Raw genomic sequence first — 288,358 nt, forward strand, 5'->3', positions numbered from 1 at the left:
CTGCTACCACTCCCTGCCTCACAACATATGCCCCCTGTGCCTCCTCAATGTCAATTACAATTCCAAACTAAGAACATAGCTACAGTACCCAACCTACAATACGCAGATTCGGACCTAAATAACAAAGGTCCAAGAACTAATACCAACCCAAGTACAGCCCCAATAAATAGGAGGAACGTAATTAATCTTCCACCAGAGGTTTCACCTTATGTTGTTGTTCTAACAGGTGTCCCGGAGCTTGCTAATTCATCAACTGAATCCTATGCTTCCCTAAAAAATAAAGTCATTAACTGGCTCAATAAGCATAGGCCTCTCCCTCCTAATGCGAGGTCACAGGTTTTAATGGTAAGAAGGGTTCCTTGGCTTGGTAGCACTACAAAGAATATCAAGGGTGACTGTATTCTGGTTAATTTTAGCAACCGCTTAACAGCTCCCTACATTCTTAATTGGACTGGTGGTAACAGCACTTCTCTTATTAACTCCCTCCCCTTGTCTTTCTTCTATCCCCCTTTTCACATTTCTATTCCGGATCACATAGATGATAATTGGCCAAAACTTAGGGGCAATGCGGCCAGAGGCAGGCCTAGGCACGTACATTTTGACGAGCCTTTGTCTGCTGGCTATCCAACTTTCAACAGGTTTGCCTGTCTTGAGGATGTCGATTGACTTCCACAGGAAGGCTCCATTTCTGTTTCATTGCCCCCATTGCTCCCACCTTCTAATCATCATCCTTTTTCCCCTGTTTCTATTTCTGTTCCTATCACCACCCCTATTTCTCCGACTCTGCCTGTGCCACCTCCTTGTAAAAATCTACCAGCCTCTTCCAATTGCATAACAAAACATAAGGTGCTTTCCTGGAATTTAGCCGGCCTACCCAGCAAGCTTGATTGCCCAATTTGGGGTTCCTTCATAGATCTTCACCAAATTTGTTGTTTCCAAGAAACCTGGGCAAGACAAGATTACCATCGACTGGGTTATGCTACCTATTCAATTCCTGCAGTGTGGTCCGGGCGTGGCCGCCCTTCTGGCGGCCTGACTATTTGGGTTGCTATTTATTTAGGTTGTACTGTTACTAAATTTGAAACTGGGTCGGACGATATTCTATGTATAATATTGGATTGGGCCCTAGACAATAAACTGGCGGTGATTAATGTATACGCCAGACCCGTGAATTTTTGTGCGGAATCCCGGGTGATTGAGGCCCTTTCGAATGTTTTAACTCGAATACCCGATCATATAATGCTTCTTATAGTTGGTGATTTTAATTCTCATTTTGAACCACTCCAGGGCTTGGTGGATCAAATCAACCAGGAGGAGGATGAAATCTGGAATATCCCTCAGGTTTCCGGCCCAATGGCTAGGGCCTGGACACCTTTGGCTATCCAGATTACCTCCCTGACAATGGTCCACTCTATTAGGGCTTGCAATGGTCGAACTACCTTAGATAACCCTCCTAAGCCCACATTTAATAAACCTGGTAGAGAGGCCAGGCTTGATTACATTTTTGTTCAAGCCAAGGATTGGAATAGAGTTCTAGATTTTCAAGTCATTCCAAGGGGGGAGAGTGACCATAATCCTCTCGTACTGGATGTCTCATTATCTGGTTTATCCCCTCTGGTTCCGGCGCTTCCATCTAACTCGGAGCCATTGGATTCAGCTATTCTCTCTAATAATAAGCGGAGAATTAAATGGAGCAAAATGGTTCGTAATGATAAAGAAATATCCCAAGTCTATGCTGCTGTCGCCTTGGTTTTAAACAATATAGTGGGGATTCTTGATCAGCATTCCCCCCCAAACTACTATGAGGAATTGGCAACTGCCCACCAGGATCTGTTTTCTATGCTGTCTGGGCTATTTAACCCTATTATTACCTGTAAAAAGGGATTTGTTAATCAGCCCAATTGGTACAATAAGACTTGTAGATTGGCAAAGAGCGACCTGCTAGGGGCTATAAAGAACAAGGCTCCCAAGGCTGACATTCAACACAAGAGACAGACCTATAGATCCCTGATACGTTTTGCTAAACTGGAATGGGCTTCTGAAAATTGGGAGAATCTAACCTCTGCCCTAAAATCAAGAGATTCGAGGAGATTTTGGTCGATTGTATCCACCGGGACAACTGAACCCCCTCCAATTGTAAATAACAACATTGCTCCAGAAGCCTGGGAAATCCACTTTAGCACTCTCTACAGGGCCCCGTTGTCTGCCCCTGTAAGCCCACTACACATAGTACCTAGCCGAGATCATCAAATATTTTCGCTAACTGAAATCCAGCTTGCAATTTCCCAACTTCCTGCGGGGAAAGCACCCGGTTTGGATGGGGTACCGGGTGATTTGTATAAACATGAACCTAGTATATGGGCACCTTATCTTACATTATTGTTCAATGCCATTTTGAACGGCTTGCCAATTCCCTCTACTTGGTTAGGCGCCGAAGTTGTGCCTATTTTCAAAAAAGGTTCTCCACTGTTGCCAGGGAATTACAGGCCTATTAGCTTGATAGATGTTGCACAAAAACTTTTCTCGAGGCTGATCCTGAATCGTATTATGGACTGGGTTGAGTCATCTGAGATCTTGAGCAACTACCAAGCTGGCTTTCGAAAGAGCGTTTCCACAACCGATCAGATCTTTAGGTTGTGTATGCTCTACTGGAAAACAGTAAAGATAGAGGGGGGGTCCTTATACACAGTTTTTGTGGATCTCCGCACGGCTTTCGACCTTGTTCCCCGCATAAAATTATGGGCCGTGCTACAAGATTTAGGACTTCCAGGGCATCTCTTGCATACACTTGTGCGTCTCCACACCAACAACGATGCGAGGGTAAGATGTGGGAGGGGTGGCAGCCTTTCAGCTAGTTTCCCTGTCGAAAGGGGGGTAAGGCAGGGGTGTGTCTTGGCGCCCACCCTCTTTTGCCTTTATGTAAACGGTCTCATCTCTCATCTAAACAAGGTACCCAATAGAGATGCCCCACGCCTTGCGGGTACTGCCATTTCGGCCATTATGTTTGCCGACGACACGTTGCTTCTAGCTAAGACCCCCATGGGGCTACAACGCGTCCTGGACGGTTTTGTATCCTTTTGTAACGATCGGGGGTTGGAGATCAACACGGCTAAGACTAAATTTATGATCTTCAACCCCCCGAGGTCTTTACGACCTAATCCTACTATAAATGGAACCAGCTTAGAAAGAGTCCACACTTTCGAGTATTTGGGTCTAACACTTAATGAGAAAATGACCTGGTCTCACCATCAGACCAAATTAAATCTAAAGTTAAATCAAAGGGTAGGGGGAATCCTGAAATTATGGAACCAATCCATGTCGCACCCGATTGGCCCGCCTATGGAAATTTATAAATTGCAGGCTCGCGGGGCTTTAATCTATGGCGGTGAACTCTGGGGCATTGATTGTGCCCCTGAGATTGTCGTTACGGAAAATAAGTTCTTAAGGAGCCTGTCCGCCCTTCCACCCAGCACACCCTTACTTCCCCTTAGGCTCGACATGGGACTAAGATCGATAAGGGAGGAACTTGGCGTGAAGCCTCTAACGTTTTGGAGGCGTCTTTGGACAACCCCTGAACTCTTGAGTTATCGCTCTGAACTTTTGGAACTCTATCTCCATCCAGCCCTGGGTAAAATCCCATGGCTGAATTATGTAAAAAATGAATTTGCTAAGCTGGGGTTACAGACCCATTGGACAAAACCCCTAGAATCATGTGCGACCATACCCCGTAAAGAACTAGTGGCTCTCTACCACAATTTTAATCTCTCGGTTACTCTTGCTAATGAGAATTTGGGATCTATGACAACTACATTTTTAACTATCAAGGACCACTATTCATTAGAAACTGCCCTGAATGACATTAATCCGGTCGCCCTGAGAAAATTATTCTTACAATGGCGATATAATGCACTCCCAGTTAGAGCACTTACCAGTAGATGGCATCCTCCTACTGCAAAAAATTGTCCTACATGCTCTAGTGAGCTGGAGGACGATATTCATTTAATGTTTTTTTGCCCTATGTACACGAAATCAAGGAATAAATGGATTGTTCCCATCTGTAGGAGCTGGGGATTCAGACGACATTTAGATGCCTATAGGCTGCTAAAAAGTGATCTATCTTCTCGTACTGTCTTTGCTATTAGCAAGTATTTGGCAGCAATATGGCATATTAGAAGAATCCATCTTACGGAATGAAATGTAATTGTTTATCATACACTAGGTCTACGTTTCAATCCATTTATTATTTATCTGCAACTGTATTTTCCCTAGTTTTTGTGTATCCTTTACTTATGAATGATTTTCTTTTTTCAAAGATAACCTTTGTGACTTCAATGTATTTGTATGTTCTTTTATGATTTACATAATCGAAATAAAGATTTAAAAGAAAAGGTGAGTATTTGTAGATTCTGACTAGAGTATTTACCATCTATAAGCCATTTACATTCCTAAAAAAACGAAAAGAGCTTCCTGGAGGAACATTGCTTCTGAACTTGATAGATCCAGCAGGCCCTGGCAGTGAGCCTACATGTCAGACAGAAGCTAGCCATATTCAAAGAGGGCCTCTTCCTCAGGGCCTTACAGATTATGAAACTCCATGCACTCATCTCCATCCGAGGAAGACACTGTGGGAAAAGCTCAATCTGGATGTCTGCTGCACTCCTGATTAGCATAAAACACTGGTTATAGTGGGTAAGTGCCCTTCCGCACAGAGGGTGAACTCCAAGTTAGCACCTCTGCTGAGGCTGAGCTACAAAAGTGCTGGCCATTCACATCATGTAAAGTGCAATCCAGGCAGACAGTGGAACCCTGTTCCAAGGCTGTGAGTTTTAGCGACACCTTGAATCATGTGAATCACCCAGAGGAGGATCAAAAATTGCATGCACTGCAGTCATGGTCCAGAGAATTAAACATCTGAGAAGAGGGACATGGTGATAGTCAAGGGGCCATGAGTCAAGTTCAGATTACCATTAAGGCCTAGGCCAATGACTTCTGCAAAGGGAGGTGTGGGGATCTCAACTCATGGTAAAGTCAGCACAATCAAAAAAGTGCACGCTTTCAAAGTGTTCCTACTTGCTCACACCTCAATGCAAGATAGATGTACAAAAATTATATTCACAAAATGTGGCTGCAAATTGCGCACCAACTTTTTGCGAATGCAGAGAGATTTTGCAGACCAACCTCCAGATTTGCAAATCACAATAAGGAATGGTTCGTAATTTGGCATACTTCATCAACATTCATGAGGTTTGTCGCAAATTGTGACTCACTCCGATTGGCTGCCATAAGAGCAGATCACCATGTCTTTCACTGTATTTAAATATAGTACTTAAAACAAATGAAGCCTGTTTTCCTTAACAGAAACTTGTCTGCCTATAAGAAAAAAATCATGCATTTTTAAAAGTGTGTTTAAGAGCTGGAAGTGGTCCTCTGGGACCACTGGCCACACCATAAACAAACTTTTCTTTACATTTACAAAAGGAAGGGGTCCCAAGAATACCCCTCCCCCTTTGCAAATAGGTACCACCTTCTTTGAGGAGTCAGTAACCCACTGTCATAAATGCAGGATGATGGCAAATAGAGTTATGTTAGATCTACTTTACAGAATAGATTGGAAACCGTAATCTTCTCCTATGTGGTTCTTTTTATTATGGTTTAAATTCATACAGTGCTTCTTCTCCAGCCTCAAAAGGATGAACCGCCTTGGATGATGCATGCCCCTTTGGATTAAAGAGGAAAAGCCACAGGTAAGTAGAGTGTTTCTTAATGTAAATTTTGAGACATAGGATCTAGGGTTCGTGCAGGGTAGCACCACCTAATTTAGTATTTCTATCCCACCATCGTGTACCACGTAGTTTTTTTAATACCGCACATTCTCAAGCTAGTTATGTCTCACTAGGTTTTTGTTAACAAGAGTAAGGATCTTAGTGAATGAACCACAAAATAATAAATAATAACACAAGAATCACACCATTTGACATGGAAATGCTCTCAGCACATTCTAATTGTTGGTCAAGCACTATGGTATTCTTTTAATAATGCATGGCCCATTTCACATGGGCGACCCCTCTGTTTCTGTAGCCCTCGGGCTCTTTTCCCCAACTGTTTTGCAAATTCCAGCTCTACCCAACAAACATCCACGTACCCGGGCTAGCCACACTTCTACAGGAACGTGGTGGGGTGGCTCCCGCTAAGGGCGGTATCCTGGTGCTGCTCCGTGTTCCTGCTCGGTTTCACCTGCAGCTCTGGTCTCAGGGATTTGTGGTGGTTTAGTCTTGTGATACACTGGAAGCTTCTCTGCTTGTCTACAGTGTTGGGTCCCATCTTTCCAGGGGTGGGGTTACTCTGTCCTTGATGCGGTATTCTTCTTCCCATCTAGTAGAGTCCCCTCCCTCTCTGGAGACCCGGGAGGAAAAAGGCTATGTCGTCCGAGGCCAGAGGTCAGAATCTGCTTCTTATGGGAACTCGGTTGAAGCCTGGCAGTCTTGGAAAATAGTAAAAGCGCAACCTGTGGTGCGTTAGTAGAAGGGAAGGGCTGTTATATGGCATTAGGGTCATTTTCGACATTGCTAAGTTAGCATGAGCTCTACTGCCATGATGCTGTTTTTGCGCATGTTACTACAAGACTTTATTTTTGCAAGACTCTGTTTGTGTCTTTCACATGAGAACCGTCTGCTTTCTGCATTCTCTGCCTGTTCCTCGAGTTTAGTCCGAACACAATGTGCAAGGTCGATAAACAATGCTCCTTGTTAATCTGTTCTGGTCAGTCCCTAGCACCTAGACAAAACATGCTAACACAGCTGTGCTGCTGGAAACTCGTGCTTTGATAATATGGGTATGCATGTTGTCCTAAACACACACTTGGAGAGAGACCTTTCCAAGGAGAGGAGCTATGCTGACACTATGAGGTAAAACTTCTATCTAGGCTCTAAGGTATGGGGTCTGCTGACAAAGCCCAGAGATCTTCCGTTATATAATAAAACTCAACCTTAACAAGGGGAGGGTGGTTAGGCCTTTTAGTCCTTTTTCCACTGTCTGTATATGATGACATCCCCCTTTATATTCTATGGAATTGTAACAATGCTAACTGTTTTAGGTTTATGCATTTTGCTGCTGGTAGTGGCTCATATACTGCACTATGGAGCATGATAGTTAAAATAAACATTTTGAACTATAACAGTGACTCTGACAATTCTTATTGTGGACAAGTACGAGTAAGTGAGCAAAAGGGTATGTCTTGCTATCGCGATTCCTGAGAGAGTCGGGAGTGTTGTGTTCTGGGTTGTCTAATCATTTGTAGCTTCGTGATTATGTAGGAGAACGAATGAGACACTATAGCTAGTCGGTTTGGGGATTTTGGGTACTAAGGTGGTAGGAAGATTCAGCCCCTATAAACGAGGTCTGGTTTTCCTGTGCATAGTTCTGTGTTTGTGCAGAATCCCCGCAACAGGGCCAGGCTATTGAATCCCCGATGCCCTCGTCACATACTCTCTCCCTAGGACTTTCCCGATCGGAGAAAAGGGTAAAACAAGAGAGATAGTCAACGTTCCCCTATTCTCTCCCTACCTATGTCGAACTTCGAACTGGAAAGGTTGTAAAGTCAACAACCATCTCAGTACCCTATCATTATTCCCCTTGTAACGATGGAGCCAGGTAAGGGGAGCATGGTCAGTATACAGAATAAATGTTCTACCTTCCAGGTAATATCGGAGTTTCTCAATTCGCCGTTAAAGGGCCAAACACGCCTTCTCTATGATAGGATACACCTTTTCTCTAGGGAACAGTTTCCAACTGATGTAAAGGAGTGCTCTTTCCCGTCTCTCGATGTCCAGTTGTGATAAAACTGCTCCAATACCGACTTCTGAAGTGTCTGTTTGAAATATAAATGTGTAGTAATCTGTCCTCGCGCTCCTCCCGCGTGGACTCACTGTATGTCACGGCTCGCGCCGTGATACTGAAGGTATTTGACTGTTTGTATTTGACAGTTGGGGCACATTCCATTGATGGAATGCATGGAACGTGCTTCGCTCTCTGTGGGGACTTGTGTTGTATTGAAATAAAGCTTTGGGATTATACTTATCCGGCTTTGGAAACTTGCTAAATTTTGTTGGCGACGAGCTGTTCTCACAGAGAACCCACGCAAAGAAACTGATGACACACCGCTTTAATGACAAGGTAGAGCCAAGTGTACATCCTGTGTATCAAGCGAGGTGATGATGTTTTGTGAAGGCGAGAGCAGACTGAAGGAGAAAGCTTGATCGTGCTGTGATCGAGCTTTGCCCCCAGCGACTATATCAAGAAGGTCGGTGTGAAGGACGCTGCACGGGACAAAAGGTAATTGAAGGAGACTGTTTTTAGGTCTCACCTAGCGTTGCAGCGCACATGCGCTGCTCGCGTAGCGAGATTTATTGGGGTAAAAGTATTTTTGGAGAAGGACTTCTGATCCTGCCCATGCTTTCAATTGGTCAATGTCCATATTTATTTAAAACCCTGCATTTCGATTGTTCTGTAGGCTTTTTGGTTACCGCCCTGTGGCTTTTCTGTGCACGCCCTTGGGACACCTAGTCTACTGCTTCCTTCAGTTTTATGGATTTTCTCTTATCTGATGGGGCGTGTTTAGGGAAGGTTCAGGGAGAGATCAGCAGCACGCGCCACTCGGGCTCTCTGATTGGGCTTGTAGTGACAGATCACATGCCTGGAATAGCTCACAGAGGGGGTGAATGGGCGCCACAGAGAGAAATTCAACGAAAGGACACAAACCGATAACCCAGGCTTTTGATATAGGGGGCAAAGCTAAAACAATGCGCCTATTTCCTGTCTGTGTGAGATGCGCCGTCTGTTTTTCCTGTCTGTGTGAGAATGTAAATGTAAATGTAAATGTTGTAGACTTGTAAAGCGCACAGCTGCCCCAGCAACGGGGCGTCCCAGCGCTGTAGACTGCTGGGGAACCCGTCCTGGCTATCCCTGTGAGATGGTCCCTTTCTGGGTATCTCCAAGGTGAAACCAGGCATCCCCAGCGTCTGTGGGGGGCCGTTGTAGAGATGAGGCAAGCTTAATGCCCAGAGTTGCCGAGTGTGTTCCTGGTTAGAGTAGGTACCGAGGCGAGAATTATCGAGTCCGTTTTGACCCTGGTCCACGACCCTGCCGCGTCGGGAATTGAACCCTGGTCCCTGGCCGATTCTCTGCTTACGGGTCTGCCGCCTCTAACCAGTGAGCCACACCTCTCCACCCTCTATTGTTCCTGTCTGCGTGAGAAGCGCCCTCTGTTGTTCCTGTCTGTGTGAGATGCGCCCCCTGTTGTTCCTGCCTGTGTGAGAAGCGTCCTCTGTTGTTCCTGTCTGTGTGAGATGGGCCCCTGAAACTGTCTGTGTGAGAAGTGCCCTCTGTTGTTCCTGTCTGTGTGAGAAGCGCCCTCTGTTGTTCCTGTCTGTGTGAGATGCGCCCCCTGTTCCTGTCTGTGTGAGATGCGCCCTCTGTTGTTCCTGTCTGTGTGAGAAGCGTCCTCTGTTGTTCTTGTCTGTGTGAGAAGCGCCCTCTACTGTTCCTGTCTGAGCAGTGGTGCAGTGTCCGGAGTCTCGGCTCCACGTGCAGCACAGTGTGCTCTTGGGCACCGGACTCCAAAGTCCTTTTATAAGAGTGACATTTTAACCATCGCCCGCTTATGGAAATGGCCCTCGTGATTTCCTGCACCTGAGCCATTTGTTTTTCTGTCCTATACAACCTTCGACCTCTGACCCCTTAAACTGGGGGGTGTTCGAGTTCTGGGAAGCGGCCCCTGGTGGCGGTGGAAGGGGTTCCTCTGTGTTACTGTCACTTGTAGCTGTTTTCCCTACATTAACTGTGCGTTGGCGGTGAGCAGTGGTGCAGTGTCCGGAGTCTCGGCTCCACATGCAGCATGGTGTGCTCTTGGGCACCGGACCCAAAGTCCTTTTTATAAGAGCGAATTTTAACCGTTGCCTGCATTTGCAAATGGCCCTCGTGATTTCCTGCACCCCGAGCCATTTGTTTTTCTGTCAACCTTGGAGCCCTGCCATGACAACAGGCAGTGGGCTCTTCCTAGGCACCTCACACACCGCTCCGGCAGAGGGGAGGTTGGCCCCTCCAGGCCACAGAACAGATTGGCTGGGATGTGTAAATCCTCTTGGGCAGATGGTGTCTGTCTACGGTGTGTGTTCGGTGTGTCTGCTGGGTGGATGCGTGGGCGTCTGCTGTGTGGGTGGGTGTCTGTTTATTGGGTAAGTGGGTCTGTTGGTGTTTGCTGTGTGGGGTGTGACTGCTATTTTGGTGGGTGTCTGCTGTATGTGTGCTCTATATGTTTTTCAGTCTGCTGTGTGCCCTCTTTCAGCGTTGGGGAACCGGTCCGATGGATCCCTCTACTCTGCTCCACTGGATTTATGGATGTTCTTAAAGTCTGGTGGGTGGATGCCTGCCAGGCCGCCACTGCCCCGTCTGTTCTTGGTGTCTACTGGCCAGAAGGGCCTCTGCTTTCCCTCGGGAGATATCTCCCTCTCTCCCCCCACCCCCACCAGGAACATTAATGGGCCAGCACTCTTGAGGAAAGCCTTGGCTTGTGTAAATTACCAGTATGGCCGGATTTATAGCACCGTGCTCCATTTTTGTCATCCTTTCTGGCCCCCTCACCCACTTCACAGCCAACCATAAACTTCCACTACTGAAGTCCATGTGTCTGCTGAATAGCCTACCTTCTAAGAGGCTCTCACGATATAAAAACTGTACTTTCGTTATGTTGCCAATTATTCTGTAGCACTAAATTCCGTCAGGATGGTAATCCTTGTTTCCCTTCACTTTCATTCCGTTTGTTGGTTTTTATTGCTGTGTTATGTAATGCGGATGATCACATCTGAAAGGGAGTATGCTTCGTAGTGTAGAAGGGAGTATGTTCTGCTCTTCAGGGGCCTAACTAAGATTCTGTTTTTGTGTTTTTTAGAACAGTTGTTTTGAAACAGAGTAACAGAGTGATCAGTACAGTATTTGCTGGAAGTGGGGTTCTCATGGAAGCTTCCAGTTAGGTGTACTTCACATTTTCTGCACCGTCACCCTGCGACGTGTGCCTTGGTTTCGGAAAGAGGCTCTGCTCACTGGCTCGAGCTGGATTCTCACAGAAATTGACACCGAGTGCGTTTTTACGTGTGACACTTCTCTTTACAAAGATAATGGTGCACTCTGTCATCACCTGAGCACAAACCCTCCTCATCTTCCTTCTTTTCACCAACCAGTGCTTAATTAGTGCTGGGTTCTACTGTAAGCACAGAAAATGTCCCGAAACCATTGTTTGGCAGTAGAAAATCTAAAATAACAAAAAACTGCCATTATTTGGATGAGGTGCGCACCTCATTGCCCCCTCCACTCTGCACTATTGATAGCTGAGCCACTGGTCCAAATATACAGTAAACGTGCACTTAAAATACAATCTTGATGGCCTTTTAAGCGAGTTTCGTGAATTAGCTCCACTGGGAGAAATAGCTGTCCATTCTGGATTTGTTGGGTGCGCAGCAAACAGTGACGGGCACATGCTGATGAGCTTTGCGGGGGTCAACAGGGGGTAAAAGACATTGTCATTTACAACGTCATTACTTGATTAATGCTTCACGAAGGGAAAAAAAAACAATAAAATTTTCAATGCCAATAGCTCAAAAAAATTTCATTGCGAGACCTATCGCATTGTAAATGTTTGTTCCTTCTGTTCTGGCAGACTTTCACCATGCACAGCTCCATCGTCAAGTGCGAAACTTAGTTTTATTTATTTATTTATTTAATGCGTTTTTATATAGCGCGGACTTTACCCGAAAGTGTCAGAGCGCTTCACAATAGCAGCAGTAATGATACATAAGGAGCAAAAATACAAGTGAGCATGTTACAAAATCAAACGGTACGTTACATGAGGCAATAGTGACAATTGTGCAAGTATCAAGGGCAAACAAAATACAAGAGGTAGCAAACGATACGTTACAAACAGAAAAAGTGATGTGTGCAGGTTACAAGAGCATACAAAGTACACCTAGAGGTAAAAAGTAAAGAAAATAAAATAAAAAATAAAAAATTGCAATAAATGGCCGACACTCAGAACACTAAAACAGAAGTTACGTTACATGAGGCAGTGGTGGCCATAGTGCATGTATCAAAAGCAAACAAGAGGGAGGAGGAGCCTAGCGCTTGACCAAGATGGCCGCGTGAGCCTTGAGCTCCCGCGACCCTCGCGCCCTCCTGCAATTATCCTGTCCTAAATCCTGATTTTCATGCACGGAATCCTGCAGATGAGTCACAGCTGGGGCGATTGACGTTGTCCGGGCTAAGATCGCCCACCGGGAACCGAAGTTGTGCATGGCGGAAGATTGCGGCCTACCTCCGAAGGATGCCAGGGGCTTGCGTTGGCAGGATGCCCAGCCACTAATTGAACAACAGCGGCCTCGGGAGGTGTGAACTGGCGGTCGGGTGCCGCTGCACTTTCACTTTCGCTTTCTCGCCCTTTGCTTGCTCTGGGTTGGGAGTGCTTCATGCCGGTCCCCTGCTGTCTGGAAGACCTCCGCTCGGCCCTGGCTGGCTGCTGATGTCCTAGTTGACCCTGTTTCCTCTGGCTGAGTGAGGGACGTCTTTTTGCGACTGACCGCCCTGCTGTTCGAGATGTCGACCAAATCGGAGGCAGACAAGTCGAAGTCTAAGACTACCAGGCGGGGAGGCTATACCCAATCCAACAATATGGATCGCTATGCCCAGCAGAAGGGGTCGCCTGGTGGATCGGGACAGTCGCTGGAAGCACAGAAGGCCGATTCATCCCCAGCCTCGGAGTTATCATTGCAGGATATCAAGGGGGCGATAGATGGGATGCAATCTTCGATTGGGCGACAATTCGAGACCCTGGCGCACAAGGTGGACATGATTTTGGTTGATGTCAACTTGATTCGCGCGGACCTGGGCAAAACCAATGAGCGGGTCAAGTCCCTGGACCTCAAGACTACTGGTCTCGCGGACGATGTCTCGGAACTCCAGGCTGAGGTTCGTAAGCTACGAACCGCGAATGACCTCTCCGCCCGCCGGCTCGAAGACTTTGAAGGTCGGGCCTGGCGCAACAATGTGCGCCTTATTGGTGTCCCGGAAACTTCGGAGGAGCTCTCCGTGGATTTACTCGTCGAGGACTTGGTGGTGAATCATCTTGCGCCTAAGGGCCTCGGCAGGTTTTTTGCGGTGGAGCGGGCTCACCGAGTGCCTGGAGGACGGCCTAAGGGGGGAGCCCCCCCACGGCCGATTGTCGCCCGGATCTTTAATTTTCGGGATCGAGACGCTATCCTGCAAGCATCGAGGGTGACAGGCCCGGTGCCTTTTCAGAATGCCTCTGTGAGCTTTTATCCTGACTTCACCCAGATGGTGCAGAAACAGAGGCAGAGTTTCCTGGGGGTGAAGCGGCGGCTTAGGGAGATGGACCTGAAGTATGCCATGCTTTTCCCCGCCAGGCTACGCGTGGTGTATGAGGATCGGACTTTCTTCTTCGAATCACCGGACATGGCGGGGGACTGGTTGGATGCGCTCCCTCGGCGACAGCCCCGCCGGGACCGCGTGGATGGAGCGGAAGGCGACCGGGATGGACAGAAGTGATACCTCCGGTGTCGGTCTGTTTTGACTCAGCCCCGGACAGTGACTCGTACCCTACTGCAGTAATGGGAGGGCGGCGGGGGGAAGATAGGAGCTCTTTCCTCCCTTGGGGTACTTTTTGTAGATTTGTTTTTGATAGGGCGACAGGCACACTGCAAGTTGGGGGGGCTTTGTAAGCTGACGCAGGGGTGCAGGGGGGGGGGATTCGGGATGTTGGGGTTGTTGTTGGGGGTTGTTTTTTTCTTGCAAGGCGTAGCAATGGTTGTCAGTATTGTCCGATCGTGGTTCTCCGGGGGGGGGTGGAGGTCTCTTTGTGTTTGGAGATGGGGGATAGGGGCTTAAACATAATTAGCTGGAATGTCAATGGCTTAGGGGATCGTATTAAACGGGGGATAGTCCTGCAATTCTTGAAACGGACCTCGCCAGATGTGGTCCTCCTGCAGGAGACCCACCTTATAGGGAATACATGTTATGCACTTAACAGAAAGGGTTAGAAATTCATTGCTCACTCGGGGTTTTCCTCGGGCTCCAGGGGTGCGGGCATACTTGTTAGAGCTTCCCTACCATTTGAGGTTGACTCCACCATCGCTGATGACAGGGGGCGCTTTGTGGCTGTGGCGGGGAGGTGGGAGGGCAGAACGTTGGTATTGGTTTCTGTTTATGTCCCTCCTGCCCTGCAGGCCTCCACGTTTGCTGATCTGGGCAAGGCGTTGTTGGAACTCCCCGAAGGGATGCTAGTGGTGGGAGGAGACTTCAATGCGGTTGGGTCTGGAATGCTCGATAGCTACCCACCCAGGGACACCGGGGTGCTCAGAAGTGGCTTCCCGACTTTATAGATACTTTTGGTCTGGTAGACTGTTGGAGGCTACGGCACCCCACTCAGAGACAATATACCTTTCATTCCGGGGCCCACGGGAGTCTCTCTCGGATCGATTACTTGCTCACTCTGGCTGCGCACGCCTCATTGGTATCTGAGGCTAGGCACATGGCACGGGGCATATCTGATCATTCGCCGGTGTGGGCCCGTCTGGATATAGGCCGGGTGGTGGGGGGCAGGGTGGCTCCCATTAACCCCTGGTACTTTCGTGACCCCAAGCTGCGCAGTGCGTTGCTGAAGACAGTTGATCACTATTTTCAAGATAATCAGGGTTCAGTTGAATCTGCGGTGTCCTTGTGGGAAGCTTTTAAGACTGTATTGAGAGGGGAGGCCCTTTCCTTGGTAGTGGCCGCCAAGCGGCGGAGAGACGCCGAGGTGACACAAGTAGAGGACGAGATAGCGGCTTTAGAAGTGGCCTTGGAAGAGGATGTTGCAACGGCCACACTGCATAATTTGAGCTTGAAGCAATTGGAATATAGGGATCTGGTGACGAACGCTGCCCAGACCCTCAATAGGGAGCAGCAGGGTTGATTGTACGATGTTGGTGATAAGGCCGGGAAATTGCTGGCGTGGTTGGATAAAAAAGAGCGTGTTAATCGAGTGGTGCCGGAGTTGTCGATGGATGGGGGAGAGTTTGTCACTGACCCCGACGGTATAGTTCAGTGTTTCTCGGACTATTTTCGTACGGTATACACCTCGGTCTCGGATAGGCCGACTGAGGACTCGTGTGACCTTCTGCGTGATATCGCTCTGCCTTGCCTTTCTGCCATTGATAGGGATGACCTCGATGGCGATATAACTGTAGACGAAGTGGCGTGTGCTATCCGTGCGTTGCGCTCCGGTAAGGCCTCGGGCTCAAATGGTTTGCCGATTGAGCTGTATAAGCTTCGCCCGGATAAGTTGGCTCGTCACCTGCGCGCCATGTTCGTGGAGGCGCGGGTGAATGGGTTTCTTCCGCTTGATCAACGGCTGGCGACGATTGTGGTCATACATAAAGACGGTAAGCCCCGGGACAAGTGTGGCTCCTATCGGCCGATATCACTTCTCAACGCCGAGCCGAAAATCCTTGCTAAGATCCTTGCTAACCGCCTGGTCCGGGTGCTTGGCGACTTGATCCACCCGGATCAGTCGGGCTTTATCCCGCACCGTAACACTGCACTGAATCTTAGACGTCTCCATGGAGTGATTGCTAGGACGGGCACGATGCGAGAGCCGGCTATTGTGGCGTCCCTCGATGCCACGATGGCCTTCGATACGGTGGAGTGGGCATGCCTGTGGGCTGTGCTTGCCAAGTTCGGCTTTGGGCCTGGATTTGTAGGCTGGGTGAGGTTGCTCTATGAGGGGCCTCTTGCTAGCGTCGTGGTGAACGGGCGGGCGTCGACACCGTTCGAGCTCGGGAGAGGCACCCGGCAGGGTTGTCCCCTGTCGCCGTTGTTGTTCGCCCTTGCTCTTGAGCCGCTGGTGGCGTTGATACGATGGCACCCCGATATACGTGGGATTCGTTGGTCGCCTGACCACGAAGACCGTATTTCACTTTACGCCGACGATATTCTGTTATACCTCGCCTCGCCTAAGAAATCTCTTATAGTGGTTTGTGACGTCTTGACTTCTTTCGGTAGGAACTCTGGTCTTGTCATCAATTGGGGGAAGTCATACTTGTATGTCCTGTGTGGGGATGTCCCGCCTGTCCCGCGCAACTGCTCGATCCAGATAGCCCAGCAGGGTTTTTTGTATTTGGGGATCTATATTTCCACCGACCCCATTTTACGATACGAGAAGAACTTGCTCCCTCCCTTGGCACGTCTGCGACGGGACGTGGCGGGCTGGCGGCGGTTGCCGCTTTCCCTCCTTGGCCGTGCCGCCCCGTTTAAAATGATGTCTCTTCCCCGTTTCCTCTATGCCCTGCAGAATACCCTTGACTTGGTCCCAGCCAGTTATTTCCGTGAGGTCGAAAGCCACCAGCGCGCGCTATTGTGGGAAGGGCGTCCGCGCATAGCGATTGCTAAATTGACGCTTCCATGGTATGACGGTGGTATCGCGCTTCCAGACATTCGACGTTATTATTGGGCCACTCAGTTGAGCGCGATTAACCATGGTGTATATGGTCCGGCGCTGAGCCCCGGCTTCGCCATGGACCGATGGTTACTACGTGGGGGTAATTACCACAGAGCGTTGTACTCGAAGTCGTTGGACTTAACTCTTACGGGGCCCACCAGGGTAGCCGTGCATGTATGGAAGGTGGCGACGGATTCACTGGGTTGGAAGGGTAAGCTTACCCTTGCCACCCCTCTGTTTGACTCCGATATTCTGGGAAAGCTTTGGCATACAAAAGGGTTTGAGAAATGGGACCTGATCGGCATATCCAGGGTTGGAGACCTTTTGGTTAAGGGTAGGATAAAGTCATTCGAGGAGCTGCAGAAGGAATACGAGCTAGGGAGCACGGAGTTCTTCCGATACGCTCAAGTGTGCCACGCTTTGCGGTCAGTCCTTGTAGAAGGGGAGAAGGTGCCTGAGTCCTCTCCGATAGAGGACCGGATCCTGGATGGCCATATGCCAGAGAGTACGATCTCGCTCATTTATAAGAAACTAATTAATGTTCGGGCGGATCTTCTTCTAGGGTTGCGCGATCAATGGACCAGGGATGGCCTCAAACTCGATGATGAGGATTGGCAGTATGCAGTTTCTTCTCCCAAAGAGGTCGCGATCCCCGCGCGCCTGCGGCTGGTGCAGCTTAAAATACTCCATAGGGTCTACGTGACGGGGCCCAGGCTGGTCCATATGGGTTTCTCTGAGGAGGGCTTATGTAAGAGAGGCTGTGGTATGGTGGGCACCTTCCTACATATTATTTGGGAATGCGGTGCGATTATGGAGTTTTGGAAGCGAATCCACGATGTGATGGGGGAGGTGACGGGCATCGTCATGCAGCCTGAGGCGCGGTGTTGTCTCCTGAATGTTTGGGGTCCTACTGACCACGACGTGGCACAGACTCAATGGGTGACCCTAGGGAACATGGTAGCCAAGCGCAACATCGCTCGTCTGTGGGGCTCTACTAGGCCTCCTACATTGACAGCGTGGATGGAAAACATGGATTGGAGCATGTTTAGGGAGAAGACAGTGTATTGTGCTCGAGGGCGCCCTCGGAAATGGCACTCTGTATGGGGGCGATGGAACCAGTACAGAGGGGGCATATGCCTGCCCCCAGACCCGGACCCGCCTGAGGAGCAGCTTTCCCCTTAGCTTTCTTTCCGGCTTTGTACTTCTTGCTGGTATGTGTTTGTCTTCTTGAGTCTCTGACTTCCCCTCCTTTCCCTTGCTATCGACCTGTGTCTGTTGGACGAAATGGGGCTCGCTCCCCCTGATGGGAACCCTTTTTATGCTTTCAGTACTTATCGCCTTGCTTGTGTTTAGGTTTGGGTTTGTGTTTATTTAAAACTGAACCTTTGACTCTCCTGTCAGTGAAATGTGGACGCTCGCATGTGTTGTGTTTCTAAAGCTGCCGTACCTCCGGGTTGCCGGCTGAATAGCTGTGTCACTGATTTAAAAGAATAAAGGTTTTTGGAAAAAAAAAAAAAAAAAGCAAACAAGATACAAGAGGTAGCATACGATACGTCACAAAAGGAGAAAGTGACATGTGTGCATGTTACAAAAGCGATCAAAATACAAGTAAAAGTATAATACTGCAATATATGGCAGACACTCAAAACACAAAACACACTGGGAAGGCACTTCTATAGGCATGGAGAACAGAATTTCCTAAAATGGAAGGACTTCCTTCAGAAAATATAGGGCGTGAATTAAATTTGGAAGTGTCTTTGAAGGAGGAGAGATTTGAGGTCAGTTTTGAAGGCCTGGGAAGAGGTGGTGGTCCGGAGCTGAGGCGGAAGTGAGTTCCAAATTCTCACCGCGTTGCCTGAAAAGGATTGGGCCATCGATCTTTCCTTCTTGAAAGTGGGAGGTTCAAGCAACAATGGAAAAAAAAAAGATAAGAGACGTGACCCAGTCACAGCCTGACTGCCTTGCAACACATACCGGAAGAAATGTTATTTACAAAGTAGGCGGAGATTGGAGCGATCCACATACCCCGTGTGGTGAAGTTAACTCAATACATCCTGTCAGCTATGGAGGCTGACACTCATCAACGATTCATCCAAGCTAGCACTCCACGCCCAAGTAGGCGGAGTTTGGTTCTGTTTTCCCGCCCCATGAGGAGAAGCCCAGCTGCTGCAGCCTGTTAACTACGGAGGTGAGAGATTACAACGAAGACGAGCAGGGGAGCTGCAAGGGATCGAAGCATGTTTGTCACCCTCATCTTTAGTCCTTATACACTCAGCAGGGCGTGTGAGGTTTCTCCCTGCAGTTTGTTTTGTTTTGTGTTCATCATATCTGATCCCAGCATCATCGTCTCACTTTCACTTCAATTCCAACACTGCATCTATCGACTTCAACAAAATAAAAACCGTAAGAAAGTGACACCCTTCCTCATTATTCATATTTGATGGAGCAAAGTCAGCAGGTTTAACCTGAATACAAGGAAAAAAGGAGATATTAATGCTGCAGCTACAGTGCAGATTAGTACATACTTTTTAGCACATAGCACACTATGGGCCATATGTACGTAGCCTAAAACCGGTCGGTAACGGCCGATTTTCGGTAATTATACCGTTACCGACCGGTATTTAGGCTTTTGACATGTAGGGGGCTCATTTCTGTATTCGGTAATTTACCGAATCGGTAAAATTACCGAATCAGTAATTTTACCGATTCGGTAAATACTGAATACAGAAATGAGATGTAGGGGGAGTGTGTGGTGGGTGTGGGGATTCGTTATTTACCACCAACTGTAAGTTGGTGGTAAATGACAAATGACTCAGGAAATGCATTTTGTGGCCCTTAGATGTGTGCAATGTGGCAGACACACATGCCCTCAGGGGATGTATGACGTTACAACGCACACTTTTACAACGCATGCACTTACAACGCATTTTTTACAACGCATAATCCATTACAACGCATGACATTACAACGCATGACACTACAACGCATTTTTAAAAAATACCTTTACAACGCATTTCCATTACAACGCATACTACCTTTACAACGCATACCATTACAACGCATAATATTAAATTACATTTAAGGTAAGTATTAGATAGTATAGGGGTAAAAGTTACTTTTCTAACTCCAGGGGGTGCAACAGTAGGGTAAGTGTTGGATAGTATAGGGGTAAAAATTACTATTCTAACTCCAGGGGGTGCAACAGTGGGGTAAGTGTTGGATAGTATAGGGGTAAAAATTACTATTCTAACTCCAGGGGGTGCAACAGTAGGGTAAGTGTTGGATAGTATAGGGGTAAAAATTACTATTCTAACTCCAGGGGGTGCAACAGTAGGGTAAGTGTTGGATAGTATAGGGGTAAAAATTACTATTCTAACTCCAGGGGGTGCAACAGTTGGGTAAGTGTTGGATAGTATAGGGGTAAAAATTACTATTCTAACTCCAGGGGGTGCAACAGTAGGGTAAGTGTTGGATAGTATAGGGGTAAAAATTACTATTCTAACTCCAGGGGGTGCAACAGTAGGGTAAGTGTTGGATAGTATAGGGGTAAAAATTACTATTCTAACTCCAGGGGGTGCAACAGTAGGGTAAGTGTTGGATAGTATAGGGGTAAAAATTACTATTCTAACTCCAGGGGGTGCATCAGTAGGGTAAGTGTTGGATAGTATAGGGGTAAAAATTACTATTCTAACTCCAGGGGGTGCAATAGTAGGGTAAGTGTTGGATAGTGTAGTGTAATATTATGCGTTGTAATGGTATGCGTTGTAATGGTAGTATGCATTGTAATGGAATGCGTTGTAAAGGTAGTTTTTAAAAATGCGTTGTAGTGTCATGCGTTGTAATGTCATGCGTTGTAATGGTTTATGCGTTGTAAAAAATGCGTTGTAAAGGTAGTGCGTTGTAAAAGTTGCGTTGTAAAGGTTGTTCCCCGCCCTCAGGGCATGTATGTGTGCCACATGTGCACACATGCAGAAATCAGGGGTGCAACAGGGTGTCAATGTGACACCCTGCCACCCTTGATTGAGCTCCCCCCATTACCGATTCGGTATTTACCGATTCGGTAATGGTAACTGGCTTCCCATTGATTCCTATGGGCCTCCTGGCCCATAGGAATCAATGAGATACAGGTTGCCATTACCGAATCGGTAAATACGATTCTAAAATACCAACACTTACCGAATCGGTATTTTTTTCCCTACATTACATTTACCGATTCATAAATACCGAATCGGTAAAATTCGGTATTTAAGAATCGGTAAATGTAATTTACCTACATAAGGCCCATAGTGTTGTCTACTGCTTTAAGGAGAAAACTAGTTAGTACAACTCTTTTTACAGCATGCAGGCAGCACAATCACCACCACCTTTTCTTGACTCACCTGGAGATCCCCCCATTAGTTCACGTCATTGGCTTGTCGCATTTGAAACATATTTAGGGGCAATAGGAGCACATAGATTCAGGCCTGAAAGGAAACAGTATTTGTCATTACCTTCTCTAGGCTTTGAGGGGAGAGCTACTCTAAAACACCTACCAGAGCCTGTGAGGGGCGCAGAGGAAGAGGTAGAAGAGTACCAAGAAACAATAAGAAAATTAGCTAGTAGATATGACGTGCAGCCGAGTTTAGTAGTAACTAGACACAAGTTCTTTAAACGTATTCAAACAATGATGAGGATGTAGATACATATATTACTGCACTTTGAAAATGAATTGCTGATTGCGAATTTGAAAACTTTAGTGAACAGCTGGTACGTGACCAGTTTATTAGCCATTGCAGTGATAAAAACATAAGGCAGAAACTCTTATCGTTAGGGAATCCTACTCTAGATGAAGCCATGCGTATCACTAAGAGTATAGAAAGAGCTATAGTGTCAGTGAAGGAGTTAGAGAACAAAACTATTGAGGCAGTCACTCCTGTACGCATCAACTATCCAAAGAAAAAAAAGAAGTCCCTCAGAATAGTTTTTTCAAAAGGACAGACATCTGTTTTCAGTGCGGTTACCCTACACACAACATAAATGAGAGACCGTGTTTTGCAAGAAATGTTGTATGCAGATTATGCGGTAAAATAGGGCATTTTTCTAAAGGATGCCGGGGCAGAGAAAAGAGCAGGTCAGGGTGAGTCATGTGAAGGATAACAGTGACAGTGATCCTGAAGACCTTATGTCAGAGATGAAAGACATGGTTCTAGTGGTTAGCGATAGTGATGTCAGAACAGGTGACCCTGCAGATTGTGTGGATCCTTATGTCAACATCCTTGTTGATGAGAAGAGTCTACGGCTTCTTGTGTATTCTGGTGCATGCATCACCATGATTACCCAAACGCTATTTTTAGAAAACTGGGGGGAGAGGTAGTTGTTGCCTCCAGATCGTGCGCCAGTATCCTACAAAGGTCATAAGGTTGATCTGTTGGGATATTTTGAAGATATCATGGAATTTAAAGGTCGATGCATCCATGGAAAAATCTATGTAGGCTTCAAAGGCCTAAACATATTAGGATGGTTTCATCAAGGGCTGTTTGAGATGATGCTATGTCCTGGTGCCAAAGAACAAGTGCTGGCAATACGTGATTCTTCTCAGGTCGAGGAGCTACTGACTAATTATCCAAAAGTATTCTCAGGAGACCTAGGAAAAATAAACGGTTTCAGACACAGGATGAAAGTAAAAGAGGGAGCCATCCCAGTAAAAAAAAAATCAAGGAGCGTACCTTTTAGTATCAGAGAGGATCTTGAAAAAGAACTTGCAGTGCTATGCAACTGAGGTGTGATCGAGCCTATCGAATCTTCGGACTGGTTATCTCCATTGGTCATTGCACGGAAAAGGACCAATGAACTCAGGATCTGCATAGACTTGCACAGTTTGAATAATGAGATATGGGTGGACTCTCACCCACTTCCCAACATCACTGAAGTGTTTCGCCATGGTCTCTGGCGCTAAGTTCTTCACTAAACTTGATCTTGCTTCAGCGTACCACCAAGTGGAATTGGACAAAGAGTCACGCCATTTCACTGCATTCAATTCCCCATCTGGTATTTTCCATTTCTGCCGCATGCCTTTCGGACTCGCATCTGCGGCATCAGTCTTTCAGCGTCTTAAGGTAAACCTTCTCAAGGGTCAGAAAAATGTTGCAATTTTTCAAGACGGCGTTCTTATACATGCACCTGACAAGATGACACAAAAAGCACAATTTTTTGAGGAGCGAATACAGCTTGCCTCAAACTCCTCCAGGGAGACCTTTAAGGTGGTGCAAGAACTGCTAAAAGTTCCTGAGCCAGCAGTCACCCATGACCCTGAGAGGTGTAAGGAGTTGGCCAATTTTTTCCACACTAAAATAGTAAAAATACTAGACTCTTTACCCCAGGTTGCTATATTTCATGGGATTCAAGAAGAACCCCTCCCTGTGGGGATAAAAGAGTGTCCTTTCTCCCTTGACATGTTCGGCCCAGTTTCAGAAAGTGAAACATTAAAAGCTATAGTTTCCATAAAAAGCGGTTCCCCTATGGACCCTGTCCCTTTCAAAATCCTAAAACAAGCGGCATTCGCTGTGGTTGGGCCCATTACGAACTTGATCAACGCCTCCTTCTCTCGTGGTCTGGTGCCACCCACCTGGAAAAAAGCCGTGGTCAAGGCTCTTCTAAAAAAATCTAACCTTGACGCAGCTGAGCTGGCCAATTTTAGGCCCATTTCTCTGTTGCCAGGTCTCAGCAAAATTGCTGAGAAACTTGCTAACCATCGACTGTCCAACTTTCTGGAGTCAAATGGTCTGCTCCGAGACTCGCAGACCGGCTTCCGTCCCGGCCATGGCACCGACACGGCCCTCCTGGCGGTCGTTGAGGAATCGAGGCGCATCTTAGATTCGGGAGGATCAGTGGCAGTGATCCTCCTGGATCTGAGTGCGGCATTCGACACCGTTGACCACCAGGTGTTGACCCAACGGCTGTCAAAGGTGGGTGTGGCAGGTGTCGCCCTGAAATGGCTCTGCTCATTTCTGGAAGACCGTTCCTATCAGGTCTGGGAAGGAAGCAACAAGTCTCCATCTATTTCTCTCCAGTGGGGGGTGCCGCAGGGCTCGTCCTTGAGCCCGACATTATTCAATGTCTATATGGCCCCCCTGGAGGATGTGGTGACCCCTTATAACATCAAAATCATCAGCTATGCTGATGATACTCAGCTTGTGGTCGCCCTTCCTCAACTGGTGGAGAACCCTGACTTGTTGTACGCATGTCTGGCGGACGTCCACACCTGGATGAGCAGTTCAGCCCTGAAGCTGAACGGCTCTAAAACAGAGATCATGCTGCTTGGAAACAAAGTGCCACCACTGTCACCTTCATGTTGGCCAAGCTGTATGGGTGACTTTCCAACCATGAAAGAGGAGATCAAGAGCTTAGGAGTCTGGCTGGAGCAAGATCTTTCCCTCAGAACTCACGCCAAAAGAACTGCGGGAGTCTGTTTTGCCCTGCTGCGGGCTGGGCGGAAAATCCTTCCGCTTCTTCCTTTTCCATCAAGGAAGTTGTTGATTCAGGGTTTGATAACATCTCGCCTTGATTACAGCAACAGTCTGTTTCTGGGCGCCCCTGAATCGACTTTTAACAAGCTTCAGCAGGTGCAAAACGCGGCAGCTAGACTCCTTATGGGTATCCCCCGAACAGAATCCGCCAGACCCGCTCTCAAGGCACTGCACTGGTTACCGGTGCGGGAGAGAGTACAGTTCAAGGCACTGTCCATCGCCCATAAAACATTCCAGGGCGGCGGGCCTCCTCTTTTAGGGAGCCTGGTAGTACCCTATAAAGCGAATAGAGCACTGAGGTCTGACCAGAGGTGTCTGCTCCAGGTCCCGAGAGTAAAAAGATCACGCACGGGAGGGAGGCGATTCTCTGTGCATACAGCAATGCTCTGGAACTCCCTCCCATTAAAACTCCGAGCTGAGACCTGTACCCTGCGTTTTCGCAGAGGCTTGAAAACACATCTGTTTCCCCTGTGAGTCGCTATCTTTATTCCATGGTCCCACGGTTGATGCACTGTTCATAGCGCCGGGATGCCCCAGGGTAGCTGTGCGCTTTATAAGTTTTAATAATAATAATAATAATAATGTGCTGCATAAGGTTTTGAATATATTTCAACAACAAGGTGTTGTCCTCAAGCGAGAAAAATGTGAGTTCTCAAAGGATTCGGTGGAATATCTGGGCCACATTATCTCAAGTGCAGGAGTCACACCGAGACCAGGGCTCGTACAAGCCATTGTAGAGGCACCTCCACCCTCTGACAAATCTGGGGTAAAGTCATTTCTTGGCTTGAGCTAATTCTACTCACGTTTCATCCCAGACTATGCCACGAGAGTACGACCCATCTCAAATCTGCTAAACAATTAGGCAGACTTTGTATGGGATGATGAGTGTAAAGGTGCTTTTGAATGGTTGAAAACTCAACTCAGTCAAGTCAAAGCATTGAAACCTTATGATCCAATGGTACCCTTCACATTAACGGTTGATGCAAGTAGTTATGGACTCGGTGCAGTATTAACCCAGAATACAGGCAAACTGGAACACACCATAGGTTTTGCCTCCAGGGTACTTAGGGACACAGAAATCCATTACTCTGTCACTGTAAAAGAGTTAGTGGCATGTTGGTGGGCCATCGAAAACTTCAAATGCTATCTTTAGGGAAGGAAATTCACCCTGCAAACTGATCACAAACCTCTGATTTCCATTCTTGGTAATACAAATTACCACAACAGCACACCACGTATAACAAGACTTTCTTCTAAACTCTTCCAGTTCAATATTGAACACATACCTGGGGGTAAAAATGTACGAGCAGATGCACTTTCACGTTTGCCTGTTCCAGGTAACTCCTCAGATTGTGTTGAGAAACCTAATGATGATGAAGAACTTGAAGACTATTTAGTTGCGGCCATAGAATTGCAAAACATTTGTACGTTAAAAGAATGTGATTGGAAAGTGGCTATGCAAAATGATGAAACTCTTAAATTTGTTAAGAAGTACATTGCAGAAGGGTGGCCAAAAGAGAAAAGTGTTAGTGTGGACATCCAACCATTTGTAAAAATATGTGACGAACTGTCTGTTGAGGATGACCTTGTTATCAGACAAGAGAAGGTTATACCCCCCTACGAACTCAGGGATGCTCTCTTGTCTGATACTCATCAAGGACATTTGGGTGCTACGCTCACTAAACGCAGAGTGCGTGAATGCTTTTGGTGGCCACAAATGGATAGACAATGACACTATGGTACATGACTGTCCCATTTGTGCTAGTAGCGACAAAACCTTATGGATTTCCAATCCACCTCTAGCATCCATTCCTCTTGCTGACAATCCTTGATAAAAACTGGGTATTGATATTCTGGGTCCCTTCCATGCCTTGCCTTTCCAGTGTCGTTTTGCTATAGTTTTGGTTGATTACTACTCAAAGTGGCCTGAAGTCAAATTTGTAGCTAAGGCAGACTCTACGGAAATTCTGGAATTCATGAAAGAGGTATTCATGCATGAGGGTTTTCCTAAGACTTTATTATCAGACAATGGAGTGCAATGTGTGTCAACTGAAGTTGAGCTTTTTCAAAGGGAAACTTCAATTAACCACCATAAGTGTTCACTCTATCACCCCCAAACTAACGGTTTAGTAGAAAGGCTAAACAGAGTGATTGGTGATTGTATACTATGGGCTATCTCACATAACAAAGTCCTACCTGTTGCAGTCAGAAAGATGCTGTGGTTCTACAGAACCACACCACACTCCTCCACAGGTGTGTCACCTTTTGAATTGCTCAAAGGGAGAAGGCATGTTCCGAATTCAGACCTGCATGGATGTCTAAATGGTTTAACAACAGGGTCTCTGCACAAGAGTTAGATGAGATGGTAAGAAACAAAGTTGAAAATTCTCAAGCTAAGCAAAAAGTATACTTTGACAAAAGGAAACACGTTGCTTGCAAGAAATTTGTTGTGGGTGACGTAGTTAAGCTAAAGAAATCAGGATTGTACGTAAAGGTGAATCAAAGTTCAGTGAACCTGTACTCATTGACAAAATCTGTGGGAGTGATGTTCGTGTCAATCGTTGCAACTGGTAGAACATGAATAAAGTTGTAAAGATCAATACTCAGGTGCCTGACAACACCCCTCAAAATTTCGATGCTGGAGAAAGAAAGTCTAAAACCCAGTACCTCCTGTGTTGATTATGTTCCTCATAGTATGCCTTGAAGAAGTGTGAGGGACATCAGGCTGCCTGTTAGATTCAGGTAATTGCTCTTATACTCTCTTTCTCTCTCTCTCTCTTTTTCTTTCTCCCACTATCCATAGTTTTCTCTGTAAGGAAAAGAGATATGTAGTAATCTGCCCTCGCACGTGGACGCACTGTATGTCACAGCTCGCGCTGCCCTCCAGCTCACGCCGTAATACTGAAGGTATTTGACTGTTTGTATTTGACAGTTGGGGCACATTCCGTTGATGTAATGCATGCGACGTGCCTCGCTCTCTGTGGGGACTTGTGATGTATTGAAATAAAGCTTTATGATTATACTTATCCGGCTTTGGGACCTTACTACAAAATGGCTTGTTAAAATCAGGTGAAAAGAGTACAGGAACAGTGGTAAGAGCTGTTTTTAACTTCTGAAATGCTTCAAGGACTATAGGAGAACGGTGTTTAAAGACAGAAGGAGATACAAGTTTCTTGAGCATATCTGTGAGGGGAGCAAACAATTCAGAGAATCGAGGAATAAACCTTCTATAATACCCCAAAAGTCCTAGAAAGTCCTAGAAAGGCTTCCCTTTTTGTTTTTGGGAAGAGAGGTTCATTTATTCCCTTTACCTTCTCTATCTAGGGTTCAATAACACACCTCCCAAAAAGATAACCCTTGCATTTGACTTTTTGATATGCAAATTTGGATTTTTTTGTATTAATATGAAGGTTAGCGTTTTGTAACTCAGATAAGATTGCCTGAAGATGTTGAAGGTGTTCTGGCCAAGTCTTGCTGTATATGTCAATGTCATCCAAGTAGGCAGATAAATACCCTTGGTGTTTTTGGAGTAGGGTATTCCTAAGCCTCTGAGAGGTGGTGGGAGCACCATGCAAGCAACATGGCAGTACTGTGAATTGATATAAGCCATCTGGTGTGGCAAAAGCTGTTTCTTCCTGATCAGCAGGACTTACAAGGATCTGCCAATAGCCCTTGGTTAGAGCTATCGTACTAATATAGTGTGCCTCACCCAGTTTTTCAATTGACTCATCTACTCTTGGTAGGGGATACTCCTCCAGTTTAGAAATCTGATTTACAGCCCTAAAGTCAATGCAAAAGTGTAGACTGCCGTCGGGTTTTGGGACCAGAACTATAGGGTAACACCAATGGATCTTAGACTGGACAATGACTCCCATCTCAAGCATTTGTGTGACTTCAGCCTGGAGGGCCAGTCTACGCACTTCAGGTATACAATAAGGGTGTTGTTTAATGACGACTCTCTCTTGGGTTGATTTGGAATGCATGGTTAAATAGGTTCTTCCAGGAAAATCAGAAAAAAGGTCTGAATAGGATGTTAACATTTTGAGGAGTTCTTTTCTTCCTCTTAAAGAATACTACTTATATTGGTGCTACTTAGGGTAGTTCCTGATTTTACTACAGGTGTCACTGTTTGGACAATCTTAGGAAAGGTCCTACCCGTTTTTTTTTAAAGGTTGATGTGATACAACTGTTCTTATTTTGGAGAACGACGTTGTTGGTATGTAATAATCTCATAGGGTCCTAGCCACTCTTTCTTCATTTTTGTAGTAGAGGGAAGTAGAAGAACTAGCAGCCAATCCCCACCTGCAAGTTCTCTCTATCGCTTCCCTTTATCAGAAAAAAAAGTCTGCTTTTGTTGACTTTTCTCTAAATTTTCATGAGCCAATGTTCTCAACTTTACTATCCTGGACTTAAGTTAGTAAGTATAATCGAGATGGGAACTTGCCTCATTTTTTGCCTCTCTTTCCTAAGACTTCTTTGTATTCTCCAAGAGGGTACGTGGTTGTCGCCAGAAAAGTAGCTCACAAGAAGAAACACCTAAGCTACTATGGACTTGACTCCTCAATACAAAGAGAGCAACAGGTAGCAACTGGTCCCAAGTTTTCCAATCCCCAGACAACATTTTCTTTAGAGTCAACTTGTGGCTTCCATTATATCGCTCAACGTGACCTTCTGTCTGGGGATGGTAGACAGAAGTGGTCAGATGTTTACTGTCCAATTGTTTGTATACTTGCGTCATGATTTGAGATACAAAAGGTGTGCCCTGATCGGTAAAGATTTCCCGGGGAATTCCAATGCATGAAAACACCTCGATATGGTGTTGGGCAATGATTGTAGAAGAGATAATGCTTAAGGGAATAGCTTCTGAATATTGTGTGGCATAATCAACTATGACAAACGTATTGGAAACCTTATGCGGATTAGGGTAAAGGTCCTATCAAATCCATACCTATTCTTTCAAAGGACTCCCCTGTGATAGGTACAGGTTGTAGGGGTTTCTCTTTTAACTTATGGAACACTCTTGGAAATACTGTTTGATGTGTACGTTTATTCTGGGCCCAAAAAAATCTGCAGAATGGCTTGACTAGTGTTTTCTACCCCTGAATGACCGGCTAAAAGGTGTGAATGTGCAAAAAATAAAACTTGGTTGCGAAACTCAATGGGGACCAACAATTGTGGATTGTTATCAGCTTTACGACACAGTAGAGGAGGCCTTTCTGTATCACAAAACATGGATATACTGGATTGGGAGACTTCTGGCTATCTTTAGCACTTTTCCACGCACTTTGAAGGTTACTGTTGTTCACTTGAGCAACTCTAATTCTTTTGTCTAGGGCCTAGCGTTCAGGTGTTAGAAGTGTATTGTGGACAGGGTAATCCTCCTGGGTTGACGACTGGTTCACCCTTGTAAGATTTCTAAGCAGTACATTTTTAAAAAATGGATTGCCTGTCCCAAAAATGATCTTTTCCGGTAAATAAGGAAGATCCCCAACTTCAACCGTACTTTCTTGCCCCGAAGCATTAGTAAGGGTTAATTGGGATACTGGATAGACCTTAGTATCTCCATCTACACCCTCTAGTGTGGGACTATTTGGGTGGGACGTACCAACACACTTTTAACCACGGATTGTCTGCACCCTGAATCTAGTGAAGTTGTGACAGGTACACCATCAAGCATAAAACTCACCTAATAAATAGACCCTGTTTCTTGGGCATAAAGGACAGATTGGGATATATAGCTGATATCCATCGTTTTTTTCTCCCCCTTCTCTTTTTTCTTTCTACAAAATCTTGGTATATGTCCCCAGTCCACACACTCGTAACACTGAGGACCTGTATTCACAATGGGTTCTGCTTTCCCTACTTTGACCTTTGGAGGTTCCCTAAGGATTTTTTTATGTTTCTTTTCAAACTTATAGCTAGTGGAAGGCAAAGGTTTAGCTGTCTTTTCAAAGTCTGTGGGCCATCCTCGGGATTGAGCCCATGCAAACGTAGTAGCCATTTCCACTGAATGTTATAAGGTCAGTCCGGCATGCTGTTTTAGCCACTTCTGAGTCTGAAAAGGCAATGCTTCCAGCTATTGTTCAAGATGGATTTTTTCCATGATCTCTTCCTTAGTAGATTCCAAGGGTTCCAACCACCGAGCTGAAGCTTCTTTCATTTTATAAACAACGTTTTTTGGGGTATCTCTTGGTGCCCATCTCTCTTTTTGAAACTTTCATCTGTGTGTTTCGTCATCTACCCCTTAACGGCCCATGTTGATCTTCTTTACTTCAGCATAGGTTAATGTGCCATCCCTATTGGCAATTTGATACGCGGCTTGTGCCTCTCCGGTTAACGAAGGGGGCCAAATAAAAGGGCCACGTATCCTGTGGCCCAGGAAAATTAAGAAAGAAAGTGACTGGATCTTCTACAGACACATATTTCTGTAGGGGAACCATAGAGCCAGGCATAGCAGCCCCCTATCCTTGTCCCATTCCAGCCACCATCCGTATATTTGTCCTTCTGCCACATTGGTCATGTTCTCCCCCTGGGAACAGATGGCATTAGAAAACACTGTTCAATCAATCTCAGCCTGTTTCATGTGTTTCTCGGGGGACCATTCCAGTTCATGCTGACTCTCTCGTAGATGCACAATACGTTCCATCTTGTATCTGACGGCTTTATGCCTGCATTCTCCTCCGCTTATCACAAATGTCAGATGAAGGCAAAGGGAGTTATGGTAGATCTACTTAATACAATAGATTGGAAACCATAATCTTCTCCTGTGGTTCTTTTTATTATGGTTTAAATTCATACATTGCTGAGGTTAGTAACGTTTCTCCTTCTTTGCTTCTTCTCCAGACTCAAAAAGACGAACCACCTTGGATGATGCACGCGCTTTGGATTAAAGACGAAAAAGCCACAGGTATGTAGGGTGTTTCTTAATGTAAATTTTGAAACATAGGGACTGGGGCTCGTGCAGTGGAGCACCACCTTATTTAGTATTCCTATCTCACCACGGTGAGCCACATCATTCTTCAAATATAACACTTTCTCAAGCTAGTTATGTCTCGCTAGGTTTTTGTGTGCAAGAGTAAGGGTTTTAGTGAACAAAGAACCTAAAAAATAATAATAATAACACAGGAATTCACACCATTTGACATGGAAATGCTCTCAGCACTCGCTAATTGTTGGTCAAGCACTATGGTATTCTTTTAGTACTGCATGGTCCATTTCACACGGCTGACCCCTCTGTTTCTGTAGCCCTTGGGCTCTTTTCCTCAACTGTTTTGCAAATCCCAGCTCTCCCCAAGAAACGCCTCAGCATACCTGAGCTAGTCACGCTTGTCCAGGAATGCAGTGGGGCGGCTCGTGGTAAGGGCGGTATCCTGGCGCTGCTCCGTGCTCCTGCCCGGTTTCTCCGATGGCTTGGGTATTAGGGATTAGCGGTGGTTTAGCGTCTCGTGATACCGTGGAAGCTTCTCTGCTTGTCTACTATGTCGGGCCCTGTCTTTCCAGGAGCGGGGCTTCTCCATCCTTAATGCAGAGCTCTTCTTCCCATCTAGTAGAGTTCCCTCTCTCACCGGAGAGCCAGTAGGACAAGCATTTGCAATGCAATAGTTATCGCATTTACGCGAGTTTGAGCTAATGGCATTGTAAATAACAATGCCTTTTATTTCTGCTTTGGTTTTTAAAACATAAATAAAAGCCATTGTCATTTACAATGCAAATAGCTCAAACTCGCATAAATGCGAGACCTACTGCATTGCAAATGCTTGTCTATTAAATGTGTGCAATGAATGTAGCACATTAATATTCTCAACTTTCGATTACTACTGCAAGCAATGCACAGAAGAATACACCACACACTCATGTGTCATACAGAAGACCACCCCACCTCCTCAGCTATAGTCACTGGACAGCCTCTTCTCAGGGCCTGGGATGCGTGCTGGGGTCCAGACATCCACTTTTATTAACACAGAGGGATTAGGTGCCTGTCAGAGAGTCACTGTCACCATCACAGACACCTAAACATTGTCCCTTCAGTCTTGCATCACCTCCAACACCAGCTGAGTGACCTCTGAAGACAGTAGAAGGAACACCTATGCATATCTGGCTGAGAAGTTAACCACCTCAAGGGGACAGCACCACATCAGGCGCCAGGACACTGCCAGACTGTTGGCCCAGAAATGTAAGAAGGAAGCAGGCGTTTTGCATCTGTGCACCGAGTCAGGAGCAACAACCCCACCGGCATCAAACCTGCTCTGACCCTAAGACGCAACTCTCCACAAGGCACTACCTCCCCACCTGTGCTATGATCTATGTTGTTCCCTCTTCGCTAAAAATAGTTTTCTCAGGGCAAATTTACTATTACGTCATGCAATGCAACGCAGCAACCAAAGAGTTTGCACTGGAAAGTAAATCACAACTCACATTTTGTGGCAGTTTGTGTCACTTTTGGTCAGTTTGCGCACAGTTTTGATAAATTCGACCCCTTCATTCGTACCCCTGGGCTCTCACCCTCCCGCTACTGCAATCCATTTAATGGGAGAGTACCGGCACTTCTCGGCAGAGGCGCAACTAGAGGCAAATTTCGGGGGGAGGGGGCTACAAAAAAATTCGGGGAGGTGGGGCTGATTCTTCCAGCAATATGCAGGGGCACTAAGAAGGGGTGAAAACACACAACAAAGCCTTATTAGCAAGTAAATGGTCTTTTAAAGACCTGTGAAGTACTCGGGTGCGGCTGTGTGGGTGCCCGGGAAAGTGTCTCAGCCGGGCTGACACACACGACAAGGGCGGTGGGGGGATGAAGCCCTTTGAGCCCAATGGGCCTGCTTCTTGGTAACAAGCAGGTACTCTCACAGAGTCAGTAGCAGCAATTCTATATTTCAATTTAAAGCACTGGTGTTGTGCACTGGGGCCATCATGTGTGCGTAGCTAATGATAACGAGGGATGTCAGTGTTTTTTTTAGTTTTGAATTATAACATTAATATATACAAAAAGATGATGCTTCAAAACAAAATTTTATGAAGGTAACGTTGTACTTGTGAAACACGGTTCATACTCTGTGCACGTTGAGTCCCATGACTTATGGATTTAATCCAGTTGTTGGCCTCGGACGTCATCTGGTCAGGTCAATCAATTTCCTCTTCAACAGATAGCTGGACCCAGTTGCACTGAAAAATACTTGTGCGACGTATTGGTGCGGTATACAATGCAAATTGTGAATATGACATTGTCAGCCATTATTTGAATGCAAAAGGATTTTTCTGCCAAAAAGCTTTACCCCCTGTAGTAGGAAACCCCGGTTAAACTATGCAAACTGGGCAGAATGGAAACGGAACCCGTGCAAGCACCACCAGGATTCCACACAAGCGCAACTTTTACGTGAAATCCCAGCGCCAAATGAATACAGACTCAACCAATGAACAGAGGGTAAATTGCACCATAATTCCATGGGCAATAAGTGAAACGTCCTAGTGACACTTATTTTGATTTACCCTTGGGTGGTTGTGTGTCTGCAAAGAGTTGTACAGGAGGGTGAGTAAGGAGCACACACTCCCGCGCCATTACACAACGATAAATCCTCTTTAGCGTTACGCAAACATATTTTCCGCGTAACCATGACCGTGACGTCAGCAAGTAACACGGGGTAAATGCAGAGCTGCGCAGTATTTGCAGTTTGCGCCAGTGCAGCGCTACAGGTTTCCGTGCAGTGTTGCACACGTTTCAGTGCATCTGGGCCTATAAACGGTTTCCAATGAAGATCACATCAAAATACTCGGGCCTGCTTCACCCCCGCCCATCGATTCATCAGCAGCTTCCAGCAGAATGGCTGGCAAGACTGGCACACTAGCAGCAATTAGTGTTCATTGTTAGCTGTACCTTCCTGAGAAAGGCTGAAAATGTCTGACTTCTGCAGACCAAACTTCATAACGCAGAAAATGACATATTACTCTGAGCAGAGTTGCATATAGTGTGTTCTCTGAATACAAGTTATATAAAGTGACCCCGCGCACAGGAGGTCCGGGGTGTGCAGTGATGTAAAACAGATTACATACAAGCAGATCATGCAATGACCCGTCAGTCCACGGGAGGGATTGAAGGAGGTGGGGCATTGTGAAGGAGCGAGTGGGGGACGAGGGAGCGTTTATGAAGCCCCTCATTCGTGATCCTTTTTTACATCCCACACTTGGCTGTCAGCAGCGCCTCTTTCTCTGCCCCCTACAGGGCTGTCAGCTAGAAATGGAAAGCCGAGGAGCAAGGCGCTTGACAGTGCAGACCACCGGAGGGATGGAAGCCTGGTAAAGGGAGAGGGGGGTGGGGGTGGTCAAAGGTGGGATGGGCCAGTAGCGTAGCAAGGATATCAATCAATCACTGTATTTGTAAAGCGCGCTACATACCCGAGAGGGTCTCAAGGCGCTGGGGAGGGGGTGGTGCTACTGGTCGAAGAGCCAGGTCTTGAGGAGTCTTCTGAAGGCCAGCAGGTCCTGGGTCTGTCGTAGGATGGTGGGGAGAGTGTTCCAGGTCTTGGCGGCGAGGTAGGAGAAGGATCTGCCACCGGCGGTGGTTTTTCGGATGCGGGGGACTGTGGCGAGGGTGAGGTTGGCTGAGCGGAGGCTTCCGGTGGGGGTGTGGAAGCTGAGTCGGTTGTTGTGTGGTAAATATTTCATTACCGGTACTATTTTTTATGCGGTAAAGTCTAGTAAAAATAACTCAGTAAATATAAGAGGCAGAATCCGTGGTATTAGAGGTTCTAAAAGGCTTTATTCCTCTACAAAGGAATTACAGTTCGAACTGCAGGCTTCAAATTCCATCACCATGGAGGTTCAGGAAGGAAGGCAATACATTATTGACAGGTAATCATTTTTATAAGAAATGCATTACAGTGAAACAGATGCAGGAGGCGTAACAGTTGATAAGATAGATAAAATATGCATACGTAACTAAAAAAGGCGGACATATAGGCGTAACTTAGAAAACGTCATTATACATGATGTCACAAGTGGGTGGATCCATAAGAGAATCCTGCAATGTCAGCAGAAATATTTGGCAGAGATGCGCGCGCAGCCGCATGACGTGTGATTGACGTGCAACTAGAGGGTGAAGGGGACTTGACATTTAGCTCTACATGTGGAGACAGAAGTCTGGGGGGTCATGTCAACCTAATCCCAAATCATATCTAATATCTTATGTTTAAAGAACTGTATTATCCAAAAGGAAAGGTCTCTCGGACAGAATCTATTCTATACTGACTGTTGGTGCGTGTACAAGCGTCTAAGTGTCTACATGAGATGCGAGGGGGCAGGAATCTTCCATGGTAACAGGGGCTATGAATTACTTGCATGAGGACAGTGAGGCCTGGCCCTTTGCACGGTAGCTGGAAGAATGTTTACCTAAACTACTAGACAGGAATGCATCGGATGAGGAGCGGAGCAGATAATCTTGAAGGTGAAATACAGTTTTTGGCAGGCAACAGGCTGGATCAGGCACCGTTAGCCGCGCAGGGAGTAGGACAAAGTTCATGGATACAGATGCGGGCTCGGACTGGAGCTTTCAGAGGCAGAAGGCAGGAAAAGGCTTGATGACAGAATTCAGGGCCTACTCGCCTGAATCTGTAAAATGTGGAAAGTGAACCACATAAAGTCGGTGGCCTTTCATACTTAGGAATGGAATATCTGACCCATTCATGGCGGATCTGAAAGAGGACATGTTGACGGTGGACGCACATGTATTTGCGTCTTCATAACTGGAACTGGAGGGAACATACATGTACTTATAGCATGCACATGGAGCCGTTGGGGTCTACGATAGGGGACATAACTGATCACAAAATTCATATTTCCTCATTCCCTCCCTGTCCCCTACGGACCCTCAAGAGATATCGATCTTCATCAATCCATCGATCTGTTCATATAGCATCATTTGTTCTTCTTTCTTCTTCCGGGATCTTGAACGAAAACTTGGATGCGGGATACACGATGTGGCACACAGACCACAAATCGCTGGCCCACATTGTAGACATAAGCAGCAACTGAATAGTATGAGAAAGCCAATACCTAGGAAGGATAGGATCCTCCATCCCCAGGCTGACAACACGCTCCAGAACCAACCGGACCAAGTCCAGGTGCCTGGACTCTGGTGTATCTGGCTCACAATCTTATGAAGGCGAGTTATGGCTTTATATACTGACGGCGAATTTTCTGGTATGAAAACACAGCAACTTGATCCGATGACCCTACAAGCTCCGCCCCTATCAGCCAGGATGACGTCAAGGACAAGACGATTTTGAAGCACAACAATCCGCATAGCAGACTGCTCTTCTGTTAAATTGCCTAAGGCGGAAGTAGTCTCGTTCACTACTGCTTCAAGGGTTCTAGTTAATCTACGTATCAACTTACTATTAGTGACTGTACCTATATAGGGAAAGAAACCTTTATTGAAATCTGTGTATTGCTCCCATGCCGTTTCAGTGTAATCGACAATCGGGAGATCTCTCTGCTGTCTATTGTGTACTAAATGGGTATTTCTGTGATAATCAGGAGGGGCTAGGAAAACAGGTGGCAGAAGGAATGCTATGTAACAGGTACCATCCCAGTCTAGAGGTAGACGTATATATGCGGTCTGGCCACATATGAAGTAAGAATGACGGGAAGCTCTAAATGTAGATTTGCCTTGATCACTGAATTTTATTACAGTGGTGCATTTACTATGGCCCATGTGTATGGAACCATTCTTTCTTACACATAATTCCCCTTTAACTGGGAATACTGACATGGCGGGCAAGATTGGTGTAGCTTCGGATTCAACATTCAGAATCAGGAGGTTAAGTGTAAAATTACCTAATCCATATACTTCATTTTCTAGATCAGTTCCTGTTCTTTTGGGAAGTCCCTCCTTGTTAGGGTAGCAGACTTTAAGCAAAACTAGGTTCAGGTTTCCCCATACCCAGTTGTCTTGATAAACTAATGAATTTGAATCTAGGGAATTAATCAAACTAAACCATGCTCCACAGGAGCCATTGTGTGTGAACGGATATGGAAAGAGGGGCAAAACTCCCTTATAGTTCTGATAGGGAGGGAGTCGGCCACATATCCAACAATTTGTAGCATTGCTGGTCTGATGGGAATGATGTAACATACTAATGAATGTGTTGTTGCGCAGCGCAAATCTATAAGACAACTCATGCTGAGGTAATTCGCTAAAAGAATGTTCAGCAGTAACATTGTAAGCACGTTTAGAAATAGGGTAATACATATGCAGCAATATACTAGAAATGATGATCAGAAGACTTAGAAAAAACAAAATTAATAATGCTACTGTGCAGTGACTACGAAGTGATTTACAATACCCATGCTTTTTAAGCTGCATCTGTCGATTTCTTTCTCTATTCCGGTCTAGAGGATACATGTCAGAGACAAATTCAACCGATTCACCTTGGAGAGGACTTAAACAATCAAATTGTCTGACTTGCTAGACCTTAATTTCAGTTTATAGAGTTCGTGTTTTGTCGGTTCAACCAAGGGAAGCTTTGAATCAGTCTGTGAAGGAATACAAGGCTGAGTGTTCACATCGGACGGTAGTCCATAAAATTTCTTGATATGACTCGAGTGCAACCACCCTTTACGTCCCTCGATCTTCACGGCTGTCCTTGTTGTTAGTAGAACGAGTTTAGGCGATTTCCACCTAGGCTCCAGTTGGGTCTTCCGGTCGAAATTCCGCACCAGAACCAGGTCACCTGGAACCACGTCATGGGGTTTCACCTCAGTGTTATCGGGAAAAGCTGCAGCTACCTGTGAACGACAAGATTGTAGTGCAGACATCAAGGAAGCCAGGTAATCTGTCAGCATATTACAGTCAACATCAGTGATTTTGCGAGGTATAGGCGTCCCCCACATATTTGGTGGTCTACCGAAGATCACCTCATACGGGGATAGCCCTGTTCGAGAATGTGCTACCATTCTCATGTAAAAGAGCGCAACTGGTAAGGCTACTATCCAATCGACACCTTTTTCTCTACATATTTTGGACAATCTGATTTTCAGGGTTTGATTATGACGTTCCACGAGACCTGCTGCCTCGGGATGTCAGACACAGTGGAATTTCCATTGGTAACCTAACAAAAGTGAAACGTGTTTCATTAGTTCAGATGAGAATGGCTGGCCGTTATCTGAGTATACAACACGTGGTAAACCGAATCGTGGGAAGAATTCTCGAACTAGCTGTTTGGCAGTAGTCGGGGCAGTGTAATCTGAAACCGGGTAGGCTTCTGTCCAACGGGAAAGAGCACAAACAACTACGAGAACATATTTGAATCCTCGACATCGTTCCATCTGGATATAATCCATCTGGAGGACTTCAAAAGCATGATCGGGAGGTTGAAATCCACCCTGCTCTACGGGGATGCTTTTACCTGGATTAAACTGACAACATATCATACAGGTACGTACTTTCTGTTTGGCTGCTGCTCGCAAGTGTTTGTTGAACCAAATGTGTTGAATACTATCTAGCATAGCTTTTTCTCCTAGGTGCGCTGGACTATGTATTGTGCTAATGATGACTTGAACCATGGAGTCGGGAAGAAACCATATAGATTTTTCCTTCGTCATCCATCCTTGATCCGTTTGGATCCCTCCTAATTCAGTCCATTTCTTTATTTCTTCTGGTGTAGCATGTGTCTGTATGTCAATTACATCAAGGGCGGGATCCTTAACCGTCATGCAATGTGTTGGTGTCGGAACTATTGTCTTTGTCGTGTCAGTTGTGTGAGTCTGATTCTGAGCAGTCTGTTTAGCTGTTCTGTCAGCTAAGTCGTTACCCTGAGAAATGATATCGGTAACTTTTGTATGGGCTTTGCATTTCATAATCGATATTGCAGTAGGTAAATGAATCGCGTCTAATAGGGCTTGAATGAGGGGTCCGTGTTGGATGTGGGCACCGTGAGAAGTTAAATAACCTCTCTCTCGCCACAGTACGCCGAAGTCATGGACGACTCCGAATGCATAACGTGAATCTGTGTATATGTTGACTTTCTTATTTTTGGCTTGAATACAGGCTTGTGTCAGAGCGATGAGCTCTGCTGCTTGAGCTGACAAAGTGTTAATACAATTTGTTTCAATGACTTCAATGTCTGTTGTGACTGCGTAAGCGGCCACTAACTCTCCTGTACTTGTTCTCATACATGAACCATCTACATACAATGTCAAGTCTGGATCTGATAAAGGGATATCTGTCAAGTCTTGTCTGGGTTTCGTCGTGATAGTAATGACTTCAATACAATCATGTGCTAATGGATCTGTTCCATTTACTGGCAAAAGTGTGGCAGGATTTAACGTATTACAACGTCTGATTTCTATGTGTGGCTGAAACAATGTTAATTCATAACCGGTGAGTCTCGCTATAGTCAAGTGTTGTGTTTGTGTGCGGTTCAAGAGAACCTCTACTGCGTGTGGTACTTGTACTGTCAATTGATGTCCTAACACTATGGCATCGCTTTGTCTGATTGCTAAAGCTGTTGCTGCCACTGATTTCAGGCACGCAGGAAGAGCCTGAGCTACTGGATCTAATGTACTAGAGAAATAAGCACATGGTTTGTGTGATCCTGCTTGTTCCTGAGTGAGTACTGACAAGGCAGTACCGTCGCGTTCTGTAACAAAGAGTGTAAACTGTTTACTGTAACATGGTGTTGCTAAAACGGGTGCTTGGCATAAAGCTTTCTTTAAGCTTTCAAAGGCATGTGTATGTTCTTGAGTCCAAGGGAGAACAGTCGATGTGGCTGCCTCCTGTGTTGTCAACTGGATGAGTGGTTTTGCTAGAAATGCATATTGAGGGATCCACTGCCTACAGTATGAAGTGAGACCTATAAAAGCCCGCACCTCCTTTTGTGTCTTGGGCGGTGGCATGTTAGCAATTAACTGGATGCGGTCGGGTGTAAGCTGTCTTCCCTCCTTGGACAGCGAGTGCCCAAGGTAAACAACTCGCTGGACACAGAATTGCAGCTTAGAAGGGGACACCTTGTGCCCCTTGTCGGCCAGAAATTTCAAAACCGTCAGTGACGCTGTTTCACATTCATGTTCGCTTCGGGCGGTGATCAGCAGATCATCGACATATTGAAGCAAGGCAGTGTTGACTGGCATGTGGATACTGTCAAGTTCTCGTTTCAGTGCTTGGCTATAGATGCTGGGGCTTTCTGTAAATCCTTGAGGTGCGCGTGTGAATTTAAAACTTCGTCCATTTAAACTGAATCCGAACAGATATTGACTTTCCGGATCTATTGGGACGCTAAAGAAAGCATTCTTGAGATCAATTACAGTGAAGAACGTTGCTTCTGAGTCAATAGCTGTTAGTAATGAAGAGATATCTGGGACCACAGGGTATTGTGGTACAATACATTTATTTAATTCGCGCAGATCAATAACTAATCGATATACTGGTGGTGCTTTTGGATCCGTTCTTTTAAGAATCGGAATTATCGGGGAATTACATACATTGGAGTCGGTTTCTACAACCACTCCTTGTGCAATGAGCTCGTCAATGATTTGCAGCAAAGCCACAACAGCATCTGGTGGTAACTTGTATTGTCGCATTCGTGGTAGTACTACTCCTGTTTTCAGTGTGACTCGATATGGTGTAATGTTCATACAACCGACATCAGTTGGGCCTTGTGCCCATAAATGTGTAGGTAAATTCTGCAGCCGGTGATCCATGTCTCTGGACACGTAGTGACCTTTAAAGTCACGTAAAAATAATCGTACTCCTTCCGGAGAACAACATATTATAGCTCCTAGAGCTTTCAATGTTTTTATTCCTAACAAGCTTTCTGGACATGATTTAGTAAGCAATAAATCTGTAGTACGTGTCAATGGACCAACCGTAAGTGGAAGAGGTTGCGTTACTTCATTAATTATAGGTTTTCCTGAGAATCCAAGGGAAATATTCTGTGAGCCTGAGAGGGGTGCCCCTGGAACTTCACTGCGTCGTATAGTTGTTCTGCTTGCCCCTGTATCAAGTAAAAACTTTCTGTCTTCCCCTAATAGTTCACTATGTACATAAGGTCCCTCTTGGTCTACAGGAACCTCAATAAGGGGTAAGCCAACTTCCCTCTCTAGGCTATTTCATGTGTATCGCTGATAATCGGGATAATCTGCTTGTGCATACTGATACATCTGTTGCGTTGTTGCTTGTGGGGCAGCAATAGGCTGTGCTTGTGGTGGTGCTACCATCTGTTGTGGAGCTGCCTGTTGCGGAGCTAGTTGTTGCGGAGCTGACCTAGGTTGTGCATGCTGAGGGATTTGTTGTTCATTCTGATCCTGTCTAGGTGGACGTGGTCTTTCCTGGGTTCTACCCGTGGCAATATTATGCTTCAGGACTGGACAATCGTGTATATAATGACCTTGTTGTTTACAATAGTTGCATGTCCCTTTCGTTGGACCTGCGGAATCACCTTTTTTATGACCATCGGCTGGAACTGTCTGGGCAACAAGCATTTTCATTTTCGTATCTTTCATACGTCTTTGTTCATGTTCTTGTTCTTCTCTAATTCTATTGTGGTGATATTGTAACATCTGTAACATCTGTGACGGGGTGTTACCTTGCCAGGTACTCTCAAATTTCAATACTCTATTCTTAACTTGCGGCAGGGAATTTTCAACTAATTTTGTCACAAACAGATGTGGATATGACTCGCTACTTGCTTTTATGCCACTATTAATACCAAAACATTTTTCAAATCGGGAATAGAAATCACTAGTGTCTTCATCTTGCTTTTGTTTACAGGCTGAGATTGCACCCCAGTCCTCCTTTTTCGTAGTTAATAAACGTGGCAGTACCTGCACTAGTAATCCTGGTAATGCTGTAGTCTTTTCCCCAAGCCCTGATCCTGCAGCTCGGGCCTTTTCTTCGTTCTCTAATGCTGTCCAATCTATCTTTTGGTCTCCCACCTCCCATTCCTTTTCTTTGAGTTTCTCGTAAACACCGGCAGGCATTAACACTTTCAATATTTTCATAATGTCGGGGTAAGTATACTCTCCCATGAGTAACATGTCTTTTATCTCACGGTGGAAACCTGCTGGATCTTTGTCATGGCTGGGTACTACTTTCTTCATTTCTAATAATTCAATTTTGGTTATAGGCGTGTACACAAACACGCGTGTAAAGTTATTATCTTCGCCCCTGATTGGGTGTACTTCGCGTAACGGATTCTGTCTATCTATGTGATACATTTTTCTTCCCATAGTGGGAATTGGAACGTGTTCTGGGCACACGAAAGCTATATACTGGTTTCGAAATTCTAGAATTTCTTTAATTAAATCAGTACCTGACCCTCTCCATTTATTCGTGAGTAGTTCTGTCAATATGTCAGGTAAGGGTCCAGGATCGGAGTGTTGGCTTTTATATAATATAAGGAGGTGTTGAATCATGTATATACTAGCTAAACGCTGTTCGTCTGGGGCAAGATTCAGAAACGTGTGTGCTAGTGCATCATCACTATATTTGCTGGGACTGTCAGCCCATTGTACTGCTGACCTAGCTAATTCCTGTTCATCCATGGAATCGAGCATATGGTATCCCCTTCGATCTCGGAGTAATTTATCAGCGGCTTGGAATAGGTGTTCAGGGGATCTTGTATTTAACATAGGGGTTTGAAAATGTCTATTACATTCTGGACGTATCGGACGTATCGGATCATTAAAGCCTCTAGCATTATTATGGGGTCTTCCTCTCCCTACGTAAGCTATCGTATCTAATTGTTCTGGTTCTTGCTCCTCCTCTCCCTCTGATTCAATTCTGTCTGCTTCTCGTCTTTCTTTATGTATTCGTTCTACTTCCTTGCGGATCTTTCGATACATGGCGATTATACACGCCTGTCTATCATGTTTCTCGTCTGATATGTTCTGACCCCATTTGGCAAGTTTTTGCATGGTATCATGATCTGCCCCAGGCCTGTCTTGATTCCTGATCACGCAGTTTATGAAAAAACGTAGCAGTTGTCTTTGTACATCCACTTTCTGGTATTCCATAGCTTCGTTAATACTTTCTGGGCCTCGCCCTGTTTGGACAAAGTGATATATATTGTCTAGGTGTTCAACCATTCCTGGTATCGTCATTAAATACAATGTAGCTCGTCTTATACGTAGTGATGATAGTAGCAATCTGTCCTGTTTACCTGGCACTGGATCATATCTACAATCCACAAGATGTTCTTTAAACATGTCGGGTGTCGCTAGTTGGGGTGTACGTTGGAGTGCTAAATCTCTAAGGGTCTGTTTATTTCGCGGCGGTGTGGCAAACATGTCTGTCGTACCTCCTGTAGCACCATCTGAGGTGCTGGGAAAAAAAGGATTCGTTGGACGTAAGATAGAAATTGTAGATGCGGGAAAAACAGTAGAAACGGATGGACCTGTGGGAATGGGCGTAGGAGTTTGTTGTTGCGGGGATACAGACGGATGATCTTGACGTTGAACACCATCAGCAAGCGGGGTGTGTGGTATGGTATTAGCATACTCGGGAGCTACGTCATCTAAATAGGAGGAAAGGAAAACGTCCTTTGCTGTTTTAGGATGTGTTTTGGGATGTGCTTTTATCGGGAGCAATGGGGGTGTCAAGTCTTTTGGTATTTCCGGGGTAGCCTTAGGTAACCCTTCGGCCAGAAGAGGATACATACCATTCATAAGAGTGTTTCTTTGTCTATCTACTTGTTCTGATTTTACTCGGGTACCTTCCTCAATTAATAAATTTTCTCGGGTTTTATTTGAATTCTCCCTACCTTTCTCTTCCTGTCTGAGCGCTTTTTCTGTACGTCTATATGATTCTTTACGCCATAATTCAATGGCATCTTTCTGTGACTGCCTGGCTTTCTTTTTCCATAATTCTTCTTCTACTCTCATGATGCAATCTGCATCCCAGGTCCCCGCTGCGGGCCATCTCTGACTCTCTGGTAACTCTTTGGTGTAGTCCACCCATAAATCAAGAAATAATACGGCATCTAAGCTATGTTTATGATACATAAAGTACCCTGGAGTGTCCCTAGGTGGGATGGGAACAGCTTCTTCGAGTACCCCTTTTCTGGTTTTGATCTGTCTTAATTTCGAAAAGAGCGGCATTTTTAGACCTTATTACTAGAACACACTTTATACAATAAACACAATAATGAACAATCATTCACACCACAATGTATAGAACGTATTAAAACAATTAACATTTAACAGTTTAACGAACGATGATAACTAATAGAAAACTAGTTACTGACATAATACTAACACTAAATAATACTTAATTATATGCAAGACATACTAGATATACTGCTAAACAGTACAGATACACTGCTGAAACAGTGCAGACCGGATTTGTGTACCCAAACCCGTCTTGACCGGCACAGACTATGTGCACGTTTAAATGCCTCCCCGGCAATGGTACTCACCGGGTAGCACGGAACGGAAGGCCTCGGAACTGAACTGAAACTGGACCGGACTGGACTCGACTCGACTGGACTCGGAACTTCGGAACCTGGTGGGCCTCTGTATACCTCGGATCTTGCTCTCTCAGCTAGGCTCTGGTCGGGATACTTCGCACTTCTCACCGCCTCGTCTGGGTGTTGATCGCAGCCTCAGTCACCCCCGCTTGGCCGGAGGGAGATACAGGAAATCCTGCAGGTACGCATTTTTGTCCGTTCAGCTGTGGCAGGAGACCGGGCCTGCAACGCACCTCCGGCGCGTGAGATGAGAAAGTGTCCCTATTCGGGCGCCAATTTATGTGGTAAATATTTCATTACCGGTACTATTTTTTATGCGGTAAAGTCTAGTAAAAATAACTCAGTAAATATAAGAGGCAGAATCCGTGGTATTAGAGGTTCTAAAAGGCTTTATTCCTCTACAAAGGAATTACAGTTCGAACTGCAGGCTTCAAATTCCATCACCATGGAGGTTCAGGAAGGAAGGCAATACATTATTGACAGGTAATCATTTTTATAAGAAATGCATTACAGTGAAACAGATGCAGGAGGCGTAACAGTTGATAAGATAGATAAAATATGCATACGTAACTAAAAAAGGCGGACATATAGGCGTAACTTAGAAAACGTCATTATACATGATGTCACAAGTGGGTGGATCCATAAGAGAATCCTGCAATGTCAGCAGAAATATTTGGCAGAGATGCGCGCGCAGCCGCATGACGTGTGATTGACGTGCAACTAGAGGGTGAAGGGGACTTGACATTTAGCTCTACATGTGGAGACAGAAGTCTGGGGGGTCATGTCAACCTAATCCCAAATCATATCTAATATCTTATGTTTAAAGAACTGTATTATCCAAAAGGAAAGGTCTCTCGGACAGAATCTATTCTATACTGACTGTTGGTGCGTGTACAAGCGTCTAAGTGTCTACATGAGATGCGAGGGGGCAGGAATCTTCCATGGTAACAGGGGCTATGAATTACTTGCATGAGGACAGTGAGGCCTGGCCCTTTGCACGGTAGCTGGAAGAATGTTTACCTAAACTACTAGACAGGAATGCATCGGATGAGGAGCGGAGCAGATAATCTTGAAGGTGAAATACAGTTTTTGGCAGGCAACAGGCTGGATCAGGCACCGTTAGCCGCGCAGGGAGTAGGACAAAGTTCATGGATACAGATGCGGGCTCGGACTGGAGCTTTCAGAGGCAGAAGGCAGGAAAAGGCTTGATGACAGAATTCAGGGCCTACTCGCCTGAATCTGTAAAATGTGGAAAGTGAACCACATAAAGTCGGTGGCCTTTCATACTTAGGAATGGAATATCTGACCCATTCATGGCGGATCTGAAAGAGGACATGTTGACGGTGGACGCACATGTATTTGCGTCTTCATAACTGGAACTGGAGGGAACATACATGTACTTATAGCATGCACATGGAGCCGTTGGGGTCTACGATAGGGGACATAACTGATCACAAAATTCATATTTCCTCAGTTGAGGTAGGTGGGCCCGGTGTTGTGCAGTGCTTTGTGTGCGTGGATCAGGAGCTTGAAGGTGATCCTTTTGTTGACGGGGAGCCAGTGCAGGCCTCTCAGATGGAGTGTGATGTGGCTGCGGCGGGGGACGTCGAGGATGAGTCGGGCCGAGGCGTTCTGGATGCGTTGGAGTCGTCTCAGGAGCTTGTTTGTAGTTCCTGAGTAGAGGGCGTTCCCGTAGTCGAGTCTGTTGGTGATGAGGGCCTGGGTAACGGTTTTTCTCGTGTCGAGGGGTATCCATTTGAAGATCCTGCGGAGCATACGGAGGGTGTTGAAGCAGGACGCGGAGACGGCGTTGACTTGCCTGGTCATGGAGAGAGTGGAGTCGAGGATGACCCTCAGGTTGCGTGCGTGGTCCGTGGGTTCCTGGGCTGTGCCTAGTGCCTAGTGACGTGGGCCACCAAGAGTCGTCCCAGGCTGATGGGGTGGGTCCGAGAATGAGGACCTCCGTCTTGTCTGATTTCAGCTTCAGTCTGCTGTCCTTCATCCAGTCGGCTACGGCCTTCATTCCTCTGTGGAGGTTAGCTTTGGCGGTGTGGGGATCTTCGGTGAGGGATATGATCAGCTGGGTGTCGTCGGCGTAGGAGATGATGTTGAGGTTGTGTTGTCGTGCGACGTGGGCAATGGGGACCATGTAGATATTGAACAGCGTCGGGCTGAGGGAGGATCCCTGTGGGACGCCGCAGATAATCTCGGTGGTTTTGGAGCGGAAGGGTGGGAGGCGGACGCTCTGGGTTCTGCCGGAGAGGAAGGATGTGGTCCAGGCCAGGGCCTTCTCTTGGATACCGGCGTCATGGAGGCGTGCTGATAGGGTGCAGTGGCAGACCGTGTCAAAGGCTGCTGATAGGTCCAGGAGGATGAGGGCGGCTGTTTCTCCTTTGTCCATCAGGGTCCGGATGTCGTCAGAGGGCGGTCTCGGTGCTGTGGTTGCTGCGAAAACCAGATTGGGAAGGGTCCATGATGTTGTTAACTTCGAGGTAGCGGGTCAGCTGTTTGTTGACAATCTTCTCGGTCACTTTTGCCGGGAAAGGGAGCAGGGAGATGGGCCGGAAGTTCTTGAGGTCCTTGGGGTCCGCCTTGGGCTTCTTCAGAAGGGCGTTGATCTCGGCGGGCTTCCAGCTTTCTGGGAAGGTTGCTGTCTCGAAGGAACAGTTGATTGTTTTCCGGAGGTGGGGCGCGATGGTTGCGCTGGCTTTGTTGAAGACGTGGTGAGGGCAGGGGTCCGATGGGGATCCGGAGTGGAGTTCATGGTTTTGATGGTGTCTTCGTCGCTGACGCTGGACCAGACGGTCAGGCGACTGGTGCGAGTGGTAGTTGCAGGGGTGGTGCACTCGGTGGTGGGTGCGGGGGGGTCGGAGTTGAAGCTGTCGTTGATGTCGGTGATCTTGCGGTGGAAGAAGGTGGCCAGGGAGTCGCACAGGTCTTGAGATGGCAGGATGTCGTTGGTGTTGAAGCTGGGGTTGGAGAGTTCTTTCACAATGCTGAAGAGCTCTTTGGTGTTGTGTGCTTTGTTGTCTAGGCGGTCCTTGAAGGTGGTCTTCTTGGCGGTCCTGATGAGTTGGTGGTGTCTGCGGGTGGCGCTCTTGAGGGCTGTGTGGTTGTCTGGTGTTCGGTCGTGGAGCCATTTCTTCTCCAGCTTCCGACAGGTGTGCTTGGAGATCCGGAGGTCCTCAGTGAACCAGGCGGCTTTCTTGTTGGTGTGGTTGGTTGTAGAGGTCTTGAGAGGGGCGAGGGTGTTGGCGCAGTCGTTGATCCACTGTGTGAGGTTGGTCGCGGCGGTGTCTGGGTCGGTGGGGTCGGTGGGTGGTCTCAGGGCGAGGGCGGTAGTCAGTTGGTCCTCGGTGACCTTGCCCCAGCAGCGGCTTGTAGCTGTTCGGTGCGGTGGTGTGTGGTGGGTTTTCTGAAGGTGAAGTGGACGCATCTGTGGTCGGTCCAGTGTGGTTCGGTGATGTGGTTGGAGACGTGGGGGCTTGCGGAGAAGATGTGGTCGAGCGTGTGTCCAGTGGCGTGGGTAGGTGTCGTTACGAGCTGTTTGAGTCCGAGGTTGGCGAGGTTGTCGATCAGGGCGGTGGTGTTGGTGTCGTTGTTGTTCTCAAGGTGGAAGTTCAGGTCCCCGAGGAGGATGCAGTCCGTGGAAGCGAGGGTGTGGGTGCTGATGAGGTCGGCGATGGTGTCACTGAACTGTGGGCGGGGTCCGGGAGGTCTGTAGATGAGAGTTCCTCTGAGGGTGGTGTTGGGGTCAGTGTGGATCTGGAAGTGCATGTGCTCAGCGGTGGTGAGGGTGTCGTCGGTGTTCGTTGAGATTTTGATGGAGTCTTTGTGGATGATGGCGATTCCTCCTCCCACTCCATTGGTGCGGTCTCTGCGGGAGATCTTGTAGCCCTGTGGGATGGCTATGGCGATGTCTGGTGCTGAGGTGGCGTTCAGCCAGGTCTCCGTCAGGAAGGCGACGTCGGGGGCGGTGGAGTCTAGGAGGTCCCAGAGTTCGATGGCATGCTTGCGAGCGGAGCGGGTGTTGAGGAGGATGCAGCGTGGGTGGTTGGGTTCTCTGGCTGGTGGTGTGGAGGGTTGGTTGCTGGTGAATCTGCAGTTCCGGCAGGTGAAAGGCCCCTGGGTGTGTTTCGGGGTGGCCCGGTAGCAGGGGTGGTCTTGTCTGGTGTTGAGTGCGTGGAGGGTGCTTGCGTCGTGGTGCAGTCTGGCGTTGCGGGGGGTGCGGGGTCCAGGGGTTCTGGCGCTGGGTGCGGTCCAGGCACGGACGGGCGCAGACGGGCTTGCCTTAGGCGCGCCTTCGGCGCACCCACTGCGCGTGTACGCTACGCAGCCGCTACGCGGCCGCTTCGCGGCCTCCATATGAGGGCAGAGGGAGGGAGGAGCAGCTGGGAGGTGGGAGCGGGGCGGCCAATGGGAGTGAAGGGGGCGGGACCGCAGGGGCTCAGCGGCGGGGGAAAACCCGGGGAAAAGACGGCGGGAGAGGGACAACAGAGCACAGGGGTACAGAAAGCAAAACACAGGGTCACAGAATGAAAAAAACAAAGTGGCACAGAAAGCCAAGCGCAGGGGTACAGAATAAAAAAGGGAGCGAGCAGTCAGGCGGCAAAAGCGGCAACGGAGGTTCATCCCACAGGGGGCTGCGTGGCGGATGGGGGGAGCAACCTGCCTGGTGACAGGGTCAAAGGTCGCTATCATTGGGCCTGGTGCAAGGAAAATAGCACCAATTATCAGGGTTACATGGCCCAGTGCCACTGCACCAATAGAAGATACGCCTTTGGGCTCCACGAGTCTGCTCTCCGTTTGAGTATACTGAAGAGGTGACATAAGGGAACTCAGCTGTTTGTGCTCTCCACCTCCTGAGATATGTGAATTGGTAGGTGCAACTCAGCTCTTCATCATAGTGAGGTCGGCAAAAAGCATCCCTGAGCAAGAGAGCACACATTATTGTTTAAGATGAATTTTACATATAAGGACTTAGAAGCAGTCTGGTTTGCGCAGGTGCTATAGAGTGTCAAAATTTATAAAATTAAAGAACGGGCCATTACAACGTCAATCCTGGCACGAGCAGCGCCCCCAGTAGCACGGTTCATGCACGACTTTTGTTTCTGTCGTGAGAAACTAAATCTGACCTACTTGTGAGACTTGCAGTGAGGAAATTCCTTTCAGCTGCACATTTAAATAATCTTTATTAAAGCAGTTCTCGTTTCAAAGAGGTGACAGCACCTTCTGTGTCCGGTAACATTACCCTCCTGTGTTTACCGTGCCCAGAGCAGGGTGCCAAGAGAGGAAATCTCCACTGTAAACAAACATCCCCTTGCATTGTTTGAGGGCATTGTGCATGAAAGTGTCACAAGAACTATCCACGCTTTGATCCGCAGCCACTAAAGCTCAGCGGGCTACAGCACCTGCTGCTGCATTCCTACCTGTCGCTACGTCTACGCTCTGGCGCAGCCTTTCATCTTCCAGTGGTTGATGAAAGTATGCGTAGTGGGCTGCGAAAGGGTAATGTTGCATACTGGCAGTGCTTTGACGCTACAGATGCTAAATAAAACACGATCAACTAGCCAAGGTTCGCCCCATCTACAACCAGTGCTAAAGCAACAAAAACCTTGTCTCTTCTCCAAACTGTAGCTGCCAGAGGGAAGAAGATACAAGCTTGGTTTGCAAACCAACAACATTGTGATTTTGTAAATGTGTGCTGACAGTTTAGCTGCTCCGCGGCACAGCGCACGTTTGAAAGCGGTGCGTGACACATTAACACGCCTGCTTCATTTGAGTGTGTGTACCTTCAATAATGCGCCAGCGCACCCTGTTTCAACTACTTCGGAGCGTTTTATTCCAGTTGACAAAGCCAAGTTAATTGTTCAACTTAGATATCCACAGCACTAAGCTCTCCGAATTCTGCAAGGTCAAGTGCAAAGAAAGCGATAATAGTTTGCACAGGATCACACAGTTTGTTCAAGTGGGCGAATTAGGATCTGAGGCAATGTGGTCTTGCACAGGAGTCGACCACTTTTCAGCTAAAATACAACTGTCTCTCAACTGTTTCTGAAATCACAGACTGGCATCTCAGCCGATGCCTGACGACACCAGAGTACGTGTGTAACAAGTAACCTGAGACTGCTAATACCAGATGGCCCCACTAAAGATAAGAAATTGCTTTGCAGCAGCCGCAAAGCAGACGAGGCAGTCCGGATGAGCCGGATGAAAAGGCGAAAGGGCGGCAACAAAAAGACCTCATTTCCAATGGCAGCCCAACATTTAGCATAAACGGTGATGCCAGCCAATGGAAATGAGGGGTGGGGTTTCAAGTCCCCTTCTCAAATCTACTCTCTCCCTTTAGGTCTCGCCGAGCGAGCAGTGCATGCGCTGCAACGCTAGGCGAGACCTAAAAAAGGCTCCGTCGTACGAGTCCAGAGGTTATGCTCTGTTCCTTCTGGGAATGTGGTTGAAGCCTTCAAATGCCAGGGGTTCCAGACAGTCTCTGAAAATAGTAAAAGCGCATCCCGCGATGCATTAGTAGAAGGGAAGAGCCAAGGTATTTAACCCCCCATGCACTCATCCTTTTCAAACCTACCAATAGTTTGTGACCAAAATTGCGGCGCAAACCATTGATGCATAACATTGAGAACTGCAATTAGGAAGGGATGCCATATTTATTTATTTATCTTTGATTTTTGTAAAGCATGACACTCACCAAAAAAGGGATATCATGGCGCTATGGCTAGCCAAATAAGAAGCAGTGTATAAGGCAGAAATAGATTAAGCATTTTTTTGGAAAAAGCTAAGTTTTGAGCTTCTTTCTGAATACAAGATAGTCATTAGTGCAGCAGAGATCTAGAGGCAGTAAATTCCAGTGTTCTGCGGCTAGTTGGCTGAAGGAACGGTGCCCAACTCTTGCTCTTCCCCTCAAACAAGCCCCTTCTAAATTGTGATTTATTTTGCATTTCTAAACCTATTTTGAAATTCAGTAAGCACTTACAGAATTTCAAAATGGGTTTAGTACATTTAAAAATGCCAGTTAGCTTTCGCAAACCTTGTTATTTAGTGTATTGCAGGCTTTGCGACTGCTAAATGGCTTTGTATATTTTGCCCCAAGTCCCTTGCAGAAACTATTCAACTTGGATGTGGTTTGGATGGTGTGATGCAAGAAGTGCAGATCCAGGGGAAATATAACAATTCCAGCAGTAGTTTCACTAAGGAAGTAACCAAGAGAGTAAGCCTCACCTCCAACAATGCTCCAAGCGAGTAACTAACTACCTGTTGGTGAATAATGACTCCAGATATCATTCAAAGGCACATATGCTACCTCCGGTTAGTTGAAGGACCGTGTGGTGCACCACCTGTAAACTTGCATTCCTCTTTAGATCACATGTAGTTATTTGTGATGTTTCTTACTCCATTTTATTTCTCTCATTTTGGAGCAAGGGAATGCTCTATAAAAGAGAGGTGCGGTCACTGGCGTGTAGCTTCTGGTTCTGTGTCAATACACAACAGCAGTGCAAGGCATGACTCTGAGGGCATAATAAAGGGTGACTCCTGCACCTGGTTGAGTACTTCCTACCTTGACTATGTGTATATGTGTATGTGTGTGTGTCTCTGTCTGTCTCATTGCTGTTGGGGTCATTCTCGCATGAGCATGCACTTGAGCCTGCTTTCAGTTCAGACATTTATTTTTTCACTACAAAGTTAATGTGATAGTGAAATTATGGGCAGGCCCTCCAAGTTAGGGTCACCATGGTAATAAGCTCGCTCGCTTTCTATCTCTCTACTTCTTCCCACAGACTTCCAAACTGCATATGTTTGTGTCTCTTTCTCCTTTGCTTCTAGTTTTTTTTACTTCCTATCTGTATGTATCCGATGCTCTGTCTCTGTCCAGCTCTTGCTCTCAATCTCTTCCTTTCCTCTCTTTATTTCCCAGCTCGTCCTCGGTTTTTCTCCTCCAAATGTCATTGTCTCTTTACTTTAAGTCAGTTTCCTCTGTCTCTGTCACCTTTTTCCTTCGTTTCACTTGCCATATTGCTTCCCCCCCCCCCCTCGCTGGTCATCTGTATTGCTTGCTCATCGTTGTAGTGTGTATGGGGACACATCCCAGTACAGCCAATAAAGAGTGAGAGGCATGTGCCCACCCTTCAGCTTTTCCAACCTCAAAAGGTGTCTGAATCTTTCTTTAGTGAAGCTAGGTCCTCGCCACATTGGGCACAACAACCCTCTCTAATTCTTTCAAGTGTCTGTGTAGTTCTTTAGAAACAGCTTAGTCTGATACCAAACTCTCTGTCCCTGGCTTCTCACAGCAACAGTCCACACACCATCACCAGCTGCCTCATGGCATCCACACTAAGAAAAGCCACAGACAGCTCACTTAGGTAGAAGACGTTTACTCATCACTAGCAACTCGAAGACCCACCATGATACAAAGTCTATCCTGTTACCATCAGGCAATACATTTTTATGTTGTGTTTGTTCCTGTTGGACTTTTTGAACTCTTTTAGGTTGTTGCGTTTTACCGTGGTGGACTCTTTGATCTTTCTTAGGTTTTTGAGATGAATGTAGTGTTCATGATGACATGTCACAGGTCAGCCCCACCTTTCCTAGAAGGCTGTTCTTCACATTTTGCCCACTCCCATCCATCACAGGTGCCACCTGTCATGTGACCCTACAAATAAAAGAAAGAAGCATGTGTCCACACACCAGTTTCCAATGTCAAAACGTGTCTGTACCTTTTGTTAGCGCAGCTGAACCTGCACCACACTGGGCACAACAACCCTCTGTAATTCTTTTGCTCTGCCTTCCTGTTTGCTATACTAAGGCTAAAATAATTCAAAATTCAGAGCTCTCAACTTTCCTATGTCAATGTGATAGTAGCTCAGATAGTCAAGAGGGCTGATTCTTAAATCTACATGTGTAAATGTGCTCTTACACTTTTGAGTGACTTTACTACTTTTAGTCAGTCACCATTTCCGATTGTAAAGTTACTCAAAGGTGTAGACTTACATATCCACACCTTGAGGTAGGATCACTAAAAACGTCAAATACCAATGTAAAGTTACTTCTAGTAGTGACTCTATGACTATATTTGATGTTCTGCACACTTGACGTAGACCTCTGCAATTGCGGCGGAGATCGTCGTCTGGTAAAATATAAGCAACATTTTTGAAGGTCATTAATCTTTTTTTTAAATCAGATAAAATATTGTTGAGTTAAATATTAATATAAGTGCATGTATTTATTTCAAATGTAGACTATAATAAAATGTCACAGCATTAATATCTTAATTATATGTTTGAAAATGTTTTGCCTATATTAAATTAAAATACATTTATTTTTCTGAAATGTAAACTAAGAAAAATTATTCCCACACAAAGTAAAAAAGATATTTAGAGTGATGTAGAGAGTTAACTATAAGTAATTGAATTCTTATTGTAATAAATCAGGCCTCGAAAAATCCACTCGAAATGGCGAGTGAGAATTTATCAGGTCGAGCTATTTTTAGCACTTACTTGCCGGTGCTGACACTTTAGCTTGTTCATTCAGAAAGTGAACAAGCAATTAAGACGCCTTTAAATCTTGTTAAGACGCCTTTAAATCTTGTTTTTATCTTAACACATTTGCCATTTGTTCAAGGACAGAGGTCAAATGCCATTTTGTCTTTTCACTAATTGTTCCTTATCTGTTCCTGGGAAGTAGTGTTTACTTTTCTTTCTCTTATTACAATTAGTGCTTTTTGTCAAGTGGGCTATCTGACAATAACTGTGAAACAAAAGGCTTTAAAATGTTAGGTTTTTTCTCAAACACAACATTTAAACAGCGTGTAATAGTACAATAAATATATCAGGAATTATGAAATCATTTTTATTTTTTGTAATTCAGAAGTGTGATGCAAACAAAGATTTAAATAGAATCAAAACAAATCAGAATACGTTACTTGGTGATGTGCAAATTACAAATATTTGCAGAAACTTTATTTCCAAACATTGTACACTAGATAGTTTTAAAACCACATGTGAGTGACAAATGCTGTGGCCATTTCAATGTAAAATCTGCTGATTGCAAACGACGGTGTGCTGCTAATTTATGCTTCAGTTATGTATTTATTAAAAGTGATAGTTTTTAAACATGATTTGAGAAACATTTGTGCCCCAGCCCTGATGGCAATGTGGTTAATGAACTAAGAGGAAAGGCAGAGGGTATGTGTATCCTATATGTCACTAGCTTCGTATCCTATATAGAGCTAAGGTTAGTCTATTAAATCAAACAAAAGAGTTTTTTGTACAGCAGACATGCTGAATTCGCATATTTGAAGGTGCTCTCATATCTGATAAAGAAGACAATGGCGGCTCAGTGAATTAAAATACTTGCCCAGGATCACATAATTTGAAACCAGTTTATGGATATTGAGCACTATAATTAAGTTGAGGAGATTATTTTAATGACATTTGTAGGATTTTTCAAGGTCTGTAACTATTAATGTTACTTTTAAATTAAAAAATATTATTAATATAGTTAAAAAAAAGTTAATAATTTTGTTTTATTTTAGATTTTTTTAAAGATTAAATTACATTGATTATATTTTGTATTGTTTATTTTAACATTGCTTCCCATAAGGTTTTATTTTTAGTCCCTGCCTCCAATATTTTGTATGGAAGATGGTTGCAGTACCAGTTGTTGGCAATGTGTTGTGCTGGACTTACTCCAACTATGAGCCAAAGAATATTTCTGACAGTTCTAGGTTTGTTTGTCTATAGCAACTACAGAAAAAGCTATAGAAGGAAGGTTTGTGAATAGCAATGGGGTAACTCTTTTGCGGGTAGGTGCATGTCCCTCCCATAACCTCCTATAACCCATTTGCACTCCCCCCCAAACTCCTACTCTTTAGTAGTAAGTATTCCACATTTATTTTCAAGCCACTGTCTTTCCTACATTTATTTCTAAAAGTTATACTTAGGTGGGCAGAGATCTCCACAGTTGGGGAGGAGATCTACGCACATAAAAGATATCAGATGCTGTGGAGACCTCCGCACTTAAGATGAGTACAGCATTTTGTAGTACGTTAGTAGTACTATTGTAGTACTACTTAAATGTACAAGTAAATGCAATTGGTGAATATTCCCCAAAATTGATGAGTCTTGCCTAGACAGGGTCTGCGCTGGCTTCAAGACCTTTTGTTTTCTAACAGTGGGCTTAGAGGCCTCCCACTTATTGCCTTCATTGTCACTGTCATTTGCTTGTTTCTTACAGTGAGCTGCCGTAGGCTTCTTTCATCTTTGTCTGTTTGTCCCTTCCCTCAAGCATGGACACATTACTTATGTCCTTTCACTACTCATTTTTCAGGTGTTACTTTCTTCGTGTTTGAGCACTCTACCAGAGTGCATCTTTTTCAGCTGGTTCCTTCATGTACATCTTGTCTTTCTCTGTTCTTCCCTCCCCATCTGTGTTGCTTGCCTCCACCTGCCCTCACTCTCTTGTCTGTGTTGCTTCCCTCCACCTGCCCTCACTCCCTCGTCTGGGTTGCTTGCCCCTCCTACGGTATGTGCATGTTCCCAACACCTCCCTCCCCGATTATCAGTGTTGCCCCTCATGCACCCTCCGTCCCTTTTGCCTTCCACCCCCGCCCGCATTGCCTTCCGCCTCCCATCACAAAAATAAATCGCTATGATGTGTCTGTTGTCCGTGCTGCCCTCTACAAGCCCTCCTTCCCTCCGTGTTGCCTCATGTCCCACCAGCAAATGAAAAAATAACAAGCATTGGCATAGCCAATAGGTCTCTCATATGTTTAGCCATGCATTTTTGACATTGCTAATAACAATACCTTTTATTTTTGTTTTCGTTTTTAAAACATAAATAGAAGGCATTGTCATTTACAATGCCAATAGCTTAAACTCACGTAAATGCGAGACCTATTGCATTGCAAATGCTTGTTATAATATACCGTTTGTAAATCATGATGTTAGGGTCCGATAAAGCATTTATTTAAAGAGGATACAGAAGAACAACATTGTTAATCGACTGATTGTTTAAATAGCAGTCTTTATTCAATCTTAATGTTTATTGTAGTCTCTTTTATTTCTATGACACATTGCCTTGGAAACTATGCAATAAATAATAAAATTAAAAAAGGCAAATACACTTGTGCACACCGCCCGAGTGGCATTTCAAGTCAAGCAAGTGCTCATAAAAATCTTGTGTTCGCAACAATGAATAGGAGTCAGTTGCAGCCTAATAAAAGGTGATTAGGGCTGGGGCAGCGTCCGTCACATGAAAAATAACCTCACCAGCCTTCGAGACACATGGGATATCCGCTAGTTGGGAAGAAATCACTGTATCTGGAGATCCTTTTTTTGGAAGTCAAGCAGCCAACTATGTAGCCATGATCAGCCATCTATTAAAAAAAAGAGCAGCACGCTCAGTTTTTTTTGTAGGGGGGAGAGTGGTGGTTTCTGTTAGACGAAACAGAAGTCTATATATGTATATGTAATCCGAGGCAGTCACACCGAACCTTCCCAGCAGCATGTTGGCTTGAGAACATTACCTGGAAGCCCTCGCTTTCCAGCCCATAGCATGTAGTATTCTGGGGGTTGTTGTACTTTTAACATTGTAAGGATGGGCTCAAAAGTTCAAACATGCTATTGGGATTGGCTCTAATCCCAGGACTGGTTAACGGTGTCATACATGACATTGGAACAATCAAAAACTTTGTGGAAAAGTCAGACAACACCTTAAACGCGGACACAAAATTAAAGTTGTCAAGCGCGCGGAGAGCGTTTGCAATGCATGCTGGGACTTGTAGGCCTCTGCTTAGAGTGGGTTCACTCGTTTTGACGACACTAGCTGTCTTTTACTACCGTTTTCAGAATTCCCTTTGATTTGTCACTGATCTGTCACAGAAACATTGAGTCTTCAAACACCAAAATAATAATTTTACTCAGAGCAAAATTGTGAAACAAGGAAGGGATATTTCGAACTGACAAAACTGTTGCATGAAGTACTGCGTAAAAACAACCTACTTGGGACTTGGCCCTTTTTTGACAAGATAGAATTATCATGACGTACAGACACCGTGCAACACAAAATAGAGAGCGAGAGAGTAATATTACATGAGTAAACCTGCACGATGAACAATTGTTTGGAAGAACACCCACAACGCGGCATTGGCAGTTGCAGTTCCAGTTTTCACCGCTGCCTTGGGATCAAGGTCTGTTTTAGGCGAACTTGCTTTGAAGAACTACCAGCTTTGCGAGGTCCATGGGTGAGATGTGCTCTTTCAGCGGATACGACTTACAAAGTTGCCTCCTCCACCCAAACACAGTTTCAATCCTGTCCGCCTGTTGTGGCTTTTCCCAGAGCAGGGCGAAGTGTCAGAGACTTGAAAGGGACACACCGAGAGGAGTGTGGAAAGTATTTATTTAAAGATGATACAGAAGAACAACATTGTTGATCGACAGATTGTTTAAATAGCAGTCATTATTCAATCTTAATGTTTATTGTAGTCTCTTTTATTTCTATGATACATAGCCTTGGAAATGATGCAATAAATAATAAAATTTAAAAAGGCAAATACACTTGTGCACACCGCCCGAGTGACATTTCAAGTCAAGCAAGTGCTTATAAAAATCTTGTGCTCGCAACAATGAATAGGAGTCAGTTGCAGCCTAATAAAAGGTGATTAGGGCTGGGGCAGCGTCCGTCACATGAAAAATAACCTCACCAGCCTTCGAGACACATGGGATATCCGCTAGTTGGGAAGAAATCACTGTATCTGGAGATCCTTTTTTTGGCAGTCAAGCAGCCAACTATATAGCCATGATCAGCCATCTATTAAAAAAAAGCATTGGCCGCGCGGCCGTAAAAGTAACGGCCGCGAGTCCGTGAAAGCGAAAGTGATCGCGATCAAAGCGAAAGTGATCGCGAGGACGCACTCTGTGATAAGCACGCGAGTGGTGCGCGTGCAGCAGTGATCGCGTTGGAAGGGAGGCAGATAGTGGCTACGCGCGTGCACGCTCGCGTGAACGCAAGTGTTAGGCCAGCGGGGTCTGGTAGCACTTTGAAAACCTGTATACTAAATGTCTCGCAGAGCAGGCTCAGGCGAGACCTAAAAACCACTCACATGGCCAGTGCTGGCTGCGCTATAGCGTTTTTTCTTTTTTACTTTGAATCATGCTGCACAGCAGTCATGCTGCTATACAAAGCTGAAAGACATTGTCAAAGGCAATAGCTCCATTATAGGCAAGACTCATTGGCTTTGGCAATGCTTGTTTAAATTGTAAAGTGGTATTTGTCATCCCTTGCTTAAACCAAGAATTACAAGTCCCAGAATTTAAAGAACATATCTGTATTGAATGAGCTAAACTTGAGCATGGAACTGGCAAACCTCAAAATTCGGATAATTACTGATACTTTAAGCCCAATTAATAATGAATCGTTGGCTGAAAAGCAAGGTTTGGCAGTCGCTGATTGTATCATAAGTGGCGTGGCTAATATAAAGGTATGCAGAGCGAAGAAGAGGAACAGAGAGAGAAAGAAATCATTTTTGTTTGAGATATTGAAGCACACGAGGACTGGAGAGGGAGAGATTATATAAAACTAAAAAATCTAAAGCATGTTCAAGCTGCGAGTTAAAAAAAAACAAAGATTAACGGCACGTACACAAATGATAATTTGACAGGTCTGGCATTTGTGTCTCAGCTTTGACCTCTTTTTCTTGTCCTCGTTGTCTCTCTAACTCTTAGCGCTGACCATTACCTAGAAATCGACATTACCTAAAAATAAACATAGCTCTCTCTATGCTATCCTCCAGTCCCCTCTCTGTGTCTATTAATGTAGTCTTTCTTTTTTGTTTATCACTCCCTGCTTGATCTCACGAGGGTCAAGGGTCGGTAAATATTGTGATGTCACGCTGGCAAGATGGCGGAAGGGTGAGAGCAGCTGAGCTCGGGAAAGGGGATGTCAACCATACAGCTAGGGCAGGGAAAGCCATACACATAAAGGGCGAGAGAGGGTTATCAACTTCTGTGGAGCGTGTGTCGCCCACGAAGTGTGGAGAGGCTGCGATGGTGCTAGAGCGTATGGGCGATACATTAAGTGTCAGCCCAACAGCAAATATTGACTTCGCCCAGAAAGAAGGGTGATTCGCAGTATTGCTTGCTATGTGATGTTATATTGATTTGTATAGCGCACTAATCACCCAAGAGGGTATACAGGCGCTTGGACATGTGTGTAGGTTGGTAATTCCCAATGTGCTTATAGAAAGAGCCAGGTCTTGCTTCTTGAGAAACTCAAGAAGTGAGGAGGAGGCTCTGATGTGTTGAGGGAGGTCGTTCCTTGGCTTGGTTGCAATGTAGGGGAATGAGCGATCCCTAGTTTTGCTTTTGTCAATTGATTGTCAGTTTTGAGGTGGGTGGTGAGGGGAGAGAAGGGAGAGAGGGTCGATAGTGCTAATCAACTAGGAGATACTACATGGCGTGTCAGGCAACCGAGGGGTGGTAGTGGTGTGCCGTGGGACCAGGTATTTCAGCTGCTGTCAGGTTCAGCAGTAGTACTAGTTTAAAGGTGATCCCCAGCTGTTGGGGGAAGGCAGGTGTTACCCTTCAGATAACGGTGATGGTCTCCATGAAGTTACGCTTGGAATTTGTATTTCTCTAAGCTCCTTCTTCATATTCTGTCTGCATTGGGAAGAGGATGACAGTCTCTCGGAAAGGGTGTTAACGTACCAGGGAATATTACAGCTATTGTCTCCATTCCTTAAATTCCATAAAAGCAGAATATTTCGATACAGATGTTTTTAGTTTTTCTTTTTCTTTTTTTACAGATACATTGCAAGTACTAATTTTCAAAAATCCAATTACATTATGTGGATTAAAGATGTTTTACTAATTAGCTCAGGCTGTAAAATGCTAAACAGACCATGCACTGTAATTTTTACATATGCTCGACCATTTTTTGTCACTACTTGTGCGCCTTTTTCGGTACGATGGGGATTGTTTGTTATTCACTGGCAATTTTCTTTTTCAAAATAGAATGTTTAATCAAACCGTACTTTATTATTTCGGGCCATTTGCCATGACAAAATTATACATGTGGTAGTCTCAATAGGCCAACCGAGAGACTAAGTGGGAGTAAAAGTTAAAAAGCACTGTTTAGCAATTGAGCATCTTCGATTGGATGTACTGATGAGAAATTAACATTGGACTTCAAAGATCTATGCTGGGCCTAGTAAAATTATGAGCTTTGATCCACCTATATGTATGCACATGCAGTTTTATGGGAAGTAGCGCTGTGCTGTCTTCTCTCACAGCATTAGCAATGTGACTATGGGTCCAATGCAGTTCCATAGCCAAGACAGTCAACACTGTAACCAGGGCTCGAGTCGGGGTACCACGCGGGTGGACGGCGTCCCCCCACTTATTATACTGGGAGCTCGATAACTGGAGTAAATGGAGCCACACATTCACTCTTTGGCCTCTCTGGGGCAAGATCGGAGCTCATTCAGAAAGCTGCTCACGTGCGAGGGGTGGCAATGAGTCTGATGGTGCAAGCCACCTTTCGTGACGTCACTTCCCGTCGTGAAGTCAGCGTCCCCCCACTTCTTTTTTAGGACTTGTGCCCTGCCTGTAACATGGACATACTGACCAGACTGTTGTCATGGCTCGTACGATGCACATCGGCCCAGTGCAGTGCCTTAAGAAGAAGAGTTATGAAGCCCATATGATTTTATTAACCCATACTTTTAACTTCTAGGTGTCCCAGAGAACTGTACTTGTTTCCCCCAGTTTGCTCCCATTTGGGATTCGGGGAAAATGTCTGTAGGGTGTTTTCTTCTGTTAGACCTGAGAAACGTTTCTGTATGCCTTCCTAAAAATTTCCCAATACAGCTGTCCCCTCATGCCCCCCTCCCCCCAAAAACTTGAGAGGCGCTAACTAAGAAATAATTATGGTATCCCCATTGGGGTTTCTTCAGTTTTAGTCATCAAATCTTATCATATCCAATAAAATGTTTCTGATGCATCCTCAACCCCCAGAAGCTTTTATAAGTTACTGCCTGTGGTTGCAGGCATTTCTCTACCAGTGTGAAGGAGAAAGAGCAATCGCTGGGAGTTCTGGAATCACCAATAATGTATTGTGTTCTTACTTGAGGAGCGTGTTTACTAACTTGAAGTGCATTAGAGGGTAGGGTGCTCTCAAATCCTGCAAAGCCTTTTGCCGATGTCTGTTTATAATGAATGGCATCAACCACTTAATCGAGTGTTGTTTGCCCACTGGCAGCCATGCCTCTACTCACAGCACATGCTGTGTACATCCTGGCACTGTTTGTTTTCCTTCTCATTGCTAAATAAACAACTACATAGAAAGTGGGTGATATCGTGCATATATATGGAAAATGCGTTGGGTCCTGAACCTTTAGATGTTGACACTCAACACCGCCCGGAGGTAAACCAAGAAAGGGAGTTGAGCTCCTTGTCCCAATTGGTGCCCTTAACCGAAGGGGAAATGCCTATCCTTAGAGTAGATTTCCAGGAGTCCCAGAGTCTATGTGCTTGCCTAGCATCTCAGCAACAAATACACCCTGATTGAAAATCTATTATTTTTAATCTTTAGACCTTTGTTTTTCGTTCATAGTCATTCAGAGTATGGAGGTGTTTTTATTTTGATTATAGATAAAGTTGCTCATTGCTGAGTTTTAATGTCCAGTAGAAAGATTTTACACAGATTTTTGATGTAGTGTCTCACTGTAGCAACAGTTTCCATTGGCAAATGTGTTTTTCTTCTGTGAATTGAACGTTTTGGCTTATTTTTCAAGTAATGTATCATTCCCCTGACTTGGTGTTATGGCTTGGTAAACAAAGTAACCATTTTAAAACTCTGAAAACGGAGTCAATCCTTGTTTAAATTGATAATCACTACTTATTGTTTAAACAAAAAAAAACATTTTAGAGTTTTTTTTATTTATTCGTTAAGGCACCTCCATCCAGTACGGAGATTTCCCATTGGATAACCTGTTTGTATTTTTGCCAGCCCATGTGTAGCAGAGGACTAGTGAGCATGCTATAAAATCTTTTCCAGCATAAGTGACTGGAGTTTTATATTGTGTGTACTTTTTCAGTGTGCCACAGTAAAAACTGAGCAGGGGAGCCATCTTTTTTTGTCAAGTCTTTGTGATCTATTCACCAACGAAATCCAGTGCCAGAAAGTGCTATGCAACGTCTATGTACCAATAGATTATTTGGGACTCAAACACTCAAAACAATTTGTGTCTCCTCTCTGCTTTGAATACACCCTGGCCTTTTGCTCTGATGGAGAGACTCTGGCCCTCCTTCATAATTTTTCTTCTTTTGGCTCCCTAGAGTCTTATACCAGGGGCTTGATTCTAAAGACCTCACTGGTGTATCTACTTTTCTTTTCCATGAGTCAGTGCCATAACTCCTTTCCTCTGTTTTCAACGAAGGTACGTGATCATTATCAGTGTGCTTGAGTACTTAGGATTGTGCAGTAGGTGTCTTCAAATTCCCCAGAGCTGCCAATGCCTGATGTGAGATCCTTTTGCTCCAATAGGAACGACTAATTGCCATGTTTATGTGTGCATGATGCCTTGGTCAGTCTCTCCCTTTAACACAATCTACCAGTGTTTTTTGTGCACCACACTCGTGACTGTTGGTCACTTGTCCTAGAAGAAAAAAGCCAGCATTGCATATTATGGTGTAGTCTGGCACCCAGGTAAGGGCATTTCTCCAACAGGTGCCATTTTGTACTACACCTGGTTTACCATAGTATATTAGGCTGAAGCGGGAATAGATCACAATGCTCCATGTCACAGTACACATAGTCCAGTGCAGTACATGTATGTGATGCAAGTCTGCCCCAGAAATTGGTACATTCGAGGAGGGGCTCTGTTTTTCCGAACATTTCTGTAGTAGCTAGTGTGGTTTGGACTCTGCATCTAAGGACTATCCTACCACACCATTCCCTGTCATCTTGGCTGTCGATACAGTGATGCTTGAGCATGGATGGCACCTTCATGTGTGGACAGCTTGTGTAAACTCATGTGCCATTTAAATGGATAAAGGAGGTGTTAAGTCGTGGTCTGGAGTACTTCATTATCAACCAACAGCGTGTTAAGGGAGGGTGTTTCTCATGGATGGTATTATGGATAGGTGTTAACACCTGGTGTGTATCTTTGAGTAGCCAATATTAGCTAATATTGAGATATGAATGCTAAAGAATTATTCCACTCATCAACGCTGTTGACTCGAGGTGTTGTGGTAGGTATGTCAGGGTGTTCTTAATCCCTAGCATAGGGCTGCAGTAGGATCAGTCCATTGTGTAGTATTACCTCTTGTTATAGGTAGTGTTGGTATCCACCCAAGATCTCAGGTGAAGGGGAGCTTTTAGACATTGGTGTAGGGGACACAGGTGCCCGAATCTACAGTGTCTGCAAGAGGGTTGAATTGGCTCTTGTGATGGATGTTAGGATGCTGTTAGTCCTTGGACTTGGGGTTGAGGGGTGATTTTTTTCTGATAAGAGTAGTGAGAAATGGCACCTTCTAGTGTTCTGCGCTTTATTAGAATAAGGGAAGTATATATTATATCGGTAATTCAACTAGTCCTTGATATTGTGATATGACCATAATTATGTTGTTGACTTTTGGCGATCGGACCGGATTGGTGTTTTGCTCCAGTGTAGAGAGACGACTGGTGTTAGACGTGTAATGGTGGCTTGTCTGGTCTGCTCAAGTTTCTGTTCTAGAAGAGGTGTCAGCCATGATGTGGGATTATGAGTCTGTGATGTGGGTGGAGGGTTTTGTCTGCCACTGGTGTACGGGCAGGGTAGACTTAAGTCACTGGTGTTTGGGCAAGACTAAAGGTTGGCCTTTGATATTGGGACAGGAATCATTTTGTTCTCTGGAGCAAGGTAAAAGTAGTTAAGTTGAACAGTAGACGAAAGCTCCCAGATGATATCACTTCATTTGCCACTCACATTTTCTATTTTTCAGTGAGGATGGTGGCTGGTGGCGGAGTTGGCTGCAACAGAGCTATCAGAATGTGCGCGAAAAGGTGAGACCCATTTGACATCTGTACACTTCAACCCCGGACCATGAAACTATCATGTTTTCCGTAGACGTATATAGTCTGTATTACTTTGTGTTTTCTTCTAACCTTTGCTGTGTCGTCTGCTCCCTCTGTGTCAGCCACCTTCTGTGTTTCCGTGCGCATCTGTTGTCTAAGTATGGGGGCATCTTGGTCTGTGCACTTCTTTTGTACATAAAGCCGTATTGTATGCTCCAATAAGTCCATCATCGGATTGCAGATGAGACCCTTTGTCTCCATTACACAATCGTAAAAACAGTCCCACAGCACCATCATACGATCACCAGAGAAGACCCGCTGCTCCATCATCTAGTCACTGAACGGTCCCACAGCTTCATCTAATCACATAGTAAGACTTGCATATTATCATCCAATAATCCAGGTTTTCCGATACTGTCCTGCATCCAGCCTCCTGACCCAGACCCTGCTGTAAACAAACTATAGAGACAGAGCATAGCCTCCGTTCACACCCTTTGCCCAGGCTCAATACCCACAAAATCAGCTGCGTAAAGTATTGCATCCATGCGCTTCAGGATCTGAATGTAGTGTGGTATTTTGCGATGATCAATGCCCAGTGGCCTTGCCCATAGATAGGGATGTGCATAGATCTGCACACTACTCTTTGCACCTAGCAGTACTTATGCCTCTTCTTTCAGGGCACCACACATATGCAGGGCCTCCTCCTAGGCATAGCTTGTTCTCAACTTGGGGAAAAATGACAATTTCCAGAGACATGTTCCTAGTCCGATCTCTCTGTGTATCTGCAGCAGAGCTTCTCCCGAAGTCCCTGAGAATACAGCATACTTGCGTATGTAGGCCACTGTCTGTAATGTTTGGCACTTGCACAAATCCAAGACTAATCAATTTGTGATTTGAGATTAGAAATTCATATCTTTAGCAAAGCGAAGTCGAGATCTTCATTGTGGCTTTTACTTCTAGGCTTTCTCAAAAGAGGAGATAGGCAAGCACAAGCAGTGTGAATTCCATGGGAGAAGGTGCGTGCTTTCTTGCGAATGGTATATTTTCAAAATCTATCCTCCCTCAGCAGAGTGTATAAGAGGAAGGCCACTGCTGACAACAGGACATTTCTTGAGTCTAGCACAGGCCGGATACTCAAACTAGTTTGGTTCAGTCTTTTGCTTCTAGTAAGGACTCCGGGCTAAATTTAGGTTACAGCCAGCAATCGGACAAGGGTGAAGAAAATGCTGTGTAGTCTCTGAAGCACTGTCCGTGTGACAGGGAAAGTGCGATGGCCTTGTCCTGTGCAGGTAACATGCCTCTTGTGCTGCATGCAACACGATTCAGACAGTGCATACTTTCGTTGCGTACTAAGTATAAACCCAACATAGAAAGACCCAATCTGTATCCATGGGTTACAGTCTGAATGCATGCACTGTAAAATAATCCTTGGCAACACCAATAAGTCAGTTTTTTGTTAGGATGAGTGCTTAGTAACAGTTGTGTGACTGTGTGTATGAGGTGCAAAGAAAATATCAAAACAAAGTAACATCTTGGGCCCCAACAATATGTAAGCCCCTATCTGAACAGACCCCAATTGCAGAGTTGTACGCTCAAAGACTAGTGTTATGAAAAGGAATCAGAGAATGAAATTTGAATTGTTAGGTGTGAACATATTAGTAACACTTAACAAAATATTGCACAGTTTATACCTTTGACAAAGGGCCAGTATCTTTTTGGAAAACCAGTGTGCGTGCATAACTTTGTACATAAGTACATTTGTCAATCCAGCTACAAGTTACCATGGCAGCAAAGTAAAACCAAGCCTTGCTCATTGGAGATTAGTTTTTTAAATAGTCTAAAGCATTCAAACAGCAGTGAATCCTAAACAAGAAAGCCCCAAACCAGCAATTACAATGTTAAAGCTTCAGCAAACTAAATACATCAAGGAACACACTCTGGCTCTACTCTTAACAAAAGGAGTACTTGAGCCCCATCACCAAAATTAATGGCAATACAAATGGATCAATGTAATCATCCATGAAATACTGTGGTCTTGATGAAGAGACGAACAGCCCATTGGCAATCATTAAAAATACATGGAAACCAGTGTCTCGGGGGGGAGGGGAGAGGTGGCAGGGAGCGTCTGAGCAAAAGCCCTTTCTCTAGTTCTCGCTGTTCTTTCTTGCAGAATTCAAGACATGCTGTCCTTCAGACAAAGTGGTCTTTAGCCAGAGCGGATGATTGAGTTGTTTTCTACCTTGGTGCACCAGATGATATTTGGTTAGGTTACTTATGGGATTAGGAAGGTTAAATGTTTAATGTAATGCTCTAATGAACACTCGTAACATGAAATTCCTAAATGAAAGAACACGTTGAGACTGGCTGGCCAAATATGCACATTATGCATTCGAGTCTCTTCAATGACGCTCAACATCCTGTGATTCTGGGCAAATCACTTAAAGTCCCTGTGCCCAACAATAATGAATGTGTCCTTGTGTAATGCAGCTGGTGCTCTTGTAAACGCTCTGATACCTGATACCTTCGGGTCAAGTTTGCATTATATAAAACTCTGAAAAGAAAAAAAAATCTGAAGGTGACTATATCTTATCTCTGTTGAATTTTGAACTCCACAAAATAGTTTTTGAAAGATACTGTCTTCTACAAGCGATCTCAATCTGCCCCTGGGATAACATTTTAAATAGTTTGAAGATCCTAGGTAGATACTTTTCATTTTTTTTCACTGCAATCCCCGCAGATTGCTGGCTATGACTCTACTTTGTTGGAGTAAATCAATTGGGCACTACTGGATAATGTAGATGGAATAGTCCTCCGAAACGTGAGTCATCAGAATATAGCAAATTGCCTTCTAAACTGGTATGTGTGTGTGGTATTTGTATAGCCCAAACCTAGTCAAAAGGGGAGTGGAGCACTGGTGTTCAATGCGGTTGGGCAAGCACTGTTGCACAGGATGCTCCACCTGTTATGATCTTTCTGCTGGTTAACCTCCTCCTAGGGAAACCTTGTTGCAACTTCTACTTCCTCTACATAGTCAAGAATGATAGTCTATGTGAGCCCGCAATGTCATCAGTGTAAAGTAATAGCCAGAATGGGTGTTACTTATTTGAAAATAAACATCTGAGGACAGGCTGTATTGCTGTCCTAAAATGAAACACATTCCTACTCCAAAAAAGGCTAAACTGCTGGAGTTGGTGGAAGTGGCTGCCGGCCTAACCTCATAGTTTTGGACCAAGTTGTCTACAAGATAAGATCCAAAACAAAATAATGTTATTAATCACATTAATGAAAGAATCTGTAAAAACTTAGGTAAATATAATTTCTGTTAAGTAATGCACGTGTAATCAAAGAGGGGGAGAAGAGAGCTGATTTTTTAGAGAGGTCCTGTACCAGATGCTCCCGTGTGCTTACGTAGTATTTCTGAAGTGGAGCAGTTCCTCTAGGGCAGAGGTGACACAGGTCACTAACTGCCTGCTGTTGATTGGTCTCGGAGGGGAGATCTGAATTACAGATCTTAATGCCCTCACACACCTGTTAGGGTGTCATGCTTCATCATTGGGCGCTCCTTGTCGGACCGGCGCTGCAATGTCCAACAGGCCTGGTGGCATCTTTAGCGGAGATCTTCTGATCTGTGAACGCCGTATATGAAGATTGTGAGAGAGTCAGTGACTCCTAGTTAAGGTGGTTGATTAAAAAAAGTGATTAAAATAGGCCCTGGCCCCTAAGATACTTTTAATTGGGTTTTTTAACGGGGCTGGGACTAGGTAAAACCAGTGGGGCTACTGCAGTGATTCTATGTATCAAGGTAGCCTTTGGTTGACTGAGGTCAACATGTTTCGTGTCTTTACTTCTCCAAGATTGAGCAACACTTCTTCGGGACCGGGGGTAGCTCTATAAGTGTATACCTCGGGGTGAAAGTCGGGTAAAAAGGATCTATCCCAAATAAGAAAGACCCTAAGTCAGGATCTTGTTGTTGAATACCTCCGCCTCAAGAGAGTAGGTTCGAAGACTTCATAGGTGAAGGAGGAGCCCCTGATCACTAGAACGGGTCCACCAGGTGAGCAGAAGACGCTTCCACAGAGAACCTTCCCATATCCTTCCAGGTGGACCCGTTCTAGTGATCAGTGTCGCTGAATCTTGGAGAAGTAAAGACACGAAACATGTTGACCTCAGTCAACCAAAGGCTACCTTGATACATAGAATCACTGCAGTAGCCCTACTGGTTTTACCTAGTCCCAGCCCCGTTAACAAACCCAATTAACAGTATCTTGGGGGCCAGGGCCTATTTTAATCACTTTTTTGAATCAACCACCTTAACTAGGAGTCACTGACTCTCTCACACTCACGTACAATCTTCATATACGGCGTACACAGATGAGAAGATCTCCGCTAAGGATGCCACCAGTCCCGTTGGACATTGCAACGCTGGTCCGACGAGGAGCGCCCAATGAGGAAGCATGACACCCTAACAGGTGTGTGAGGGCATTAAGATCTGTAATTCAGATCTCCCCCCGAGACCAATCAACAGCAGGCAGTTAGTGACCTGTGTCACCTCTGCCCTAGAGGAACTGCTCCACTTCAGAAATACTGTTTAGGAATGCAGACAGAAGAGCCAGCAATTGGGCCGATCAGGTTTGGGTTGAATGTCACTTAGATCACAAAATACTATATCAGCTAAGCCATCCAGTGCAAAATTGCCACATAAGATTCTTTAGTCCTTAAAGAAAGTAGACTCTAACTGGCGGGCCTGTGAACTTGTCAAGCTGTATAATGACTACATATACTAGAACTTCATATCAAAGTCATGGACAGATACATTATCAGTAATATTCGGAAAAGGGTCCAAGTAGATATTTAATCTTTGTACAGATCAATTTCATATATTGAGAAAATATGTTTGCATAACATACAAAGCAAACACAAGGAGATGATGGACGGAGCGCTGAAACTTTTCAGACACTCGCCCCCAGTCACAGATCTGAGTTGAATCCATCATCGTTCTTTAGCTCACTTCGCCACCTCAGTTCAGACCCAGCTATATGCAAATCAGTCTTGACCCTGTGCCTCATGGGAACAGTCCAGCCCGAAAGTGCCAAGCCGGGTCTTCCCTGAACCGCAAACAAGCATCGTCGGACCGGTTTCGGGGTAGCATCCCTCATCAGCCAGGCTAGCTTGAATCCAGTGGCAAAGTGAGCAAGGGACCCACATCTGGGCATACCCTGCCAACTAAGGGCAAACAAAGCAAACACAAGGAGATGATGGACAGAGCACTGAAACCTTTCAGACACTCACCCCCGTCACAGATCTGGGTTGAATCCATCATCGTTCTTTAGCTCACTTCGCCACCTCAGTTCAGATTCAGCTATATGCAAATCAGTCTTGATCCTGTGCCTCATGGAAACAGTCCAGCCCGAACTGCCAAGCCAGGTCCTCCCTGAACCGGAAACAAGCATCCTGGGACCGGTTTTGGGGTAACACCCCTCATCAGCCAGGCTAGCTGAAATCCAGTCGCTAAGTGAGCAAGGGACCCACGTCTGGGCATACACTGCTAACTTAGGGCAAACAAAGAAAACACAAGGAGATGATGGACGGAGCGCAGAAACTTCTCAGACACTCACCCCAGTCACAGATCTGGGTTGAATCCATCATCGTTCTTTAGCTCACTTCGCCACCTCAGTTCAGACCCAGCTATTTGCAAATCAGTCTTGACATACATACTGTCTTTCTTGTAAAAAAAATAAATATTGAAGAGCTTATAATTGTTTCATTTTCCAAAGCTGAATTTAATCCCATTTATTCTTCTAAGTCATTGTGTTCTGTTTTAGTCAGTGCAAAAATAGATTCAATGTATTGACTACCCATCAGCTTATGACTGGCTAAGATTTTACAACCTAACAATGACAGTTTGTTTTTATCAGTATTGATGGCGCTGCACTTCATCATATGGCACAGGTTGATAATCATTCACCTACCACACTTGAGGCTAAATTGGAGTGCTAACTCCCCCCAAGGTTGTCTGTTGGCTATTAGTCTTCTTATTTTCATAGCAAACTTTACACCTTATCTGTAGAAAACATCTTATGATCCTATCAGAATTTCAAAGGTTGCAAGTGCAGACTTGCTGTATGCAGATGATATGGTCTCTATTGGGCATAGGCACTTAAAACATATGCTGCCTGCTGCTTGAAAATGAATGTTTTATCCATACATTGTAGAAAAACTACAATCATACAGTATTGTGACATTTTATAAAATAGCTATTTTTTCAAGGAACGGGATGCATTAGAAATCTGCCTGGTACAAAAATCCACTTACACTATTTGGTGACAAGCAGTGAGGTGACAAATTATACTGGTATTCCCATTATTTCCGAGGTCTGATGCTATCCTCTTGAATTATGTTCGGGTTAAGTAAGGCTGATTATGCCGCATTTCTAATAATACTGAAATCTGTACATCACAGTGGTCTATTTATGTAACATCCTTTAATTGCCACTGGCTCTGTTTACGAATGAGCTCTGTGTAGGGCAGCCTTTTGATCACAAGAAGGCTCTGATTAGGCCAGAAAGTTTGCCATGTTAGGGCTGTGAATGCAGCGGAGCCTAGGGCATATCATTGTTCTAATTGAACCATTGTGCTCTTAATTACTTTAGTTTCTGAGGAAACGTATTGTGAATAGCTCAGGCAAATTACATTTTATGCATTCCCTTGGTTTAAGAAAATGTTACTACAAATCAATCAAAATTATATTTGAACAGCAGTCCCTTTGTTGCTAACTAAGAATCACTTAGATGGCTTAGAGTATGACCATCTCCATTTGACCACATTGTGTAATTCTAGGGAAAACGCTTAATTTAACTGTGCCTCTGATACTAAGTGTTGGATCAATGATTGGTTTACTTTTTACAACTAGATGAACTTTACAATGTCTTGTAAAGTCAGACGTTTACAGGCCTGTTTCTCAACGTTATTAACGCATGAGAGTTTGGTTTACATGTACAAAAGTTGATTTTGCACTCATAAAATAATTTACTTGCATGAAGATTTGGTGGAAACAAATATTCTTACAGGGACTTGAAATAAACAAAAAGTCATAGTTCCAGTTCTTGGATGCCCAGTCAGTTTGTCCACGCCCACAAACTTACAAGTTTAAGGATATTTACTAATACCACTCCAACCAATTTCCATCCCACTTCCTGGTTAAAGTTAGAAATTGGTTTCCGACAAGAACAGGAGTTAACATTTTTCCCCAAAGTGACGGGATCCTTCTCCAATAAAGAGTTGAAGATCTAGGTAATGGAATTTCTCCATGTGGGAAAATATATTCCTCATGGAGAAAAAAGTTTTAAAATTTACATTAGTATATTTGCTCACATGAAAGTGGGATATATAGAGGCTTATTAAAAGTATAATTTTTAGGCCTACCCCTGTAAGCTCTTCTGAATTCCTGTAAATCCTAAATCTCACACAGTACAAAACCATAGGTGTACTTTTATGACTTTCTTTTGGGATTGGGCCCCTGTGTTTTTTAAAAAAAAAATTGTGCCTATAATGTTCTCAATGAGTTTAGATTGAGTCTCCATTTTTAGATCTCACCTGGCGTTAGCAGCGCGCATGCGCTGCTCTTGCCATGCGTGGACTTCTTGTAATCAATACGGATACCGAAGCTTTCAGAGGTGGACTTGAAACCCCGCCCATCTTTTTAATTTGTTGGCGTCCTCCTCCATGCTAAACGCTGGCTCAGGATTGGAAAGGATCCTTCTTAGTCCCTCGCTCTGTGCACTTAAGACCCCTTTGTGCATCGTTGTCTGTTTTCTATGTTCATGCCGACCACCATTTACATTATTCTGTGCACCTTGGTTCTATTCAAAACTGCAGTGCTGCGTCTGTGTTTATGGAATGTTCCAGTTTTCAGTTTTTAAACTCTTGTATAAGCAAAATGCACAGACCAAAAGTTGAACAAATGACCCTTTCCAGCGAAAACAAAAATATATGTATGGGGGGCACAGGGTGAAGTGCAACGGTGAGGGTATGCAGGGGTGGACGCAGAAGATAGACATGGTGCTGTGTGCCATGGTAGCACACAGTGATGTGGCTCATTTGAACTCAGTGTGTTGTGTATCGGTAGAGCACTGAGTGTTGGGCGTCAGGGTAATAATGAGGCCAACCCAGCTTCCTTTTCATTGACTAAAGCAGGCATGTTGCAGGACTTGGAAAGGAAGGTCTGACTTAGCTCATGAAGGCAATTGATAATTGCTTCTACTACTTAGTACTGGCAGTAAAGCACACTATTGAGCATTCATCCATAGGCACAAGACATAGTAGTCACCCATCTCCCTCTAGACAACCAGGCAGGGTCAACCATGTGAGTGGCGGGTCCCAACAATTGCTAAAGCAATGCGGTTGAAGCCAACTTCTCTCCTGATCAGTGTTTGCCTACTGGGCCAGTGCCCTGAATGACTGCCAGGGGACACTCGGTGTTCATAAAGGAAAGATAAATGGCAAGGGGAAGTGCCTGCAGCTTACAGAGACAGGAAAAAGGCCATGCAGCTACTGCTGTTCCCTTAACATAATCCTATTCCTTCACCCAGAAAGTGCTAGCTCCCCTCTCTTCCCGGCTAGTGTAAAGCACATGAATGAATAAACAAGCAAGCAACAACACATACATAAAGTTTGTCGTAGAAGGGTTAAAAGATTCGAGACCCATATTGAGTACTTGTCAATAACCAAGAATTGTTTGCTTGGTTGAAATGTCATCTTTTGTGATCCCTTGTGTGCTTATTTAGTTTTGAACTAACTTAGTCCTTTCATTTTGGTCTCAGCGAGGCTTGCATAATTGTTCTGTGCTCACGTAATGGCACAGTTGCAAATAAGAACTAATTGTCAATAAACTTGTGATAGAATTTTTAGGGTGTCACAAAGGAGATTATAGTAAATGACACAACAAAAAGGTTCAATGACAAATGGTTGATGGAGCCAATGGCTGCTAATTATTTTACAAACTTCCGGGTTGTAAATACATGTTGGAATTGTACATTTTGTTTATATTACCAGTACTACCCCATACGAGACATTAAATCACTTTGTGGCTAGTAGTACACTCCCTTAAACTCAAGGTAACAGCTAAATAATAGATTAATAAAAGGTGCTTTATTTGGCTTGTAGGATTGATTGTCTTCAGTTTGTGCTCTGGAGATCTTATACATTTGCTCTAGAATTTTGAGTATAGGTTGAATAATTAAAGGGGATTAGTAAAGTAAGACATTAGATATTTTTGGGAAGTGGTGGACATGTGTTTCTGGTAGTTCAATCAATTGGATAGAAATAGAGAAGAGTTTTGAAAGCATGTTTGGGAGTCCATTGTAATCAGAAACGTTCAGGATGTGTCAAAGAGTGGAAGGAAAGGCAGTAGCCGGAGTGGTTTTTTCTTTAACGTTTTTAAATCAAAAATAATGTATACTTGTATAGAGCCACACGCACACGTCTAAATATATAAACATGTGTACACACACACACACATACATACATACATACACACACTCGCATACACCTAGTAATATCTTTATACAAGGCATATATAAGCATGTGTGTGTATATGTGTGTGTGTGTGTGTATATATGTGTGTGTGTGTGTATATATATATATATATATATTCACTTAAAACACCATAGGTTTCACACATGTTATAGTTAGGTGGACATTTCACACGTAAAAAACCAATGAAATTCCCCCGTTATAGTTAGTTGAGATAACTACAACTCGCGCTCCCGCAATCCTCTGCCCATGACGTCACATATTACATCACTCATGACATGGTCAGTGGCATCACTCATGACATCATCCTTGTGATAGAGTGGCGGTCGCGCGAGTTATAGTTATCTCAACTACCTATAACGGGGGAATTTCATTGGTTTTTTACGAGTGAAATGTCCACCTAACTATAACATGTGTGAAACCTATGGTGTTTTAAGTGAATTTGCAAGCTTTTTTAAATGCTAATTCCTAACTATAACTTGTGTGAAACCTATGGTTTTTTCAGTGAATTTGTACGGTTTTTTAAATGCTAAGTTATGTATTTATTATTATATTTTTTATATATTTATTTTACAATAAACTACGTATTAATTTTTTTTTTTTTAATGGTTTTTCACCGTGATTTTTTTAAACAAAATTTAAATGTTTTTTTCTGCCTTCGGTGTACTTCAGGGACCCCCTGACAAAGGCTAGGGGGTCAGAAACTCTCTACCCTGCCCCCTTTTCACGTTCGCCACCTTCCTTTTTCACTCTCGCACTCAAAATAAAACAAAATGGCGGCCGACACTTCCTGATTTAGATCGATTCGAACGTTGACTGACATGTAACCACCAATCAGAATTACGCTCGCGCACGTTAGGGTGAGCGCACCGTGCACGGCTATAGATATTTATGTACTTTAACTGCAATTTTCTCAGGAACTACTGAACAGATTGACTCCATATATGCAAAAGGCACATCCCTGACCTGAGGACTACCTCTTTGCCAAATTTCAAGTAATTCTGTTCAGCCGTTCGGGCTGTACTTTCGACTAAAGGTCCTATGGGAAAATGCGTTTTGGGACCCCCCATTTTCTCGGCCCCCGTTTGACGAATCCCCCCGAGACTTTTCAGGGTAGGAGCTGAGCGGAGCGCCCCATTAGTTTTGAAAATTTCGCCAGGATTCGTCAACCGGCGCCAAAGTTATTCAAAATAGAATTTTGAGATTTCCTATGGAAACACGGTCCTAACTATAACTATCGACCGCCAGTAGATAATGTGTGTGTGTGTGCGTATATGTGTGTGTATATATATATATATATATATATATATGTGTGTGTGTGTGTATGTATATATATATGTTAGAAACAGGGTCTCTAGTTGCCAGTGGTTTGCACCCTGCCTAAGTAGGGACCCTCACTCTAGTTAGGATAAAGGAGCCACACAGCTAAGATAACCCCTGCTCACCCCCTTGGTAGCTTGGCATGAGCAATCAGGCTTATCTCAGAGGCAATGTGTAAAGAATTGGCACATACACACACAGTAAAACTAAATGAGTCCACACCAGTTTAGACAAGCATTGAAAATGCAATAGGTCTCGCCTTTGATTAAGTTAAAGCCATTTGCTTTGCTAATGGTATTGTATTCTAGCTTTGCATTATTTAGTGTATATTTGTGATATGTTGTAATTGTATGTAGTTAGAATTGTTTTGTTAGCTGTGTAGTGGTTTAAAGCATAACGTTAGTAGGAAAAGAGCAGTGTTTCAGATTTGGGAGGTGAATGAATATAAGAGTAGTATGTGTGTTAGTTTCCTATAGTGAGAATTACAATAGCATGAGGCAGGCGAAAGGGGCAAGTGGAGAGCAAATATATGCACATATCACAAATATACACTAAATAATGCAAAGATTGAATACAATACCATTAGCAAAGCAAATGGCTTTAACATAATCAAAGGCGAGACCTATTGCATTTTCAGGGCTTTTTTAAATTTAAATACTGGCTTTCATCAAACACTGTTTATTACTTTGTGCATTTAAAAGAAATGCTGTTTATAGTTGTTTTTTAAAAACTGATGGTAACAAACTATACCGCAATCCTTTTTTTAATTGAGAATATTTCGGTTAATTTATTTGGAAAACAATCTCCAATTGTTCTTACATTCTTCAGAATGCATTTGTATATAATTAAGCCGCATTCTTAGGACATTATAGTGTTGAACCCGCTGTCAGTCAAGCCTGATGTGCTTATACCTTGCTGTGTTTTGTTAGAGCACCTTACCTAATAGTAAAAGCTTTGTATTAATCTCATACATATGGGTCTTTATCTTGCCAGCAGTCAATCTTCTGTCCCTTAACGATAGTGTGGATGGTAAACTGCAGCAAAAAGAATTGTTTTGCAGGGGTTGGGCTTGCTTGTCCAATGGTCAAAATAAACGTAAAAACATGGTGTTTTTAACCCCAAACAAGTATGAATATACCCTCATTAAAACAAAGTGGTGTTTTTCGGAATTTCTTTGGTTGTTGAATGTGGCATAAAAATATTAAGCTTATCTGTGCAGCAGTCCCAGACCGTTGAAAGTAAATCCTGAACGTCTGCCATAGCATTAATCGCATGAATCCCTCTAAAACTCACGTGGCTACTCCAGAGCACAGCATCGAAGGCACACAGATTTCAATTTAGTTTAACTTAAGTATGTTGCTTTATACTATTAAATTGACATGGATCAATATGCAGTTTACTTTCTGAACTTAAATCTTATTTCGTCATGCATTAATCCCAAATGAAAATAAATGTAGTGGAAAGATGTATGACACATTGGAGAGAAAAAGCACATAGCGAAGTAGAGGAATTGTTAGGATTTAACCAAGTTAAAATCTTAGGCTGTCTGCGGGAAAATTATTGTCCAGTTAAGAGATTGGGGTTGAAAAGTGGGTCCTACTCGCCCTTTCTGGCGAGTAGGAAAACATACTAACTTTTGTCCTCGGTCTTTGAAAACGGAGAAAATGCGACAAGATAACAAGATTTAAAGGCTTTTTTTATTGCTCACAAAGCAAATGAGCAATAAAGATGCCTTTAAATCTTGTTATCTTGTCACATTTGCTCTGCTTTCAGAGACGGAGGTCAAGAAGGTTACTGTTAGGTCGAGGAGATTTTTCAAGGTACTAGACCTGCAGGACTAGAACCATTTTGCAGATTTTTCGATCCCTGGTTTTAGAGAACAATAAGGAAATTAGGGCATTCATGAATATCCGCCCATGTCGGTACAAAATGAAGTGAGTCTGCCTAAACACACAAGGCTCCTGTGGAAAATAATCCATGTCACTTCTACTATGCAGTTGTACCTTTTATAAAGATCTTTGGAATGAACTGGTTACAATGTGCCATTTTATAGTACTCTAAAGCAAGGGGATCTCAATTGTATCATATTTTAGTTACTTGTTTGACCAGGCAGCTCCTCAACAATATGCTTTATTTTTCTAGTACATTTTGTGTGTACCCTTTATGTATAAAGTACTTTACTGCTAGAATGGTGATGTATTGGCCATTCTTGTTGGAGTTGGATGGCGTGGTTATAGCTGAATAAATTATATGTAGGGTTTGTGTGGTTCTGGTTGACAAACATAATAAAATTGAATTGCATTAAGAGCAGGCCCACTCCACCCTAACACCAGCACAAGTTTTAAGGTACATCATCCTACCTCTGGTAGAGGCCCACTACGTTATTGAATTCTGGTGCCAGCCAATGTGCTTCTTTTAAGTGTTAATATCCTTTCCCAGTGTAGTACCACAACTTTTTTATCCATCCTCGAAGAAGCATCACAGCAGAATGATTGAGAAAAGAGTAGGAGGGTTTCACCTTTATTATCCAGTCCGAAGACGGGTCTGCCATTCCATCGTATTATCCTGGAGCAAGCACCGTTATCCACATTCACAACAGCACCAAGGACATTATCCAGTCAAAGCGAATGTCCACAACTCCGTTATCTAGTCCTAAAGCAGCCCCGTGGCCACATCTCAGAGCAGACCCATAGCTCCATCATTCAGTCCCAGAGCAGGCTTAGAGGGTCGTATCTGAACCATGAAGGTGGCTATGACTTTAGGGTAAAGGAAACTGTGCCCATCTTGACCAAAAGCTTGCCAAAAGGTCTGTGGAGATAATCAGAGGCTTATGCCTTGGTTGGGAGACTCGTTCTGTACCCTGCAGGTATTTGTGAGAGGGCTACTAGACACAATCAGTTGTCTCTGCAGGCCATACCCAGCTGGCACTGAATCAAGAGCACTGGCCATGGAGTATTGTAGTTTGCTAGGATTCATAATCCGAGTTAATAAAAAAAACATTTAAATGTCATTAACATTCAGTTAAAGGACATTCTTGTTATTGAATTTAAAACATAGCAGCCTCTGAAATTTTTTAGGTGGGGTTATTTATCCACCATAAAGCCGATATGCCCTGATGATGGCATCACAGATAACCCAAATTGCTGGGTACTTCACATTTCCTCTTAGCGTTGAAGAAAATCTAGGAACCCAATGTGACTGTTTTTATTGTAAGGGTAGCTTCAGAATTTATTTGTTTTTTAAACTATTTAAAGCACACATTTTTGCTCCTAAGGAAAGCAGACATTATACAAAAGTGTCATATAAAATATGGAACTTCAGTAGAAACAAACAATGACAGTGCCCAATAATAAAAATACCATATGAAATGAAAACTTAACTTTGATACAGCGCTCTACGCAATCACTGGTGCACCCCACAACCGTTATTATTTCACAACCTAACAGCATCAAAACAAAAATAATTTTGATCGAGAGCACCACACTGTCATTAGAATTCACAACCTAACTGCAAATCTTCAACTCTGGAGAGGGCCAAAGAGAAGAAGAACTAAGGTGTTATTGGTATTTTTCAAATGGTAATGGCTCATATAAGAAAGTTCCACCGCTCATAGGCAGCAGAAAAAATCTATATAGGAATAGGTCTCTGTCCTCCCTGTTTTTATCTGTACCTGTCAAAAAGACTGACTCGTATTTGGAATATTTAGGGTACAGAGCGTTTACACCTCACCTCCATGGAAGGTACAAGTTGCAAACCTTGGCTTCCTTTAGGTGAGCCGTTCCCAGCCTCTTGCTTTCCTACCTTACTGAGTATAAAGTTTTGTTTGATAGTTTAAGTGACGCACTTCTTATATTTTGCAGTCCGTGGAAGCTTTGGAATTCATCAAAAGAGATTTGACTGAGTTTTCTCAAGTCGTACAGCATGATACAGCCTGCACAATCGCTGCCACAGCAAGTGTGGTGAAGGAAAAGCTGGCTGTGAGTATTGGTGGGAGGATGTGGTTGGGAGTGGCAATAATGAACAAACTTCCTTTTGAGACTTTTGGTTGCTGGTTCTGGTTGAATATATAAACTGTGGTTCATTGGTTAGTGGGCTGTAATTTGGAATGGGGAGTGAAAGGTTTGCTTGATGTGTCTGTGAAATGAAAGTTATTTTGGGCATGTCCATGTCTGGAATGAGCAAGTGGTAAAAAGTTGTACTGTGTGGTAAATATGGTGGCTTCAACAGAAGACTACATAAGTGTTTAAATGCACTGGTAGTAGGTAATGTGGGAGAAGTAGCACTGGGACATTTGAGAGAAAGAAAAGTGGAGAGTAGTCCTTGAGAGCAAAGGTGTCTGTTGAGGGTAGTTCCCAGGTTTGTCATTTATTTGTCCTTTTAGGTTTGTGATGTTTGCTTCATTCAGTTTGATGCCTATATTAGGATCACTATCAGTGCCTTGACCTTTCTATTGAGGTCTGCAGTAGCTCATGTTTTGGACCTTATATGGGTGTTGTTGATGCAGTGAGGTTTGTGTTAGCCTGGAGTAACTGCTGTAACCTGTCTCCAGTGTGGCCATGAATTCCTGCCCTTTGTGGTTTATAGTGGTTGCAGATGCAAATGTTGCCAGGAGAAGAATAAGGACACATTTATAGTGGTAGAAGTTAGCCTTGTGTTCTGGCAGTTCATTGTTTGACCAGACACACTTACTATCTTCTTGCCATCCCTTCTCTAGTTTTCACTAAGTACCCACATAATACATCCATCCACTAAACTATTTTATTTGCTATTTTTTGAGTAGGTGGAGAACTCTGCTGGCCCTACAGAGAAAGTGAAGAAAGGCCTCTCTGACTTCCTTGGTGCCATCTCTGACACATTTGCACCTTCGCCCGACAAAACAATTGACTGCGATGTTATAACATTGATGGCAACACCCTCTGGTAGCACAGAGCCCTACGACAGTACCAAGGTAGGGCCTCCCGTGATTTTGTTAAATCTGATTGCTGTTGCTCAGTCTTTGGTTACATTCAGTTCTGGGATCCTAGTGTTCACATTGGGGAATTATTCTTCTATTCTCTTGGTTGTTTATTAGGGATGTTGAATTTCTCGTCCTTTCTTACCATAAACACCTTTGTCTATTTTAGGCTCGTCTGTACAGTATGCAGTCTGACCCAGCCACTTACTGCAACGAACCAGATGGTAAGTGCACCTCTGAGATAGTCTTGTTACACTGAGGGTGTGTCTGATCGTACACGCTGTGTTTGTGCCTTTATGTACTTATATGATTGTCTGATATAGTGAGTTGTTGTACTCATTGTTTGATGCAGTTAGCATCTCCTGCACTGGGGACTCATGGAGGGTTGCCATGAGTACTCCTAGTTGCAAACTGACTGCAAGCCATGCAGTTTACCTTCAAGTAGTCGTGGGTTTTCCTTTTACACCATTCTGGATTATCTCATTTGTATTATCGCTTTTCCACTCTTCTCTTTAACATACACCCAAGTCCTAGCATGCAGAGTAACGAAGACCAGACCGTTGAACGGGCGCCTTATGCCAGGAAGCTTGTAAAGGTATACAGGTTCCCTAGGTCCTCTTGGCTGATGTTATGTTGGCTCTCTTGGCACTGGACAATGGTTGCTGTGTATTATATCTAGGTGCTTTTGGCAAGTTGCTTGTCATGTCCATACATACTTGTGTCAGGTTGATGTATGTGTCTCAAGAATTGTCAGTGTGTTGCTGTGACAGTTACCAGGCACAGCTCCAAGTTGCTCTAAGGGACCTTGGCACCTACGGAAGGTTTCTCTTTGGAGGGGGGCGCTAGGCGGCGCCGAACCAAGATGGCCGCACTTGCGTGAGGCTCCGGACGCCCGACCCTTCTACTCACCAGTTATCCGCACTTAGACCCCTCGCCTGAGAGTGCGATGTGCACCAAAGTATGCTGCTAGGGCGCGTGAACACTCGTTGAAAGTTTGGCGGCGCCGGGCTGCCATGTCGCGCAGATAGCGGGCCTGGACCTGACCGGGAGAGGGGCGCTCCTCGCTGACAGAGGCTTGCTGCGGCTGCGGGCGCTACTCTAGTGCCGGTGCGGCCATGAGGCTGTAGGCCTGCCGGCGGACACTGCCTGCTCCACTGATCGCCGGAGAGTTGCCCGCCTCTGTCCTGGGAGGTTATTGAGAGGAGTTGAGTTGGGAGCTGATTCTGGCCCCCCCCCCCCCCCCCCCCCGTGGCTGCTGTCCCTGGCGCGGCCGCGCCTTGAATGATCTGGACCTCCCTGGGTCACACTAACAACTGCACACACTGCGCCAGAGGGCAGATGAGCAGGGGACTCCTGACGGAGTGGCTGGAGCGACGCCGCGGAGCTGCGCACCCCGAGCGGTGCCTCTACGATCGCGGAGGGGGAGATCGGTGCGCCTCTGCCCCATCGGCTCGCTGAGCGGGAGGACGCCGCTGTCTGCACGGTGAGAGCTGAGGGGCGGCCATTGATTTTGCAGAAGTGCTGCGGCCTGGGAATTGTGTGGCGAGGCTGCTGTCCCACCCCCCCTGCACGCGCGACTGGCATGAGTGGAGAGCTGGCATACAGGCCATAGCCGCGTGGCGCCCGTGGCCCAGGGCGAGGTGGAGGTGCAGTGAGGGAGAAAATTTGCCCGGGAGGCTGCCGTGTGGGCCTGCATTGCGCCGCTGGGCCTTGGTCCCTATCCTGGGCGGGGAGAGCCCGCGACGTGGAGGGCGGCCTCCCCCTGGGGACCTTTGGAGGCGCTGTACGACTGCCAGGCTACAACATACGGCCGGGGGAGATTTCCCAGACATCAGCCTGGTGAGGACGCTGCTGGGAGCTACTTCTGGGGTCCCCCCATCAATGTAGCAGAGTGCGGGCGGCGCCGTCCTCTCCTGCCCTCCACTGCCCTGGCGCATATTGAGGGGCGACATCACAGATTGGCGACGTGTGGCGCACGTCTGTAGTGAAGAGCCGCGGCCCATTACTTGGAGCGCAGCCTGAGAGACTATCGCCATGGGTAAGGCGGAGGCGCGCCAGTCTAAGCTCCTTTTTGACCAGAAAAAAGCGGCCACGCGGCCCGCCACCGACGAGACGGAGGTGCCCGTCCCGGGGCCTTCTACCTCCCCAGCTGCTGCCCCCAATGACAAACTAAAAACCATGCTAGTCGCGATGCAGCAGAGCCTTAATGCCCTCTCCGGGAAGATGGATTCCATGAACACTCGACTGGATTTTCTGGTGCTCAAGGTGGACAAACACGACGAGCAAATCAAAGAGGCGGAACAGCGACTATCCGCCACTGAGGACGCCTCCACTGAACTGGCCCGACAAATGGCTCAAATGGACAAACTGCTCAAGGTGATTGCGGCTAAAAGCGAGGATTTAGAGGCCCGCAGTCGCCGTAACAACATACGCCTGGTGGGCATACCAGAATCGATGGCCACGGGTAGGATGGAGGATTACGTGGAGAAATTGCTTGTGTCCTCCTTGGGCGCGGAGTCCTTCTCGTCGCACCTGATAGTGGAGCGGGCACACAGGACGCTGGGCCCGCGGCCTCCGGCGGGAGCACCACCGAGACCTATTGTGGCAAGGCGGCTTAACTATAGAGACCGCGATGTTGCTCTTCGTAGGGCGAGAGAGATTCCTAATCTACAATACGATGGCAATTCGTTCTCCAGGAGGCTCGACGAAAATATTTAGTGGTAAAACAGAAACTACGCCAGGCGAACGTTGAATATGCACTGCTTTACCCGGCCAAGCTGCGGATACGACACCGGTACCGCACGATCATCTGCACTACCCCGCAGCAGGCGGAGGATTTCATTAAGTCCCTACGGCGCCCGTCCCCGCCACACGGAAACAATGCGGGTCGCTCGGGCTCGGCTTCTCCCATGGCCGAGGACTAGATATTATGCACTAACCCTTCCTGGGATATGGAACAGACATCATGGTTCATTGGTGCGCGTCATGGAGGTGAAGGAGGAGGGGGCGCCTCCTGCGAGCCTTGGGACAGATCCATTGCCACGAAGTGCGGTCGCAGCTGCTGAGATTCGCTGGCCTGCCGGAACCTTGACTGGGCTGTGGGGGAGCTGGGCCTGAGCGGTCAGCGACAGATGAGTATATGTTGTAATTCTCCTTTTCAGACTATGTATGATACTGAATTGAATGACGCCCTGTAGTGGCGTGGGCTGCGCCTGGACCATATCTATCATTACAGCCTAACTGTTTGCCCGCACTGGGCTTGAAGGGGTCTGCTTCATTGGGGAGGGCACCCTCGACCCTGACCCGCCTCCCTACCAGGTTAACTGGGGAGGGGGCAGAGAGTCCTACTGCACAGTGAGAAACGGGGGCACTGGCAGCACTCTAGAGCCCCGCCGCGGGAGGTCCCCTGTATTCCACAGTTTCGAACTAGATAAGGTTTAGGGTTAGGATCACCCTTTTTTGTTGGTGTTCAACTGTTTAATTTTGTGAATTTCATGCTTTGGGGAATGGACAGGATTGGAGGGTCCGAGGATTCCGGCGCGTTTGGGGCACCGATGTGGGAGGGGGAGCGGGGGCTGAGGGGGGTGGGAGGGTTTTACAGGAAAGAGAGAATGGAATACGAACGCAGTAACCTTGGCCCATTTTTCAGTATGATGCCACCTTGCATTGCAGAGACTGTCATGCCATCACTGTGCGAGACTTTGGGGAGCGACACACCATTCGGGGGGTTCGGAAGGCTGCGCCTCCTGTACACTGATTCCAGAGCGCGATGGGCGATCGCAGACGAAATCTGAAGCTTTTATCATGGAATGTTAGGGGGCTGCGGGATCCCAGGAAGAAGCGGCAGATACTTGCTTACCTTGACCGGCATGACATCAGTATAGTGGCATTGCAAGAGACCCACACTGACCCCAGGGCTCCTCCCACCTTTGGTAGTCGATGGGCCTCGGACAGGATATTTTCTGCTTACTCCACATATGCGCGAGGTACAGCCATTCTGGTTAAGAAAGGAACCCCCTTTAGATGCGCAGGTGCGCGGAGTGATAGGGCAGGTTTTGCATGATGTGGGGTGCTCTGGGCGCGCAGTCAGTGGTTCTCGTCAGCTATTATGGCCCTAACATTGACAACCCGGATGTGTTGCATGCGGTGTGGGGGCAGATACGTGCGGTGGAGGCCACGCATGTGCTGTGGGCGGGCGACTTCAACACGGTTGTTGACCCGGTTATGGACCGATCTTCGCACATGCCTCATCACTATACGAGAAGCCAGGGTTCATTCCGGGGACTGTTGGAGGACGGGGGGTTGGTGGACTTATGGAGACACAGAAATACAGGTAAACGGGAAGGGACATTCCACTCGGCTATGCATGCGTCTTGGTCGCGGCTGGACCACTGGCTTGGCTCCAGGGGAGTATGTCCTTGGGTACGGAACGTCTCTCACCTGGCTAGAACCCTATCTGACCATGCCCCGGTATGCTTGACGCTCGACGTCCCGACGGCGACTACCGGTCTCAGAGGCTGGAGACGTGCCCCGGAGTCGCTGCTGGACGAGGTGTTTAAGACGGAACTGGGGGATGCAATTACGGAGTTCTTCGACCGGAACAGGGGATCGGTGGCACATGTGGGCACGTTGTGGGAGGCCTTTAAGGTCACCATACGAGGGGTATGTATGGCCAAGAGCTTTGGCGTACTGCGAGATCTCCGCCGACGGTTGCATTGGCTAGAGGGGGAAATAAAGGACCTTGAGACAGATATCTGGCGGAGGGGCAATGGAGAGGGCAGGGCCAAAATGAGGGAGCTATTGACTGATTACACACGGATACGGCGGACAGGGAGGTGCGGTTTCGAGGGAAGTACGCCCGGGCACGCCGGTACGGATAGGGGGGAAGGCCAGGGAAGGCCCTAGCGCAGGACATCCGGCAACCTCGATACGCTAACTATATACTAGAGGTAGAGGACGGAGACGGCACGTGCCAGAAAGATAGTGCTCAGATATTGAAGGCCTTCACGGACTTTTACGAGGAGCTGTACCGAACTAAAGGGACCAATGCGGCGGACTTCCCGCAGTTTTTTGGAGGAATCACGCTGGGATATCTGGGAGATACTCAGAAAGAGTTCCTATGTGTCCCCTTTACGAATGAGGAACTTAGGGAGGCAGTCCTTCAACTGCGGTCTGGCAAGGCGCCTGGACCGGATGGGCTGCCAAGCGAATTTTACAAATTGTTCATAGACCAGCTGGCCCCCATTCTTCAGGAAGTCTATGCAGAGGCGCAGGAGACACAGGCATTACCACCCACAATGAGGGAGGCCCTTATCCTATCCATTTTGAAACCGGGCAAGCCGGCTCATAAATGTGACTCTTATCGACCGTTGTCCCTCATCAATGTGGATAGCAAAATTCTCACTAAAATGATAGCTAACCGCCTCAATCTTCTGATGGATAAATTAGTCCTGCCGGATCAGGCGGGTTTTATCCCCGGACGCTCCACGTCCCACAACCTGCGTACTCTCTTCTCGATTGTTCAGCAGGTGGCCCCGCAACTTCCGCTGGCGGCTGTTTTCTTGGATGCCACCAAGGCATTCGACTCGCTGGAGTGGGACTACCTGCATGCGGTGCTCCGATGCATGGGATTCCCGGTCGGCTTCTCGGCCTTGATCAGACTGCTCTACGCGGACCCAGTGGCCCGAGTGCAGATTAATGGTCTTACGTCCCGTACGATATCATTGTCGCGGGGCACTAGACAGGGATGCCCGCTGTCGCCCCTACTGTTCACCCTGGCGATGGAGCCATTGGCGGCCAGGGTACGACAGCATCACCAGGAGAAAGCCCTGAGATGCCTCTTGCGCCCCATTTTGATTTCCCTGTAGGCGGGCGATGTCACTCTGTATGTAAAAGACCCGCTGAACAACCTCAACCCACTCCTACGGGAATTTGTACGCTTTGGAGGCCTCTCTGGCATACATATTAACTGGGCGAAATCTCAGATCCTGCCCCTTACTCCGGCGGCCGTCCCCTTTGCGGTCGACTTTCCTCTGGAGTGGTGTAGCTCCACCGTCCGGTACTTGGGGGTGAATGTCGCCTTAGATCGGGAAGAGTTGATCCGAGATAACTATGGGCGGGCCATTGACGCGCTACGCGACTCCATAACAAGATGGATAGCTATGCCACTGTCCATTGTCGACCGAATCTCACTGATTAAGATGACTGTGCTGCCCAAATTCCTATACTACTTTGTGAACATCCCCTATCATCCGGGCCGCACTTTCTTCTCTACATTGAGGACGGAACTCCTGCGCCTTGTATGGGGTGGCAGGCAGCCCCGGATCTGCTGGGAGACGCTGGCCAGTCCCTATGCACTGGGAGGACTGGAGCTCCCTAACTTCGAACTCTATTATATCTGCGAGCAGGCGCACTTCGCGCACTACTGGTTTCATGGCCCGAAATATACGGCCCATGTGGCCACGGAACATTGGCTGGTGGAGCCTGTCCCGCTGGAGGGGCCGATATTGCTCCCTGCTGCGCGGCGGGGGCCCGATCCCACCACGGTGGACTGCACGGTGAGAGCGAGGGATTGGATTGCGTGCAGGGCGCAGGCCTCAATGGTATACTCTCCCCGCCTGCCGTTGGCATTTCATCCCCAACTGACCCTCCTACAGGAGGGAGTCTTTAGGCGATTCCAGCGACAGCGAGGGACATGTACGTGGGGGGATATGTACCTGGATGGTAGGTTTGCTACTCTTCAGCAGCTATGTGCTGAGCCCCCTCCGACTGGTCTGGAGACATTCCTTTATGCTCGTCTGCGTGAGGGGATGCGGGCCTGTATGCCGGATTACCTGCTTGAGCCGCCAGTGCTCCCTCAGCTGCATGCCTTGCTGGGCGCGAAAACGGCTTCCCACTTGGTGTCCACTCTATACAGATCTATATATGCCGAGCCTGACACCCCGCGCAGCCCCGCTCGGGCTAAGTGGGCTAGTGAATTAGCACATGACATAACTGACCAGGAATGGCACTACTGCTGCACACAGACTGAGAGGGTGTCTGCTAGTGGCAGGTTACGCATAACACACTTCAAGTTCCTGCAAAGATACTATTACACCCCTGCTCGATTGCACAGGTTTGGGCTGCGGGAGGACGCTAGATGCGATAGATGCCGGACAGACTGTGCTGGCATGCTGCACTTGGCTTGGAGCTGGCCGGCCCTTCAGGCATATTGGGAGCAGGTATTTGAGGTGGTGGGGAACATTCTGGGGGTCTTGATCCCACCGACTCCGCTGATGGGCATCTTGGGATATACGGAGAAGCTCCCGGTGCCCTATAGGAGGCTAGCCTCTCTGTGCTTTCTTCTCGCCAAGTGGAGAGTCGCTTGCAGATGGGGAAGGGGAAGAGCACCTAAATTTATAGATTGGCTGGAAACAATGATCCTTTGGCAGGACCAGCTTGCCCTTTACTCCGACCTCCTTCCGACTGGCTCCCGACCCCGGGACATTTGGGGCCCTTTCACGACGTATCTATTGCTGAACCCTATGCTGCTGGGAGAGGCGAACCCTTCACCCCCCCCCCCCCCCCCTGACTGGATTAGGGACTGAGTAGCACGCGTGGGCGTAGCGGACGATCTCTGCGACTCCGGGGATTGTTGTTGGCTGGGGGCCCCTTTAGGCATCCTGGGTTGGCAAGCCCACCTGCTGCCCTTATGGTCACCTGAAGCCCGGCTGCCTGTGACGGCTGGCTAAGAGTCGGGTCCGATGGGGAGCATGTGTGAACGGCTGCGAACTTGTTGGGTCAGAGAGACCGCTTACAGAGCTGATAATGCTGATGTGGGAAGATGCATGGTGGCGATTTCGTATATGAGCCTAAGGTCTATTGGTAAGGAAACTTCTTGGATTGTTTTGAGATTTCCATTCTTAGACTAGTATGCTTACAGTGAGCTTAGTTTGGGTTGGGGCTTCTAGTTGTTGTTTTTTTCTTATTGATTAACACTATCTTTGTTCTCATAAAATGCAAAACCAATCTATGCTGTTGCGCGGCCGGCCCTTTCGGTTTGTTGGCATTTCGCTGTGTACCCCTTTCTCTCCCTGCTCCTATGCTACGCTACCGGCTCGCAGTGGTTGTAGGCAAAATGCTGTGTGCTGACTTTCTCTGATGAATAAAGGTTTAAAAAAAAAAAAAGGATTCTCTTTGGAACGCTGGCACTGACTGCGGTGGTCCCAAGGTATTAGTTATGGGTTGTTCTGAAAATCATTGGGCACAGGAGGGAGTTAGTGTCTCAGTGCATGGGGACCCAACATCCTCCGATTTGTTTCACCCCCCCCCCCCCCCCCTTCCTGCAAAAATGTTTGATTGTATAAGTATGCATATTGGTATTCCTAATGCAGCTTCTCTTCCCTCACAGGCCCCCCAGAGCTGTTTGAGTCCTGGCTGTCTCAGTGGAGCTTGGAAGACATGAAAGGAGAGATCTCAGACCTGCTTATCAACAGCCCTTCGATTCGTGCACTGTACACCAAGATGGTAAGAGGCTGGCTTCAGCTGTGCATGGGGTATTATTGAAGGAGAGCCTCATCAAGCTGTCCAGGAGATCAGACCAAAGTATGAAGATCACTTTCATAGAATGCTGCAGTGTGGCTGCTAGCTCTGCCATCTTTGATAGGACTCGTATGCTCTTTTTGCACATCTATGACTAGCAAATGGCAGTGTGGCACAAAACAGCCAGAAAACCACATATATTGGACAAGCACAACCTGTCCTTGTAATTGCCAATTACGGTTGAAATGGGGACCTTAGAGATAAACTAAATATTCGGTTTTCTCAGCAGCAGTCAAGAATAGTTTCCTCTTTTTGAAGATTGGGGGTGATCAGATAGGTGTATAATTAGCAATTGTATGTCTGTAGTTATGACTGTTCCATGTGGACTGCCTTTTCTGTGTATTTATGGCTTAGTCCTCCAAAAAAGCAGTTTACACTATATTTGTAGGGCATCGTCACAGATATTCTTCATAAACATAACATATTTTCATTTCCGGACAGAATCCTGCTTGTATTTTCCACACACATCTGTTTTCTGCCAGATACCATATTTTAATAGGGCTATCAGAAGTAAATGTGCCGTTTTTTATTTTGCTTTTTTAAAGAAAAGCAGTCAGAATTTCAAAACGAAAGTATGCTGTGCAAGCTGGGCTGAAAAAGCCCCTTTCAATTTCACTTCAAAGCAAAGAAAACATGAGATGAAGGGTCTGCAGCCAAATAAGCAGAAGACTTTAAAAGCCGAGATTGAACACTGCTGCTGACAGGCACACACCAGTTCTGCTGTCCCATAATTCACGACAGTGTTGTTTGGAAGACAGTTAATTTCTCTATGAGCAGGATTTCCAATGTGTTGACATGTTATATAATTTCCTGACAGAAACATTGAATTGTAATTCGTTTTAATTTGGCATCTTATTGTGCTATCCTGCTTGTCATCCCCCTGTTTAACTCGAATGACGGGAATTTATAGCTTTTCCACCCACCTTTTCACTCTTACCATGGGATGTTATTTCTGTTCAGGGGGTGAAAGAAAAAAAAAAAACCTCATCTTACTTTCTGTACTTAATAAATGGCTGGATAATCCAGTGTCAGGGACTTGTGAACGGATGGCAGGTGTGGTAACAGCTCAGGCTGGTTTGAGTTTCATCTCCTGGAACGTAAACGGTTTTAGATGCATTCGGAGGCAAAGATTAATAATTAAATGCCTGGAGCTTGCAGAAGCACGGGTTTGCCTCTTGCAAGAAACTCATTTGACTGCTAGGGAGTCTAATAAACTATTTTCAGGTATTCCCTGGATTAAAGCTTATTGTGTCTCGGATCAAAATATTAATAGCCGTGGAGTGGCAGCTCTTGTTAAGCGGGGGTCAACTTGTTTGATTAAATCCATCCAGACCGACCAAACTGGGAGGTGGGTAATTGCACAGCTGGATTTTGGGGGCACCGTTTTAACGTGTGCTTCATTCTATGGACCGAATGTTGATGATCCCTTTTACATTGTCAGGGTACAGTCTAGGCTGATGTTGGAAACCCCGCCCATAAATGTAGGAGGAGATTTTAATGTCCTGTTGGATCCCCATAAAGATAGGTCAAATTTAGGGCGTTATATTGGGGCACCCCTGATTCGACGTGCAATGAAGAATATGATCCATGATTTAGGTCTGGTAGATGTTTGGAGGTACAAGAAGGGGGACTTGGCTGGGTTTACATTTCATAGTAAGAAACACCATCACTTTTCTAGGATTGATTATCTGTTAGCCAGTAAGAGTTTACTCGATAAAAGATCAGAAATCTCTATCCTTCCCAGCCATTTATCGGACAATGCCCCGGTTTTGTTTGTGATTAAAAACTTAACCAAAATGACCCAATCCAGATGGACACTAAGAGGATCCAGAAATTATTCAAGCTACTAAAACGTCATCTTTGGAGTTTTTTGATTTCAACATAGGCTCAGCAGCCATAGCGGTTGTTCGGGACGCCTTTAAGGCTAGTTTGAGAGGCCGATTACATAGCCTCCTTAGCTCCAAAAATCGTGTTGAAGGACGGGAATTAAAATCAGGAGAGGAAAAGATTAGATTATTAGAACTCGAGCTCCCTAAGGCATCAGGGTTTCTTGAAAGGCAAAATAACGTGCAGGTGGATCTCGAACAGGCTAGACAAGACTATAGAGGAATACTAGAAAAGAAGTGTAAGGCCCAATGGGAAAGAAAGAAAATGGAGAATTATGAATATGGGGAGAAGGCAGGTGCCCTTCTGGCATGGAAGGCTAGATCTGACCGCTCGAAAAATGACATCGGCGAGCTGGAGATAAATAGCCAAAGGGCTAAATCGACTAATATAGACGATATACAGAACTCCCTGCTCACTCTATTTTTCGGATCTCTATAGGGAGAACTTATTCCCTACCAAACAACAAATATGGTCTTGGCTGAGCACTAAATCACTTTCTTCGTTAACCCAGGCTAGTAAAGATTTCCTTGATTCCCCGATTACGTTGGAGGAGATAAGAACTCAAATAAAGATTTCTAAAAACAACAAAGCCTCTGGTACGGATGCCCTCCCAAATGAAGTCTACAAGCTCTTGTCAGAGGAAGTAACCCCAGTTTTGGGATCCCTGTTTGGTTCAATCTATAATCTAACAGGTCAAATTCCAAGTTCCTGGAGGGAGGCAACCATTGTGTTAATTCTCAAGCCCGGGAAGGATCCTGCAAAAGCGGATTCTAACCGTCCGATCTCCCTGCTGAATGCAGATTATAAGATCTTCATGGGCATTCTGGCAGGGAGACTGGGCAAATTGGCTTAGGGACTGGTCAATACGGACCAGAAAGGGTTTATTAATGGGAGATATATCCAGAAACAGACACAGCTGCTTATCGGAAATATTGACCTGGCAACTGCACGGTCGGAACCCTTGGCAGTGGTCGCGTTAGACGCTGCCCAGGCTATCGACAGGGTGTGTTGGACCTATCTTTGGGAAGTATTGGAGGAAATGGGTTTTGGTCCAATCTTTATTCACACCCTGAGAGGATGTTACCAGGGAGCATCAGCAAAAATTCTTATAAACGGCTCACTCACTTCCAGTTTTGAAATCCAAAGAGGGACTAGGCAGGGCTGCCCTATTTCACCCCTGCTGTTTGATTTGTATATTGAGCCTTTGGCTCAGGCTATAAGGTTAGATGAGTCCATCCCTCCCTTTAAAACTCAGCAATATCAGTCCAAAATTGCACTATATGCAGATGATATAATTATATACACAAATAACCCTGAGACAACAATGTCAAAGGTTGGGCTCTTATTGGAGAAGTTTGGTTTAATTTCTGGTTATTTGGCCAACTCCACCAAGACAGAGGTTATGTGTTGGAATATTGACCAGTGGGGGGGACTACCAGCAAAAAGTTTAAATATTTGGGTATCACATTGAAAAAATTCCTCTGATTAATTTTGAAAAAACCATAAAGGAAATAGATCAGCTTTTTGTAAGGTGGAGGAACCTTCCCTTAACCATCTTTGGGAAGGTGAATCTAGTAAAAATGATAATTCTCCCAAAGTTAACATACCTGTTTAATGCGGTTCCTCTGAGGTTCCCCCATCATTCTATTTCCAAGGCTCAAAGCAAAATAGGGAGCTTCATTTGAGGGGAAAGGGTGTGAGGCTATCGTGAAAAAAACAGAGGTGTCGTTTAGCTAAAGGGGGATTGGCTCTTCCCGATATTCGTTGGTATTTGGCTGCTTTTCAATTTAAAGCTATCAGGATGCTTCTGATCGAACCAACAGCAAGTGCTTGGGGTAAACTGCTAGGGGAGTTGGTCACCATTGAAGGAGGGGGGGTTGTGGCAGGTTTTCTCTATACGTTTGGTTCACCAAAGTTTTTTAAAAGAGTAAGGCTAAAGGTCCTTAAAAACGCTCTGGAAGTTTGGTATAACATCCGTACCAGATGTGGGATAGGCTATTATTCCGATCAGGCTCCGATATGGGATTCCCCCTGGGACTCCACTCTGTCTTCAGGATAGTTTGGCTGTCCCTATAAAAAGAGCGGGAGTCTCAATCTGGCCGGATTTGGGGGATGAAAATGGCATACATCCCTGGGAGTTATTAAAAGTAAGAATAGGCTTGGGGCTATCAAAATTTAAGTTTATACAATTAAAATTCTGGATTGAAACGGAAAAAGAAAATTTCAGAGGTAACAGGGAGGTGGAGACCCTGCTTAAAACCACTCAACAGCTGAAGAAGGAAATTTCAATTTGGTACAGGTTTTTGATAAATGCAGATGATGCAGATATTCCACAGCAGGCGTCAGTATGGAATGACTCCGCTTTTGAATCTGATATAAAGTATCTTTTGGAACCCTCTTTAAATCTGCTTTATAAGAATACTAAATCAGCCAGCTTGAAGAAAAATCACTTTTTTGTTACCAATCGAATCTACTATACCCCCGGAAAAAATCTCGAAATTTGCACCTATGCCTGAACCGAAATGCCCCAGGTGTTCGATCCCTAAAGCCAACGATATACACATCTTCTATGAGTGTTCTAAATTGGAAGTATATTGGATAGGGGTGTGTAAGGATCTATGTAAGACCTTTGAAACTGATATTGCCTTGAATACATCTTTAGTCTTTTTTGCTAATGATCGATTGTCCACTGGAACAGCCCCAAAGAGGTTTACTGCTGTGTCTGATATTGCTGGCCCGCAGGGAAATATGTCTTAAATGGAAAGACCCCTCCCCTCCGAAAACTGAAGACTGGTTAAAATCTGCACTTGCAATGGCCCGACTCGAAACAATTGGAACCAGTACTAGCTCCCCCAATCATTGGTTACCATTTATAACAAGCATTTACAATGCAACGGTCTCGGCATTGTTAAAGTTAGAGCTATTGGCATTGCTCATGACATTATTTTTGTTTATGTTTTTGTTTTTAAAACATTTAAAGAAACGGCATTGTTATTTACAATGTCAATAGCTACAATGTCAAGGTCCTAGCATCCATGCCACAATTTCCCAAGGGTTTGCTTACATGCCAGACATTTTAAATCCAGATGCCATGCGGGTGCCCAAACAGATGAGTTTCCACTACTCTTCAATAAGAAAGCACATTCAAAGATAACGGGTAAAGTTAAACCTTTCCAAAGAGTAAAATGTTAACCTGTAGGCAGCAGTATTAGACATATGTGGCATAGGAGTACTAAATTATGAGGCAAGGTTGACTAAATTGTGCAAAAAGAAAAAGCAAATTATGCAGCAGTGAGGAACCAACTTTTCCCATTAAAAACACCATACAGTGTGCTTTATATTTATTATGGTTGTGTCTTGCTAAGAGTTACTTTAGCATTCATGACATGGACCCTTATAAGGACATACAACATCTTTTTAACTTTTCTAAAGTTGGAGTGCCTTTTTGACGTAAATACAGCTCCAAAGATAGTGACTGTCATGTCTACAGGAATTGTTCCCAAAGGTGATACAGATTAAAAATCATGAAAAACAAAGCCGTATTCTATCCATCCCATGTGAGAAACATTCAAGTATTAAGGTTTTTGTTTCCTGCTGAAGACAAAAGTCCTATGCCCAGTCAACCAAATGAGAATATTTCTACTATCGGGGTGATACTGTCTGTTCTTTAAATTGGGGATTGCAGCAATCTACAGATCACGGCATAATAGGGTGACCACACGTCCGTAAATATCATGGAGCATACCTTATTTGGATTGCAAATCTGTTGCCCCTGATGATCCTTTTACGGACGTGTTTTGTCTATAATTGTTGGGATTGCAACAAGCTTCACTGTTCCCTGTGAGAAGCCTCAGAATTCTGCAGAACTCTCTATTAGGGCTGGCTCTCACTTAAATTGTTTCCATTTGAAATCGAAACTTTGCTGTTAATATCTACAAATAATGCAGCCGAAGATAGGTCATAATGTGATATGCGTGGTTATATTCATAATAACGTGGAAAATGTTGCAGTCACACAACTTTATTTTTCCAATTGCAGGTAGGTCTGCGGTTCTCTTTCAAAAATCACGTCTTGAAAACCAATAAATGAATGCTGTACGCTCTGCAAGATAAATTCACTCACGGAACAGAGCAGATGTGTTTCCCGTGCCCGTGGAGAGCTCCGAGCAGCGCGTGGTGCGTACTGCAGGTTCCACACGGAGCTCGCGCCTGCCTCGCGGCGGCCGGTCTGCCCATGATTGACGCTTCTTCCACACAACGATGCCTTATGTTTAGGTTTCTTTCGTAACGCGAAAACGACACCAACGAACTCAGCCTCAAGGTGCGAAAAACTAACAGAAGGAAATCGAAATATGGCGCAGAGCGGCACGGGGGTGGAGTGGTTAACGAAATGAGCAGGATATTCACAGCTTTGCGTAGGGAATCAATTAGTATTACGCATTTCAGTGTGGCGTAAAACCATGCTAATTCCTTCAACGAAGGATGCTTTTCAAATGTTTTCAACCAGCAGTCCTAACATCACGGAGCTAGGCTTGGGTCACGCCATGAACACCACCCACCACCTTTCTCCGAGGTCAAGCAGAAATGCCTCGGAGAAACGCAGCGGCAATTTCGGATTTGGGGGCGTGTTTTTCTTTCTCTCCTCTTGCCATTGGCTGGAATGTTTACATTCCAGAGGAGAGAAAGAAAGTAAAAAACACGCCCCGAATCCGAAAAAGACGGGGCTTGTTTGGAGAGACAAAGCTCTTCTCCAATGGCTGACCAGCATTTAAGAAGCCAGCCAATGGAGAAGAGGGGCGGGTTCAAGCCCCACTTCTGAAAACATTAAATCTCGCGAGCGAGACTGCGCAAGCGCAGCCTTGGCTAGCCGAGTCCTAAAACTGGGTAGAGAGCTGAGAATATTCTGAAACACAATGCTGATAAGGAACCTGATCCTATGATTAACACCTAAATCATGGATTAAAAAAAAAGGGGATTGGTTGGATAACCTAAACAAGTGCAGGCGGCCGGAGGGTGCCCGATAGAAAATATCGGCCGGATAAGATCTGCAAGTTGTTTATAGGTGAGATGAGGACAAAAAAAAAACATTGAATTGTAATTCGTTTTAATTTGGCATCTTATTGTGCTATCCTGCTTGTCATCCCCCTTTTTAACTCGAATGACGGGAATGTATAGCTTTTCCACCCACCTTTTCACTCTTACCATGGGATGTTATTTCTGTTCATTCTGTGGAAGAAATCACAGAAAGAAACTATGAATTCCTGTGTTGTGAGGTATCCCGAATCACAAACTCTTTAACCAGCTCTTCTTGCTACAAAACATTGAGGATAACCTTCAGAAAAGGCATCAGACTGCAAGGACATTTTCAGGGCTCGAAAAATCGGAAAAATGGTACTAGTCCTGCAGGACTAGTACCTTGAAAAATCTCCTCGCCCTAACAGTGACCTACTTGACCTCCGTCTCTGAAAGCTGAGCAAAAGTGACAAGATAACAAGATTTAAAGGCCTTTTATTGCTCATTTGCTTTGTGAGCAATAAAAAGGCCTTTAAATCTTGTTATCTTGTCACATTTGCTCCGTTTTCAAAGACGGAGGACAAAAGTTAGTATGTTTTCCTTATCGCCAGAAAGGGCGAGTAGGACCTAAAAATAGCTCGACCTCATAAAATTTACCTCGCAAATGCGAGCGGTTGAGTGGATTTGTCGAGCCCTGATTTTACATTTTGAAGCTGACAGGTACAAAATATGGATGATGGCTATAGCTTTCAGTACTGCAATCTACGCCTTTGTGTTATTGTGGACATGGCTGCTAGAGACAGTGATCCTGAACTCTGGGCATTGCTGTAGACATGGGTACTTCAGGTTGGAGTATTGTCAGCTATGCACTGTACACGGTACCAGCAGAGTTAAACCATTGAGGTCATGATATGTGTTTATGGTGAGCAGGTGAGCAAGGTACAGGACCGGGTGGAAAAGCATGTCCTGCTCATAGCAGCTGGTGGGCATGGTTGAAGGCCATATTCCTGGGTATAGCTTAGGTATGTGCACAGCACACAGGGCAAGCTATTTGTCTAGTACAGGCATGGCATAGTCTTCAGTCATATTAATAATGTGCACATGGTATGATCACAGAATAAGCCTTTAAGGCACTGGTATATCGCTTTACTCAAAATGCATGTCTGCAGGCCATGCCCTAGAGCATGGGTACTCGCAAACATTTTCCCTGGGGTCAAAAAGCTTGGTCTGTGATGTGCCCGAGGGCTGCATAGATGCCAACGGGGTGACGGTCAGCAAGGGGATTGGGTGGGTTTAACACTAAAGTAAGTGTAGGCGAAGCAAAGGATATACATCTAGTGGTTGAACTGAACAATGTGAAACCAGAAAACCTGGGATCAATCCCGGCTTCCCCACTTTTCCAAATTGTGTAATATTAGGCAAGTGTTTAATTTCACTTTTCTTCATTATCACATATAAGAGGACCTCGAAATACATGATTTCAGGGTTTGCACTGTTCAAAACCTGCTCCTGTGTTTGATAGACTAAAATGTTGTTCATGTATAACGGGAACCCAGGCCACCCAAAAAGTGCACACCACAACTGACATGCCTCTTTAGTTCACTATTGGCGTTGTTGTCAGGCTAGGTGGAAGAATTAATGTTTCTAGATTCATGTTCGAAAACTAACACTTTTAACTTCTCAATTCACTGATATAATTGTACTAAGGTGAAAAGGTTCTGCATATTAATTAAATACACTTTTATGAATTTTGAAGAGTGCCATTTTTTTACACTTTAGCTGCAAGATGTCTTTAAAAATGAAGGTGTTTCTAAAGTTAAGCGCAGGACTCCCTAGTTGCTTCTTTTTTTAACACCAATTAACCTTGAAATAAATGATTGCCTGTTTATTTAATATATTTTTATTGTTCATGCTTAGTTGAGTAAATAGCAGCCCAGTGCTCCTGTTGACCAGAGGGGGCGAATGTGACGGTCAGGAGGGGCCGTACTTTGAGTATTTATGCCCTAGAGGCTACAAGTACTACGAGTACTGGTAGAGTCCTGTTCACAATATCTAAACGGTATAGTAATAGTCCATGTCCTGTGGGGGCTGAACAGTATAAATTGATAAAACACAAGTAGCAGGATTATATTCCAAGCTGGCCATGAACAGATCTTTGAGACATGCAGGAGGTTCCCTCTGATGTGGTAGGAACACAGGGGAACCCTAGCGCCATTACCCTTTCAATCAGCCGACTCTACCTTCAGATGAATTGCAGCGATTGAGTCGGACCCATGAGGCCGCCACTTGCGAGTGATGGTGCGTGCAGCCTGGCCCGCTGTCCTGCACTGCAGTCCACTGCTGATGCAACCATGAAAGCAGTCGGAGTCCTAGACTGCGGCCATAGCACTGCTCAGACTGGCGGATCGGATGGTGCCGGGGAGTTCTCGCGGCTGGCTGAGAGTAAGTGTTACTACTATTACAGTCAGTAAACCGGGCGGAGCCACCAGGCTCAGCTTTCCCTGGCCCTGCACTGCCTAAGTGCCCAGGCATCTTCACCGTGCTCCCGTGGGTGGCGGGAGCTTTCCAGTCATTAAAATGTAACACTCGGATGGGGGGCTGGGGTACATCCGTCCACCATACAACTCCCTGAACCCCTAGCTGCACTCCACAGATATGCTGGGGGCACCAGTCTCTGCACACCGCACAGAGCTCTGCCCTGGCTGGCTCCAGCATAGGTTAAAGTAAGCTGGGTCTTTCCAGAAGGAAACAATATACTGCACCCAGCCGAGACTGGGCTGCCGCCAGGCAGGGCATACAGCCATCCTTATCTCTTACTGATAGTCTACCAATGCAAGGAGATGCGTTTGCATTATTAGACCTGTACATTGCCTATGAAACTAATGCTCAGGCTATCCTCTTTAATCAACTTTAATACATTAGTGCGGAACTGGGCACTCTCATGGATCACTCAATTTCAGTCCACTTTCACTCTCCGCCCCAACAACTGCAAAGTGGAGCTCCTTGTGGGTCTGTATTGTTGCTGCTTTTAACCTTCAAAAGCAGTTATTGCTGTCAGTCATGACTTTTTTAGTTTTCTCTACCTCAAGATGCAGATAATGCACTTAAAGCCAGAAAAATAGCTCATGGCCCGATTCAAAAGAAGGAGGGAATGGGGTATCTGACAAAAAATGACAGATGTCTGACTCTCACAATAAAACAAAAGAAGAGGCGAATGCATGACGCCTACTAGAATAACTTCTACAACTACACACCATAACATAAGAACTGTTGGGGAAAGAAGTTTCAAGATCCCTTAATTTGTCCAACTCACAATTCAACTTGCTTCACTCGCTCCAGAGAACCTTCACAACAAGACGACAGAATAGAGTACAGGACTGCAGAAGACCTCCCATGACAAACTCTGTCGTATAAGGACCTGAGTAAGAAAACAAGAACCAACAGGATGGATCCAATCTTGATTCCCAGAGTCCTCATTAACCCCACCTGAAGCATTCATTAAGCGACGCCTCGACTAACCACCAAGAGTGTTCACACACGTATTCTCTACTTTGGGAGTACTGCACTAGCTCCCTCTCCTTGCCAGACACTACTTCAAGTCAATTGTCTTAGATATAAGGCACTATACTTGAATACATTTGAGTACCTTATTCTTACCAACACTAATAGGAGCCCCTCTTCCTGTAGGCTGGTAAGCCAAAAGACTTACAAGCAAGGCTCACATTAACAGGCTTTCACTTCATATGGACTGAGATTCAGATGATAAACCAAATACTAGTCAGATGGCACGCTATGGAACTCCCAGAAATTGAGTTTATACGATTAAGCCTTAAGCTTAATTACATAGGCCATGCATGCTCCTTTTAGAGACTCCCACTTTTTTCATCCCGCTTAAAAGCCCTCATGTCAAGATCTTCTATTCCTGGTGCTTTGCAGCAGTTTTAAGATTCTTAGAGTTTCTTTTTGCTCAAATGGGTGTAATTTCTTATATTTATATGTTTCCCCAAGTGTTCATTACTTGATTTTCCTCTCAAGAAAGTGTAACTCATGGTCGTTGAATGTCACTCCTAATTACACTGAAATTATGAAAATGTCACACTTGAGTAATCCGAAACATTGGCAGCTATGCATCTTTCACCCTTTCCTGCCTTCTTTATCCTTCTTTTTCTGCATTGCCTCTTCTCTCCCCCTGTCTAGCATTTTGGGCTTTCTTCCATCTCCTCCTACCACTTTTTTTCTCCCTTTCCTCTTTTCCTCACCTGCATAATTTCCTCCTTGTTTTTCTTTTCCCATTATTTTTCACTTCTGCCTCATTTGCATGACCTTGTCTCTCTTTTCATTTTCATAGGTGCCAGCTGCTGTTTCGCACTCTGAGTTTTGGCAGCGATACTTCTACAAAGTTTACACTTTGGAACAGGTGGGTTTAAATATCCTTCCTTGCTGGTCATCCTCAGCTGGTGAGTGTTTAAGACATGGGGACCCCTGTTTTGTTTTCACTAATGCCCTCTAGTACCCATTTGTTTCAGTCTTGCATGGAGCCACCATCCTAGTAACCTCATGAGCCCTTCCTACACCCGTGCGAAGGGGCTGTCATTGCCACCATGTGTATTTTCTTTGTCCACTTTCACACGTTACCTTGTCTTTCCCCAGAGATAAACCTATTGCTTTTCCCCCCCACCTCTGTGCTTGTTCTCTCACTGCCGTCACTGCTCCCATTTACTTTAGGGACTTCTTTTTAACACTGACACCCTGTTAATATATGGATTCTCTTTACCTATATTCAGCCTTGTTACATTGTGCTGCCCTAGAGATCCCCTTAATGTTTGCGCCTCTTCAATGCCTGTATGTTACGTATGCTCCTCCCTTCACCTGAGTCACTGCTCACTTACCTTATGGCCCCCTTACATCTTTAACTTCCCCCTCTTCCCTAACCATGTTGCCTCCTTGTTTCTGTTCCGCGATCTTTGCAGACATGTGCCATCACACTTCATTCTGGTAACCCTGCCATCTCATATTAATTATGCTAACTGTTTTCTCTTGTGACTCCCCCTAATAACTTGTGGTTTGCCTCTTCAGGACGAGGCCCGAAGATGCGCTTTGAAACAGAGAGCAGAACAGAGCGCCCATGAGGAACATAGTCGCTGGGAGGAAGATGAGGGTAGGCTAGCTATCACTTTACCCTAGTGCGTCTTAGGACAGCAGGGAAATTGTACATCTTATAGTACGATTTGCATGACTGTTGTATTGTACACCTCTTAACATCCCTAATTTCTTTACATTCAAGCTTGCATTCTTCCACAGATTAACTCACTATCTCAGCTGACCCCTTAAAACGCAAAATGCAAGCAGGTTTTTTTTTCATAAATATGTGGAGTAATCCAGATTAATAAAAGGCTTCATGTTTGTATAATTGTACCTCACCAAGGGGAATCCTTAGCCAGGGTGAATCCATTTATATTCTTTTTTCTGTACACCTGGAAAACATGTCTGATTACAATTAGAAGATTTTTAGGTCTCGCCTTGCTATCGCGTAAGCGATCGCAAAGCGAGACTATTGTAAGGGGCTCCCAAAAGTGGTCCGAAAAGCGGATTGCATGGCGAGCACGCGCACAATCACGCGCATCGTGCCGCCATGCAATCTGTTTGGCATCGCACTTCAAAGGGTCCGCTCCCCCACCTGGAATGCGCTCCCCCGCCAAGCGCGCGCGCCACCCTCCGCCGGGCTTGTCCTACTTGGCTGCACACGACTGGAATTCCATGCCCTCTGTTTTCAACCCTGTCTCTGACTTTCCGTAAACAGCCCAGAACTTGGCTCTTCTCGCTGCCGGTTTAACGAGGCTCTATGTTGATTTTCTCTTTAGGCTTCCGAGGGCAGAACAACCATGTTGGGTAACAATTGAACTAAAAGACATAATTTTGTTCACCATCGCATTCAGTTCAAATACTTCTCATTCCTAGTCGGCTGCTGTTGTTTTCCACTCTCTGCATTCCACCCAAGCGCCATCCTCCTCATCCTGCAGTGACGCCCTCTTTTCCCAATGTTTGTACAAGAGAGCTCTCTGCAGTGGCCGGGCCTGCACATAGCCCCGTACACTGACAGGACTGCACGTTAACAGTAGTGTGTGTGCGCGCTGTTTTACACATGCACTAAGGAAAGGTTGTCACATTAACAGATGTATGCCCTGCATAAAGAGCTTACGTCCATCCCTGCACACAGGCATCTTCGACACAGGATGCCCTGTGAGTGGGTGTCGTGTGCACTTCAAGCCCTGTGCAATGGCAGCCTTACAAATAAAGATGTCCTCTGAGAACGCTCTGTTGGCAGTCCTACACACAGAGAAAGAACCCTGTGCGTCGGCAGCCCTAGGGAGGGCAGCTCTTGCGCAGTCAGCCCTCCTAGTACACGTGCGCTCTGACAGGCACGTGCACAGGTAAACTGGGCACCAACCGCCAAGCTGATTCGCTGCGCATACAGTCCTAGTGAGCAGCCGTGCCTTTTTTTTTTTAAGGCTGATTTATATAGCGCTAACTCGACCCAAAGGTATTGGAGCGCTTTACATGAGCACCGGTTGCGTTACACATTAGAGCACAGGGAAATTAAGTGATTTGCCCAGAATCACAGGATGTGGACGCGACCCTGAGGCTCGAACCCTGGTTTCCAGCATCAAAGTCGGCAATCTAGCCGATGGACCACACCCTCTTCTGTAGCCATGCTGAACTTCATTATGCAGCAGAGAAGCCACATGCTGTCCACCAAGGCCTGAATCCGCTCTGTTCTGTAGGTGTGAACACTGCCAGTTCGGTCTACTGCCAACCCTGAACACTGGCAACCACAAAGTAGCCCATTTCTCAGCCCGGTATGCAGTGCTCTGCCGCCTACCTGACACTCCTCACTTTTGCATACTTACATGCACCAAACTGCAGTGCTCAAAAGATCTCCGACACAGTGACCCTTCGGGGGACCCGTAGGGCATTGCAGCGCCCGACGAGGAGCAACTGCCCGATGATTAAGTATGACATCCTTCGGGTGTGTGAGGGCTACAAGAGACAAGACTTGTTCTCCCCCACTGAGTCCCAAACCTAGGATACTTCCCTTTTCTCCTTTCTTCCCTTTTCCTCTCTCCCTGCAGTGAGATAGTGACTGTTTTAACTACTCACCCCGTAACAGTGTGCCCCTTTCGGTTGACTTTAAGGAGGATTTGACACCATCAGTCTTCTCAACCTGATGAGTGCCTTTCTTTTGGACCACAGCTGAGGTGTATTTGCCAAGGGGGACCCTCCAAAATGGAAAACTAGGTAAAGTGACCAGCCGGGCTGTAAAGTTTATGCCTTTTGTATTTTATTCTGCGTTCTACATAAAATTGAATCTGTACATACAAGAAGCAAAAACCAGTATAGCAAGTGTCCAATGAGCAGGCATCTGAACATGTCTGAGTATACCCTTGCAGGAAGGGAAATATCAGAGAAACAACAAGAATGGATGCACTCTACATGAACTCATTATCTTGGGACTTTATATTGTTTCCATTTCACAAGCTAGTCTTCGTGTTCCCAACTTTCTGGACATGTGGTAAAGAATTTGTTTTCTAACAGAGCATCATGCTGTCCTCATATTACGTCTAAATACCTAACCGTGTCATGCATCACAACATCATCAACCGATATCACTATGTCAAGCATATCCCCCTAATACTGGATAATGCTTCACATGTCTATCATCCATTATAAAACCATTGCAACTAAATTAAGTACTCAACAGTCTATACATCATTGCTAGCCCCTGACTCAGCCACCAAATTTTGTTGGAGAGATCTTTAGGTTGGGATGTTAATGTTTTGTTCTAAGTTTCTGCATTATCATTACAAAATATTACATTTTTCACCTTTAACTGTAGGTCACCACCGGTGGGTCCTGTCCACGCCAAATGGCATACTTATCTTTGCCTGTAAGGCAGCCATAGTGGTAAACCATCGGATGACCTTGGGAATCTTTGTAACATATACCATCAGGTCCATCAATGGTGAAGAGTCCGTTTTATATTCAGCCTTTTTTGTAAGTGTCACGCATACCTCCTTCCAAATGACAGCCACAGGTTTCAGAGGGACACGTCCAATGTTAGGTTTATATTTTATAGTCTGTGTGAGGATGTGTGCATCTTGGACACATTGGTCCACATAAAGGCCCAATGCATGTATACCTGCCAACATATAATCTATCCTGTGGAAGAGCTTATAGTGAATCCCTCTTTGCCTAGTGTTCCGAGAAATCACACTTGTTTATGCGCAACAATAGTATTATATTGTGTCTGTTACCTCCTGTCCTACATCCTCATCCCATCTCTTCTGGACACTCCTGTGCAGCACTGGCCATATCTCTACCACTAATGTATATTGTCTAGTTACCAGGCTGTGGAATGTGGTGGAGGTTATAGATAATTCCAAGGCAGGCATCTAGGAAGGTTCATTGGGAAAACCAGGGTAGCAGGTACAAATAGAATGTTGTAGTCGAAATACAGAAATCTATCCAAAGGGGAAGTTCAACCTTTCTCCTTAAATTATTCTAATGACCTAAATATGCTTTAAACGTATAGGTCACCCACTGCCCGAATTCGTGTGCATGTCATTTTCTGTTTTTCTTTAGTCTTCAAGGTGACAAATAATTAATAATGGATCGTCCAGTATTGGTATGCTTGACACACATAACTTATCCTACACCTCTACGTTTCCTAATTTATGCCAGATATGATTTGTGAATGCTACTTAATTAAACTACTGCTTTCTGGGTCTCTGAGTACTGTGTAAAATAATAGCAGCCAGCGAGGAGGGTGCCACTATGTCTCCCTCCACAGTAAAGTAACAAGGCTGATGCTCTGTGGCACCACCCAAAGGCATGTCTGGTCTAAACTACCCAATATTACACTTCTAGGTTCCACCTCTGAAATGTAGTAGTGTTAATACATTTCAGTTCAATATTTGCTGCTTATTGGCCCAGATGACTTTCAATGATAAACTTTTAACTTATGTAAAGAATGCTTTAGTCAGTGGGATTGGTATGTTGAGAAACAGATATCATAACTGGGAAAGAAACACCGTCTTAATGACTTCTATTCTCCTGGCCTGTTATTTGGTAGGGCTGATAAATTGGCTGAATGTCAAAAATGTGTGAGTTATCGATGAAACATTCTAGTTGTGATGCTTCCTACATAACACAACATAACACAATATTTCTGTGTATGAAGACATAATATAACTTCTCCTATCTATCCACAGGCCTCTCTGTGCATGCTTTTCTTAAATTATGCTTATTGGGGCTTCAGTTGCTGTGCCAAAAAGTAAACCCTGCCTGGTTCCCCTGCAATGTCAGGCAGCCGTTGATTCTGATGCAGGCCACAGGATTTTTATAGAGCAGAGCTATGAAGTCTTTTATCCCTTTGCCCATTTCCAATCTCTTTATTACTGCAAGAATTATGTTACTTACCCAGTAAGCATCTGTTCTTGGCATGTAAAGCTGCAGATTCACAAGCTTTGCATACTCCTGCCATCCAGTGTTGAGTCTGGATGTTTTCAAGTTGTTTTTCTTCAAAGAAGTCTTTCCCAGTCACAAGGTAAGGTGACTCCTCCTTTCAGTGATAGTGTGCATGGGCATTGACTCAATTGTTAAATTGTTTTCTCCCGAGAGGGCGAGAATGGAATAAGTGCGTGTAGTACAGATATATCCATGTGAATGGTGTGTTAATAATGAGAACTGAAACAACTACAGGTGCCCGGGGAGGTCGGAGGGCGCATGTGAATCTACAGCTCTACATGCCAAGAACAGATGCTTACTGGGTAAGTAACCTAATCCGTTCAAGGCATTTGGGCTGTAGATACACATGCTTTGCATAGACTATATAGCAGTATTCTCCCAAAGCAGTGGCTAGCCAGTAGGTGTTTCAGATGTTTGAAAAAGTGTCTTTAGCACTGCTTGCCCTAGCATGGCTTGTTGACGTGCTAACACCACCACACAATAGTGCTTGTTAAATGTGTGTGGTGTGGACCATGTTACTACCTTACAAATGTCAGCTATGGGAATGTTACCTAAAAAAGGCCATAGATGCTCCTATTTCACGAGTGGAATGTGCTCTATGAGGTATATATAAAGTTATTTTAGCTTTAGCATAGCCAGTTTGAATGCATTTAACAATCCACCTTGAAATACCAGATTTAGAGATAGGATTGCCTTTGTGAGGTGTAGCAAGTGCAACAAACAGTTGTTTTGTTTTACAAAAATCTTTTGTCCTTTCAATATAGTACAATAACGCTCTTCTGACATCAAGTGTGTCAAGAGCTCTTTCTGCTACTGAATCGGTTGAGAGAAGAACACTGGTAACTCAACTGATTGGTTAATATGAAAAGCAGAAATCACTTTTGGAAGGAATTTTGGGTTGGTAGCAAGAGATACTCTATCTTTTTGAAGCTGAAAGAAGGGGTCTTCTAAGTTCAATGCTTATTGCTCACCAACTTTCCCTAATGAAGTGATAGCAATGAGGAAGGTAACCTTCCATGAAAGAAACTGTAATGGACAATTGTGTAAAGGCTCAAAAGGTGGACCCTTGAGTCTTGTAAGCATAATGTTCATATTCCAAACTGGTGCAGGAGGTACTCTGGGTGGTATTACTCTTTTAAGGCCTCTCATAAAGGCCTTAATTACTGGAACCTTGAACAAAGATAAATGTTGTCTGTTTTGCATATATGCGGCTACTGCCGCAAGGTGCAATCGAATGGACAGGTAACAAATAATATTTTGGAAAGAGGCCTCTAGCTGATCAGTATTGTTGTTGTTACAATATACAACACATCTTTTCCATTTTGCTGCATAACATGCTCTGGTGGTAGGCTTTCTTGCTTCTTAAAGAATAGTCATACAATCTGGTGTCAAATTTAAGTATCCAAACTCTGACTTCAGGAGCCAAATCGCTAGATTGAGCTCCTTGGGGTTTGGGTGTCTGATTTCTCCATGGTTCTGAATGAGAAGGTTGGAATTGAGCTGCAGCTTTTGATGTGGAACCACTGATTGTTCCAAGAGTGTGGTGAACCACGGTTGACGGGCCCATGTGGGAGCCACTAAAATCAGTGTGAGGGATGTTTGCCTGAGCTTCCGAACCAGAAATGGAAGGAGAGCGAGAGGCAGAAAAGCGTAGGCAAATTTCCCTGACCAATTCGTCCATAGGGCATTGCCTTTGGATTGAGGGTGTGGGAACCTGGAGGCGAAGTTAGGGCATTTTGAGTTGTCCACTGTGGTGAACAGATCTATTTGTGGGATTCCCCATTCAGAAAGTATGGAATACTAAAGTATTTGTTGCCAAATCCTGAGGAGGTCAGCAATTTGATTGTTCACTCCTGGGAGGTGCTCTGCCAGAAGATGAATTCTGTGATGGATTGCCCAACGCCAAATGGTCTGAGAGAGGCGTGACAGTTGCAGAGTGTGTCCTCCCCGGTGTTTGTACATAGTACATAGCTGCCATATTGTCCTTGCTGACTAAGACAACTTTACCTATAAGGTGAGACTGAAAAGCTTTTAGTGCTATATACACAGCTAGAAGCTCTAGATAGTTTATATGAAGACTTTTGTGCTTGTTGTTCCATAGACCCTGAATTGTCAAATTGTGGGGATGGGCATCCCAACCTGTGAGAGATGCATTTGCTGTTAGCACGATCTGTGGAACAGAGCTGATGATGGGCTGCCCTTTTGATAAGTTTTGTGTGTCCCACCACTGCAGAGAGCGATAGGTGCGGCTGTCTACCAACACTAGATCTGTTAATTGACCATGATACTGATTCCACTGATGTGCTAAGCATTCTTGTAGGGGATACATGTATCCTTGCATAAGGCACAATTGCAATGCATGATGCCATCATTCTTAACAGTTGCATGAAAGTCTTGACTGCTAAGTATTGGTTGGTCTGAAACTGTAGTTACAGAGTTTGAATATTTTGAATTCTGGCTGCATTGGGAGAGGTTAGAGCTGTGTGAGTGTTTTGAGTCGCTCCCAGATAGGACTGCATCTGTGAAGGCTGAAGATGAGAATTTTGCATATTGACCGTAAAACCCAATTGGTGTAGTATGTCTAATGTAGTTCGAGTGCGTTGTAAACACTTTTGGTGTGTGCTGGCTTTGACAAGCCGATAGTCTAGGTATGGGAAGGCATGAATCTGTTGCCTTCAGAGATGTGCTGTCACTACTTATACATTTTGTGAACACTTTGGGCTCAGTAGTTACTCCCAATGAGAGTACCTTGAACAGATAGTGTTTTCCTGCTATCACAAATCTGAGATATTTGCGATGTGCTGGGTGAACCGGAATGTGAAAGTATGCATCTTTTTAGTCTAGTGTGGACATACAATCGCCTTGTTGCAGAAGTGGAAGCACTTGTTGAAGCGTATCTATATGGAAATGTTATGACAGTATATACAGGTTTAACATCCTTACATCCAAAATTGGTCTTAAGGAGCCGTCCTTTTTGGGGATTAAAAAGTACAAGAGTAAACCCCTGAACCTTGGTACTGTAATGGAACTGGTTCTATGGCTCCCTTTGTTAAAAGGGCCTATACCTCTTGTTTGAGGACCTGTAGGTGATCTGACGAGAGCTTGTGAGTGCGAGGTAGAAAAGTGGGATGATTGCTGGTGAGCTCCAGGCAATAACCATGTCCGATAATGTCTAGTACCCATATGTCTGATGTTATGGATTGCCAAATGGGGAGAAATTGTTGAAGTCTTCCCCCGACAAGTGTTAAATGATTGGAGGGGGGAAATGTAGGCAAGTCACTGCTTATTGGGGGAAGGGGAGTTGCGCGTTGGCGTGCTCTTACACATACCCTTAAAATTGTTTCCTCTGTACCCTCCCCTATAGAAGCCTCTAGAGGGAGAGGGTTGTGGGTTTGACTTGTAGGAGGAAGCATTAGGGTCTGAGGATGTACATTTGGACCCTCCCCTATAAAATGAGCAGAGAAAGGAGCCTCTATTTGATGGGGACTGAAGCGCTCCCATGGACTTCGCCACGTCTGTGCCCCTTTTCTTTTTTTCTCAGGCTTCATCTACTTCAGGGCCTAAGAGATGTTGTTTATTAAAAGGGGTATTTAAAATAGACTGCTGAACCTCTGGTTTAAAACCTGAAATTCTAAGCCAAGCATGTTATCGTAGGAGAATGCTAGTGGTAATTCCCCTTGCTGCAGTGTCAGCAGCATCCAGAGCACATCTAATGGAAGAATTAGATATGAGTTTGCCTTATTGTACTAATTTGTGTGCTTTCTTTTTGTGCTCTTTTCGGAGGTATTAAAGTAGGCCTTCTATCTCATCCCAGTCTGCCCTGTCATACCTAACTACTAGGCACTGCGTGTTGGCAATAAGTCAGTGGTTAGCGGCTTGAGCAGCCACCCTTTTACCAGATGCATCGATTAATTTAGACTCTTTGTTTGGGAGAGGTGCATCTTCAGAGGTCTGTGAGTTTGCTCTCTTATGAGCTTTAGAGACTACTGGTGAGTCTAAAGGCAACTGTCCTATAATAAAAATAGGATCAGATTGTGGGCGTTTGTATTTTTTGTAAACCCTAGGTGTTAGAATGCAGGCACGAACAGGATCCTTAAATATTTCATCTGCTTGTCTCACCATGCCTTTTAACATGGAAGACTCTGACTTGGCCTATGTGAAGCCCCTAGTGTCTCAAATAAAGTCTTTGTCCAAAGGCTCTTTATATAATGTAACCCACGATAAGCTGCTGCTCTTGAAATCAGCTTTTGATAAGCTACATTATCATCTGGATTTGATGTCTTCGCACGGTATAAATCTGGATCATTATCTATGGGTGGATCAATATTATAGTCATCCCGTGGATCTGCTGGTAAATAACTATTGTTATTGCTTTGGTGCCTGGCCCGAGGGCGGGGCGTCAAACATTGTCTTAGTGCCGACCCTGGGCCGAACGTAGAGGTGGTGCCAAAGCCTTATGTTTGGTTGAAGAGAGTTTGTGGGGTGAAAGGGCTTTAGTACTTACGGCACCCTGTTCCGATGGAACGTCCTCGGACTCCAACTCGACTTCCAGCTCAGAATCCTATTCTGGGATAGAGAAGGCTTCTTCGGCTGCTGTCCTTCGACCTCTTCATGTTCGGATTCTTCTCCGAAGATATCCGGAGTATGTTGGATGCTTTGTCGCTGCATTTCTTGTCATTGAGCCCGATGATCCCGTAGAGTCTTTTTCGATCGGAGCGACCGACAAGCCTCACGGTCTTCTTCCTTGTACTCCTGTGAGAGGCACAAATTACAGGCTTTATGTAGGTCGGTGCGAGGATAGTTGGAGTGGCACTGAGGACAAATTGAAACTGAGTCCGTTCCATCGGCAGAAAATTAGACCGCATGCTAGGCTCGAAGGCTTCCCACGATATTTTCGACCGAAGATGGAGAGTTTCCCGATCAATTTGATAAGCGGAGAATAGGGAGACTCATATGATAATAATACCATTGAGGGTACTGTGGATTGCGCATCGAAGGACGGTTTCAAACCAGAGCGCAGCAATACATGCCCGAACCTGATGGCGGAAAGAAAACAATGGAGTCGATGTGCATGCGCACTATCACCGAAAGGAGGAGCTACCTTCATAGAAAAACAAATTTCAAACATCTGGACCCAACACTAGATGGCAGGAGTATGCAAAGCATGTGTATCTGCAGCACACATGCCTTGAACACATGTATGTCACTGCATATTTGCCTAAATATTTTACCTCGCTTTCCGCTTCCTCCCTATTCTGAAGAAGGGTGGAATTCAGTTGTTCTTCAATTGCTATGTCGTGTGAGCTAGAGTATTCCGTTTCCAATCTCTAAAGTTCAGTTTCCAATGTCAAGAATGCATTGTGTAAATGTATGGATTCTGCCTCCTTCCAGATGCATAAGCCCCCGAACAAAGAGCTTAAAAGCCCCCCAAATTGTGGAATATTTTGTTACAGATCCAACATGACTCCGGAAGTATTCCATAATACCTTGTTAAACCTTCTCTTTGAATACAGTGTCTATCATAGACTTGAACGGAAATATCCTTAACCTCTGCAATACATACATGATCCCTGTGGCCAACATCATCCGTGCACACAATAACATTCTCTCCTTCACTGATGACACCCAGTTCATACTCTCCTTCTCAGACAAGACCCCCAACACATGAAACAACTTCACTGCCTGCAAGAAATCGGCTAACTAGATAAAAGCCAACTGTCTTAAGCTCAGCATCGACCAGGCAGAAGTAATGATCTTGAGCAAGAACACATCGCCATGGGACTCCAACTGGTCGCTGACCGAACTCTGACCCAGAACCACACTCAAGCCAGGAGCCTCAGAATAATATACAGCAAACTGGATATGACCGCACAGGTCAACACCGTCACTACATCGTTCTTCCTCACTCTGAAGATGCTGAGAAAGATCTTCAAATGGCTCCCAAGCAACTCTAGAAAAATTATCATTCAGACCTTAGTCACCAACAAGTTGGACTGTTGGAAAAACCTCAATGCCGGGTTCACCAAGCAACTCACTAGAAGACTACGAACCATCCAGAATTAGTCAGGCACATTCATTCTCAGCCCCACACAGAACTCACACCACAGAGAGCTTCACTGGCTCCTGATAAACAAATGTGCTCATTTCATTCTCCTCACACACAACTTAGGCTCCACCTACCTGACCAGTTGCATCGCTTCCCCTAACCACCCAGACACATCCACATCCCATTGATATTCAAAACCAGACCAGGAGGACAAGAGATCTCTTACGTTGCTCGAAAAGCATGGAATGGCCTCACACTCCACATCAAAGCCTCCCACACTCGCATTGAATTCTGCAAGAAGCTGAAGACACGTTTTTTAGTTAACCAGCCTACCATAGGCAGGGCTAGGCACACACACCTGTTCAGCACCAGGATACCCTCATAGGTGGTAGTTTAATTTACAGATACATATAACACTACAAATATACATGGCGTACTGATGTAATCCAGTGATGGATGGGACATCGTCAAAATCAATGGAGAGAGGTTTGAAAGGGTACATCGGAGTCTGGTTATGTCTGAAGTAAGTGTTCTAACATGTCTAGCCCTAAGCTAGAAATCATTCCAGGAGTATGCATCATGCATAGAAGAGTAATGAGTGTAATCTCTCTGCCCCAGATGCAAATATCTCCACAGATCAAAACGTCAGTGGCTGTACAAAATCTTATGTAGAGTTTGTATGGTGCAAGAGGGTTGTCTGACAGTGAGTATAGACCTGTTCGTCATGCTTATCTAAAATGGCATTAAACTCTTCCCCAACACCGCCACCCACCCTCCAGTATGCCATGTGTCAGAAGTGAGTCATATTTTGATTTCAATTGTTCATAAAACGTGAGTCTACATTGGGTCCATAATTGTTAAGGAAAGTAATTTTATCATTACCAAGAGTACCTTTAAGTCTTCAATATCTGCATACTATAGCTGTAATGTTGGCATGACATTTAAAGTCTAAACTCTTTGTAATAAGTACTGCAGTTCCTCTCGAAAATGAGGTGAAATACCTTTGTGTTTCCAAAGACTGGGCAAATGTTTTCTCCAACTTAGTAGTCAAATGCTTTTTCTGGAGATAAGCTACATCTACAGAGTGCTCTCAAAAAGGACATCACTTATTTGTGATCAGTGACGAGTAGGTATCTACCATTGTGCTTTATTTTCAATTTGGCATTTTGTATAACATAGCATATTCAAGCCCTCTCTGCAGTAGTGCTTTTTTGCTGGCATAAAAGCACTACTCATCTCTTGTACCACTAGTATGAAATTGGTGTACAGTGAATCAAAGAACCTGTGAAGTTCAAGTCTCTCATCTCTGGCCAGTTTCAAAGCTGCATCATGGTCTAAAAAATTAAGAATTCTGGTTATAATAGGCCTAGGGGAAGCTCCAGGGAAAGGACTCTGCACTGGAGGTCAATGAGCACGCTCTGCTATTATCTCATGTAAAAAGTAATTGAACCCAAAAACATCTTTGATCATAGTTACAACAAAAAGTGTCTTTGACCTTGTTAATAAATTCAAGGACCCCCACAATATACAGGTTACTGCACCTGGGTCTTGCATCGATGTCATATTTTTGGCTCCATATTCTGTAATTTGGTGCTTTTCTCAAGTACACCATCCTCCACATCCTGTAGGAGCCTCTCCAACATATTGAGCTGTTCAGCATATCTGTATCTTTCATTTTACGTATGTGAATGGTGAGGATATCCATGTCCCCATCTATAGTTTTCAGCACATTTTCATCTTCAGCAGTAGACCTCTAATGTCACTATAATTAGAATGGTGGTTGGTGGTGTAGGTGTTGAAGACTGCCTGAAAAGAGTTTTGCCTGTCTCTGACTTGTTTTTCCCATGATGGACATGGTGCTATAGCTTGTGAGTCAAAGAACCAGTTTCTGCAGGCTTTCTCATGGGGTAGTGTTTTGTCGCTCTCTGCGTGTTAGCCACAAATGTAACCCACTGCTATGCAGAGGCAGCAGGCCTTTCAATTTCTGGCTTATGTATAATACATTGAGCCCCTTAAGGCATCACTTGGTTAAGTTTCCTGTGCCATTTAGGACCCACTCTTCCCCTCCCCCCCCTTTGAATGTTCTCAGTCTTTAGCCTTTGGCAGTTCACTGCCCAGCAGCTCCATCAGCAAGGCTCTCCACGTCCGGCCTAACCGCTGGTCCATCACACAGGTCTTTAATAGGGCCTGTTTGTCCAGCTAGCATAGCAGTGCACCCTCTTGTCTGGGCCTGTCCAGTACCTGTAATATATGTTTCCATTCATGGCACTACAAATAATAGTTAGGAAACAAACATTGGCAAAGCCAGTAGATCTCTATTATCTTTTAGCTAAGTTGTACAGCAGTGTTGTTGCTGTTCAGCTGGCTACAAGTTAGTGGTGTGGAACAGAGGAGAGTAGCACAGAGTGGTGTGGAGTAATGTAGAGTGGAGTGGTGTAGAGGGGCATAGGGTAGAGCGGAGTGGTATAGTGTGGAGTGGCTCCGAGTAGAGTGGCTCCGAGTAGAGTGGCTCCGAGTAGAGTGGCTCCGAGTAGAGTGGCTCCGAGTAGAGTAGCTCCGAGTAGAGTGGCATAGACTGGAGTGGCATAGACTGGAGTGGCGTAGAGCAGTTTGATGTGACGTTGAGTGAAGTGGAGTGGCGTAGAGTGCTGCTGACTGGCATTGTGATGAGTGGAGTAGCGTAGAGTAGAGTGAAGTGGAATGGCATACAGAGGCAGAGTGACATTATATGGCATAGAGTGGCATTGTATGGCGTAGACTGGCGTAGAATGACAGAGTGGCATTGTGTAGCATAGCATAGAGTGGAGCAGAGTGGCATTGCGTGGACTAGAATACAGTGGCTTGGAGTTAGCTGGGTTTCAGTGGCGTAGAGTGGTGTGGGGTAGGGTGGAGTGGAATAGAGTGAAGCGGAATAGAGTGAAGCGGAGTAGAATGGCTTAGACTGGATGGCACAGAGTGGTGTAGAGGGGCATACAGTAGTGGGGCAGAGTATGGCATAGGATTGGGTAGAGCGGCATTTTGTGGACCAGAGTAAAGTGGCATGAAGTGCGTAGAGTGGAGTAGCATAGAGTAGAGCAGAGTGGCGACATAGCGTGGCATAGTGAAATGACATAGAGTGGAATGGAGCAGCATTGAGTGGCATTATGTGGAGTGAAGAGGTGTTGAGTTTAATAGAGTTGCATAGTGTAGAATAGTGTGTGGTAGAGTGGAGGCGAGTACAGTGGCACGGATTTGAGTGCCATTTTATGGAATAGAGTGGGGTGGAGTAGAGGGGTGGGGTAGAGTGGGATAAAGTGGCGTATAGTGGGGTTAGGGTAGAGTAGAGTGGAGTGGCGTAGAGTATGGTGGCAACAAGTAGAATGGAATGGCATAGAGTGGAGAGGAGCAGCTCAGAGTAGAGTGATGCAGAGTAGAGTGGCTTAGTGTAGATGGGCATAGATTAGAGTGGCACTGTCGAGTGGGGTAGAGTAGAGCGGCACTGCGTGGACTAGAGTAGAGTGGCATGGAGGGGCGTAGAGTCGAGTAGAGTAAGCTGGCATGCAGTGGCATAGAATACGGTGGAGTGGTATAGTTGTGTGGAGTAGAATTGCGTGTGGAATGGCATAGTGGGAAGTGGTGTAGAGTGGCATAGAATGGCATGGAGTGGCATAGAGTGGAATGACGTAGAGTAGGGTGAATCCGCATGGCATTGTGTGGCGTGGCATTGTGTGGCGTGTTGTGGAATTTAATGGAGTGGTGTAGAATAAAATGAAGTTGTTTAGAGTAGAATGGAGTGGGGTAGAGTAGAGTGGAACTCAGTAGAGTGGTGTGGCATAGAATGATGTAGAAGGGCGTGGTCGAGAAAAGTGGCATAGAACTGGAGTAGCATGGCGTTGTGAGGCATAGAGTGGCATGCTGCACAGTACAGTGGAGTGGCAAACAGAGTGCAGTGGAGTAAAGTGGCGTAGAGTGGCATTGTGTGCAGTGGGATAGAGTGGAGTTCAGTAGGCTGACATTTTGTGATGTAGAGTGGTGCAGCATTCTGAGAGTAGCATAGAATGGAGTGGCGTTGAAAGGAGTGACAGAGAAAATAATGCTGTGGCATAGAGTAAAATAAAGTGGGGTTGAGTATAGTGGAATTAAGTAGAGTGGCATGGCTTAGTGTGGCACAGTGTGGCATGTAGTGGAGTAGCATAGCGTGGAGTGGCATAGAGCTGCATTGTGTGCAATGGAGTGGGAAGGGGTAGAATGGAGTTTGGTTGAGTAGAGTAAAGTGGCAGAGGGTGGAGTGGCAAGTAGAAGAATGTAGTTGAATAGAGTAGAGCGGCAAAGAGTAAAGTGACATAGAATGGTTTGAATAGAGTGATATTGTGTGCAGTAGAGGTGGTAGAATATAATGGAGTGGCATAGAGTAAGATGAAGTGGTGTAGAGTACAGTGGCTTAGAACAGCGGAGTGGAATAGGGTACAGTCGAGTGGAGTGGGGTAAAATAGATTGTAGTGGCACTGAGTGGATATGCATAGTGTACAGAGTCTGTGTTTTTGCATCACAGTGGTTTAGATGGTGCCCCCACACCTGGCAGTGAGCTTGTGGGTGCTCTATTTCAAAACATTTTACTGGTTTATAAGATCCTTTCTGCAGACTTTGTGTCCAGCACTGTTTGAACAAAAATAATAATGGCACAATAACTCTGTAATTAATGTATCTGCTGGTGAGAGATCACAGTTATGCCAAGTGGTTGTTTTAATTCCTAATAAAGTAGCACTGAAGGTTAATGTGCCTGCTGCAAAGAATGCGTATTAAACATCATAGAAATGTATTTTATATGGATCGCTTAGTGGGTTTCTGCTTTTGTCACAGAGATCCATTTGTTACTTGCAGTTCAACAGGTACAATCTTAGTGTAGCACAGTGAGCTATGAACTGTCATCAAATATGTGCTTGCAGACTGCAAAGTATATATATATATATTTTTTTCTGTAGTGTTACATGGTAAAAATGTTGGTAAAAATGTTTTCTCTGTTTAGAAATTAATTTGTATTGGTGAACCCAACTTGAAACACTATACAGCGTTTTATATCACTGAGTCCCTGCTTCTCGAAACCAAGCACTTTTAAATATAGTGCCTACCAGTATGGAAGACATGTGATTCCTACATGTAGTCCTCATTGTTTTTAGTATACATTGATTTACACATGTTGCAACGGCATCTGCTGCACAAATGCGCATTGTCTTTTTTGTGTTTTTTAGTTTGTATATTTGTTTTGTCAGTTGCATTTTTAGCCATTGCTGTAACATGAATTTGCTGTCATTGAGCATGTAAAGACAGACTAAGGCTATGAAAGTTAAAGCTGGGTAGTTTTGGATTAGTAAACAATTTTTATTGTAATGATACAAAATATATAGGTTCACACTGTGTGTTAGGCTGTGTATCAACGTCCCTTGTGGAACAAAGGAAATGGCATCCTTGTGGATCGTAAAAAAATTCAAACGCAAGCATTGATTTCTTTTCAGTATGTCCTTGATGCCAGATTATTCTTGTGCGACTGCACCTTTTGCACTAATAGAAAGAGTGACATAGAAGTGAGTGTGCAAAAGGTAGGGATGGGAGAAAGAGATGCCTGCTAAAGTGTTAATTAAATATTACTGATAAGGAGTTGTTGTTACCAAAGAATACATCGGCGTAGGTTAGAGGAGGTCAAATCTATTTTAATGAAAAAGTGCTCTGAGGCAGAGTTAGTGTGTCCTGAGTTGTAGTGGTATTAATTAAATATGCAGCGGTATTTTACTGCGGAGCAGCAAATATTTAATGTATATTGATCTTACTTTTGGCATAAGGTAGTTTACTGAACGTAGTACATAAAATGTAATTAAATCACAGTAAGTAATGTTATATAGGCTAGGGCTGGAAAAGAAATAAAAAGCGAGAGACCAGTTTGTTGCTTATATGATTTATTAAGTGAAAGACTGGTCCTGAAAGGGCATATATTTTTAGGTCTCGCTGAGTCAGCGCGCTGCTCGGAGAGACATTTTGTATGTGAGTTTTCAAAGTGCTGCTGGCTGACCTAGCGCTTGCGTGCACGTGCGCAGCCGCCATGCGCTAGGCCACTCAGGAACGCCTTTAATGTGTCATCGCGATCACTTTCGCTTTCACAGCGATCGTGATCGCGATTACTTTCGTGGCCAATGCTTGTTTCAAGCTCACATCCTTGTTTACTCTCTTCGCAGTGTACTGTTCCTGTCCTCATTTACTGTTGCTCCCTTTATTTACTTGGGAACAAACTTTCCCCGCCAACACGCCTTATCTTCATGCCCCATCCGTCTTTCGGCACTTTGCTTGGCCACCAGCTTGCGGCCACGCGCGCATGTACGCGCGCAGCCTCCATATGGCCATTCAGAGGCACTTTTACAACAGCTCCTGGAGACCGTGAAACTGACATGGCTGCGCGATCGCGATCTTGATCAGTTTGACTTTCACGGCCGCGTCAGATTCTGATCTCTTTCACTTTCGTGCGCGCGAGTGCTTGTTCATTAAGACATTACTTTCAAAATGCTCTTACTTCACCACGCCTCAGTAGTCTCTCCAGCCTCTATGCTCAGTTTTCTTTTCGATCTTGTGCGAGTCACCTGCTTGGTGGTTATTTCTCCAGCAAGAACCATCTTGTAGGTGAGTTAAACGGAATACTCACCAGCGTGAAGCAGTATCACATGTATTATCTTGATGTTTAATTACACAAAAGCCTTATTGTGTGAATGCCACATCTAAATTGTTTTAGTAACATTATTTCGGCAGTGACATGTTCTCTGTGATCAGTGACACTGCATCTGGGGCGTGGCAGGTGCACCCCACCACCCTGGTAGATCATGATTATATAAGCAAATAGTGGGATATTACACTGCTTTTGGAAGGTTAAATAAGCAGCATCTGTTCAAAGACACATCTTGGACTGCCGATTGTCAGGGCGGATTAAAAAGTAAATATTGTGCAAATCTTTGGTTATGCTTGTGTGAGAGGTAACGGGAGCACTATATATATATATATATATATATATATTCAGTGAAAAAACCATAGGTTTCACACATGTTATAGTTAGCTGGACATTTCACTCGTAAAAAGCCAATGAAATTCCCCCGTTATAGTTAGTGCAGGCAACTATAACTCACGTGACCGCAATCCTCTGCTGATGACATATGTGTCTTTATGAAAAAAAAATATTTGTAATATATGTATAGCTAAAATTTAATGGAAGAAGACATGGGCAAATAAGTGTCTAAATACAGTATTAGCATCAGCAGAAGATTGCGGTCACGTGAGTTATAGTTGCCTGCACTAACTATAACGGGGGAATTTCATTGGCTTTTTACGAGTGAAATGTCCAGCTAACTATAACATGTGTGAAACCTATGGTTTTTTCACTGAATTTGCAAGGTTTTTTAAATGCTAATTCCTAACTATAACGTGTGTGAAACCTATGGTTTTTTCAGTGAATTTGTACGGTTTTTTAAATGCTAAGTTACTTTACGCCATTCGTGGCGTGCGCGCCCACTTAACGCAGTTCGTTCCGTGCGCGCGGTGCGCTTCGCGCACTGCGCGCCCACTTTACGCAGTTAGTGCCGTGCACGCACGGTGGGCACGCAGTGCGCTACGCGCACCGCGTGCCCACGTTACGCTAGATGGTCCATGTACGCACGATGCGCTTCGCGCACCGTGCGCACATGGAGGACATATGATGCGCTTCGTTGTGAAAGGTAATATTTTAATTTTTCACATCTGTCATATGCCATGCACAAATGGTGCACTTCGGGCACCATTTGCACATGGGGTGGGGAGAGTATGGATATATATTTTTTTTTAATTAATTTTTACCGTACGCGTACGGTAAGCGTAATCGGCGAAATTATCGAAAAAATTAAAATTCCGTTTTTGGCCTTGGGGGATCTTTGAGGACTCCCTCAACATGGCTAGGTGCTTAGGAGCTGTCTAAACAGCCCCTTTACATGTTTTGGGCCTTTGTTTTTTTACCCCCTCTCAGACTGCGAGAGAGAAAATGGCGGCCGCCGCTTCCTGGTTTCGACCGATTCAAATGTTTACTAAGATCTAACAGCCAATCAGAAAGGCGCTCGCGCACGCCAGCGTGCGCGTACGGTAAGCGCACCGTAAGCGCACCGTAAGCTGGCTCAGATATATATATTGATTTAAAGGCTATTTTCTCAGAATCTACTGAACAGATTTACACCAAACCTACAAAAGGCACTTCCTTGACCTGTAGACTACCTCTCTGCCAAATTTCAAGGAACTCTGTTCAGCCGTTCGGGCTGTAGCTGTGTCTAAAGGTCCTATGGAAAAATGCATGGGAAAAACGCGTTTTGGGACCCCCCTTTTATCTCAGCCCCCGCTTGACGAATCCACCCGAGACTTTCAGGGTAGGAGCGGAGCGTAGCGCCCCATTAGTTTTGAAAATTTCGCGAGGATTCGTCGACCGGCGCCAAAGTTATTCCAAATAGAATGTTGCGGTTTTCCTATGGAAACAGGGTCCTAACTATAACTACCTACTGGCGACCGCCAGTAGGTAATATATATATATATTATACACCTATTGACAATGTCTAGGGCAAAGCGGATGGTGAAATGAGAAAGTTAATCTCAAATGTTTCTAAAACACACAGGTAAGAAAAGCTATCCTGTTTCTGTATGTGGTTTACAGATTATTTAAAAAAATACAGCCATCGTTAGAAGTAAAATGAGGCATGTTGCCGCTTTATTGTGGACAGTCATGACAACACATTTCAAGAGGCGAAACAAGGAACACAGACACCCAGTATGTAATACAGAAATGGATAAACTGCTTTGATTTTGCATTTTCTTATTAGACATTTTTTCAGGGGAAACTGACACAATTCTAGATCAAACAGTTCGTGCATTTTGCACCATCATATTTTCAGGCATCACCGCAAGTATCATGTAATATTGCACACATTATGGGTTATCTTTTGTGTATTGTGTAATATGTAGAGGTCCGATATTTCACCTCACTCATCAATATTTTTGGGTCTTTCCCTCTGTCTTATGTATAAGTTGGATCTTTGTTGCAGGCATGTGACCCACTGAGCTGCTACCTATTTAAAATCATTAGAAACATCATCTAACTCTTCCTTTCTAACTGATGCAACAGGAGTACTGTGTTGTGTAAACTGTGAGACATAAGGTGCCTCCCAAACGCAATGCGTGTTTAGATGCTATAAAAATGAAGCAAACAATTTCCAAATCTAATATTTAGTATTCAAAAAAAAATTGAAAACTATTTTTAAAGTTAAATACGTGAACAGTAAACTCAGCACCCAAGTTGTAGGTGTTTACAAGTACTTTAGTGTTTAACAACTTAACAATTGATAGCTCAAGCTCAGTAGCGTACATGTGTCTTCAATAGCTGACAGCACGACTCGGGTGGTTTAGCACTGGCAGCTGACACTAGCATGATCTGCAGGTTAGGAGTTCGAATCCCAGCAAGGCCCGTTCGCTATTCATCCATCCGAGAGCAATACATTGAGAATCAATGAACTAGGTAATAGTAATACTTTTTATTTACAGTTTTCATAAACAGCAAAACTATACTGTTAACAATCAAATAAAAGACCAGCTAAAAGTAACTCAGATTCATAATTGTACGGCGTCTGTGGAGAGAAAGGTCGGTCCCTGCTTTGGTAAGGGCCAGAAGTGGTCCCGCCTTTCTCAACACTGGGAGCCCGCCACTGACCAAGTGCATGCTCTGGTTCATCTGCACTGGGGCAGGTCTCAGGAGAAGTGTGTTTTGTGAAGACTGCAAACAGCATTAAAGATGTAGGGGGCGTAGGATGTGGCAACAAAGTAAGAGGTGTCAAAAATAAGAACATCTTGAGGTCTGCCACTCAGGACCTGCATGTCTGCCCAAGATGTGTTGAAAATCTCTTCTCACCAAGGGCACATATTATTAAACACTGATCCTGCCCTTCTGAGAAGCGAAGGTGACTTCCAACAGTTCTTCAAAGGTTTGAACAGCTAAAGCAGTCAAAGTGCTTCCTTTTGATTGGCTCCTAGCTAGTCCATATTTGCCCAGGAGATTCATAGCTAGTATCTAAGCATTGCCTCCTTACAGTCAGAGTCCTCATAGCACTACACCTTCTTCCTGTAACAACTGCCTGTGAACATCACAGAGTTGAATAAATAACAAGGTGTTCAAATAGCTCGCAGAATGTGCCTGCACTGTGAGGCTTGGTATTGGAGAAGACTGCTTCAGACCATTCGTTTGGTGAGTAGAAGACCGGATAAATCATTTAAAATGGTTCTGATCACTCCTTAAATTTGTTTTGACATTTCTTTTTGTGTCTCACAATAAAGGTGATTTTGAAGCCAGTGTACATTCATGCGGGGAGGTGCAACCACTGAGGGGGAATAATAAATAAAATGTAATGTGCAAACATCAACTCATTCGATGGGTCTTTCTACCCATAGAAACTGAAATGTAAACATTTTAAATGAAGGATAGGTCTGCAAGTGGCTTGCCGCAGAGCTAGAAAAATAAGTTCCCGTACGTTTCTGATGAAAGCCTATTTAGATAGTAAAAGTACTGTCTATAGATAAGTATACCTTGGCATCGTGAAATTATGTTTTAGGTTGGCTGTTCCTGCACTTGCTTTTGCACCACGAAAGTTGAAGTCACTTCATGGCTTTAGGGAGATGGCACCCAACCTCCCGTCTAAAAATAGTTTGAACTCCACTGTCTATTATGTCCTTTTTAGGTCTCGCTAGAGCCAGCGCATGCGCTGTTCTGGCGAGACATTTAGTTAGTGGCATTTCAAAGTGCTACCACCAGCCCACCAGCTTTGCTTGGCCACCAGCTTGCAGCCACGCGCGCAGCCGCCATATGGCCATTCAGAGGCACTTTTACAACAGCTCCTGGAGACCGTGAAACTGACGCGGCTGCGCGATCACGATCATTTTCACATGCGGCGCGGCCAATGCTTCTTTAGTCGGGGCATGTGGACGACAACCGAGGCACTGACAGCATCCGGGTAAGACACCGCAGACCCTCGCTCCCCCCACTCCCCCGCCAGCGTCCTGTGGTGCACAGGGCCTGTGATTTCTTATTTTAATGCATGTTTGTCGGTACTTGCCCTTTTCAGTAGCAAATGGACAAGCAGTTTCAAGTGTTTTGGCCATGGCGGCCCTGTGCGGCCCAGCTTCTCTGACTGTGTATTTCCTGTCCCATGCCTGCCCCTTACCTGCTCTTCTCGGCCTGGCCTGCCTTCTGTCCCTCCTAAGCGTGCTGCCTTGCTGTCTCCTCACAGCCTTCCCTCACCCTCCACCTCTCTCCTCGGCCTGCTCACCCTCTCTTCTTGGCCTGCCCACCCTTTCTCCTCGGCCTGCCCACCTCTCTTCTTGGCCTGCCCACCCTCCACCTCTCTCCTCGGCCTGCCCACCCTCTCTCCTCGGCCTACCCACCTCTCTCCTTGGCCTGCCCACCCTCCACCTCTCTCCTTGGCCTGCCCACCCTCCACCTCTCTCCTTGGCCTGCCCACCCTCCACCTCTCTCTACGGCCTGCCCCCTGTTCTTTCCTCGGCCCACCCACCCCCCCTACTCTTTCCTCGGCCTGCCCATCCCCCTACTCTTTCCTCGGCCTGCCCATCCCCCCTGCTCTTTGCTCGGCCTGCCCATCCCCCTGCTCTTTGCTCGGCCTGCACATCCCCCTGCTCGTTGCTCGGCCTGCCCATCACCCTGCTCTTTTCTCGGCCTGCCCACCCGCTCTCCTCGGCCTGCCCACCCGCTCTCCTCGGCCTGCCCACCCGCTCTCCTCGGCCTGCCCACCCGCTCTCCTCGGCCTGCCCACCACACTCCTCAGCCTGCCCACCCTCTCTCCTCGGCCTGCCCACCCTCTCTCCTCTGCCTGCCCACCTCTCTTCTTGGCCTCCCTAACCTCCACCTCTCTCTACGGCCTGCCTACCCTCCTGCTCTTTCCACGGCCTGCCCACCTCTCTTCTTGGCCTGCCCATCCCCCCTACTCTTTCCTCGGCCTGCCCATCCCCCCTGCTCTTTGCTCGGCCTGCCCATCCCCCTGCTCTTTGCTCGGCCTGCACACCCCCCTGCTCTTTGCTCGGCCTGCCGATCACCCTGCTCTTTTCTCGGCCTGCCCACCCGCTCTCCTCGGCCTGCCCACCCGCTCTCCTCGGCCTGCCCACCTCTCTCCATGGCCTGCCCACCCGCTCTCCTCGGCCTGCCCACCCGCTCTCCTCGGCCTGCCCACCACACTCCTCGGCCTGCCCACCCTCTCTCCTCGGCCTGCCCACCCTCTCTCCTCTGCCTGCCCACCTCTCTTCTTGGCCTCCCTAACCTCCACCTCTCTCTACGGCCTGCCTACCCTCCTGCTCTTTCCACGGCCTGCCCACCTCTCTTCTTGGCCTGCCCATCCCTCCTGCTCTTTCCTCGCCCTGCCCATCCTCCTGCTCTCTCCGCGACCTGCCAAACTCTCTCCACGGCCTGCCCACCCGCTCTCCTCGGCCTGCACACCCACTCTCCTCGGCCTGCCCACCCACTCTCCTCGGCCTGCCCACCACTCTCCACGGCCTGCCCACCCACTCTCCTCGGCCTACACACCTCTCTTCTTGACCTGCCAGCGCTATTGCTCTATCCTTGGCCTGACCATCCTCCTGCTCAGCTTGCACATCCTTCTCCTCGGCCTGCCCTCCACCCTCCCGCTCTCTCCTCAACCTGCCCTCCTCTGGGAGCTCCCACACAAGACCCCTTTGAGTCGAGGCCCCCATGCCAGGCCTGTGCACTCTGTCTTCAGGTGGAGTCTGTGTACCTGGGTACAAGCGGCCCTGTTTGCGAGGCAGGGCTGCTTGCACACAAGGGGTCTTTGTGGAACCTGGCAGGACCGTGGGCAACAGGGGCTGGCTGGCTGTCGGACCCCTCCCTGAGTGCCAGACCCTTCACACCAGGTCCAGAGGACAGACACATGGACGCACTGAGCATGCGCAAGGAGAAGCGCACCCGATTTCAAGAAGTCTAGCAGACAAACGCCTAAGGACGCAGGCCAGCAAGCTAGCAGGCATGACACAGGCCCGCAAGCACGCAGGCATAAGTGCACACAGGCCCGCAAGCACGCAGGCATGAGTGCACACAGGCCCGCAAGCACGCAGGCATAAGTGCACACAGGCCTGCAAGCACGCAGGCATGAGTACACACAGGCCAGCTGTAGTGTAGTTCCTATATTCCCAATAGGCTCTGCGCATTGGAATAATATATCCTATAGATATGACGTAGGACTTAGGTCAGTAGGTCTCTATCGAATATACTAAACTTAATTGTGTGTGCCAGCTAGCTCAGAGGTCACTAGAAACATTCTCGAATACACAAGAAGGGATTAGTTTCTGACAACCGCATAAACATGACAACTTTGTTTCCCCTAGAACAGGAACAGTATCTTCAGAGTCGTGGAAACAATAGATAACTATTTTACTCAGTCAATCGTGCATGCTTCGTTTCGACAGAGTTGCAGAGAAATAGAGAGACGGGCGTTTTCAATAAAAGGGTTTATTGAACAGTCTTCTTTCTCATGCAAGAGAGGTGAACTGCTACAATCGTTAGACAATATGCAAAGTATAATCACCCCTCCTCAGCCAGGCTAGCTCGTCTCTAGTGGCATGATGAGCCTTTCCTATCCAACCTGAGAGAACCCTTGCCCTTCAAGAAACATTCCTTCAAAGTTAGTCCTGACAACAAGCCGTGATTTGGTGGTTTTCAATGGCTCATAGCTTTGTAGTATCTTGTGCCAAAAGCTGTCTTTCATTAGATTACAGTTCAGGTTTCCAGCTTCAGATGACTATGTATTGGATACTAGCATCGCACCTGCAACTTTGCTGGATCTAATTTTGAGCATTGTAATACTCTTGAGTGGACTTATTGGTGTATAGTTGGGTACCTTAAGAGTTCTCAAACTGTGTTGTCCTAGTGTTCACAGCCAACAGCACCTTGTAATGAATGTTGGCAGTGTAGCTCTAGACCTTTGGCCTTTACAAATACATTGGTTTGTGAGCCACCCACTTGGCATGGATTGACAGCATTCAGGTAGGTTCCTGAGCAAGTCTGCTTACCACCTGCAATTTAGATATCCCCAGATGTTAGGTCATCATATTAACCCACTTTTGGATGAATCCTTGGAATTCTCTAGTTCTCAGAATGAATGCTCCCTTTTTGCTTCCTTCTTGGAGATGCAAGTTGTCACTAAACGGAGGCCTTGATTTCTGCATTTATCCCAGAGTTCAGCTGTTTTGTTCTGAAGGACCTACTCTACAATAATCTGAGCTTTTCTGAAGGTCATCTGTATGATATGCATTCAGTCTAGCAGAACCCAGCAGACATGGAAATAGCAAAGGATACTGTCAATACTGTTTTAATAACCGAAAGGTTAGCTTTGAGCCTCAGCAGCAGCAGGCGTAGTAGAAGTACTCCCAGGCACCTATGCAATTGACATTTCAAACTACCAGTAGACATTTGCTTGGATGATGAGTTGGGGAAAGAGGGCAGCTGCAAGAGGCACTGGCAACCCTGACGTCTGGAGAAGATTGTGCCTGTGATAAACCAGCATTGGGGATAGAATATACTAAAGTTGATGCTATGGTATAAGATTTGACATCATCCTCTGACCCACCAGATACGTTTATGCATTCCATCCAGAAAAAGGATACTTAACAAATTCATATTACTACTGAAACATGATGTTTCACACTTACTGGAGAGAAAAGGCACAGCACCAGTGGCCCACCAGCAATTGTACCAAAGTAAACTGTCCTACTCTGACAAGATCTCAGAAATCTTGAAATTGTAATTGTATTTATATAGCTCTTACAACCCAGGATAAAGAGTTGAAGCACTTTATGGTGCGTAGCTAGCTGCTCCGGAACTCAAGGTTATTGGTTAATCCAGTATTTAAATGTTGTTTATTGTGATTAGTCGTGCTCCCAAGTAAAAAAAAACCATTGCATGCATTTACTCCAGTTATTTTGTGAGACATTATATTAATACCAGTTAAGTGTGATCATTGGTGGGGTCTATGTGGATTCAGGTGAATGGTTAGTGCGATAGGCAGGCAGGTGGACATTAAGTTGCAGGGATCGGGTTTTAAAGCAGGAGAGGTTGCGATCTATGAAATGAGGTGACAGCCTTTTTACAGAATTACAATAAGAGAGATTACGTCAGACAGGTATGAGACTGAGAGAAGGCTGTACTCCGAAATAGAAGGCATGGAAAGGATGGAAGGTAAGAGGGTCACTGACGAAAGAAAGGATAGGAATCAAACTGAAAGGAATCAAGCAGAAGTCAGTCAAGTTAAGTTTTCCATGCAGGGGTTTAGTAATATATTGTGAGAAGGCTTTCTGAGATAGTAAGCAATCTAAGGATGTAAGCGGTAAAAAGAAGAAAAAAAACATTATACATAGTGCTCTTGGCAGACAACAGTCCGCTTAAAACATGTGAGTTCAAGTGTACACATCACTTAAACAATTAGTCAATCTTGCTGTGTGCCAACACTAGGACTGCCTTTTAAACATAGTCTGGAGTATGACAACCTTTCTACACACATTTTACTCACATAGTAAAATTAGTTATTTGACACTGACTGAGAGCATCTCGTCAATAAGCATACCAACATTACACTTGTTTTATTACCTACTCCCATTCTAGATTGTTTCTACGGCACGGCAGAGTAACTGCTGATATGAAAGGTACTTACCGCTAACATTCTAAGTGTATCTTGTGCATGTGTTTGTGTGTGGTGGCCAGTGTAGTATATGCATTGTATGAATTAGGGAAGCAGAGCTATGGAGGCCTGTGGATTCCATTTTGAAAGCCCCTGGCTTGTACCTATGCACAAGATGGAGGTGATTTTGGTTTCCCAGACAGTGGAGGTGTATTGCTGACAATCCTGAAGCAAGAGGGAGAAGATCTATTCACTGAAGTGGGGACTAAAGAGGCAGGGCTTCTATAGAAATATGATGAGGTCCTATTGCTGAGAGGAGATCCTGAATAATCTTCTCAAGCTCAAGTGGGCTGCCCGTGTTGTATGCTGTACTTGGCGGAAGAAATAAGTGAACCATAACAGACCAAGGGATGACAAGGATTGACTGAAAGTACCAATATATATTATATATATTTTATTACCTACTGGCGGTCGCCAGTAGGTAGTTATAGTTAGGACCCCTTTTCCATAGGAAATCCGCAACATTCTATTTTGAATAACTTTGGCGCCGGTTGACGAATCCTCGCGAATTTCTCAAAATAGGTGGGGCGCTACGCTCCGCTCCTACCCTGAAAGTCTCGGGGGGATTCGTCAAGCGGGGGCTGAGATAAAAGGGGGGTCCCAAAACGCGTTTTTCCCATGCATTTTTCCATAGGACCTTTAGACAGGGCTACAGCCCGAACGGCTGAACAGAATTACTAGAAATTTGGCAGAGAGGTAGTCCCTAGGTCAAGGAAGTGCCTTTTGTAGGTTTGGTGTAAATCTGTTCAGTAGATTCTGAGAAAATAGCCTTTAAATCAATATATATATCTGAGCCAGCTTACGGTACGCTTACCGTAAGCTTACCGTACGCGTACGGTGGCGTGCGCGAGCGCGATTCTGATTGGCTGTTACATCTAAGTAAACATTCGAATCGGTCGAAACCAGGAAGCGGCGGCCGCCATTTTCTCTCTCGCACTCTGAGGGGGGGCTGTAAACAAAGGCAAAAAACATATAAAGGGGCTGTTTAGACAGCGCCCATGCACATAGCCATGTTAGTTGAGTCCTCAAAGATCCCCTAAGGCCAAAAACGGTAAATTTGTATTTTTTGAAAATTTCGCCGATTACGCTTACCGTACGCGTACGGTGCGCTTACGCTAAAAGTTTTAATAAAAAAAAAAATCACTCTCTGTGCATGGCGTATTATTGTCATCACTTACAAATTAAATTTAACAGATTACCTATCACAAGGAAGCGCATAATATGTCCTCCATGTGCACACGGTGCGCTACGCGCACCGCGTGCCCACCTTGCGTGTACGGCACTAACTGCGTAAAGTGGGCGCGCGGTGCGCGAAGCGCACCGCGTGCTCACTGTGCGCGCACGGTGCGCGAAGCGCACCGTGCGCGCACGGAACGAACTGCGTTAAGTGGGCGTGCACGCCACGAATGGCGTAGAGTAACTTAGCATTTAAAAAACCGTACAAATTCACTGAAAAAACCATAGGTTTCACACACGTTATAGTTAGGAATTAGCATTTAAAAAACCTTGCAAATTCACTGAGAAAACCATAGGTTTCACACATGTTATAGTTAGCGGAAATTTTACTGATAAAAAACCAATGAAATTCCCCCGTTATAGTTAGTGCAGGCAACTATAACTCACGCGACCGCAATCTTCTGCTGATGACATATGTGTCTTTATGAAAAAAAAATATTTGTAATATATGTATAGTTAAAAATGTATGGAAGAAGACATGGGCAAATAAGTGTCTAAATACAGTATTAGCATCAGCAGAGGATTGCGGTCGCGTGAGTTATAGTTGCCTGCACTAACTATAACGGGGGAATTTCATTGGTTTTTTATCAGTAAAATTTCCGCTAACTATAACATGTGTGAAACCTATGGTTTTTTCAGTGAATTTGCAAGGTTTTTTAAATGCTAATTCCTAACTATAACGTGTGTGAAACCTATGGTTTTTTCAGTGAATATATATATATATATATATATATATATATATATATATATATATATATATATATATATATATATATTATCTACTGGCGGTCGCCAGTAGATAGTTATAGTTAGGACCGTGTTTCCATAGGAAATCCGCAACATTCTATTTGGAATAACTTTGGCGCCGGTCGACGAAGCCTCGCGAAATTTTCAAAACTAATGGGGCGCTACGCTCCGCTCCTACCCTGATAGTCTCGGGGGGATTCGTCAAGCGGGGGCTGAGAAAAAAGGGGGGTCCCAAAACGCGTTTTTCCCCATGCATTTTCCCATAGGACCTTTAGTCCGAGCTACAGCCCGAACGGCTGAACAGAATTACTTGAAATTTGGCAGAGAGGTAGTCCTCAGGTCAAGGATGTGCCTTTTGTAGGTCTGGTGTAAATCTGTTCAGTAGGTCCTGAGAAAATAGCATTTAAATCAATATATATATATATATCTGTAAGCGCGCTCCGTGCGCTTACCGTAAGCTTACCGTACGCGTACGGTGCCGTGCGCGAGCTCAATTCTGATTGGTAGTTACATGACTGTAAACATTCGAATCGGTCGAAATCAGGAAGTGTCGGCCGCCATTTTCTGTCTCTCGCACTGAGAAACAAAGGTGGGGAACGTGAAAAGGGGGCAACGAAGAGAGTTGCAGACCCCCTAGTGTTTGTCAGGGGGTCCAAGAAGGACCCAAAAGTACGAAAAATACATTTAATAATTTTAAAAAAAATCGCGGAGTGCGCGTACGGTAAGCTTACCGTACGCGCACGGGAAAAAAAATAAATAAATAAAGAAGTAACAATCACATTTATGAAATAAATTAAAGGACCCACAAGGGAGAAAAAAACAAATGTTACTGTGTAGAAAAAGGCGCGGCGCGCACGGCATGGACTGCAAATTCACTTAAAAAACCATAGGTTTCACACAAGTTATAGTTAGCTGTACATTTCACTCGTAAAAAACCAATGAAATTCCACGTTATAGTTAGATCAGGTAACTATAACTTGCGCGACCGCAATGCACTGCTGATGACGTCACATATTACATCACTTATGACATGGTCAGTGACATCACTCATGACATCAATGATGACATCTGAAATGACACATTGTGCATTGCGGTCGCGCAAGTTATAGTTACCTGATCTAACTATAACGTGGAATTTCATTGGTTTTTTACGAGTGAAATGTACAGCTAACTATAACTTGTGTGAAACCTATGGTTTTTAGGTCTCGGCTAGCGAAGGCTGCGCTTGCGCAGTCTCGCTCGCGAGATTTAATGACTTTGAGTGACTTTGAGAAGAGGGGCTTGCACCCGCCCCTCTTCTCTCCTGTTCTCCATTGGCTGGCCTCTTAAATGCAGGCCAGCCACTGGAGAAGAGGTCCAGTCACTCCGTTGAAGCCCCGTCCTTTTCGGATCGGGGGGCGTGTTTTTTGCGAGAAGTCTCAGGGAGGAGACAACAGCAAAACACGCCCCCCAATCCGAAAAGGACACTCCCTTTCTCCGAGGCATTTTCTGCTGTGCCTCGGAGAAAGGCGGTGGTGTCCCGGCGTTGCTCCCTCACCTGATCTCCTTGTTTTCTCCCTCTTTACAGACTGCGATGAAAAAACATCCCGGCCCGTAGTAGCGCGAGATGTTTTCCCCTTTGTTCTCCGTGCGCTACTCACGCTTTGTTGGATCAGATCCTGTCAACATTACTGTATGAATTGAGAGATGTCGGTTGCTGCCACTCACCTGTTGTGAATGCATGTTCCTGGCTTTTAGCGACTCCTCCCTCCAGCCGCGGTCTATATATAGTGCATTGATTGTCCTGGGACCTGCAGCGAGGTCTTCGAACGGGTCAGAGTATACGGGGGAGATTGCGTCAGCAAGCTGGAATCCAGCGACCGGGGCGAGGGGAAAGGCGGTGAAAATGAAAGTAACCCTACAAGACATCTTTGCATTTGCACAGAGCTCGCCTTTATTTCTCTACTTGGGGTGTACACTTCCTTTAGAAATAAGTCTATTCCGCATCTTAAGCACGCGTCGATCTGACCATGGCTCGGGGTCATCGGCAAACTATGCCGTATGTGGCATGTCACAGACTGGGGGGTGGAAGGCGGCGGTGAGCTCTGAAACATGGCAGCATATCATGCCGGAAAACAGTCACGGGTCTGCTGTGGCCTAGGCTGCCCAGTGTTTCGGAAAGGAACGAAGCATTTCAGTGGGTTTCCGAGTCTGTAATGTGCCACTGTGCCAGTGTACTTCGCATCCAGGGAATGTTGGTGACTCGCCGGCCATTTTTTGTACGAGCTTGCGTAGCATTATTTGCATTCCAAAGTATCGGATTTATACAGCCACAGCTCGCTGAACTTTCTTGAAAAGAGCGACTCGTTGCTGTGAGTGACCGGATGTCTGTTTCACAACCGACTTAGCATTCTAAGAAATTGTGAGACACCACAAGTCACCAGAACTGTTATTTCCTAATTTATTTTCCATTAGCGAAAAAAGCAAAACAGTAAGGTGAGTCACAGCAATACACTACTTTTTTGGGCTGCAATTCTGCTTATCTAGCACCCTGAGGAGGGACACGCATGTTTAAATACAGGGTGATGTTCAGCTCAGTGTAAAGGCCGCTTGAGAGAAATGCTGTGTTGACCAGGGCGGCACTTAGAAATAACGACATATTTCATTGACGCTAATGCCCGCCTCAGGGTGGCACTAAAAGCACTATTTTTTATTTTTTTTCTCGTGCACCCTACTGCATGCCACTGTTATAGCACGGGGCGATCCCCGAACCCTGTAATGCCCCGGTTTCGTGACCCGGGAACTGAGGGAGGCTCTCCCAGCAGAGTGTGGGTTCTGTCATGAGGGGGTGATGTCCACGCGCCACTGATCGATCCTCCCCTGACAAACCACCATTCACTCCATCGATCAGCCCTCGGCTGCAGATTATTGGCAGTCGGGAACTAATGGGGTGTGCGTGAGGCTTTCCCCTCTCCATCGACGCTTCTATTAGTCCTGTCGGCGCCGCACAATGGATGGGAGCTTTGGGATCCCCTAAGGGAGCGCCTCAGAACGCTGATGTGGGGGGAGGGGCCACTAGACGATGCAAAGGCCCAGTTGTACGGACTCGTGGCCGGCTTCGCGGCGCTGTTCCAAGCTTCAGGTCCTCTGTGGTCTCAGTGCCCGGCTGCTAGCTCCTGACCTGTCTCATGGAGGCATCAGCCAGATGCTGAGCTTGCAGCAGCATAACCATCCTAGAGCCACGGGGCATGGCACAGTGCTCAGATGGTGCCATTTATGGGGTCTAGGGCAGTGCTTTAAATGGGCAGGTCCAGTTCGGTACTAAGTGCCTGCACTTTTTAGGTCTCGGCTAGCGATGGCTGCGCTTGCGCAGTCTCGCTCGCGAGACATAATGACTTGGGTGAAGAGGGGCTTGAACCCGCCCCTCTTCTTCCCTGTTCTCCATTGGCTGGCCTAGTAAATGCTGGCCAGCCATTGGAGAAGAGGTCCCGTCACTCTAATCCTGCCCCGTCCTTTTCGGATCGGGGGGCGTGTTTTTTGCGAGAAGTCTCACGGAGGAGACAACAGCAAAACACGCCCCCCAATCCGAAAAGGACACTCCCTTTCTCCGAGGCATTTTCTGCTGTGCCTCGGAGAAAGGCGGTGGTGTCCCGGCGTTGCTCCCTCACCTGATCTCCTTGTTTTCTCCCTCTTTACAGACTGCGATGAAAAAACATCCCGGCCCCTCCACGTGCCTCATCCCTGCGATGAAAAAACATCCCGGCCCCTCCACGTGCCTCATCCCTCTGCTGCTGAGATTACCGAACGCTGTGCGCGCTGCCGATCCAGAATCGTTTATTTCCAGCGGTATCCATTTCCCCATGTCTCGCTCTCCTCGTTTTTTGTATCCATTGCAGCTCGCAGCTCGCAGCTTCCTCCTTGTCTTATTTCTGTTTCGATAGACTGCTACGAGGTAAGAGATTGAAGGAACGGCATTTTTGCCACTGGCACACACTACTGTGATACCGTGTCCGTGCGTGGCTGCCTATTGTCTCACGTCACGTGTGCGGGGCCTCTTTCAAAATTACATATTTCTGCCATGGTATATTGGTATCGTTCCAGGGGGTGAAGAGCAGGTGTGAGGGGAACCGCTCCAAAGGCCTTGACAGGGCCGATGGCCGAGGGAAACAGCTCGAAAGGGCCTCGCTAGAGTTACGGGAGGGGTCGCCCCAGAAGCCCCTGCGAGAGGGGAAACAGCTATTCGTTGTGCAGCAGGTGAAGGCGCACCGGGGAGATGGATATAAAGGGCCTCAGTGCCACAGTTGTAACTCGGTTTCCCTACTGAAACTGTTGGGGGGAGGGGAGGGTTCTTGTAGAGTCCATGGCACACTTACTGACTGCGCCACTGCGTGGCGGGGCCTAGGGGCCCCTGCTCCAGGGGCCAGGTCAGTGGAGCTGCTCATAGGAGTCAAGGATAGATGAGAGGGGTGCCTCTTTTCAGGGCCTGGTGAGGGGTTTACTACTGAGGGCCTGGGGAAGGGCCCTGAGCTCTGCTCTTGGACACCTGGGGGGAGGGCTGCCTCTCCAAGGCTCCGAAGAGCGCGCCGTTCAAAGAGCCTGGCGAGGGCAGAGGGTTCTGCCCCAGTGTGCCAAGTGAGGGGCTGCCCAGGGCGCTTGGCGCCAGGTGAGGAGCACGAGCCCTGGGCTCTGGTGAGGGACTGCAGTAACTTGCGGCTATCAGTGCCAGACGGAAAGGAGCAATGTAAGGTGGTCCAGAGGGTCGTATGTGTCTCATGCTCCATTACAACAACATGCTACCAAGGGCCCTTTACTACTGCCAAGAAGTGTAAACACTGGTAATTAAAATGCTTGCTTGTTTATTTTCTCTGTTGCAAACTGCTAATGAGAACCAAGTCTGTATTTTTTCAAATCAGGAACACGAAGGTATGCAACATTCAACCGGCGTGAATACAATGCACGTTTTCGGTCACGAATGCATCTTGTAAAATTATTGCAAACTCCAGGACTGCAGTGGGCCTAAAGTTGCCAGGTCAGACCATATATACCAAGCACGATGTTTTAATAACTCTCTTTAAATAAATTAAAGAATTTGTTTACATTGACCATTGTTACTAAGTCCTAACAAAGTAGCTGGTTAAAATAAATCGTAGGAATGGTTAAACAGTAGTGAGTACTCACAGCTCCTTCTCACAGGGTTAGAGCGCTGTAAGTAGTGAGATTGCGCACTACATCTGCATGGGTGTACCAAAGAGGCCATGCAGAGTACACTGCCTTGTAAACTACAGGTAATCATTTCAAAGAAGCCAAGGAGTGTTTGGGCTCATGGAACGACTTATTCCATCACCAAATAAAGTGAGTTTATTCCGAGGGTTTAACGAGCTTCGTCGAGTGCCGTGTGATGGAAGATTCAGTGTTGGCAGGTGGCGGGCATAACGTCTGCTTGATCCTACCACTGAGCATGACATACATTGTCCATCTGTTCATCCCTCTGTGTCTGTCTGTCCCTCTGTCTTTCGTATCTGCAGGTATTTCTTGTCTGTGGTTAAATGTGCGTCTGGATGTATCTATTTCTTGTGTGTGTGGCCGGGTACATGGGTGTCTGCATGTTGATGTGCATGTAACCTTTGTTCGTCTTTGTGTATGGGCTTGTACCCATGTGTGCATGTGTCTGTATGTCTGAATGAACCTGTTGCCCTGTGTGCATGAGTGCACGGGTTTGTATGTCTGTTGGTCTGTCTGTAGAAGCCTGATGGCCTGTGTGCACGAGTTCATGTGTCTGTATGTCTGTTGGCCTGTCTGCATGAGTGCATGTGGCTATATGTCTGTTGCCCTGTCTGTAGGAGCCTGATGGCCTGTCTCCATGAGTGCATGTGTCTGTTGGTCTGTCTGCAGGCGCCTCTTAGCATATGTTTGTGTGTCTATTTGTCTGTGTGTATGGGCGAGGTAGGTATGTTTGCCTGTACGCATGAGTGTGTCTGTCGGGTCGTCCTTTGGACCTGCTGGTGTTTGCGCATGGTTCCTGGAGTTTGCACCTGTGCATGCATGTGTGCTTTACATATGAGCGTGCGCAGCCTGCATGTCAGTGCGCGTGCACGCGCATTGCCGTTCTCGGACGCTTGCCCTGCGCTGCCTGGCTCAGCCAATGACATCATCTCCAGGCCGCTGACGGCTTCGGTGCGCTGCGCAGTCCCCTGGGGCCCTACCTAAGGCCGGGGCCCTTCTCCTGTCCAATCAGCGTCGGCTCAGCCTTAGGATGACGGCCAGGTCAGTGGCCCCAGCTTCCGTCGGACACAGAGGCCTGAAGCCTCGGCTTAGCCCGTCCTGAGAGCGTTGGCCCGGATCAGCGGCCCGAGGGGCTTTTAGCCGCGCTGCAATTACTGAGGCGAGCCGCAGCCCTCGATCTGAGTAACCAGCAGTTTCTTGCCGGGGAAGGCTCCCAAAAAACAAAACTGGTTCCTCACCACGTCTGGCCTGCAAAGGGGTTAATTTTCTGTGCTTCTTTCCTCAGCTCAGTGCTCACCCTGACTTGACTGTCTGTTGCTACGATGGTAGTGGTGTACTTGAAGGGGATGGCTGGATAATTATTACAATTCCGAGCCTCCGAGTTTTCACTAGCCTTCTGTGTACCATTTCGATGTTTGCAGTTTGCGTGTGAAGTATAAAAATAAATAAAAGCTGTGGAGAAATTATCTACGTTAGTCTGTAAAAAGAACAAAAACATTAGCAAGGCTTGTGATTAGGTCATAATGCTTGAAAGTGCATTCCTCTGCTCTGCCTATAAGTGCAGATTAATCCACAGCCAGTAATGGCTCCTACATTATTTTGTTATAGTTATAGCTTGTGCGCAGAGCTGGAAGTGCGGCCCCACATAGATAGAGCGGGGAGGGGAGGGTTTATGCGGAGGCACAGTTCTCATCTGAGTGCCATGGAGCGAGGGGCGGAGAACCCGAAAGAAGCTTAGCACAAGCATTTTTTTTTTAAGTCACGACCCTTCCTGCAATCAGTGCCCCAGGGCCGGTGCTCCGTTTGCCGCATAGCTGTGACTGCTGCCCCCAGATCTTAAGAGATTGGCACTGAGATGTGAGGTGATAAATTAGCAACCAACGCTTGTTTTACCTAGCGTCTTATGCGATTGGTGATGGTATGTTACTGAATAATTACAAAATGCGCGAGATGCCAGATCCGTATGTGTGTCCGAGCTCCGCGATAACAAGGCACAACAAGCATTTACAATGCAACGGTCTCGGCATTGTTAAAGTTAGAGCTATTGTCATTGCTCATGACAATGCCGTTTCTTTACATGTTTTAAAAACATAAACAAAAATAATGTCATGAGCAATGCCAATAGCTCTAACTTTACCAATGCCGAGACCATTGCATTGTAAATGCTTGTTTAAGTGAATTTGCAAGGTTTTTTAAATGCTAATTCCTAACTATAACGTGTGTGAAACCTATGGTTTTTTCAGTGAATTTGTACGGTTTTTTAAATGCTAAGTTATGTATTTATTTTTAATTTTTGCGCGCACGGTGCGCTTCACGCACCGTGCGCGCGCTGTGGGCACTCGATGCGCATCGCTCACCGAGCTCCCACGTTGCGCATTTCGTACCGTGCACGCCTCGCCATTTTTAACAAAATATCAATTGCTTTTTTTCTCCCTTGGGGGTCCTTATATTTATATATTAAATGTGATTGTTAATTCTTTTTTTTTATTATTTTTTTTTACCGTACGCGTACGGTAAGCTTACCGTACGCGCAATCCGCGATTTTTTTTTAAAATTATTAAATTTATTTTTCATACTTTTTGGCCCTTCGTGAACCCCCTGACGAACGCTAGGGGGTCTGCAACTCTCTTCGTTGCCCCCTTTTCATGTTATCAACCTTTGTTTTTCAGTGCGAGAGACAGAAAATGGCGGCCGATACTTTCTGATTTCGACCGATTCGAATGTTTACAGTCATGTAACCACCAATCAGAATTGAGCTCGCGCACGGCACCGTACACGTACGGTAAGCTTACCGTAAGCGCACGGAGCGCGCCTATAGATATATATATTGATTTAAATGCTATTTTCTCAGGACCTACTGAACAGATTTACACCAGACCTGCAAAAGGCACATCCCTGACCTGAGGACTACCTCTCTGCCCAATTTCAAGTAATTCTGTTCAGCTGTTCGGGCTGTAGTTCGGACTAAAGGTCCTATGGGAAAATGCATGGGGAAAACGCGTTTTGGGACCCCCCTTTTTTCTCAGCCCCCGCTTGACGAATCCCCCCGAGACTTTCAGGGTAGGAGCGGAGCGTAGCGCCCCATTAGTTTTGAAAAATTCGCGAGGATTCGTCAACCGGCGCCAAAGTTATTCCAAATAGAATGTTGCGGATTGCATTTTTCCATAGGACCTTTAGTCGAAGGTACAGCCCGAACGGCTGAACAGAATTACTTGAAATTTGGCAGAGAGGTGGTCCTCAGGTCAGGGAAGTGCCTTTTGCAGGTCTGGTGTCAATCTGTTCAGTATTTCCCGAGAAAATAGCATTTAAGAGCATATAAATATCTATACGCGTGCACCGTGCCGTGCGCGAGCGAAATTCTGATTGGTTGTTAGATGTCAGTCAACATTCGAATCGATCGAAATCAGGAAGTGTCGGCCGCCATTTTGTCTCTCGCACTGAAAAGGAAAGGGGGAAAAAAGGTGGAAAACGTGAAAAGGGGGCAGGGAAGAGAGTTCCTGACCCCCTAGCCTTTGTCAGGGGGTCACAGAAGGACCCCCATGGTTGAAATAAACATTTTATTTTTTTTATAAAAATCGCGGGGTGCACGCACGATGCGCCCAATGTGTGCGCACGGTGCGCGACGCGCACGGTGCGCCCAAAGCGCGCGCACGGTTCGCGAAGCGCACCGTGCGCGCACGGTGAAACACCTTAAAAAAAATATATATATTAATAAATGCATAACTTAGCATTTAAAAAACCGTACAAATTCACTTAAAAAACCATAGGTTTCACACACTTTATAGTTAGGAATTAGCATTTAAAAAACCTTGCAAATTCACTTAAAAAACCATAGGTTTCACACAGGTTATAGTTAGGTGGACATTTCACTCGTAAAAAAACAATGAAATTCCCCCGTTATAGTTAGTTCAGATAACTATAACTCGCGCGACCGCCACTCTATCACAAGGATGATGTCATCAGTGATGTCATGAGTGATGCCACTGACCATGTCATGAGTGATGTAATATGTGACGTCATGAGCAGTGGATTGCGGGCGCGCGAGTTATAGTTATCTGAACTAACTATAACGGGGGAATTTCATTGGTTTTTTACGAGTGAAATGTCCACCTAACTATAACATGTGTGAAACCTATGGTTTTTTAAGTGAATATATAGATAGATAGATAGATATATATTAAGAATAATAGATCTAATATTAGTATAATCAAAAACCCTAACTGCAGCCATAAGATTTGGCAAAGTCTATAGGTCTAGGGACTCTTGGCCTTGCCAGTGCCTTTTGGCGATGCTATGCAGACACAGCAACATCAATTTGTAGGTGCCAGTATTTGTCAACAAAATGAAGCATGTACCTTTTTTTTATTTACAGATCTGAGATCGTTTAAAAACGAAACGTGAAAGCAAGTATTTTTTTTCTTTTTTTAATGCAGCGGGACCAGCAGCAATTGCTTGCTGGTCCTCCTGCATTGGACATGGGGCAACAAAAGAAGCCAGGCGAATTGTGGGGTGGTAAGAGTTAGAGGCATTGGATGGGGAGATGAGATGAACAAGAAAGCATCTGGGAGGTTGGTGAGGAGAGAAGCACATACGTTTGCAACATGGAGCAAGGTGGTGAAAGGATGTGTATTTGGGGAGAGGGTAGAAGCGCTTGCGATAGAGTGCTGGATAACGCAGGCATTCCCATCTCAAAGTATGGCCAGTGGACTTTCTATAGCTGTCCATATTAAAACACTGTTGGCATCTGGTGTTTGACCAAATAGTGCCTTCTATCCTAAGAAATACAATGTGCCACTGAAAATAAATTTGGCCAAACACAGCATGTTATTTGGCAAGATTGCAGTAATGAATCTAGATTCAGTGCGAAGGTCAAATCCTGCCCTCACCATATGGCTTTTGAGGATAGTGTGAGTTTTCAGGCAATATACTTAAGCAATTCAGATGGATGTCTGGATCGGCTTGAATTTTTTCCTTATAACTACAGCACAATGGCAAAATACACACACACTCACTAGCATGCCATGGCCCCTTCCCTCACTTATCAGTAATAGAGGTTCCTCCTACTTCCTGTCTCGTGTACTGCTTTTACAGTGACATACCCTCCCCACCAAGTGTTGCTCCTTTCTTCCCTAAGATTCTTTTTTTACTTAATACCCACAAACCTCTGTTTCCACACACCCATTCCCCATTGCTTCCACTCAACTGCTCCACTGTTGCACCCCACCCATCAGGCTAATTGAAATATTTGTTACATTTCTTGGAGGGCCCGAAAACTCATTTGTTGCTGGGCTGTTCCACCTTCACAAATGTGCTACTGTGCAAGGCAACAACCCTCGGCAAGGACAGATGAAGCACAATTAATAGAACCCAAACCGTTCCCCTAAAGTGCTATATTTACCTATATTTAGAACAAGCCAAAGCTATCTGAGAGTATCCATATATTCGAACCAAATAACAAAATGTTATTTTCTGTAAAGTGCAGATGCAATAGAAAGTGTATAAACTGTTTGAAATGGTGCACTACAGTCAAACAACTCTCCAGCGTATACAAAAGAAAAGCCAACTCCAATTTACAAGGCACATTCTGGAAAAGGAATAATACTAGGAGCAAGATGGTCATTTAAATTGAGGTTACATGAGCTATTGTGGAGAGGGGAAGTGGTTCCGAAATGTTAGGATAGAGTGAATTTTAGATTAATGGGGCAAAATTCAGATGATGGCTGGCAAAAACTGCATCTGTGGGTAATAGTGAGCAGCCTTGGCGAGTGCCTCTGCTGGGAAATAAAGTACCCGAACGCGGATTATTTATGATAACCTGGTGCAATGTGTTTTCATATAATCTGCCAGTGGACCTCAAAATCGGCCGTGGAAATGTAAGTTCACGTAATATATTAAATAAATCCAAGCTTACAAGGTCAAATGCTTTCCTTCCTCTAGAAGTAGACCACAGGGATGTTTTCTGCCATAACAAGATCGATAAACTCTGCCAAATAATGTGTTAGCCCACAAATTTCGTCCTTTAATAAAACCACTTTGGTCAAAGTGTATCAAGTTATTTATAACAGTGTAATTCGATTAGCTAAAACTTTTATAAAGATCTTATGGTCACAGTTTAAAGCTTTATAGGTGTATATGAAGAGGACTCAAATTTATCTTTGTCTTTTTTTAAAAAAAGTTGACTACTACTCCTTTAAAAAAAAAAAAGAAAAGGCGGCGGTGGGTCCTCCCTATAAAATGGAATTAAATGGCTTAGTTAATGGGGCCGTTAATAATGAATCAAAGCGTTTATAAAATTCTGCCCCAAAGCCACCTTTCTCAGGGGACTTTAGATTCAGGCAATTCCTTGTAGCGTTTTTAGCTTCTTCACAGCTAACCGGGGATGTTAAGAGTAGCTGACTCCCGTTCTGCCATTGGTAACTGTATTTCACATAAGAATTGATATATTCAGGATGGATCGCATAACTCCATTTCTCCCCTATAGAGAGAAACATAAGAGTCCAAAATATTTCCCCTATATCTGTACCTTCTCTTTCTATTTTGTTCATGTGGGGATTCCTAATACCAGTAATCTGATTCAGATTCTTTTTTTTCTCGGACACCCAGGCCAGAAAACACCCCATCTTTTCACTCTCTTCATATACTTGATTTTTATATATGTGGTTGCAAACAACTTCCTTTTTCAAAAACACATTTTTTTAAAGCTTCTTTCTTGTCCTGCCACTCATGTAGGGCTTGGCCCGATTGATCTCCATGGACCTTGCAATAACCTACATCTGCATCTTTCTGTAAGTTTTCTTGGTCTTCTTTATCCTTTTTTTTATCTTAAAGGCAGAGATGGGTATCTTGAGGCTTTTAATGCCTCCCATAATATTGTCTCCTCTGCTGTTTTATCATTTGTTGAAAAAAAGTAGTCGCTATAAATTCATAGTGATTGGATATGCCCTTGATCTAGCACAGTTTTATCCATAATCCATCTATGAACTATGCTTGGGTGAGATAGGGAAAATTTTAGGGCAGCCATCAGAAAAAGCCCCAGCATGAAATTTAGAGGAGAGTTTAGAGATGGATAGAGGGGCTAAAAATACATCTAAATATGAGGCTGATTTATATTTCTTTTAATAGCACAAATACTCTGATAGATGTGTTTAATTTACACCATATTTCTTGTACCCCTAATCTCTGGCAAAAGTCATAAACAATGTGTTCCGTTAATTTCTCATGTTGCAGGTGGCAAAGGTTAGAAGAATCCATACTTTGAGATGGAATGAAATTAAAATCTCTTCCCAAGATGGATATCCCTGGGAAATTGCATAGCTCACATTGCAGTGATTGGAGTGGTTGGTTATTAGAAAGAAGCAATATTGTATCTCACATTATTAGCCACCACAGGTACTATAGAACCCAGAACCTCCCCTTCATCTCTCACTTGCTGCAAGCAGCTAATTGGAGCTTTTTTTTTTAACAAATATCCACCTCAGTGCCTCTATGTGATGTTCCTGCTGACCGGAAAAAAAAAGCATTGTTCAACCCAGGGGTAATTTAATTAGTTTCCCTCTTGACCCTTGGTAAAACGTCTCTCTTTCATAAGAGTAATTGATGGATTGTGTTGTTGCAAGTTCAACAGGACAGTATAGCTTTTACATCTGTTGTTCAAGCCATTTACATTATGGCTAACCATTACTAATTCCACATCACTTCACCCCTTCTTCAATTTTTTCCCCCTAAGAGGGCACAGCAGTGGACTTTAGAGGTAGATAATAAAGATCTCTTTTTCACTTGTCTCTGGCTGTAATAGCTGTATTTTTGGGATGTATCCAAGCAAGTCTCCCCTCCCCCCATGCATTGACCCACCACACCCCCCTTCATCAACCTCCCTCAGCCAAGACCTATCACCATCCCCATTCCCCACGCTCCTAGTTCCTAACCCCTGGAGGTTAAGAGCAGCAAACTGTGTGTGTTCAGCGTAGCTTGGTGTAACAGTTGTGTTTGGGTTCCTTTAGCTCTTAAAGTCTCAGACAAGTTTTCCAGTTCCCATTAACCCAGTATTTGTAAAGCGCAAACTAATCGCCCTTAAGGGTCTCAAGGCGCTGGGTGGCCGTCGGGAAGATTACGGGAGCTATTGGCCAGAGTCACCTGGTGCTGGGCAAACATCCCGCCGGGGATCGAACCGTGAGCTTTGAGCTGCGCCACACCTCTTTCCCTTCCTTGAAATTTCATAGGCCATATGCGTAAAAATCCTGAAAGAAAAATCACTTCTTGTTTTTGCAGATTTCAACTTGATAGCTTTTTTGAGAATCTCCTCTTGAATTCTGAAATCTTGGAAGCCGACCAGGATAGCTCAAGGCTTGGCTCCATCCTTTGTGGTCATCGAGGGGGACCCTATGGGCTCTTACAATTGAAAGATCCGTGCGTGAATTGGATAGAACATATTTTGATAGTAGCTTAGCAACTTCTTTCGATAAATCCTTATTCTGGCCAAAGGTTTCTGAAATTCCCACAAGTCTTGGATTAGATTTCCTGGATCTGTTTTTCAGGTCCTCTACTTTATTCTTCACTTGCTGCATATCCTTAAGAAGTTGAAATGTGGTTGCAGAATGAAGGTGCTGCACATCCTCCAGGTTGGATATCCTTTGTTCGGCTTCCATACACCTTGTGTTCAGGTTGCGCAGACCTTTATCAGTCAAATGCAATTTTCTCTCTTTTTTCCTGCCATTTCCTTGTATGGCTCTTTTATTCCTTGGATTTCCACCAGCAGCGGTTTAAGGAGGGCACAAAGCAAAATATTGGATTCCTCTGAAGTTTGCTCTTTTCATCCCTTCAGTGCTTCTATCTCAATAAGGTTCACATATAGCAGTTCAGAGCTTGCCTCCTTATCTAGATTCTGAGCTTGTTGCTGACCAGCAGTGAGGAGCATCGGGTGTTAGGAGTCGTTATCATTGCTGCGGAGTTGGATTGGGGTGTTTACTTGTCCCCGTGGCTGTCATGCGCCATTAACTGCCACTATATCAGTCTTCTCTAGGGAATGAGCAATTACTGTAGTCTTGTCTTGTTGCTCAAGGCACGTGCCTGGCAAAAATTGGATATTCTGCCAAACTGCATGTGGAGCTGTAATCTGAGAAGGCAAACGTCGTAGGTGGGTTGATTTTCAATATGCTGTCCCTAGCAGTACCCGCTTGTGTGTTCTCCATAACTGGCTCAAATTGCAGGGAAACTGATCTTACAGCATCTTGATAATGTGTTGTTTGCACAGGCTGCACTCCCCCCAGTTTCTCCAGCTTCTGTCTCCTTTCTGGGGTGCTCTCTTATCCCCTGTCACAATATTTTGGAGAGCCATCATAGAGCTGCTCTGGCTGCGACCCTCCAATTGGTGCTTGATGGTCCTCTGTTTCCTCCACCTGCGCCTGAACCTTCTGTGCTTTCTGGGATATGACAGATGTGAGGAAATAGTCCCCGGAAGTAAGCTTCCCTTACAACAGCCACGTGAGTCCATTTTTCCCTTACTAAGTAAAATGTAATCTCTTCTCGGCTAGGTTTATTGTGCAGATCTGTGTGAGATTTCAGACTGCGCATTCCTCCGACTTTTCTCCCAGCGTAGGGCTTCATATTTCAACAAAAAAAAAGTCCATCCTAGTTCCAAGCTCCTGGGAAATGGTTAGTTTTGGAATGCTCTGGATTATTTAGTATTTAGGGAGACTCTTCCACGTTAATCATGATAAGGTCGCTGTGAGGGCCTCGTCTTTGAAGCCTTACTGCGTCTCTGATCAAGATACTATCTCTGCCTCCGAGTCAGCAAGCTTTAGCCCTTCTCCCCCTCTAACTGGCAGACCAGCGAGGTTGGGGAAAATATTCAGTGTTTCACCATAATAGGGTGCCAGGCAGCTACTGCAAGCTGTGCGTGTGACCTGCCCCACCATCCTACCTCCGGAATCCTTGTGCAGATTTGCTTTTACCTTTCATGCGTTCCGTTTCACTGCTGCCTTCTGAACAGGCATAGTTGGGGAAGGGGACTCTTGGATTGCTGACGGACAGTGGACCCCCAAATGCTGTCAGTGCATCGTCCTTCTGCCCGGTAGTATTTAGCTGTCGGTCATCCTGGCGGCCGCCGTCTCGCACATTGATTTGCCTGCTCCTGTGCACCTCCGTTCTCCGATTCCCTCGCCTCTAAACTTTCTCCAAACTCGCAGCTTCTGCAACTGGTGATCAAGTGAGTGCATGGGAAGGAGCCCGTTCCGCAGTGTCTTTCCTCCGCTCACTTCAGGCTGACATGACGGTATCCGGGTGCTTGCCTACAGAAAAATTCTCCCATCATCCTGTACCTGCGTCCATCATCTTAAATAAAATAAAATGTTGCTACATGGTGCACACCTACTGAATGACGCGTACAGGTTCATGCATTCATTGCATTTCTTTTGCCAACTCTTAAAAACCATTGGCAAACCAACAAGCCATAAAGGTGAGACCTATTGGCTTTGTTGATGTTTGTTTGATTGCCTATAACTTTGAACCCCGTGGTAAGATTTGCATGATATTTCGCAATCATTTGATGTAGCTAGCTACAGTTCAGTATCCCGATTAGCATGCAGATATCATGCAGATCCATTTACTGGGAGCAGGATGAAAAAATTTGTTTGTATTGAATGTATCACTTATCTGCTACTAAGTAAATTCTGGTTCTAGTAAAAAAAATAACAGAGTACCAACTTTTTATTCAAACAATTGGTCTGGATTCAGTCTTTGAGCATGTGACACCATTTCTTGCCTGAGTGTGTACAACACATGCTTAACACTACCCTCTGATAAGCCTGACTGTTCAACCACACTACTACAAAAGAGAGAAGGGTATTATTTACTTTAGCCTCTGCTATACCTCTAGGGATCCACTGAACTCTGTGCACACTATACCTTACTTTGCTATAGTATATACAGAGCCAGCTTCCTACATTGGTGGATCAGCTGTGGGATCTACGACTTTGCATTTGTTGGACCACTTGGTCCACACCTGCTCACACGACTGCATTCCAAAAATTGCCTTTAGTTCAAATCATTTGTTGAATTGACAGTGTTTCCTAAATTCTTAAGTCTTATTAGGGCCTTGGTGAAGTCCCCTGAGCAATTTTTAAAAACGTACTACTCACTGTAGTTTGGGAAAGTGTTTAGAAGTTGTTGACCTTTCTTAACCAATCCCAGCCATGACTACAATAACAGCTGATATAGAGAATAGAGTGGATGAGCTCGACACCACCCCTTACCTCCATCTGGAGATGATTGAGTTAAGTTCTCTATGCAAACAAAAGAAAAAACCCATGGGGTCTCGTCCTTCCAAAGTCAAGCTCTGGGTGCTCTTGGCAGAATACTCACGGGACCACCATTCAGAGAGGGAAGATCCCCTCCCCCCTCAGAAATAGATGAAGCTAGTGATGGGGAGAACAACCCCCCTCACTAGATAAGGGGAACAGGGCCCATGTGCCCCTGACTCCAAGGATATTACTCAAAACACCTAGAGCACACACAGATGGGTCAGATCACTGAGGACGGCCTCAGTGAAGAGGACACATTTAGCAAGATTGACCAAAAGATTAGACCTAGAGTCCAGACTCCTGGCTCTAGAAAAAGAAAGAGCAGAGATGGGCTTACTTTCCATTAATGGTGGCAGCACTATCAAACCTAAGGAGAACGAAAGTTCTTATGACCCTAAAATCCCCAAAGGGATTGTCCCCAAATATTAGGAAGGTGATGACATCACCAAATGGTTCACAGCCTTTGAAAGGGCTTGTGGAATGAGGCAAGTGAAGAAGTCACACTGGAGAGCCTTACTTTGGGAACTGTTCTCTGGTAACTGCAGAGACCGACTTCTGACCCTCACTGGGCCATATGCTGAGACCTATAACCTCATGAAGGGCACCCTGATTGAGGGCTTTGGATTCACAACTGAGGAGTATAGGATTAGATTCAGAGGGTCTCACAAAACCCCATGCCAATCCTGGGTTGACTTCATGGACTAATCTGTAAAAACACTAGATGGTTGGTTAACTGGAAGTGATGCGCAGGACTGTGTTGGACTTTACAATTTGCTGATGAAAGAACACATGTTAAGTAGTTGCACAAATGAAAAGTTGCATCAGTATGTGGTGGACCTAGGTCTAATTTCTCCCCAAGAATTGTGAAAGAAGGCAGACCATTGGGTCAAGACTAGGGTGAACAAATCTTCCACTGGGGGTGACCAAAAGAAAGGGGGTTTCAAAACCGCCCCTGGGGAAAGGGGGTGACCCCACCCCCAGATAAAAACTGAGTCTTCTAATGGCCCCCAAAACCTGTTCAGGAGGGTGGGTCCCAGGAGTCTTCCCAGCCCACTGGTGGGTATAAGGGTAAATGTTTTGATCCCCTAAAGGTCTGGTGTCACCAAACTGGAGATTCTGCCTATCCTAACAAAAATGCCCCTAGTCCACCACCAGTTAGCACTGGTGTGGCAAATCTCCAGATGGGATCATGAGTGTGCCTAGAGCAAATCAGGGTTCACACTGAAGCGTTATAGTTTCTGAAGGGGTTGGTGAGTAGGCCACTTTAGCTGTCTGGCCCCTAACATAAAAACATATTTGCCATACCCCTTAGTTAATGGGACTAGGATAGAAGCCCTGAGGGATACAGGTGCCAGTGTCACTATGATGAGAGATACACTGGTTTCCCCAGGATGATACCTGACTGGAAAAATCTATCCAGTCACCAACGCTGACAGTGTCGCAACAGACCATTCCATGGCCATGGTGACATTAGTCTGGGGGTGGGGACGTTGCTGACCTGAAGCAGATAGTGGTCCCTCCAAAACTTCCAGCTGCCTGTCTGCTTGGAAATGACATGGAGGCCTCAGCATGGTTTGGGGTAGAACTTGAAACCCTATGCAGCCATGTTGAAAATCCCGGAGATAGAGCGTGAAGATAGGAGCACAAACTTGAGTACAGGGTGAAAAGGAAGTGTTGGAGCTTGAAAGGATGGCCCAACCCTCTAGGGAACAGCTGTGCCTTGTACAGCAAGTCTGTCCCAATCTTGAGAGCCTCCAACAGCAAGCTGCTGCACATGAACAGGGAGATGTCAGTGGCTCCCACTTGATCTATTGGGAGGATGTACTACTGTACACTGAGGCCAGAGACCCCAAACCTGGTACTACTAGAAGAGTGGTAGCGCCTGAGCTGTATAGGAAGTTCTTATTAATATTGGCCCATGACATGCCCCTGACTGGGCACCTGGGCCAGACTAAAACTTGGGAAAGGGTTGTCATAGAAGGAGTTTGTCAGCTCCTGTGTCACCTGGATGGCCAGTTGCAAAACAGGTGGACACCCAAAGGCCCCCTTAATTCCACCACCAGTGGTTGGGGCTCCCTTTGAAAGGGTTGGTGTGGCCATAGTGGGTCCACTGGAGCCACCTGCTGCATCAGGAAAACAGTACATACTAGTAGTATCTACCATATTATGCTTCCAGATATCCTGAGGCAAACCCCTGTTAGGTATACCACAGCCCCTGCAGTAGCCAAAGCCCTCATTGGTATCTTTACCAGGGTAGGGTTTCCTAAGGAGGTGGTGTCAGACACAGGTACCAACTTCATGTCTGCATCCCTGAAACACATGTGGGATGAGTGTGAAGTGAACTACAAATTCACTACACCTTACCACTTACAAACCAATGGCCTTGTCGAGAGTTTCAACAAGACATTGAAGGGCATGATCATGGGGCTCCCTGCAAAACTCAAAAAGAAATTAGATGTCCTCATGCCATGCCTGTTTTTTGCCTATAGGGAAGTGCCTTAGAAGGGAGTAGGGGATTCCCCCTTTGAACTTCTGTTTGGTCAATCTGTGAGGGGATCACTTGCTCTTGTAGAAGATGGTTGGGAGAGGCCTCTCCATGAGCCTAAACAAGATGTGGGACGCTATGTACCAGGCCTGAGTTTCAGGCTGGCAGAGTACATGGAGAAGGCATCCAAAAATCTTGAGGCAAGACAACAGCTCCAGAAGCTGTGGTATGACCAAAAGGCCGCACTGGTGCAGTTCCAACCATGGCAGAAGGTGTGAGTTTTTGAGCCTATGGCACCAAGCGCCCTCCGGGACACATAAAGTGGCCCTTACCCTATTCTAGTATGAAAAAGGCATATGTGAACTACCTCCTGTCGGATTTTCTTACCCTTAATAATATACTGGACCCCTCTCAAAATGGTTTCTGGCCAGGTCACAGCACGGAGTCAGCTCTCCTGGCTGTTACAGAACATCTCTGGTCAGCCATGGATGAGGAGCAAACGCCGGCGCTGATCCTGTTGGATTTGAGCGCCGCATTTGACACGGTGTCACATGATATTCTGTTGAGACGTCTTGTGGAGGTAGGAATCATGGGCCTGGCATTGGAGTGGCTTGCCTCATTTCTTCATGAGAGGTTATTCTCGGTATCTGCCCTCCCATTTGCTTCTGGTGAATACTGCATCAAACAAGGGGTGCCACAGGGTTCCTCCCTCAGTCCCCTACTACTTAACATCCATTTTCAACCTTTGGCTGCTGTAGCCATGAGTAGGGGCCTTACCATGGTCTCATATGCTGACGACACTCAGTTAGTGGTGGCACTCTCTAATAACACCGAGCAGGACGCCCTTAAGTTTCAGGGCGACCTTGCGGCAGTGGCAGAGTGGATGACTGCTAACTGACTCCAACTGAATTCCAACAAGTCAGAGGTACTGTTGGTAGGTAGGGACCATGGTCTGTGGAGTGATCTCTGTGGCCAGCCAGTCTGGGCATGCCCCCTTCCCCGAAACAAGCAGTAAAGAATTTAGGGGTCTGGTTGGACTCTTCTTTAAACTATCGAGTCCAAACTAAAAAAAACAGCAGGGACCTGCTTTGGACTGCTACGGGGGCTCAGACCACTGCTGGGCTTTTTTGATGCCTCTACACGTCAGGTCATTATTCAAGCGATGGTTTTGTCCAGACTTGATTATGCCTGTTCCCTCTATTTAGGGTCCAATAAAGCGGAGGTTTAGAGACTGCAAAGGACACAAAGTGCAGAAGCCAGAACACTTCTAGGCCTGCACAAGTTCTACTCTGTGTCCAGCGCCATCCGCCGTCTTCATTGGTTACCCGTGGCCAGGCGTATTGAATTTAAGGCCTTATGTACCACTATTAAGGTTCTGAAATCTGCTACCCCTCCTATTCTGGCCAACCTTCTTTCACCATATGTTCCATCACGGCCCCTCTGGTCACAAGGCCAGCATTTGGCAATGGTTCCACGGATACAAAGAGTTCGGGCCGGTGGCCGCTCTTTTCGTTATAGAACTGCCACTTTATGGAACACACTCCCTCTGCAGATTCGTGATCTTAACAATTACTTAGAATTTAGGAAGGCCATCGAGACATTTCTCTTCCCCTTAACTTAGCTGGTGTCAACCTTGCTGTCTGTCAGTTTTCCTATCAGTGCCGGGACACCCCTTTGCTGGGGCAGCTGTTGCACTTTATAAGATTTTAACCTAACCTAACCTAAGTGAGGCCACCTACTTGGTAGACCTGGGCACTAGCATACACCCCAAGAGAGTGATCCATGTGAAACGCCTGAAACATTTTTGTGACCGTGCTGATGTGTCCATGTGTTTGGTCACTGATGAGGATCAGGAGACAGATAGTGAAACTTTCCCTGACCACCTCTCTTACAGTCCACAAGATGGGTCAGTTGATGAAGTTATCTCTTCAGAAACCCTCACTGCCCAACAGCAGGCTGATTGTGGGCATGTCCTACAGCAGTATGCCGGGCTCTGCTCTTTGGCCACTGGCCAGACACACTGGTGTACCCATGATGTGGACACTTGGGACAGCTTGCCTGTCAAAACCAAGATTTATCGGTAGTATGACCAAGTCAAAGAGAGCATCAAAGCTGAAGAAATCAAGATGCTGGAGTTAGGGGTTATTTAGCACTCTGAAGGTCCCTGGGCCAGCCCAGTGGTCTTAGTCCCCAAACCTCACCCCCCATGGTGGAAGAATAGAAATGAGGCTGTATGTGGACTAGAGAGGACTCAAAGCTATCACTAAGACAGATGCTAACCCCATGCTCAGGGCTGATGAGCTGATAGATAAGCTAGGGGCAGCCACATTTCTCAACACCTTTGATTTTACTGCAGGGTACTGGCAGATTGGCATGGCCCCAGGAGCCAAAGAGAAAACCGCATTCTCCACACCTGACAGGCATTATCAGTTTACTGTTATGCCCTTTGGTTTAAAGAATGCCCCTGCCACCTACCAGAGGTTGGTGAATCAAGTCCTTGCTGGGTTGGATACTTTTAGTGAGGCATATCTCGATGGCATTGCTGTCTTTAGCTCCTCCTGGCAGGATCACCTGGTCCACCTGGGAAAGGTTTACAAGCCCTGCAATCTGCAGTCCTCACTATCAAGGCATCCAAGTGCCAAATAGGGCAGGGAACTGTTGTATACTTGGGCCACCTTGTGGGTGGAGCCAAGTACTACCTTTACAGCCCAAGATCTAGACAATTCTGGACTGGGAAGCTCCAGCAACCCAGACCCAAGTCCGGGCATTCCTTGGCTTGACTGGGTATTATAGGAGGTTTGTGAATATGGATATGGGTCCATTGTGATCCCCCCCCCACCCCCGTCACAGAACCTACCTCCAAGAAGATGCCAAAGAAAGTGAACTTGACAGCGAACTGTCAAAGGGTTTTTGACACCCTGAAAGAGGCAATGTGTACAACACCTATTCTCAAAGCTCCAGACTACTCCAAACAGTTCATTGTGCAGACTGATGCATCTGAGCTAGGCATAGGAGCGGTTCTTCCCAGACCAATGATGATGGCAAAGACCAACCAGTTGCGTTTTCAGGAGGCCTTTGCTGTGGTTTGGTCCCTGAAGAAGCTGAGACCCTACCTGTTTGGGACTCACTTCCTAATCCAAACTGACCACAGACCTCTCAGATGGCTAATGAAAATGACCGGTGAAACTGCCTAACTGTTGAGGTGGTACATCTCCCTACAGGGAATGGACTTTACAGTGGAACACAGACATGGGACTGCCCATGCCAGTGCAGATGGACTTTCCGGGTTCTTCCACTTAGACGATGAAGACTCTCTTAGGAAAGGTTAGTCTCATCCCCTTCCTTGACGTATCAACGTGCTTCAAACTAGAGACTGCACGCTTCGGAAAGCATGGGAGCACGTACACGCATGTGCATGCCCTACAGGGAACAATACACACATAACAGAATAGGGGGTCTGATAGTAGACAGCACAAGGATAAAGAAAGGGAATAGAGTGTGTGAAATCAAACCCATACGTTGTCAGAGCAGAGCACGGAAAACCATCAAACTGACTCAACCGATGAGACCAATATTGAGAGCAAAGTCACCTCTCATGATCAGTTTATATCACATGGTCTCCAACTAGAGCAGAGGTATGCCTCTTGATCATAGAGACTGCCTCGTTAGTTCAAGGCTCTATTGCTCCCTTGGGTTGATAAAGAAAAGTCCAGAAGGCACGTGACAAACTGTGACCACCAGACAAAGTGGAAGTGCAGTGCAAAAAGGAAAATGTGAATTTTAAAAAGAGATTGTGTGAAGAGTACGATGTAATTCAACTCACTCCACACATCTCAATTAAAAAGGTGTGTAACAAAAATACCAAGCAGTGCTGGCTAGTCACTGTTAGGTGAGGGTCGACATGTTTCAGCCTTCACGGGATTGTAGCCCACGGCTTTCTTCAGGACCTATATAAATTTATGCTACTGCATTCAGTTGATGGAATTCAAATCGTGCATGTGAAAAAGTGTGAAACTTAACATAACAAGAGAAGTAGTAATAAATACAACCTCACGTTGTCCTAATCCTCTATATCACAGGGTGCTAGCATCACCTGAGGAGACAGGACAATTAACACACATAATAAACCAATTCAGAAAAAATGTGCCGTCTGCAAGCAGGCAAATCTATTAAATATGCCTGGTTAATTGCTGTGAAGGAATCTACGCAATGCTTACCCAGCGTGATCAGGGATTTCACCTCACCTACCCTGGAACCTGGCTCAGGTTAAGGAGGCCCCGCTCTAAATCGTGGGTGAAAAGACAAACACATTTTTATTTATTTTTTATTTTCTTGGGACAACAGAGAGCCAAAATCACTCCCAATTGCTCTTTCGCGTTGAATTAAACGCAAAAAACTCCTAGCGCTTTAATAGTATGCTCAACCCTTCAGTACAAATCCCCCATACCATTAAAATTACAAAAGTGCATAATTTGGCCATTGTGAATGTCCCTGACTGGTAAGAGAACGAATATCTAACTTGTCATTGCCTGCATCTCACAGTTCTCGAATACAGAAGAATGACTGCCAGTCTGCCTAATTGCACTTGTCAGATGCCTCTATTCAAACGAATGAGGCTGGCGTCTGAATACGTATCAGCCAAATCTGCTAGAAACGAAAAGGAAAAGAAAACAAGGAAAAACAACGAGAATTCAACACTCGGTTAGCAGCCCTCACCTGTCCGTCGTTGCCCCAAGCTTTCCTAAGCAGGGTGGGAGGCAGCGTGCAGGATCAGGGGGTGTGTTGAAATACCGTAACTTCACGGGGCACGCCTCACGCTGCGTAACCGGACACTACGGAGGGCGCCGTGAACACTTTTACAAAACTACGAGAAAATTGCCTGCCTCATGGGAACAATGCCTGTAGGTCCCTTGTAAGGGGTACGTATGGTACCAAGGGCCTGTTACCCAGGTAAAGTCCCCTGAGGGCTGCAGCATGTAATAAATATGCCACCCTCGGGGACCTTGCACCACAAACATGCACCACTGCCATTGAAGCCTGCGTGTTGTGGTGCAGCTATAAGTGAAGAGTCGACATGGCACACATCCCTGTGTCTTGAACATGAAATATGAGTCCATGCACACCATTTTGTCACTTTTTTATCATGATTGTTGTCCTAAGAAGATTGTGCATGCACACTTGTTGTGTGCCTTGTCCCAGTGAGCACCTTTGTAAAGTTCCATAATAGACTGGGCAATACTTTGCTCCAGTCACAAGCTGCACAGCGTGAGTTTGTTGAATGAAAAGTGTAATACAATTTTCCTTCATATAGATCATTTTTATTCATTGTTCTTCATGCTTTTGTAAATCTTAAACGGAGGCGACTTAATTCCAAGCTTCAAATGCTGTATACATGCCCATCCAGGCTTTATCATGCAGAACCATGGCATCAACAATACATTCTGGTTAATTGCGCAAATATTGACCCAATGCATTTCGGGCTCAAAAGCCCTTCTTCAGGGATAACTGAAATTTTAAAAGAGGCCCATTAGCATTGTACAAAATCTTAAGGGACAGAATTCAAGACAAACTTTCAAATTAAAAAGTACATGAATATACAAACATGTGTCTCCCTTTCCTCAAATGCTCCGTGAATTACATGCAAACTTAGCCCAAAAACCACTGCAGTTACCCTAAACCCTGTTACTGCGCAGAATACATATGTGCTATCCCCATGCACACTCATCATAAACTGTGCCTCATACCCAATCAAATAAAAATACCAAACTCCTCTTAAACTTAGTTCACTACTTACTTTGCCTCAACTGTACAGAAAAATATTTTCCATTTCTCAGTCGATCGGCTGCCTGGTACACATGCTTGCAGCGCCATAATGGTTCACCCAAATGAAAACCAACTTGTGTTGTGAAACCGTTTAAAAAAAACACAGGTGCAAGCCATTAAATTAATCCAACCACGTGACAAACTACGTTAACCCAAGAGTTCGCTTTAAAAAAAAAAAACGACATAGACAACAATCCTACTAATGTTTATCTAAAAAAACGGCAGAAAAATAAACAATGGTAGTGACATACAATTGCTCTTATAAACGAATATACATTAGTTGGATGCCAATTATAATCAACACAGTCCCTTCCATGTGTAGATTTCACACATCCCTGTGTGCCATGCCTGCCCAGCACAGCATGAGGCTTAGGTAAGCCAGGCTTATGGCAGGGTAATGTAAGGACTTCTGTGCATGAACAGACAGGTCCTATAATATCTAAGGCCATTTTTTGATATTAGAAGTGCCCAGTAAAGCTATCCTGAGTATATGGTCTAGAAACTGGTCATTACGAGTTTTCTAGCACCATCATGGGACGTTTGGTATCAAACATCTCAGAATAATAAATCTGCACTGATTCCAGTGTCAGATTTATTATTCCCTCACTCATGGTGCCATGCCTGCCTAGCACTGCATGGGGCCTAGGTAAGCCACCCTTGGGGCAGGGTACACTATACATCGTGAGGACCTCTCTGCTTGAGCAGACAGGTCCCTATAATATCTAAGGCCATTCTTAGATATTAAAAGTGCCCAGTAATGCCATCCTGATTATATGGTCAAGAAACTGGTCATAAAGAGTTTCCTAGCACCATAATGGCTTTACTGAATTCTGAGATGTTTGGTAACATCTCCGAATAATAAACCTGCACTGATTACAGTGTCAGATTTATTATTAAATAGCACACAAAAATACTTGAGGGTATTGAAATCAAACCAAACTTATTTATTGACTTGTTCTAGTAGTGGGTCATCAAAAGATTTTTGAAAGGTCCTCTCACTCTCACCTTATTGAGGCATGCTTATTCATTTGATGTCCTCTCACACCAGGCTAAGAATAGTACTACCCCAGCAGACTCAACCGATGCAAGCTAGTCTATCCCTGGGAGTTCTTATAAATCTATATTCAGGACAATTACACGAAGTCCTGTTTTTTGGGGGGGACAGAATTACATATAAAATGTGCCTAGTGGTATACTCAATACAGTCCTTTATTCAGTGAGTACCACGGGTATGTTTAAAAACACTTAGTCAGTCTCACAGTCACCCAGGTCAGGAAGAGCCATCTGTGGCAGGCGAGCTTCAAAGGCCTTGCTACCTTTGCAACGCGACCCCCAGCCTCTCCTTCTCCCAGGAGCAGGCCCCCTTCCTGTCTCACCCCCTTTTCGGCAGGAAGAAAGGCAGGAAAAATTAGAACAGCCAAGAAGGTGTGCCCACCTCTGCCAACCCCACCCCTCATGTGGGGGAGGTGGGGTGAAGCCCACTCTTCAGTGCCCTTCATCTTGCAGATGGTAAGCACCCTAAAATCAGGGTTGGGGTTTGTGCCCACTCCCCCACTTGGGGTGAGCACACCAAGAGTGTAGTCACCCTAAGGTCAGTAGCCCATTGGCTACTACCTCAAGAGCCCTAAAACGCCCCCTTAATATAGTATTTAGGGGGCAGCCCTGAACCCAGCATTCAGAATCGACTACCTAATAAGACTGGAATCCGAAGATGACGCTACAGTGAAGACCTCAGGCCCAACTGACTTGGTCCCAGCCCTACCAGCCTGCTTGCTGCTCCGAATCCCTCTGCGCAGAAAACAACAGCTCCAAAAAGGATCAGCGCCCTCCAAACTTGGTGAGGACTGGTCCCCTACTTCCACAAAGACTTGACATTCCCGAGGACAGCGGCTCTATCCACAAAAGAAGATCAAGCCCCTGTAGAGCTAAGAATCCCTGCTCCAGGACTTACCTCTGCACCGGTCGTCCAAGACCTGTGTCCAGAGGGTCAACCGGTCCTGAAGTGGTTCCCCAGTGGTCCTGACCTCCAATTCATCAAGGGGTGTCGCCTCCAAGGCCCAGTGTCGACACCTGCAGCCTATTCAGGACGACCCCCTCGACCACTACCTTCCCTGTAAGGAAAAACCCGACATCCAAAGATACCCCTGCATCCTCTGCCCTGTGTCCTGATGACCATATCCAACAGTGCCTGGCATCTCAACTTCCTCCCCTGGCTGTTAGTTCCATCGAAGAGACCTCCTGGTCTGAGCCTGTAGCCTGAAACCGGAACCGACTATCTCTAGTGGGAAACATTGGCCGCCCAACGCTGTGTGAGCACCCTGGACCCGGCCGCCCCAGTGCCGCTGGTGGTGTAGATATGGTGCTGCCTTAGGCCCCCCTTTGTTCTTACCTTAAGTCCTGAAGATTGTCCTCCAAGGCCGCTTTACCTCCCCGTGAGCAGCCTCCAACCGATGTGCCACTAGTCTCCATAGACTAGCATTGGCACTCCTGCACCCGGCCACCCTAGTGCTGCTGGTGGTGCACCCAGGGTGCTGATTTGAACCTTGGTTCTACCCCCATAACTCAGTTACCAAAACCATTCACTTACCTGCAAATCTAACACTTCGTTTTTCTTCATAGGATTGTATGGTGGGTTTTTCTCTGAAAAATGTTCTGTGTTGAACCTGTTTTGTACTGCAAAAAAGTAACTTGGTGTCTTCAAAAAGTTAACCTACTTACTGATGTACTGTGATGTCTAGACTGTAAGTAGTTTTTTTCACCCCAAACTAGAAAAGTAACTAGAAAGTAATCTAAAGTAATTTCTTGTATTCTAAAGAGCTTTCAACCCTTTTTTTCTACTGCAAAGTAACTTATATGCTTCTACAAAACCAGTATACGTTGTATCTTGCAAAATATTATTGTATTGAAAGTATCACTTACCTGCTACTGAGTAAATCTTGGTTCCTGTAATAAAAATAGCAGAGTGTGTACAACAAATGTTTAACACTACCCTCTGATAAGCCTGGCTGCTTAACCACACTACCACAAGAGAGAGTAAGGTAGTATCTACTTTAACCTCCACTATACCTCTGGGGATCCACTGGACTCTGTGCACACTATACCTTATTGTGGTATAGTACGACTGCAAAGGCTCCAAAACGCTGCGGCGAGAACTTTATTGGGTCTGCCCAGGACATGCCCTACCACTAGTGCAGTCCGTCGGTTACATTTGCTGCCTGTGGCCAAACGTATAGAGTTTAATGTCCTTTGCATGTCTTTCAAAATTTTAAATCTCTCCTCTTCAGGCATTCTGCTCACACTCTATACCCCCTCCCGTCAACTCCGGTCAATGGGGCAGCATCTGGCTTTTGTTCCACAGGTGAGGAGGGTTCGTGCTGGTGGACGTTCCTTCTGTGTATTGGCAGCCAAACTTTGGAACGCACTCCCCATCGGCATTCGCAGCTTGAAAAATTACTTGGCATTCCGTAAGGAAATCAAAACTCTCCTCTTCCCTCCATTGTAGGCTGCTTTTGTTGTCTATAGCTCTGCAGTTTTCTGATATCAGTGCTGGAACGCCCCTTTGCCGGGGCAGCTGTGCGCAATATAAAACGGCATAACATAACATATATGCAGAGCCAACGTCCTACAATGACATTATAGTAAACTGAATCAATCAATCTCGCAGACACTGAACAGGCCTTATGATGACTGACAAAAGAACTCGCCACACTGTGTGTGGAAATTTAAACTTTGTGGAGTGGCAATGGGACCTGTGGTGTAGACCTGTTGCAGAAAAGCCTGGATATGTTGCTAGTATATAATGAGTCCAAGATCCATGAATAGGCAATGGCAAAGCTGTACTTGGCCTTGGGCTCTAAAATAGTGAGCAAGGTATCGAATGTAGGGGCCTGAGAATGGGTGCTCTGCAAGAAGTAAAGTAATGTTTGCTGGAAAAATAAACAAGTTGGGAGCAGCGGTAATTGCCAGTGAGTAAAACTACATACCCATGGGTTAACTTAAATAGTCTGATTTTAGACGTGGTGAGCTTCTGTTCGAGTGGGAGAAGAAAACTATCTCTAAAACAGGGATGCAGTGTTGCAGCTCGCATCAGCATGACTAGGGGAATCGTGCCAATGTGCACAGGAGCAGGGAGAAACGTTCCCTCTTTAAGAATACTCAGGAGAGTTGAGTATCCCTAAGCATAAAAGAAGGAAAAAGTGATGTACAAGGTAGATAGTGGCCATCTTAAAATAGAGAAAAACTGAGGGATAGAAGCAGGTTGAGATTTTGAAAACGTTACAATTTACAAACCAATCCAGTTGGTTTACAAAATCTTGATGTACAAAGTTATCATTTTGAATAGATCCCTAGTGTGGGATCCTGACATGTCATATAAGGGCATGTCAGTTCATTGGCATGCAAGAGAATTGATTTTAGGTCCAGTCTTCCAGTCAGTTTAATCGAGAGCTCGTCACGTCAAAGCATAAAATCAATTTTAGTTCTTCCTTATTTAGGTGCTGAGCAATATTGCATCCTCTGCTTGGTGGGCTGTTCACTGTAATGACTTGCCATGTCAGGTCATCCTCTGAGTGCTAAATTTCAGTAAAATGTTCAACAAGTGGTGTAGACTGGACCTTACATAGAAGTCTGCTCCTATGTTGGTAGATCCTATAGAGAACAATTTTATGAATACAGTAAGTCAAAGATGACAAAACTCCAACAAGGAGTACCAGAGAAATGATTTTATCCCCAAGATTTAAGTGAAAATGGCACCAAAAAGCACAAACCTCCAATGCTGGTCTATGGAAGTGGTAGAACAGGATTTTCAAAGTCCCAACACAAAGTGGGCCTTAGCTGTTCTGAGGTGTTGGGAGCCTTGAGCGGGACGAAGCAGAAATTCTGCTCTGGAGCGCAGAGGGTTTTCAAGCGTTTACAACTTCCTTCTTCTGGTGCTCCAACAACCATAGGAGTGCCCTCCCAAGGCCCTCAGAACCTCACGAGAGAGCATTTGGAGACTCTTTGGGTATCAAGCGAAGGGCAACATCAAAGTCCAATCCAGGTCCAGTTGCTAATTGTCATCTGGGTACTCCAAGGGTAATGCCTTTTGCAGCTTGTTGTGTCCCTGTTGCCACACAGGAGGTCAGCCAGCTAATCCCTAGAGTGCTCTGTTCTGAGTACAACAGGGAGCATCTCCATTCCTTCAGGGCTCCTATCAGGTCACAGATGGCATGTCCAGTTTTCTTCTGCAGGTCCAGTAAGTTTTCGGAGGACGGTTCCTGGGGATGGCACATTTATACCTGGCACCAGCTAGTGGGTGGGGAGTTTCACCTGGCACTCCCTAACCAATGGGGGTAAAGGTTGCTTGTGGCAACTCCAACCCCTTTTTCAGTAGTTTTGTTTTGCCTTACTGTAAATAATCCCAGTGTCCTGCACTCTCAGAATTCAAGATGGAGAAAAACCTTCTTGCCTTGAGCAGAGCCTGTTTGTCCACCCATTGATATGGTCAGGGTAATGAGCAGTCCCCTCCTCTGTGGTCACTCAAAATAGGTTCTGGGGCAACTTTCCTCCCTCTGGGTTAAATGCTGGCCTGACAAGGAGGACAAAGGCCGTGTCTCTCTAGGTGACATCTAACATTTTCTGTGACAGGGCAGGTCCCTTTGAGATAAAAGAAGTAATTGGTTCCACCCAGCTGGTCTTCCTGCAAGGGAAAAAAACGCCTGCCCACACTCTGGTCATTGTCTCTGCTCGGGCACCAGTTTACATGCCTCATTCAGGCAAAGTACAGCTGGACAGTTGCAGGCTACATTTGCAATATATTTAATGAAAATCTGACTTCACCATTCAGTTTGGATTTTTAGTAAATATAAAAATAAGTCTTTGAAATTATTTTTGAATTTGTTTTTGTTTCGATTAATAAAAATTGTGACAAAAGCCATACACATTATAACCGTTCATAAAACCTTATCTGATATCAATATAACTTAAAACACAAGTGTATCATTTCATTTAATTAGTTTCAAAACATTGGAATTATTAAAATACAAAAGATAAAACCATTAAGACTGTGGGTGTACGTTCCTCATTGAAACAGTAATTTGAATGGAGTCTGTAGCGGGGTCAAAAGTTATAGAGGAAAGTGTATATTTATACGTTGATGGTTCCTATGCGCCAGTTATAACCTGAACAGTGACAGTGTCGTTTTGGGACCAGTCACTGGAAGAACATGCTATTCCTAATATTACTCTGTTCCACTCTTGACTCTGCAACAGGCTCATTGCAAACTGTTTGAGACAACTTGATCTTGCCTGTTAGATAGGTTGAACTGAAAAACAGTCTTAGCCATGACAGTGTATCTAACACGGATCTCCAACGAGTAGCTCGAGAGCTACTGTTAGCTCACCAGTACCTTCAAGGTAGCTCTCTAAGGTGAAGTCAAGCCTTGTATCAAATTCAAAGAGTAGGTGTCTATTAAAGAAGGCAGCACTTCTCATCTCAAGACCCTTAGAGTGACAGCCAGCCAAACTTATGGCAGTACCTCATATTAACACTCAAACACGCACTGTGTGTGCTTATATGGCCTGCTACATGGCAGTCTGTATCCACTCTCAATATAATTAGTGTAGTCCCTCCTTTATCAGTCAAAATATGTGTGTGAACAGTGCACCATCAAAGAAGTATGGCAGCAGTAGCCTGAACAGTAATCAGTGCTGACCCACCAAAGTGCGGGACTGCAGAAGTCAGAGTGAAAACGCATCAGTTGGATGCATGATCAGCCCAAGACCTGCGGAGAACAGAGTACGATCCAGACCAGAGAAAATTAAGAGATTCATCAACATTTCTGTGTGTGTCCATAATAAACACTATTGCTTCCTGAAACTATGCCTGGTGCCAAGAACCGCCAAATGTATATGCTAGCCCCTATCATAAGAGTGTTATCTCTGGCATAAATGTGTCCATTCCTGGCATATTAGTGTCAATGGCATAATAATGGTCATTCTGGACTATTTTCGTATTTTTGGTCTAGTTGTGGTGTACTGGCAGCCATCATTGACATACTAAGCATATGACTGGCCTATATGTACCTACTCCTGGCATATTAATGGTCATGACTGATATATGGTCTCATCCCTGGTCCTTATGGTTTCCAGCCTTAGCACAACTGTGGCCTTAGTATAATGGTGGGCATTACTGGCATAATACAGGCATCCGTGGTGCTATGGTTAACCCTGGGCGGAGCTGGCAGAGCGGGACTACGCGGAGGACCACGAAGTTGGGAACCAACTCTGCTCTGCCGCCCGCCCCCACCCCCCCAGTAAGAATTAAATAAAAAGACATTGAAGGTAAAATTATAAAGACTTAACTTGACTGCGGCGTCCCCGGGCTGCCGTCCTCCTCTTCCTCGCCGTCTTGCGGTGATCTGCACATGCGCATTTCTCGCAAGGAACACGCAGATCACCGTGAAACGGCGAGGAAGAGGAGGACGGCAGCCCGGGTACGCCGCAGTCAAGGTAAGTCTTTATAATTTTAACTTTAATGTCTTTTTATTTAATTCTTACTAAACGGGTGGAGGCGGGGGCAAATCTCCGCATACTCCGCGGGCGGAGCGGAGCTCTCCGCCCGCAGGTCGCTATGGTAGCATCCATGGCATACGACTGCAATACATGGGAATTCAAAGTAGTCTGTCCATATGAGGCATTTGTACATTTGTACATGGGAGTACATGATGAAAATGACAAGCTGATGTTTTGGGACTGTGCATTTCCTAACTGGAAACGGATATTTTAAAGGCAGTTTTAATTTTCAATAATGGGTTTTCTTCTGGAAAATTGAGTTTGTTTGCCCACAGTGGAAAGTGGTATTAGATAGAAATATGTGCATTTTCAGAAACTGGTGAATGATAATTCAAGCTGAGCTGGGGAGACGTGCTGCTGTGCTTATGTCCTTTGTGCCACAGGGCATGTCAATATTTGAATGTTACTTCATAAATCAAGGGGAGCCATTCAATATTGATAAACTTTTTCCCAGCTTTTCTGCTGGTAACCGCACTTGGTATACTTGAGTGGTAACTACTGAAAATCTTGCTTTGGGTGGTCATAGTGTTGTCACTATTTTACAGTTATAAAATTTGCTAGCAGCTCGAGAAGACTTTCCTTGAGCAGAAGTAGCTCTCACTACAGAAAAGGTTGGAGACCCCTGATCTAACAGTTCCATGAGCCATTTGCTCAGATATTGTCACAAGAGGTCAATACCAAACTCTTGATGTATCATTTTCTTCAGTTTAAAAAGGTACTTGTTGTCAAAATACACTTTCAAGTTCTTTTTTTCTCTCGCTTACAATCGCTCTTTTTGTGCTTTCACTCTCATTCTTTTCCTCATTTTCTCTTTCGTTCCCTTCTCCCTCTGCCTTCGCTCTCCCTTTTCAACCCTAGGTGGCTCTGGTACATCAGATGGCTGTACGCTTGCCTGATCCCCATATAGCTTGAGCCTCTTGGGAGATGTCTGGATCAAGGGGCAGGAACTTACTTAACTGACGTCAGGGCAACACCACTGGCCATACAGCTAAACATTTGTAATTCTGACACAGCACAGTCGCTGATTTTTGCCAGCAGACACGCTTGCATTGGCACCAGCAGCATCGCCCTTACTGCTTGCCGTCAAACACTTGCATACTCTTGATCAGAACACAGCACCCACAATTTATACCTTCACACGTTTACCTGTCACAACCCCTGCCCCTTAATTCAGTTCATCAGCTAAAAAACATGCTGCCTATTAACAATTTTCCATCCTGACCAGTAGCATATAGCGGTCTAAAGTGCAGTCATTTTTCTGTTGCAAATCCTGTATCTCACAAAATAACAGGCTTTGCAACTGCAAAGGGGCATTTTTACAATGTACAAACTGCACATCCTTTGTGTGCCAATGTATGTTTGTACATGGGGCCTTACTTTGCTTCCTTCAAGCTGCCCCCAGCGCATAATTGCCCTGAACTGACCTCCCATCGGATACCTTCCAACTGACACAATCTCTCACCATTCTTACTGACTGCTGAAAATCTCATTTACTGTGGTCACTTGTAGTGCCTACTAACATTTTTGCCTCTACCTCTTCTCACTGGTTGTTGTACGTGTTACGAAATGTCAAAGCTGAACATGCTGTTCAGAACACATATATCCACACTGCCCATCAGCCGATCTAATCATTTTGCCAACAACACATCCATATGCACCTGTTCTGAAATCCAGCTTTTAGTTTTCATACCAGGAGACATCCATTTGCGAGCCAATAGGTCCTGCCTGTACTGCGCTGACATTCGTTATTATTCCCCCTGTGTTGCGGTGCTGTCTGGCATCACATCTTTGGCGAATGCAAACCGGCAGAGATATGGAAGCCACAAAAAGAGCCCAGTTTGTCAGAGACATGGCACAATTATCTGTTCCCATTTGTGTATGCTTGTGGTTGCATTCATTAACACATTTAAAGCAGGACATTTTGGCTTTGCTATTGATTGCTTTTTCTTGTTTTAAAAATAAATTCCCCCTTGTTGATGTAGTTTAAGATCAACCGCTAAAGGGCAACATTGTTATTTTCTGGCTTTTAAACGGTTTTATGTTACCGGTGCTTCATTCCTATTTGCTCACTGGGTAACCCTTAAGAAATTTTCCTGGGGCTATGGTATGAGGAAGAGGCTCGCTAGAAGGAATGGGTGGAGGTTTTTCTTTTTAGTACCTGTTGCTTTAATTCTCTGTCCTGATGGAATTTTGAAGTTTTCCCCTTTCTCTTTTCTCTTCAGAGGACTTTGTGGGTATTGCACACCCATCTCATCTGGATTTAACATGTCCTGGGAAAGATGAATCATTTGCTCCAGCTGCAGAGGCTTCTCATCTACCTGCACATTCCACTGCTGTACTGGAGGAACACAAATTGCAACACGCAGACCCCACGGCCAGCATCACCAGCCCATCCGAGAGCACAGAGAGCACCATCTCACCAGTCACTCAGATTGCCAACCCGGCACATTCAGCTGTGCCAGCACAGACTGGCACTTGGCCCGTACCAAAAGCCGACCAGTCGCAGCAACTGCATGGGGTTGGTTCAGAAGACACTGCTTCCAAAGGGTTGGAGCCAGGACTGCCTACGTCAGAGCCACCACAGACAGCGGGACAGCTCAGTGCTCGAGAGCAACCTGAAGCCAAAACTGGCATTGCAAAAGCAACAACAAAAGAGGGTGATTTGCGTGTCTTTGAGCTGAACTCTGACAGTGGCAAATCCACTCCATCCAACAACGGCAAGAAAGGTTGGTGTACCTATGGCTTGTTGAGGGGAAGGTGGATTACTGCAGCAAACCTTGGGGTTTATAAACTTAGTCCACAACAGCACAGGTAAAGAAGAGAGTATGAACCAAAGCACAGACCCAGGTACATGATAAAATGTGACCTAAGGCCCACACAGATGTAAGATTACTGTTCAGGAGAGAGGATGAAGCAAAGCACAACCCTTGATGGCACAGGCACATGACTGAACACAACCTGAGGCACACAGACGTACGATTACAGTACAGGAGAGAGGATGAACCAAAGCACAGCCCAACATGGCACAGGAGAGAATGCTTGACTCAGAGCATATCAAGTGGCATACATATATGATAGATAATGATTCAAAGTGCAGCCCATAAAAACATAGGTACAAGAGCATGAACCAAGGCACACCCCCTTGCACATATACAGAAGAGAGTATGAAGCAAAGCACAGACCATTACAGCTCAGTTACAGGTAAGCAAGTAGGGAGGAAAGTCATGTATTTTACAGTAAGTACAGTAAAGGGGCTTTGTGCCTTAGTCTAGGAAAGAACAGGTATAGTATGTCACCCTATGTTCAGTCTACAGTACAGGAGAGAAACAATGGGTACAAAACAAACACCGCTCTACCAGCAAGTGAAGTATAATGCACTCTGTCTGAGGGGAAAGGGATGTTCTAACCACGTCTATTGATGCAGACAACCAATTTTTATTTTTACAGGTTGGACTAACTTTGAATGGAATTGAGGAGCTAATGGTTTGAACACAATTAGCATTGCTTGTGCTGAACCCATTGTTATTTTGAGTATTGATAGGTTTAAAATGTGAATGATCTGACTTTTCTTGCCATGCAGTATTTAGACTTTTTTGAACAACGCTACTGCAAAAAAACTGTTGCATGGAATTACCCCAAATTTGGCAGGGGGCTACATCTTGATGCAGAAAGCGTGCTTTTTGTGAATTGGTGTAAATTTGTTTAGTTGATTTTGCGATATTAAGGGACAAAAATATGTGCATGTTCGGGGCATGTGTGCTGTAGATACACGTGCTTTGCATAATCGTACCATCTAGTGTTGGGTCTGGTTGTTTGCAAGTTGTTTTTCTTCGAAAAAGCCTTTCCTAGTCACGAAGTAAGGTGACTCCTCCTTTCAGTGATAGTGCGCATAGGGGCATCGACTTCCTTGTTAGATTGTTTTGTTCCGCCTACGGTTCGAAACTGTTCTTTGGGTCCCCTTGGTGTGCAATACTCTCTACCCTCTATCGTTTCGTACGCGTTTTGCTCCAGTCAACAAAATCTACTTTTCGACCGGAAAGCTTTGTGGACGGCCTTCGGGCCTAACCGCGTCAGTCCAGCTCTCCGTCGATGGAACGGACACTGTTAAAATTCTGTTCTCCGTGCCACACAAAGTATCCGCGCACTGATTCACACCAGGTGTGTAACTTGTGCTTGTCTCTGGAGTACAAAGAAGAAGATTGCGACTCTAGCAGATCGTTTCAGTCGAAGGAAACCCTTCGCAGTCGTCTGGCTTGACGTCGGGTGATGCAGCGTCAAAGCATTGAAGACACGCCGGATAACTTCCCTGAAGAGTCAGGTCAAATAGATGTTGGAGTATCGGTGGCAGAGGAGGAAGAGGCCTTCTCCTTGTCGCAGCTCCAGATAGACCTCGACGCCAAAGAACTTCCGCAGGGACAAGGTGACATGAGTATATAAGACCCCTTGCCCCCTTAACTAACAAAACACCTAAGGCTTCGGCACCACCTCGGCCTTCTGGCGAAGGTCCGCACCGAGACGACGTTTCCAACATTCCGGCTCGGCTCTGAGTCCACATAATTCCTGTTCGGAACCAAAGCCCTCCAGTTCCAAGCGAAATCCGGCTCTGGCCGAAATCCTCCATGCCGAAAAATAAAACGCCTTCAGAGCCGAAGTCTTCCGCATCCAAAGGCCAGACCAAATTGGCACCCAAAAAAACTGCATCGAAACCAAAAGATGTCCCTTTGGATCCAAATTTAGACATTGTTCCACCTAAAATGGATCCCAAACAGAAGAAACTTTATATTAACCCGGAAACAGTTCATATTCATACCAATCAACCTGGTAAACACAAGCTTCCTGATTTCTTTTTTGTTTAAATGTGTTTATTGAGATTTAGCATGTCATGCTACAAGTTGATATAATACAGTTATAATATATCGACATGGGTCTGCAGGAAGTTGAAAAATAACTGTAGATAATAGAATTTACAACGTTACTGCATATCAAACACATTAAACATTGCACAGTAGAATATTCTTGGTGCTGCCCTCTTGCCTTGTTCTGTTTCTGTGTTAGTACTTTTGCTAGAACCTGGCTGGGTGAGTTTCCCATGATCGTGGATTGATGTTTTATCCCCACATTTACATTTTTGTGCTATCACATATGATATTTGATGAATGCGTTCCCTTTTGAAATTCATCGGTTTCGGAACTGCCGATGAAGAAGTAGAACTACTAACTTTGGGGATGAACTGGGGAAGATGTTGGGGAGCTGCTGGAATGTATATCGGTGAAAAAATTGTGTGGCTGGTTGTATTTTCATTTTACGGTGCGGTGTCCTGCATGTGGGGTGGCTGTGGTAGACCATCTCAATGTAGTGTATGGGATTAACTGGTGTGGCCCTTAAGTATCGCTTGCCTTAGGTGTCTGGGCTTGGCCTTGTACTTGCTTCTGTCGGTCCCATGGGCGATAGGGGTGGAGTCTGAGACTGAGAGACTGATTCAGTTTGCGCTGTTTCGTGCTGAATTGGTATAATAATTGTGCCGACTCCAGAGATATGGTATGTTTACGTATTCCCTTCACTTCCTCATCCCTCAGTACATCTTCTTCCGCCGCACCCCACATTTTCATGGCGCCTACCCAGGCTGCTTCAGGGGGTCCCTCCGGGGCCCGCCAATACATGGCTATTCCCCTTTTTGCTAAGAGAATTGCTAGGGATGCGAAGCGGCTCTGTACCTTTTCGGACTTCCTCCTGCGGAAGATTACGAGGGCACATGCTTCCCATGTGGATATGGTCATAATGTTTGTAGTCACTTGGAGCGTCTGGTGTATTTTGTCCCAGTACTGTTGGATAGTGGGGCAATCCCACAACATGTGCTTTTAGTCCGCCTCAGGGGTCTGGCAACGGGGACATGCAAAGTGTGTGTCGGGGTAAAAACGGTGGAGGCGGTGTGGTGTAAGGTAAGCTCTGTGGAGGGTATTGAATTGAATGTTCTTGAAACACGCGTTCCGGGAGACCTTTTTTGGATATTCTATTTCCGCCTCTAATTCTTTATCATTAAATACCCGTCCTACTTCATCTTCCCATGTCTGTCGTAACGAGTGTAGAGTATTGAGTATTAGTTCCAGGACAGCTTTGTAGAGACGGGTAACTAGGTGTCTTCCCGCTCCCATATGCAGAATTGTGTGTAGCACCGGGTGTGTCGGAGGTTCCCCCTCATTTAGATCCCAGCAGTGATGGCTGCTGTCTAAAAGTTGCCTGTGTAGCAGTAATTGGCCCGGTGGAAGGTCTTAGTGTTCAACCATTTGGGCGTAAATCCTTAGCTGTCCATCTTCGGACAGGGATTCTATCTCCGTTATTGAGTGTTTGGTCCAAACCTGAAGGGCTCGGGTGCTATAGTTTTTATCCTTTCGGGGGAATCCTACTAGTGGGAGTAGAGGTGAGTATAGGGGCCTCTCTCTGGACATGCAATGGATTTTCAGCATGCACGCGTGGGCTATGGACACCTGCAGAGGGTAGGTGTGCAGTGGCTTGGTACCTGGCATGAGAATTCTCCGGATTGCCGGGAGAGGTACGCGACCCTCATCAGTAATTGTTTCTCCTATATGATGCTCTGCCGGCCAAGTGTGATAGCCACTGGAGTTGAGCCGCCATGTAGTATGCTTCAAAGGATGGTGCTCCCAGCCCTCCCTGATTCGTGGGCAAGTATAGTGTGGTTAAGGCTACCCTATGTCGACCTCCTTCCAATATCAATGCGGTGAGCAGTGTATCCAGCTCCCGAAAGAAAGGGCGCGGTTGTATCACTGGGAGATTGGTGAAGTGGTAGAGTAGTCTAGGGACCATGATCATTTTAGCAATGGCTACTCGTCCAATGGGGGCTAGGGGCAGTGTTTTGCAGAAGCCCACCACCGTTCGTATCCCCCCTAGCGCCCTGCGGTGGTTCCCTTCATACAGGTCCTCGGGAGAGTGATACAGCCTCACCCCCAGATATCTAGGTGCCGCAGCACTCCAGGTAATTTTCTGAGCTCCAACAGGTATGTCAAGAGAGGCCAAATGGGGGTTCAGCGGATAAATCGTGGATTTGTCCCAATTGACTTTGAGGCCGGAGGCCTCCTCAAAGTCCCATAACGTCGTCCAGATTGTGGGGAGGTCACTCGTGACGTCTCTGACATATATCAGGTGGGGCAGAAATGTATTTACCTATTCTCACCCGCGAGGTTAGGCCTTTATAGAGGAGTCGCGTATACGCCATCAGGGCAGATCCTATGTTTATGCTGCGGAGGACAGCAAATTGATTTGGCCACATGAAAGTATCAAAGGCCTTTTCAAGGTCTAGATTCAGACATGCCGCATTGGGGAACTGCGCTCTCGCCCTGTCTTGGATATGGAGCAACCTGCGTGGATTCTGCGAGGTGTTACCCCTCGGGACAAACCCACATTGGTCTGGGTGAATCAGTGGTGTGAGAATTTGGTTATAACGATCTGCTAGTATTTTACCCAGTATTTTACAGTCTGCGTTTAGTAGTGTTATTGACCTGTATGAGGCAGGGAGCGTTGGGTCTCTGTGTGGTCTTGGGAATGTGACTAGGATAGATTCCCTGAGTGAGCCTGGGATGTCGCCTCTTTCCAGCGCGTCTTCATGCATGGCTACAACGCGGGGGATCAGTTGGGCTGAAAAGGTGCTATAATATTCTAGCGGGAAGCCGTCCATTCTGGGGACGTGATCCTCGCTTCTAAGGCTTTTTTGTCTGTGGGAGAGGTGCGGGGTATGAGCAATGGGCGGAGGAACTGGGTTATCGCGTGGTGTTCTCCCTGCACTAGTGCCTGATAGACACCTGAGTAATAGTCGTGAAAGATGTGCAGATATCTACCTGCGAATGTCGAGGGGCCCCGGTCTTGTCTATTATTTCTGTGATTCCAGCTCTATAGCCTTCTCTTTGCACCTTGGTAGCATATACCCTAAAATTGTATTTGCGTAGGTCCCTCATTGCTTCTGCGTGAGATGTCTTGGCTGCTGCCACTTGGTCTGGGGTGGCTCTGCCCGCATCAGTGTTTTTTTGTTAAAGCCGCTAGTGCTACCTCCGCGCTTTGCAGTGATCTTTCAAGCGCTCTACGTACTCCTACTATTTGTATACAATGTCCCCTGGCGGCGACTTTGAATGCATCTCTATCAGTCTGGACGTCGCCGTGCAGGTGTTTAGTGTGAAATGCTCTCAGATGTGATCCCCGTGTTCGTGGCAAAACACTGGTTTGTGAGGCAGTCTCGTGGTAGTTTCCAGTTGGGTACGGGGGGTTTTGTGGCTTCCACCTGAGGCTCATTATGTGTGCATCATGATCTGATAGTACCCTACCCAAATAGTCTGTGTTCAACTCTCTGGAGTATTGTTGTGGAGCAGAGAAATCTATCAAGTCACACTTGCAGGTTATGTGGGATGGAGTGGAAGGAATATAGTTTGGTGTCTGGATTCCGCTCTCGCCAAGCGTCCGCCAATGCCCAGTGCTCTACCCAAGTTCGATATTGGTCCGTCTGCTTGTGCCAGGTGACTGCGCTGACGGGGGTGGGATCTATCAAGATGGAGGTCCAAGGCGCAGTTGTAATCACCCCCTAAGAGCCACGGGGCCAATGTGTATTGGGTTAACACTCCTGTAAGGCGACTCCAGAAATGATCTTGTTCTACATTAGGAGTGTATATGCTCCCTAACAGTATTGACTGACCCTCTAACAATCCCTCTAGTAGGGTGTATTGTCCTTCTTTCTCTACGATACACGTCTGCTCCCTGAAGGGAATCCCAGGCCGAATCCAGAATAGGGCCCCCCTAGCGAATGCTGAGTATGTTGTGGCACAAATCATACCCCGCAATTTCTTACGCAGGCGATCCACCTTAACAGCTGTCAAGTGTGTCTCCTGTAGGAGAGCTATCTGTGCCTGCTGTCTCTTTATATATGCGTAGATGGTGTATCGCTTGTTCGCTGTGTGCATGCCCCTGACATTTAATGTAATGATCTTTATATACGTATAAGAGATCCTGGTGGCCATGTTGTCTGGTGTCTAAAAGAAGGCTGTCTGCGTGTGATGCCTAGCTGGATGCCTAGCTGGACCATTGTGTCCTCTCCCCCCCCCCCCCCCCCCCAATATGCCAGCCACCCACGTACATTTTACATTTCCGCTTGTTTGCTCCTTTAAGGGTAAACACAAGCTACCTGATGAGGCTACTCATTACAAGATCCCTTTAAAAAAGAAGTCTGTCCGTACCAGCACTTTTCATCCACAACCAGCTTCCCCTCCACCACCCTCTTCTCCGACTTTAAATATTTTGCACATCACACCTCAGGATTCTCCATAATCACACCATGAAGGGGACACGCATTTACCAGTAGCTCCATGGAAGGATTACACAATTGACACACCATTAGAAAATGACCCAGACCTTTACCCTGCCAAGCCATCTCCACCCGATGACAATGTATCTTATCAAGAACTCATTGCCAGGGCTGCAGAATGCCATGGGGCGATACTACACAAAGAATCCCCAGAAGAGGATTTTTTGTTTGCGACATCAGGTTTCATACACAGGTCAACACAAACACTCCCTATGCTTAAGGGTATGATGGGACACGCTGACAACATTTTTTAAGATCATGTGCGTGCAAGCATCTTGACTCCTAGAGTCGACAAAAAATAAAAAGCCTCCCCAACAGATCCAATATTTATTAAGGGCCAGTTGCCACTAGACTCACTGGTAGTCTCTAATGTTCGCAAACCAGCTAATTCCCAAACCTCAGGTGATGCTCCTCCCCAGATAAAGAATCCAAACTAATAGATGCTTCTGGCAAACGCATAGCTGTTCACGCTGCCAATCACTGGTGCACTGCAAACACCCACAGCCTTTTGCCCAGATATGACAGGGAACACTGGGATGAAATGGAGCAATTGCTCCAATATCTCCCAGACGAGCATAAGGCAAAAGCACAAGATTTGTTCAATAAGGGAAAGCTAATTTCCAATTGGTCTATAAGATGTGCTCTAGATGCTGCTGATACCGCATCTAGAGAGATGAACACTAGTGTCCTACTCAGAAGACCTGCCTGGTTAAGGATTTCCGGGTTTAAGCCTGAAGTACAAAAATTTATTTTAAATACACCATTTGCCAAAAAACATATCTTTAGTCCTGAGGTCGATCAGGGGCTAGAGAAAATGAAAAAGGACACCGAAGTTGCTAAATCCATGGGAACGCTCCAGTTTCCTTCAAACAGAGGCTTCTTTCGTAGCTCCTTTTACCGAGCAGGGTCCAAAACCACACCCTCCGAATAGAATACCTCTGCTTACAAAGGTAATAACCAGTCTTCTTCCTCAAGAGTATTTTTTAGAGGAGGATATAGAGGAAACCACTCTAAAGGCAGGGGTAAAGGTACCACCCCCCCTTAACTTCCCTTCCCCTAATAAGCAGTGACTTCCCCATGCTTCCCTCCGGCCATACCACACCTGTCGGGAGAAGACTTCAGCAGTTTCTCCCCATTTGGCAATCTATAACAAGAGGCAAATGGGTGATCGGAATTATCCAACTTGGTTATTGCCTGGAGCTTACCACCACTCGTCCAAACATTCACCCTCTTTCTCACAAATTGTCTCCAAACTACTTGCAGTTGCTCGAACAGGAAGTGTAATCTCTTATTAAAAGGAGCCATAGAACCCGTTCCACTACAGTACCAAGGTTCAGGGGTTTACTCTCTATTTTCTGATCCCCAAAAAGGACGGGTCCTTAAGACCTGTTCTGGATCTGAGAGAGTTAAACCAATATATACTGTAAGAGAACTTTCACATGGTAACCCTTCAACAGGTACTTCCACCTTTGCAGAAAGGAGATTTTATGTCTACTCTAGACTTGAAAGACGCATATTTTCATGTTTCAATTAATCTAGCTCATCGCAAATACCTCAGCTTTGTGATAGCAGGCAAACATTACCAATTCAAAGTACTCCCGTTTGGAGTGACTACTGCCCCCAGAGTATTCACCAAATGCCTGGCCGTAGGCGCAGTCATCTCAGAAGACAACCTATTCATGTCTTCCCCTACCTAGTCGACTGGCTCATGAAAGCCAGTACTTATCAAAACTGTCTACGACACACTCAGACCATGATAGACCTACTTCAGCAACTTGGCTTCACGGTCAATGTACCGAAATATCACCTGCATCCTTCACAGATGCAATCTTACCTAGACTCTATGAAAGCTCTAGCCTCTCCCAATGTAGCCAGAATTCACAATATTCAGTCTGATACTACAGTTTCAATCCAACCTAACATTACCAGCCAGAGTGTACATGCAACTGCTGGGTATGATGGCGTCTTGCATCGCAATTGTACCCCATGCTAGACTCCACATGCGTCCCCTACAAGAGTGCTTAGCACGTCAGTGGAATCAGTCGCATGGTCAATTAACCGATCTAGTGTTCATAGACGGCCGCACCCAACGCTCTCTGCAATGGTGGAACCCACAAAATGTATCAAAAGGACGGCCTTTCATCAACCCTATTTCACAGATTGTGCTCACAGCAGACTCATCTCCGACAGGTTGGGGTGCCCATCTCCAAGATTACACTATGCAAGGCCTGTGGAGCAACAAGCACAAAAGCCTCCACATCAACTATCTAGAGCTTCTAGCAGTCTTTCTAGCGCTCAAAGCTTTTCAAACTCACCTGATAAGCAAAGTTGTCCTAGTCCTGAGAGACAACATGACAGCAATGTACTATGTACAGAAACAAGGGGGGGGGGGCACTCTCTCCAACTGTCAACGCCTCTCACAAGCCATTTGGAATTGGGCAATCCATCACAGGATTAATCTTCTGGCAGAAAATCTTCCAGGAGTAAACATTCAGATTGCTGACCTCCTTAGCAGAAAGAGGCAGCGCATTTAGGAGTGGGAACTTCATCGCCAAGTTCTCCTTCCATACTTGCAACAATGGGGATTCCCACAAATAGACTTGTCCGCCGCAGTCTACAACGCAAAATGCCCAACCTTCAGCTCCAGGTTCCCACACCTGCTCTCATAAGGCAATGCCCTATTGATGAACTGGTCAGGGATATTTGCCTATGCTTTTTCGCCTCTCCCACTCATTCTATGTCTGGTTCGGAATCTCAGGCTAACATCCTTTATACTAATTCTAGTAGCTCCCACATAGACCCGCCAACTATGGTACACCACCCTGTTTGAGCTCTCACTAGTTCCACAACAAAAGCTGCATCTCACCTCTTGGCTCCTCACGCAGAACCATGGAGAAATCAGACATCCAAATCCCAAAGAACTAAACTTGGTGATCTGGCTCCTGAAGTCAGAGTTTGAATATTTAAATCTACCACCAGACTGTATGACTATTCTAAAAGAAGCAAGAAAGCCTACTACCAAAGCTTGTTATGCAGCAAAGTGGAAAAGATTTGTTCTCTACTGTAAGAACAACAAAATCAATGCTCTAGATGCTCCTATACAACATATCTGTTACCTGTTACACTTACAGCGAACTGGACTGGCTTATACATCTATTCGTTTGCACCTTGCAGTGGTAGCTGTGTATTTCTAGGACAGGCAGCATTTATCACTATTTAAAGTTCTAGTGATCATACCTTCATGGAAGGCTTGAAATGAGTAATGCCACCAAGAATTCCCCCTGCACCAGTATGGAATCTTAACATTGTCCTTACAAGGATTATGGGTCCACCCTTTCAAACATTGCACAATTGTCCTTTGCAATTTCTTTCATGGAAAGTTGCTTTCCTCATTGCAATCACTTCATTAAGGAGAGTTGGTGAGCTACAGGCATTAACCTTGGAAGAACTCTTCTTTCAGCTCCACAAAGACAGGGTATTACTTTGCACCAACCCTAAATTCCTCCCAAAGTGGTTTCTGCTTTTCATATAAACCAATCAGTTGAGTTACCTGTGTTTTTTCCTCAACCTGATTCAGTAGCAAGCCTAATGTCAAAAGAGCTTTATTGTATTACAGAGAGAGGACCAAAGATTTTTGTAAAAACAAAACAACTGTTTGTTGCATTTGCCTCACCTCACAAAGGCAATCCCATCTCTAAATTGGGTATTTCCAGATGGATTGTTAAGTGGATTCAAACATGCTATGCAAATGCTAAAAGAACTTTATCCATCCCCCTAGAGCGCATTCCACTTGCAAAATAGGGGCTACTATGGCCTTTTTAGTCAACATTCTTGTGGCCCACATATGTAAGGCAGCTACATGGTCTACATCACACACATTTACCAAACACTATTGTGTAGTTTTGTTAGCAGGCCAACAAGCTAATGTAGGCTAAGCAGTACTTAAAACACTGTTTCAAACAACTGCAACATCTACAGGTTAGCCACCGCTTTGGGAGTATACTGCTTTGTATTCTATGTAAAGCATGTGTATCTACAGCACACATGCCTCAAACGGATTATGTTACTTACCCAGTAAGCATCTGTTCTTGGCATGTAGAGCTGCAGCTTCACATGCGCCCACCTGCCTCTTCGGGCACCTATAGTTGTTGCAGTTCTTGATTATACATTCATACGCATGGACATCTCTATACTACACTTACTTACTCCATTCTCACCCTTTTGCGGGAAAACAATGAAAGGAGGAGTCGCCTTAACTCGTGGCTAGGAAAGCCACTTACAAACATCCGGATCCAACACTAGATGGCAGGAGTATGCATCTGCAGCTCTACATGCCAAGAACAGATTCTTACTGGGTAAGTAACATAATCCTTCTGGACTATTGGGTTTGAGGGACTCTTGCGGCAGCCCCTCAAACCCAATTTTAAAAAACAGAACTTTCTGATGGGAACAGGGAGCTTTTTTCCCTTAAGCCAGTTTGCTACCATTGGAGACCCGCCTCTGCGTGAGTGAGAGCTCTGACTGAATGGCTGCAAGCAACATGAAGCAAAATGTTTCTGGCAGCCATTACAGGACTCAAAGACTTAGTCCCTTTGTACGGAGTTGTATTTAAAAAATATATCTATATAAGGGGGCCCAGCTCCCCCCTCCTCCAAGGCTCTGTGGGAGGTCCTGAAGCAACCCCTCTGCCCCCCAGCCAAAATGTGTATAGATATATATTTGTTGTAACCTATTGCGATCCTGACGAACTCCCGCAGGATTAAGAGTAATAAAAAAAAAAAAAGAAAATAATCCCACTAAAATTCACCAGTTATAGTTATCTCTAGTACCTATAACTCTTGCCCTAAGATGACAACAGCTTCTTTTCTCCCCATGCACTGTTAATTACCTCCCACATTACATCACTCATGACCTGTTCTATAACATCATTGATTACATTACTAACATCTGAAATGACAACACTGTGCATGGCGAGGGCGCATGAGTTATAGTTACTCGAGATAACTATAGCTGGTTAATTTTCGTGGTTTTGTTTCTAGTTTAAAACGGTATGTTGGCACTGAAAAATTCATCTAACTGTAATACACAAACAACATGTATGAAAATGTTATAATAATATGAAGGTTTGAGCCTTTCAAAATTTGATTTTATTTCTAAAAGAAAAGCGATATGCTAGATTCTGGCATATCGCTTTCTCTTTTTAGGTCCTAATACATCCTCTGATTTTGCTAGCACATACTAGTGCATCAATTGAGGCGCCCAGTCGGTCATACTACTTAATGTTCTTGCGCTGTTACCACGAATCACTCTTGAGGATACTAACTTCTTTGTTAAACCTCAATTTCAAATTCCTTCACATTTATAAAGTTTTACATTTTTCAATTTTACATATTGATTTATGTTTATATAATGTATTCTGCTAATATTTAATTTTTAAATTGTTGTGGACCCCCTAAGTAAGTGTGTTAGACCTGGCATCTTTTGAAGTGTTTCCCCTGTCTTTCTGCCTTCTGACCTCCTGGTTTTGATAGTATGCTGTACTTTGTTTTTGCTGTTTAGTGTCTTTGCACACCTTTTCACTGCTATTCAGTGCGGAAGTGCACCTGCTGCTACTGTAAATTGTGTTATGATTGGTTCTCCATTATCGGGATATTTTATGTATTAGTAAGTCCCTAATTCAGTGCACTGTGTGGGCACAGGGCCTGTAAATCAAAGGCTACTAGTGGGCTACCAAAACAGGAAAAAAGTGTACTAGCCGCCACGTTTTAGTTGCTGTTAAGGTTATTTAACAGGCTGACGGCCATTAAATTAATTGTATCATTTTGAACACTTTTTTCCTGTTTGATTAGTAAGGCCCTGTCGGTAGTAGTGGGCTAGCAGCACTGGATGTGCCACCGACACAATCAGCCTTTCAAAGGTGTCTCAGACCTGCCACTGCAGTGTCTGCACACAGTTTTTACTGCCATGTCGACCTAGCAAGTGCACCCACTTACCAGGTCCTAACCCTCCCTTTTCTTACATGTAATGCACCCTTCAGGTAGGCCCGAGGTACCCCCATGGGCAGGGTGCAGTGTATGTGTATGTAAAAGGTAGGACATGTACCTGTGTGTTTTACATGCCCTGATAGTAAAATACTGTGTTTTTCACTATTGAAAGGTTGTCTGTCCCATAGGCTATCATTGGAGCTACACTGTAACATTTTACAAGTGTAACTTTCCATTGGGACAAGATCGAGATTTGGAGTTTAGGCTTCCTGAACTCAGAATTTTAAAATTCATCTTTTAATAAAGATCATTTTTATATTGTGTGTTTAAAAAATGCCACGTTTAGAAAGTGGAACCAAAAGGAACACTTAATGGACGGGATGCTGAATGAATCAAACATTCACCCCGAGTCAAGAGATCTGGGTTTAATCCAATGTTCTTTTGCTCACTGCGCCACCCCAGTTTGGACCCAGCCATATGTAAATCAGTCTTGACCCTGTTCTCATTGGAACAGTCCAGCCCGAACTGCCAAGCCAGGTCCTCTCTGGACCAGAAACCAACACTAGCATTTAGAATAGTGGGAGGAGGAATCACTTGTACCTTACTAGACCTTGGCTGATTCTCACAAAGCTGCCTCCCTCTCCTGGGGTGAACCTGGCCTGAGCCAGGCAGACCTGGTTTATGTGTGCCAGATGAAGTTTGTTTTTTGCCAATTTCAAAGGGCAATGTGGTATAAATATTGGGGCCCGACCCCAGGACTTTGGTACTCTGTGGAATTAAGGAACCTGCCAAGAAGAAGAGCTGAAGAAGCTGTGAGGAGAGACTACCACTTTTCTGTGTTGGTCTGAAGTGGCTGATGCTATTCTTGGCCAGTGACTGGACTGGACTGAACTTTCTACAACTTCTTTTCCTCAGTATCTCCAAGGGCTTTAGGTAGAGCTTGCCTCCCGTTCCTGAAGTCTCAGGAACAGAAAATACTTTGTCTTCCTCTGGGTACCATCTGGAACTGTGTGTTTCAGCAGCTGCCACAGAGGGAAAAAGCAACCAGAAACCCTCAACGACGCCGCTGCCGGTGACCTGAATGCACTGCAGAGGACCCCGCCGCACTTTGCACTGCAACCCTGGTCTCACCGATGACATCGTCCTACGCTGCCACGAGCTGCTGCTTTCACCGCGACCTGTGGGCACTGCACTCCGCACCGCCTCGCTTCACATCGCCATCCTGGTCTCACCTATGCCTCTGCAAGCTGACATTGATGCCGCTGCCTGCACCATGGTTTGGGGGCACCAAGGGTAAGTTTCACGACGCACCACCCTGTCCCACACTGCAATCCTGGCCCATCAACTTCAGATCGTCAACCAACGCCGCTGCTTGCACCCTGACCGGTGGGCCCTGCACACTGCTTTGCCCAGTTTAGCACCGCTCCAGACAACAGCTCTCCAGCCACGATGATGCTGCTACTTGCACCGTGACCTGCCAGCACCACGACGAGCATTGCCCCACTTCGCACCACAGCCTTGTCTCATCAATGCCGCTGGATGACCGCCACTGAGCCGTCGCCTGCACCATGACCTGAGGGCACTGCACCGCTCTACTTTACACTGCTACCTCGACTTCGGCGCTCCTGACTTCAGCCACATGGATTTCGGCCTGCATGCGTGTGACTCAAGCGACTGACTATTCCTGCACCGACCTCCGGAACCGATGCCGGCTCCTCGGAGCTCATCGCAAGTTCCCTGACGCCCTGCGTTTCTAAAGGTACTGTTTTGCCAGTCTTCCCGACACTATTGCTGGTCTGCAAATCCGCGGCCGGACTGAACCATTGGATTTACTTGTTCACAACGCTGTGATATCCTCGGACGGAGCTGTCGACTTCAAGGAACTGTATTTAAAGTCTATTTTTTGCATTATTCATATCTTGAGAACTGTATGTTAGATTTCTATCGTTTTGGTCTTGTTTTACTCAGATAAATGTTGGCTATTTTTCTAAAACTGGTGTGGTGTCCTTTTGTAGTGTTTTCACTGTATTACTGTGTGTTATGTCCAATGCTTTGCACATTGCCTCTGAGATAGGCCTGACTGCTCATGCCAAGCTACCAAGGGAGTGATCCGGGGTTATTGAAGAATTGTAACTCCCTTATACTGACTAGAAAGAACAGTCCCTACTTGGCAAAGTAACAACCTGCCAACTAGAGACCCCTAATTTCTAACAAGTTGTCGCCAACCCACAAGTATCCACAGATCATAGGTTAATCGTTCTTCTGGAGTATTCTCTCTGAATCCATAAACTTTAGACCATTTGCATGCACATGCAGGTTTACTGGAACTCTTTCTATAGTGCACTTTTTCATGGGTAAAAGGCAATAAAAACAGAAAAATATGTATATGGGGCAACATTTCCTAGCCCTTTTAATTTAGAAACGCAATGTATTCAAATTAGTCAACAGTTCGTTTGGCTGAAAACACTACTGTTTTATCATATTTTAAAATGAAAAATTAAAGGCACATTTACTCACTCACTATGCATTTGAGAATTCCAGGAGATAGGGAGATGGAGAGTTGGGAGTGTTGGTTATGAATTCCGAGAAAATACCCCCCACAGTGCACTAGCATTGTAGGTAACTGATCTTTTGTTATCTGTCACAGGTTTCTCTGTTGTCCATAAATAGTAGAATATATTATCAAGCTGAAGATAGCTCTGTCTTTCAGGCGGGACCCAAATGCTTACTCAAGCAAATGGAGTACACTAAGAAGCCTGACCCAGTAGTTTTATTCGTTCTTGAATCCGAGTCCACACAGTATTGTTTAGCAAATATAGTATTTGAGTAGTAGGTCAGAGCTTGTGTTACGTCTTCCATATGGAAAGCTTCTGTCTACATAGGAACGTTACAGAAAAACCAGTAGGAAAGAATTTTGTTTTGACTGACACTGAAATCTAACATTACTGATGAAACAATACTTTGCTGCAGTGGAAGATCATATAATGTTCATTCACGTGGACAGCTTAGAGCCAAAGCAATAGCCTAAAAAAACACTACTGATTACGACTAAAGATCTGATTTGTGCATGGGTTCAAAAGAAAGTCACTTTAACTTAGAGAGGACAATGTTTAGCCACATGGTTGTGGAAGAGACTTTCTAATACATTCTGGCTTATCTATAATCGGAGGAATTTGAAAAAAGATGCATAACATGGAATCTTTTTGTGTGCAGTGAACCCAAAAGTGCTTTTATGAGTTAAATTGATGGCTAAATTTAGTCAACTAAGGAAAATTGGCTTGCTCTTATATCCACATTTTTCTGGAGAAACCAAAGGCAGGCGCTTTCGACTTGAAGGATTATAATTATTGAGTGAAAAAACATGTAGGTGTTTATGCCATCATGAGGAAGGTTTAGGTGACTGACCCCCACTCACACTTGAGTATCTGTAGCACAAAGTAAGCAATAGCAGCCTGTGATATTACTTGACATCCTGGTGCGAAGGTTCAGTCTGCAATGAAGCATACTTTCTGATTGCAGCGGAAAGTGTAGCAGTTCCAGATAACCACACCCATCTCTACCAGTCCAGAGCAGTCTTCTTGCAATGTCCCATCTAAGAAATCACCTGTGGGATCTTTGGAATTAAAAGATGTTTTTTTTAATGTCTTTACCCAGTCTCATAAGAAGTTGTTTCCTATGGATCAAAGCTCTGGAAATCTGGTTGCAAAGACGAACAGGTCGACTTGAAAGGATGCCCGCTTACAAAAGACACTATGTTGTATGTCATTGTATAGCAATACCCCAAGCTCTTCTAAGAAGTCTGCTTATCTGGCCTGCTGTCGGGTTCTGGAGACCTGGGAGATTTACTGCCATCATAATTTTGTGTTCGAGGCATATGAGCTGCAGATTGTACACTTAGCATAGATCGCCATCTGGTGTTGGTCCGGATGTTTGCAGTTTGTTTTTGTTCTTTGGACAGTCTTTGGAAGTCACGAGTTCGGTGACTCCTCCTTCGGTCCGTACTGCGCATGGACTTCGGCTCCATCCTCAGATTGTTTTTTTCCGCCATCGGGCTCGGATGTGATACTTCGTGCTCCGGCTTCGAACTTCTACGGTTCCAGCCTCGACGGAAAATCCTCGTTCTTCGAGTTTCTTCATCTATCTTCATCTCTCGAAGCGGCACTTTTCTCCATTCCACACATCGGCACCGGCCTTCGGGCCCTCCTCGACTCCGGTCCCGGCCGATGGAAAGGACTCCGTTCAAAAAGTGCCCAAAATGTGGGTCTAAATTTCCCCACACCGACCTCCATCAGGTGTGTAACCTTTGCCTCTCTCCAGAACACGAGGCTAGAGACTGCCCCGCCTGTAAGTCTTTTCGATCAAAAAAGACCATCCGGGATCGAAGAGCTCGACGCACCATGGCGCACTCATCGACCGCGGCTCCACCGGACATCTTCGGAGACGACACCGGAGCTTCGGGGCAACAACACACCGAGCAGGAGGAAGACGTCGTCAGCGCTTCCGAGGCCGACGACTCCGACCTGGAGGACATCACACCAGCGCAGAGGTTCGTGAGTACTCTACCCCCTCCCACCCCCGCGCCCAAAACCAAAGAGCCTCAGGTTACACCCTCGCCTGCAGGCCTGGGTAAAACCAAACACGCAGCTTCTATCACCCCACCTTCGGGCCCGGTGTCGAAGCCTCACAAGTCTCACGGCAGCTCGGACTCGAGCCAGCCGACGCCTGGTGCCAATAAACACCGTTCGGCACCGAAGAAAGTGACACCCAGCTCGACTCCGAAGCCACCGGTGCCGAAGCCTGGACTTTCGGTGCCGACAAAACACAAGCACAAATCCCTCGGCACCGATGCTCCGGTGCCGAAGCCTACCTCGACGCCGAAAAAACCGGAGGTTCCAAAAAGGCATGGCGCAGAGAAACCACCCAAGTCCTCGGCTCCGAAAACATCGGCGCCAGCGGACGATTCGGCGCCACCGGACCTTTTTACACCAGATCCTTATCAAAGGATCCAAAGACTGGGCTATTAACTTTAACTGTCAAGAAAAGACGTCTTGACACACCAGCTCCTCCTCCACCGCCCAAGCGGAAGGACTCTGCCACATCTCCTCTCAGAGTGCCCTCCCCACCACCTCCTACACCTCCTCCTCCTCCTCCTCCTCCACCACCTCTTCCACCTCCTCTCCCTCCCAGGTCTCCGCCACCCTTGCCTCATCATTCCCCGACCCCGTCCCCAGATCCGGATTACGGGGATCCAGATTATGACCCGGCGGACGCCCCAATGGACCTCACACCACCGGGGACCCCAGACCCATGGGAAGATTACCAAAACCCTGACATACCGGATGTGCCTCAAGATGACCTCTACCCATCCAGGCCATCTCCCCCAGAGGACTCACTAGGGTTTCACCACTTAGTGCAGAGAGCAGCACACTACCATGGGGTGGAACTGCATAGTGAACCAGTGGAAGACGACTTCTTACTGGATACATTTGATATTCAGGATAAGTCCACAGCCATCTTGCCCATGCTTAAGGGTGTCACCAAGCATGCTGCAGAGGTATTCAAAGACCCTGTCAGGGCCAGGGTCTTAAACCCTAGAATAGAAAAAAAGTACAAGGCGGCACCCACAGACCCTACATACATTAAGGGCCCTGCTCTCTTAGATTCCCTAGTTGTGTCCACAGCTAGAAAGCGGTCTAACTCCCAGTCCTCAGGTGAGGCCCCACCGCCAGATGGAATCAAAACTCCTAGATGCGTCTGGTAAACGCACCGCCTCGCAAGCCGCGAACATCTGGCGCATTGCGAATACACAAGCGCTGCTTGCGCATTATGACAGAGCACACTACGATGAGCTTGAGGCTCTTATGCAGCACCTCCCGGAAAAACACAAACGTAAAGCTCATGACCTGATACAGGAGGGAAAGCTAATTACTAACACCTCCATTAAATGTGCCCTCGATGCAGCGGACACTGCTTCTAGAGCCATAAATACTAGTGTCCTGCTTCGTCGTCATGCCTGGCTCAGGATCTCAGGGTTCAAGCCAGAAGTCCAGGCATCCATACTAAATCACCCCTTTGACCAACAAAATCTCTTTGGGCCAAAGGTAGACGAAGCATTAGAAAAAATGAAAAAGGACACGGACACAGCAAAGTCTATGGGGGCACTACAATCACAGACCCCTAAACGCTCCTTTCGGCATTCATCCTTTCGTAGCACAGGCAGAGGCTACTCCACCGATAGCGCCTCTACCTCCTACAAGTCCCCTCCTCAAAATACCTTCTCGAAGGCCTACCAAAGGGGTGGATACAGGGGCAACAACAATAAGGGCAGGGGCAAAACTAAAACCACCCGTTCTGCCACCCCGCCCGCACAATGACTTCCCTCCGCTCCCCCCAGACCATCCCACTCCGGTCGGGGGCAGACTACAACACTACGCCTGGGAATCCATAACATCGGACAAATGGGTGACCCAAATTATTCGGTCAGGGTACTGTCTCGAGCTAACATCTACCCCACCCAATATCCCACCAAGGCACCGTCCAATGTCTCAAGAACATTCCACACTGCTCAAACAGGAGGTGCTCTCCCTCCTCCAAAAACACGCTATAGAGCAGGTCCCCGTCAATCAGCAAAATCTAGGGGTCTACTCTCTGTATTTCCTGATACCAAAGAAAGACGGGACCCTGAGGCCCATTCTGGACCTCCGGCCTCTAAATGCATACATACATTCAGACCATTTCCACATGGTCACCCTACAACAAGTCCTCCCGCTCCTCTGTCAAGGAGACTTTCTCACTACCTTGGATCTGGAAGACGCATACTTTCACATTCCAATACACCCTTCTCACAGGAAGTACCTCAGGTTTGTGGTGGACGGTCAACATTACCAGTTCACAGTTCTCCCCTTCGGGGTCACCACCGCACCACGGGTGTTTACCAAATGCCTAGCAGTAGTAGCAGCAGACCTCAGACGTCAACATATTCACGTCTTCCCTTACTTAGATGACTGGCTGATAAAAGCCGCGTCCTACAACCAATGTGTGCAACATACAAACAGCACCATCCAACTGCTCCACCAGCTAGGCTTCACGGTGAACTACCAAAAGTCCCACCTCGTACCATCTCACACAAAGCAATATCTCGGGGCCACTATAGACACCTCCAAAGGTATTGCCTATCCAAACTCAGCCAGAATCGCAAGCATACAAGCCTTGCGCCAAACGTTCCTTCCTCAGCACTCTCTTCCAGCAAGAGTGTTTATGAAGCTCATAGGGATGATGGCATCTTGCATCTTCATAGTGCCCCATGCAAGACTCCACATGCGTCCACTCCAAGAGTGCCTAGCACAACAGTGGAACCAGGCCCAAGGACAGCTGACGGATCTGGTGTTGGTGGACGGCCGCACCCATCACTCTCTGCAGTGGTGGAACACCACAAACCTTTCCAAAGGGCGGCCGTTCCTGGACCCGGTTCCTCAGGTGATTCTAACAGCGGACGCATCGCTCTCCGGCTGGGGAGCGCACCTCCTACACCTCACAATGCAAGGTCTATGGACGCCACAGCAAAAGTCGCTCCACATCAACCATCTGGAGCTCTTGGTGACCTTTCTAGCCCTAAATCCTTTCAAAAACAGATTTCAGCCAAAGCAGTCCTCATTCGCACAGACAATTTGACTGCAATGTATTATATTCAATAACAGGGGGGGGGACACTCTCCCCAGCTCTCCCGCTTAGCCCAGAGCATATGGAGATGGGCAATTCCTCAAAACATCTTTCTCCTGGCACAGTACGTTCCAGGCGTACAAAACACCATGGCAGATCTGCTCAGCAGACAAACGCAACAACTTCACGAATGGGAACTGCATCCACAAGTTCTTCGCCCATTCTTCCACAAGTGGGGGCATCCTCAGATAGACCTCTTCGCCACCCACGAAAACAAAAAATGCCCAAGCTTCGCCGCCAGATACCCACACCTGTTGTCCAAAGGCAATGCGATATGGATGAACTGGTCAGGCAAATTTGCATACGCCTTTCCACCTCTCCCGCTAATTCCATTAGTGGTCAGGAAGCTACAACAGCACTCCCTCACACTCATTCTGGTAGCCCCAACATGGGCCATGGAAGCCGTGGTACACCACACTATTACAGCTATCGGGGGTACCACATCAAAAACTGCGCCTGTCCCCATGCCTCCTAACCCAGAACCATGGAGAAATCAGGCACCCGGACCCAGCTCAGATCAACCTTGCGATCTGGCTCCTGAAATCTTAGAATTTGGGTACCTTAACCTTCCCCCTGATTGCATGAACATTATCAAGGAAGCCAGACGTCCTACCACTCGAGCATGCTATGCCGCAAAGTGGAAGAGATTTGTTGTTTACTGCCGTAACAATACAATCAACCCTTTAGATGCATCCATACAGCATATCATATGCTATCTACTCCATCTTCAAAGGTGTAACCTGGCATATTCATCCATACGCCTACACCTAGCAGCGATTGCTGCTTACCTACAAAACAGACAGCATTTATCACTGTTCAGAGTGCCCGCTATTAAAGCCTTTATGGAAGGCCTTAAACGAGTAATTCCTCCCAGGGACCACCTTCCCCTGTATGGAATCTAAATGTAGTTCTTACAAGGCTAATGGGTCCGCCCTTCGAACCAATGCATAAATGTGAGCTACAGTTCCTCACCTGGAAAACAGCTTTCCTCGTAGCTATCACTTCCCTTAGAAGGGTTGGTGAAATACAAGCGTTCACTATACAGGAACCCTTCTTACAAATACATCACAGCAAAGTGATACTTCGTACAAATCCAAAGTTTCTGCCCAAGGTCATTTCCCCCTACCATCTCAATCAATCGGTGGAATTACCTGTTTTTTTCTCGCAACCTCAATCTGTTGCGGAAAGGGCTCTACATACACTTGATGTTAAGAGGGCTTTACTGTACTACATACAGAGAACACAACCTTTCAGGAAAACTAAACAATTGTTTGTTTCCTTCTCTCCACCGCATAAAGGCAACCCCATCTCTAAATCAGGGATAGCTAGGTGGATTGTAAAGTGCATACAAATTTTCTATCAAAAGGCAAAAAGAACATTATCTGTTCCACCTAAAGCCCACTCTACTAGAAAGTTAGGGGCTTCTATGGCTTTTCTAGGGAACATACCCTTAGATGACATCTGCAAAGCAGCCACATGGTCAACACCGCACACCTTCACAAAACATTACTGTGTAGACGTGCATTCCAAGCAACAAGCTAGTGTGGGCCAGGCTGTACTAAAGACACTATTTCAAACCGCTGCAACGGATACCGGTGGTCGCCGCTAAGGTTGGGTACTGCTATATAATCTATGCTAAGTGTACAATCTGCAGCTCATATGCCTCGAACGGAATATGCTACTTACCAATGTGCATCTGTTCTTGGCATGTAGAGCTGCAGAGTTGTACACGCCCACCCGCCTCCCCGGCTACCTGTATCCGTTCCAGTCCATCTTATTTAGATACAACACACATGGGTTTCTCACTGTTATTACTACGCTCCATCATTTCCCTGTTGGCGAAAAACAATCTGAGGATGGAGCCGAAGCCCATGCGCAGTACGGACCGAAGGAGGAGTCACCGAACTCGTGACTTCCAAAGACTGTCCAAAGAACAAAAACAAACTGCAAACATCCGGGCCCAACACCAAATGGCGATCTATGCTAAGTGTACAACTCTGCAGCTCTACATGCCAAGAACAGATGCATACTGGTAAGTAGCATATTCCTTTTGGCCGAGATCAGAGAAATGTTTGTACTTCCCTTGACAGGTGTCTGGATCTGGTTACCCCTCTGTTTGTTTGTAATACATCATAGTTGTGTTGTCAGAAAAAGAATGGTTGATGCTAATATTGATGGGTCGAGGTATTTTAGGGCTTGCTAAAATACCTTCAGCTTTAGCATAATGATACTAAAGCTTTTCTTCTGAAGACCACTTTCCTTGAACAGTGTGTGTGTGCTCTGAACAATTTTCCATCAAAGCATCTGCTTAAGGTTTCTAGAATCCTGTTCCATCTCTTAACACCACCACAAATGGGTCCTAATGGCATTATTGTACATTTTAATCTTTTCCTCCCAGTCTCTTGAATTTTGTGTTCATCAAGGGGATGCATGAGCAGATTGGTTGGGTGCTAGAAGCCTGTAGGAGACCATGATGCATTAGAGGGCGGAAACTTGTCTCACCGATGAAATGGGAACCTTCTTCAGAGAGAGAATTTTCAAATATATAGATGAATCTTTTCTCTGACGAAAGCATTCTTGCCTGTTGTGTGTGCAATGTAGTTCCTATGTACTGTATACTCAGAACTGATTATACATTTAATTTAGAAGGGTTGTTCTGAAGGTCCTTATCCGTAAGAATATTCATTGTTGACTGAAGTTCCTGTTGACGTTTCTGAGCTGAGCCAGTTTTCCAAATACAGATAAACCAAGAAGCCCTTTCAACTTAGGTCAGTTGCTACTGACACAATGCACTTGGAGATCACCAGTGGAAATTACTTGAGTTCAAACAGAAGAACTATGCATTGGTAGCCTGTGCACATGCCTGCAGGAATTACCTGTGATTCTTGAATACTGGAATGCCTTTCAGTCTCCTGGATGAAGACGGGGGGATATTTTTTGGAGTGTAGTCATCCTTCATTTCTTCTTCTTCACACATTTCTGGCACATTTGAAATCTAGAAGGGGCAATAATCCAGGTTTGGGATTCTTTTCTTTACCTGGAAGCTTTAGGAGTATATGCTCTTGTGTGTTTTTTTTCCTTCTTTTGAGTTTCAGCATCCACTGTGCTGCATTCCTGTGAATGCTAAGAATATTTGTATGTCTGTGTTTTCTGCCTTTAAAAATACTCCTTTCTAGGTGTTGTTGATGTTGCATAGGCTGTTCTCTATGGTAAGAAATCATTAATCTCTGCCGCAACCTTTGAAAGTTTTCTTGGGAACTCCTTGCACTTCTCAAACCTCAAGGATTTTGAGGTTTCACATTTGTTCCATGCATTGGATTTTCTTATCAGTAAATGTGCCAAACATATAACCTGAAAAAAGAGGACTCACAGTTTTCCTGGGCTCGAGGAGAAACTATTGTGAGAAAGAGCTATGAGTACCATTTCCTAGAGGGCCCATGAACAATACCTTGTGCCGATGAATCTTTGGCAGCACTAATAGTTCAGTCAGATGGCAACGTCTTAGAATGTTATTCCTCCCTATTCTTTGTCTATTCTTTGTGGGCAGACACTTGATGAAGTGATCTAAAGAGTTCCAAAATTTCTCTCTTGAATTTTGCTAGTAGCACTTTAGAGCTAGCAGCTCATTGCTTTGGCCAGCTTCTTATAAATCACATTGCAGACTGAGGCCATCGTCTTGCTGTCTTTTTACTTGATTAGCTGAAGACATTGACCCAAGTGTTTTGTAGCATTTCCTAGCTGCCGATATAATCAGGGAATCATGGGGTGGAGTTTTCCTCAGGAAGACTGGGTCAGAAAAGTAAAGGTTGTAGGCTCCAGTAGTCCCGGAGCTATTGCTTGTACCATCTGGCTTGTGGTTTTGGACTCCGATCTCAAATATTGAAAGGTTACTTCAGCATTAGGTCGGGTTACTTCAGCATTAGCTTGCCGATGTCAACCCATGGAATGTGACACTCGTACGCCATAGACACACTCAGAGGAGTTGACTATGTACTCATGACTGCCCTGAGAGGATGATGAATATGACAGAGCAATATCTCTTCCTTGAAGCAATCCCTTGGGATGAAGAAGAGGCTCCAGTATCCTTGATTTAAGTCTCTTTCCTCTTCTCCTTTCCCTTGATAGATGTGACTGGAGCTCCTTTCTTCTCTTCTTGCGAGCGTCTTCTTTCTCTACTTTCACATTTGGTCTGTGCTTTCTGATTTGTGTCCTTTTAAAGGGAGGTGGTAGTGGTGATAGATCAGCAGGAGGAGGAGAAGTTTATAAAGAAGGCAGAGTGAGCAGTGGAGCGGAGACCATCACTCGAAGGCTGGGCTTTGTAGTAGTTTGTAATGCCCTCTACTGAGTGGTAGTAATCTCTTGACCTAGTAGTTGCTGAGAGATCGCCTCCTCTGTAGGTATGGTGAGCAATTTTTTAATAGAAAGTGAATTGTTTTTCTGACTAGTGGTGGGGGTATGATCTCTTGTTGCTGAACATGCCGTTAGTGACGTCAAGTAGCTTTATAGACCCCCAGTCACTATCTATCTCAATGGTAATGAGAACTTCAGCGTCAAGTTAGGGGTCCTGACTTCTGATGACTCACTGTTGACTACTTTGATGTGGAGTGCCTCAACTGGGAATGCTGAAGTGAGAGACGATCTGAGGGCCTTGTGGGGGGGTCAGACATTGTCGCACCCAGGTAGGATGGGCAGGGTGAATCCTGCCCCGCCCTTCTGAAGTTGGTAGACAATGAGAAGACGTATCCTGCTTCTCCCAGTTTAGCTATAAGGTGCGATTTCTCTGTCCGTGAGGAACATGTAAGGAATCTATAGTACCATCTAACCATTTTTATGGAGTGAAAATCAGGAGACTGAGGACTCTGATGTCCGCCTCATCCTTCCAGTACATACCCCTTCCCCCACTGCTCCTCAAGTGGCACTGTTAAAAATGGCTGACAAGGTGGCTCAAGTGATAGGATTAGGATGAGAAGACTTAATGCCTCAGCAAGAAACTTTTAATCAAGCAAGGATGGCCCAATAACCCCAGGAAAGCTGGGGCAAGGTGACAGATACAATAGAAAATGCTTCAAAAGGAGAATAGTTTTACAGATAAACTATAGAAAAAGGCATACATACTTTAACGTAACTACATTAACAATTCTTTGATAGACACAGATTAGGTGGTGTCTGGTAGCTCAAGTTTGCAAGAAATCTATCCATTTCGATTATTCGTGAGGCTCTCAACACCAAGTCCTTTCAGCCTTAATGTTGTTCCCCTAAGTGATGTGAAGATTTTGGGCTGTTAAGTATGCATTCAGTTGAGTGCTTAATATTTCTGTTTTGTATGACTGCCTTTAAGTGGCTATTAGTGATTTTTGCATTATAGGTTCATGGCGTACACTAGACCTATTTTCCTTGTCAGCAGAGTTATTGCAAGTAGGTACTTAAGTGTGTGGACTGGATGCTATGTGATGGTTGTGGACCTTTTCCTCTGATGTTCGCAGACTGCCAGCCTTCCTTGGGTCTTGTATAACCCTGTTTCAGTGAAATTATGGTTTTAAGACACAGCTGTAGAAGTGTGATGTTTTGTATGGCATGTAGCTTTTTCTACTTTAAGATTGTTTACACTAGTGGTCCCTTTGTATAAATGTATTGGCTGCCTGGTTTTCCCTCATGGAATTAACTATCTTTTTATCAGTAATTAGGTACTAACGTGTTGAGAATGCTCTTGTGTCCAGTGGATGGCCTTAAGTACAAATAACAATAATCCTTGCTATCATTGCAAGAATTACATGGCCACAGTCTATACAACTATATTGCAGAATTTGAATAGTGGTTATTTGTTCAAATACATTTTAATCTTGTTCATGTTTCTTTTTTATGTGTGTGTTTATGGGCGCCTCATTTTCCTATGTACATTTAATTAAACTTTTTTTATTTCTAGCTAACTTGAGTTTACAGGGACACCATATCTGTGTCTAGCAAATAACTGTTAATGTGGTTATATCAAGGTATAAATGCCTTTTTTTCTAGTTTACTGATAAAAAATATTCTCATTTGTAAGCATTTTTTCATTATATGAGAAGAAACCTGGCAAACATCTTCTACTGTAAAGAAAACATGAAAAATGAAGAAACACAAAATATCTCAAGCCAGGGCAAAAACACCCCAAAATGGAATTATCACCTAAACAAAAAAGCTTTGGACCATGAATACACCTGCCCCCGTTACGAAGCCCAAAAAATCAGTTCTGACCGATTAAACCTGTTAACGGGCTGCCACTGCATAAAAGCCATAGCGCACCAAACTACAGACTCGGAAGCCCTGCCCTCGAACTCTGCGTCGAAACATTGTCCAATATAGAGGGCTCCACCAAATCAGATTCAGCACTGACGCATCGGACATTAGGTTTGGTTCGAAAGATAGAAGGAACAGTGCTTCGGCACCAACCTTACCGGCACCGAAAACTAAACATCTACTGGCACCGAAATGCTACACCTTTGAACTGAAAACACCACCGGAGACAATTCTCAAAACCATGCAAGAGCGGCTCTATTTGAGGCAAAAATGTTGCAAATTCAGCCCGGAAGAAAATTATTCTCCAATCCACAACGCCATGACCCTCTAAGAGACAACTGTCATTTGAAGAGGCTGTTGATGCTGCAGCTCAACCTCTCAAAAGGAAGAAAAAGGACATTGCCACTAGCCCTTTACGCATTCCTCTTCCTACCTCTCCAATTTTGCCAACACCACCTTTACCCTCCACTCCACCACCCACTACACCACACCAATCTGAAGAAGACTATTTCTCACCACATTCACCAATATTAGAGGACAATGATAATATAGGAGAGGACACACATCCTGGGGACCCATGGGATGCCTATGATATATAGGGTCACAACGTAATACAGATTCAGATCTCTATCCTGCACGCCCCTCCCCACCAGATGATGCTTCAGCTTATCAGGAATGAATAGCCAGAGCTGCAGCATACCATCAGGTGCCACTACATCAGGACGCTATTGAGGATTACGTCCTCTTTGAGACCCTCAATACTTCTCAATGAGGATCTCTATATTCACCAATGCTCAAAGGAGTGTTACATCTTGCAGATGTCCTTTTTAAAGACCCCGTTAAATCGTGACACTGGGGTAGCAAAATCTATGGGGGCCCTCCAACTTATTGTGGGTCTTTTTGTCGTCCAGCTTTCAAACGATGCCAGATCTGCCTCTACGAACACTACAGGGCCCCCTACTAAAACCAAGGACAGTCGTCCACTTCTAAAACACAGGCCCATGTAGAGACAGCAATAACAAAGCCCACAGTTGCAGAAATTCTACGTGTACCGCAAATACAAACAATAAACGTCCCCCTGAACATCTAACACAAGTTGGGGGACGTCTTAAACACTCTTACACTGCATGGAAATCCATCAAAACAGATCAATGGGTGTTGGACATTATCCAACTTGGTAACTGTCTGGAGATTATTACCACTCCTCCAAATATCCCACCCTCAAGCACAAACTATCCATACACCACCAAGCCCTCGTCAAACAAGAGATTTCTTTTCTCTTACTCAAAGGAACCATGGTGCCAGTTCAACTTCAACATCAAGGAACAGGAGTATATTCACTATACTTTCTCATTCCCAAAAAGGACAGCACACTTCAACCAATTCTCGACTTCAGGCCCCTAAATCTCTTGATCCTATCGGAACATTTCTACATTATCACCCTTCAGGAAGTAATACCATTGCTGCAAAAGGGCGACTTCCTGGCTGCATTAGATCTAAAAGGCGCCTACTTTCATATACCCATCCATCCCTCACACTGCAAATACCTGCACTTTATCTTCCAACAAAAGCCCTAACAATTCAAAATTCTTCCCTTCGGAATCACCACCACACTATGGTATTCACAAAATGCATAGCTGTTGTGGCAGCACATTTGCGCAGACAAAACATTAACATATTTCCTTACTTAGACAATTGGCTTATATAGGCAAACAGCTTCCAATGTTTGCAGCCAACATACACAGGAAACACTCAACCTACTACATCAACTGCCGTTTACTATCCGCTTGCAAAAATCCCACCTACAACCATTCCAAATCCAACCTTATTCAGGGGCCACATTCTGTATGCACTGTTAGCATACCCAAATACAGCCTGAAGGCAAAACATTCTGACCCAGGTCCAACTGATTCAAACTGGGCTTCAAGTCACAGTCAGGACAGTAATGCTCCTTTAGGCATGATGGCATCCTGCATCGCAATAGTACCTCATGCCTGTTTACATATGAGACCGCTGCAAGAATGTGTCTCACGCCAATGGACACAGTCATAGGGTCAGTTACACTATCAAGTGTTGGTAGACAGCCGCACATATCACTCTGCAGTGGTGGAACTCACAAAACCTGTCCAAGGGGTGGCCGTTTCTACACATAGTACCCAAAGCCATTCTCACATCGGATGCTTAACTGAAAGGATGGGGAGCTCACCTTCAAAATCTTACAACTCCGGGTGTATGGGACTCCAAGTACCAGGGTCTTTGCAAAAAACAACCTAGAGCTTCAAGCTGTTCACCTGTCATTGAAAGCATTCCTGCCTCACCTGGAAAACAAGGTTGTCCTAGTCCGGACAGACAATATGATAACCATGTACTATCTACAAAAACGGGGGGCGGGACTCACTCTCTGCAATTATCGCACCTAGCCCAGGCCATATGGTGTGGTGCTTAGAAGTACATCACAACATTCATCTCCTGGCAGAACATATACCAGGGACAAACAATCACTTTGCAGACCTCCTCAGCTGCATGCAGCAACAAGTCCACGAATGGGAACTCCACCACAGAGTCCTCCTGCCATACTTTCACAAGTGGGGATTTCCGTAAATAGACTTGTTCGCAACCCCAGAAAACACAAAACACCTAAACTTCGCATCTAGGTTCCCGCTATCCAAGGGCAATGCTCTATGGATGAACTGGTCAGGGATATGTGCTACGCTTTTCCACCTCTTCCACTACTCCCATTTGTGGTCAGAAAGCTCAGGCAGACTAACCTCACCCTAATTCTCATAGCTCCAGCTTGGGCTTGTCAACCATGGTTCACCACACTACTGGAACTCTCACAGGTTTCCCATGAGAAACTTCCCCTCAACCCGGACCTTCTCATATTGAACCATGGCGAAATCAGACATCCCAATCCCAAGAAAATAAACCTTGCCATATGGCTCCTGAAGTGATAAAATGTGGGTATCTTAATCTACCACAACAATGTTTGAATATTCTTAAAGAAGCTCATAGGCCTACAACTAGAAAATGCTACTCTGCTATATGGAAAAGATTTGTTCTGCTGCAAATACATATAAAGCCATGCAGAAAGTTAATGCCAATACTGTTTTGCAAATCTGGACCGTATTTTTTTCTTTCTAAACTCAGTTTCTATTTGAAAGTGTGCTCCTGAAGTTTTGTTTGCCCAAGGGCTGGATAGAAATTCTGAAGAAGATAAAAAGATTTTTACAAATTAAATCTGTTGTCTAGCTGATTTTGGGTGCTGAGCAAAATATTATATCTAAAATTCTGGTTGTATGTGATCTCATAGTTAAAGATTTAATGGAATACCATTATTGACAAACCGTTTCATCTAAACACATAATGGAAATTTTCTGGATGAATGGCATCTACCAAATTCATAGACTTTTTTTTCCCCGAACTTGGCTTCTGCGTATTTATTTTTTTAAGCTGTAAATGAAATGGGTGTAGGTCTTTCTTTCAGAAACATTTTTGCTGAAGGTATTTATTTCAGTCCTTTACGTCAGAGGACATTATTACTTATTAATATATTTTACATTGTGTAACAATTACTTTGGATGCTTTTAATTCGCTGAACCCTCACCACCCTAACCACTAGCCCTCTCTGCCACCTAAAAACGGCACCCCATGCATAAACTTCACCCATCTCTGAACCCTAAACTCTACTAATAACCCTAAAATCCCTTTCAAAACCTAACCTCCTACGAACACTGAACCCTAAAAACTCCTAACCACAACTAAACTCCAGCCATCTGTGACACCTAAATTTCACCCATCCCTGAACCTTAAAGCCTTTTCTACTCCTAAACTCTAACCATCCCTCAACCTAGACCCACCCACACTACCCCTAAACTCCACCCATTCCTGAGCTCTAAAAAAACCTTTCTGCGCCTTAACACCACCCATCCCTGATCCTTTAAAATGCTGCACCTCCCCAAACTTCACTCATCCCTTAACCCTAAAATTAAAACCTCACCACCCCTCAAAACCACCCATTCATGACCCCAGAAATCCTTCTCACCCCTAAACTCCCCCAACCCTGAACGTTAAAAGCTGTTTCTACATATAAAATGCGCCTATTTCTGACCCACACCACCATAAACTCCTCCCATTCCCGAATACTAACCACCCTTCAACACCCCAAAGCTCCACCCATCACTGACACTTAAAAACACTCACCAGCCATAAGCTCCACCCATCCGTAAAACCTAAAAAATCTCTAAACTTCGACACACCACCCATCCCCGAACCTCAAAACCCCATCACCACACCTAAACACCACATATTTGTGAAACCTAAAAACCCCTCACCAACCCATGCCTAATCTCTTAAAAAAAAAAAGAAAAAAAACCTGAAACTTCACCCACCTATGAACCCTAAGAATCCCTCACCACCCTAAACACCATCCATTCTTAATCCCTAAAAATAAGTCACTACCTATAAACTTAATACATCCCTGAACCCTAAAACCCTTCACCACCCCTAAACTGCACTTATCTGTGAACCCTAAAAAACCCTCACCACCCTAAATGCCATCCATGCCTAACCCCTGCCTAAACTTCATCCATCCCTGAACCCTAAAAAACCATCATTGTCCAAAAACATCACCCATCCCTGACCCCCAAAACCTCACTACTACTAATTTTCACCGAAGTGTGTTTGAATTTTTTCTTAAAATAGTTTCTTTCATTTTCGATTTATTGGTATATCCTTAAAATTGTCTTTCCATCAAATTAGTTTTCCATGATTTAGTTTCCTCCAATGCGTTTTCTCAGTTTCTATTTTATTCTATGTAAGGCAAAGTTATGCTACAGTGAAACCTTCTTCATGGTGCCTTATTTCTACAAAATCTAAACAGATGGGTTTGTCTTTTGAACCAATAACATAGCTTGTATTGTAGCTTTCAGCACCAAACTTTTTTTCTGAAAATATAATTGTTAGACTGACTTTCGGTTTTATTTTTGAGTGTGTATGCCGCCCTAGATTGTCCTCCACCTTGATAGCAAGTTAGGTTGCCCCCCTCCCCAGCCTGGTGCCATAGCTGCATGGAGGCAGTGATTAGGTGAATAAATAATAACTGGTAAAGATTTGCTCTGAAAAAAATAGAGGTCCTCGTGGTCGCAAGCAATGCAGATTATTGGTTTAATACATTTTGGACATTGGGACCATTCCTACTCTGGTGGATTATTTGCCTAATTTGAGAATAAAGTATGTCCGACTTCTGTCACTGCACTTCAAATTACAACACAAAAGAAAGTTTCAACTTTGACTTGTGATTTAGAGCTGGTATTCTTACTACATTGATCGGGTGCATACTGCTTGGGATTGCCATGGAAGTGTTTCAAAGGCTGCTCTTTCATAGCTGCAGATAACCCGATTGAAAAAGCTGCAGATAATCTGATTAAAAAAGTTGCTCAGAAAATTGCAAATGGCAGCCTAATATGTTCTTGTACTTCCTCCGCATTTAAGAAACCGCACTGTCTGTCTGTCGAGGCCATAGTTTGGAGGCAATGTGAATAGTACATTCCTTGATATATGGAACAGCTCCACTATTCTTAACAGTCTGATTTAGCACTTAACCTCAAGTGCTCTGTGAGAGGCTGCCCATCACAAGGTTCCCAAATTTCAGAGGGAGAGGAGAGGCAGATGTGCCCCCTTTGTATCAGCCTTTTTGAGAACCACCACCTGACTCCTACTGTTCATGAAAAAATGTAATGCATGATTATTCCCGAAAAATTTCTAAATGGTTTCCTCCTCCTGTATATGTCCACCTGCAGTTTACTTCCATGCCAAGTCTTTGTGGATGTGTGTGGTATATGAAAGAGATAGATAGTAAATACAGATGTTGCATCTGCTGATCTCTATTGCTCAGCTTACCGTCTCTTAGCCCCCATCAGGTTATGACCCTTCCAAATGGTATTTGCATCACCCCCACCATAAACTGGTCCTCTAACTTGACACCATTTTTATGTTGCCCGCTGCTTGTGTTCCACTTTCACTGCTGCTTCTTGCCCTTCTCCCCCAGTGGGACCCAAAGAGTTCCCTTTGCTCACACTCGATGGGGGAGGGGTTAATTTTGAGTGAAAAATTGAATTGGGAATGTTAATAAATTCCCTAAACGAAAAGGAGGGTTATTTGAGTCTTGGCGTATTTGGGGGTGTGGGGAAGCAGAATAGAATTGAGGGGAGAGAGCATTTGGAATGGAATGGACTATGTAGCACAGTAAGACTTGTATAAATTGTATCCTTTATGATTCACATGAATTTTGCTTTTAGGCTCCAGTACTGATGTCAGCGAGGACTGGGAGAAAGAATTTGATTTGGACATGACAGAAGAGGAAGTGCAGTTGGCGTTATCAAAGGTGGATGTTTCTGAGGAGGTAAGGACTTTGAGTAACTGACCATTCTGACAGATCCATCTTTGGAGCCAGGTAAATCTGTGCTTGTTACGTTTTGATTGGTTGGGTGGTTCTAAAAGGGCAGTGTCTCTCTGCTGCGTCCCTTGCGTGACATAGCTGTCATAAGCCAGGCTTGTCAGTGCTGCTTTCATGGTTGGCTAAGAATTCAGCTGGGTAAAATAAGAGCAATATAAACTTAACATGTCAAGCTTTTTTGTTCAGAGTGACGTGTGAGAACTAAATGTTTACTGTGAAGTCTTATTGCTTTAAGTTCTATTCTGCTGCTCTGCACAGACTGGTGTTAAGTATCAGGGGCTCCACTTATGGAGTGGCACATGTACCCTGTTCTCTTCAGGATGGTTGTGCCCTTTCTCAGACTCGCTGTAGCAACAAGCCCTTCTTGCAGATGCAGAAACAGACATCTTCATCAATAGAACTGCTCTCATTGGACGAACTAAGACCAGCTCTGTTTGTTGTAGCAGCTCCTCCGACCACGAGTATAAGTAGCTCCTAAAGGCAAGAATTTGGAAAAATAAGCAAGATACATAGTTTTTGTAATACTTGAGTTTTTAAGACAATAGTGAAACCAAATCACTTTTCAGTGTTCCTGTAAGGACCAACGTCTGTTGAAATGTAGCCTCTCTTTATTTATCTGCGATTTAATTGATCTCAGTACTTTCTGAAATTCACCCTCTAGGGCGCAGGCTTTTCTGTTCGAGACCAAAGAATTGCCTTTAATAAAAATAACTGGATGCCACAACCCACAATAAACAATAATTCTAGGAGCCTTGAAAGTATAAATTACTTTTTAGCAGCAATGGTTAATTTATTTGTGAATATGAAATTTCCGAACAGTGAAAACCAAGCTTGCAGTGGCGCAGGGTTCTGAAGTTCCCATTTGGCAATCTGGAAATAACAGACAGCAGTTGGAGTTTTTACTTTTTACCACAAGGGGTAATGGTTTTCACTGGCCCTTTATTTAGTAATGCATTGTCCGCATATTTACGCTCCGATTTGTTACCTTAATCTCCCAATTACAATATGGCATCTTCAAATCTTATTTGGATGAGTCTGTTTCCTTAATTGATTTCTGAAGGCCTCCTATCATTGTGTGACACGCACAACAGACTTTAATGGCCATTTACAAAATTGATATGAGAGAATATTGACAATTTATGCAGCATTAATTTGGCAGCCTGGAAGTGCTGCTTCATGTATGTATTAATACATCTTAAGTGTGAGCTTCTTTTTAATTGATAATTTGAGTGGGCAAAATAATCTGTTTTGCAGGGGTTCTAGATTCATTTATAGGCCTGAGATAGTTCTCATTTTCATTTACCTACTTATGAAGTCAGAAGGTTCCTCCTCTCTGCATTGTTCAGCTCCTCCTTTCTTCATACAAACTACCCATCTTCTCTCTGTTTGGCCTTCAATACCCATCCATCTGGTGGTCTGAAGGAAGATCCTGATGGGAAGGGTCAATGTGACTGTTAAGAGATCGGCCTTGATAAGGTCAGAACTGCCAGTGTGCAAGGGCTTTTCCGTTGCTGTGTCAAATCACTTTAGAACCAACGCATAATTGGACGGGCATTGACTTGTAGAAAGTAAGGTGTATGGACGGCATAAGTCAACATGACTCAGTAAAACAGAACATGTGCAATACTCATATTGGTAATTTACGATTAAGGTTACATTTGTGTTTTTTGTATATTTTCATATTTTGTGTCCAGTTATGGATGTTGTGATCAGTTCATAACAATACAGTAATTGCAGCATCTGAGAAATAACTTAATTCAAGGAGGGAACTATTTTGGAAAATGCCATGACAAATACTTTAAAGTGCACAAGTGATATATATAGACCTTCTTTTACAAGCAGTATTACTTATTTGGGACATTGAAGCATGTTGAATGCAGAAAGAGTGACCAATCAAAAAGTAGTTGAAGTCACCAAACAAATCACGAATATAATTTCAACACTGTAGTGTCCAAAGTCCAAACGTACATTCTTCCTTTAGTCCATTGATTCCAGGAAATTGATATATATTCCATTCAACTTTTATTCTTGCGTCTTTCACAATAAGTGCCCAGCCAACGTGTTTCGGTCTTACAACAGGACTTCATCAGGGATCCAAACTCTAATGATTCTTGTAGACCACATCATGGATATTATTCAATTCCCATTTCATTATTTAGGGAGGTGGAGTATTATGTTGTGATGTTGGATGCAGTATTGTCATAGGCCCTAAAGATGGTCCATGGATTCACAATAATAAATCCTTAGCTCAGTCCTGGTAGAATGGCAAAGAGCAGTTAGGCTTTACTAGATGAATGTGTATTAAGCATTGTAGGGTACTAACATGGATGATAAAAACTGACACGCCTCAATAGAAATCAGTCACCAATTTATAAAAATAAAGTGTATGTTTGTCTTAATTTAGACTCCAAAACAATGTGATCAGATACATATAACTGAGTTATGGATTTTAAAAGAAAACATAAATCACAGCAATCCACTACTGCAGAACGTTTGCATTGCGATCAATGGGAGAAAGTGGTAGTGACAATCAGTCACTTCAGTTGCGTGGAACCCAGGGAGGGTTAAGGTGGTGTGGGTCCCTGGACCAAGCCACGACAGTCAGTCCAATTTTACTTGTCCCGTGGAGATCGGGTGCAGAGTTGTCCTGGCTGTCCTTGGTGGTGAATGAGAGCTGTGGGAGCGCTGCTTTTTACTGCAAACTCAGTACTGCCGGGATCAAGATGCAAAAACACAACTATGGGGTTGTTGTTGACGTTAGTCGAAGGTCTTATGGGGTTCTCTCTAGGTGCAGCGTCGAGTGCAGGGATCAGTTGCTGGACTGGAGACCAACAAACCTTGGCAACTGTAAAATTGTTAGAAAGGTACTTTGACGTCCAGTGGTCCCAGAGAACAAAGTAGCTGCCTGTAACTTTGTGGAAGACAGGACTACAGTTCCCACGATGCACTAGACCATCTGGATTTAGCTGATCCCTCGAACAACCCAAAGGCCAGTGATTGTTTGGATCCAGAGAGATGTTTTACCCGCAGTTTGCATGGGACTAGGTCACTAGTCCAGTGGAATCTGAGGGTGCTTCAGGCTCTCACAGGTGTCTCTCTGTCTGGGGGATCTGAGAGTTAGCCTAGAACGAGCAGGGCTGGACTGGCAATAGTGAGCACCAGGTGTTTTCCCAGTGGGCTGGCATGGTGGGGGCCGGTTTGGGCCCATGGGGGACGTTTTTGTTACGGGGGCCTGCAATATCTGCCCCTGTAACAAAATCGGTGCTGAAACCGGCCCTAACAAACAGCTCGACCGCAGTCCTCCTTCCCCCCCCCCCTTCTCCCTCAGGGGGGCCAGCCAAGCTGTTTTCCAGGACTGGTTTTGGTCCCAGTTCGGCCCTGAGAACGAACCTCAATCAGGCAGTTCCAGGAGCGTTGCCACAGGTGCAGAGTATCCCTCTTTTGGTTCATGCAAGTACTGTCGTCGTTGACACAGGTCTCTTCTTTGTCCTCTTTGATGCAGGTTGATTCAGAACTGAGGTTCAGGTGTCGGGTGCGGGGGGGGTCCCTTAAATCCTAGATTTACTGGAGATAGGGGTGTGCGAGCAAGTAGCCACTGGGCTGCTAGTCCCTGCAGCTAGTCCTCCCCAGAAGTGACCACATCTGGGGTGTAGGTCACCTTTTCTACCCAGAACCCACTATTTCTACCACTTTTAAAAATGACAGAAGTCTTCTTTAGCTGTACAGACTAGGCAGCTCACCATAAAGGTGTGGCTAGCCATCTGGATACCTAATTTCCTGCTTGTCCGGGAGCAAATGTGCCTGGGGCAGGGGGAGGGCTGTTACCTCCCTTGGAAGGCAAGTCTGATTCAAATCAGAGGCAGTGTAGCCCTTGAATTTCAACACCTAGATGTGCCACTTCACTCGCCATCGTGAGAGGGAGGAGGTGTGACCTCCTTCCTGCTCAGGTCTTTGTCCTTGACTCCTGGGAGTGATCACACTGCCTGGCAGGAGGTCAGAATCCTATCCTTTAAGCAGCAAGCACGGGCTGCCAGCCAGAGCACAGAGAAGCTGGGGCAGCCAGGTGGGATTTGTGTCAGGGGTGATGAGGCTCATTGTTTGATAACAAACACAACCTATTTAGGCGGTACTATAATGGGGATGCCGACCTTGGGTTTTCCCGGGTGCCAGCTCATATTATCCTATGTACCGCCTATCACTTATAGTGTACTTTAATGATAAAGGCCACTTTAGGGACAAATAAGCTTGCACTCACATGCCCACACCATTAATATAAGGCACCCTGAGCTCAAAAGGTCTTCCTTAGGGGTGACTGACATAAATTAAAAGCAGTGCATAGGCGTTGCCTCACGTGGTGAGGGCAAAGTCAAAACAGAGCAGTTTACACAGTTCCTGCAGTCTGAAATGGCAAGCCCACTGTCATTAGTTCAGTTGGGCCACTCGGGGTGGCTCAAACAGTGCTGCAAGCCCTGTTGACCCCTTTACCGCCTATGTTCTGGGTACCATTGCTACCCGATACTAGGTACTTATAAAGGGGGACGGGGATATGGTCCTTGTCAATTGGGGTTGCCAATTTACACATAACAGTTTTAGAAAGAGAGCACTTGCGCTGGGGCCTGGGCAGCAGGTTCCAGTGCATTTTCAGAGTCATAACCATCAGTGTTCGATGCAAAAAGGTGGTGGGGTTACCATACAAAAAGGACACTTTCCTACAGATTAGTATTCCAGTTGCACTCTAAACCTTCACAGACCTATACCCATTATGTTAAGGTCTTTACAGAAATAGAGAATTTGGATCCCGGATGAAGTCCTGCTGTAAGGACGAAACACAATGGCTGTGCTGGACCCTTATTGTGGAAGATGCGAGAATAAAGTTGAATGGAAGATATATCAGTTTACTGGAATCGTCAGACTAAATGCTGAATTTAAATGTTTGGACTTTGGATGCTACAATGTTGCTATATTTGTGATTTGTTTGGCGATTTCAACAACTTTTTGAGTTCTCCCCCCCTATTGCTGCATTTATTTGTTTGGGTGGGGTTTCTTGGGCAGTGGAACCTCGGCGAAAATACCCTTGGGAATTAGATGTAATTAGACACTGGTGCATTTTAGCCTTTATTGCTGATGTTTTTTATGGAAGCATAATGACCTCATGATTTTCTCTTAACAAAAACACATTTTGCTCAAATTGACTCTTTTTTTTATTTCAATGCAAGTAAAATGTGTTGTTCCTTAAGCTAAATCTTCTCACTTCATCAATTCATTCTTTACATGGAACCCCTGAGTTGAGTGGTCCCAGAAAAAGTACATATCCGTGCACCAACAAATTGACACTCAGTTGAATCTCAAAGTCTACGACCCTCTAAACATTTCATCCCTAAAGAACGTCCTAGAGAAACTAGTAAGCTGGATGTCTGCTTTTCTAAAATTGATTTTTAACAATGCCCCTCTATAGTCCAATAATGGCTTATACCCTTCTTCATTGGTATTACACACTCAGTAGTCCCAATTGCATATCACTTGGATTTACAAAAAATACCATTCTTGACCTATTCATGCACTTCAGTATGCTTTCCATCAGTTTCACTTCTTGAGGACATTTAAAACTTGAATTCCCATTGAATCTTTCTGAACTGCAGTGCAGTCACATGTACTGTCAAACTTGTTGGAGCAAATGTGTTCATAGTTGGTCTACTCAAAACCACGACTACCTAACTCAAGGCCACCCTTCTAACAGCATCACGGTATACAAACGTAAAACTTCTACACTGAAAAGCATGAATTAATTGAACAATAGCCTACATAACCCATAGGTGGAACCAGGTCTCACAGGCTGTTAGACTGAACATATATCTACTGTCTGTCGGGAGGAAACTCTAAACTTTCTTATCTGAAAAAGCACCTTTCTACCACTGAAACCCTAGTCTCATAATTGAATCTCCTTATATCCTAATTCACAGTTTCCCTCTTATCTTTATAATTTTGTCTTGACAGGAGTCCCTCCTTTTTAGGTCGAAGACATAATTGCTTTCTCCTCTTCCTGATGTATCCCATACTTTCCACAGTTTAGTCTTCTATAATTTCCAAATGGTTCCATTGTCAGTTACAAAAGTCAATTCTCCATCATGCCTCCCGTGCCTGACATGACTCAGAGAGTCACCAGTGTTTGACTCTTGCCATAAGTTGTTGCATAAATGTACAGTGCATGTAATTATCTTTCAAAGCACATCAAACTATGTAAAACCGATCCTACCATCTCAGCATTTTGGAGGCTTTCTCCGGATAGATGGATAGATGTCACAACAGTGTACATAGGCTTGTTACGTACCTTCTAGAATATAAAATAATTTGTGGTAGGGTTAATGCTTCTGCCTGGCACAAATCTAGTTTGATCAGGGTGTATTCGTTCTGGCTGTAATTTCAGCAAACTCGTGACCAGATGATCTCCTGGAATTTTGCTGTCTGGTTTAAGTATCGATAGTGGTTGTTAAGACTTGATGTTAGTTGGGTCACAGCATGGCTTGCACAGAGCCTCAATGATAGCCACCCTTGTGTGGTGGGGTTGAGATGTATTATCCTTTGCAAATATGCATACTTTGTGTAGTCGTGGTGCTAGGATATCACTAAATGCGGATTTAGAATTCTATGATAAACCATCGCTTGCTGGGTTTCTAACTTGTGCTAACGATTTTATGACACTACCTTTTCTTGTACAGTAATGGGTGCCTTTAATGCATTTTTTGCATCCGGGCCAGTCCGTTCAACATAGCTCACTCAGTTATCAATTTGTTTTCTAGGTTGTGTGGCTGAGTTCAACTGGGTGTATAAATCTGCATCAATGCCAATTGAGAGTAAATTGGTCTACCATGGTCCACCTTCAAGATGTGGAAATGGTGTGCGTCCAGTGGGCTTAATTTAGACACAGGCAGTTATTTTCTTTTGCCTTCAGAATGTTGTTTGTGATCATTTTCACAGTAGCCAAATATCTTCATTTTTCCTTACAGTTGGCTATGCTATGTTCTTTTGCCTCGTATGGTCAGTCACCAGTGTATGGTCTGCTGTCACTAATTTCTCTACTTTTCTCATGTCGCATTCTAGGTTCTTTTAAGGTCTCTATTTATGTTCTTGGGAACTCCACATGAGGTGTTTGCACAGATACTCTCCTCCCAACCCTCCCCCAGCTCAATACCAGATGACCTTGAATACCTCCTATAGGAAACTAGGTTTTTGTTGCAGTGTCGCCCACTCCACTCTTTGCTTGGTATTTGATGCAACTTTGACTTAAGTCCACTGGGTTCCTGCTAACCAGGTCCTTAGTGCCAGAATTATTTTCCCCAAAACAAGTTAACTGGTCAATTTATCCCCAACTAACCACGCTTTAAGCACCTTGGTACGTCCCTAGTAAGTGGTACCCCTGGTAAATAGGGCATAGGTACTAAAGAGGTTCCCTAAGAGCTGCAGCATATATTGTGCAAATCTAAGGACCTCAGCACCAAGTTCATGCAGATTGCTATTGCAGGCTGCGTGACAATGTGCTCTAAAAAGAGAAAATGCAACATAGCACACTTCTTGTGTGCCATGTCCCCTAACATGTTATGTAATATTTGTCACCCTTACAGCCCTAAGGCAGGGTGCATTATATTACATGTGAGGACATATCTGCATGAGCAGATGACGCCAAAAATCTCCAGAAATGTGCGCTTTAAATTAACTACTATATCCTACACCGATCATATCTTAACCCTGAGAGGATCAGGCGATATGTTCAAGTAGATGAGGCAGCTTGCCCTAGATGCAGGGAAAGAGAAGCGCACATATTCCACATGTTTTGGGCATTCTCCTCCCTGCGTGGTTTTTGGGAGGAGGTCACAGCAGCGATCGCAACTGTAATTGAGAGGAAGGTTCCCTGTTCCCCTAGACATTGCCTAATAGGGTGGTTTACACATTCAGCTAAAACCAAAGTTACTGGCAAATTTCAGGACCTAGCCTATGTAATAGCCAAGTGTGAAATTGCGCGACATTGGAAGGCACCAGGAGGGCCCTGAATAACTGCATGGATTAGGGACAAAAAAATGGCTGGCTGTAAGGGAAGGTTACTACTGAGGGAGGCTAGACACAGCATTGGCACTCTAGAGACAACCAGGGCCTGGGAATCGCTAGTGGATGGTTTTGTCATCCCAGAATGTGAAACCCACGTGGCTTTGCCTGCAAGATCGTAGCTACTGGAAGTGCGACAGCGCGTATTAGGCCCTCATTGCTGGTCTGGCGGGTCTCCTACCTCTTTGGCACACTGACGAGCAAGACATTGAATACCATGCCCATTAATTAATATACATTAATCCCTAGGGTACAGGGATGTATCACCCTTACTATTAATTTTGCGATGTTGTACTGACTCACTGGGGAAAGGGGAGGGAAAGGAGGGTTGGGAAAGTTTGATACAGTGCTGTTGTGTTGTCAACACTTGAATGTGCCAATTGTATTACTTCAGTAAGATATTTGTTCAGAAAAACCCTAATAAAATTTGTTTAAAAAAAAAAAAAAATCTGCAGTTATGCCTCTGTGCTGCCCAGTTCAATTACTGACAGTACAATTGAACAGGGAAGCCATCTTAAGATTTGTACTGGGCACTAGTCAAAACGAGTTTTCCAGCTACACAGTGGCTCCACTGACACATGTGCTGTTTGGCATCAAGCACCTCATATTAATAAACCCACATTGATTCTAGTGATGGATTTATTAATACATGCACCCAGAGGGTACCCTAGAGGTACCCCCCTGAAACCTACTAGCCCTCTAGTGTGCTGGCTGACTGGTCCAGTCCAGCTTGCCACTACAGACAAGTTTCTGACCCCTTAGGAGGTGAGAGCCCTGCTCTCAGAGGATAGAAACAATGTCTGCTACGGAGAGAGGTTTTTTACGCTTTCTCCTCCAAGAAGGCTGGTAAAGCAGCACGTCCAGGCAGGAAGCTTCAAAGACTCCTGCTGCCTTTGATATGCGACCCAAGGCTTCCCAAGCAGGGGAGATTTCACCTCCTGCCCAGGGCCCACCGGGCTCATCTGGCCCCAGGACAGATGGAAAAAAAATAGCTATACAGGGGGCGTATTGCACTGCCAGGCTGGATTCACCTCTAGGGTGAACAGCCTGAAGTCAACACGCAGTTAGGAATTCTGCTATGTTGTGTGTGGTGGAATTAGAAATTCTGGGACAGGGTAATGCACACTCCCCAAAGGAAGCAATCCTTCTAGAAAGTGTAGTGACCCCAGGGATAAGTAGCCCATTTGCTACTACCGCTCCCCCCCCTTAACGCCCCCAAATGGAATATTTAGGAGACCCCTGATACCAGGAATGCAGATTTTGATGGACACAAAGGAGTGGAGTAGGCACAGAAGACTGCTGACCCGAGAACAGAGGAACATGATTGTCTTGGCGCCAACCCTGACAGCCTGACTGTTGAAACTGACCCTCGTAGAGCAACCAACTCGTACTGCCGCTGTGCAGCCTCCTAGAAACCTAGGGAGCTGCAAGTGCTTTGCCAATCACCAAAGAAAATCCTATGGAGAAGGGGAGGAGCTTATCCCCTGCAGTCGCAGACACCAAAGAAGCAAGGTCTGGTTTGTCGCTATCAAGGCTTGTTGTGACCAGTCCAGACACCAACGCCGAGGAAAACCAACCTGCACGTCGAGGGAGTTCGGGAACAGTAAGGCCCTCATCAAGTGGCCCAGCTGTCCTGTTTAGCCCCTACTTCAGAGTCAAAGAAAAAGAGGGAGTCCATGACCGCCGCCAGCTGACACCTCAAAGCACCTCTGCAACCGTGCCCCACAGCCTGAGTCCAAAGGAGGTGACTATACCCTCAGGGTCCCAAGACCGACAAGAGCTGAGCCCACCCATGGATTTGGCCAACTGTGAGTGACTCCAGCACCAAACCGGACGCCAAAAGACATCACTGCACCCGAGCCCTGCAGCCCGAAGAGAAGTGGACCGATGGTGTCCCTACGTGCCAGAAAATCTGAATGTCAAGCCTCTTCTGGGTTCCCCTGGACTGGCCCTCCAGTCCCAGCTTGCAGCCTCCTTCTGACCGGACCGTTCCCTATTGAAGTGAATGGGGCACCCGATGCTGTAACAGATCTCTGCACCCTGACGCCCCAGAGCCCCCCGAGGTGGCCTCTTGGTGTGGCCTTGGACCTTGTCCCATACTCACCTTAAGTCAAGAAGAACAGTACCATAAGTTGCTGTTAAATACGCCAATGCAGTACTAATTTCCCCCCCATATGGTAACATGAACCCTTCCAAAAATGTCACTGTCGACTTTTGAAAACTGTAAAAATTCATAACTCAAAAAGTACTTGTCTGATTGCGATGATCTTGGTATCTAAATTCATATAAAAGTATGTGTTATTTTTTATAAATTGGTGTCTGATTTCTTCATTGAGTGTGGATCTCACTTTCTGCCTTTGTGCGTGCAATAGGTTAGCATTACCCTCTGATAAGCCTAATTGCTTGCCCGCACTACCACAAAACAGAGCATTTTGAGGTGTCATTTGTGACTCTGTAAACTGATTGAGGTTTGCCAGGAATCTTTACACAGTGGGTCTCGTTTTTGGTCCAGTATATAAAGAGCCAGCTTCCTACACCTCCCATTCCACATGGGCATCTCGCACTGAGCCTGTTTATTTCTATTAATTAGGCCTATGACATATCATATCTTGCCGAAGCCATGTTGGAATACTTTGTGATCAACCCCAGCTCAAGGGCACCAGTAATGGGCGGTGGTCAGAGTTTTTGTTGCTATACGTGGTGTTGGTGTGGTGTAACTGTGCAAGCCTGTGGTGCATAACAGATCAAGTTTGGTATGTAAATAATGTATGTTTGCCTGAAAACAATAGTCCATGTCAGTTGGGTGGGGTTTGTAAGGTATGTTTATTGAGAAACCGCCATCAAGTAAATGTGAACCCTGTACCTTTTTTAAAATAAATTCCCATGTTCTTGAACATTGATGGCCATAAATGTATATCTAGGGCTTAGTCCCATTGATACTTCCGTTAAATTGATCTCTCCTCCTACCATCCAGGTAACCCGACATTCTTCTCACTAAGCCAGCCATCCATTCCGAATACTTTTGGCATACTTATGTTCTTATCAGTCTGATTTCTCCTTGTCTTAATAAACTTAGAATCATGTCCTTTAAGTAGGCGATTCACTCTTCAGTTTTATCCTCAGCTTACTTGACCACCCAACCCCACGCTGCTGTTACCACTATGGCTACTGTGAAACATGCCAGAGCCCAAACATCTAAAAACATTATGAAACAGTACGTGCTTACCATATGGATTGGGAATGCTTCTTGAGGGAATAGCCAACTGATAAGTGCTCCATTGGCAGCTGCTCTGCCCCGTTTGTATTCTAAAGGGTAACCACCTCTGGCGCACTCTTTGATTGTTCAGTACCTTATTATATTACTTTATCCGCAAACCTGGACGTTAAATAAAGAAACCCCCCCCGTTCATTAGCCCCTAAATCTGATTTAACCTCCAATGCAGTTGCATTGGGATCAACTAGAGTAAATACTTAGTGAGCTGTGTTCTGTTTGCATACCTATGAAACTGCAGGAAGTCTCTCTAACCTTTTTTTGATTGGTTGTGGATTTTGGAAAGGTTTGATCACCAAATGATCCTTCTCATGCTCTGGGGGTTTAAAGTCCATGCTACAGTTCCTTCCTTTCATAGCCACCCAGCATTCGGCCTATTCAGTAGCCTCTGCCAAGCCTTTTAAGAAATCTGATGTTTGCAGCATATATTGTTGTAGATACATATGCTTTGAATGCACCAGGCCTTGGCACGCAGCAACGTCTTTTTCAATGAGTCTCTGAGAAACCATCTTCTGAGTTGACTAGAGTGAGATCCCACTCACCCTCAACGTGCCCGATGTCAAGATGCAAAAGTTCTTAATTCATTCTTCCACAAAAGTGATCTTACCTCAGCAGCCCTGCAGGATGAGCACTATACACCTCAGACTGGGAAGAGGAGAGAACTCACTTTCAAGGAACTGATATCTACCAGACTCCCAAAGGTTCAGGGACAATGCCACCAGGGCATTCACTGCATCTTCTTCCCCCTAGCCCTCAAGGTCAGCTATTACCTCACATGCCACCATCTCCTTGGCCTCGGACACCATCACCAACACCACCTCCTCCTCAGTCCCTACAGCTGTCTATTCCTTCAGATCACATTGCCTTAAGCCAGTGTAGCCCCTAGGACCGTCTTGCCTTGTGACATCCTGAATGGTGATGATCCTTAGCAGGATTATCATGTTGACCCTCAGGAGGATACTGACCTAGATCCTTATCCTGTGAAGCCTTCTGCCCATATTACACCCTGCATACCATGCACTGCTTGGAGTGCTTGTAGGTTCATATTAGCCCTCCTGCCTCTCTGGTAGTGAGCAGTCATCCAGGAGGCTTTTTCCACTTTTACCCTGCACAATGCACATTCCGCCGGCCTCACTTAACTGACTTAGTTTTTTTAAATATTTCTTTTTATGAAATATTATCGACATGACATACCATATTGAAACATGTTTAGGAGACAGCGTACATTCCAAGTATATTTAGTACTGGATTACAGAGATTCAAGTCACAGTGCACAAAATGTAACAATTAGGGGGGTGTAAAATTCTCACCTTCATTCAAGAGTGCTGGTGGGGTGCAGATGTCTCCCCAGTACGAGTTCCAAGGCCCCCATACCTGTTCCATTTCTTGGGACACCCTCTGGCTATATAGACTGACTTCTCCCTGAACATGCACCAGTCTAGATCTTCCTTCCATATTTCTATTTTGGGTGGTTGAAGGGCTCCCCAGTGTCGTGCAATGTTCCTCTTTGTGATCATTACTGCTAGTGTTGCCCATTGCTTAGTGTAGGAAGTGAGGTCAGTTGGTTCCCAAATGTTCAGGAGGCACCTGCGTGCCTCCGGGTACAAGTCTATTGTGAGCAACTCGCTGAGTGTGCGGTGTATGGCATGCCAGTAGGTTTATATTTGTTCACACTCCTATATAACATGGATGAAAGTGCTGTCTTTCCCACATCTACGTCTGCACTCCCCACTGTCAACCCTACCCATACAGACCAAGCCTGGACCAGTTATGTATATCCTGTGGAGAATCTTGAGTTGTACTAATCGCAATCTGGCTTGGATCGCCACCTCTCTGGGGGAGGAGACCGCCTCCTGCCAGTCTTCCTCGTCTAGCTCAAGGCCGTCTCGCATCCAGTTCTCCTTGAGAGACTGGAGTGGGTCTTCCATATTATTATTTAGTTTTTTATAGATCCAGGAGATGGATTTTTCGGGCAGGTGGCCGTCAAGTATTCTGTCCTCCAATGGAGAGGCATCGGGTAAGGAAGACTTCCTAGTGAGATTGGTCTGGAGGGCGTGTTGGATTTGAAGATATATATAACGTTCAGTGTCCGCCAGGCAATACTGCTGTTGAAGGGAGACAAATGGGAGGATTTCATCTTTAACCCAGAGATCCTTAATCTGGGAGATTCCTAATAGGTGTTGCCAGGGTGAGTCTGCGGTCCCAACCCAGATGTTTATTCACGACATGCCATATATAGACCGAGTGTGCGGTTGGTCCTGTTAGGGTGTATTTACGGGGTCTAGAATAGAGCGCTCTACTGTAGTTTCCCCCTGGGAGGAGCCATCTGTCCATGGCGTATCCCGGGTCGTCAAGGCGACCGTAGGTCCCCTGGTCTATGGCCGCTAGTTGGGTCGCTCAATAGTATTTTTTAATATCTGGGAGGCTAATGCCACCGTCATACCAGTTTAGGGGGAGTTTGGTTAGAGCGATTTGGGGTGTTCCGTCCCACAATAGATCCCTCTGGAGGCTCTCTATTTCCTGAAAGTATGATTTGGGAACCGGATCCAAGGAGTTCTGGAGGGCATAGAGGAAGCGGGGCAGTGCCATAATTTTAAAGAGGGCGGCTTTACCAAGCAACGAGAGGGGCAGAGACTTCCAATTCCCTATGTCCCGTTTCAATCTCTGTATTGGTGGCAGGAGGTTCCGGGTGAAGCGGAGCGTGGGGCTCAATGAAATAAAAATGCCAAGGTATTGAAAGCCATCTGTCGTTATCTGGATTGGGCAGTTCCTCGGGAGGACAGGCAGTTCTCCTCATAGGACATAAACAATGGACTTAGCCCAGTTCATGGTGAACCCAGAATACCTGCCAAACACTGCTAGAATATCCAATGTGCATATTATAGAGGATCTCGGGGAGGTCAGATATACCAGAATGTCATCTGCATATAGGGATATCTTATCTTCCCAGTCCGGGGACCAATGCATACCGTGAATAACTGGGTCCCTGCGGATCCACGCTGTCAGGGGCTCCAGAGCCAGAGCAAACAGGAGCGGGGACAATGGACACCCCTGTCGTGTACCACGGCTTAGTTGATTTGCGATTGTTCACCAAAACTTGCGTCATTGGTTCTGAATATAGTAATCGGACCCAGCTCACAAAGCTGCGCCCGAATCCCATCTTGTCGAGTACAGCAAAGAGGTATGGCCACTCCACCATGTCAAATGCCATGGTGGCGTCTAGCGAGACCAGTACTTCTGGTTCTTGGATAGTAACTGCTCTTCCCAATACTCCGTGTACTCTGCGCAGGTTTAAGGCTGTGTTGCAATGCAGCATGAAGCCTGATTGGTCAGGATGTACTAGACTGTCTATCACTTTTACTAATCGGATCTCCAGCAGTTTTGCAAGGATCTTGGGTTCTGCGTTGATAAGGGATATGTGCCTATACGAGGCACAGCTGGTTTTGGGTTTACCTTCTTTGTGAATGACCACAATGTTGGCTATCCTTTGATCCGTTGGGAGTGTCCCTTTTTCCTTGCTGTCTATAAACTTCGAGCAAAGGTATGGGGCTATCCTGTCCGGTCTAAGCTTGTAGAGCTCGATTGGTATGCCATTGGGACCTGAGGCTTTTCCCGAGTTATTCGCCCGTATTGCCTGAACTAGTTCGTCTGAAAAATCGGACTCGAGGTATTCACGGGTTTCATCTGTTAGGGCGGGAAGTGGAATATCATGAATTAAGGCACAGTTGTCTTCTTCTGTGTACTGCCCTTTCGTGCGGTACACCGTCTGATAGTGTTCGGCAAACCGGTCTGCGATTTCTTGAGGGTCAGTGATAGGGTCGGTATCCTCTCCCAGTAGCTCTGGTACAAGACGGCTGGCCCACTCTATCCTATCTAGCTATGCGATTAACTTCCCCACCTTATCCCCTTGTTCATAAATTCTGCTTTGTGTTTCCCTCCCTTGAGCCCTGGCTCTGTCTGTTGCTAAGGCTTTGAACTCGTCTTGTTTTAGATGCAAGAGGTGCAATTTCTCAGGGGTTACCGTCCGTTCTAACTCTTCTAAGCACCTCGTCTTCTGCCTGCTCCAGATCTTTGTTTGTCTTTTTTCTTACCCACGATCAGGGATAGGGCTTGCCCGCGGATTACCAATTTGTAGGCTTCCCACAACGTTTGGGCAGATTCCACCGTACCCTCATTTTCATGAAAATAGTGGTCTGTGGCCTGGGTTATTTTCTTTCGGGTGTCAGGGTCTCGGAGATACCACGGATTGATGGGAGCGACTCTCCCAGTACTCGATTGGCCTAGGACTACATATATCCAAATCGGTGAGTGATCAGAGATACCCCTGCCTAAGTGGCGGATCTCTCGAATATTGAGTGCCTGCGACACTGGAACTAGAATATAATCGATGCGAGAGAGGCTGCGATGGGCACCCAACACGAAGGTGTATTGGACCCTATCTGGGTTATGTATCCTCCACCCATCCACCAACCCATGGCCTCGAGGAAGTCAGGTAGCCACCTCTGTGCAGGTCTGATGCCTCGTGGGGGGTGTCGATCCAATGCTCCAGAAACTACAGCGTTAAAGTCCCCCCCCCATCAAAAGGAGGCCCTCTCGGCACGACAATAGGATCGCACCCAGGTTTTTAAAAGTGTCACTCTGAAAGCCCGGGGGTACGTACACTGAAACAAATGTAAAGACTCTACCCTCCCAGAGACCCGAAATTCCTATATATCTACCCTGGTCATCGGACCATGTGGATTGTGTTGTGAAAGGGAACGAGTTCTTGATTAAGATGCGTACTCCTCGCGACACGGTTGTGAAACCTGCATGTGCCGCCAGTTTGTATCCTCCCTGTTCATTGCCTTACACGTGTTCCCCACCAGGTGCGTCTCCTGCAAGAGGATGACGTCAGGGGCCTGTCTCTTGATGCACTGGTGAACCATGCTACGTTTTACTTTATTGCCAAGCCCATTGACGTTCCAACTGAGGACCCTAACCCCGGTGTCCCACTGTGTACCCATCTGGATTCATACAAGTGTACCGCTCCTGTGCTGCATTACATTTTGGTGTTGTCGATAAAACAATTACTACATACAATTCAAAACTTAACAACTTTAACGTCCCTTCCCAACCACCCCCCTCCCTGCGTCCCTGCACTCTGGGCTTCAAACTGCCCATGATTCAACTTGCAGAGTGCCTGTCGCCCCACAAGTTAACTAAATGTAGAAAAGTGGGGTTCGTGGTGCTCCCTCCCACTCCCCATTACTGATATTACTATCGTGCAATGCCCTTATGTGCGAGCCGGAATTCACTCGAATTTGTACTTGAGGAAGGTTCTTATCTTACATATGTGTCCTGCGGCGCGCATCGGCGCACGCCCGATCCCGTGCCACGCTCCGATGTACCTTTCCAGCCGATGTTACCCTCACCCTTGCTCGTTGGCTCACACCCGCCCCATCCCATTAATGTTACCCCACATACTGTACGGACTGCCATTCAGCGGCTCTCCAACCAGTTCGCTGCTGATTCTGGATGCTCGAAGAACCAGGCCCTACCATCAGCTTCCACCCGAAGCCTAGCTGGGAACAACATGGCGTACTTGTATCCTTTGTCCCTCAGTGTCTTCTTGATTCCCAGAAAGGAGCGTCTTTGCCTCTGGACCAGCTGGGTAAAGTCCGGAAAAAAGGTTATGTCCGCGTTGTCGTACCGAAGTGGAGGTCCCTTTCTGGCATGTTGGAGTATTACATCTCGGTCCCGGAAGTTGAGGACTCTGGCCAGGATTGGACGAGGAGGGGCCCCAGGATTCAGCCGACTCCCGGGGACTCTGTGGGCCCTCTTGATGACAAAGAATTTCCCAAGCCCCTTGGGTTGCAGGTGGTTGAGGATGAGGTCTTTAACGAAGAGATCAGTGGCCTGTCCCTCTGACTTTTCCGGGACCCCTAAAATTCGTACATTGTTGCGCCGTAGCCGCCCTTCATAGTCATCTAGTTTGGCTTCCGCGAATTTCCGAAAAGTTTGCAATTCTTTGACGTCTGTTTGCAGCTGGTATATATCTTCCACGAGGCTCGTAGTTGTAAGTTCCACTTGTTTGACTCACTCACTATTTTTGTTCAGGTCTGCTCGCAGCAGGTCAACTTCCAAGGTGATCGTGTCCATCTTTTGTTCCAACGATGCCTTGATCTCCACAATTGCCTCCAGGACGTCTTTGAGTGTGGGCTCCGGGTCTACTTCTCCCTGTGATCCTCCGTTTTTGCCTGTGGGTTAAGGTTCAGGCAAGGGTGTTTTGAGCAGAGTGTATCGGTCCAGCCTGGTTTGCTGCACAGGTTTGTTGCCTCTAGTGGACGACATCGCGCCTCGATCAACTGTCTCAGCCGCACCAGTAGCAAGAAAACGTGGCAAGGCCAGCAATCTGCAGTCACTCCTGGCGTTGACGACGACTATTCCACCCTGCTCGGGGCCGCCGATGGTATCATTGTGGTTGGTCTTGTCGTCAGGAAGATGCCAGGCAGACGATTGCAGTTGGGTCTCATACCGTGTGTACCTTTCCGGCCTCTAGTAAGATTAGCTGACGCTTCCAACTGAGGAGGTCTGAAGTGCAGTGGCCAAAGGGGATGTCAGTGGTGGTTGCAGAGCAGTAGAGCCCAGTGTTAATGTCCTCTGGATAGTCACGGGCTGATTTTGCTCTAGTCTAGTAGCCCGTGAAGTGTACTGGCCGCTATGACATCAGGGGAAATGTGGTGAAATGGGGCTCACATTGGACATAGCATTCATATACCGGTGGCAGTTCTGGTGTGTGAGCCTACCACGTATGCTCCAATGCAGCTGATGTGTGACGCTGGGTAAAGCTGGCGCCTCTGTACTCATTGTGGGGCCACGCTGCCTCTGCACCCCCGGTCCGTCCCGAATTGATGGCCTGTGCTCGGGTGGGACCTAGGGCCAAGTGGTGCGGCGGATGCAGGATTTGTGAAAAAGTCTTGTGAGGTATATGTGCCCGCACGCCGCTTCCACCTCTGCGCGAGGTCCCGGCGCTCTTTCCTCCAGCTGGCCGCTGACTCGGTGCGCTGCTATCTGGGGCACGGAGTACTTCGCAGTGATCGCTGCCTTGGGAGGGGACGTCGGATGCTTTCCGGTCGTCAAGTTTGTTTGCTGGCTGTGCCGATACGGTGTTAGTGACTCGGGCCGCCAGAATACCAGGGTACACACGCTGTCTCCACCTCCACGTGAGGTCCCGGCGCGTGCACCCCCAGGAGGCCGCAGTCTGGACGTGTCTTTTTCTTGGTCTCCGGTCGATGCGCAGAGCCCCCCACCTCAGGATGCGGTACCGGATGCCTTCTGGTAAAGGAATTTCACTTCTGGGCTACGGATAGATGTAGCGGATAGACGGGGGAGGATAGAGAGTCACAGAGCCTCGCTAAGCAGCGGCCATCGTGCTTCCCAGCTCAGCCACGCCCCCCTTAACTAGCTTAGTTGACTCGACTCCATTGACAAAACTAGCCGTCCAGGGAAAAAGAAATCTTAGGTGGTCTTTGTCCTGTGATTGATAGCCTAAAGGAGGAGCCATAAGATATTGTAACTCAAAACGTCTTTAAAAAAAAAAGCAACTTGAAGACATGCATGCCCAACACTAGATGGCAGGAGTAAGCAAATGATATGAATGTACTGTTGATCACAGGACAAGTGACATGTTCCTTCTCGCCATTCAGTATTTTGAGTTGGCTCGCTATCCAGGATTTTTAGTTGGCAGAGAAAAGACATATATTTCTGAGAACTAGTTTACAGAGTATCGCTTTAACTTTACTGAAAGAAGACCATTGTTGCTGCACAGCGGCAGCTTTATCAAGAAACACAAGAATATTGTTCTCCCCTTCAAAGGTGCCTTTTTGCAGAGCTCAATGAAGTGCAAGTTTCAGTCACAGTAATTAAACAGGCGTGTAACTGCTGGTTGAAGGTGAACCCTGTGGACATACTCACCAGTGAAATGGCTTGATAGGCCCTTTGGTGCCACTGCTTTCCTCAGCCAGGCATTTAGGAACCGTTCCATCTATGTCTCTTTTAATCTTCTGTGCTGGCCTATCAGTCTTACATTAATCCTATGAACACAGCCTTCCAAATATTCAGGTTGGTATTGTTAAAAGTGGAATATTTTCTTAAGTTCTACCATCTGTGTATGAAAACCATTGACAGTTAGTTGTGCTTCTGTTGATTTGCCTATTTATTTTCAGTTACTTTTTCAGCTAGTTTAATATGCTCAGCCCTTCCCTTAAGAGAACCAAGTCAAAGACCACTATGTCAATCTTATGTTCGAGGCATATGAGCTGCAGATTGTACACTGTGCATAGATCGCCATCTGGTGTTGGGCCCGGATGTTTGCAGTTTGTTTTTCTTCTTGGACAGTCTTTGGAAGTCACGAGTTCGGTGACTCCTCCTTCGGTCCGTACTGCGCATGGGCTTCGGCTCCATCCTCAGACTGTTTTTTTCCGCCATCGGGCTCAGATGTAATACTTCGTGCTCCGGCTTCCAACCTTTCCAGTTCGACCTTCGACGAAAAATCCTCGTCCATCGAGATTCTTTAGACGAAATAGACTTCATCTCTCTCTTCGGCACTTCTTCGATTCCAGGCATCGGCGGCGGCCTTCGGGCCTATCTCGACTCCGGTCTCGGCCGATGGAAAGGACTCCCTTCAAGAAGTGCCCAAAATGTGGGTCTAAATTTCCCCACCCCGACCTCCATCAGGTGTGCAACCTCTGCCTCTCTCCCGAACACGAGGCCCGAGACTGCCCCGCCTGCAAGTCTTTTCATTCGAAAAAGACTATTCAGGATCGACGAGCTCGACGCACCATGGCGCACTCATCGACCTCGGCTCCACCTGACATCTTCGGAGAAGACACCGTAGCTTCGGGACAGCAGCACACCGAGCTGGAGGACGACGTCGTCAGCGCTTCCGAGGCCGACGACTCCGACGTGGAGGAGATCACACCGGCGCAGAGGGTCGTGAGTACTCTACCCCTTCCCACTCCCGCGCCCATACCAAAAGAGACTCCGGTTACCCCTTCGCCTCCGGGCCTAGGGAAAACCAAGCATACTGCTTCCATCACCCCACCTTCGGGCCCGGTGAAAAAGCATCACAAGTCTCCTGGCGGCTCGGGCCCGAGCCAGCCTCCTAGCGACGCCGAAAAACATTTTTCGGCACCGAAGAAAACAAGCTCTGTTCCGAAGCCATCGGTGTCGAAACCTGGCCTCTCGGTGCCGACCAAACACAAATCCCTCGGCACCGACGCTTCCGTGTCGAAGCCTGCCTAGGCGCCGACCAAAAAATCGGATACCCCGAGAAAGCACGGCGCGGATAAACCGCCGATGCCTTCGGTTACGAAAACATCGGCACCGATGGAGGAATCGGTGCCGGAGGAGCTTTTCACACCGGATCCTCTTCAAAAGACTTTAACAAAGGATCCAAGGACTGGCCATTTAATTCTGTCTTCCAAGAAAAGACTTTTGGACAAGCCAACTCCTCCTCCACCACCAAAACGGAAGGACTCTGCCACATCCCCGTTCAGAGTACCCTCCCCACCACCTCCACCTCCTCCTCCTCCTCCTCCTCCACCTCCTCCACCCCCTCCATCTCCGCCCCCACCTTCTCCATCCTTGCCTCATCGGTCTCCAACCCCGTCTCCAGACCCTGATGACCACGGAGATCCATTCTATGATCCCACAGATGCCCCGCAGGACCCCACTCCTCCGGGAACACCTGACCCATGGGAGGATTATCACAATCCCGATGTCCCAGATGTGCCTCAGGATGATCTCTATCCATCCAGGCCGTCTCCACCAGAGGACTCCCTGGGGTTCCACCACCTCTTACAACGGGCGGCACATTACCATGGGGTGGAATTACACAGTGATCCAGTTGAGGAAGACTTCCTACTTGACACATTTGACATAGCAGATAAATCCACCGCTATATTACCCATGCTTAAAGGGGTGACCACGCATGCCACAGAGGTTTTCAAAGACCCCGTTAGAGCTAGGGTCTTAAACTCCAGAATAGAAAAGAAGTACAAGGCAGCCACCACGGATCCTGTCTATATTAAAGGACCTGTGCCCCTAGACTCACTAGTGGTTTCCACAGCTAGGAAGCGCTCCAACTCTCAGTCATCTGGTGAGGCTCCACCACCTGATAAGGAGTCCAAGCTTTTAGATGCGTCAGGCAAACGCACTGCCGCTGCCAATATGTGGCGCATCGCCAACACGCAGGCGCTGCTGGCGAGGTACGATAGAGCGCACTATGATGAGCTGGAGGCTCTCATGCAGCATCTCCCGGAGAAATATAAGAATAAAGCTCATGAGCTAATACAAGAGGGAAAGATTATTACCAACACCTCTATTAAATGTGCACTTGACGCAGCAGACACGGCGTCCAGGGCTATAAACACCAGTGTTCTGCTTCGCCGCCACGCCTGGCTCAGGATTTCAGGCTTTAAACCAGAGGTCCAAGCATCTATATTAAACCACCCTTTTGACCAACAATACTTATTTGGCCCAAAAGTAGACGAAGCCCTGGAAAAAATGAAGAAGGATACAGATACGGCGAAGTCTATGGGAGCCCTGCAATCACAAACCCCTAGACGCTCCTTTCGCCGTTCCTCCTTTCGAGGCTCTGGCAGAGGTAACGCCTCCACTTCCTACAAGTCCCCTCCTCAGAATACCTTCTCAAAGGACTACCAAAGAGGTGGATATCGCGGAAACAATAATAAAGGCAGGGGCAAAACCAACACCGCCCATTCTGCCACACCGCCCACACAATGACTTTCCCCCGCTCCCCCCAGACCATTCCACTCCAGTCGGGGGCAGACTACAAGACTTCCTTCAAACCTGGGAGGCCATAACATCAGACAAATGGGTAACCCAAATTATTCGGTCAGGGTACTGTCTCGAACTAACTTCTACCCCCCCCAAATATTCCACCCAGACACCGTGCGATGTCACAAGAACATACCACACTTCTGAAACAAGAGGTACTCTCCCTCCTGCAAAAACACGCGATAGAGCAGGTACCCGTCGATCAGCAAAATCTAGGGGTCTACTCTCTGTACTTTCTCATACCGAAGAAAGACGAGACCCTACGGCCCATTCTAGACCTCCGGCCTCTAAATGCATACATCCATTCAGACCATTTTCATATGGTAACTCTTCAGCAAGTTCTCCCACTCCTCCGTCAGGGCGACTTTCTCACTACACTGGACCTGAAAGACGCATACTTTCATATCCCAATACACCCTGCTCACAGAAAGTACCTCCGATTTGTGGTGGACGGCCAACATTATCAGTTCAAGGTTCTCCCCTTCGGGGTCACAACCGCACCACGGGTGTTTACCAAATGCCTGGCAGTAGTGGCAGCATACCTCAGAAGACAAAACATTCACGTCTTCCCCTACCTGGGCGACTGGCTCATAAAAGCCGCGTCCTACCACCAGTGTGTGCAGAATACAAACACTACCATACAACTACTCCACCAGCTAGGCTTTACGGTGAATCACCAAAAGTCCCACTTGATACCGTCTCACACAAAGCAATACCTCGGTGCCACTATAGACACCTCAAAAGCTATAGCCTATCCCAACTCAGCCAGAATTGCAAGCATGCAAGCCCTGCGCCAAAAGTTCCTTCTTCAGCACTCTCTCCCAGCAAGAGTGTTCATGAAACTAATAGGAATGATGGCGTCTTGCATTTTCATAGTGCCCCATGCAAGACTTCAAATGCGTCCACACCAAGAGTGCCTAGCACGCCAGTGGAACCAGGCCCAGGGTCAGCTGACGGATCTGGTGTTGGTGGACGGCCGCACCCATCGATCTCTGCAGTGGTGGAACACCACAAACCTTTCCAAAGGGCGACCGTTCCTGGACCCGGTTCCTCAGGTGATTCTAACAACAGACGCATCGCTCTCCGGCTGGGGAGCGCATCTATTACACCTCACAGTGCATGGTCTATGGACGCCACAACAGAGGTTACTCCACATCAACCATCTGGAGTTATTGGCGATCTTTCTAGCCCTGAATTCGTTTCAGAAACAAATTTCTGCCAAGGCAGTCTTAATTCGCACAGACAATATGACTGCAATGTATTATATTCAAAAACAGGGGGGGACACACTCTCCCCAGCTCTCCCGCTTAGCACAGAGCATATGGAGATGGGCAGTTCCACAAAAAATCTTTCTCCTGGCACAACACGTCCCAGGCATACAAAACACCATGGCAGATCTGCTCAGCAGACAAACGCAGCAAATGCACGAATGGGAACTGCATCCACAAGTTCTTCACCCATTCATTCACAAGTGGGGGCATCCTCAAATAGACCTCTTCGCCACCCACGAAAACAAAAAATGCCCAAGCTTCGCTGCCAGATACCCACACCCATTGTCCAAAGGCAATGCGATATGGATGAACTGGTCAGGCAGATTTGCATACGCCTCTCCACCTCTCCCACTAATTCCGTTAGTGGTAAGGAAGCTACAGCAGCACTCCCTCACACTCATTCTGGTAGCCCCAACATGGGCCAGGCAGCCGTGGTACACCACACTACTACAGCTATCGGTGGTACCACATCAAAAACTGCACCTGTCCCCATGCCTCCTAACCCAGAACCATGGAGAAATCAGGCACCCGGACCCAGCTCAGCTCAACCTTGCGATCTGGCTCCTGAAATCTTAGAATTTGGATACCTTAATCTTCCCCCTGATTGCATGAACATTATCAAGGAAGCCAGACGCCCTACCACTCGAGCATGCTATGCCGCAAAGTGGAAGAGATTTGTTGTTTACTGCCGCAACAATACAATCAACCCCTTAGATGCATCCATATAGCACATCATATGCTATCTGCTCCATCTTCAAAGGTGTAACTTGGCGTACTCATCCATCCGTCTACACCTAGCAGCAATTGCTGCTTACCTAAAAAACCGACAGCATTTATCACTGTTCAGAGTGCCTGCTATTAAAGCCTTTATGGAAGGCCTTAAAAGAGTAATTCCACCCAGGGCACCACCTTCCCCTGTATGGAATCTAAACGTAGTTCTTACAAGGCTAATGGGTCCGCCTTTCCAACCAATGCATAAATGCGAGCTACAGTTCCTCACTTGGAAAACAGCTTTCCTCGTAGCTATCACTTCCCTTAGAAGGGTTAGCGAGATACAAGCGTTCACTATACAAGAACCCTTTTTACAAGTACATCACAGCAAGGTGATACTTCGCACAAATCCAAAATTTCTTCCCAAGGTCATTTCCCACTTCCATCTTAATCAATCGGTGGAGTTACCGTTTTTTTTCTCGCAACCTCAATCTGTTGCGGAAAGGGCTCTACATACACTTGATGTTAAGAGGGCTTTAGTGTACTACATACAAAGAACGCAACCTTTCAGAAAGACTAAACAGTTGTTCGTCTCCTTCTCTCCACCGCATATAGGCAACCCCATTTCAAAATCAGGGATAGCTAGGTGGATTGTAAAGTGTATACAAATTTGCTATCACAAAGCAAAACGAACATTATCTGTTCCACCTAAAGCCCACTCTACAAGAAAGATAAGGGCTTCTATGGCTTTTCTAGGGAACATACCCTTAGATGACATCTGCAAGGCAGCCACATGGTCAACACCGCACACCTTCACAAAACATTACTGTGTAGATGTGCACTCCAAACAACAAGCTAGTGTGGGCCAGGCTGTACTAAAGACACTGTTTCAAACTACTGCAACGGATACCGGTGGTCGCCGCTAGGGTTGGGTACTGCAATATAATCTATGCACAGTGTATAATCTGCAGCTCCTATGCCTCGAACGGAATATGTTACTTACCAGTATGCATCTGTTCTTGGCATGTAGAGCTGCAGATCTATACACGCCCACCCGCCTCCCCGGCTACCTGTATCCGTTCCAGGCTATCTTATTTAGATACAACACACATGGGTTTCTTCACTATTATCACTACGCTTCATCTTTTCCCTACTGGCGAAAAACAATCTGAGGATGGAGCCGAAGCCCATGCGCAGTACGGGCCGAAGGAGGAGTCACCGAACTCGTGACTTCCAAAGACTGTCCAAGAAGCCAAAGACTGTCCAAGAAGAAAAACAAACTGCAAACATCCGAGCCCAACACCAGATGGCGATCTATGCACAGTGTATAGATCTGCAGCTCTACATGCCAAGAACAGATGCATACTGGTAAGTAGCATATTCCTTTCTAAGGCGAGTTTCTTAACCTGTGCTTCTGGGGTGGAATCCATAACGCCTACTCAGGGGTTCCGCAACTGCTTAGACAATTAAGTAATATTAAAAGATTAATAAAGTGTATCTAAACGAAACAGCAAAATAAAGTGTTCTGTAACTGTAAAGGAATTTGAAATTGGAGGGTAAAAATTTAGTTTGTATCCTCAAATTGATTCGTAGGAGCAATGCAAGTGTTTGTGAATTAAAAAAAATATGTCCTCATTTGTGTATTTTGTTGATAAATGCTTGTCTGTATTTTTGTGTATTGTTTTCCGGTTCAAATCCTCAAAATTGCTTAGGCTGGGATTCCCTGGATTCCACTAATGACTCAGTTGTTGGTTCCCAGTAATGATTTAGTGGGGTGTTCACAGTGCTCAAAAGGTTAAGAACCACTGTTCTAATACATCTCTTGTGTCTCTTTAAAATAACAAAGTTTATCTGGTGGCGGTGTGATAGTCTTACAATTATTGGGTTGCTGATGACAGCTTTGAAGTTTGAGTCAGGCGAGTACAATGCTGCATCCAGGGTGTTGTAGGCTGCATTTGTATTTTAGCTCTATCATTTTCCCTATTGCCCGTCGCAGGATAGTACTGATTTTACTATCAGGACTCCATTTTCCTGTGGCCTTCCAAAACGCATCCAACACCTTTACTGTGAAGTTGCTGTCTGATATAAATTAATATGGGAGTGCCTGCATAACAAATGCAGACATGGGTTGCTGCGCCTGCGGGATACACCAGTATGGTGAGGGCATAGGCTTTACTGTACTGTAGGTAGTGCCCTGAAAGCTGTCCCAACAATCCACTTTTCTTTTTCTTTTTGTCTTCTCCTTTTAGTTACAATTCTTTCACAGTCAGTTTCAATTTGTTTTCTCTCCTCCTTCACTTGTGTTGGCAGTTAGTCACTTTCCAAAGGTGAATGGAGGGGAAAGTAGATGGTAGTCTGGGTGGGCGGCAAGGGAAACCAGTTTTCTCTTCTAAAGTGCTGCAGGAAGACATACGACAGCTCCTTAGTTAACAAAATGGGAGCCAAGTGTCTGCTCTGGTCAGTCTGCACCAAGACGCCATGCCCAACAATAGTGTCATCCAGAGTCAATAGAACGAAAAAGCAAATGTGGTTGTTGGGAGTATAGGCGCACACAACATATAAATGGAAAGTGAACACAGTTTAACAGTTTATTTGAATGTCCGTATGTAGCTTGGTGCTCTGGAGGAGGAAGAGCCACCTGATCTTACTCTGGAGAAGGTTCCAAATTAATCAAGAGTTCTCCGAGTACTCAAAAGAATTCTGACGTTGAGGTCTAGGTATCAACAGTTCTTAATTAGGTTTCAAATATCCAATTTCGCTCTTGTACTTGGATGTGCCACTTGCCAACACATGCTCCGCCTGTTGCTGTAACAGTAACAGCAGACTTCATCAGAGCGCGCTCTTTATGTATTCCGCTGATTTGATGAGGAATTAAACCTCGTCCTCTTTATAATTAGTTGTTTTTTATAGTAGGTCTAGTCAGATCAACTGTAAACAGCAATAGACCGTATACTCTTTTAATGCCCCATTCCCTTGTTTGGAGAGTGGGGCCAGTATGTTAGTCAGTCCTAAGATCTGAAAGGACAGAAGTCCTGTGAAATATCGGGTGTTCTGGTGTTCTGCCAGGGTCAGTCTGTTACAGGACCACCATGACCATGAGTTTTAGATTTTATCCTGGAATAGTCTTGTTGGTCAAAGACCCTTGTGGCTACTTGTAGACAGAACCTTATGTTCTAGCCCACAGCTTGGAGGGGTGGGGGGGTCAGGTAGGGGTGGTCTTCACAATCCTGCGACCTCCCTCTGCAACACTACTCTCTAAGAGCTGCCTCCTAGCACTAAGGGCTGTGTTCCCTCTTCTGGTCCAAGACCAGTTGTAATTTTATTAGCTACACCACTGCCCCACGCTAGAGGCCCTGTGGCGGGGGCGGGGCCACGCCATTGACCAGAATGGCCACATGTCTGTTAAGCTCTGGCGCCGATGGCCCGCATCCTATGGGTTACCGCACTCCAGTGGGATGCATCTACATCGGAAGGTCATGCTCCTGAACCCCTGGCACTGGCAAAGCACAAATATGCCATTTGCATCCCGTCAGCTCACCATACTGCTGGAATCTCAGGGTGGGTAGGAAAAGCCTAGCCTGCCTCAGAGGCCCCGCAGCAACAGGGCCCACGGGTGAGCCTGAGGGCCATAGGCTACTGAGCCTCGCTGGGCTCTGCTCCCATGCCCCCATGCCTTCCTTTCCTCCATGTCCAGGGTCCGCATTGCCACCCCCAGCCCTCGGCTTTCCAGCTTGCCGATTGCACCCACCCAAGGTTTGGCAGTGAATGTTGGGCCTTGGGGCACTGACCCTGACTGTACCTCCCGGGGCAGAGTTTTACTGACCCCTTTGCCTCCTCACTTTCCCCGCTTGGGACCCATCGTGGTTCGGTCCAGGGTGGAGCTGCGACATCTCCTGCCTCGGCCAGGCCACGCTACTGGGGGCTTGACAGTCGTGTGTGTCCCGAAACCCAGAGCTGACGTTGGGACACCGGCAGAGTGCCTGGAGGTCCATTCGGGCACATCACAGGGAAGATCTCCCCCGGGTCTGCCCTCCACATTTGGGCCCGCATGACGGCTGGGACCCCCACCAGCACACAATCAACTCTGGACTTGATGAGGAGGCGGCATGTGAATACACTGCTCGCTTCCCTTTGGCAGTCTATGTGATGCCCGTGGCCCTGCCCATGCCTTTGGCCATGCTGCGGCTGAACGACCGAAGTTTCTCCACATACCTTCTGGCTCAGCCCCATACCTGGCGGCCTCCTCTGGTGCTCTGGACCCTGCCGTGAGGCCCCCGAGCCTGCCACCGGGTTGGCCTGCCGCCCCCTTTAGATTGTGCCTGCAGGTTGCCTCCCTTTCTTCGCCATTAGCTGTCTCCTGCGCTTGCAGAGCTGAGTTGGGGCTGCTTCCCCAGACGCTGTTCCCATTTACATTCATTGCTCAATGCTGGTTTCCCCTGCCTGAGCCCCCCCCCCACCTCCATCCCCTTTTCCATCTTTGGGACTGGGCAAACTCTAGCCCTGGTTTTAGTCGCTGGACTGTTAAGGCCTCTTCTGCCATAACCACTGCATTCCCGTGTCTAGCGCTCACGTCTTTTCCCATTTCTACCTCTGGTGCGCCTTGTATCTACTCGCCATGGGCCGTGAGGACCCCAAGCTGCCATGCCAAGGTGACCAAGAGGTCAGACACTTTATCTGATGCAGAGGATAGGCACAGTGCGACTCAGCTTTCTGACCCACAGGGGGGTTCAGCTGCCATTATGGTAGAGCTCTGGGCTGACTTCTGCACCATCGACGCCTGTTTTGACACAATGGCTGTGCAACTGGACCGCATGGAAGAGCGCCTGAAGCGCCATAGTACTCACCTCAATGTGGCGGAGGAACAATTTCTAGCCTGGAAGATGGCGCAACCTCCCTGAATTGATGCTTGCAGAAGAAGGAATGTCTTCTGAAGACGGTGGCTATAATGAATGAGGACCTCGAGGCGCGCTCACACAGGAACAATATTTGCATAGTGGGCCTTGCGGAATCCATGGACTTGAAGTGCCCTGACCACTTTGAGAGAATGTTCTCCAAACTATTCGGCACCCAACATTTCACGTCTACATTTGTGGTGGAAATGCCCACAAATCACTGGGTCCTTATCCCTCTCCAGGCACTCCCGCCCCCATCCCTATTGTGGCTCGCTAGCTTAATTACAGGGACCGTGACACTGTACATCATCTGGCTCGGGAGCAAGGTCCTTTGCAGTAATCGGGCACAATGATTCCAATATAACCTGATTTTGCTCTGGCTCTGCGTGGCGAATATTCAATGACGCAAAAACCCTACTACGCAAGTACAGGCTTAAATTTGGCATGCTGTTTCAAGTGAGACTCTGGGTGATTGTGGATGGCAAGGTCCAATTCTTTGACACCCCTGCAGATGTGCTGTCTTTTTGTAAGAAGCTGGGCCCTAATAAGCCTTCCTCATCTTGTTCCACTCTGGAGCGCTCTCTCCCAGACATCCAAGCACACTATTCAACTTTCATGACCACACTTTTCATATTAATGACGGGGTTGACAAACAACTGGCGGAACTCGTGTTTCTGACATGGAATATCCGTAGTCTTAACAATCCGCGGAAAGGCGAACCAGTATTTTCAGATCTCCTTAGACATGGCGTTAAGGTCGTGTTTTTACAAGATATTCCCCCCGCACTGCTTCCCTACATTTGCGGCCTCCTGGGTGTCCCCGTATATACATTGCCAGTTATAGTACGTATTTGCGCTGAGTTTTTATTCTCTGCCATAAAGTACCCCCTCAACCACCATACCACAGTTGCAGATCAGAACGGATGTTGCGTCCTTGTTACTGGTACGTTGTTTGGGGGACGGTTCCTCCTATTGAATGTTTATGCCCCTAAGGAAGACAATCCCCTCTTCTTTCAGGAACTGTCAGCCCTGCTCGGTCAATTTGATACAGATATTGTAATATTGGGTGAAGACCTCAATGTAATTTTTGACCCCTCGCTGGACACTATTAGCGTACATTCCAGTGGCAACCACACGCGCTGTGCGTCCTCCGTGATCTTATTAACACACACACTCTTAAAGATGTTTGGCATCTTCACCACTCCACCATACTCGAATACACTTTCTATTCTGTCTCTTCATGCGATTTGGACGCAGATAGACTACTGGTATATATCTGAAGGTGCTGGTCTGTGGCTTAGAGACGCCCAACTTTTGCCATATACATTGTCCAATCATGCTACAGTCAAGCCAGTGATTGACTTCCCCTACGGAGGCAGAAGGGAGCATCGATATGTCCTTCCTGGCACAGCTTTGTTGGATGCGGTTTTCTGTTCTGAACTTAGCAATTTCATTCTTGAATATTTTCAACTCCACTCTGGTTCTGTTCACAGTCACACTATATTATGGGATGCCTTCAAGGCAGACATCCGTGGAATCTGCATTTTGAAACACACAGGTGTACTCCACAACAGTCCGACGCGAATAGAGGCCGAACTTAATGATATTGACTGGGCTGACTCCCTACATACTAACTCTCCTTCCCTTCACATACGCTCCGTCCTCATTGTGGAATTTCAAGACCTTGCTGAGAGGGAAAACGCTTATCTGGGTAAATACTCCATGGCTCACAGATATGGCGAGAGGGAGCAACATAGCTGCCCTCAAGCCCAGCTCCTGCGCACCAGTCGTGACTCTGAGTGAATCACTGAACTCCACCTGGATGGTGGTGTCCGGGTTACTGCCAACGAAGATATCTTCCATGAATTAGTGTCATATTATATGCTTCTCTGCACTTCACAGTTCGATTCTGATGAGACATCACATTCGGCCTATTTTGAGGAAATAGCTATGGTCTGGCGCACACCCGGGCAACACCAATTCCTTAGTGAGCCCTTTACCAGCGAGGAGATCTCCCAAGCAATTGACTCCCTTGACAGCTCCAAGACCCCCAGCCTTGATAGCCTCACAAGTGCCTTTTATAAGGTCTCCTCATGTGGTAGATATATTATGCTGGGGTCCTCCCATCCACTCTGCAGGAATCAATGCTCTCCGTACTGCTTAAACCTTGCAATGACCCACATCACTGTGCCTCTTGTAGGCTGCTTTCCTTGCTTCATTTTGACAATGAAGAGGTGTGGCACCACGGCCAGGGCGACTGACGTTGGAATCTGAGGCTCACAGTTCGGTCCCCGGAACCGGGGGCAGGTCAGCCCAGCACCATGCGAATGGGCAATAGCTTGCTTAATCTTCCCGACGGCCCCCAGCACCGGTATGCCTTCCGGTAGCTGTTTGTGCTTTACAAATACTGGATTTACATTTACAATAAGATCCTTCACAGAGCAGTGGCCAACAGATTGTCCCTGCTGCTTGAGCAGATAATTACACCCATCCAAACCGTATTTGTCCCTAATAGGTCCACCTCTCTAAACCTGCAAGTGATTTTCTCCGGTCTGAACAGGGTCTCCCCAAATGTGCCCTTAGTCATCTCTCTTCTCGACGCGGAGACAGCTTTTGATTCTTTAGAGTGGCCCTTTCTGCATGCAGCATAGTGGAGACTGGATTCCTCGCCCTCATCTCCGTCCTATACTGTGGCCTGGTAGCCCGCATTCTGGGAAATAGTTCTTTCACAGCCCTTTACCATCTCTAGAGGCACTAGGCAGGGGTTCCCCCTTTTGCCCCCTTTTGCCCCTACTGTTCATTATAGCCACAGACCCTCTGGTCCACTACCTACAAGAAAACCACATGCACCACAGTCTCCATTTTACCCCTGGCCCATTACTCATTTCTATGTATGCAGATGACATTCTGCTATTCATTCGGCATCCCTTAGACAATTTGTCCTCCTTTGTGAGAGATCATTTGTTTTGGTTGCACCTCCGGTCTACATGTTAAATGGGCAAAATCAGAACTATTCCCCCTCACAGATGTCACTAAGCCTACTCCCTGTGAATATGGCTCTTAAATGCTGCTAAGACTCAACTAAATATTTGGGCATCATTTTACTTGGGGATGAAGAGCAAGTGATTTGCCTCAACTACGGCCCTGCCGTTGATAGGCTTATGCTTCACATTGAGCATTGCATTCGGCTCCCTCTATCCATTGCAACACGGATAGCCATTATTAAAATAGTTGTTCTCCCTGCATTGTACTTGTTTTAAAAAAATACCCATTCCTTTGAGAAACTCCTTTTTTATCACTGTGCAGTCTCCTTTTAAAATTGACTTGGGCAGGTCGCAGGCCCTGGATCAATAAATCAATCCAGATTTATAAAGCACGGCTAATCACCCTATAGGGTATCCAGGCGCTAGCAGGTTCCAGAGGCTTATTCAAATAGCCAGGTCTTGAGGTCCATTTGGAATTCCGAAAGTGAGGTGATGGTCTGTAGGTGCTTGGGGAGGCAGTTTCAGGTCTTTGCTGTGACGTGGGAGGAGCGTCCTCCACTTCTGGTTCGGTAGATGCGGGGAGTATGGGCAAGTGAAAGGGAGGCAGAGCATAGTCTTCTTGACGGTTGGTAGAACTTCAGGCAGTGGGTAGAGTTTGTGTGCGAAAGTCAGCAGCTTGAATTGGCATCTGTTCTGTACAGGGATCCAGTGAAATTGCCTGAGGTGGGGTCTGAAGTGGGTACGTCTGGGAAGGCCATGTATGAGTCTGGCTTCAGCGTTCTGTATGGTCTGAAGTCTCTGTAGGTGGTGTGCGGCAATTCCTACATAGAGGGATCTTATTCTTCCCTACAACTGGGGTGCGTTTGCAGTAATTGACTTCCAAACATACTTCCTTGTAGCTCAGGCCCAGTTTTCATATCGTTGGTATCACACTGATGCCTGCCTGCCTTATGCTAAACCTGACCTGGTGGGTACTACTCCCCTGGCAGCTCTGTTGCCACAGGGCCTCAGGTTAGACCCCTCGGATATCCACACATTGTCTACCACGTGTTGGGCCTGGCAAAAGCTTAGTCTTGTCCTGGGCAGTGACTTCTTGTACTCTCCTGCGCTTCCCCCTTCACAAAATCCATGGATGCCTCTAACACTCAAAAATTGGCCAACAAACACAGACACGACACGAATTTCACATGCTGGAAGGCTTATTCCCGTAAGGCCATGTGCTTTCCCACTTGGTGGACACAAGGTTCATTGATGCCACCTCTATCGATAAATTTGTATTTCGTCTCCTGCATGGAATACTTCACTCTTGCAACCCCTCTTATCCCTTGGTTTCCTGATGACTTCAACACCTCCCCCCCCTCTGTGTTAATAACGGGTGCAGAGGGGACTCATATGAGCGCTAAACTCTGGCGTGCTTGCATGGCCCTCCGATGCCCCCAAGCCAGCAAGGTTCCTAGGCCATCCCATCTCCGACAAGGATTTTTCCTATTGCTGTGTGCAAATTAAACTGGTATACCTTACCACTGGGATAAGTTACTCCACTTTCGGTTTTTGCACAGATCCTACAGCACCCCTGCTGGCCTTTCCAGGCTTGACCCTTCTTGGTCCTCTTTATGCCCCAAGTGCAGATTTCTTAAGGCAGACTTCCCCACCATTTAATGTGGACCTGCCCCCCTATCGCCACCTTTTTGATTGACGTGTTTAACACCCTCTCCCGCATGATTTTGATGGCTCTTGAACCGTCCCCCATGATGGCGCTTTTGGGTAATGTCGCTGACGACCATCCTGAAGAATACCTGTAGGTTCACTGCTGTAGCTCTGCTACTGGCAAAGCGAGATTTGGCGCTCCATTGGGGCAACGGATCAAGTCCCACTATTAAGCCTTGGCTACATAGCATGGCATATTGTGGCATAACAAGTGAACTTTATGCCACATTGCAACCCTCCACTGCCAGACCAAACGATTTAGCAACCCCTCTGTACCTGTCTGCTCTCTGGAATCGGATACCCAGTGCCAAGATGCCTCCACCCCCCCCTACCCTCCAGCAGCTTTCTCAAGACAATGTTGCATAGAGTTTGCCTTCTGTCTCACACTGTTTGTTGTTGATCTTGCCCTCTTGTGGTTTATGAAGTGGTGTGTCTTGATGTTTTCTTTATGTACTGCATTTTCCAATGTATTTGAAGCATTCATATACGTCTCATGTTATCCATGTTTTATTGGTGGAAAATAATAAAGTTAAAAAACAGAGGCTGTGGTGATAGGCACTTTGCTCTCATTTGCCACACCTCTGCAGGGTTCTTCAAGATGCGCCAGCCTGGGTAACTTTCGATGGAGAAACCAAGGGTATTAATTTTAGGATTTTCTGATGTTATCGAGGAGGCGACAATAGATCAGAGGCAAGACAAGGCTTCAAACATTAGCTTTCAAACCCTCACCCAAAAAATCCTCTTTAGATGACATTAGATTTTGTAAAGGGTGCTGCTGCTTGTGATTTTGTGAGGAAGGTTGAGTTACTGGTTGTGATTGTGAGCTGTTGCATCACCTATGGTTTGAATATGTATAGTCTTTCAGTCTATGGATGATGTTAATTTTATTGTTGGCTCTGATATGAGTTAAGTTGTGTTGCAGCTCCTCATTGCATTAGGTTATTGCATTATGACTCTTCAATAGATGCAGTAATGGATTGCTGTTGTGGTGAATGAAGTGCTTTTTTGTCATCGGTTGCGATTAGATGTGCCTAGTCTGTTGGTTGTGGTTGAGTGTTGCATTAAAGTTTGATGTATTGGCCCTAATGATTAAACAAGGTGTTGCCTTGCAGTGCATGATTGGACGGTTTCTTTGGTTCATGTGATTTTGTTATTGCAAACCCTCTCATATTTGTTTTTTACTTCTCTAAAGTTGTCTTTTCCTTTCAGCTGGAGGAGGAGGAGTGGGAAGATTGGCAATAGAAGATGAAAAGCCTGAAGTAATGCGTGTGTAAATATGGGATACCAGTTACCGCTGCCTGCTCTGTCCAGTTCTACCCATTGTCTTTCAGTGCTCGCCTTAATACCATAAGAACCTTCCTTGGTGTGTCTGGAGCTTAAAGCGCATACAGGAAACTATATGAACTGGCAGAGGGGTTGGTGAGACAGATCTTCCATTTTACTTTGGGTGGAGGTACTGAACTGGAAGGGACCTCAAACTGTGCAATGGGAAGGGCTGTAAATGGACCATTTGTCTTTGTTCTCCTTTTGTGTTCCTTCTTTGCTAAACCCATCAATCCCAGTTTTATCAGAAGTGTAAATGGCTGCACTTTATGCTTGGTAGGTTGGATCAGGTCTTGTGTATGGGAAAGATGAATACATTCTGCTATTGTCCAGAGAGTTTACTTGTCCCATGGGCAATGCCGAACAGCACCACAGAGTGGGCTGGTATAATCAGATTACAAAATTAGAATGTGCTAAAACAGGACTCCGCCTGATTAAGGGGATTATTCTAAGCGTATGAATTTAGGATAAGCAACCAGGGTAACTAGGACTAAAGGGGATTTTTTCTATATTCCCATTGGGAAGTGGGGTAAAGTTACTTATATACAGACACTAATGTCCTTGGTACAGGGACAGCATCATAGGCCATTTTAAAGCAGGATGTTTTGGAACCAGAGCTACCCGTTGAGTAAGAAGCAGCCTCTGTGCTCACAGTTTTTAGCAGCAAAATGTGATTTTGACCTGCCTACAATGACAAGCAGTCACTTGTTCAGATGCTGCCATTGAAGTTTAAGAGGTCACCTCAGACCAAGCTCCCAATGGCAAGTGTTGAGAACCATGGTGTGTTTGGAGGTTCTACTTCTTTGCTTTCTGATAGTGGTGTAGGTCAGCCCTCTGGTACTCATCTTTAAATTGGCATTGAACGATTCATTGCTACTTCCTTTTGGGGATTGAGGGAAGCTGGTGCACTTGGTCCTGTTTCTGAAGAATCTGAAGACAGATGATACATTTTAGTGTATGGTGGGTGGTGGAGTTTGATTAACCTTTTGCATTACATCTGTGTGCTGGTGGGGGAAGGTCAAATGCACTTGTGTATGTCTTTGCAGTGGCTTGCGGGTATATATTCACTTCTTGTTGGCAAGAAAGTGTGCATCCCTCCTCGGTTCTGCAGTGGATGGAAGTGGTACGTCTCTAGTTCTTATTAGTAGTATGTATTTTGGTGTACAGCCTGGTGGTAGGTAGAACATCTCTACTATCACATGGTGCTTAGGGAGGATATATCTCAGCTTTCTGTTTGTTGAGGTGGGAAGGGTTCACGCAGTTGTGCTTCTGCAGAGACTCCAGTGAACATCTGTACTAGATGAAAATGTTACATGCTTCCAAACCCGTCTATGAAATGGTGGTACATCTCTTGTTGGTTCAGAGGGCAGACGCTTTTGTGTCTTTCGGGTCTTAACTCTCTAGAAAATTTGTAGAGGTGGGGCATCTCTACTCACAGGTAACGTAAATGTTTTATGGATGGGGGGGGACATTTGGTCTGTTTTTGTAGTCGCTTTAGGTAGAACATCTGTAGTTATTGGCTGGAAGGTCAGATGCAGGTGGTCCTGGCTCTAAAATGGTTGCAGTTGCCTTTGCAGTTTTACTCTGGGGAGATGGGCTATGTGCTGGTGCGAGTATGGCCAGAAACCTTACCTTTTGGTGGAATATGTTCAGAATGGTCTGATTAGACCTTTCTGTGCAGTTGTGAAGATCAGAAATAAAGGGGGAAGAAAGAGTGCATCTCAAACAGGGACCCCCAGGAAATAGGAGGACACCACATATGTCTTAAAAATGCTTCAGAGCAGACCAACTAATGCACATGCAGCAACTCGAGAACGTTCAACATAAGGAATAATGTACAACCTATTCAGTTCCTTCTCTTCCCATTCCCTTCACTTATTAGCTCCATCACGGCAGTCATTTAGTTTACTGGAGCCGTTCACGTAACACGTGATGTCCAAACTTTTACTGAACCAAGTCTGTGGAGGGCTTGCTCTGATTTTGTTACACATAAAGACCTAAATGGTGTCTACTTCCAAGCAGTACATTTCAGAATGACATTTTCCATTGACACTTACACCGTTTCACAGTCAAGAAGGTATTCTGTTGTTAATAAAAATGCCTTGTCAGACTATCTATACCTAAAACAGAGTGTAGCCAAATGTTATAGGACCACATACGAATAGGCTACTTTAGGCTGCTAAAGATGCACAAGTGAGGTGTTGTAGCACTCTTCTCCCATGGCTGAACTGTGGCTCTATTACACCTGTGTATTCCGGCTAACCTTCTCCAATTATACATTTTATTTTTATTTATGCGAAGTTAGAATGATCTTGGGTTTTTTTTTTTTTTTCGTGGGCTGGAGGATTTGAATATGTGAAACTATAAAGGAGTGAGGGAGGGAAAGTCACTTGCAGTTTGATGGGTTCCACTTAGTTTTGCTCAGAACGCAATCAATTTTAGCACTAAAGTCACTTGAAGATTTGAAGCTAGTCCAGCCGTGTGCTGTATTTGGGTCTTTTAGCCTTACTTTGCTATTCCTGGGCAGTACCTGCATAGCAGTTGACTTGGTGAGAGAGAAGACACATTAAGGTTCTGCTACTTCTAAAGCATTCATTTTTTTAGAAAGCTGCAAAACTACCATCTGACAAAAGTGTAACTAAACAGGAATATAAAAAAAGCTACAGACACAAGAGATTGGGAACAGCAGATACAAAAGCTCTTTAGGGCATGGGGCAGCTAAGAAGTTTGCTAGCACCAAGGTTCACTTCTGCATCTTTTAACACACAACAGATTTGTGCTTTTTCAGTGGCTCAGAAAACGTTTACTACTCTACTATCTTCAATCAGCCTGAAAGATTATCCACCTGTGTAGGCTTAAGCAGAAGATTCCTCTAAAAATACACTATTCAGTTGTGTCTAACCATCACTATGTGTTGCTTTAGTTGATGCAAGCATGCTGTCGCTGCTTTAATGGATCCAAGAGGGCACAGGCTTCTGTTTGGGTGTTATCAGGGACCGAGTTACACACATGCATACTGGAACCCGTTCTACGGACATGAGGCAATACCTCCTTTGTCTCCAGAGCATGTTCTGGAATTCTCACATGGGGCATGAGCATTAGCTCTCTGGTAGAATCTTTCATATTAAAAGAACTGATCTGATAATTCAATTTCAGAATTCTTTTCTTCATCTACTAACCTATTGATTATTTGTGCAATATCTTCCTTTAAATTATAAGCCTCTCCTGCAATATTTTCTATTGTAAAACCAGATGAGAGAAAAAGAAAGCAAGACTAATCTTGTGGGAAGTTGGTTTTGTTAATACTTTGTCCTAAATCTTTTGAAGACTTGTAATTAACAGCTATTAAAGATCTCTTCACCACGCAACTGCCTACATCCTGGTTTTTATTTGTGAACATGCTCTGTACATGTGTGATAGAAAATTATAGTGTTTCTTTGGGCTGAGCTAGGCATTCAGAACAGGTTTGGCTGTTGAACTCTGGCTGAGGAATGAAGATGTGTTTCTTGCCAAGTATTGCTGGGTTGGTCACCGGGGCTCTAAAGAGTCAGAGCTATGCTTCTTCAGTTTCCCTGTGTCATGGTCTGTATGCCTGGTCTCTGCAATTAGTCTGGGTGGGATGTAGGTAAACCTTGTTCCTGTAATTGATTTGGCTGGTTGTTAACCAGTTTTCTTTTTAATGGGTTGGGCTGATTTGCCTCAGCTATGTTCCTGTAATGGGGCTGTGTTGAATCGGTTTGGTTGTCCCTTGGGGTTGTTATTGTGTTGGGAACACAGTTAGGTATCCTGTTGTAGGTTCAGCTGAATGCCAAAGGTTTTTGCTGTAATGGGGCTGGATAGATTGTGTTTCTCTGTAATGAGACTGGGTTGATTGTCCTTAAAATTTGACCCTGTAATGAGTCTTGATTTCCTCCCAAAGATGTTCCCAGAAGCATGTGTTGGTTGCTCCCAACTTTAACCCAATAATAAGCTTGACTCTTCCACTCTAGTTTTTCGTGTCCCTTTAGTGGGCTGGATGTTTGCCACTACATTTTAATTTGAGATGAGCTTTGTTTGATTGAAACTGGAGTGATGCTTTACTTATGGATTGGTAAACATTCAGCAATTTCTTACTTCAGTTAATCTCTTCTCACATCTCACCCCTTCAGTAGTCTATTTAATTAATCCAAAGCTTCTGATAGAGACCTCTAACTACAGATTCCTCACCTTGGAAGTCTCCCCAGGTGTCAGACTGGATCTGGAAATCTTTGAAGCAGTACCCAATGTGCGCCTGAAGGTGGTGCCTGCAGCTGCTCCCCATATCTCCCTTGCCGTATGTGACATGTACAGGCCTATATAGACGCCACACGTGTGCTGACATCAGTTCCTTTCTTTCCACGCCGACAAACGAGGATCTACCCCTGGTTTCTTCAAGACTATTTTTCCTTGATTTTTCTAGACCTTTTTCCTTTAAATTGTTTTCTCAAGCATGCAAGGGACAAGTCCTCAAATAAATCCTCAGGGTTTAAGTCCTATGTGAAATGTCACCCGCCGTTTTTTTAGTCTTTGATGCCCACTTGGTTTGCATTCGTTTCCTGAAGTCTTCCCATGAATTGCGGTGAGTGTGACTGGATGCACCTGAAGGTGATCCAGGAACGGGAGGCGAAGTTGTTCTTCACCTGACACAAGGAGCAGATATGCTGGTCAAAGTCGGTGGTAGGTTGTTCCCGATCTTCGTCTTGTGAGCTATCCGAAGAAGTCATCATTGAGGTCACACTCCTATGGTAAGTCTAATAAGAAGCTTTCTAAACAGGGCTCCAAGTTCCCTGAGAATGCATGAGGTCATTACACCTCCAGGGCCTGCTCCCAGAGCCCTACTCCGGTGCTGGATCCAAATTCCGCTCCAAGCCAGCCTGTGTTTCAGGCCCGGTGTGATTCTTGCTCAACTTCGTAAGTTTCAGAAGGTCTTTATGCAATTATTTATCCATACGCTTCCCTCTGGAGCGCCTTTTGGCCCCATGGAGTTGAGAGGTCTCCAATTTGGTCTCTGCTGGCAGGACCTCCACCCCGGCACCAGTTGGGCCCTCTAGATCTGTTTCTAGATCCGTGCTAAACCCTGCACCTATGCTGCTAGCAACGCCATCCCCAACACCAATACTGACTTCACTGGCATTGGTAGAGCAACCAATGCCATTACCCATGCCGATCCATCGCCGTGACCCCAACTGGCATATACCTCAACACCGCTTTTTCCAGTCCTAGGTTCTGACACAGTTCATTTACCCCCAAAGAGGAACACTTTCTTCATGATTTTTTTTTTTTTGCCATAGATCCTAAGGGCACCTACGATGATGCCATTGAGAAGTCATATCACAGCCACAGGCCAACTGTTATGGTGAACTCCAAGAAGCCAGTGGGCTTGATACATTTTGTGGTGTTCTCCCCTCTAGGGTCAGCCACAGAGGTCTTGGGTCTTCAACTCCCCTGTCATTAAGGGAAAATTAAATTTTCTGACTGAGGTCCTTCAACCTGGACAAACTGCTTATGAGCCTCTTTTGCTTTTATATTTTTTTTCTTTCTTTTTTGTTTTGTTAAGCCATTATAGAGTCACATATACTTACAAAAACATAGACAAAGACACACAAATTGAAACAAACGATAATATTTTAATCAACCTTGGGTTCCAACACAGAAACGGAGAGGGGCTGAGAAGGCACAAACATAAATAGCGAAGAATAACAGAAGCATAAACACACAGAACACCAAAGTAAAAGACAGCAGAATATATACAGTTGATGTTTCTATAGAAGTATCGTACATTAGCGGTCAATGACATCGTCATACCTTTGAATGCCATATTTAAATATGTACATTGTCTCATTTATAACAAGAACATAAAAACTGAAATATGGCAGAAGCACCACAGAATATAGACCCCAGGGCACAGAAAAAACCTGCTTAAGATGTCCTAGAAGCTAAATCATCCGTTAGGGCCCCCCAGATGGTAATACCCAATCTCCGTTTATGATGCTTTTTAAGGGCATATAAACTATGTTCCAAATTACACATAGGATAGAGCCTTCCTCTCCACATTTCAAATGTTTCTTTTTTTGCCACCAACGTGTAGTTATACACAGTCTAGCCACAGCAACAACGATAAATATTAAAAACCTATATACCAACATCTCTTGCGCTGCGATTGCTTCCTCCAATACTCCCAAAAGCATAGCTGTAGGAGTGATCACAATCTGTGCCCCTGTAACCTCCATCAAAAAGTCTTCCATCCTATTTATCGGCGGTCTCAACTCTGGAGATGCATAAAACGGTCTCAACTCTGGAGATGCATAAAACATGTGCAGACTATCAGCCACAGCATGTACATGTATCCTCATTTGTCCCTCCCCATCGTGCAATTTTGGCAGGAGTATAATATAAATTAAACACTGTTTTGTAATGTGCTTGAAGGCAAGATGAAATCAAGAGCTTATCGGCCAGTGCAATGGATTCTTGTAAGATGTTCCCTCCCTGGGATAGCCTAGTGTTTCATTTTGAGTTTTGCACCTCCAGATCATCACTTTGTACTTCGCTAAGACTTTGATATAAATCCCCGATCCTTCCACGCCTCCTAACAATCTATAACAGGCTGCTTTTTTGGGCCAGAGACACTACGTCCATTTTTCTGATCAGATAATCCCTGACCTGCAGGCATTTAAAAAAGTCAGTCATCGTAATGTCAGAAAAGACAGAAACAGGGAGTGCTAAAAATGCTGGTGGGTGTATAGAAGTTGAGCTTACCAATCTGCAAGTGTCGCCGGACCTGAAGCCATGCCTTATAAGCAGCCTGGACCACTTTAAAGCTTTTTGTTTTGTAATAGCTGGGCTCTAGATATTGAAAGAAACTCCTCTCCGCATTGGGGCCTAACAACAATCGAAAAATATGCGGGACTCCTCTGCCTTAACCTCTCCTTCCCCAACCAACAAGATACCCATATGTTGAAGTAGACAGGTCCAGTAATAAAACATAAGATTAGGCGCAGCCCAGCCCACTCGAGATCGTGGCAGGGTCATATATTTCATTGCGCGGCGTGGTTTTCCTTGAGCCCATATAAAACGACCACAAATGGATTGAAGCTTCTGAAGTTGTTTACCCGAGAGTTCCAGGGGGACCGATCTAAAATAGTAAAGAACCTTTGGTATAATATTCATCTTTATAACGTTACAGCTTCCCACCATTGACAAATGTAAACTTTCCATTTTATCTAAATCCCTTTTGATTTTATGCACCATCGGGTCCCAGTTGGACCGTACCATTTTATCCAGGCATGCATTAATGCGTACCCCTAAGTATGTTGACTCCTCCACCACCCGAGAGTCACTAAAAATTGCTTGATCTGTAGAAACTACTTGTGTCTTTGCTAGATTTAGCTTGTATCCAGAGCTTTTCCCGAATAGGAACGCTAATTACTCAATCTCTTCCAAGATCTTAGCTGGATCCGGCTAGACTAGTGCAAAGTCATCCGCATACGCTAGTATGCTAACCTGGTACTTCCCCGGCCTTACCAATGGTGTGTTTAACCTACTCTCCAATAAATTAAAAAAAGGGTTGATGTAAAGGACGAAGAGCAGCGGGGAGCAAAGGCAGCCTTGTCGGGTACCCCTTGATATTGACACACAATCTGATTCCAGCCCTAGCGAACATATTCATGCCATAGGAGATCTGTACATCGCTTTAACTGCTTGTATAAAGCCAGGCACCTTGCCATCGCATAGTCGTCCACAAAAACCCCCAAGAGACAGGGTCAACTCCTTCTCTGCATCAAGTAGTACTACTCCGCATGGAGCTTTTCGCACACTAGCCGAATCCAGCATAGTAACTACCCTGCTGATGTGGTTGACCGTGCCTCTTCCTGGGATAAATCCATGCTGGTGAGTAGAGACCAAGGATGCTATTACTCTGGAAAGTTGTGTTGCCACAATCTTTGCATATATCTTTCCATCACAATTCAGAAATTAGATGGGTCTATATTACCCTGGTAGGGTAGAGGGTTTATCTTTTTTTTTTTTTTAAGATAACCATGCTAGCAGTATTCCACGATGCAGGGGCATCCCCTTTCTGTGCTTCCTGAAACACCGTTGGCATATCTGTTCGTATCTCAGCTAGAAAGACTTTGTAAAATTCAAGTGGGATCTTATCAGGTCCAGCCGCCTTTCCTGCTGCTAGAGAACCAACAGCCTTCAACAGTTCCTCTAAAGCAACAGACTCCACCAAATATCTCAGATCGTCAGAGCTTAACATCCTCCTATACGGATCTTTATAGTATCCTTCAGATTTGTCCTTGCCATTATGCTCCTCTGAGTACCACTCCTCATAAAAGGTCCTAAAGACCTCCATAATCTTCACTGGTGTTTCTACAAGTCTCCCACTTGAATCTTCAATGGATGTGATTGCATCTTGTACCTCTTTACATCTAATCTTCTTGGCTAGGCATCTACCTTTTGCCTTCCCGTACTCGTAACACTCCCTCCTAAAAAGGTGGTACTTCTTGACAATATCCTTAGCCCGCTCCCCATTTATCCTGGCCTTGCAGCCAGCCACCTCAGTCCGTGGCTGAGAAATATCTACTCTCATTTGCAGGGCATGCATCAGCGCATATTCAGCTTTCTGAAGATTATCATATAGCTCCTACATAAGCTGCCTTTGTTGCTTTTGGGCATGCAATCCGAAGCTCAAGATTTCCCCCGAAGCCCCGCCTTTAGAGCGTCCCAAAGTATGCAGCATTTAGTGGAATTGCAATTGATGGCCAGGAATTGATTTAGCCACTGCCGTGTGTGACCAATAAAAAGTTCATTATGTAAAAGCTTCCTATCGAAGGAGAAAGAGGTACAGGGACGTGCTACACCATGCATTGCAAGTTTAAGCAACAATGGATTGTGGTCCGATGTGATTCTAGAAAAAATCTGTATACGTGCCTCTGATAAATGTGTGTTAGTAACAAAAGAGTAATCTAACCTAGCCATCTTTTGATGTGGGCAGGAGTAGTATGTATACCCTGGATTCGGGTATTTTAATCTAAATCAAACATCATCCAGTCCGTGCTCATAAAGATGCTGCTGTAAAGCCTTATAGATCCTAGGTTTCCGATCTAGATACTTGTCTCCAGCCGTACCCATTATAACTTCATCCAGCTGAACATTAAAATCCCCACACAGTATCAAAGGGGAGGCCCATGAGGCCAACTCTATGTTCAAATACTCTAGAATCTGTGCTTCATCATGATTAGATCCATATACCAAGCATATTGTGAACTTCTTATTAGCGACCAAACATTCCAACATTGCCCAGCGACCATATTTGTCTGCAACACTTCTGACAATCGTTAAGATGTTGTTCCTAGCAAGAATGGCCTCACCTCTTGTACTAGTCCCTTGTGAAGTGTATACTAAGAGCTTGTACCATAGCTCCCTTAACACCTTAAGTTTACCCCACGGAATATGCGTTTCTTGAAGACAGACCACATTGGGGAACATAGTCCTAATTTCCTGTGCAACTCTTTGCCGCTTGGCCCTATCATTAAGACTGCGTACATTAAACAAATATATAGACAAAACATTCATCGTTAACCTGTTTTAAGGCTGGGTAGACAGCTCCCTCTCTCCCAAAAAATCACATCCATTCCTCTTATATGCTTTAACACGTTCATTGGCTTATTTTCACTTTTCACCCCGTGCCCCTACGGCAGTCACCCCCCTCCCAGGAACCCCTCCCTCACCCACCCTGGCTCCTCCTCTGCCAGCGGAAACTTCCCCTACCTCCCCCAACGTCGAGGCGGAAAGACCCAAGGTCTACAGTGAAGGAAAGCCTTGCATCCCCCGTTGATAGCTCTTCCCCTTCCACCAGTTCACCCAACTCTCATACACCGTACGACAATTTCAAAGCACGGCATATTTTAAGAACCAGCAACTATTACTAAGAATATACATTGGCGACTAATCTCTACAAACAGCACTCAGGTTTTTATCTACTTCTGAGCCCTTTCCTAAGATGTAATATAATGTAAACTCCTTAGCTTTTTTTTTTTGTCAAATCTTTTTTATTGAAAAGAAATCAACATAAAACAATACAAAGAAACAGGTGCCGTGAAGAGCAGTCGTCAAGATATTCAAAAATGCACAACATAAAAGTACAGTTAAATGCAAATCAGTACAATGGATCAGTAACACACTCAGATGAATCATGGTCCCATTTATCTATTAGAACCTTACAGTATCTCATTATCAACAACGAATTGGGGAGTGTCGCTAAAGGGGGTACAAAGTAAACCCCTACTCACGTTCCAGGGGTCCCATATTTTCGTCCACTTGCCCGGGCACCCCCTGCTTTCATAGGCCACCCTGTCCGCCTGCATACACCAGTCCATGTCGGACTCCCAGTCAGTGTATCTAGGCCCAACTCCCTGTGTCTGCAGCTTGCCGAACGGGACAACTCCGCCTTTCGCCCACAGGTCCACAACTGTAGAGAGACCAATCAGGTCCCATTTGTCAAACCCCGGCCTGTCCATTCTATATGCTGGGTCTGTGATAGGTAGGTGCGTCCAATGATTAAGAACCACTAGCTGTGAGGCCCAATAATATGATCTAATTACCGGCAAAGCGATTCCCCCATCATACCAGCTTTTTGTGAGCTTGGCGAGAGCGATTCGGGGCATGCCGTTATTCCAAAGCAGAGTGCGTACTTCGGAATCAACTGACTGAAAGTATTGAGGTGGGACTAAATGTGGCATATTCTGTAAGGTGTAGAGAAAATATGGAAGTGCCATCATTATATAAAGACCGGCTCTACCTAGTAGCGTAAGAGGTAGTGTTTTCCAGTGCTGCACGTCAGCTCGGAGACTGTGTAAAGGAGGTACGAGATTTCGTTGGTGGAAAACCCCACATCTCGCGTGTTATTTATGCCCAGATATCGGAAACCGTCTGTGACTATGTTGGCGTCGCAACCCGTAGGAAGGATCTGGGTTTTCCCACTTAAAACATAGATCAATGATTTATCTCAGTTGATGGTGTGACCGGAATATTTTTGGAAGAGGGCAAAAATATGTAATATACTGTGAATCGAAAATCGGGGTCTGGCCAAATAGAGGAGGATGTAGTCGGCGTAGAGGGATATTCTATCTGACCACTCTGGCGACCAGTTAAGTACCCGAATAAGGGGATCACCCGTAATCCATAGAGCCAGAGGCTTCAGAGCCAAAGCGAACAACAATGGTGACAGGGGACAGCCCTGCCTCGTACCCTTTCCCAATTTGACGATTGACGACCTGCTACCGGTAACCGTAATCCTGGCCAGCGTTTTGAATAAAGGAGACGCACCCAGGCTAGAATTCGATCACCAAATCCGTACCTCTCGAGTGAGGCAAACAAGAAGGGCCATTCTACCATATCGAAAGCCATCTTGGCGTCTAAAGACATAATCACAGAATCCTCTTGTATGGTAGAGGCCCTGCCCAATACCCCAAAGAGGCGACGGAGATTGAGCGCGGTGTTCCTAGCTGGCATACATTCGGACTGGTCCGGGTGAATCAATTTGTGGAGATATGGCGAGAGGCGGAGGGCCAAAATGTTGGCTAATATCTTGACCTCCGGATCAAGAAGAGAAATAGGTCTATATGAACAGCATTGCTCAGGGTGTTTCCCCTTTTTATGTATGACGGCAATATTATCCAATCTCTGTGTTTCAGGCAGGATTCCTCGAGTGACACCTTTGTCATTCATTCGCACGAGAAACGGAGCGATCGTCAAGGAGACAGTTTTGTAAAGTTCAATTGGAAGGCCACTCAGGCCCATGGCTTTTCCAGATTGTAGTGCACCGATCGCCTTAGATACCTCATCAGGAGTCAAAGCGGCGTCAAGCTAATTAACGTCCTGTGGATCCAACACTGGCAGGGGCAGAGTGGAGAGTCATTCGGCTGCCGCTTTCTGGGTGGATGCGGACATTCTACATAAACACGCTCAAAATGATTAGCGATTGTCTCCGCAATCCCCTCTCTATCACGCCAACTCACTCGGTTCAGATCTACAATTCCAGCCACCCACCTATTGGCTAACTCTCGCCTATCAAGCCATGCCAACAGCTTACTGGGTTTGTCACCAATGTCATACACACGGTGTTGAGTGGCCCGGTATTGGATCCTCGCTGCATCTGCTGCTGTATCTCTATATCCTTTGTGTTTTACGGCTAGTTTACACGAGGCTTCTGAAGATGAAGATGTCATCAATTTGTTTTTGAGAAGGGCCACCTCCCTCTCTATTTCTTCCAGCTGCTTACGTTTTTCCTTCCTGTGGCCCGCTACTGCCGCCACCCGCATCACTGTCTTGTATGCCTCCCACAGCATTACATTCGAATCAACAGAGCCATCATTTTCCTCAAAATAGATTTTGGTGGCCTCCATCAATTTGTCCCGTATCGCTGGTATGTTAAGGTACGAAGAACTGAGAACAATTTCGTAGCGAGTGTGGGGTAGCACGCCACTGTAATGAGTCATGATGGAAGAGTGGCCGGAGATACCCCTAGGGAGGAAGGAGATCCCGTCAAACATGGGGAGCTGAGTGGCTTTGCTGAAGAGGTAATCTATGACGGACATACTCCCATGAACCTGTATTGTCTGGTGGTAGGGTGGCGTACTCGCCATGCATCTATCAGTCTGTTGCCCCCAGAAAGTCTGCCAATAACTTCCCCAGTGGTTCCCCCTGGCCTAGATGGCAAGCGGTCAAGCTCACCGTTCAAGGTAGCATTACAGTCTCTCCCCCCCTGATTCCCCCCATCAATATATCTGCCTCGGGCAGTCCCAACATATGTGGACCTAGGTTGGTCAAGGTAGAGAAATGTAGTTTGGGGGGTATATATAAGGAGGTCACGTTGAGGGACCTACCCTCCCATTGTCCAGAGACTGTGACAAAGTGGCCGAGAGGGTTGCAAGTGATTTTATGGACCTGAAAGGGGAGGGAGCTGCGTGCCAGGATGCCCACCTCCCTGGATCCTTGAGCATAACCTGCATGGGCTATCAGTTTATAGCGCCATCTGTTAAGTGCACAGAAGGAGGTCCCTTGGATATGCCTTTCTTGAAGTAGTGCTAGGTCAGGGGTATGGCGTTTCAAGTATTGTAAGACTACTCCCCTCTTAATTCGATCTCCCAGTCCATTCACATTCCACGGGCGCAATTTGAGGCGACCCAGTAATGGAGTTGTAGTAAGGTCGACACTCATCCATACATATGACTAGGGGTCCTGCTTCCCACAGGGACAATGGGGCAACAGTGAATATCAATACGACCCTTCACTGCAAGGCACAAAGGTGGGTACGTTGCATTTTCGACCAAGGACATTTTTTTAAATCCACTATTAGCGACCCAAGTGACATCAGCGATCGAACTGCACCAAAAACACAATAAAAAACTACAAAAAAAGTTACTCACATTATTAACGACCCAAATAGCATTGAAGGCGACAGCAATAGACAAACTGTACACAAAAAAAACATTATGAAACTATAAGAAAACCCTGTGAAACCCCCTGTAAGCCCCCCCCACCCTGCCTCCCTGCAACGTGGACTCAGAACTGCCCACCCCCCTATTTTGCAGAGCGCTTGTGTACCCAAAACAGAGAAGCTGTGTAAAGGGGAACGCTACACAGCCGAACTACCCAAGAATATGGCCTTCTTACCCCCCCCCCCAAAAACCTTTACATTTGCCCCGGATAACTAACCGTATAACCTCATTAACTATGATTGGGGTGATATACTTTCAACTACATTGAGCGACTTCTAACTCAACCACGGTCCGTAAAAGTAGGACCTGGTCCCCAACAATCATTGGTTTTGACCCTTAAACGCCAAATGTAAGATGAGGGTGTAAACATCAAACAAGCTTTCACAAAGTATAGTCACCCTCGCCCCGTTGAACCCAGTCAGTCTGATATCCAGGGTCTCCCTCAGTCTTGAAAGGTCGGACAGGCCCTCACTGCAGGCTGAGGTCTACTGATAGTCAAACCCCGTTGTCTCAGTTGGCTTTCTCCAGGTGACCCTCCTGCCTCTGCGTGCTGTCAGGAGAGGAGTGGTTCTGAGATCTGGAGGAGCACCACCCTTCCAAGCAGCCCGAGGTGTTTTCCGGGGTCTGGAAAAACCACTACTTGCCGTCTAATTGCACACGCAGTTTTGCTGGATAAAGCATTGCGTGTTTCAAGTTGTGGCCCCTGAGCGCCCGTTTTACCTCTAAGAATGACCTACGCTTCTGTTGCACCCGATAGCTGAAGTCCGGAAAGAAGGTGATGGTCGAGTTCTCAAACTTAAGCGGTGCGCTGGCTCTCGCAGTATGAAGCATTATGTCCCTGTCTTGGAAATTGAAGATCCTCGCCAGGAGGGGACGTGGCGGAGCACCCGGCTTGGGGTTCCCCCAGGCACCCTATGGGCCAGTTTAACTGAAAAGTATTTTGAGAGGGATCGGGGCTGTAGGTGATTTTGAATTAAGTCCTCCACAAAAAGGTCCGCTGCTTGCCCCTCCGCCCGTTCGGGGACCCCCAGGATGCACACGTTATTTCTGCATGCGCGTCCTTCATAGTCTTCCAACGTTGCTTCTAAATCCAATGTTTGGGCCTGCAGTCGCTTGATCGTTGTTTCCAGCACTGTCGTCGAGTGTTGAAGAGTTGCGACGGAATCCTCGGTCGCCTTGACCCTTTCAGCCATATTTCTCAGGTCGGTGCGTATGAGATTTACATCTATAGATACTGTGTCATCTTAAGTTCCAATGCCGAACGGACTCCTTGGATAGCCTCCATGACATCTACCAGTGTTGGAGCCCCCTCATCAATTTGCTGCTTCGCCTCAAGTTCATCCTGTTTCCCATCAGCAGCATCAAATTTAGAGTGAGCTAATTTCGCCAACTTTGACAAATCGGTTTGTTTGGAGCCCTTTGCTGCGGCCATTGTGTCCTGTATGGAGGGTGGGTGGTGAACTCGGGCACAGAAGGAAACGGGCCCCAGATGTCAAAGGCGACCAACCGCGCAGCAGAGTTTAATCGTTTCGTATTTCCTCTTCAGGCGCCAAGTATAAGCAGATAAAACCAGGGCCCCAGGGGTCTGTATCCCATGAGGGCGTTGTTCCATATAGTCCAGCGCCCTAGTAAACTCCCATACTTCGTGTCTCAAATTGCCGATGTCCAATGGCAGGCCAAATTCACAATTGCCCCGAGGCTCCTCAATCCCTACACGGGCTCTCAATCTAAAAGCTGGTTCACAGCCCCCTGGTTTATGCGGGTCTCAGGAGGACAATAACCTGTCCGTAAACCTCCATGGTGAGACGCCTGACCCTCCCACCTCGGGCACACACCAGATTGAAAGTACCACGGGGACAATGGGAAATCAGGCGCGGCTTTTGCCTCTAACATCCGTCGCTATAAGTTGGGCCGAGATCGCGGGAGGAGTCTCTAGATCAGCCGCACGCACCAGAGCCCACAGGGCACGTCGGCCAGATCATCTTTGGCCGAGAGCTCCTGCCGGCGCTCTGCGTAGGCCCACGCGGACCTCCACTCAGAGCAGGGACGTTGTAGCAGTCGTCAGTGGGTAGGGCCTCACTGTAGAATCTCCTTCCAGGGCCAGCGGGCCCTTGCCTGGTGCACCGGTCTCACGTAGTTGAAAGTCGTGCGACGTCACGTCCGAGTCCTCCGCCTCTTCACGGTCAGCAGCTCCGGGGCAGATATCTCCGGGCTGGGCAGTCGGATTTCTTCCGTTCTCGGATCAGACGATTCCCAGACTTCAGGAGCCTCAGGGCCTCTGGTATAAAGGGCAAAACGGATATGTGCAACGGATGTGGGGTACGTTTATTTAGGTGGCAATCGGAGCTTTACTCCAGTGCGGCCATCTTTGGTGTTGGCTAGCCACGCCCCAAAAACTCCTTAACTTTAACCTCAGACGTAAAGAACTGCATGTTATCCTTGTATATCATTTTAAGTTTGACGGGGTTCAAGAGGAACGCCTGAGCTCCTTTAGCCTGAAATAAATGTATTAGCTGCCGCAACTGACACCTTTTTCCCACTGTCATATGACAGTAGTCGGGGCGCACAAAGAACTCAAACCCGTTCCCCTTTCTCTTCCTATCGGGTCTGGCCAAATCATAAAAAGCCTGCCTAGATAAGAAGTTAAAAAGACATATCAATATAGCTCTGGGTTGTGGCTCAGAGCAGTTAGGCGTTGTACTCTACTGAAAAGTAATTTGGTGCGCTCGTTGCACCTCAATGTCCCATGACCATTGTGACAGTTCCGGGAAAGCTTGAGTGAAAAGTCCCACAACGAACTTCCGTAGATCAGAACCTTCAACACCTTCGGATACCCCAAGAATTCCTAGTTTTACGCCGGAGGCGATTTTCCATGTCCTGTAACTTCCAGGCGATGTTGCTCTTCTGCGCAGTCAAAGCATCTGTGGCCGCCTTCTGACTCATCATTTCATCTTCAAGGGTAGAGATCCTATTCTCTGCATCGGAAATCCTCCATGCAAACTCCGAGCAGGACTTAGCCACTCAACGAAGAATATTTTTGAGTTTGCGACAAGCACCATGTCGGAAATCCTCCCTGTAAACTCCGAGCAGGACTTAGCCACTCAACAAAGAATATTTTTGAGTTTGCGACAAGCACCATGTGTTGTCTGACTCTCATCCTTGGTTTCATCCCTAAGTGACATAATTATCTCATAAATAACGGCCAAAGAAATGTCTTCCTGATACTTGGATACATTAGGCCGGTCTTGTCTCGTTGACCCCCCCCCCCCGAGGCTATGACTGTACTTGAGGAGGAGGAAAGCAGCTGTTCCTGGGCAGGTACAATAGTTAAGTACGTTGAGTCTCCCCAAGAGGACGTAGGTAACCTCTTGCGTACAGTGCCATAAGCAGGCCGCAATGACCGAGCACCCGGGGTCCACTCTTCCTGATGAATATTGCTAGCCTCACTCCATTGGCCATTTAGTGAGCCTGAGGGAACGTCTGATAATTGCAGTGATTCATCTCCTGATGAATTAGAGTGATCAGACATTGAAAAACAATTATCTCCTGCATCGGCCTCTGGCACATCCATTCTATAAAGCTGACCCCTATCCAGTTTAGTGGACTCAGTTTCCACCTTAGCAACCATGGGGTCTGAAGTTATCTTGACCGAGACACCCCCTGATGTTATCTGCACTTGGGGACACTGCCTCCCCAGCGCATGTGTTGCAAACTCACACCGGGAGCTTTCCTGCCCACCCTGGGATATCACAGCCTCAGTCTCACCCCTACAGCCTGAGTCCCCTGGCTGCCCAGGGCTCACCTTGTATACCCGAGTAGTCAAGGTAGTCTCCTCCATTGGGCTCTCAAGCTGTTTGGCGGTTTTTCCCTTTTTCAGCGACAAAGACTGCAAGAGTTGTATTCTTTCCAGGAGCCGGCATGCAACTGTTTCCAGATCCAGGCGAAGTATTCACAGCCACTCCCTGCTGTTGTGTGTTTTGGGCGCTTTCAGGGAGTTTCAGAGAAGCAATGCTTTCACCACCAGCAGCGCCAGTAGCGCGCAGCCTCACTGCTCAAGCATTCATAGGGGGCAGCCTTGTCCCAGCCGGCCAGCCCTGCCCTGATGGAGTCCGTGGGGGTGAGGTGACACCACACCAGTCGAGCGCAGGGGAGTGCGACCCAGAGGCCACGAACCATCAGCCACTGAGATGTGAGTAGGTCCCAAAGCATCACACATTTACTGGTTAAAGTGCAGCGGGTTTTAGCAGGTTTTAGCCATTCTTAGGAATTTTTAACAGCAAAATAAACCTCCTTGCCGTGTTGTTGGTGGAAGGGAGGAGAGCCATCGGCAGCGAGAACTCACTCGGCCGAACGCGCGGCTGCCATCTTGCCCCAAAGAAGGATGCCTCTTTTGCTTTTCGACGGGGAATGGTCCGACACAGTCTTGGTGACGTGGGCTAAGTCCTGCTTAGGGTTTCCCGTCAACTACCTGATTATCAGACACCACCGGGGATCCAACCTTCCTCTCTCAGTACCCATACCTAGAGAGTTCAGTGGTGCAGGCTTTTGGCTACGGGGGTGCAATCTAATTCGTTACCTTCAGTCCACCAGAAACATATCAGCACTTTTCATTGTAGTTTTTTCTCTTCTTTGTGTTCCATTAATACCTCTTGCTTGCTCAGTCGTTGCAACCATGCTTTATGGGACTCATTGAGTCAGGTCTTGTCACTAGTCTAGGAGGAGGCTTGTGCCATAACTTAACAGGCCATGCGAGAGGTCAGGATGTGGCCAATTTTTCTATATGTTGCAGTCTGGATATCAAAGATTTGTTGGGCTGAGCCATCGCAACCATGGTTGCCATTAGACGACATGCTTGGATACGCCCCACTGGTTTTTCGGGGTATGTCCAAGTACTTTTGACCTTTCTCCAGAAGTTCTGGTTGTTATTTTTGCTGCTAGGCATCCCTCTAGAAAATCTGTGTACTCCTGCCGGTGGGACAAGTTTGTGGGTTGGTGCATTACCAAACCGGCCAACCCACTTTATACCAAACTGTCCAATGTTTTGTTGTTTGTATTGTCTTTAGTCAAGCAAGGCATAGCTTTAGGCACAGTTAAAGGTTATCTGTTGGCGTTTTCAGCCTTTTGCTGTTGCTGGACCACCCTTAATTGTTTAAATCACCGGTGGTGATGCGTTCCTTAAAGAGCTTAAACATTTGCCCCCCCCACCCCTTCCTTACATTTTGCACCAGTGGAACTTGAATTTACCTTTTTATATTTCTCAAGGGTTCTCCCTTTGAGCCCATGCATTGCTGTCTACTCCTTTAAGACTGTATTCTTATCGTCCTTAAGATTGGCCCAGAGGGTGAGCCAGCTTCAGGCTCTCTCTGTGAACCCACTGTACCCTACCATTTATCCGCACAAGTTGGTTCTTCAAACTGGTGCCTCCTTTTAGGTCTCGGGTCTATACGGTGCAGGCGCAGCCTCGAAAAGAGACATGTATATACTTTGTTGGTGTAATTCTGCCCATAGGCTTCCCATGTCCTGGCTCCATCATAGCTCTCCAAATCTTTCTCCCCACTTGTCTGTGGTATACATGCGTCATGCCTCTTCCTGTGTTTAGCCCCCTCAAAGAGCAGGGACCAATTGCTACTATCCATCCACTCCTATTTAATGACCATTTTATGAACTTTTTTCTTTGTTTAAGAGCCCACCTCAGAAGCGGTCATGTTTTCACTTGCTCTGAACGCCACGCAGTTTCTGTAAACTGGCCTGTAAATCATGTTCTTATCTAATTTTTTGACTTTTGGTGATTCCAATTTAGAAGCTCTACACTGTTCGGCAGAGTAAACCCAGCCTGCATCAGCGGCATCTGGTGCAGAGTCCTGCACACCACGGCTGAAATTGCATCAGTTTGTCATGCGAGCGGGCTGGCCAGATCCACACAATATCATTTTCCTGCAAATGGGCCTGGCCCCAGCAGCCCAGGACACAATCTGTGGTATTTTGCCTTTCGGCCTATCAGAAGCCCGAAATTTTAATAGATTTTGACACTTTTTGTGGGGGGAAACAAGAATGTGAACAGTGTAGATTGTGTGTGGTATCTGTTCCCGTAACCTTGTGTGGCACCGGCGCTGCTGGTGCTAGCCAAACAGCCTATGTACAAAAGAGATAAATATGGTGTAACTTCTCTTTCGTATTGTTGTTTTTCAGCAAACCCATCTTATTCACCCAAGCAGATCATTTTCTTCAATTAGGCACTGCTTCAGTATAGAAACAAAAGGAGTGCCTTATGCTTACGTACTTCTTGCTTAGTTTGCAGTGGGTCATTTTTATTACTCGAACCTCAGCACAATCGGTTGGAGCATTTTTTATGTAGAGTTGCTTTTTCGTTGTGTAGTATATTTAGTTGTGCAGTCCACGATTGGCATCATCATCATAAAGTTAGAAAGAGACGTTTGGAAGGAAGAAGTGCCAGTTAGATCAGCATTCATCTGGTATCTAGATTGACTTACAAGTAATGAAGCGTTTGATTTCCAGCAAGGCCACACCAGCCTTTCACTCTTCCAAGGTATTTACATTGGGCGCCCTCTTATTTTAGTACATATATGCAACGCAACTGTATTTGAAGCCCTGTGCAGACAACACCTTATTGTTCTTGCACGTGGGCTTCCCAAAAATCTTTTTTAAATACATTTTATAAGTTGCATGCAAATAATACAAAGAAAGAACGAGGGAATGAGTCATACAGGCTTGTCACAATGGTTACATCACTTAGCAGAATAACAGATCACAGCATTTTCATGTACACAGATAGGCTTTACGGTGACAGCTGAACACAAAAGGGGGCTAGAGCATGTCACCCCCTCATTAAAATTATTGCATCGCGAGCTTCATATTTTGGCTTATTTCTTCTGCACCCCACGGGCTTTGTACGCAAGTTTGTCTTACGTAGAGCAGAGATCCATACACCGATCCGTTCCTCCCATGTGACATTGACTCCTAATTTCAAATCAGTGCATCAAACTGAGAGGATTTTTAAGAAAAAGAGTGGCCAGTACTAATCAGGTTCCATTGCCTTGCAACCGCACCTCTACCAAATAGTAAATTTTATTTGGGATGCCTTGTTCATGTACGCCTGTGGTTACACAAAGGTGTAACAGGCGCATTAGCCGTGGGCACTAGGCTGCTGTATCTGCCTGGAGAACACTTACCATCTAGCTATGCATTGCTGAAACACATTGACAAAGCCATATTTATTGCATTGCCGAGACCGATTGCCTTTACCAATACTTGTTGTAAAAGGCAGTGACTCCTTTTCACCTTCATGTGTTCTCTCTTTGAACCCATGCATAGCTGTCCACTCCTTTAAGAGTGTATTCTTAGAGGTCATAACATTGGCCCAGAGGGTGAGTGGGCTTCAGGCTCTCTCTGTGAACCCTCTGTACCCTAACATCTATCCGGACAAGGTGGTTCTTCGAACTTGTGCCTAAGGCAGGGACTCAATTTTACGCCGGGCAAACTATTATCCTTCCGACGTTCTTTGCTTCGCCTCATCCCTCTAAGCAGGAACAACTTAATCTCCTGCATCCGAAGAGTGCTCTCTGTTTCTATATCGATCATACCTAACAGTACAGTGTGAACGATCAGGTCTGTGTCAGGTTTACGCGAGCGAAAAAAGGAAAAGGGGCACCGGAAAAACTGTGGTACAGAAAAGATCATGCTCTGCTTAAAGATCTGCTATGCGCTGGTGGAGAAGCAGCCTCTGGAAGGCTTGCAGGCTCATTCAACCAGAGGCAAGGCTGCTACCGCTGTATTGCCACGCGGAGTGCCTGTTCTGGACATCTGTCAGTTAGATACGTAGGAATCCCTTCATACGCTCACATAGCCCTAATGTCCGGACAGCCAGGTCCGGCTCAACAGGCATTTTGTTCGCTAGGTCCTGCAGAACATTTTGCTGTGAGCAAGTTCAGACTTGCCTCCTGGGAGGAACTGCTCTGGTTTCTATTCTAAGGTGAGTAATCTGCAGTTAGACGTCTATATCAAAAGAACTACTTATCAGCTGTAACACTTTTTGTGGTAGAGACTCCAACCACATATTCCTCAACAACCCTTTCTTGCTCCCCATTCCGTGAACTGGGCTCTTTCACTAAAAAGGAGAGTCTTCATTGGTCAAGACCAATTTGATTTTGGCTTCACAGTTGCAGAAGGATTATGAATGCAACGGATGTCAGCATGCATGGGTGGCACCTAAATAGGGCTGCGCGTGTCACATCTGGGTTGGATGACTTTGGCTCTGAGCCACAGGTGCCACCTTCCGGCACGCAAAGGGTACTGCTTTAAAGTTTTCTGGAACCAGTCTGACCCTTGGGGAGTAATCTAAGGTGAGGAAACTGCAGCTAGATAGTCTCTACTAGAAAAGGTGTTACCAAAGGTAAGTAACTTGTTCATTTTGGTCCAGATCTTCCTACATGTTTAGAGTCACCAACCATTCTAGTTCTCCTTGTGGGTTTCATCTACCCGGATATCTGACATTATCTGCCAGTCACGGTAACTAAGCCCCCAATGTGTATATCACCTATCCCGTCTGTACCCACTCTATATACACATCTTTCTTCACGAGACGCTTCACGTTCTACCACTGCTTACACTATCCCACCATTGCCCAACTAATCCTCCTCTTAAGATGACTTTGAGAGAGTTAGTGAATTTAATGTCATGACAAGTCATCAACACTTCTATAGCGCAAACATATCACTCCGAAGAGTCTCATGGCGCTTGCAGCGGCAGGAAGTGGAGAAAGAATTGGAAAAGATTACTGATCAAATAACCATGTCTTGAGCTTATTTCGAAAGCACCCTAGAATGGGGATGGATCGCAAATCAGCAGGCAACTTGTTCCAGAAAGACGAAGCTAAATAAGAAAAGGATCTACCGCCCTGCCTGGTGGTGTATATTCTGAAGGGGGTGAGCAAGGACTTAGTACTAGACCGCAGTGTCCTCTGAGGCTTATACCAACAAAGTTTTCTGGACCAGTATTGTGGTTAGTTCCCATAAAGATATTTATGGGTAAGGCATAAAACCTTAAAGAGAATGCGCTTTCTCATTGGAAGCCAGTGCAGAGCTCTAAGACATGGGGCAGAAGAGGTTCGTTGAGGGAGATTCAAAATCATTTTGGCCGCAATGTTTTGTAATGTCTGGAGTTTATTCAAAAAGGATTCGTTTATGGACTGTAGAAGTGCATTACTGTAGTCCATACGATTAGTGATCAAACCCTGAAGCAACGGTTTTCTCGCTTCCAGGGGGATCCATTTAAAAACTCTCCGCAGTGTACGCATTATTCCAAAACAGGAGCTGACAACATGATTAACCTGAGCCCTCATGGACAATTGATTGTCCATGTAAAAACCCAGGTTGCGGACCACCTCCTTGAGGACAGGACAGGCACCGAGGTCAACAGGCCACCATTCTGGAGACCAGTATTCTAACGCTTTCCCAAAAAGCATAATCTCCGACTTTGCACCGTTCAGTTGAAGATGGTTGTCCTTCATCCACCTGTTGATATGGGACATACAGTTTTTGAAGCGCGTCATGTTTTCTTTTTGGGTCAGGACCCAGTGTAACTATGATCTTAGTGTCATCGGCATACGATATGACCTCAAATCCAAATGCTCTAATCACTGGGGCCAGTCGAGTCATATAAAGATTGAAAAGAGTAGGACTCAAAATAGAACCCTGCGGAACACCCATCATGACAGGTCTAGTGGAGGAGGTACTGAGTCCCGACTGAACAGTGGTGCTACGGTCTGAGAGATAACTTCTGAACCAATTCAAGGCCGTACTGCTGACACCAATCTCCCGCAGCCAATGTATTAGAATGCTGTGAGAGATGGTGTCGAATGCGGCCGATAGGTCAAGGAGTACGAGAATTACTGGTTGTTGTCAATCCAAAGCCCGCCTGATGTTATCTGTGACCTCGACCAGTGCCGTCTCCGTGCTGTGAGCCGCTCTAAACCCCGATTGTGAGGGGTCTAATAACTCGTAACTCTCCAGATAAGCGACAAGTTGCTGATTGGCCAGAGATTCCAATACTTTCCCTAAATAGGGGAGTAAAGAGATCGGATGATAATCAGAGAAGAGACTGGGGTCGGCCGTGGATTTTTTCAAAATAGGCTTTACGCAGGCAGTTTTCCAGCTTAGGGGGAAACAGCTTCTGATAATGATTTGTTGAAAAGATCAGTGATATTGTCAACCAATGCGGGGGAAATCATTACAAGTAGTTTAGAAGAAATCAAATTGGTGGGGGAACCGGATTTTATCCTCTGTAAAGTCTTGAAGACTGATGCTGGGTCAACCTCAGTAAATTCCTCAAAAAGATGGGACGGAGCCATAGAGGCTTCGGGCTCATTAACTAAGTCCGAACTGTTAATATTGGAAATCAAAGACTGATGAATGGTTAAAATGTTATCTTCAAAAAATTTAGAAAGAGAGTCCACCCAATGTGGTGAGACAGGCGCAGACGGTAAGTTCCTAGGGATGGTAAATTCTTTCAGGACCTTATAGAGCTCCTTGGTGGAATTAACTGCCTTATTTATCCTGTTAGTGAGGAACAGTTTTTTTGCCGTTTTGATTTCCAACATATAACTATGATGAACTTCTTTATACCTGGCGCGGTCCTCAAAGCGTTTATTCTTACGCCATTTACGTTCCGCTATACGACACATAGTCTTAGTGACACTAAGCTGGTCCGTAAACCATGGGGCAGTTCTTATCTTGGTCTTCACCAACGTCAGCGGGACAATAATATCCAGCACGTTTAAAACTGCTTCCTCCAGCGAATGTAGCGTCTGGGTTACATTTTGGTCGGGACTTATTCGGTCACAGGGAAAGTGTTCTAGAAAGAGAGGCAAGGTTACTTTATGCCAAGGTCTTCGCCAAGAAAGATCAATTTCCAGGGGCTTATTTTCCCTTGTCATATTGGGAATTTAAATTTTTAAAAGGCAGTGATCAGTCCATAATAATGGAATGGGAGATAATACGACTATTTCGGACCGATTAGTAAAAAGATCCAGGATATGACCGGCCTTATGAGTAGGTTCATGCACCAGTTGAGTAAGGCCTAGAATACTCATATTGGAGATCAATTTTTCTGTGTTAGGGTTACCATGTGCATCAATATGATAATTGAAGTCCCCAATCAGAAGAAAATTATCTGCTGCCAGGGCGTGGGGGGCTAAGAGTTCCAGTAATTTTCCTGGGAAGTTGCCTTTGGGTCCGGGGAGACGATACACCAGAGCCCCCCTCCAAGATTCATGGTGGCAACCCTTGAGTTTAAAAATAAGAATTTCAAGGTGACTTTCAACATGAACTTCCAAGACAGTTAAGTCAAGTCAATGTGCATGCCATGGTGCGATAGGGAGAGTTGGGGAATATTGTGACTGCACCAGGTGAATGATGGTTCAAGGTTTCGATGATGTCCATGCCAGCACTGTAGATAATGGGTAAATATGAGTGGCACAGTCACTCAATTATAGGACAGTGAATGGCTCAACTTGTGTTGCAAAGGGTGGTAAACGCTTAGGGGCTGATTTAGAGTTTGGCGGAAAACACAACTGACTACCCTAACAGCCAAACTAGTGGTTCGATGGGCTAATTTAAAGAACAAGTGTAAGCTTTCCTTCTATGAAGCCCCTGTTGGCTTAGTCGACAAAGCTTCCTACAATGGCCCAACAGAGCAGAAACAGAAAACATATGACCCCTACACCCCGAAAGGTAACTCTTAGTGTGTGGAGACCATTTTTGGGGGGGGGGGTTTCAGAAACAAAGTCCTACTTTGGAAGTTTATTTTGAAAAACAAAAGTTTAGAAGTTTGGTGAGTGGCCATCAAAACTGACTTTGGCCATCTACCAACTTTTTTTGTTCCTAGGAGGCAGTTCCCTTCAGCACACAGAAATGACCACTGAGCCGGCGGTCATCTCTAGATTTGGCAGCTGGTTGTGCGACAGGGTGGTGGAGGTAATGTACTCAGCCTCCCTAATGGACAGGGATTGTCCTCAAAAGCCTAAATCATACTGTAAACAAAAAATGAAAGTGAAATGTGTCCAGTAGAAATTCTCCTGAAGAGTTTGATCCCTTGGGAGAGGTGAGGAAAGTTTGCCTGCAGTTTATCATTTTTGATTAAGCCTTATATACTTTGTTAAATTTGGTAGCACTGAAAGACTTTAACTGTTAAGCTTTATGGCTCCAGGAAGTATTGTAGCTGAAAGTGCCATTCACTAGAAATTCCTGCCCCGATGACAGCATTCAGATCGTAAGCTCCAGCTAATCCAAATCTTTCTATTTCTGTACGGGCATCATATCTATCCTAAGAACTGTCAGGTCGTAAAAAGAGTTAAAATGGTTGGGGATTAAACCTCTGCCCAATGGACCTGTCCAGTTCCTGTGTCCGGTTGCACATATGTAGTGCTGACACAACTGTCACATTTTGGCAGACTGATAAACTTCAGAGTTTTGCCGAAGGTTCTGCAAACAAACGTTATTGTTCTAGACAGTCTCTGTAAGAATAGCTTCTACCTCTTTGGTTGGATCTTTCTTCGTAGCTGTACTGTCCTAATTAAATTATCTGCAAAAACAACAATTGATGGACAGAATGCAGAACAATGTCATACATTCACCCCAGTACAGAGATCTGGGCCTAAATCCATCGTTTTTTTGCCCACCATGCCGTTCCAGTTTGAACCCAGCCATATGCAAATCCGTCTTGACCCTGTGCCTCATGGGAACAGTCCAGCCCGAACTGCCAAGCCAGGTCCTCCCTGGACTGGAAACAAGCATCCTAGGACCGGTTTCGTGGTTTCACCCCTCTTCAGCCAGGATAGCTTGATTCCAGTGGCACGGAGAGCAACGGAGTATGTCTGAACTGGGGTGGCAGAGTGGGCTAAAGAACGGTGATGGATTAAACCCAGATCAGTTGACTGGGGGTGAGTGCTTGCAATGTTCAACACTCCGTCCATCATTTCCTTTGGTTTTTGCTAATTAAATTATCAGCACAATTATTCTCTGAAGCCTGGTGTTCTTCACTGATTAATTTGTAAAATATTTCTGTCACAGTTGTATTTTTTTTGTCTTGTTCTTCTTGAACCCAAACTAAACCTCAGCATCTCCCTAGGAGATCCATTTGAGCTTTTAAGAGTGAACCAGTCACATGTGGGCGCAATTTTGCATCCAGTTAATTAATTTACTTTTATCAAGGCTGGGCTATTACTCCTTTTCGATGTAGAAAACATTGGGGACCACTAAAATACTTCTAATTTGGAAATCTTTTCCTCTCATACTATCTGCAACCTAATTCCCAAATCTTTTTTTCGCGCAAATAATTTCCTCCCCTCTCTGCAAACTGATCTTGTCCAGTAAATATAACTCCATTGAAAAGCCTTGTTCTTCTTTGAAATATTGCCAAGTCTGGGAAATGTTAATTTTACCACGGAATCCAAGTGCACAGGGTGGGAGACAGGGTGTGGGGTGGAAAGTGGGGATCCACTTACCTACAGGGACGTGCCAGCTCAAACCAATCGTGCCCTTTATTCTTACTCCTGTGGAAGGGAGACTACTGCCCAGGTGAAGTAATATTCATCCCTGTTAGGATGGAGGTCTTTTTTAAGTCTCCCCTCTACCATGCATTAAATCTAGCATGTAATGTGGTTATACTTGGACTTAAATGATAGCTCGCTGTGAAGACATTCTGTTGATCTTTTGTATTGTAGTGTGAACCTATTCCAGGCTCAAATGCTGTACATTGTTCTGCCGTCGCATTAATCAAAGGCTTTGTATTAAACAGCTGTTTGTAATCTAACCTACAATGGTAGTTTAATTTCCACTATTCGCTAATTAACAGAACTGTGAAATTAATTGGTTTTGTTGACTTTGATGCAGGCACTCCTTTAAACAACGATCATTAGATTATTATTTGTTGATTACCTAACCACTAGATGGAAGTAATATGGAAAAACCTCGTGCAGCAAAACGGTTAAATTAGTAACTTTATCTTCACCCTCGTCCTCCATTTATTTTTCCGTTCAGGATTGTCAGCCCCTCCTTTGCGATTAAGTTAAAAAGCAAACAATTTTCAGAAAACCCATGTAACCAAGGATCTGAGCTTGAGTAAATTATGATTATGATTCGTCCAGCAGGTAAGGATTTGTATGTAGAGTTTGGAAGAGGATGGTTTTAGGAAGTGACCGGTCAAATGCAACTTTGAGGTCACTCAGCTGTGTATGGTGTCAGCCACCATGCTTGACTACCTCTGTACAGAATCTGACTGCCATGTATGACCTCTAGCTACTGAGGAAGCGAGATAACAAGCAATCACACACCTGATTGTCACTATATAGCTGTCCACTTCTTCACCTACGGTTTGTTTTGATTAGATGGTTGGCCAAAGATGTTGGCTCAAGAGCAGACCGAGGCATGAGCTTGCATGGTGGTAAGAAGTGGTGAGTGGGGTGAACTGAGGTGGTGAGAACCGAAATGATTTTAGACAGGGTGGTTGTTGATAGTGGGCAGCGGTTCGAAGCAAGGTGATGAGGGGGTAGCATTAGGTCATTGGTTGTAGGCACTGGTGGATATGCTTAAAGTATTTAGCCTAAGGTGTCTGGAGATATTTTCTTTGTGGGAGAGGTAGGCTTTGAAGGGAAGCAATGCAGATAGAAGATATTTGAGAGTAGTTCAAATCAAGGGATCTTCATTTATATTACTAAACATTCAAACATCTGAGTGCGTGTGTAGTATCCTGAAATATTTCTTCGACAGAGGAAAGTAAACTCCCTAACTGTAAATGAACATCATCTGTGGATGTAGCCTTTCTTTTCTATTTTGTATCATTTTACAAAATAAACAGAATATATTAGAAACCAACTAGAAAATTGAGATGGGCTTTAAAATACATATAGACACTTTTTGATTCATCCTCCCTTTTGAAAAGGAAATTGTTCTCATAGACATTACATTTCATATAAACGGAAACTGCATTGTCATGTTAAGTAAGGGAGGCAAGACCCACCACAATACCAGCATGCATCACAGTGCTCTTTGATGCCTCATTTTTTTCTCCCTCGTGAAGATCCTAAAACACTGGAACTGTATTTCAGCTGTATTTCTGTGTTAAAAATTATCTAATGGAGCAATTGTGTTGCTTCTCTCGATGTTGATGTACGTCTTCAATCTGAAGACTTTTATGTGGTGTTAAAGTTTGTTTTCTTGTTCTTTCCTCCTGACGTTTTTCCTTACTCTTTTCTAGCCACCTCCTCACTCTTTTCTAGCCACCTGACGCTTCTTTTTGACACAATCAATTTCTTGGGATTGAAGCCTGGTCATTGTTCAAGAAAAAGTGTCATCAAGAGAAGAGACACTAAGTAGAAACTATGTTCAGCTACTTCTTGATTTGGTGGGACTTTGGCACATTTTTTGTAGTCACAACTATCACTAGGTTGTCAAAATCGAGGTTGAGCACTCTTCCAGACACTGTTGCCTGGACGTCCCACTCGTCGTAAACCTTTCAATCAAGATGAATGTTCCCTGATGGGTAATTTATGCGATTTTTTTTTGTAGTTTTTTTTTGTAATTCTCATTGCTGTTGCACATACCCTCTAAAGTATATAAATAGAATGAATATTGCAGTAATGAACAAGGTCCCTTCTTTAGTACGGTTGCCCAAGGATTTCCTCTGCCGTGTTGAAGTATATTAGAATGCTTTATTTTCTTTGTCTCTTGGATGCATTTCAACTGGCCATGCTTTGGCTTAACTCTTTTCTGATGTGTCCGCCTTCGCAGACTCACCTGCGATGTTATGTCTATGTTCTGATAGGCCAAGGCTGTGAGGCAGATGGGAAGTGACATCATGACCTAGGGAGTTTACCAGACCAACAGTTTATCGGGCAGGTCGACTTAGTACTCATTCCATGACATGGCTGTAGATGTCGTATTTGTTTCCCCTTTTCACATACTGGTGTCCAGTTTTAGTTCTGATCAGCCGCCTGAGCTGAAGTTGATGAGAGTCAAAACTTTGCCTGTTACCTACCAAATGATTGCAACAATACGCAGTGCAAGACACAGGCAGGGGGTATAAAATGGACAGAACATTGGCAAGCTCCAGCTGTACCAGAACTAGGCACATTTAAAGTACATCACTCATATGCAGACTTGTATAACTGCTGTGCCAATGAAATGGACATATGCTGGCTATCAGGCAAAACTTCATGTGTGAAGACTGACAGAATCAACTCATGGCTTATGCGCGTGAGTTAATCCATATATGAATGACTCTGATACCAATAGCTGAAGGGGGGCTGACATTTCCTGTAGTATTTCCCATTTTTTCGGCTGCACATGCTTCTTTTTTATTGAACAAGGCCTGCATCTGTTACTAAGCAAAAATACTGCTTCCGTTCTTTTGCGCGTGCTTTAGTTGAGCCGCTGGATATTCTATTCTTTACGACCCATGCTTTGTAAAGCTAAATTCATGTTTTCTTAATATTTATTACAGGCTGGTTTAAGTTTACCTTTTTGTTTTGCCTCATTTTCAGTACACTCCTGTTTTTAGGGTATATTTGAATGTCTGATCTGGTTCTCAGTCGGTCCATGGTGGACTATTAATTACTGTTCATGGTAGGTGTGGTGGTTGTGGAATTTCCTTTATAGCGTTCTATACTGTACTGGATTGATGAATCTGGGCAACCTTGGTTTATCACATGTAGAAAATATGTCATAGTAAATGTTAGTCTATGACAGAGCAGGACTCTAGCAGTCAATCTCCTCTCCAAATCTGGCTCACCAGCGGCCAAATGTTGTTCTTATATTTGTAACAGGTGTTTATGCCGTCCTAGTTGTGTTTTACTTCCTTCAAGTTCTCGTGGCCCTCCCACCGCCTTAAAACGATTGGTATCCAACGAGGAACTCTTCTAGATCCACATGTAGTGCACCGCTCCACAATATTGTTAACAAATACTCTAAGGACTCCTCCACCTCAGCAGTAGAACCATCAGAATGTAAGGAGAGTTTTAAAGTCTTCACTTGCTTTGCTAAATTGACACAACAAAGATCTGTCTGGCACTGTGATGCGTGGTGGGATTGTTTACCTTTTGCATGCTTTAAAGTGACAGTGCAGTTTTTCAGTTATATGAAATATGTTGATGAAAACAGTTTCCTTTATTTCTCCTATTTTGAAATGGTGAAAAGAAAAACAGATGGAGCACCATGCAGCTTTATGTGTTTGTGAATCAATCTTTATTTTCTAGTGGGGTTTTAATATATTCTGTTTGTATTTTAAAAAGATAAAGAGGAAGTAAATCTTGCTCTTAGGTAGACGTTTGTTCCTTTACTGGTGTAGAGATTTATTTCTGTGTGAGGTTTCCTGGATCCTTCACTTGCGGAGATATTCTGTGTAAATGTCATGAAGACACCCAAGACGAAAAACGGGTGTTATATGTAAGTGCATTTTCTTGTAGGAAGGGGGAGATAGTTCAATTAAGACATTCAAGGTCCGTTTCCAAAAAAAGGCAGAGGGCTTAGATGGCTTTCTTCCAAATAAAACTAATAAGGAGTCAAAACAACCAGGGCACAGGGTAGGTTTTAGGGCCGAGTATTTGCATTTTGATTAATTTACATTTTCAGGAATCAAAGGCGTCAAAAACCTCAGTATGACCCAATCTAATTTTTATTTATTTCCAAAGATTTTATATTGGAAGTTAAAGCACGACTTCCAATGTTGAATGTAAAACTAGATGTGAATATCTCCTCTGCAGTGAATTATAAATATATGTGTACATCTCTATACACACACATTTACATTACCAAACCTTTCTGGGTCACTCTACAAGTCTTCTGGAGATGGGGCTGGATTGGAGTACATGCCTGCTTTAGAATTTGGGGCAACATGAGAACAGGGAGACGTGCTTGGGTGGACGGAGGAGGGTTTAAGAGAGGTAAAGAAGGCTTTTTGCATTCCTAACAGTTCTGTTTTATTGTTAACGAAAGCTGCCAGTAGAGAACATTCCATTCTTGTTCCCGTTTGGCACATTGGGTTTTTCTTGATGGAAAGAGCAGCGGGAGCACTGAAAAGATAAGTGGGAATTATTGCAAATTGATTACACCTCCTGCTCTACTTTTGTTGGGAGAAGAGGCCGTGACTAAAGACATTGGGGAACAATTATAGTAAAAGAAGGTCCTAACACCAAAGTGATGCCAAAATATAAATATATGCATTTATGGGAAGGGGTGTGGATGACACCAAGTGCTGTGGATGGGATGGCACTTCCATTAAGGAGACGTCAACCAGGCGTGGGTGTTCACTTCTTCTATGGAGGGTCGCTGCACCATATCCGGCTCCAGCAGCCGCTGCAGGAGGTCCTGGCAGTCCTGTGAAACATTGAGTGGGCTTGGAATGGATACCCCCTTCTGCTGCTTCCAGAGCATTTTCGGAATGTCTGTGTCATCAAAGGGCAAGCTGGCACAAAGCATGACATACAGAACCACTCCGAGGCCCCAGATGTCTCCCTTGCGACTATCATGAGGCACACCTTGGAGAACCTCTGGTGCGGCGTAGGCGGTACTGCCACAAAAGGTGCGGCTTAGGTCTGCAATGTTGGTTGGAAGCAGCTTGGCAAAACCAAAATCTGTCAGCTTGAGGATAACCCCCTTGTGGAGCAGTGCATTTTCGCACTTTAGGTCTCGGTGGGCCACACCCCGGCTGTGCAGGTAGAGTATGGCCTCCACCAGCTGCCGAAAGAGGAGTTTGGTGCGGCCTTCCGGCATTGGGCCTCCCTGTGCCACACAGTCAAAGATGTCGCCTCCCTCAGCCAGCTCCATCACCATGTAAATTTTCCCATCTGACGACTCCAGGGTCTCATAGACACGGATTATGTTCTTGTGATCCAGGCGTCGAACGATCTGTAGTTCACGAGGTAGGAAGCGCTGGATAAACTCTGTGGATGGAAAGCAGTTAAAGTTAATGCTGATGCAGATTTCTCTCTCTTTCCCCAACCCATGCCCCTAGATACACCGAGGGGAAAAAGGTGATAAGGATTGGCCATTCAGGACGCTACCAGGAATGTGAAGCAACTAATCAAATACTGAAGCATCTTAATTATCACAATTTAAGTTGAAACTCAGTCATAGCTGAACTGGGTGTCATTCTACCAGAGACAAAGGAATTCATAAATAATACAAACGCCATTTTGGTATACAAATTAGAGCGAGGAAGCGAGAAAGGCATGTTTCGACTCTGCGGGGGCAGCGATGGCAAGGAGCTAGTTTCAAGTGCATTACATAGACCATATTGGCTACTTATATCATATGATGCACAACTAGTTTCTAGCATTACAGCTGGTTAAGCATAGTCATGTGCTGTAGTAGTGTGACAAGTTGAGAGAGGTAGCTTTGTGATGTATTATGATTAGCCTTCCGTACACTAAATTGAGCAATTCCTACTGAGCCACGTGTTTGGTGGAGTTGAAACTGATGGGATGAGGGTGCAGGGGGATAGAGAAGGTGCCTTTGTGACAAACCTATGACCTTGTCTGTGACAGTGGGGGAGAACGAGGAACAAGCGATTACAATAGTTGTTCGTTTTTAATAGGATCATGAAGTAAATAAAAAAACATTACCAGTTGGAGTGGTTACATAAATATAATCAATATTTATAAAGATAAAAGTAATGGAACATAAACACCAACAGAAACAAGTGATTGCTTGTATTACATACATATATTCAATGTTTAAAATCTGTTATGGATATAAAATGCCTGGGTAGTTGTATACATTTAATGCTATGAGGGTTGAGGGGACTGAAGGCGTTGCTATGCAGGTTGACCGATATCCTTATAGGTGGTAAGGACTGTGTAGCTCGGAGACCGATAGCTTCACAATGACTAAGGTGAATAAAAAGGAGATTTGTCACATGGGTGTCCTTATTGAATAGACGGATTTTGGGGAGCAATAGAGCGAGGTAAATAACGAGAATTCAAGTAGCCCTTACAAATTACAGACAGAAGTTTGAACAGTTCCTACTGCTGGCAGAAAGCCAGCCTGCCTGTTGTCACAGGGTATGGGGAGGGAGAGAGGGAGAGAAGGAAGGAAGGAAGGAAATGAAGGCAACAAGTAGGCGGTTACGCTAACACTAATGCATTTTGAGTGGAATGAGAGGTGGGAACGGCTTCTTTTCATGTTGAGTAATTACAGCCTAGTTGACGTGGTTATGTTGGACCTTTAGAAATGAAGGCATAAATTAGTGCCCGCTAGCTTGCCATGTTTTCTTGAAGAGGAGTAAAGTTAATGACATCATGTGGAAGACAGGTTATAGATGCGTTAAACTTAGAGCAAAGTAACACTCTATTCCGGACGCACAGCAAATTCCTGATAATGTTCACAAATGTTACCAAAAATTATAATTATTTTTTTTTCACATTCAAAAAACTTTTAATGAAAGTGTTCCACCATTTCATTTGATTGAATGTACTTCTCATGTCACAAGGGGATTAGTATGCAAACACAAAGTTTCAAATGCGTCAGATATGCCATTCCAAGCCTTTTTCTGAGGCACGAAGTTTACATAAAACATCCTCAGTCGTAGTAGCTCATGTTCCCAATGCATTTCGGGCTTATATTTAGCCCTTCGTCAGGGGTTTACTGCAATTATTAAAAACAACAACATTTAGACTGTATGTTCTAACCTTTATGACTTACAAAAATTATTCGACATTGCATCAACAAATTCATGCTGTGTTTTGGTTGTAAACCTTAATCAACGTTTTCCCGCTAACTGTGTAACCGTGCGCTATCCCCAATTTCCAAACTCCCCTCTCCCAAACAGCATGCCCCTCCCTTTCTTACTCCCCATTCCCGTATCAAATCCCCCACTGACCGTTCTCCATTATCTCATATTGTTAAGTTTACCCGCTATTCATAAACCATACTACATCAATCTTTACCAAACCTCTATTAGTCCTCAAATTTGTCTCCTTCCTTTCCAAGTTCTTTTGTTTCCCAAAGCGGTATTCTACTTTCTGACCTCTCCCTTTTCAACTTGTTTATGTTATCTCCACCCCTTCAGTTTAGCCAATTATCTCCCTTTCCATTCCCCGTATTCCTACAAATCCCAAGGTGCACTGCTTATGGTACATCAATGACATCAATTAAAGATATTAGCACTCTAAAGTGTTTACCCCACCTTGCACACTATTTCTGAAACTACCTCCAACGCCTTAATAAAATACCCCGCCCACCCTTAGATGTGAATCTGTCATGTTGATTAATGTATTGCAGCACATTCATCTGAAAACGATGCATTTTGTCACCTCTCCGGTCTCTATTTTTTTTACGTTAAAGAAACTCCCTAGTTTATGGTACCAGTGGTACCCAGAGCATGGGTGGTAATGGGGTCCCCAGAGCTTGTAGCACTGTTTATGCCACCCACCTTGAGTGACCCAAATAAACTACTGGCAGCAGGCCTGCCATTGCAGGAGCAGTGCAAACTGCTATAACTTGACTTTGCCCTCACCATATGTGGCAAAGTCCATGCACTGTCTCTGATATATGCCAGTCACCCCTACAGGAGGCCTCCTAAAGCCCAGGAGGCAGGGTGCATTATATCAAAGATGTGGACATGTAAATGCAAGCTTGTATGACCCTATAGTGTCCTTTACCATTAAAGGACACTATGTGATACACGGTCCATAGGATAACATTGGCTGGCACCCGGGCTAACCAGAGGATGGCAGCTCCATTATGGTTCTGGCCTAAATATGTCATGTCGGTTATCAAACAATGTGCCTTCTCACACCTGACCTGAATCTCGTGTCGACGGCGAGGTGGCATGCACCCAGGTGGCTACGTTAGCGGTTGTCCACCTGGTTGCCCCAGCTTCTCTGTGCTCTGGTTGGCAAACCCAAGTTTCCCGTGTTTGTTGCTGCCAAGACAGGATTCTGACCTCCTGCCAGGCAGTGTGAACACTCCCAGGAGACCAGAATAACCGCTTGAACATGAAGAAGGTCACACCTCCCTCCTCCCAAGTAGGCTAGTGAAGTGGCATATCAAGGCAGTCCACTTCAAAGACTGCACCACCTCTGATAGGCGTCTTGGCTGACTTGCAGAGGAGAAAACAGCCCTGAGCCCCCCCACCCCCCAGCACCTGTCCACCCAGACAGGCGGTAAATTATTTAGTTAAGGACACCCCCAGAAGGCTAGCCATGCCTACTGGGTGAGCAGCCTGGTCTGTACACTACAATTCGATTTCTGCTATCTTTAGGAGAGGCAGAATATAGGGATCTGGGTAGAAAAGCCGACCCACACCCCTGGATATGGTCACCTCAGGGACGAACTGGCTGCAGGGACTAGCATCCCATCGGCTCCCACACCCTTAACTCCTCTATATCTAAGATTTAAGGGACACCCCTGACACCAGAACCTCCGTTATGTACAACCTGCATCTAAGAGGACAGAAGAAGAGACCTGTGTCAGCGTCAGCAGGACTTGCACAAAGCAACAGAGGGATACCCTGCACCTGTGGCAACGCTCCTGGAGCTGCCTGATCGGGACCCGTCCTTGGCGATCTCTTGGTTCCCTTAAGCACCCTCAGACTCTCCTGAACTAGAAGACAATGCTCTGGATCTGAAAATCGCTGGACATCGGGCCCTCCGTGCAATAGGCCAAATCCAGATGGTCTAGTGCAGAGGTCTTCAAACTGGGGGCTGCGACCCCCCAAGTGCAAGCTCCACAGAAAGATTTCCCCTCTACATTATTCATTCGTACATCTGAAGTAGGTTTACTTCCGTTTCATCTACAGAAATGTGGTTGTCGCAAACAGGACTCTCTCTGATTGGAGGCAGCAGTCAGAGTAGCCAATCACTATATGGAAGCGTCAACTCAGAAGTTCCTCAAATCACGGGACACAGCAGCATAGAGGCAGAGCCACAGTTACAAGAAGGTACACTGCCTTTGCTCTATTTCTTAAAGACGAGATGTGTGTTAATTTACTGGGGATGGGATACCCCCAGATTTAAGGACTGGTTAAAATATATTCACATATTGCAATGAACAATTGGATGGCTGTTAGCCGATGAGGTTTGTTTTGTTCATGACTAAAGATATTTTAACCACCCCTTCTGCTGTGCTCGTAGCCTGCTCCGAAACTGAAGCTAATCCCGATGTGGCTACCAGGTCAGGGAGTGGCTTGAGTTGTACACCACGGATCACTGGAATTTTTATGTGAGGCTAACTGAGTATGAATGTGATTACAAGTGCAAGTAACATTACTTGAGTGGCCGTGTGGATGTACTCAGACATTTCACGATGATCTGAGACTGTCTTGTGTTCAGCTTACAATTGCCAATGATTTCATACCGAAGCGCTTTGATGGAGTGGGTATTCTCTTTTTGTTGAATCCACTGCTAATGCATGATTGCTGAGTGTGCTGACGTAAGTGCCAAAAAACTACAGCTACTGTCTTAAGATTGTGAGAAAGGGGTGTCTACTTTCCAGAGTCATTCAGGGGTACTTTTCTCAGTCCAGGCACTGAGTCTGGCTTAGTTACTGTACCTGCACACAACCTACATAAAACCAGGAAGAATGTGTTTCTGATCAACCCTCCCTCCCACTCTTTCTTTCTCTTTTGGTCTTATAATACTATTTCCAGTACTTAATTAAAAAAAGTAATTAAACAAGTGTAGGGACCCAATGCTTTTCTTAGAAGTGGCCAGCCGCACTGCTGAACACAAGGGTGGCCAATACCTCTTCTTTTCACCACCTTACACTTCTCTCTCTGAGTCTTGCACGTTCTTTTTCATCCCTGCTTCATGAACCCAGTTCATAAGTGTGGCCTCTTTTAGTTTGGTGTCCGGGCCTATCTTCTACTCCAGTCTGACACAGACTGAGTCTCCCCACACTTCTTCCCCTCCTCAGAATTCAGATAGGGATCTCCCCTCAACTCTGAAACCTCCAATAAGGGTTGGGTTTTGTCTCTTCCCTTGTCAGTTGAAAAATTTGATCTGTTGTCTACAAATGCTTTCAGCCTTGCAGTTAATGTAAGTTGACCCTCACTTGGGCCATGTGCCACAAAGTCCACCATAGAACTACAGGCTGGATGGCACCAGTCACACTAGTCGCAGAGGCAGTAGTACATGGACTTGCTATACAGATTTATGTAGCATCTGCCAATCATGTTTATTTCTTCTTGAGCAGCTTCCTGGATATCTGCACCCTGTATCTCAGCGTGATCTTCAGTGGTACGGTTACCCAGGTCCTTGAGCAGGAGGAGTGTGGTCAGATTGGGCTCCCACATATTTTTAGGGCACCATGCTTATGCTTTATTTAGGGTGAAACAGCAAAAATCAGGAATAATTGAGTACCTCTTAGGAAAATGCAAAAACAGTGGTAAAAACTTTTTTGGGGTATAAATCCACTTGTTTCTAGAAGTTGGGAAGATGGTGATCATAGCACAGCAAACCTTTTTTTGCTGTATTTATAGAGGTTAAATCACACAAACAACCACTATATGGTGGCATATACTGGAGGTGCCTGCATTCTTTTTCCTCAAGGACATTTTATTAACTTACAAACAGGTGCTTCTGAATCACCTCTGTAGCTCGAGGTGACGCTGTCTTTCTTGAGAATTTTTCGAAAAGATAGAGGACTAACTTGATAATAAAAAATAAAAAAAGGAACCATTAACTGAAAACAAGCTGTAAAACAATAGAGTGCAATGAGGTCTTACATAGGGCATAATTGCGCTGTGCAAATGTTGATGACCTAGTGTCCTTGCACTTTGCTATCAGGAGGCCCCAGTTGAGAGTCTTATCTCGGTGAGTCCTGGCTTTTTAGCTAACAGCAGTTTGAAAATGCTTGCATCACAGCAGATTTGCACAATCCAGAGTCTTAGGCAAAATTACATTTGACTGTTAGTTATAGTATTTCCCATAATAACATGGCGAATGTAAGCAATTTCTTGCAGTTTTGCACCCCCTGCTCATTTGTGATAGTGCTGTCAAGTAATTGCCTGCAACAGCCTTAATTTAGATCCGGCCTATTAAACCCTGATAGTTGCTGTGTATTCCAATCCCAGCTTTAGTCCAGGTTATTTTAATTGCTTGCACCAGGGCCCATGGCATCAATACTATTTTAATGGGATAATAAAAAATAAACCTATATGGCAGTAGGAATTTCCATAGATCAAGTTGTATCTTCAGATCAAAGACCTTGCCTAGAGAATGATGTGTTTGCAAAGTCTTTTCAACATTCCGATCAATTTCTGGATAAGGCTGCATAGGGGAGAGGGGGTGCATGCACTGACCTTGTGGCAGTTTTCACACAAAAGAAAGTTTCCCATCAAAGGGTGTTGCATAAGTTCTGTGGTTTGGACTCACAAATATAACATTTACAAAACTCTGATAATGTTGGTTCGCTATTGCAAAAATTAGTTGTCGGATATCCCCTCACGGTTAAAAAGGTTGTCAAAGATGCTAAATCCCAACTTTCAGAAATTTTAGTGATTGGGGCGTGGGACTTGGCCTTAACAAGTTTGAAGTCCTCTGGTCTAGTGCATTGTGGGAACTGTAGTCCTACCTTGCACGAAGTTACAGGCCGGTACCACGCTCTCCTGGACCACTAGATGTCGAAGTTACTTTCTGCTCTACTTATCTCTACCAAGGCTTGTTGGTCGCCAGTTCAGAAACCCAACCATTTACTCTACGCCGCATCAAGCGGGAACTCCATCCGGCCTTCAACCGACTTCAGTAACCACTCCATTGTTGTGTTTTTAAATCTTTTTCCCACGCAGGACCGTTTCAGCAGTAAAAGCAGTTCTCCCACTGCTCCCATTCAGCACCAGAGACAGCCAGGACAACTCTGCACCCAGGCTCCACGGACCAGGTAAAATTGAACTGAATTTGGTGGCTTGGTCCTGTGACCCACATCACCTTTGCCCTGCAAGGGTACCACTCAACTCGACCTGCAGGTGACTGATTGTCACTAGTGTTTTTTCCAGTTGACCGCTTTAATAAAGTTTCACTGTATTATTCTGCACTGATTTTATATTGCTTCAAAAGTCTATAACTCCGGTGATGTGTATACTATTCCATTTTTTGGGGGTCTAAGTTCAGATAAAAATACACTTTATTTTTATAAATTGGTGTCAGATGTCTCTCGAGTCGTGTTATTTACTTATCGTCCGTGCTGGTACTCTGAAATTCTTAACACATGTTCTTGTAGTAAAGCCTGACTGCTTTTGCCATGCTACCAGGACTGAAGTAAGGATTAACTAGTGTTAATCCAAAAACCAACTGTGGGGTATCATGATAGTGTTACATGGTGAGGTCTAACCCCTGCACCACATAATACTCCACTTTCCTATAGCAGTGACAAGTCATGAATGCTTTATGGTGGTGGTGTGAAGGTATGAGGACGGCTAAAAAAATCATATTTTGCTTATCCACACTATTCATATGATAAAATGTCACCCATAGAGGTGGGATGGAAGAAAAGAGAGCTCTTCAAAGAGCCCTAAAGAACACCTGACACAGTGCTACAGGCTGTGAAAGCGAGGGGCATTTGAGGAGATTCATTTCAGCTCTGAATGAATAATGCCAAGAGAGATAAAGGTATTATCCTCTTGACTGCTAGCGCTTCCCCCTGGTGCTAAGCCATTTTTTTGCATGTATGTGTAGCTCATGTTTAAACCTTCTGATGTTTTTTTCCACAAAAGCTATCCACGCCAAATGAGCTTCCCTTTTCCCCCAGTATGCTGGGGATTCTAAAGGTACCCATGGTTTGTAGTTTCCTGCGGATGAAACCAAGTAAATCCAACAAAATATTGCTAAATTTTGGGGGGTTTTGTGGGAAAATGTGTAAAAAAGTGATTATTTTCCCTAAAAATGACATCAACAAAAGGTTTGCTGTGCTATGATCACCATCTTCCCAACTCCTAGAAACAAGTGGATTTATACCCCAAAAAAGTTTTTACCACTGTTTTTGCATTTTCCTAAGAGGTACTCAATTATTCCTGATTTTTGCTGTTTCACCCTAAATAAAGTTTGTGGTGGAAACAGGATATATACAGTTACGTCAGACAGACCCTTCTGGTTGCAGTGATGTATAGGGTTTATAGGTTCTCCAAAAACAAGCAATACCATAGAAAGAGTTTTTTGACTTGCCTATACCTTATGAGGATACCATGTTTAAGAACATTTTTTTTTTACTAGTGATATTTATGAATTTGCACCAACAGTCAGCGCGGCCCCCGTCTCACTTAGACACTCACACACCCACTTACAGGCCCACTCTGAGGCTGATGCTCCCATTCACAGACCCACTCAGACACTCACAGATCCATTTAATCACACACCCACTCACACATCCACTCAGACACTCACTGACCGACCAATGACAGTGACGCACCCACGCACTGACCCACTGAGACACTCATGCACTGACTCACAGATCCACATATGTTCACATGCAATCACAGACCCAAAAACACTCATGCACTTACTTACAGACCTATTAATATTCTGACACATTCACACTGACGCTTACACACCCACTCACACACTCATGCATCCACTTAGACACACTGATACTAGCACTCACTCATATTCTCATGCACTAGCTCACAGCCCCATACAGACACGCTTGTACTAGCTTACAGACCCATTGATATTCAGATTCACTCACAGACCCACTCAGTCACACATGCACTCACACACTCAATCACAGACACACACACACCCACTGAGAGACTTATGCACCCACTCCTGGACCCGCTCACACTAACTCACACTTAGGCCCACTCAAACATGTATGCACCCACTCACAGACCTACAGAGACAAACATGTACCCAGTCAGAGACCCACTCAGACACTTATGCACCCACACCTCCAGAAGGTAATATATTCACTGGAAAAAAACTAAAGGTTACAGGGAAGCTGTAGTTAGGAAAGTAGGATTTTTCAACGGTTTAACACACAGATGGAACGTTTGCACTATGTCCAGTCATCTCGAATGGACCAACCTCCTCAGCAGGGCTGCTGACGTGGATCATGCCGTGATGCTTCGCAGCAGCCTACGACTGCATTCCTGACGTGAGGCCAGCCACGTGCACGCTAACCTCACTGAAAGTGTATTTTAGACTTCAGTATTGGAACGCTAGTGTAGATGCAAGACGTTCCCCGGATACGATGTATCCAAAGGAAATGGACCAGACCAGGCTGCCATGCTGTTTTTCATCTTGTAACAGAATAGCTTTTAGCTGGTTTTAACGTGTGATCATATCTCTTTTCTTTTAGAGTCTGTAACCTGATTAATTACACCAATGGTGAGCATACGTACCAGTATGCAGTCAGTGCCACTGTTTGTTACATTGTAGTAACTAGATTTTGGTGCTATTCATTTCAGCACATTCCCATATTGGATCTAACTAGACCAATAAGAAGGGGCAATTGCGTTTGTCCATAGATAAGCGCTGGTTGGGCCTCATTGGTGATATCAAGTCTTCGTGACTGGAATACGGTGGAATTCAGGGGAGCTTGACCACATTTTATGAGTATACCTATATCACAAACACCTTTATTAGTTTTCTGATTGGTGTTTTCATCCCTATCTTTTAGGTTCTTCCGGACTGTCCTGATGAAGACCCTACAATAAGGTTTAATTGGTCTTAAATCCTTTTGGGGTCGAAACGTCGACAATCCTTCTCTATGTGGCATGTACTGATATTGCTCTCCATAGAAGGACATCACTGAATTGTACATTGTACCTATGCATTATGGATATGAAAGTATAACTGTACCCAGGTCCTACGGTATACTAAGGAACCCCGTTATTATGTAATGGTTTACAAAAGTTAAAGGCAACCATGTTATTTTCAGTTCAAGTTTCCCTGTGTTCTGCATTGCACATTCATTTTAGGTAAGTATCAGGTTTGGTATTTTTCCCATACCTATTACCACTTTAGTAAAGTGGGTAATAGGTATAGGTATAGAAAATATGTGTAAGTTTATATATATTGAAAAAAGAATCTGGGGTACAGCGGTACTGAAAGAATATTTTTGCAAAAATACTATGACACTTTATTTTATAAATACAGTGTGCTAAAGTGTACTTTCAATTTTTAACATATTTAAATATGTACAGAAAAGTGTACAGAGTAGCATACCAATTTCTAAAAAATACTGCATAACTTAAAAAAAAAACATTCAGAGTACACTGCCATAAAAATTTACAGAAATTAAAAAAGACAAATGTTTACATTACAAAAAGATTTGGGGGTACCACTGCACTATTTTGCTCGCCGTATTTAAAGCTATATATATATATATATATATATAAATAAATATTTTCAGCTACCTAGTAACGCTTTACTAAAGTGGTAATAGTCAGGTAAAAAAAAACACAACTAATACTTACCTACATCGAAAGGCTTAAAGTAACGCAGAACACGGGCAAAGTGTAGCTAACAACAACATAGCTGCTTTGACATTGCTCTGTTGCAATTGTTCTTTTTGCAATCAACTTTTCTAAAGCCAATCATTAGATAATCCGCTGATGCCTTGTAATCAGTATGTACTGTGGTACTATAACAAAATTCCCCAATATTTTGCTACAATAATGCAACAACAGATATTACTAAATTTAAATAACTTAAAAATTATAAATTAATTAAACTACTTACCTAAACTACTCAAAATAATCATGTGGGCACTGTAATCCTGCCACACTGTAACAAAATACGACTGACGGTTTTCATGGAACGGAAAATACATAAGTGTATGTGAAATACATTGCAATTAAGCACATTTTAAGATCCCACTCTTTTTTCCTCTGGACCCCCTAGACTAAACCCAGCAAAGCTTTTACTCCTTTCACATTAGAACGGGTATTACAAGTATGCAAAATTTTGCAGAGATCTGGCAAACGGGTCCAAAATTATTATGGGAGAAAAAATAAATAAATAAATAGGTCGATAATATATACACATTTATAATCAAAAATAGTAACCTATTGCCTCTGAAATAAAGTGGTAATAGGTTGCTAATAATAATAAAATTTAATACTAAACTATATGTAACACACCAAGTTATAAATCAGTAAATGCTGACTACACAATAATGGAAATTCATATTTAAAAACCATATGGCTGATTTTTGGTATATATAGCTATGTTTCATGTAACTTATCAGTTTAACATTACTTACACTATTTACATATACAATCAGAAAATGTACATTTACATACTATAATATATATTTTGAAGACCTAAAATTGACATCTTTTCAAATACTTTAAGCCTAAGTTTCCTTTAATTTACATACTCCACTTTATGCCACTATACTGTATAACAACTCACTTTCCGGCACTCCACTCTACGCTATTTAAAGTATGCTACTCCACTTTACGACATTCCAGTATATGTAACTATATTGTACACTAATTTACTGTACGTTAGTCCACTCTACTCCACTGTATGTCACTCCAGTCCACAATACTAAATTCTACGCTATTATATTGTTCACTACTATTTTCTGTTACACTTTTGTGTATGACAGTTTCTGGACACCCTTACACTGTACTGCTTGCAACTGTAGGTTATTCACTGTACGCTACTCTAATTTACGCTATTCCACTACATCCCACTTCATATTACAGTACTGGAGTGTACTCTGAGTGTACGCTATTCCACTCTACAGCACTCCCTTGTACTGAAGTGCCATGTACACCTCTGTACTGTACTACAATCCACTGTATGCTATTACCCTTTACTCCCCCACCCCCCGGCCCATCAGCCCCCCTCCCCCCCGCGAACCGCGACTGCGTGACAGTGCTCTGTGAAAGGAAAGTTAAGGCCTGCAAGCATGGTGACCTACAGCAACTCTAGTTACAGAAGGCTTTAAATATGTAATAGGGCCACCTGTTGATAACAAAAATGTAATTGTCATATGGGCTCGAGTCGGAGACATTTATGTTTATATAAGCAATACGAATAGCCTACAGTAAAATATAAAGAAAAAAATACATGTAATGCAAACGGAATGTTTATTTTTTCTGCATCTATTTTAAAAAAGGTCTGTAGTGGAAACGATTCTTTATGGCTGGCTTAAATTGATAGCCCTGGCTGTGTGGCTTTGATTACGTTATACATTCTTTGAAAATGCACATTTCGCAGCCTCACAGAACAATGCAAATTTGCATTGCTAACGAAAAAATGCTGCGTCACAATTCAGTGGGAGTGCGGTGTGATAGACTTAAGTCATTTCAGTACGGATGTGATGCTGTAAAACACGCGATGTGAACAATGCTATGGGGAGCGAAAGCACACAGGGAGTGCGCGGGCTGAATGGCTCAGGTTGTAAGTATTCTTCGAACAATTCATAAAATTGAAAAACGTAATTTCTCCACAGTGTAGGACGTTTCACCCTATTGTGCAAATGGCTGCTAATGGGAACATTTCACTATGTCCTTTTTTTAAGACTATTTTCTAAGCGAAATATATAAGCAAATATCCAGCATCCCTCTAGAGCCTCTCTTGTTCATGTACTGATCTTGGTACTGAAGGTTGACTCCTGTTGGGCTATGCCAACTGTCCAGCTCTGTGTGGAGGTCTTGTGGGAATTTGTCGGTACAGCCTTTAGCCAACCCGCCAAGTTTCTCAGATCTATGCCTGACAGCTGGTACAGTCCAGTTTGTTTTCTTTGCATCTTCGGGCCTGTTTATCCAATTTAACCCCAGTCAAGCATAGACCTTGGAATCTTGGCATCTATGCCTTGTTTAATACCACTGAATGCTCTGCACTGGCACTTGTAGTGCATTCTTCCGAGCATGATTTCTGGTGTCTAGTTTCTTCAAGGAGCACTGATATGCAACTCCCATGCCCAGTAGCAGAAAACTAATGTCTGAGGTGGAGTTAACAGCTGTCGTAACACAAGAAGGAGTGGGATTACTGGACAGTACTTGAGGGTAGGAAGGAGCAGGGCAGACAGGGAGATGTTGTTGCAGTTTTATATAGCGCTAAATCGACCCGAAGGTATCCGAGCGCTTTACTTGAGCACCAGTCACATGACGGAGGAACATATTCACTATTAAGGCACGGGGAGATTTGCCCAAAATCACAGGAAGTTTGAACCTCCTGCCAGACTGAAACCTTGTCCCGAGCTTCAAGGTCGGCCGCTCTAGCCGTTAAACCACATCCTCTCCCCTCTTGGAGACGGTGATGTGTCCCAGTAAAAATCATTTAATTGGTACAATGACAGAGCGCTGTTTGAGCAAGTGATAAGAATGTGGCCTGTGATAAAAAATGTCATTTGTTTTAAATGAAGACTTAGAAAAACCTGCATTTTATATTGACTTGAAAGGTGCGTGTCTTCCCAGCGGCACCAGAAGCAGAATCCTGTGAATGGAACACTTATGATGTAACATCACTGTGATGTCACGAGGTGCAGGGGAAATGCAGGGGGGAGGCATTGTGTGGACTTGGTGCGTGGTTGAAAGGGTTGGCAGTGCACGCACCCGCCCTTTTTGTGCCGTAAATCACTGGGGCATGTGTCAATGCGTGCATGATTATATTCTTGTTTTAGGCACAAACCTAACCTTACACCCAACAATAGTACATTGGTTTCTTTTTGCGCGCCTAGGATGTCAGCAGAACAAGCGATAGACAGTTTTGCCAGTCACTGTCTTTGTTAAAACAGATTCACAATTGCTTTATTATCCTTCTTGCTTTCTCAAATTGCTAGAAAATGCACCATTTGTCCACTCTTTTTTTCAAAATTTTCTCAGGGGGGAACCCCCCAAACCCCCGTTGGTGGTTCAGGCACGCTTGCTGCGCTCGCTCGCTACAGTGCTGTACGAAAATTGTTTTACGCCTCACCACTTTCAAATGTCACCAGCTGCCACTGATCTACAATATTTACAAAACGTAACTCCACTTTACGACACTTCACTATATGCTATCCCACTCTATACCACTGGAGTGTACTCAACTACGCTCTATACCACTCCAATATTTCCCACTGCACTTTATCCTAATTTTCTCTACGCCACTCCACTGTAAGCCACTCTAGTATACCTGATTCCATTTTACTTTACTCCACCATACAATATACTGTACCATAGTAGACCTTACAACACTACCTGGTAGAATATTGTACCACATTCCACTTAACACTCCACAAAACTAAACTGAAAAAATATTCCAAATTTGTTACTGATATTAGAATAACCATTGGAATTCACACAAAAAGGTTAAAGATAAGTTAGATATATTTTTAATCTATCATTTATGCACCACTTTAAAATTTATGTAATTCATATAACTCGCGCACCTCCATACACTTCTTACCTCACACTACATTAACCCATTAACCATAACTCGCCTCTGTACCATGCACTATGTTCTGCCACATTATATAATTTCAGATGTCATAAGTGTTGTTATTAATCCAATCATTTCACATGCTCTACCTTCTGTAATATTCAAGTGTATAGGTAGTGCATGGAGAAGGACAAGTTATAATTAATGTAGTATGGCGAGTGAGGTGAGAAGATGTGTACGGAGATGTGCGAGTTATATGAATTTTAAGGTGATGCATAAGTATAAATGTGAGTTATAACTATGACATACATTTTTTAAGTGATCCATCAATAAATTAAAACTATAACTATCACTTTAGAATTTCTGTTTGTGTAGTTTCAGTTGGGTTTGTATAGCAACTACCTTATAACTTATAACTTATCTTTAACCTATATTTCTTAGTATGAAACAAATATATATATATATACGTGTGTGTGTATATATATATATTCACTGAAAAAACCATAGGTTTCAGGGGTGTTATAGTTAGCTGGACATTTCCCTCGTACAATACCCTAGAAATTCCCCTGTTATAGTTAGTTCAGCTAACTATAACTTGCGCCCCCGCAATGCACTGCTGATGACGTCACATATTACATCACTCATGACATGGTCAGTGACATCACTGATGACATCTCAAATGACATCACTGATGACATCATCCATGTGATAAATTACTGCATCTTCTCACACCCTAATTTGACCGTTGATACAGCAACTCGAAATTTCAGACGTCCATTCTCAAAACCATAGATACTCCAATACCAATAAGTACATACCCACTCATTAACTCTTAGGTCTACATACACCTGCACACACTCACCTGTACAGTCACTCATACTTACAGTCACTGCGTACAAGACTATCATATGCATTTATACACCTACATAGACACTCACACACCACCAATCATCCATAGAGGTACTCTCACACCTAGTCAGTCATGCAAATAATAAATCACACTCCCATTTACTCACCTATGCAGTTATACACACTCAAGTTCACTTATTCATAAAAATAGTACCACATTCTTACGCTCTTATACAAGCATTGATACAAGCACACACTCATCCATACAGCCACTCTCACAATCACACACTCTCACAATCACACACTCTCACATATACCCACTTATATACTCTTAGACGCATATATACTGCCTTTCACATATGTAGTTAGTCACACATGTACCACTGAGATATACATTCAATCCCTAACAAACCCATACATACACTCACTCAACCATACAATTCATCACAGAAGCACTCTTAAAACCATGCACCCATAGAATCACCCACTCACACATCTATGCACAGAGTCACACACACCCTACCCACACAAACACTCAGGCACCCATACAGATACTCAGACAACCAATCAATAACCCATATAGACACTCGTATAGCTATTCACAAAACCATGCAGCCACTTATACACCAACAGACACACACATACATACATTCACACAGTTTAGTCACTAGTCTGCAGTAAGATACATTTAATGACTCACTTATAGAGTCAGTTACGCACCTAGAAAATCATCCATTCACACACTTGTACACCCACTCATTCTTCCACAGGTTCTTTCACTATAAATATATAAAACATATTTAAACTTTACAGAAACACACAGTCACTGGATGACGTCATCGGTGATGTCATTTGAGATGTCATCAGTGATGTCATCAGTGATGTCACTGACCATGTCATGAGTGATGTAATATGTGACGTCATCAGCAGTGCATTGCGGGGGCGCAAGTTATAGTTAGCTGAACTAACTATAACAGGGGAATTTCTAGGGTTTTGTACGAGGGAAATGTCCAGCTAACTATAACACCCCTGAAAGCTATGGTTTTTTCAGTGAATGTCTAAGGTTTTTTAAATGCCAATTCCTAACTATAACGCCCCTGAAACCTTTGGTTTTTTCAGTGAATTTCAAAGGTTTTTTAAATGCCAATTCCTAACTATAACGTGCATGAAACCTATGGTTTTTTCAGTGAATTTCAAAGGTTTTTTAAATGCTAATTCCGATCTTTAACTTACCTCTGAAGATATCATGTTTAATGATTTTGATTGGATTTGTATATTTTTCAAATTCAGTGTCAATTTCATTAATTATATTTTTTTAAATACTTTTTTATCACCATTTTTTAAACTTATTTTTTCAATTAATTCTTTTAAAAATTAAAAAATATTATTTGAATTTAATGGGTTTTTCAAACATATTTTTTTATATTTCTCAAAATATTTTTTAACTATATGTTCAAAACTTTATTTTATATATTTTTTTCCATGTTTTTGGATCCGCGCACCATTCCCGATCCCTACGCGATAGCATCCACGCATGGTATGCGTCGGCTACGTGGTTAGTACGCGATTCCATTGTGACCGGTACGCGACTCCCAGCCTATACGCGACACGTTCGATGTACGTAACGCGACGTTTACGCACTTCCGCGATGCGTCATCTGCGTCTATGACGCGGTAGGTGCGCGGATCCCGCGAAGTATTTAACATTTAAAAAAACATATTTATGTATTTCATGTGAATATTAATTGAAGACAAACTCTAAGCTAGTCTTAAAAGTAATATATTTTTACATCTAATCCTATATTTTTTTTTTAATTCAATTTCACGGATGCGCGCTGGGTGCGTGCTGCGTAAGCGCAGGGTGCGCGGATCCCATGTGACCTGCAAAAAAGAGATGATTGGTTCATTACACTTCCTCTTCTAACTATTGAAAGACCCCACCCATTTCAATCAATCTTCTTTGACCTTTAGAGGACCAGCTCTTTGGAGAGAAGATTTTTTAGACTAAGTTTACACTTAGCTCTAACTTGTTTCAACCAAAAATGGATTCAGGGCAGCAGGCATCACCTGCATCTCCTCATATTTCTGAGGATGAATTTTTGGAGGAGGCACCACCCAAAGAACGTTTTTCTTCAGTGGTGTGGAAATTTTTTACTTTTCCCGAGGGGCAGAATAAGACCAATGCCACCTTGGTCACGTGCAAGATTTGCAAAAGAGTCCTGTCGCGAGGGGATCCAAACAAGAAATACTCGTGCGGCACGGCAAGTATGATGAAGCACATGAGGACCCTCCATCCAAACAATCTTGCATGAGAAGAGTGCTGACGGATGTGAAACACTCCTGCTCCTTCCACCTCATCGCAGCCGAGCACATCAAGAGTGCATCCATCAGCCCAAACCTTGGACATCCGTCCTCAATTTCAATTGTTAAAAGTGCTCTGCACTAAGTGCAATGCGACTTTGTGCTATGGTGAGCAGTCGATCGATCTGATCTGCCGCCGGCAAGAAAGTCACATTTGCTAGTTTTTTTTTATTTTATTTTTTTATTGTTCCCTGAAGTTTGTTTGGTTTCTCCTGGTTTTTTGGGGTTTTTTTTTCTCAGAAAAACCAAAAAAATCACAAAATTGTTAGAAAAACCAAAAAAAAAATATGAAAGAAGAAAAGAAAAAGTTCTTGTAAGAACTAACTTTCCTGGTTTAAAAAAAAGAGCTAAATTTCTTTGTTAGTGTGTGAAAGTTTAGATGAATGAATGTGTAGTACATAATTGACTGAATGAATGCATTAGTAGCGTATGGTGAATGTATAAGTGCAGAACTATGAGGAAGTGCTGCAGCATCACACAGTAACCTCTTTAACTACAGTGTGCTGTAGTACTTCCGAAGCACGGGGATGCAACATATGTACATAAATATGTTGCAAATCTATGCTTCTCTCTGCACGGCTGCTTAAACTGCAGCCATGTGGTGACACAGGCACCCTTACACCATAGTGCAAGGATATCTGTGTCATGTGCTGTTTGTTTTTCTGCAGGAAGACACACCTTCCTGCACAAAAACAATGAGAAAATGCATTTTTCTCCTTCAATGTATGCTGAACATTTCAGCATGCATTGAAGATATAAAAATTTCTCCTTGTTGTGCTTTCCTACACCAATTTTAGAATAGTGCAGCATTCACACACATATCGAGATTCATGATTTCTAATAAATCTAGACATGTGTCTTGTTCTAGGAGTATTCACTGCAATCATGCACAACAACACTTATAGAACACCCTTTCAACGCAAAGTGGTGTGCATAATGAGGTTGTATTTACATGGAGTATAAAAAGTGCCCAGAGTGCCTTTTCCTCTCTTTGTAAATATGAAAGTGTCTTGCGCAATAACTATGTTACAAAAACTGACATATTTCCGTTTTTAAAATTCCTTGCGAATGATACAAGGTAAGCACAGAGTTTTGTCTGCAAAGATGTTCAAAGAAGAATGATTGAACTAATCGCGGTCCTTCAATAGCTAAAATAGGAAATATTATGAACCCCTCAAATCTCTTTTTTTGCAGGTCACATGATATCTGATTATGGTCAGATTTCAAAACTACATAGGTATAAACAGAGTGTTTTTAGAAACATGTTTCAACTTTGTAGCTTCTTGCAGACCTCCTCATTCTGCATATTGAGACTTACTTAAACTTATCTTCACAGTAATAGGAATAAAAAATGGTACACATTTTTTTTTACATTTTCATTCCAATCTAAATTCATAAAATATTGCTTATTTTAAAACTTGGATCTGTGAAAGAAAAGGGAAAACAAATATAACATGTAATAATACATTTTTTACAACACAGCATAATTTCCACAAAGTAATTTTTTTGCCTTTTTTGCTGTTCTCAGAATATATTAAATTTCACTAAAAATAGTGATTTCAATAGTACTCATCACTTAACAGCGGGCAAAAAAAAAAAAATCTCAAAGATTGTTAAAAAAACCCAGCATGCTATTCTCCAAAAAAAAAACAAGATACAAATCAAAGATATATAAAATGCATACAGCTAACAAAATGTTATAACTTTAACTTACAAAAACTGTAAATGTTGTTGCTTTAAAATATTCACCGAATCGAAGGATGAATTTTTGGAGGATGCACCACGCCCACAACGTTTTCCATCAGTGGTGTGGAAATGTTCTACTTTTCTCGAGGGGCAAACAAAGGCCAATGCCACCTTCGTCACGCGCAAGATTTGCAAAAGAGTTCTGTTACGAGGGGATCCTAACAAAAAATACTTGTGCGGCACGGCAAGTATGATGAAACACCTAACGTCCCTTCATCCAAACAATCTTGCACGAGAAGAGTGCAAACAGATGAGAAACACTCCTGTTCTGTATCTGTAAAAAAGAATCACAAATAAATGTATATTTACTGTACAAACACATTTTATATAAAAACTGACTAAGAAACTATAGCCCTGAACCACAAGTGTGACGATGGTTAAAACACTACATGCATAGTGCATACTACTTTGAAGCAGTTCATCCCCTAAAGGCTACCTCACTAAAAGACTACATGCTAACTGACTAAATGATTACAGTACTATAAGGAGACACACTGGGTGAGTGACAGGGTGTTTGCTAGAAGTGTATGAATACTAACTAGGGAATTGAAGGTGTGAAAGACAACTGTGTAGGTGATTAGAGGACTGCATCCATACTGGATAGGCATTTAAAGCAGTCCATGTGCTAAGGCCTGGCTCATTGCATGAGTACTTGGGTACTGACTGAATGATTAGAGTACAGCAAGGAGAGTGCCTAGGTGAATTTATAAGTGGTATGCTTTTGGCGCAGGGAATGGATTAGTACTTGGTACTGATTGGGTCACTAGAGGAGTGCAAAGGGAGTGACAGGATGTTTGCTGGACTGTATGGATACTGACTAGGAAATTGAAAGTGTGAAAGACAAGTGTCTAGGTGGTTAGAAGACTGCATACATAGTGGATAGGGGTTTGAAGCAGTCCATGTGCTAAGGTCTGGCTTGAAGTACCGGGGATTTTAGGACCCCAGCGGTGCCAGGGATAGCACCCTATGACTTCGGGTTATCCCTGTCTTGGACCACAGTGCGGTACTTGAAATTTTCATTCTCACGGTAATGTAACAAAGAACTTGGCAAAGAAGCTGAAATATGAAAAGACATCTTTATTAAACTCAAATGAGTGAGACTACGTCGCACAGAAGCCTTAGCAACTGAATGAGGCAGTCTCCAGAACAAAAACCAGTCTTCTCTTTTATACAGAATATTCCGCTTTGGGCAACACCGCCCCTGTTTTACAAGTGGTTATTCACATATTTTGGCTTCAAAGAAAAGGCAGAGTCATGATGACAATCCCACATTTCAGTTCGTTCAGCCCTCAATCATTTAACCCAGCAAGGCTCAGAACCCTCATCAGATATCAGCAGACCCCAATAAAACGGGCACCTCCTGCTCGTAAAACAAGCCATAAAGTAGGAAACAGAGTCAGATGTGAAAGAGATTAGTCAGGGTTCGTGTGGGAAGAAGGAATTTATGATGCCTCGGGCCCTGATGCTTATCCCAGTTGGCCGCAGTAAAAGGAACCGGCCGGACAGGGCTGACCTCGGGCAGTGGAGTCAGTTTGCACAGGTCACAGAGAAGTCACAGAAGGTGTACGTGTCCTTTAGGCCTAGGCATGGCCTTAGCACACAGCCTATGTGAGGGCAATCACAAAAATGGCTACTGTTCTAATATGGAACCCGAGGGTTCAATATGTAGTATTATATATATATATGCGGTGAATTCATTGGTTAAACATGACGAAAACACTTGTACATACCGCATTTGTCATTTGCGGTTTGTTGATACCAAAGTCGGCAGGGTAGGGGCCTGCCTCCAATGTGGTTCCAAATTTTACAGTACCACAGACCCTCCTTTTACCCTTACGTAGGCAATAACTATACACATACTAATCTCAGTCCAGGTCTATATTCATAAAGTCATGAAGATGTTGCTGTAGCATCATCCTATTACTTAGCAACTCTCTCTCGGGACACGTCTCCTTACACATGTAGTAGCACATAGGCCACATATGGCAGGACAAAATAAGGAATACCTCTATCTGTAGTAGGTGGCATAAGCACACACCCAACAATTAGTGATGTTCACTACTAACTAGTGTTGATGCAGAAGCTGTACAAAAGAATTTCTTATGAATTCTGATCTTTTAACCTGCTCATGTTCAGCTAAAAGGTGAAAAGAGTGCAAAGAAACAGTAGTAGGAAAAGACATATGTAAGCGGGTGCAGAAGTCAATTGAGTAGAGAAAAACAATCCCACCCATAAATGACAACGTCATGTTTAAAAAGACACTAGAAAACACGTTATTAAGAACATATAGACAACGGGAGAAAGTAGTGACCACTATTACAAATGAAATAATTATTTTTTACAACCCTAAGCAAAAAGCAAATCCTAAAATTATCTAGTAACATCTTTAGGGCTCCTATGCATTTTATATGTTCAGGTGAAACAGTGGTGACCCTCATCAATGCTCTGGGGTGAAAATACTCTTTCCACAGAAAATTGACTTTATTCTGCTTTTACTAAACAGAATAGTACTTTAAAACAATGCCAGCAAAACAATCAGTCTCCTAACACCTAGTCTATACAATCACACGGAAACCTCTTGTGAAACCAACTATGCCCAGAGTCCGTTCAAAAAGCCTCTCTGGCAGGCTTCTATTGTCCATCAAATCTTCTTCTGTTGTTTTCTTTCGCATGGGCCTCTCTATTCAAGCCTTTCATGAGAAAAGTACTGCTTAGTTGGAGTGCCCTCCTGGCAAACACCCACAGCTCACTCGAAAGTCTCAATGTCTCAAGGCAGTGCACCGGTGTCTTTCCTCTGCGGCAGACACTACAAATAATATGCTCTTCATTGGTCATGGGCACAGATCATCTTGTGCAGACCCGGGACCATTCTCAGGATCCAACACTCATCGTTCGGTGTCAGAGGACGCTCAGGCTGCCCTTTCATGGGCACCAGAATTAGTGCCTTTTGTCAATCTTGGATCCGCCGGTGCACTGCACTTCCATTGGAGCAAAGGAAAAGAGGGGGGTGTGTGGCCAAAAACTCAGGCCAAGGGGCTCAAGGGACTGCACACTGTCAGAGGTTACCAGCACATGACAGGCGCTCTTTTGCACTGAAATTCTGGTTCTGTGGCAAAACCAGCTCCTCCTTCTTTTCTGATGTTGAACGCCTTCTGATGAAGCAAGTGCGATGCTTTAAACAGTTCGTTGTATAACAAGGGGACTGTAAACAGGCGGCCTGTGATCTTCAAAGGAGTGGCCACACGCCATGGGACAATTTTGGTCTAGAATACACTGTCATTCTCAAAAAGCAATACAAATATAAAGGCAGTAGGCAAAACAGTGCCTCTAAGCTTTTCAATTGGGTTTCCGTGTGAGAGCCTCCATCATCTAAGGGCAGATAACTACACGAGAATTCTATCTAAATGGATGTCTTCACATATGGTGGCATTGTCTAATGGGGCAAACACATTTTTTTCTCTCAATGATTTCATCTAGGTGTTCCTAAATTCCTTATCTAGAACATCTCAATAGAGAAATCACATGGTACAAATTATCATAGGCATGTAGAAAACTTTCACATCAGGCGCAATATGCAATACACAGGCTAATAGTCAAATATGCAAACAAAAGACCAGAACTAGAGGGTCCTGATATTTGCATGATTAGAACACATCTGATCCCACCAAAAATTAAAGCAGCAGGAACAAAAGGGTAAAAACCACATTAAAAAATAGACATTGAAAATTCGTCATGTTCAAAAGGGTAAACGTAAGGTATCTCCTATTGGTATGGAAAACTTGTCTTACTATAATATTGAGTCAGTTAACCAGTCTATCGCTACCCTGACAGTCAGGCTGGAAAACATTGAAGCAGGCCTAAGGAAAATTCTTGGAAACCAGTCTGGCCATACAAAAGGGAATTATACATAAACATGCAGTCTGGAAGTGTGTACCTGAACAATACACCTACAATAATAAATGGGCTGACTGGTGAAAGGAATACGGAAAAGGGAATTGGAACTAGGACACAACTAAAATCCCCAAGCATGATGCGACATCAGTCAGGGGAGAAGCAACAAAAGGAAAAAAATCTATAGGAAGAACAAGAAGTTACTTGGGTGATAGTCAGGCATGTGACACAACACCAAGAGTACGGGTGATACACAAAA

The 288,358-nt window shown here is 45.2% G+C and overlaps 2 protein-coding genes across 3 annotated transcripts in view; one reads left to right on the forward strand and one right to left on the reverse strand.

The window, feature by feature from the left end:
- Positions 1–59,340: 59,340 nt before the first annotated feature.
- On the forward strand, positions 59,341–235,774 carry BSDC1 (BSD domain containing 1). 2 transcript variants are annotated; one of them, XM_085648396.1, is made up of 11 exons: positions 59,341–59,413; positions 64,487–64,547; positions 79,270–79,386; positions 80,190–80,357; positions 80,533–80,587; positions 88,753–88,868; positions 100,191–100,259; positions 100,919–101,000; positions 163,746–164,249; positions 197,160–197,263; positions 232,298–235,774. In XM_085648396.1, the coding sequence occupies exons 1-11, from the start codon at positions 59,403–59,405 to the stop codon at positions 232,328–232,330; spliced, it is 1,320 nt and encodes a 439-aa protein (XP_085504522.1). In that variant the 5' UTR covers positions 59,341–59,402; the 3' UTR covers positions 232,331–235,774. The 2 variants fall into 2 exon arrangements, with proteins under 2 accessions (XP_085504522.1, XP_085504521.1); XM_085648395.1 differs by lacking the exon at positions 59,341–59,413 and adding an exon at positions 59,534–59,622.
- A 28,019-nt stretch (positions 235,775–263,793) lies between these two features.
- Positions 263,794–288,358, reverse strand: part of TSSK3 (testis specific serine kinase 3) — a 291,753-nt gene continuing 267,188 nt past the window's right edge. The window contains exon 2 of the mRNA XM_085648397.1: positions 263,794–264,883. Coding sequence (XP_085504523.1) covers positions 264,219–264,883 — 665 coding nt within the window. The 3' untranslated portion in view covers positions 263,794–264,218. The remainder of the gene's footprint in view (positions 264,884–288,358) is intronic.

Source organism: Triturus cristatus, chromosome 3_2 (genome assembly GCF_964204655.1).
Source record: "Triturus cristatus chromosome 3_2, aTriCri1.1, whole genome shotgun sequence".
NCBI classification, from domain to species: Eukaryota; Metazoa; Chordata; class Amphibia; order Caudata; family Salamandridae; genus Triturus; species Triturus cristatus.

Bases quoted from the DNA above. Each gene is read 5' to 3' on its own strand.
- BSDC1 (XM_085648395.1), top strand. From the start codon at position 59,549: ATGGTGCTAGAGCGTATGGGCGATACATTAAGTGTCAGCCCAACAGCA. The intron at 59,623-64,486 runs GTGATTCGCAGT...TCTATTTTTCAG, and splicing joins GACTTCGCCCAGAAAGAAGG to TGAGGATGGTGGCTGGTGGC. The intron at 80,588-88,752 runs GTAAGTGCACCT...CTTCCCTCACAG, and splicing joins TTACTGCAACGAACCAGATG to GCCCCCCAGAGCTGTTTGAG.